At 36.5% G+C, this 277,307-nt stretch overlaps 39 protein-coding genes and 5 long non-coding RNA genes across 63 annotated transcripts in view; 20 read left to right on the top strand and 24 right to left on the bottom strand.

Moving 5' to 3' along the window:
• Positions 1–2,620, top strand: part of LOC141901352 (cyclin-D-binding Myb-like transcription factor 1) — a 5,789-nt gene extending 3,169 nt beyond the window's left edge. The window contains exons 11-18 of the mRNA XM_074788542.1: positions 81–149; positions 239–321; positions 406–543; positions 631–860; positions 962–1,088; positions 1,175–1,290; positions 1,749–1,890; positions 1,989–2,620. Of these exons, the coding sequence (XP_074644643.1) occupies positions 81–149; positions 239–321; positions 406–543; positions 631–860; positions 962–1,088; positions 1,175–1,290; positions 1,749–1,890; positions 1,989–2,080 (997 nt within the window). The 3' untranslated portion in view covers positions 2,081–2,620. The remainder of the gene's footprint in view (positions 1–80; positions 150–238; positions 322–405; positions 544–630; positions 861–961; positions 1,089–1,174; positions 1,291–1,748; positions 1,891–1,988) is intronic.
• A 257-nt stretch (positions 2,621–2,877) lies between these two features.
• Positions 2,878–13,098, bottom strand: LOC141902420 (uncharacterized). Its single transcript, XM_074790133.1, has 37 exons — positions 12,949–13,098; positions 12,740–12,802; positions 12,530–12,637; positions 11,573–11,676; positions 11,401–11,458; positions 11,176–11,317; positions 10,998–11,104; positions 10,825–10,911; positions 10,680–10,738; positions 10,013–10,153; positions 9,844–9,912; positions 9,658–9,763; positions 9,415–9,582; positions 9,191–9,328; positions 8,983–9,069; positions 8,818–8,900; positions 8,642–8,735; positions 8,499–8,552; positions 8,186–8,416; positions 7,968–8,102; positions 7,751–7,879; positions 7,475–7,663; positions 7,223–7,345; positions 6,900–7,127; positions 6,732–6,827; positions 6,596–6,643; positions 6,415–6,510; positions 6,250–6,339; positions 6,085–6,168; positions 5,766–6,014; positions 5,560–5,691; positions 5,376–5,471; positions 5,198–5,287; positions 4,937–5,120; positions 4,655–4,709; positions 4,354–4,573; positions 2,878–4,022 (listed from the first exon to the last, which is right to left on the bottom strand). Exons 1-37 carry the CDS (start codon positions 12,985–12,987, stop codon positions 3,867–3,869), a joined length of 4,338 nt encoding a protein of 1,445 aa, XP_074646234.1. The 5' UTR covers positions 12,988–13,098; the 3' UTR covers positions 2,878–3,866.
• Positions 13,099–20,008: 6,910 nt separating this feature from the next.
• Positions 20,009–23,250, bottom strand: LOC141902296 (uncharacterized). The gene is made up of 7 exons (XR_012618887.1): positions 21,839–23,250; positions 21,539–21,750; positions 21,333–21,451; positions 21,127–21,245; positions 20,921–21,039; positions 20,696–20,833; positions 20,009–20,618 (listed from the first exon to the last, which is right to left on the bottom strand). It is a non-coding gene; the product is annotated as an uncharacterized LOC141902296 (long non-coding RNA).
• A 27,721-nt stretch (positions 23,251–50,971) lies between these two features.
• LOC141901391 (exocyst complex component 2-like) lies at positions 50,972–59,875 on the top strand. The gene is made up of 28 exons (XM_074788599.1): positions 50,972–51,108; positions 51,365–51,493; positions 51,748–51,918; positions 52,387–52,522; positions 52,638–52,681; positions 52,764–52,833; positions 52,926–53,050; positions 53,151–53,231; positions 53,596–53,741; positions 53,815–53,896; positions 53,987–54,089; positions 54,177–54,289; positions 54,622–54,663; positions 55,454–55,531; positions 55,752–55,802; positions 56,537–56,685; positions 56,765–56,815; positions 56,899–57,074; positions 57,187–57,308; positions 57,395–57,468; positions 57,549–57,632; positions 57,716–57,837; positions 57,918–58,002; positions 58,077–58,193; positions 58,287–58,428; positions 58,788–59,028; positions 59,299–59,358; positions 59,435–59,875. Exons 2-28 carry the CDS (start codon positions 51,385–51,387, stop codon positions 59,544–59,546), a joined length of 2,886 nt encoding a protein of 961 aa, XP_074644700.1. The 5' UTR covers positions 50,972–51,108; positions 51,365–51,384; the 3' UTR covers positions 59,547–59,875.
• Positions 59,876–60,196: 321 nt separating this feature from the next.
• On the bottom strand, positions 60,197–64,374 carry LOC141902044 (uncharacterized). Of its 2 annotated transcripts, none has more exons than XM_074789683.1 (10): positions 64,082–64,374; positions 63,558–63,584; positions 63,079–63,477; positions 62,921–62,998; positions 62,582–62,604; positions 62,181–62,282; positions 61,878–62,091; positions 61,718–61,791; positions 61,276–61,500; positions 60,197–60,969 (listed from the first exon to the last, which is right to left on the bottom strand). In XM_074789683.1, exons 1-10 carry the CDS (start codon positions 64,161–64,163, stop codon positions 60,724–60,726), a joined length of 1,470 nt encoding a protein of 489 aa, XP_074645784.1. In that variant the 5' UTR covers positions 64,164–64,374; the 3' UTR covers positions 60,197–60,723. The 2 variants fall into 2 exon arrangements, with proteins under 2 accessions (XP_074645784.1, XP_074645785.1); XM_074789684.1 differs by having other exon boundaries at positions 60,835–61,122.
• A 523-nt stretch (positions 64,375–64,897) lies between these two features.
• LOC141901696 (polynucleotide 5'-hydroxyl-kinase NOL9-like) lies at positions 64,898–72,549 on the bottom strand. 2 transcript variants are annotated; one of them, XM_074789113.1, is made up of 14 exons: positions 72,425–72,549; positions 70,912–71,912; positions 70,310–70,830; positions 70,142–70,229; positions 69,942–70,039; positions 69,790–69,823; positions 69,566–69,702; positions 69,330–69,487; positions 68,923–68,990; positions 68,601–68,838; positions 68,287–68,362; positions 67,935–68,077; positions 67,365–67,475; positions 64,898–65,475 (listed from the first exon to the last, which is right to left on the bottom strand). In XM_074789113.1, the coding sequence occupies exons 2-13, from the start codon at positions 71,895–71,897 to the stop codon at positions 67,371–67,373; spliced, it is 2,652 nt and encodes an 883-aa protein (XP_074645214.1). In that variant the 5' UTR covers positions 71,898–71,912; positions 72,425–72,549; the 3' UTR covers positions 64,898–65,475; positions 67,365–67,370. The 2 variants fall into 2 exon arrangements, with proteins under 2 accessions (XP_074645214.1, XP_074645215.1); XM_074789114.1 differs by having other exon boundaries at positions 68,715–68,838.
• Positions 72,550–72,665: 116 nt separating this feature from the next.
• LOC141901412 (protein FAM185A-like) lies at positions 72,666–74,838 on the top strand. Its single transcript, XM_074788626.1, has 7 exons — positions 72,666–73,556; positions 73,636–73,745; positions 73,847–73,936; positions 74,011–74,191; positions 74,275–74,370; positions 74,464–74,595; positions 74,674–74,838. The coding sequence occupies exons 1-7, from the start codon at positions 72,797–72,799 to the stop codon at positions 74,772–74,774; spliced, it is 1,470 nt and encodes a 489-aa protein (XP_074644727.1). The 5' UTR covers positions 72,666–72,796; the 3' UTR covers positions 74,775–74,838.
• A 218-nt stretch (positions 74,839–75,056) lies between these two features.
• LOC141901413 (protein UXT-like) lies at positions 75,057–76,047 on the bottom strand. The gene is made up of 5 exons (XM_074788627.1): positions 75,926–76,047; positions 75,683–75,764; positions 75,531–75,598; positions 75,281–75,452; positions 75,057–75,194 (listed from the first exon to the last, which is right to left on the bottom strand). The coding sequence occupies exons 1-5, from the start codon at positions 76,045–76,047 to the stop codon at positions 75,129–75,131; spliced, it is 510 nt and encodes a 169-aa protein (XP_074644728.1). The 3' UTR covers positions 75,057–75,128.
• Positions 76,048–76,145: 98 nt separating this feature from the next.
• On the top strand, positions 76,146–79,522 carry LOC141901559 (mitochondrial import inner membrane translocase subunit Tim17-B-like). The gene is made up of 7 exons (XM_074788876.1): positions 76,146–76,189; positions 77,468–77,567; positions 77,647–77,710; positions 77,951–78,079; positions 78,360–78,395; positions 78,489–78,563; positions 78,982–79,522. The coding sequence occupies exons 1-7, from the start codon at positions 76,164–76,166 to the stop codon at positions 79,059–79,061; spliced, it is 510 nt and encodes a 169-aa protein (XP_074644977.1). The 5' UTR covers positions 76,146–76,163; the 3' UTR covers positions 79,062–79,522.
• A 1,361-nt stretch (positions 79,523–80,883) lies between these two features.
• Positions 80,884–84,955, top strand: LOC141902424 (uncharacterized). Its single transcript, XM_074790138.1, has 12 exons — positions 80,884–80,914; positions 81,024–81,114; positions 81,247–81,308; positions 81,399–81,618; positions 81,886–81,994; positions 82,080–82,155; positions 82,233–82,531; positions 82,819–82,945; positions 83,356–84,115; positions 84,361–84,440; positions 84,524–84,594; positions 84,689–84,955. Exons 1-12 carry the CDS (start codon positions 80,894–80,896, stop codon positions 84,765–84,767), a joined length of 1,995 nt encoding a protein of 664 aa, XP_074646239.1. The 5' UTR covers positions 80,884–80,893; the 3' UTR covers positions 84,768–84,955.
• Positions 84,956–85,111: 156 nt separating this feature from the next.
• Positions 85,112–88,222, top strand: LOC141902046 (E3 ubiquitin-protein ligase RNF166-like). Its single transcript, XM_074789687.1, has 6 exons — positions 85,112–85,234; positions 85,608–85,764; positions 85,855–85,958; positions 86,044–86,158; positions 86,320–86,427; positions 86,868–88,222. Exons 1-6 carry the CDS (start codon positions 85,113–85,115, stop codon positions 86,931–86,933), a joined length of 672 nt encoding a protein of 223 aa, XP_074645788.1. The 5' UTR covers position 85,112; the 3' UTR covers positions 86,934–88,222.
• A 200-nt stretch (positions 88,223–88,422) lies between these two features.
• On the top strand, positions 88,423–92,676 carry LOC141901852 (solute carrier family 66 member 2-like). Of its 2 annotated transcripts, XM_074789366.1 has the most exons (6): positions 88,423–88,494; positions 89,115–89,362; positions 89,767–89,903; positions 90,471–90,533; positions 91,159–91,375; positions 91,458–92,676. In XM_074789366.1, the coding sequence occupies exons 2-6, from the start codon at positions 89,136–89,138 to the stop codon at positions 91,624–91,626; spliced, it is 813 nt and encodes a 270-aa protein (XP_074645467.1). In that variant the 5' UTR covers positions 88,423–88,494; positions 89,115–89,135; the 3' UTR covers positions 91,627–92,676. The 2 variants fall into 2 exon arrangements, with proteins under 2 accessions (XP_074645467.1, XP_074645468.1); XM_074789367.1 differs by lacking the exon at positions 90,471–90,533.
• A 24,377-nt stretch (positions 92,677–117,053) lies between these two features.
• On the top strand, positions 117,054–126,147 carry LOC141901692 (T-box transcription factor TBX20-like). The gene is made up of 8 exons (XM_074789108.1): positions 117,054–117,598; positions 121,040–121,253; positions 123,116–123,389; positions 123,612–123,779; positions 123,860–123,936; positions 124,639–124,659; positions 124,765–124,895; positions 125,344–126,147. Exons 1-8 carry the CDS (start codon positions 117,415–117,417, stop codon positions 125,727–125,729), a joined length of 1,455 nt encoding a protein of 484 aa, XP_074645209.1. The 5' UTR covers positions 117,054–117,414; the 3' UTR covers positions 125,730–126,147.
• A 2,148-nt stretch (positions 126,148–128,295) lies between these two features.
• LOC141901504 (inositol monophosphatase 1-like) lies at positions 128,296–131,889 on the bottom strand. Of its 3 annotated transcripts, none has more exons than XM_074788777.1 (9): positions 131,784–131,889; positions 131,643–131,708; positions 131,408–131,541; positions 131,223–131,327; positions 130,914–130,959; positions 130,718–130,826; positions 129,785–129,890; positions 129,334–129,485; positions 128,296–129,026 (listed from the first exon to the last, which is right to left on the bottom strand). In XM_074788777.1, exons 2-9 carry the CDS (start codon positions 131,700–131,702, stop codon positions 128,920–128,922), a joined length of 819 nt encoding a protein of 272 aa, XP_074644878.1. In that variant the 5' UTR covers positions 131,703–131,708; positions 131,784–131,889; the 3' UTR covers positions 128,296–128,919. The 3 variants fall into 3 exon arrangements, with proteins under 3 accessions (XP_074644878.1, XP_074644879.1, XP_074644877.1); XM_074788778.1 differs by having other exon boundaries at positions 130,763–130,826; XM_074788776.1 differs by lacking the exon at positions 129,785–129,890 and adding an exon at positions 130,534–130,639 and having other exon boundaries at positions 128,297–129,026.
• A 19-nt stretch (positions 131,890–131,908) lies between these two features.
• LOC141901501 (DDB1- and CUL4-associated factor 11-like) lies at positions 131,909–136,887 on the top strand. The gene is made up of 16 exons (XM_074788775.1): positions 131,909–132,139; positions 132,274–132,386; positions 132,703–132,734; positions 132,825–132,920; positions 133,009–133,079; positions 133,154–133,254; positions 133,331–133,477; positions 133,570–133,693; positions 133,928–133,985; positions 134,064–134,156; positions 134,362–134,454; positions 134,537–134,626; positions 134,705–134,768; positions 134,865–135,017; positions 135,541–135,647; positions 135,959–136,887. Exons 1-16 carry the CDS (start codon positions 131,985–131,987, stop codon positions 136,121–136,123), a joined length of 1,662 nt encoding a protein of 553 aa, XP_074644876.1. The 5' UTR covers positions 131,909–131,984; the 3' UTR covers positions 136,124–136,887.
• A 405-nt stretch (positions 136,888–137,292) lies between these two features.
• Positions 137,293–139,611, bottom strand: LOC141901295 (testis-expressed protein 264-like). The gene is made up of 4 exons (XM_074788449.1): positions 139,347–139,611; positions 138,802–139,026; positions 138,305–138,488; positions 137,293–138,204 (listed from the first exon to the last, which is right to left on the bottom strand). Exons 1-4 carry the CDS (start codon positions 139,602–139,604, stop codon positions 137,957–137,959), a joined length of 915 nt encoding a protein of 304 aa, XP_074644550.1. The 5' UTR covers positions 139,605–139,611; the 3' UTR covers positions 137,293–137,956.
• Positions 139,612–139,637: 26 nt separating this feature from the next.
• On the top strand, positions 139,638–142,065 carry LOC141901294 (NAD-dependent protein deacylase-like). The gene is made up of 7 exons (XM_074788448.1): positions 139,638–139,733; positions 140,024–140,179; positions 140,375–140,600; positions 140,844–140,931; positions 141,084–141,261; positions 141,348–141,463; positions 141,671–142,065. Exons 1-7 carry the CDS (start codon positions 139,677–139,679, stop codon positions 141,741–141,743), a joined length of 894 nt encoding a protein of 297 aa, XP_074644549.1. The 5' UTR covers positions 139,638–139,676; the 3' UTR covers positions 141,744–142,065.
• Positions 142,066–142,071: 6 nt separating this feature from the next.
• On the bottom strand, positions 142,072–145,220 carry LOC141901293 (protein IMPACT-like). Of its 3 annotated transcripts, XM_074788445.1 has the most exons (11): positions 144,923–145,220; positions 144,636–144,764; positions 144,277–144,329; positions 144,121–144,183; positions 143,958–144,046; positions 143,465–143,614; positions 143,279–143,373; positions 142,778–142,851; positions 142,611–142,707; positions 142,295–142,429; positions 142,072–142,202 (listed from the first exon to the last, which is right to left on the bottom strand). In XM_074788445.1, exons 1-11 carry the CDS (start codon positions 144,944–144,946, stop codon positions 142,143–142,145), a joined length of 969 nt encoding a protein of 322 aa, XP_074644546.1. In that variant the 5' UTR covers positions 144,947–145,220; the 3' UTR covers positions 142,072–142,142. The 3 variants fall into 3 exon arrangements, with proteins under 3 accessions (XP_074644546.1, XP_074644547.1, XP_074644548.1); XM_074788446.1 differs by lacking the exon at positions 144,277–144,329; XM_074788447.1 differs by lacking the exon at positions 144,277–144,329 and having other exon boundaries at positions 144,967–145,220.
• Positions 145,221–145,862: 642 nt separating this feature from the next.
• LOC141901140 (vesicular glutamate transporter 2-like) lies at positions 145,863–150,467 on the top strand. Its single transcript, XM_074788239.1, has 12 exons — positions 145,863–146,043; positions 146,528–146,622; positions 147,386–147,473; positions 148,424–148,566; positions 148,658–148,745; positions 148,819–148,905; positions 148,986–149,116; positions 149,226–149,375; positions 149,455–149,587; positions 149,665–149,810; positions 149,900–149,992; positions 150,139–150,467. The coding sequence occupies exons 1-12, from the start codon at positions 145,863–145,865 to the stop codon at positions 150,304–150,306; spliced, it is 1,503 nt and encodes a 500-aa protein (XP_074644340.1). The 3' UTR covers positions 150,307–150,467.
• Positions 150,468–150,750: 283 nt separating this feature from the next.
• Positions 150,751–154,341, top strand: LOC141901139 (vesicular glutamate transporter 2-like). Its single transcript, XM_074788237.1, has 11 exons — positions 150,751–150,931; positions 151,216–151,310; positions 152,294–152,381; positions 152,683–152,825; positions 152,917–153,004; positions 153,100–153,186; positions 153,268–153,401; positions 153,517–153,666; positions 153,752–153,884; positions 153,961–154,088; positions 154,184–154,341. The coding sequence occupies exons 1-11, from the start codon at positions 150,751–150,753 to the stop codon at positions 154,286–154,288; spliced, it is 1,332 nt and encodes a 443-aa protein (XP_074644338.1). The 3' UTR covers positions 154,289–154,341.
• A 921-nt stretch (positions 154,342–155,262) lies between these two features.
• LOC141901138 (vesicular glutamate transporter 2-like) lies at positions 155,263–166,539 on the top strand. Its single transcript, XM_074788236.1, has 12 exons — positions 155,263–155,443; positions 160,117–160,211; positions 160,763–160,850; positions 161,064–161,206; positions 163,060–163,147; positions 163,858–163,944; positions 164,027–164,157; positions 165,210–165,359; positions 165,445–165,577; positions 165,794–165,939; positions 166,179–166,271; positions 166,354–166,539. Exons 1-12 carry the CDS (start codon positions 155,263–155,265, stop codon positions 166,537–166,539), a joined length of 1,521 nt encoding a protein of 506 aa, XP_074644337.1.
• A 1,181-nt stretch (positions 166,540–167,720) lies between these two features.
• LOC141902458 (neuropilin and tolloid-like protein 1) lies at positions 167,721–169,176 on the top strand. Its single transcript, XM_074790190.1, has 4 exons — positions 167,721–167,953; positions 168,029–168,406; positions 168,556–168,681; positions 168,811–169,176. Exons 1-4 carry the CDS (start codon positions 167,866–167,868, stop codon positions 169,098–169,100), a joined length of 882 nt encoding a protein of 293 aa, XP_074646291.1. The 5' UTR covers positions 167,721–167,865; the 3' UTR covers positions 169,101–169,176.
• Positions 169,177–170,947: 1,771 nt separating this feature from the next.
• LOC141902369 (protein Wnt-7b-like) lies at positions 170,948–175,487 on the bottom strand. The gene is made up of 4 exons (XM_074790056.1): positions 175,243–175,487; positions 173,940–174,166; positions 171,890–172,164; positions 170,948–171,706 (listed from the first exon to the last, which is right to left on the bottom strand). Exons 1-4 carry the CDS (start codon positions 175,314–175,316, stop codon positions 171,200–171,202), a joined length of 1,083 nt encoding a protein of 360 aa, XP_074646157.1. The 5' UTR covers positions 175,317–175,487; the 3' UTR covers positions 170,948–171,199.
• A 1,200-nt stretch (positions 175,488–176,687) lies between these two features.
• On the bottom strand, positions 176,688–179,077 carry LOC141902386 (ataxin-10-like). The gene is made up of 10 exons (XM_074790087.1): positions 178,936–179,077; positions 178,553–178,744; positions 178,388–178,464; positions 178,208–178,310; positions 177,967–178,131; positions 177,789–177,866; positions 177,545–177,713; positions 177,349–177,457; positions 177,027–177,266; positions 176,688–176,892 (listed from the first exon to the last, which is right to left on the bottom strand). Exons 1-10 carry the CDS (start codon positions 179,022–179,024, stop codon positions 176,711–176,713), a joined length of 1,404 nt encoding a protein of 467 aa, XP_074646188.1. The 5' UTR covers positions 179,025–179,077; the 3' UTR covers positions 176,688–176,710.
• Positions 179,078–179,329: 252 nt separating this feature from the next.
• LOC141902398 (piercer of microtubule wall 1 protein-like) lies at positions 179,330–180,967 on the top strand. 4 transcript variants are annotated; one of them, XM_074790103.1, is made up of 5 exons: positions 179,330–179,446; positions 179,595–179,670; positions 179,902–179,985; positions 180,142–180,275; positions 180,618–180,967. In XM_074790103.1, the coding sequence occupies exons 1-5, from the start codon at positions 179,420–179,422 to the stop codon at positions 180,684–180,686; spliced, it is 390 nt and encodes a 129-aa protein (XP_074646204.1). In that variant the 5' UTR covers positions 179,330–179,419; the 3' UTR covers positions 180,687–180,967. The 4 variants fall into 4 exon arrangements, with proteins under 4 accessions (XP_074646204.1, XP_074646206.1, XP_074646205.1 ...); XM_074790104.1 differs by having other exon boundaries at positions 179,332–179,446; positions 179,598–179,670; XM_074790105.1 differs by lacking the exon at positions 179,902–179,985 and having other exon boundaries at positions 179,595–179,730.
• Positions 180,968–181,087: 120 nt separating this feature from the next.
• On the bottom strand, positions 181,088–187,366 carry LOC141901375 (TBC1 domain family member 25-like). Its single transcript, XM_074788581.1, has 5 exons — positions 187,240–187,366; positions 186,487–186,596; positions 185,372–185,520; positions 184,833–185,012; positions 181,088–184,583 (listed from the first exon to the last, which is right to left on the bottom strand). Exons 1-5 carry the CDS (start codon positions 187,291–187,293, stop codon positions 182,638–182,640), a joined length of 2,439 nt encoding a protein of 812 aa, XP_074644682.1. The 5' UTR covers positions 187,294–187,366; the 3' UTR covers positions 181,088–182,637.
• Positions 187,367–187,659: 293 nt separating this feature from the next.
• Positions 187,660–190,180, bottom strand: LOC141902346 (uncharacterized). 6 transcript variants are annotated; one of them, XM_074790022.1, is made up of 4 exons: positions 190,055–190,180; positions 189,143–189,454; positions 188,508–188,689; positions 187,660–188,134 (listed from the first exon to the last, which is right to left on the bottom strand). In XM_074790022.1, exons 2-4 carry the CDS (start codon positions 189,447–189,449, stop codon positions 187,733–187,735), a joined length of 891 nt encoding a protein of 296 aa, XP_074646123.1. In that variant the 5' UTR covers positions 189,450–189,454; positions 190,055–190,180; the 3' UTR covers positions 187,660–187,732. The 6 variants fall into 6 exon arrangements, with proteins under 6 accessions (XP_074646123.1, XP_074646124.1, XP_074646125.1 ...); XM_074790023.1 differs by having other exon boundaries at positions 190,083–190,157; XM_074790024.1 differs by having other exon boundaries at positions 190,064–190,115.
• Positions 190,181–190,776: 596 nt separating this feature from the next.
• On the bottom strand, positions 190,777–193,452 carry LOC141902596 (carotenoid-cleaving dioxygenase, mitochondrial-like). Its single transcript, XM_074790402.1, has 10 exons — positions 193,239–193,452; positions 192,988–193,132; positions 192,702–192,849; positions 192,396–192,613; positions 192,191–192,299; positions 191,674–191,807; positions 191,458–191,566; positions 191,290–191,387; positions 191,069–191,180; positions 190,777–190,981 (listed from the first exon to the last, which is right to left on the bottom strand). The coding sequence occupies exons 1-10, from the start codon at positions 193,394–193,396 to the stop codon at positions 190,824–190,826; spliced, it is 1,389 nt and encodes a 462-aa protein (XP_074646503.1). The 5' UTR covers positions 193,397–193,452; the 3' UTR covers positions 190,777–190,823.
• Positions 193,453–194,681: 1,229 nt separating this feature from the next.
• On the top strand, positions 194,682–200,878 carry LOC141901736 (beta,beta-carotene 15,15'-dioxygenase-like). 2 transcript variants are annotated; one of them, XM_074789175.1, is made up of 12 exons: positions 194,682–194,814; positions 195,146–195,333; positions 195,760–196,018; positions 196,132–196,273; positions 196,532–196,685; positions 197,017–197,231; positions 197,899–198,007; positions 198,089–198,225; positions 198,511–198,619; positions 198,796–198,896; positions 198,976–199,087; positions 199,188–200,878. In XM_074789175.1, the coding sequence occupies exons 2-12, from the start codon at positions 195,168–195,170 to the stop codon at positions 199,340–199,342; spliced, it is 1,659 nt and encodes a 552-aa protein (XP_074645276.1). In that variant the 5' UTR covers positions 194,682–194,814; positions 195,146–195,167; the 3' UTR covers positions 199,343–200,878. The 2 variants fall into 2 exon arrangements, with proteins under 2 accessions (XP_074645276.1, XP_074645275.1); XM_074789174.1 differs by having other exon boundaries at positions 195,043–195,333.
• On the bottom strand, positions 199,773–200,453 carry LOC141901737 (uncharacterized). The gene is made up of 2 exons (XM_074789176.1): positions 200,369–200,453; positions 199,773–200,069 (listed from the first exon to the last, which is right to left on the bottom strand). Exons 1-2 carry the CDS (start codon positions 200,435–200,437, stop codon positions 199,773–199,775), a joined length of 366 nt encoding a protein of 121 aa, XP_074645277.1. The 5' UTR covers positions 200,438–200,453.
• On the bottom strand, positions 200,526–207,026 carry LOC141901137 (chromosome-associated kinesin KIF4A-like). The gene is made up of 25 exons (XM_074788235.1): positions 206,921–207,026; positions 206,091–206,216; positions 205,816–206,009; positions 205,572–205,661; positions 205,272–205,438; positions 205,087–205,181; positions 204,886–205,005; positions 204,485–204,660; positions 204,027–204,149; positions 203,811–203,947; positions 203,442–203,550; positions 203,307–203,357; positions 202,913–203,080; positions 202,727–202,830; positions 202,506–202,650; positions 202,293–202,403; positions 202,119–202,202; positions 201,911–202,021; positions 201,664–201,819; positions 201,490–201,584; positions 201,317–201,366; positions 201,157–201,239; positions 200,911–201,081; positions 200,732–200,824; positions 200,526–200,633 (listed from the first exon to the last, which is right to left on the bottom strand). The coding sequence occupies exons 1-25, from the start codon at positions 207,024–207,026 to the stop codon at positions 200,526–200,528; spliced, it is 2,973 nt and encodes a 990-aa protein (XP_074644336.1).
• Positions 207,027–207,614: 588 nt separating this feature from the next.
• Positions 207,615–212,912, top strand: LOC141901548 (protein-glutamine gamma-glutamyltransferase 4-like). The gene is made up of 14 exons (XM_074788859.1): positions 207,615–207,851; positions 208,102–208,277; positions 208,778–208,960; positions 209,051–209,311; positions 209,398–209,519; positions 209,704–209,811; positions 209,891–210,068; positions 210,158–210,296; positions 210,567–210,670; positions 210,749–210,997; positions 211,315–211,596; positions 211,844–212,004; positions 212,081–212,223; positions 212,614–212,912. Exons 1-14 carry the CDS (start codon positions 207,802–207,804, stop codon positions 212,762–212,764), a joined length of 2,307 nt encoding a protein of 768 aa, XP_074644960.1. The 5' UTR covers positions 207,615–207,801; the 3' UTR covers positions 212,765–212,912.
• A 75-nt stretch (positions 212,913–212,987) lies between these two features.
• Positions 212,988–220,709, bottom strand: LOC141902497 (uncharacterized). The gene is made up of 7 exons (XR_012618898.1): positions 219,548–220,709; positions 219,303–219,463; positions 218,175–218,567; positions 217,973–218,095; positions 217,670–217,883; positions 217,433–217,590; positions 212,988–217,326 (listed from the first exon to the last, which is right to left on the bottom strand). It is a non-coding gene; the product is annotated as an uncharacterized LOC141902497 (long non-coding RNA).
• Positions 220,710–222,035: 1,326 nt separating this feature from the next.
• On the top strand, positions 222,036–227,951 carry LOC141901115 (glucose-6-phosphate 1-dehydrogenase-like). 3 transcript variants are annotated; one of them, XM_074788202.1, is made up of 14 exons: positions 222,140–222,204; positions 222,685–222,720; positions 223,216–223,356; positions 223,462–223,499; positions 223,585–223,693; positions 224,869–225,077; positions 225,268–225,429; positions 225,710–225,835; positions 225,967–226,060; positions 226,137–226,263; positions 226,351–226,440; positions 226,755–226,963; positions 227,202–227,371; positions 227,492–227,951. In XM_074788202.1, exons 3-14 carry the CDS (start codon positions 223,234–223,236, stop codon positions 227,571–227,573), a joined length of 1,539 nt encoding a protein of 512 aa, XP_074644303.1. In that variant the 5' UTR covers positions 222,140–222,204; positions 222,685–222,720; positions 223,216–223,233; the 3' UTR covers positions 227,574–227,951. The 3 variants fall into 3 exon arrangements, with proteins under 3 accessions (XP_074644300.1, XP_074644303.1, XP_074644302.1); XM_074788199.1 differs by lacking the exon at positions 222,685–222,720 and having other exon boundaries at positions 222,036–222,204; XM_074788201.1 differs by lacking the exons at positions 222,140–222,204; positions 222,685–222,720 and adding an exon at positions 222,875–222,904.
• Positions 227,952–228,156: 205 nt separating this feature from the next.
• On the bottom strand, positions 228,157–229,940 carry LOC141901829 (magnesium-dependent phosphatase 1-like). Its single transcript, XM_074789326.1, has 6 exons — positions 229,697–229,940; positions 229,434–229,494; positions 228,944–229,054; positions 228,758–228,865; positions 228,436–228,521; positions 228,157–228,358 (listed from the first exon to the last, which is right to left on the bottom strand). Exons 1-6 carry the CDS (start codon positions 229,734–229,736, stop codon positions 228,267–228,269), a joined length of 498 nt encoding a protein of 165 aa, XP_074645427.1. The 5' UTR covers positions 229,737–229,940; the 3' UTR covers positions 228,157–228,266.
• On the top strand, positions 229,907–233,047 carry LOC141901828 (major facilitator superfamily domain-containing protein 3-like). The gene is made up of 5 exons (XM_074789325.1): positions 229,907–230,049; positions 230,389–231,279; positions 231,576–231,723; positions 231,806–231,924; positions 232,207–233,047. The coding sequence occupies exons 2-5, from the start codon at positions 230,418–230,420 to the stop codon at positions 232,521–232,523; spliced, it is 1,446 nt and encodes a 481-aa protein (XP_074645426.1). The 5' UTR covers positions 229,907–230,049; positions 230,389–230,417; the 3' UTR covers positions 232,524–233,047.
• A 1,121-nt stretch (positions 233,048–234,168) lies between these two features.
• Positions 234,169–234,794, bottom strand: LOC141902899 (uncharacterized). The gene is made up of 3 exons (XR_012618973.1): positions 234,687–234,794; positions 234,478–234,597; positions 234,169–234,305 (listed from the first exon to the last, which is right to left on the bottom strand). It is a non-coding gene; the product is annotated as an uncharacterized LOC141902899 (long non-coding RNA).
• Positions 234,795–235,437: 643 nt separating this feature from the next.
• On the bottom strand, positions 235,438–236,234 carry LOC141902808 (uncharacterized). The gene is made up of 3 exons (XR_012618945.1): positions 236,214–236,234; positions 236,005–236,124; positions 235,438–235,832 (listed from the first exon to the last, which is right to left on the bottom strand). It is a non-coding gene; the product is annotated as an uncharacterized LOC141902808 (long non-coding RNA).
• An 816-nt stretch (positions 236,235–237,050) lies between these two features.
• Positions 237,051–237,759, bottom strand: LOC141902759 (uncharacterized). Its single transcript, XR_012618940.1, has 3 exons — positions 237,732–237,759; positions 237,523–237,642; positions 237,051–237,350 (listed from the first exon to the last, which is right to left on the bottom strand). It is a non-coding gene; the product is annotated as an uncharacterized LOC141902759 (long non-coding RNA).
• Positions 237,760–238,594: 835 nt separating this feature from the next.
• Positions 238,595–239,389, bottom strand: LOC141901135 (pre-mRNA-processing factor 19-like). Its single transcript, XM_074788234.1, has 3 exons — positions 239,249–239,389; positions 239,040–239,159; positions 238,595–238,867 (listed from the first exon to the last, which is right to left on the bottom strand). The coding sequence occupies exons 1-3, from the start codon at positions 239,387–239,389 to the stop codon at positions 238,832–238,834; spliced, it is 297 nt and encodes a 98-aa protein (XP_074644335.1). The 3' UTR covers positions 238,595–238,831.
• A 647-nt stretch (positions 239,390–240,036) lies between these two features.
• Positions 240,037–244,292, bottom strand: LOC141901835 (E3 ubiquitin-protein ligase TRAF7-like). Of its 2 annotated transcripts, XM_074789335.1 has the most exons (15): positions 243,989–244,292; positions 243,581–243,696; positions 243,265–243,408; positions 243,059–243,189; positions 242,815–242,936; positions 242,293–242,366; positions 242,024–242,198; positions 241,805–241,946; positions 241,610–241,714; positions 241,431–241,508; positions 241,255–241,341; positions 241,033–241,168; positions 240,776–240,924; positions 240,567–240,686; positions 240,037–240,394 (listed from the first exon to the last, which is right to left on the bottom strand). In XM_074789335.1, exons 1-15 carry the CDS (start codon positions 244,231–244,233, stop codon positions 240,359–240,361), a joined length of 1,860 nt encoding a protein of 619 aa, XP_074645436.1. In that variant the 5' UTR covers positions 244,234–244,292; the 3' UTR covers positions 240,037–240,358. The 2 variants fall into 2 exon arrangements, with proteins under 2 accessions (XP_074645436.1, XP_074645437.1); XM_074789336.1 differs by lacking the exon at positions 240,037–240,394 and having other exon boundaries at positions 240,586–240,701.
• Positions 244,293–244,565: 273 nt separating this feature from the next.
• On the bottom strand, positions 244,566–248,928 carry LOC141901957 (gamma-soluble NSF attachment protein-like). Its single transcript, XM_074789562.1, has 10 exons — positions 248,869–248,928; positions 248,445–248,512; positions 247,697–247,781; positions 247,514–247,531; positions 247,297–247,437; positions 247,132–247,198; positions 246,991–247,061; positions 246,286–246,444; positions 245,848–245,977; positions 244,566–245,467 (listed from the first exon to the last, which is right to left on the bottom strand). Exons 1-10 carry the CDS (start codon positions 248,925–248,927, stop codon positions 245,345–245,347), a joined length of 921 nt encoding a protein of 306 aa, XP_074645663.1. The 5' UTR covers position 248,928; the 3' UTR covers positions 244,566–245,344.
• A 133-nt stretch (positions 248,929–249,061) lies between these two features.
• LOC141902625 (T-cell activation inhibitor, mitochondrial-like) lies at positions 249,062–252,164 on the top strand. Its single transcript, XM_074790446.1, has 8 exons — positions 249,062–249,132; positions 249,292–249,421; positions 249,749–249,854; positions 249,978–250,218; positions 250,535–250,761; positions 251,120–251,211; positions 251,420–251,643; positions 251,733–252,164. Exons 1-8 carry the CDS (start codon positions 249,104–249,106, stop codon positions 252,103–252,105), a joined length of 1,422 nt encoding a protein of 473 aa, XP_074646547.1. The 5' UTR covers positions 249,062–249,103; the 3' UTR covers positions 252,106–252,164.
• Positions 252,165–253,191: 1,027 nt separating this feature from the next.
• Positions 253,192–254,034, bottom strand: LOC141901134 (uncharacterized). The gene has a single exon (XM_074788233.1). The coding sequence runs from the start codon at positions 254,032–254,034 to the stop codon at positions 253,192–253,194; it is 843 nt and encodes a 280-aa protein (XP_074644334.1).
• Positions 254,035–277,307: the final 23,273 nt, after the last annotated feature.

Here is a 277,307-nt window from a genome sequence, read left to right as displayed (position 1 = left end):
ACTAAATCAGTCCTTTGTCTTTATTATGTGTGTTCTTTTTATTGTGTGTTATCTCGACATACCTTTTCTTTGATCTGTAGAATTGCATCAATGAATGCTCAAACTGAAACAGATGTAGATTGGAATGAACTCGCAAAAGGCTGGAACAGGTAAAATCTTCTGTAATCATAATCAAGTTTCCCCTGTAGTATTTATTGTGATAATACAAGTTTTTGTACATATTTGCCTATTCTTACAGTGTACGGTCACCTCAATGGTTGAGGGGTAAATGGTGGTCTTTAAAAAAGCATGTACAGAATTACCAACTTCTTTCGTTTCCTGGTAAGATATGATAACTACGTCGATAGAATTATCAACGTGCTGACATCATTTTGCTGGGATTATTCGATAATTCTTTTATTTCAGATATCGTATCAGTGTTGAAGCAATGTCAGGATAAAAATTGTCATAGTTTCTACCACGCGCCGGTAGTGAAACTGCGTCAGAGAGTTAGTCTTGTGCCCGCAACATCATCTAACATTCCCATTTCATCAATGAATAAAGGTTAGTTCTCAAAGCGTGCATTTTACTTTTGATGAATAGGCATTTTAGCTATCAAACTGTGTCTGATGATAATGTGTTTATTTGTAGGTTTATTGAATGAAACAAGTGTACCCGTTACTAGCAGCGCGTTGATAAGTGAAGATGACTTGATTCCAGGTCATGTTCAATATGAATTACTGACTGGTACGGAACACCATCTGATGCCTACAAGCTCCGGGACGTATTTAATCACCCAACCGCAAAACAATCCTGCAATTTCATTTTGCAATCCCAACATGACCAGTGACCATATTATCGTGCATACTCTGCCTATACAGGTAAATATTCGGCAAATTTGGACAACAGAGCAATTTTTATGATGATCTAATAGAATTGAATAGTGATCTGAGATGTGAATATTTCCACTCATTATTTTCAGGTCACTGATTCCATCCAGAATAATGATGATGTCACTATTCAATTGAATGATCAGCAGATTCAAGTGATAGATAATGATTCTACGAACTCAATTGATCAGGATATCAATGAACTTCCCATCGATCACGGTGAGCAGTTTACACTCGTTATATCAGATATATCACTACTCTCAAAAGCTGTTTGCTTTATTTTGTCTCTTGCGTTGTCATTGTAGTCGATGTAATTCAAAAGTATACTCGTAAAGTAACAGATGATCGCGTGGCAGTACCATCAGTGCTGGAAGTTGAGGAACAATGTCAAATCATCGGCCGTGAACCTTACACTTCTCAAGTAAGTCTCTCACTATCACCATCACCCTACAGATGACACACATTTCATGTATAATGTCACAAAAATATTTCGAAAACATCTGAGTTGAATGGTGATCAGAGTTCATCAGATCCGACTTGGGCGGAGTCTACTGTAGTACATGTCATGCAGATATTTGTGTATTGATGTACCAAATAATGTTAAACAAAGTTCAATGATTAATTTATTGATGAGTAAATATTGATGCTCTGAGGCCCCCAGAAAATTTTGAGATTCCAGCACTGATTTGAAGCCATTTCCTGCATTTTGAGTCATGAATTTGTTTTGCGAGTAAAATTTTTAGAGGGCACTTAAAAATTTTGAGGGTCTTCCAGAAGACCTATAAGACCCCCTAGATCCGTGCCTGCCCTATGTTATGAGCTATACACAATATTCTACAATACACAGCTCGTATTATAAGTTGATATGTCATGTTTCAGTCAATGCATGTATCAGATATAACTGATGATACCGATCTCGACGGAACAGTTGTAGATGCTACTGATTTAGTAATGGCGCCTCCGCAGTATGCTCAGTCTAATGGTAGTACGGATAGAGATATCTATATGTCAACTCTGTGCGGTTAGTTTTATTTCATTCCGTTTCATCTCAAAATCTATAAATCTGTCTCATAAATGTTCATTCATGTTTCTATCTCTCGTATATATATATATATACAGATCCGATGTTGAACTCTGATACTGGTGACTTAATCGCGACATCCGATGTTGAAAACGAGAAGACCAACATATCGGACAGCAATGATGGCTGAAATCTTATATAAATATACCGGTTATACAGTGCTCGACCCTGTGCTTGGATTGACTGCAATATTGTTGATTTTCATCAGTTTAGACTCGTGTTTTTTGAACGGTAGACTTCGCTCAAATCAGATCTTTTGGGACCGTAAAAATGTGTCTGACTCGAGTGAAGTTAGTTGTTATGTATTTCATATATAATGTCACAAAAATATGTCGAAAACATCCGAGTTGAGCGGTTATTAGAGATTATGAGATCCGACTTGGGCGGAGTCTACTGTAGTACATGTCATACAGATATTTGTGTATTGATGTACCAAATAATGTTAAACAAAGTTCAATGATTAATCTATCGATGAGTGAATATTGATAATGTAATAAGCAATGATTGATAACTGGTACTATCATCTGTGCTAGTGAGGTGAGAAATATATCAAATGGCATTATTTAGTTTTTAGCATCATAGTCGAGACTCTTTGACTTACCTAGTCCTCATTAATACATCGTGAAATGTAAAACAATCATTAGCATAATGGAATTGAATAGTTATCAGTGTGAATAAAATATTGTTTAGCTTTAAACTGAATTTGTTGGCTTGATTAATTTCTTTCTTAATCATGGTTTGTAGCGAGTCTACGAGTGCTACGTTTCTAAGGCCCTGATTTGTGCTTACTTTTCACAAAAAGTGCTGATTTTTGATTTACAAGATTATCTGAAAAATCACCTGGCAATGAGCCTGAGAATTATTATAGATACCTAGAAATAATAGAAAACAATGATTTTATGGATATAAATTTATTCATACACATTATAAACAAGCAAAGATATTATCGGTAGAATACTGAACAACACAAGAGTTACTCATGACGTACCTTCATAAATAAAACAGCAGTAGAAATAAAATATTAACTCAATAATAACTTTTTTAACTCAATGTTTAAATGTAGAGTGATTTGGCAATTCTGGACACATTCTCGTACAACACACAATGATAATATCAACCAAAATATGAAATATGTGGCTTGAACTGATACTGTAGGGCTATGGATGATGTATGGTATAACGAGGTTAAATCAATTGTGAACAATGGCCGTAAGTTAATACAAGCATCGGTAGAAATATATACATATATACGAATAAAACACTTCATTATTCAATTCATACATTGCCTAATAAAACGGGCCCGTGAGCTGCCAACTGCGAAAATGCTTTTAAGTTTCATTTGGAAGGATTTCCAATTAATACGTTATTAGTCAAGGCAGATGATATTTTCAGAAAAAACGAAAAATGAAATGGTAGCTATAAAGAATGATAGCGCGATGGAAAACTACGGAAGCGATAAGGGGCCTCGAGATGTCGCGTTCCAACTCGACAAGTCGCCATATTTATGTCGACATACCGCGATATATCGCGTCAAGTCGACATGAATATGTCGATATATCGTGACGATTTGACGACATATTTCGCTTTCTCGACCACTTTCCTTGCGACAAGTCGACATATTCATGACGACTTGAAACTCGGTCGTCATATCACTGGCGTCCTCATCTTACATTTAGACATGTCTTCAAATGACGGCTTGTCCCGTGGAAAATGGGCGAAAAAGTGAAATTTGTCGTGAAAACGTCACGATATGTCGACATATTCATGTCGACATATTCATGTCGACTTGACGCGATATATCGCGGTATGTCGACATAGATATGACGACTTGTCGAGTTGGAACGCGACATCTCGAGGCCCTATATCGCTTCCGTAGAAAACGTTTCATTACAAGCGTCATGACTGGTACCAGGTATTTTAACTCGCGGATAACGATATTGTTTCTGTTCGGTTCTGGTTGATTTCGATAAAACAAGAGTCACAAACGCGAACTGGTTTTTTGGAAGATGCTATCACCGATGAGTGCGCGCTGCATTCATTACAGAATATGTATCCACAATTTCGACAATGATGCTGAAAACACACAGAAAGAAATGATAGAATCGAGTAACATCTGTTTACGATCTCATTCTACCGGTCTCATTCCAACAGCTGAAACGTTATGGTTTCCAGTTCAATAAATCGAAAAAATATTTATCATTAATTTCTAGTCAGTAACCTGTCAGTGGTTTAGTTTCACGATTAGATATTCTCACAAACCACATACAAAAAGCCCATCCGATTATAAAAGTTTACCACCAAGGATTAGGTAACAAACTAATTTATTTCCTGAGTGCAACATTGTTAACCTATCTACAATTGACATGCATTATTAGAGAGTGGTTTATATTGATTTTCAACTCACCTTTCTCACGGTCACTGAAAAGAGTTTATCACAAGCCACACAATGCAAAACATCTTTATCATCTGCCCATTTCCTTCCTGTCATTTTACTGCTTGATATCTGTAAAGTTTGATTCTCTCGGCCGAGTTCTAAGAGTGCCGCTTGTGAATCCTCTAACTTACGCCTTAGTTCGGTGACAGTACTGCGAAGTTTCTCGCATTCATTTTCACTAGATATACACCTTGAAAAGATGAATAGGGAATCAAGATACTTTTCGTTCTTTCTGACAAGCTTTCATCTGACCAAGGAATCGATCACTTACCTCTCCAACAAAGCTCTCCTTTCATCATTATTATTCTCTAACTTGGCGTCCAATTCTACAGAATTCAGACATATACGGGTGATTTTAATGACAAATTAGACAAACTTTTCATGTTTTAGAGAAAAACCCACATTTATGAAGTAAAACTTCAAGAGGATTTTGACATTTCGACTCAAACGCTATGGTTTGTAAAATGGCTCATAATGTCAAAATCCTCTAGTAGTGTGGGTTTTTCAATTTCAGTCTATTGAAACTTTTCATGTTTTATTGAGTTATACTCACCAAGTTTCTCTCCGTGTACTTTATCCCTTAACTCTTTTAATTGTATAATCTGTTCCTGGGCAGTATTGAGGTCAGCTCTCAATGTGGTCAAATTTTCATTCAATGCCGTCAGCTGCATCTCATATCTTTGTTCATTCTCCGCTCGTTCTTTTTCTATTTTTTCTTTGGATTCGGATTCTTGAGACTGAAATTACAAATTTAAGATACATATCCTGCCATATATCGAAGGAAAGGACTCACAAGAGTTTATCGGAATTTTACCAGTTTATTTTGTAATCGTGAATTCTCTTCTCGTAACATTTTCTGAACATCATTCGCTGCCACTTTCATTTCATCAATCTCTTTATTCAGCTAAACAGATATTTCTTTATGTATTAAATGTCAAATGATATTTTGGATAAATTCATCAAGCAATTTCAATAAATATTGTGATCCTTACATTTTTCTCGGTCTCTGTCAGAGTATCAATCTGTGTTTGTAATTCAATTTTCTGATTTATGAGTATTTGCTTCAAGTCTTTCAGTTCCTGAATTTGCTACATTAACAAAGGTCAAAGTAATACAGACCGTTTAAGTACAATACATCGAATGAAATGAACGTTAAAGTAAATCTCGAAGGCTAACCTTGTCCATATCGTTCTTCTGTTTTCCCATCTCATCCTTGGTATTCTCAAGATCGTGCTCTAATGCAGCCTTTATGACACCCAAATCAGTCAGATTGTGGTTCAGTTCTAATAGTTTTCCTTCAAGAATTTCCTATAAAGCACAGATATTCGTTATAATATTTTCAGGGATGATTATCTAGATAGATTGACCGCGTATTTACATACCTTGTCTCCTAGAAGTGACACCTTAGACATATTCAACTGTTGTATATCTTTATCCTTAGCCTGAATTGAATTCTCTAGTTCTGTCTTTGCTGCAGAAACTCTGTCTAAAGATTCTTGAAGCTCATTTCCATGTTCCTTAGAATCATTGAGCTCTTTTGTCACATTATCAAGAGTGGAGACAATTTCTGCTGTTGTGCTCTGACTAGATTTTAATTCCATCTCGGTTTTATTGTGAGCCTCTGTTGCTTCCTGAAACAAACAGAGTCATGTTCATCTAATACGATGCTAGCAATTCTTAGGATGTTGCAAAATAGATTACCTTAAACTGCTCTTGAAGTCTGACTATTTGATTTTCATAATTCTTACACTGGAAACATGGTTTGGCAACTTCAGTTTGTAAAGTCTACAATCAGAAATGTTAGTGGAACAGTGTCAGTGGACATCGTAATGAACTACAATAATTTCTTTCAAATGAACATCTTACCTCAATTTGTCTTTGTAAATCTTTTTGGACTTCATCTTTCTGTTCAAGAACAGTTTGTAGTTTCTTTTCACTTAACTGAGTTTCTTGAAGCTGCACAATGAAGTTAAAACATGTAAATATTCATGATGTTATATATTTTCACATAATTCTGTGCAATTCACTTACCTTTGATGAAAGATCATCGCGAACAGTCAATAATTCACTTTGAAGTTCATTAACTCTGATTTGTAACTCGTGTTTTTCCTTTTCTAGTAAACCAAGCTATTTGAGAAGTAACAAACATGATAGATCATAATAAATGACAATTCAATAACACAATAGATAGATTATATCATCAACTCATTACCTTTGAACTCATTAGAGCTTCAACTTTCAATTTCTCTTGCAGCTGAGACTGAAATTCAAATGAAAATAAAATTGAGTATCTACGATCTATATACATACAGATTTAAAGCATTAAAATCTAAGTTATGAGGTAAAACCTTTTCATTTTGTAACTCGTCCTCCAGTGACTTCAAACGACTGACCATATCATCAACACGCGTCTTATATTCATCCAGGTTATTTTGCAGCAATGTCTAAAATGATATAGACATGATTATCACCTGGAGAAAGGATTTTCAACCGCATGCACAAGATTTATAGTGTACCTTCTGCTCTTCATAGTCACTCTTTGCCTTTTGTAACTCGCGTGAAGCGTGAACCAAATCATTTTCCATCTTCTGTTTCACAGCAACCAAACTATTCTGCTCATTTTTCATCGTAGTCAACTGTCCTTGAAGAGATGACTCTAAATCAGCTTTACCTTGAGCTAATTGTTTTATGGTTGACTGCAATTTCATTATGCTTTCTCTCGTATTTGTGTGTTCAGCTGTCAACTGAGGAAAGATCATATTTCAAAAGATACAGATGCATACCGGGTATATAAAACTAAAACATCTACATGGTCTACCGGTATGCAATGACCACATACTTGACTTATATTAGTCTCCAATTGTTGTACATGATTTGCTTTTTGTTGAACTTCTTCGCGAGCTTGTTTTACTTGTTCTTGTAGGTCATTTGCTTGTTTTTCAGTGTGCGATATCAATTCAGTCTACAATGAAGTTTACATGTCATTTCAATGTCTTTCTACATTATGTGTTTAAACATATATTGAATGTGTTTCTATCTATACAATAATATCTTTGAAGTACCAGGCAGATATCATATTTCATACTAGTACCTTTTCTTTTAGCTCATTTTGCAAAGTTTCACACTGTTTCTTTGCTTCGATTAATTGTTTATTTGTTGTTTGCAGTTCAGTGTCAAGGTAATCAGATTTCTTTGTACTATCTGACAACTGCTTACTAGTTTCTGACACCTGCTTTTCCAGGGTTTCCTTTGCAGTTTTCAGTTCCTCCAATATTGCCACCTATCATAGTGCATAAATTCAATATAGGATGCCAATTCTTAATTCATGATATCATAAAACTGTAACAAAAAAATATCAAAACAGCACCTTGTCTTTTGCATCATTTAGTAGTTGGTCATATCTATGTTGTAGATCAGTTTGTTTGACTTTATGTTCTTTGAAATCAGCTTGAAGAGTGACGTAGTCTTTCTCTGTTTTCTTCAGTTCTTCAGTTGCCTTAAGTTTAGGAAAACATCAAAAGAAATCTTGCAGAATATGCATTTTTCAAGACAATAATGATAATGAAATCTATACTAAAACATACCTTTTCGAGGTTTTCTTTTAAATTATCAATCACAACATTTTTCTCGTCTATTGTGTTTTTTGCTGTTTGTAGATGACTTTCAAGATCAGTTCTTTGAGTAGTTTTTGCTGCTTTAGTAGCTAAAAGTACTTCATTCTACAATGTTGATACATCGTAATAAGTACAAGTATTTCAAATTTTCATGAACCAATGAGTAGTTGTAGTTAACTTCATAATACCTTTGTCTGAAGCTCTGCTTCAAGGCTGGTAACCTTTTCCATAGATGCGTTTAGTTTTTCCTTCTTGCTTTGAAGACTCTTTTCAAGTTTGAGAGATTTTTCTTTGGAAGTTTCAAGTTGCGTTTTAACCGTTTGAAGTTGTTGGTGAACTGCCTCCAGCTCTTTTGCGCTTTCTTCAGATTTTTCAGAAAAGTTTGTTTCCAGAGATACCAACTTTGTTTGAAGTCCTTCCTAATTAGGATAGGGAAGAGCATCTACATATTACAGGTTCAACAATTACACGTAATTAATCCTTATATACATTAAACTCTACCTTTTCCTGTTGAAGTTGATTGATGGCGGTTTGAACTCCTTCACCCAATTCAATCTGGAAGATTCATAAAAACTCACATTTAAGATTATGCGCTATTAAACTGATATAGTTTTGAACATCTACTGAATATGAATGAGATGAACCTTAGCTATGAGCTCTTGACTTTCAGCTTCCAATTTGTGAATGGTTTGTCTTGACTGTTCCAATGAATCCTCGAGTTCCTTCACCTTTGACAATCTAAAAGTTCAAATATACAGTGACACATACTAGAAAGCATTATATCCTATATAGCCATTCAAAGTGACATTAGTTGCTCTACCGGGTCTGGCTTTTTCGATTTTCATCTTCAAGTTGACCTTTCACTTCCAAGTATTGTGACTTTAATTCATCATTCGTTGTGACCTAATACAAATGAATTCGAAATAAATCTTATTTGTCGAAAAAAGAATTTTGTATCAAAACTTGAGCACGATTCAATTGCTACCTCAGCCTGATAATGAGTTTGGACATCAGTTAGTTGTTTATTCATATCATCAAGTGAGGATTCCTTTGTAGTGAGATTTTGTGTTGTCTACAAAATAAATCAAAATAGAGGCATGAAAAATAATATCCGTAAAATACCAGTATTCATTGAACCAAGCATACCGAGAATATAGAGAACACAATTTACTGTATCAGTGAACAGAATTTACCCTATCTAGCTCTAATTTCAGTGCAGTGTACTGCTGCTCCTTGTCAAGTAACTGCTGTTGACTAGATTGCTTTGAGTCTGCTATACTTTTCTCTAATTGCTGAATACTGCTATCTTTATCCGCAAGTGATATTTGAGCCTGTGCAAAAGAAGGGTTAATAGAGTTAGACGTTAATAATCAAAATGGCCAATGAGTAATTGCAGTAATGTATATCCATACAGTACCTTGTCCAGTTGTTCCTGTAATTGTTTACAAATAGTTTCACTAGATTCTAATTGCTGCTGAAGTTTGATGATTTCACTTGCATTCAACTCTGTTTGTGCTTGTAGTTTAGTTATTTCACTTTGACTAGACTCTGCAGCAACATTGTGTTTAGACATTTCATCTTTAGCCTAAAAACACAAACAGTGATCGTCATACAAAGTTTTCATGTAAAATTAGCGTTCATATATAATTGATAAACATACTTCAGTGAGCTGCGTTCGAAGTTCATCAATTTCCTTTTGTTTTTCATTCAGTAATGAATCTTTCTCCTCAGAACTTGATGACTTAGCGTTCATCATTTGCTGCAGGCTTCAAACACAAAATACAAGTACGGTGTATTGAAACTGCTACAAGTAGTGAACACAAGAGTAAATAAACTATGCATCTACCTGTCAACCATGTCTTGTTTTGGAGCTGATTCTAATCGCTTCTCCAATTCAACAACCTTCTCATTTGAACTGAAGAGAGAAAATGTCACACCACAACATTCAAGATGGTACCGGTAGATTTGACTCAAGAGTTAACTTATTGACAATGAAAATAACAATGACGACGTACCTGTCTAACTGCTGCTCTAGCTCTGAGTATTCGTGTTTTAGATTTTCACTTTCAGCTTCTTTTTCCAGAGTGAGTTTATCCATGACAGTTTGAACTGATCGCAGTTCTTGTTGTAGCACAACGACATCATCAACGTGAGGCCTAAAAATGAATAATAGACACGTAAAACCACACACCACAGCATATCAAAATCTATGTCTTGTCAGCAAACAAGAATCATGTCCATCATCTGCAACTGGTTTTCACTTAGATAAAGCAAAAAATAATTGCTATAGTAGGGGTATATAGATTCAAGCCACAATGCTTACAAATATGTAGTACAAGTAGGTATCAGGTTTGTGTGATGCAATAAACCTTTAACTCAATAGTACCCTCATATCTTACACCCGATATCATATCTATGTTGGTAATAGACACACAATGCTACTAGCCCAAAGCCCCTAGAATCCAAAACACTTAGGGTTCAGAGATGAGTAATTTCTTATAGTAACCACACAAACCGAGGATATACTTACCATCTATAATTATTGATAGAATGATAGAACAAAATGTATTAATCTCAAACAGAAGTAATTCAAGCACTAAATACCGGAATGTGAGTCTAGTTTTAATAGGGTTGATCAACTGAAATCAGTTCATTTGTGTTTTTTTATCACTATGTTTATACCTTTGCGCTAGTTGACTTTCTAATTCTGCTATTGTGCTTTCTTTTTCTTTAATTTTCAACTGAAATTATAACACGATATCATTAACAATCAATTCACAAGATGTGCACACAACCGGCTCATTCTTAAATAACAACAGGTGCTCACCTCAACAACATCAATATGTTCTTGTAATCCTAATCTCTGACCATCGGTTTCATCTAATCTCGCTTTATATTCTACTATTTCACCGGCCTTTTTACCACAAAAATAAAAGGAAATCATCAGTAAAAATATTACATAACATGTATATGGAGCCATATATGTATTATCAGACTTACAACTTTGGCAGCTTTCTGTTGAAGCTTTTCTTTTTCGATTTTCAAATTCGAATTCAGTTCAAGAGCTTCGGAATACTGTTTTCTCAGTAGTATAACCTCTGATGATACTGTGGAAAAATAGAAAAGAATAACATGAAAAGTGATCTGTACTGGTAATTGTTTGCTGTGCTGTACATACATAGACCTCTGCTTTCTTCAGACACTTTAAGCTGTTGTCTAAACATTTCTCTATCACCAAAATCAGCTTGTTCTTCTGGAGTCATCGTTTCTTGCAATTTGTCAACCTCTTTTTTTAGTTCCGTTGAATACCATTTTTCCTCCTAAAGACATGGAGATGCATTTTGAGAACAACCCGAGGCATTGCAAATTAGAATGAGTAAAACGTTATACAACTGAATCTTACTTTTAAAGAGGTTCTGAGATCATCTAATTCTTGTCTAAGAGCCAAAACATCTCCATCTCTGAAAGTTATTCATGTGTATAATTTAATAATAAAATTGTATCTCAAATATTTCACACCTTTGGGTGTAACAAGTCAACATAGAAATCTCAATCAAAACAACTTGTTGAATTACCGGTTTGCACTAGTGCTAAAACTTCCACCATGTTCGAGATCATAATGATGCTTTAACTGATCATCCGAATTCAACTCCATCATACAAATTGGACAAATAAATCCCTAAAAAATCAAAGATTTCCAACAATTTGACATTTGCACAATAGAAAATTAAAGGTATCATGGATAAACAAATCTAGTGCAATCTTTATCTCGAAGCCTATTTCCCAGTACACGTTAAGAGATAGCTCCTAATATACAACAGCAGTAAAGGAACACCAGCAATTAATAGTGTTAACACAATATTAGTCACTAAAAGCAGTCACTGGTTATTTATTGCACAGCATAAAACGTTTAATTCAGAATCAATAGAAGGATGGCTGACAGAGCTGTTATGATGTCGACTGTAAACAGTTTGTAACATTGATAAAAGGTCTTTATATATTCTTCATATCTAGAGCCAGATACATTTCGTCAACATGATGTTCCAAAATCATTAATAATTATCTATAGAGAATACACCACCAACAGTACTTTTGCCATTCTAATACGAAGCGAAATACAGAAAATGATTTGTTATCTTACTGTTTGTGCCTGTAATAAAAATATAGATATTATCTTTTAGTATGAAAATCCTTGTAAACGCAGCTAGTAATTTTTGGGCCTGGTTGACACTGCAATCAATGATAGCAATTGACGAAACACTCTGAATCTTTGTTAAAGCGATGATATAAAAATTCCACAGTAAGGCTTCGTTTTTCCTTCTTAGAATGGAATCTTTATATTAATGCAATCAGACTGGTTGAGAGCAAAAAACAAGACCCAAAGCTCTTTGATAGCCTTTCTAATAAACCATCACATTCTAAAAGCTCACACAAAACTTCAACACAAACAGAGGCTCAAATAATACTTTCCTTTTAAAAATGATGACATATTTTTCAGTTTATGTCTGGTATTGATATGTTTGATTACGTACCTTGTCTGCAATTGGAAACGTCTCTCTTTCTCCTGAACATGTTGGGAAATGAGCCTGCAAACTTTCTACTGATGGTTGATTTAGATGACATTTCGGGCAAATGAATCCCTGTAAGAGAGATGAAATCAATATCAAAGGAATAACAGAACACGCCTACCTATTCATTCAATCTGTCCTAGTTTTATTAACTTTTCAGATAGTTATCCTTACTTGTGCCGGGCTACTGTTACTGTTAGGTTCTTTCTGTGGACTTAATCGCTTAGGAGAACTTGCCTAAAACGAAAAATGGCGGATAGATAGATAGAAGACGGTAATGATAGATTAAATCGTCGGACTTTCGTTGTTTCTTGTCAGTAATTAGTACGTCTAATTTGACAGCAGGAACTAATGCAAGCGAATAATTAGTGAAAATACTGAACCTTTTCGTTTTCTTTCCCTTTGAAAAGATTCTTAAACATCTTTACAGCTTATAAAATCAATCACGAATCGCTGACAATAATCGGTTTAGCAGTTATTGCATTATTTTCATGATTTTCGACAACCCGGAAATGATTTTTTGTGTTGACACTTGAACCGAGTCATATCAAACTGCAGAGTGCGCACGGGGCCGTGCGCAGGAGGCCGCGCGCAGGGGGCCGCTTTAATAAAGTGAAAACCAAACGATATTATTTACGAAACGGCAATACATATACATAGTAGTATGCGATATGAAACTACTCCTACTTCTACCAATTAATCAAATGCATAACCACCATCAACCAGTTTATGATTTTACCATCGAGATGCGCATAAAATGGTACACTAAGAACAGTATACAGAGTATATATTATTTATCAAAATACTCCACCGAATCTACGAATTTTTATCTATCTGCTGCTGCTGCTGGAGAGGCGCGCAGGGGGCCGCGTGAATATTTTTATCTATCTGCTGCTGCTGCTGCTGCTGCTGCTACATGGAGCATAAAATATAAAACTGCGTTATTGACTCCAAGGGTTTTTCAAAAAGCTTGTTTCTAATAGATTACTTTGCATTTCTGTTAAACCTACTTGATACGGTACATAATTTACTTTTTGATCTACTGTTTCATTGTTAAGTTGTTGATTAATTGCCCCGCTATATTTCTATTTGATTCTTAACTATTGTATAATTACGCCCTAGTTTGCTCTCATCATTAAGATTTGTTAAGTTTGTAACTGTCTTCATGCTGTATATTAGTGTGCATCACATCTTAATCACAGCTTAATTAATCTCTTTGTTTTATACTGTGTAACAGTGTATTAACCCTAGTTTGTACCCCTAATTCCATGTGACGTTAGTTTCTTAGATAAAGAATTGCGAAGTTTCAGTACGATGATAGAAAATGACATGGTTTAATAGTTTTACTAAGTTTTACTTGTCTTCTGCTGGATAGGTGCGCAGGGGGCCGCGGTTTAATAGTTTTACTAAGTTTTACTTGTCTTCTGCTGGATAGGTGCGCAGGGGGCCGCGGTTTAATAGTTTTACTAAGTTTTACTTGTCTTCTGCTGGATAGGTGCGCAGGGGGCCGCGGTTTAATAGTTTTACTAAGTTTTACTTGTCTTCTACTGGATAGGTGCGCAGGGGGCCGCGGTTTAATAGTTTTACTAAGTTTTACTTGTCTTCTGCTGGATAGGTGCGCAGGGGGCCGCGGTTTAATAGTGTAAATAGTTTTACTTGTCTTCTGCTGGATGGGTGCGCAGGGGGCCGCGTTTTAAAAGTTTTAATAGTTTTACTTGTCTTCTGCTGGATAGGTGCGCAGGGGGCCGCGGTTTAATAGTTTTACCATAGTTTTACTTGTCTACTGCTGGATATGTGCGCAGGGGGCCGCGTTTTAAAAGTTTTAATAGTTTTACTTGTCTTCTGCTGGATAGGTGCGCAGGGGGCCGCGTTTTAAAAGTTTTAATAGTTTTACTTGTCTTCTGCTGGATAGGTGCGCAGGGGGCCGCGTTTTAATAGTGTAAATAGTTTTACTTGTCTTCTGCTGGATAGGTGCGCAGGGGGCCGCGTTTTAAAAGTTTTAATAGTTTTACTTGTCTTCTGCTAGATAGGTGCGCAGGGGGCCGCGTTTTAATAGTGTAAATAGTTTTACTTGTCTTCTGCTAGATATGCGCGCAGGGGGCCGCGTTTTAGTAGTGTAAATAGTTTTACTTGACTTCTGCTAGATATGCGCGCAGGGGGCCGCGTTTTAGTAGTGTAAATAGTTTTACTTGACTTCTGCTGGATAGGTGCGCAGGGGGCCGCGTTTTAATAGCGTAAATAGTTATACTTGTCTTCTGCTGGATAGGTGCGCAGGGGGCCGCGTTTTAATAGTGTAAATAGTTTTACTTGTCTTCTGCTGGATGGGTGCGCAGGGGGCCGCGTTTTAAAAGTTTTAATAGTTTTACTTGACTTCTGCTAGATATGCGCGCAGGGGGCCGCGTTTTAGTAGTGTAAATAGTTTTACTTGACTTCTGCTGGATATGTGCGCAGGGGGCCGCGTTTTAATAGCGTAAATAGTTTTACTTGTCTTCTGCTGGATAGGTGCGCAGGGGGCCGCGTTTTAATAGTGTAAATAGTTTTACTTGTCTTCTGCTAGATATGCGCGCAGGGGGCCGCGTTTTAGTAGTGTAAATAGTTATACTTGTCTTCTGCTGGATGGGTGCGCAGGGGGCCGCGTTTTAAAAGTTTTAATAGTTTTACTTGTCTTCTGCTGGATAGGTGCGCAGGGGGCCGCGGTTTAATAGTTTTACCATAGTTTTACTTGTCTACTGCTGGATATGTGCGCAGGGGGCCGCGTTTTAAAAGTTTTAATAGTTTTACTTGTCTTCTGCTGGATAGGTGCGCAGGGGGCCGCGTTTTAGTAGTGTAAATAGTTTTACTTGTCTTCTGCTAGATATGTGCGCAGGGGGCCGCGTTTTAGTAGTGTAAATAGTTTTACTTGACTTCTGCTAGATAGGTGCGCAGGGGGCCGCGGTTTAATAGCGTAAATAGTTATACTTGTCTTCTGCTAGATAGGTGCGCAGGGTTAGGGTTAAATTTAATTTCCTGATGATTCATTTCAGCTTATCCAGTTATTATTCGAATGACGTTTTACACAAGGAAGCTCTCGTCTACATCGTTAGCATTTACAATGGACTACCTTATGAAAACAGTGACGCAATATGCCGACGGACTGAAGCAAAGTCGTTAGTTGACGTATATAATCTATTTCGAAAATATTACGGTACAGATTAAGAATATTGAAATCGGAAATCAAGCGATCTATAATATCCATATGTATAAATATTTTATTAAGTCAGAGAAATGTATGTATTATCATTATCATGTTATCGCCAATTATCGAAAGTATTATGATACAAATTAAAGATATCGAGATTAGAAATCAAGCGATCTATAATATCCATGTGTATAAATATTTTATTAAGTCTGTGATCTATGAAATCAAGCGATCTATAAAATCCAGTACAACAAGATACGTGAGCTTCAATTTACATGTATGAATATTTAAGTCAGTGATGTGTATGTATTATCGTTATTATGCTATTACCAATTATCGAGCCGCCTCTGATACTTATGATGTTTAAGTGTCAATCGAATATGTATGTCAAATAAATAAATGAACAGTGAAACTCGCATTTTCTCAGCTTTCATCTTATTTTGGACGACTATTTTTTGCTGTTGAAAAACGACGACATGGTGAATGGGAAATTCAGGAGTTTAAAAAACCGAGTTATGTACGTAGAGGACGGCCCCCGGCGCGATTGACCTTAATTTTCATAGTAACAATATCAATCCTATATCTACGATTTTGAATTATATGATTAAGCATATATAAAAGTTCTAGCTCAAAAATCAAAATTAAATCAGCTTAATTGTTTTTCTATTTAAAAACGCGAGTTAAAATAAATTTCTGCATTATTGCTAAAAAATCATCGTTTCGTCTAGCATCACATACCAGTTCTCACTTTACAATACCCGGCCCCCTGCGCACCCATTGAGCGCAGGGGGCCGCAGCGGCCCCCTGCGCACTCTGCAGACAGACCCCACTCCTTGAACCTACATGAAGCTATCACTTTATTCGAGAAGGGTCATTCTTAAGAATCCGCAGACCTGCCCTGAGAGGCCATTGGCGCAATTAAGCAGTATAAATGGAAAACTGTGCTATAATTCTGATGAAACGGCGAACTATCTCGCCGATGTTTGACATGCACATTATCGAGTCATGAAATTAAATGGATTAAAATGAAATAAATTAAACGTATTGATATATCGACACAAATAAAACGAAAGTAATATTTCAATTAAAATTCATTCATAATAAGAAATGTATTTTTAAAAAGTTATGTAGTTAACCGACGACGAAAAGTTATGGTGATTATATAAATTTCAAAGCATTAATTTAATTATTCAAATATCCTATAGGCCTACATAAACAATTTGTGTCGTCCACTGATATTAGTGCGTTTCAATATGCTGTATATTCTAATTCAACAGTGAATTTTTCGGGGTTGTCTACTGCTTTCGCAGAAACTCTTTTGTAATTCTGCTGATCATATTTTTCTTCTCCGGGGTAAGGGTTGGTTGATCATATGTCATATTATTTTTCGTTAGGTTAATTACCTGAGCGCAGGCCAACTTTAATCAGTTTTATACTTTATCTAATGACAATGGCATAATTATAGTTGCCACATGCAATAAGGCATACGCAATTGAATCTAATCTGATCAGCCCTGCGGGTGCAATTATATACGTAGTCTACTGTCGTCAACCTGCCCTGAGAGGCCAGTTCAACTGCTGCAGTTTGACTTCTGATATCACCTGCCCTGAGAGGCCTGTTCAACTGCTGCAGTTTGACTTCTGATATCAACCTCATTCCGCTTCTGATATCAAGCCACTTTCATTTTTGCAGAAATCAACCTGCCCTGAGAGGCCAGTTTTACTGCTGCTGTTTGAGTTCTGATATCACCTGCCCTGAGAGGCCAGTTTCATTCTGCAGATATCAACTTGCCCTGAGAGTCTAGTTCAACTGCTGCAGTTTGACTTCCGATATCAACCTGCCCTGAGAGGCCAGTTTCATTCTTCAGAAATCAACCTGCCCTGAGAGGCCAGTTTCATTCTGCAGAAATCAACCTGCCCTGAGAGGCCAGTTCAACTGCTGCAGTTTGACTTCTGATATCACCTGCCCTGAGAGGCCTGTTCAACTGCTGCAGTTTGACTTATCAACCTGCCCTGAGAGGCCAGTTTAACTGCTGCTGTTTGAGTTCTGATATCACCTGCCCTGGAGAGGCCAGTTTCATTCTGCAGAAATCAACCTGCCCTGAGAGGCCAGTTCAACTGCTGCAGTTTGACTTCTGCCTATCACCTGCCCTGAGAGGCCTGTTCAACTGCTGCAATCTAGGCTAGGCCTCACGCATGTTACCAAAATGAGTTTAGAAAATGTGTCGAATGTTTTATATTGACGTAATGAGCAATTGCGGCGTGCTCTCCTCATCTCTTCGTCACCTCCCATTTAGGTGTGAGCAAGCCGATAGCCAGTTTAATTACGATGCGATAAGGACTTGTTATTTAACACAAGTGCATTCATATTTATTGATGCAAACAATGTATAGAAATACGTATGCAAATGTAACACAGAAAGTGAAGTGCAAAGAAATTAGAAGAAACATATAGCACGTTAATCGTAATAAATTATAGATTGCAAATAAAAACAGCGCCGCTTGGAATCATTTAATTTAATTTTTACAAAAACTTGTATCATCGTTATCATTAATTACCTAACATAGCAGCAAAATTCTATTCCTGAGAATAATTGTGATTTTTCTTCTCCATTAAGTTATAGATGAAATTTTATTCCATATTCCGATAGATGGCGCTTGTGAAATGTGGTACATTACAAATATTTACAACGGTTAATTCTAGCTATTTGATAGTTTATCGAAATTCCAATCGGTGGCGATAATAGTTATATGTATAATTGTATCGTACAGTCCTATTTAACTTCATTTCAACATTAGGATCATTCCCAGTATAAGTGGTATCTACGTTCGAACCCAGAACACCTTTACATGTCCTTTTTGTCTGCATCAGGACCACTCTGAATAATTACTGGGACACCCCAGCTCATCGTCTACTTCAGCATCAGGCCCTATCAGAAACAGCTCGAGCAACTATCGATGGAGTTCGTACCTGACACAGTTATTTTTCAGTGTAGAACAAAATGTATTTAAGGAAACAATTGCGAAAAGACAAATTAATTATTCCATTAATGGCAGGGAATCAGTGTCCAAAATGCAGGTTGATAGCTGCATAAATAGTCAAATAAATGAAAGTCTCAGACCTTATTCAAATATTCTATTTTCTAAAACTGATCAGTCCCCCACCTGACTCCAGTGGGTGTGATTTAGTTTGTTATGGAGCTACAACCGGCCGCTCAGCTTTTACGGCAAATAAACTTAAGATATAAAAAAAGAGTAATCAGACAAGGTCGGTCTGATTACTCAAAGCCAAGAGAAAGGTGTCGATCTGTTGCCTGGACCCCAGACATTCTATCTGAAAGGGGGTGGGAGGAGGGTTCAAGCTGTCTTTGAAGAGCGAGTACTTCAGATTATGTAGAAGGTCTAAAGTCTAAACGAGTGTCTGAAGGGTATGGGTAGGTACTGGAGTATCCTCAGCAGATAGGGTAGTGCCAAGCTGCGGCAGATTGATACATGCATAATTTATGAGTAATCGGGCCAGACTGAAAACTTTAATAAAAGAAAGTCTCTACATCAGTGAGAATGGTTTGAAGTCCTCATTTTACAGTGGATCCTTAGTTAAATACAAATCTTATGGTTGAAAGTGAAATTGTCGTATTATCAAAATATGGATCGATGTAAATTAGCCGGGACATGCCGAAAATCTGATCGTAATAAACGGTTTTCGTCCTAAACACAATCGTATTAATGGGGTTCAACTGTCGTCCCGTTTCATTTAATTCACTTCCAGAGAAAAAAGAATCCATGTACAATAGACTTGACTAACTCGAATCAATAAAGACAAGGTGATAATTGTCACCTGCAGATAAAGACATTGAACTATTTGCATTGAAATTCTTTTATGTCCAAATTGATGTAAGCTTGGAAAATCATTACTCCAAGATAAAAGTGACTGGAGAGTCCACCGTACATTATATAAGGAAATAATAACACATAATTTGTAGAGAACAACTGACCATTAATGATACTGATGTTAAAACAACTAGTGGTTAGTAGTTCAAATGGTATTCATAGTTCAACAGATAATCAAACACCATAAAATCAATGTATTCATCAATATAATAATCAAACAAGTCAAGAGCAAACTGTGTATCTTGAGTAAGAGTTTAACATCGTCAGAATGAGATGCAACACAAAAACAATCATTTTAAAAAAATAAATGTATTTACAAAAACAAACGCAGTCACAAGTACATAATCTCCACATATACAGTTTATTCATTCATCACTGTAACAAAACTCTAAACCAAAGTTTGACATCCTCAATTATCATTTACAAAATAATTTAACCAGCACAACAAAAACAAGAGAAGCCCTTTGAAATGTATGCATATAAAACGCTAAGTCGCAGCACATCAGTAATTAATAACCCACAATCAGATTCAACAACAAACCAGCCAATCAAACCATCAGTTCATATTTATTTTCCAATAGATGTACAATGTGTATTTACATTCAACCTATCCCTGAAGCCATCAGCCTCAGAGAAATTGTTTGGCATCTCTGGAACTAGGCTAACTCGCAGTAACAAACACTGAAAGTCCTGATTTGACGGAGACATTGTTCGGCATTTCTGGAACTATGATAACTCGTGGTAACAAACACTGAAAGTCCCAATTTGGCGGAGAAATTGGTCGGCATCTCTGGAACTACGCTAACTAGCGGTAACAAACACTGAAAGTCCCAATTTGACGGAGAAATTGGTCAGCATCTACGGAACTGCGCTAACTCGAGGGTAACAATCACTGAAAGTCCCGAATTGATGGAGATATTGGTCGGCATCTCTGATCTGATCTTTTCCTGTCGTTTGATGTTCTACAGCCAACCACAAGCTCAATACTACAATGACAAAACACAAAATATGAATAATGATATCATTTTTAAGACTCTTCACCAAAGATAAATTTCAACTATACCTGATTTATAGTCAATTCAGAGTCACGACATCGACCTGGAGAAATTTGCTCAATACTTCCAGAACTTTGATGTTTCCCTTTCCTCTAGTATTACATGTCTTTACCAACAACGACCACAACAAACAGACAAACCACTGGCTACAACAGAAATACATGAAATAAAAGTAACCCGCTTCATTGAGTCTGCTGTTCCTACCATGAAATTCATATCAGGTTTAATTATACCTGATTTATAGTCAATTCAGACTCATGACTTGGACCTTGAGAAAGTTGCTGAATGCTTCGTGAACTCCGATGTGTTCCTTTCCTCTCTACCAACAACCAACAAACAGACAAACCACTGGCTACAACAGAAATACATGAAATAAAAGTAACCAGCTTCATTGAGTCTGCTGTTCCTACCATGAAATTCATATCAGGTTTAATTATACCTGATTTATAGTCAATTCAGACTCATGACTTGGACCTTGAGAAAGTTGCTGAATGCTTCGTGAACTCCAATGTGTTCCTTTCCTCTCTACCAACAACCAACAAACAGACAAACCACTGGCTACAACAGAAATACATAGAATAAAAGTAACCAGCTTCATTGAGTCTGCTGTTCCTACCATGAAATTCATATCGGGTTTAATTATACCTGATTTATAGTCAATTCAGACTCATGACTTGGACCTTGAGAAAGTTGCTGAACGCTTCGTGAACTCCGATGTGTTCCTTTCCTCTATACCAACAACCAACAAACAGACAAACCACTGGCTACAACAGAAATACATAGAATAAAAGTAACCAGCTTCATTAAGTCTGCTGTTCCTACAATGAAATTCATATCAAGTTCAATTATACCTGATTATAGTCAATTCAGACTTATGACTTAAAAAAGAAAGTGCTCAGAACTCCAGCAACTTTTAGTATCTTCTTGAACTTTCTGTTTGATGTGGAGATTCCTCAGAATACCTTCGATTTCTACAGACAAACACTGAAAGAAGAAATTGTTCAGCATCTCTGATCTGATCTTCCCGTCATCTGATATTGTACAGCCAACCACAAGCTCAATACTATAATGTACACAAAAAATGAATAATTCTTAAAAAAAGAAATTTCAATTCTTATCTACAAAACAATTTATAGCAATATATATTTTACCTGATTTATAGTCTTGACTTAGCGAAATTTCTCAGAACCTCAGAAACTTTCGGTATCATCTTGAACTTTCTGTTTGAGGGGTGGAGATTTCCTACGATCTCTGCTGACAACAGACACCAATTCAACGCTTCTCTCTCTGGGACTCTCTTTCTTCCTCTTTTCTCTCATTTTACTCATTAATATTTAACTATGCAACACTTTTAATTTTTTCAACATAATAAAATGGACATTATGTTTTTCTTTACATCATCGTTGTTGGAGATTGTACAAGAAATGACACAAAAATACCTTCTTTAATTTTAAACTCACAGCTGTTTGTAAATTATTTCCACACACAAAGATGGCATGCTGCATGCTGATCAATTTGTTAACCATGCGCATGGACCCGCGGGTGTGCCAGTGCTGTTTAGTGCAATCGATTCGTCGGTGCAAGTGCAAAGTGGGACGTCAAGTGCAAAGTGGGACGTCAAGTGCAAATTTGGACGTCAAATGCAAAGTGGGACGTCAAGTGCAAATTTGGGATGTAAATTGTTTTCACCAGTGTTTACGATGATCAACCATCTTTCTGAAGATGTTTAAAGCAATTTGAATTCTAACAGTTTTTTACACTGTCGGCTCACAGATTTAGAAACTGGTTTACCTCATCATCAGAGTTAAGACGCCGACAATTTTATCACTCCTTAAGTGGAGTAATATAATCAAGTCACTAACAATTCAGTTTTGTCAATTCAAGAAGGGAAAGGAGGGGAAGGCATTAAACCTCAATATCACCCCAGCCTTAAGTCACTTACAATTCAGTTTATGTCACAATTAACTTGACAATTCAAGAGGGGGAGGGATCACTAAATTTCAATTTTATCACAAACAATTGTTTAGCAGTGATTTACCGACAGTGTTTTGTAACACGTAACTTCCATCAACACCTATTGAAGGAGGTCATCAGTGTTGTAACACACTGACAATTGTGTTCATTAGTCACTTTTCTATATGACAGTTCACAACCTTCAGGTGCAAGGATCCTAAGTGAAGCTATCAAACAATAGCATCTTTGAGTATAACACTTTTAAAATGAGTAATGTGATAATAATTTGCTGATACAATATATACAGAGAACCACACCAGCATTATTTCAATGATTCAACCACCACAAAGCTATCGATGGATAGCTGTTTTGAATATTTATACATTTAAAACGTAAAGTCGCAATAAGGATGATCAGGAAACATGATCAATCCCATTTCACCGACATATGTTACAATATATACAATGTACCAACACCAGTAGCATTTCAATGATTCAACCACCACAAAGCTATCGATGGATAGCTGTTTTGAATATTTATACATTTAAAACGTAATAAGTCGCAATAAGGACGATCAGGAAACATGATCAATCCCAATTCACCGCCATATATTACAATATATACACAGAACCAACACCAGTGACATTTCAAAGATTCAAAAACCACAAAGCTATCGATGGATAGCTGCTTTGAATATTTATACATTTAAAACGTTAAGTCGCAATAAGGACGATCAGGAAACATGATCAATCCCATTTCACCGACATATATTACAATATATACAATGTACCAACACCAGTAACATTTCAAAGATTCAACCACCACAAAGCTATCGATGGATAGCTGTTTTGAATATTTATACATTTAAAACGTAAAGTCGCAATAAGGACGATCAGGGAGCAAACTCGCCAAAACTCAATATCACCCCATAACAGAGTGTATTAATTAACACCCAGCACCAAGCAGCAGTATTTAAAAGGAGGTCATCAGTGTTGTACCACACTGAAAATTCAGTTTGTTTGTCATGTTTCTACATGACAGTTGAAGAAGGAAGGAGACTCCTGCACTCAATATCACCCCTGAACAGAGTGTATTTATTAACACGCTGCAGCAAGCAGCAGTATTAAGGGAGGTCATCAGTGCTGTAACACACTGACAATTCAGATTGTTAGTCACATTTCTACATGACAGTTGAAGAAGGAAGGAGGAGACTCCTGAACTCAATATCACCCCAAAACAGAGTGTATTAATTAACACCCAGCACCAAGAAGCAGTATTAAAGGAGGTCATCAGTGTTGTAACGCACTGACAATTCAGTTCGTTTGTCATGTTTCTACATGACAGTTGAAGAAGGAAGGAGGAGACTCCTGAACTCAATATCACCCCAAAACAGAGCCAGCAGCAAGCAGCAGTATATAAGGAGGATGATTCATGATGTTATAATGTTTAATGTAATAATTCTTATTGTAATAATGTTTAATTTAATAATTCAAGAAGTTCATGGAAGGTGGTAAGAATTTACACCCAGCAGCAAGCAGCAGTATTAAAGGAGGTCATCAGTGTTGTAACGCACTGACAATTCAGTTCCTTTGTCACGTTTCTACATGACAGTTGAAGAAGGAAGGAGAAGACCCCTGTGATCAATACCACCCCAAAACAGAGCCAGCAGCAAGCAGCAGTATTAAAGGAGGTCATCAGTGTTGTAACGCACTGACAATTCAGTTCATTTGTCACGTTTCTACATGACAGTTGAAGAAGGTAAGAGAAGACTCCTGCGATCAATATCACCCCAAAACAGAGCCAGTAGCAAGCAGCAGTATTTAAGGAGGATGATTCATGATGTTATAATGTTTAATGTAATAATTCTTATTGTAATTATGTTTAATGTAATAATTCAAGAAGTTCATGGAAGGTGGTAAGAATTAACACCCAGCAGCAAGCAGCAGTATTAAAGGAGGCCATCAGTGATGTAACACGCTGACAATTCAGTTTGTTTGTCACGTTTCTACATGACAGTTGAAGAAGGAAAGAGGAGACTCCTGAACTCAATATCACCCCAAAACAGAGTGTATTAATTAACACGCAGCAGCAAGCAGCAGTATTAAAGGAGGTCATCAGTCTTGTTACACACTCACAAATCAGTTTGTTTGTCACGTTTCTATATGACAGTTAACAACCTTCAGGTGCAAGGAACCAAAGTGAAGCAATCAAACAATAGCATCTTTGAGTATAACACTTTTAAAATGCGTAATGTGATAATATTTGCTGATACAGTATACACAGAGAACCAACACCAGCATTATTTCAATGATTCAACCACCACAAAGCTATCGATGGATAGCTGTTTTGAATATTTATACGTTTAAAACGTAAAGTCGCAATAAGGATGATCACAAAACATGATCAATCCCATTTCACTGACATATATTACAATCTATACAATGTACCAACACCAGCGACATTTCAAAGATTCAACCACCACAAAGCTATCGATGGATAGCTGTTTTGAATATTTATACATTTAAAAAGTTAAGTCGCAATAAGGATGATCACAAAACATGATCAATCCCATTTCACCGACATATATTACAATCTATACAATGTACCAACACCAGCGACATTTCAAAGATTCAACCACCACAAAGCTATCGATGGATAGCTGTTTTGAATATTTATACATTTAAAAAGTTAAGTCGCAATAAGGATGATCACAAAACATGATCAATCCCATTTCACCGACATATATTACAATCTATACAATGTACCAACACCAGCGACATTTCAAAGATTCAACCACCACAAAGCTATCGATGGATAGCTGTTTTGAATATTTATACATTTAAAACGTTAAGTCGCAATAAGGATGATCACAAAACATGATCAATCCCATTTCACTGACATATATTACAATATATATACACAGAACCAACACCAGCATTATTTCAATGATTCAACCACCACAAAGCTATCGATGGATAGCTGTTTTGAATATTTATACATTTAAAACGTAAAGTCGCAAAAAGGACGATCACAAAACAGGATCAATCCCATTTCACCGACATATATTACAAAATATATACAAAGAACCAACACCAGCATTATTTCAATGATTCAACCACCACAAAGCTATCGATGGATAGCTGTTTTGAATATTTATACATTTAAAACGTAAAGTCGCAATAAGGATGATCACAAAACATGATCAATCCCATTTCACTGACATATATTACAATCTATACAATGTACCAACACCAGCGACATTTCAAAGATTCAACCACCACAAAGCTATCGATGGATAGCTGTTTTGAATATTTATACATTTAAAAAGTTAAGTCGCAATAAGGATGATCACAAAACATGATCAATCCCATTTCACCGACATATATTACAATCTATACAATGTACCAACACCAGCGACATTTCAAAGATTCAACCACCACAAAGCTATCGATGGATAGCTGTTTTGAATATTTATACATTTAAAACGTTAAGTCGCAATAAGGATGATCACAAAACATGATCAACCCCATTTCACTGACATATATTACAATATATATACACAGAACCAACACCAGCATTATTTCAATGATTCAACCACCACAAAGCTATCGATGGATAGCTGTTTTGAATATTTATACATTTAAAACGTAAAGTCGCAAAAAGGACGATCACAAAACAGGATCAATCCCATTTCACCGACATATATTACAAAATATATACAAAGAACCAACACCAGCATTATTTCAATGATTCAACCACCACAAAGCTATCGATGGATAGCTGTTTTGAATATTTATACATTTAAAACGTAAAGTCGCAAAAAGGATGATCACAAAACATGATCAATCCAATTTCACCGACATATATTACAATATATACAATGTACCAACACCAGCGACATTTCAATGATTCAACCACCACAAAGCTATCGATGGATAGCTGTTTTGAATATTTATACATTTAAAACATTAAGTCGCAATAAGGATGATCAGGAAACATGATCAATCCCATTTCACCGACATATTTCACCGACATATATTACAATATATACAATGTACCAACACCAGTAACATTTCAATAATTCAACCACCACAAAGCTATCGATGGATAGCTGTTTTGAATATTTATACATTTAAAATGTAAAGTCGCAATAAAGATGATCAGGGAGCAAAACTCACCAAAACTCAATATCACCCCATAACAGAGTGTATCAATTAACACGCAGCAGCAAGCAGCAGTATTTAAGGTGGTCATCAGTGTTGTACCACACTGAAAATTCAATTTGTTTGTCACGTTTCTACATGACAGTTGAAGAAGGAAGGAGGAGACTCCTGCACTCAATATCACCCCTGAACAGAGTGTATTTATTAACATGCTGCAGCGAGCAGCAGTATTAAGGGAGGTCATCAGTGCTGTAACACACTGACAATTCAGTTTGTTAGTCACGTTTCTACATGACAGTTGAAGAAGGAAGGAGGAGACTCCTGAACTCAATATCACCCCAAAACAGAGTGTATTAATTAACACCCAGCACCAAGCAGCAGTATTAAAGGAGGTCATCAGTGTTGTAACGCACTGACAATTCAGTTCGTTTGTCATGTTTCTACATGACAGTTGAAGAAGGAAGGAGGAGACTCCTGAACTCAATATCACCCCAAAACAGAGCCAGCAGCAAGCAGCAGTATTTAAGGAGGATGATTCATGATGTTATAATGTTTAATGTAATAATTCTTATTGTAATAATGTTTAATGTAATAATTCAAGCAGTTCATGGAAGGTGGTAAGAATTAACACCCAGCAGCAAGCAGCAGTATTAAAGGAGCCCATCAGTGTTGTAACGCACTGACAATTCAGTTTGTTAGTCACGTTTCTACATGACAGTTGAAGAAGGAAGGAGAAGACTCCTGCGATCAATATCACCCCAAAACAGAGCCAGCAGCAAGCAGCAGTATTAAAGGAGGTCATCAGTGTTGTAACGCACTGACAATTCAGTTCATTTGTCACGTTTCTACATGACAGTTGTAGAAGGAAGGAGAAGACTCCTGCGATCAATATCACCCCAAAACAGAGCCAGCAGCAAGCAGCAGTATTTAAGGAGGATGATTCATGATGTTATAATGTTTAATGTAATAATTCTTATTGTAATAATGTTTAATGTAATAATTCAAGAAATTCATGGAAGGTGATAAGAATTAACACCACCAGCAAGCAGCAGTATTAAAGGAGGCCATCAGTGTTGTAACGCACTGACAATTCAGTTCCTTTGTCACGTTTCTACATGACAGTTGAAGAAGGAAAGAGGAGACTCTTGAACTCAATATCACCCCAAAACAGAGTGTATTAATTAACAAGCAGCAGCAAGCAGCAGTATTAAAGGAGGTCATCAGTCTTGTAACACACTGACAAATCAGTTTGTTTGTCACGTTTCTATATGACAGTTAACAACCTTCAGGTGCAAGGAACCAAAGTGAAGCTATCAAAATATAGCATCTTTGAGTATAACACTTTTAAAATGCGTAATGTGATAATATTTGCTGATACAGTATACACAGAGAATCAACACCAGCATTATTTCAATGATTCAACCACCACAAAGCTATCGATGGATAGCTGTTTTGAATATTTATACATTTAAAACGTAAAGTCGCAAAAAGGACGATCACAAAACATGATCAATCCAATTTCACCGACATATATTACAATCTATACAATGTACCAACACCAGCGACATTTCAAAGATTCAACCACCACAAAGCTATCGATGGATAGCTGTTTTGAATATTTATACATTTAAAACGTAAAGTCGCAATAAGGACGATCAGGAAACATAATCAATCCCATTTCACCGACATATATTACAATATATACAATGTACCAACACCAGTAACATTTCAATGATTCAACCACCACAAAGCTATCGATGGATAGCTGCTTTGAATATTTATACATTTAAAACGTAAAGTCGCAATAAAGATGATCAGGGAGCAAAACTCGCCAAAACTCAATATCACCCCATAACAGAGTGTATCAATTAACACCCAGCAGCAAGCAGTAGTATTTAAAAGGAGGTCATCAGTGTTGTACCACACTGAAAATTCAGTTTGTTTGTCACATTTCTACATGACAGTTGAAGAAGGAAGGAGGAGAGTCCTGCACTCAATATCACCCCTGAACAGAGTGTATTTATTAACACCCAGCAGCAAGCAGCAGTATTAAGGGAGGTCATCAGTGCTGTAACACACTGACAATTCAGTTTGTTAGTCACGTTTCTACATGACAGTTGAAGAAGGAAGGAGGAGACTCCTGAACTCAATATCACCCCAAAACAGAGTGTATTAATTAACACCCAGCACCAAGCAGCAGTATTAAAGGAGGTCATCAGTGTTGTAACGCACTGACAATTCAGTTCGTTTGTCACGTTTCCACATGACAGTTGAAGAAGGGAGGAGAAGACTCCTGCGATCAATATCACCCCAAAACAGAGTGTATCAATTAACACCCAGCAGCAAGCAGCAGTATTAAAGGAGCCCATCAGTGTTGTAACGCACTGACAATTCAGTTTGTTTGTCACGTTTCTACATGACAGCTGAAGCAGGAAGGAGGAGACTCCTGCACTCAATATCACCCCAAAACAGAGTGTATCAATTAACACCCAGCAGCAAGCAGCAGTATTAAAGGAGCCCATCAGTGATGTAACACACTGACAATTCAGTTCATTTGTCATGTTTCTACATGACAGTTGAAGAAGGAAGGAGGAGACTGATCCTGAACTCAATATCACCCCAAAACAGAGCCAGCAGCAAGCAGCAGTATTTAAGGAGGATGATTCATGATGTTATAATGTTTAATGTAATAATTCTTATTGTAATAATGTTTAATGTAATAATTCAAGAAGTTCATGAAAGGTGGTAAGAATTAACACCCAGCAGCAAGCAGCAGTATTAAAGGAGGTCATCAGTGTTGTAACGCACTGACAATTCAGTTCCTTTGTCACGTTTCTACATGACAGTTGAAGCAGGAAGGAGGAGACTCCTGCACTCAATATCACCCCAAAACAGAGTGTATCAATTAACACCCAGCAGCAAGCAGCAGTATTAAAGGAGCCCATCAGTGTTGTAACGCACTGACAATTCAGTTTGTTTGTCACGTTTCTACATGACAGCTGAAGCAGGAAGGAGGAGACTCCTGCACTCAATATCACCCCAAAACAGAGTGTATCAATTAACACCCAGCAGCAAGCAGCAGTATTAAAGGAGCCCATCAGTGATGTAACACACTGACAATTCAGTTCATTTGTCAGGTTTCTACGTGACTGTTGAAGAAGGAAGGAGGAGACTCACCCCAAAACAGAGTGTATCAATTAACACCCAGCAGCAAGCAGCAGTATTAAAGGAGGTCATCAGTTGTGATTTAGCAGTAATTTACCCACAGTGTTTTGTAGCACTTTACTTTCATCACTACAGATTGATTTAGCAGTAATTTACCCACAGTGTTTTGTAACACTTAACTTTCATCACCACAGATTGATTTACCAGTAATTTACCCACAGTGTTTTGTAACACTTAACTTTCATCACCACCAATTGATTTAGCAGTAATTTACCCACAGTGTTTTGTAACACTTAACTTTCATCACCATCAATTGATTTAGCAGTAATTGATCCATAGTTTGAAATGCGCTGCAATCAATGAGCAATTTCAAACTTTTCTATTCAGGAAACCACAGCAAAGAACTAAATGTATATAAACAAGGAGTGTCTTATTTAATTGTTGATGAGAGAGGAGAGAGAGGAGAGGAGGCATGTACACCTAACACAACGTTTAAAACTCAATATCACAACCAAAACAAGAGTTGAATGATAGCAAGCATCAGCAACATGTAGTTTTCAAATAAGGAAGTAATCAGTATTGTAAATCACATCTATTTGACAATTCAAGAAGGCAAGGGAAGGAGAAGAGACTCCAAAACTCAATATCACCCCTAGAACAGAGTGGAATGAGCAACATGCAGTAGCAAACAACAGTATTTGCCGTAGTAGCAAACAACAGTATTTTCCATTTTTAAAGGAGAATAACGGAGTATCTTCTGTATTTGATACTCGTTTGATGTCATAGCAAGGCCATTACCGGGAGTTATAGAGAACAAAAGGAGAAGCCATGCCACCACAAGATTTTAATTGTCTATGATTTTTATATTGTATATAAAAATGGCACGATATATCACCTCGTAGCAGAGGAAGGAGGTAGAACAAACCGCAAGATCAGTACATCTATCAATGTTTCATTATATGTATCATTGTTTCAAGACACCCACTTGCAGTGTTTTGTAACAATTTACTTTCATTACCACCAATTGATTTGGCAGTAATTCATATTTCGTGATGAGAGAGAGGAGTCTAGTAGGAAATGTAGCGATACACCTATCAAAGCTTTTTTACAAATGCAAATCAGTTTATTCTAGACTATGGACGTTTGTTGCTGGAGGAGACAAACTGTATTCCAAATTGAAACCCTTATCCCTTTTAGCTTTTTCTTAGAGAGATCGAACCCACAAAACGTCTGGCAAAGGCTTCAAACATTTTGATAACTGTTCGCGTAGAGCCAATGATAAAACCAGCATTTATCATCATCAAACACATCATGTAAACTGAAAACTGCAAACCAGCAGTGAGAGGAAGTATGCACAATCGATGAGATGATTGTTCATAGCTGCAACCAATGAAGTGAACTGCAACCAGTGAGGGGAAAGTATGCACAATCAATGAGATGATTGTTCATAGCTGCAACCAATGGAGTGAACTGCAACCAGTGAGGGGAAGTATGCACAATCAATGAGATGATTGTTCATAGCTGCAACCAATGGAGAGAACTGCAACCAGTGAGGGGGAATTATATTTCAAACCAGTGAGGGGAAATTAGCTCAATCATTGAGATGATTGTTCATAGCTGCAACCAATGGAGTGAACTGCAACCAGTGAGAGGAAATTATATTTCAAACCAGTGAGGGGAAATACGCTCAATCATTAAGATGATTGTTCAGCTGCAACCAATGAAGTGACAACCAGTGAGGGGGAAGTATGCACAATCGATGAGATGATTGTTCATAGCTGCAACCAATGGAGTGAACTGCAACCAGTGAGGGATAGGTATGCACAATCAATGAGATGATTTTTCATAACTGCAACCAATGATGCTAAAGCATATTGCATACCAGTAATGGTAAAGTACACTCAATCATTTACAAACAAGAGATGGTTAAATACACTTGCAAGCTAACAGATCAGAGATCACAGGAAGCAACATCACTCCAATCCCTATTTCTTGACATATGATATAAAATGCTCTTCAGCCTGTGACAAAATGTCTTCGATGTAATACGCTTATTACAATATGCTTAACTAGAATCTTCTTTCAAATATTAATTCAAAAGGAGGAGGGACTTATCTAATGTAATGGTATCAATGCTACGAATGTATGTGAAAAGTGAAAAGTAATAGTTTGAAACCAAGATTGAATGCATTCATTCTGTTGTATTGAATAAAGTGAGATCCGATGAAAATTATGAAAAAAGAAAAAAACAAACTACTATCTACAAATTTACAATATCTACAAGAAAATTAAAAAGAGAAATAAAAACGACTATTTACAAATTTACAATATTTACAAGAGAAATAAAAACTACTATTTACAAATTTACAATATTTACAAGAGAAATAAAACTACTATTTACAAATTTACAATATTTACAAGATAGAGAGAAAGAGAGCAAAAGAGAGAGAGAGGAGAGTGAGGAGAGAGAGAGGAGGGAGAGAGGAGGAAGGATGAAGGAGAGGGGTGAGAGGAAGAAAGGAGAGAGAGGAGAGAGTTAGTGGGTTAAAGAAAGAGGAAGAGAGAGTTAGTGGGTTAGAGAAAGAGGGAGAGAGTTAGTGGGTTAGAGAAAGAGGAAGAGAGTTAGTGGGTTAGAGAGAGAGAGGGAAAGGATAGAGAGAGGGAAAGGATAGAGACAGAGAGGGATAGGATAGAGACAGAGAGGGAAAGGATAGAGACAGAGAGGGAAAGGATAGAGAAAGGTAGAAAAAGAAGGGGCGATAAAAACAATAAAACATATGGGTAAAAACAATAAAACATATGGATAAAAACGGTTAAAAAGAGGCAGTTTAACGTCATACCACAGGACAAATAGATAAAAATCACTGATAAAATGTATGGATAAAACGTATTGTTAAAATGAGGCAGTTTAACGTCGTACCACAGGACAACTTGAAAATAGAAGTACACTAGCAATACTACTTATATGTTACTAGGTACAGTATTTTAGACAATTCTATAAAATTGTATAATTATCTCAACCTCTGCACTACCAAATATCAATTCGACAAAAAGTCATCTTTGAAAACGTTCGTAAGAATAGAACAACAAAACATAACGTAGCATTGAATTAATATTAATGTTATCAGAAGCTGAAAATCTGAAATCAACCATCAGCCATAAATGAGGAGGCGGGACTAATGCAATGAAATAATATCAATGCTCCAAACTTATAGGTTAAAATCTCGTTAAAACAATAGATGCAACAAGTGATATCAGTATTAAACTAAGATTGAATGCATTCATTCTGTTGTTTTGAATATTAAAATTATTCAATAGAATTATTTGAATATTAATTATCAATTAAATCTTTATCAAAATTTGCACTCAAATAGATTTGATGTATAGATATTATGAAGTTTAGAAAATTAAAAATTTAAGATTATATTTGAAATGTTTAAATAATCATTAAAATCTTAAGTTAAAAAGATATCTAAAAATATTTACAAGTAGAAATCAGAATCCATAAAAAAAAATCTAAAAAGAAATATAATATATACAAATAATAATACATACAAATAAAAAGCTATTCATAAATTTACAACATGTACAAGTACGGATAAAATGTGTCGATCAATTTGATGAAATATTTTATATTATTTGTCAATCATAATCGGAACCCAAGTGAATTCAGAATGGAATAACTGGGCCAGGCCAATCACTCACTCGATGATCATCAATTACTGGTACTACACAACCACAGATAGAGTGGTTTTTACCACGCGGTATATTAGGCCAGGTGCACCTCCCAATAATAATGCCGCCTATTATGTTTGGCTTCTTGTGTGTTCATATGTACATCGATACATCCTCAATCACCAGGGTTTTATTGTCGCCCACCGAATTTCACGCTTAAACAAACCCTGGTGGCAAACCCTTAATTGGTATCTTACGTTGTCCAAATATCTTCGGTTGACGGGTTGATGCTAAGCGGCCACTAGTCTTTACATCTAGTCAATCAGATGTGTAGCAAATCTGCCGGCGAAAAACAACGCATCTGATTGGCTAGATATATAGACTGGTGGCCTCTCAGTGGCAACCTGTCTACACAAGAAATCTTGAACAACGTAATAGACCAATGAAGAGTTTGCGACCGGGGTTTGTCTTGGCATGAGCTTCGGCAGACAACAATTAAAACCTGGCAAGTGAGGATGGCATTGATATATATCGAATGAAAAAGCTGCATGTAAATATGAAATGTGTACGAGAACCTTAAAAGCAGTGAAATAAGATATAAACTAGAGGGACACCATGCCCACTCGGTGAAATGCTTGACAATCTGACAATTTCAATATTCAATGCCCCCGGTAAACATAACAAAAACCAATGCTACAAATATGCAATTGATTGCGGTTATATGCATAAATACCAAAACTCATGGAAAAATTGTATGAATTAAATACCCCTGATGGGAAGAATAGAAAATGGGGTAAGACTGGTCCTATGACAATGCTAACAATTATCAAACATCATGACTGTAAGTTAAAGCAACCCAATATTTCTAATTATGATGGGGGATACATATCGATATCAAACATCAAATGTTGGAGAAATCTTTGAAACCTCCCTTAAAAACTTCAAAACTGTGTAAAACTGCCGATTTTAGCGAACAAGAATGGCTACCAGTCAGCCATCTTGATATTCTGCCAGTCGAATAACGGATGAAAAGTGAATTCACTAGCCTGCTGGGACTCAAGTTAAGCTTAAAATCGATTAAAAAAACACAACAAAATTTCAACAATATTTTAGAAAAAAACTAGAATCTAGAGAAAGCAAAAAGTGAAAAGCCTAAAAACTAAATAAAAGTTCTCTAACAGTAACGAAAAAATACTGATTTAAAATTCCATTGTTTCATTCATTTATAATCTATTTCAGCGTAAAACCCTACATCCCTAAAATTAAGATAACATTAAAGATTACGTTTCAATGACCTGAGAGTATTGTATTATTAATCAATCTAATTAACTGCAAGTTCATCAAACAATAAAAAACCTAATCATCTACTCTATAACTAGTGATGTTACTTTCAATAACAAGAAAACAGGGGGGGTAAAAAAACTGGTGTTAATGCTAAAATATCCTCAATGAACTGAGAGTAATTTCATCAATGATGAATTTACCCTCAGTTCATTCATTGTTTTAATGATGATCCTGAGAGTGATTTCAACAATGATGAATTTACCCTCAGTTCATTCATTGTTTTAATGATGATCCTGAGAGTGATTTCAACAATGATGAATTTACCCTCAGTTCATTCATTGTTTTAATGATGATCCTGAGAGTAATTTCAACAATGATGAATTTACCCTCAGTTCATTCATTGTTTTAATGATGATCCTGAGAGTGATTTCAACAATGATGAATTTACCCTCAGTTCATCCATTGTTTTAATGATGATCCTGAGAGTGATTTCAACAATGATGAATTTACCCTCAGTTCATTCATTGTTTTAATGATGATGATGAGAGTAATTTCAACAATGATGAATTCCCCTCAGTTCATTCATTGTTTTAATGATGATCCTGAAAGTAATTTCAACAATGCTGAATTTACCCTCAGTTCATCACATTCTAAGATGTTACTATTTTATTCAGTGAAAATCTCTGAACCGCATAAAAAAAGGAGATCTTAAACGGGATTATTGATTAATAACCTGAGTGTAACTTATCATAAGATAAATTGACCCTCAGTTTATCAGAGGTTTATACTTTATTTAAGTTAACAGCTATAGTTAAAACTTGACCTAAATGAACTAAAACTTTAACTAAATTAGACTTAAATCAACTGGAACGAATTAAATTCATAAACAGCGAAAATTACTAAAATAACTAAACAAAAACCAACTAATCTAAACTAAGGTTAACTTGAAACCAAAGTTTTAATATCTAGTTTAAAACGCACTAGTGATTAATCGTAAACATCATGCTCACAATTTAACAAGACCCAGTTCCACAGTTATGCAACAAATATGTATTTAAATTCTTGTATCCAAATCAAACTGTGGAACTGAGTCCTGTATTGTATGGAACGAGATAAATGAAAAACAATCTGAGTGTATTTTTCATATGATGTTTTCAGTCATATATTTTCTTGAGATGACATCAATACAAATTAAAAATTCCAAATTTCATACGACGGGACGCTGAAAATATCATGTGAAAAATACACTCAGACTGTTTTTTGTTCATCGCATTCCATGATAGTGAAACACCAACTGAAAATGAGTAGATTATTCATTGAATTACTTTAATAAAAATTGAAAAAAACTACAAGAAAAAAGGTAAAGAAAGTATGAGAAAACGTTCTCAATCACATTTCATATTTACAAAGCCTATCAACAGTAAAAGCTCTTTATGCGTGCACCATATACAACATGGGCCTTTTATATAACCACTATTTATATCTGTGTTGTGGACCACGTAATTGTGTCAAAGAGTATTCGGTGATAAAACCTGGACCTTCAGTTATTCCATTCTCATGAAATCACTGGGGTTCGAATATACACAGTGATAGTCATATATAAAATATTTCATTAAATTGATCTTTCAGTTCGTATTGAAATACAAATAAATAAAATAGATATACAAATAAAATAGTCTTTAAATAAACAAAAAAATTTTTTTTTAAATATATACAAATAAAATAGTTTAAAAAGATACTTTGAGATAAAATACATACAAATGAAATAGTATAAAATTCAGATAAAAAAAGTTTTTAGATATCACAGGTGTTTTAAAATTCAGATATAAAATAGTTTCTTTAATAGATTAAAATTCAGATATAAAATAGTCTCTTCAATCTTTTTAAAATTGAGATAAAATAGTTTTACATATAATAGATACTTTAAAATTGTGATAATTTAAAATACTTTCTACAATTGTCTTAAAAATATGGGTAAAATAGTTTTTTAAGAATTACTAGTTTAGAAGTATCAATGAAATGTTTGCAGATATGAATAATTCATAATTTATAGCAATGAAATATATTTAGATGGATCACCTTGATCAATCATAATATCGAACCAAAACATCATTGAAAGAATCCAATAATAGCGATAATAATTCACATAAAATATGATTTTGGGCAATAGAAAAAATGAAACCAGGAAAATAATTAATGATATTTCGCAGATATTCAAAAACCGTAATTAATTTTGAGAACTGGAATGAAATCTTCAACAAGAGATATTTTAGGAAAAATTCAAACTTTTGGAAAGTTAAGATTAGGAAACTCGTAGTAAATTGGAATTTCAATTGAAATTGGAATTAGGAAATTTGTAATAAATTGGAATTTCAGCACTGAAGGACTCAAAATTTAGGAACTTTGTTCTCTCTTGGAACATGAGAAACTGGAACCACAAAAATACAACAAACTGTTCAACATGAGCAGTATGACCGGGTCTCAGTCAGTAGAAATCTATTGATGATGCTGGTTTTAGTTTGGATTTTGTGACCTCTTCACAACAATAATTGCAAAATGGCTGAGAAACTACAAATAGCCTCTTTTCATGTAATCAATTAGTAGGTTATATCACATACTTTGATACAACTTATGCCGTTTTTGGGGACGAAGGAAGCACCTGAGAACCTGATCAGATTAACAACCATATGAATGATTGACCTCTTGAAAACAACTTCAGCGTAGATTTCTTAAATCTATTGATAATTCACTCTCAACAGCCTTAATCTGACGTGTGTTTTATGCATTGCTCGCCTACATGGAAACAATTCCACGCTCTATCAACCATATTTCAATTGCTAAACGCAATTCCTGCTATTTAGACCCCGATCAAGGACCAGGAGTTACTTTATCAGAGCGGTGTCTATTACTGAGTTGATCGATTGTTATGAACTTAACAATTTTCCTTTTAGACCATCTCCACTATCATATCTCTCTAAACTCCTCTCTCTCTCTCATATCTCTCTAAACTCCTCTATCATATCTCCATAAACTCCTCTCTCATATTCCCCGAACCTCCTCTCTCATATTCCCTGAACCTCCTCTCTCATATTCCCTGAACCTCCTCTCTCATATTCCCTGAACCTCCTCTCTCATACCTCCCTGAACCTCCTCTCTCATATGCCTTATTGATTTCAACAAGAGATTAATTAAGACTAATTATTAACAAGAATTTTGAACTCAACCCTTGATCCTGGTGATCGTTAGAATCAGTAGAGATCAATATCAATCAATAAAACCCGATCACTGATGTGATACAACAAACTTTCCAATCCAAGATCTTTATTTTATACTTTCTTTATCAGAGATTCTTAATCATTGCATTTTTGCAGATCTTAGCTTTTTTTCTATTCTATCCTATGTTCAATTATGAACTCATAAATTCATGCATTGATCACCGATCCAGATGGTGATGGTTTCACACACAAGAAATGTAATGAAATTGATTACCGTAGTCTTTGCTGTGGTTTCCTTTCTTGCGCAATTTTTAATCCGGGCAATCTCACGTATATAAATATATATCCCTTTTCCTTATGAGTAAACATTTTAAATCCCTCCGATCACATGTGAAGGATTTCCCTCCATTGTTGAGCATTAGATATTAACATTTCAATCATTCAAGTTTTCATGTCATATTAAATTAATCTTTAATTCTGTAATTAGAAAAACAAGTATGTTAATAACGATATAATGGTTTAGCACTTGACGTATAGACGTCATAGTATTTGGGGGAGGGGGCAACATGGAACATTGAAAAATCTGTTTCAATGAAATTTCCTAAGGAATCGCATTATGTGAAACATAGCTGTTCCTTCTCCATGTTATTTTCAGCTTCATAAGGAAACGCATTATGTGTGAAACATAGCTATTCCTTCTCCATGTTTCGATAAAGTTCGATAAAGAATCACGTAACAGTTCCTTTTGATTTGAAAAATCCACTTTTTTTCAAACTCCATAGGAGTTATTGTAGGAATTGATTCCCTGCATATCTCGAAAGAGATTTACAACGGCTGACCATAGAATTAGAATAGATGACTCCTAAGAAGGCTACTGCCACAATCAGGTGGTATGGATGGTTACTGCTGCAAAGTAGTGGCAAGGATGGTTTATATCCCGAAAGATATTTGAAAAGGTCGACCATGGTATTAGAATTGATGACTCATAAGAAGGCTACTGCCACAATTAGGTGGTATAGATGGCTGCTGCTGCAAAGTAGCGCCAAGAAGGGTTAATGCTTCAGCATTGTGAGAAGCACAATGAACCTTAGTTAATAAGGTAAGAGTTAATGCAAAAATGGGGGTTAAAATGGAGTGGAACACAGTGGGACGTACAGTCAAAAAAAATAAATAAATGATTTAAAAAGTAAATGAATGGGATGATGGACAAATATTTCTTTTTGTCCAAAAAGTAAATAAAGGGATGAAATGATAATGAATTTTTTTTATCATTTTTCAATTTTTTAAATTTTTTTGGAGAAACCGTAAAACCTCCATAAAAGCAATGATTATATGCAATGATGTCTGGTTTTTTATTTTCATATTTTTTTTATAAAAGCAAGGAGGACTGCACGCCCACTGGTTCAAGGAGTGTTGACAGATATTTAACACTGCGCAACCTGCAGATCGACGAAGGTAGAAGGGAAAACTGAGTTTCAAGAAGTGCCGATCTGCAGACGTGCATGGGCTGATGTTGTTGCCCGGGTGATGGCGAGTGAAGGGGCTGATGTTATTTTAATTTGTTCGCCTACGTTTAACTAATTCATATTTTCCTTTAAAGGCCCCTTCAACATCGCGGAGCATTTTGATTGGATCGTGGTAGTTGATGTTTCTTGACCACCCAGGGCCGCGCGCCACCAGCTCGACAGCGGGGGAAGGTGGTGCCCCCACTGGAGCGCCTGATGTTGAAGCATTTTCGTTATCATTATATTTTCTCTTCTTATTTCTATTTTTTCCAGTCGATGTCGATGTTGATGGAGGTGGTCCGGTTGATGGTGGTGGTCCGGCAGATGCTGGTGTTGACGTAGATGCTGGTGTTGACGTAGATGCTGGTGTTGACGTAGATGCTGGTGTTGACGTAGATGCTGGTGTTGACTTAGATGTTGGTGGTCTGGTACGTGGTGGTGGTCTGGTACGTGGTGGTGGTGGTGGTGGCGGGGGAGTTGCGGGCCCTGGTGGTGTCGCTCCAGGAGTGGCGAATTCCTCCTCATCACTGCTCTCCTCCTCAAAATTTGGTTGCGGAGGTGGAGGAGGACGAGCTGCACGTTTGCCTTTTTTTTTTGTTTTCGGACGCCCCGAACCTATTGTGTAATCTATATCTTTAGTCTTTTGACGGGGCGACCGACGCAGTGAAGGCGTCTGAAGCTGTGGCGCCTCTGTCGGGGTCACCACTGCAGGGGCGACCTCCTGCTCCACATTTACGGGAGAAGCAGGGTCCACCTCCTGCAAAGGAACCAACTCAAAAGGTGGAACAATTTCAGGAAGAGTTGGTTCCTTAGGCCCGCAGAGAGATACACACCTTGTATAAGTATCTTTTAATGCTGGAAGTGCTCTGCGGGCTGCTTCAGACTGGTGATGTTGGATGTTTTCAATGATGTCTATATCTGAAATGAAAAAAAAAAAAACATTAAGGATCATGCATATTACACATAAATGACATAATGACATGTTCGAATATAATTATCATATTTGTATATAGTAACCTATAAAATAATGCAGTTATCCAATAGGTGAATGTGACGTGATGGGGTGAGAAGGGTCATTTGAACGTTTGGAAGGGATCGTAAGCTTATTTTGTGAGAAGTGATCATGTCACTGGTTGTAGACTAACGCTGTTGTAACTACACTTTTAACTGCTCTCATGATTTGCATCATCCATTACATAATAACGATGAGTTGACAGTATATCATCAGTGAGGCTGATAATTGAATCTTCCAATACACATTTTATAATGGTATTTTCATGTCTTATATACTTGATATATTTCAGAACCAACCCTGTACGTGGACGGGTACACTTTTGTTAATTCATTAATGGAAATACTGATTGTAATAGATTACATCCTACCATTACCTTGACAATCAATTTTGGTAGATAATCATGAATCAAAAATACACTTGATTTTTTTTCTGGGGTGATGACGTACCAGGTTCCAGGTGACAAAAACTATACATTATAATGAATAATCAATGGAATTGTTACCCATGACCCTGGTTTCAAAATCTGGGAACCTCTTTGGAATAACACGCATGATAACTTTTCATTTATCAACCAATTGAAATGGAAACTTTGAAACGATAAAAGATCTAATTTAAAACAAATGTCGCGCTGTATCAACAAAAAATTAATCGATAATTCCTTTTATTCAGTAATTACTTTTCAAATGGATGAGTGAAAAATGTGTCCACACTTCAGAAATGTATTCAATTATTTTGTAGAAAACTTTTTCATTGCATACAGTGCCACACTCCATCCACGGTAAGTGGGAGAATTTGTATATTTTCTACTGAATTTTCTCAAAAATGAAGATAAAAATATGATTGTTTTTTTTAAATATTTTATTGTTTAAACTATTTACAGCATGAATTAAAACAGAAAAACGACACAAATAATTTCACTTCGCTGAATCTAAAACCAGTAAAAGCCATTTCACACAACACTGCCCACTACTGCACCTTCAGAAACAACACTCACTACAAATAAAAAACATTCATTTTGAAGAACAATATTTAACTATAACCATAAATGGCTGTAATTCATTATTCCCAATAGAATATTCATTGTCAGCAATAGGCCTATCGGTACTCCACATATTCATTATATAACTCACCTAGAATGTATAATTCATCGTACAGCAGCCATTCATTTATTCAGATCAACAAAATTCCATGCACAACCATTTCAGCTGATATTCATCATACAGTAGCCTCCGCCTAAACTGCTACAGTTTGGCACCTTCTATTTTCTACCTTATTAGGCACCGGCTTTTAAGAATTGCAAAAATCAATTGATGAAAAGATTTATTGAGCCTAATAGCGGTCAAAATTATCAAGTTCTTTGTATTTTATACAATCTGACCATGTAGTGAATCCCCAAATTTCTTCTATAACTCTTTCAGAGCCCAGTCGACTTTCGTCTACAGATTATTTCAGGTCGTACAGAGCCCTGTCGACTTTAGTCGACATTTCTTATAGCAGTTATATTTTTAGTTTTTCGCATAGAATTCAGCAGAGAAATCTGCCGCTAGATGGCTTGATTAAATGGCAGTGCCCGTAAGTTTGTTTTTATGCTGCGTTTTTGTGGTGTTGCAATTCAAAATATTTGAGTTTTTTGCGTTTGAAAGTAGCGGGTACTTATCCGGAGGTCACGTGATTTAATTATTCGGTCATTTTCTAATTATAATTACCCGTACATTATATATTTCTGACCGTAGACATAGAATATTCCATTGTCAGCTGTTAGCTGAGGCTAGATACCTGATTTGTTCATTTTGATACATGAAATTTAGAGGCTTATCAAATAAATAGGTCACCGATTATAATTCATGCAAATTAGCTCATTTGCATAGAACGTCACTTTCAGTAAGAAAAATTACCACCAAAATTTTCCAAGGATCATATACCCTACAAACTTTTCAATTACCATAACGCTCTATCTCTTACAGTTTTCACTCTACGGAACTCCAAAGTTTCTACTGATTTTCCTACTTTTTAGATAACAATGATGGGCACTCTGAGGGTTTTTCTCTAATTACACATAGAACATAAGGCCTAATCACTAACAGCAAAAATACATAAAGATGTTCTAATGTTTTTATGTATTTTTGCTAACAGAGATAGAAGGTTGATAGTATATACATGTATTCTATAATATAGGCGAACAGCCATTACAGTTTACCGGTTTAGGCAGAGAATAAACGGAAATGAAGTGAACATTTACGGGATACGGGAAGCATTCTGGGAAACCAGGTCATCGTGGATTCGAACCTGTACATTACCATTGTGTCCCCGCCAAGACACTTATCCTCATTTCCTCTCTCCACCCAGGAGTAAATGGGTACCTTGGCCGATAGATGACCCCCGAGCGCCTAGCAGCTGTTCGAATGTTACCTCACCCCAGGAGACTATTAAATGGCTGGGGCAATAAAACCGAAAATGTGAAGCGCTCTGAGCAGCTGCTGGTTTTAGGGCTATATTAGACATATACTATTATTATCATTATTATCATCGAACAGAGCAATACCAGAAAAGGCAAAACATATGTATTGAAAAACAACATTTCATCTTTATTTCATCGAATTGAACAGATTATACTAGATATAGACCGTCTACCAGTTTAAGTGAAGTCTACAGTATCATTAAGGGCAAAAAATCCAATAAAATTTGATACATTTTTGTAAAATGAATTTTCACCGAATTTTAGTTCGAAAAAATTGCAATATATCCTTCTGTATTTTCTGTGTTTCATCATCAATCAAAAATCTTCAACTTTTACTTTCAGAAACAACCGTCGGGGTAAGATCCATTTCACTCGACACTGTCCACTACTGTACCTTCAGAAACAACCATCAGGGGTAAAAACCATTTCACACGACACTGTCTGCTGCTGCAACTTCATACAATCAAATCCATTCACTACAAATTACAATAAGATTTTTATCTATAAAAATCAAACATCATTAAACAGCGAACAATAAACGATATTTAAAATTTAGGCCTATTATATCACATGCATTCATTAAGTATTTCAAATAAGTCACTACTTACCCTTCAAGTATAGAATTATTCAGTGGAATAATTCACTATAAATACAGCTGCAGCCGTTTACAGAAAAAACAATATGAAATGTTGCCGTCGAACTTGTAAGGTGTAAAACAGGATAGACCTAGATAAATGTCAGGCCTGGATAACGGTAGAGGAAATACATTTCATGGCTTTAAGAAAATAAAAGAATTCTGAAAAAAAACATGAAGTCAAAGGGTAGGCCTATCTGAATTATCGGCCTATCGGAAATTTGATAAAATCTGGTCTCAGAACGAAATAAATCACTAAACTATGGTCCTGATACTGAGTAAACTGTGGTACCGATACTGACTAAACTGTGATCCCGATACTGACTAAACTGTGGTCCCGATACTGACTAAACTGTGGTCCCGATACTGAGTAAACTGTGGTCCCGATACTGAGTAAACTGTGGTCCGGATACTGACGTAACTGTGGTCCGGATACTGACGTAACTGTGGTCCTGATACTGACTAAACTGGGGTCCCGATACTGACTAAACTGTGGTCCCGATACTGACTAAACTGTGGTCCCGATACTGACTAAACTGTGGTCCTGATACTGACTAAACTGTGGTCCCGATACTGAGTAAACTGTGGTACCGATACTGACTAAACTGTGGTCCCAATACTGACTAAACTGTGGTCCGGATACCGACTAAACTGTGGTCCCGATACTGAGTAAACTGTGATCCCGATACTGACTAAACTGTGGTCCCGATACTGACTAAACTGTGGTCCTGATACTGACTAAACTGTGGTACCGATACTGACTAAACTGTGGTCCCGATACTGAGTAAACTGTGGTCCTGATACTGACTAAACTGTGGTCCCGATACTGAGTAAACTCACTGTATAAGACTCAGTACCTAACGAGGCACCAACCATTGACCGTAATAATGAATCCATTAGAAATAAATCGTGTGTAAACTGTATTTGCCGCAAGGCCGCAATATCTAGGATTTGCCAACAATTAGGCGATGAAGATTCGGACTATGAGCCGAGCTAGTGAAAGACATTCCTATCAAACATCATATCCTTAGTTTAGATCTAGTATAAACATCGAGTGGGTGTGGCTTTAGAATAGATCGCCGAAATGATAGCAGTTGCGAGGTATACCTCCTTCCCGCTATAATCTCGGGATCTCAAACTGTTGTGAGCAACTACCTAGAGATACGAAGAACAAAGTTTAACCAATAAATCAAAAATAGTGATCCTGAATTTCCTGACGATTGACGAATGATTAATAAAAAAGAAAATCACATGTTTTCGGATCCTGGAGTCGCAGAGAAAAACAAAAGTAACGTAAATACTAGTGCTACTTTTCAGCGGTATCTAAAATGTTGGTCCCAAAATGTGACGGGTATCTGGATACGGACAAAACAGCTATCCGGTTCCTGACTTAATTATTAACTAAACTATGGACTAAACCGCAATCCAGTTATTGACTAAACTATGGACTAAACCGCAGTCCAGTTATTGACAAAATTATGGACTAAACCGCAGTCCAGTTATTGACTAAACTATGGACTAAAACGCAGTCCAGTTATTGACTAAAATATGGACCTAACCGCAGTTCAGTTATTGACTTAACTATGGACTACATCGCAGTCCAGTTATTGACTAAAATATGGACCTAACCGCAGTCCAGTTATTGACTAAATACACTATGGACTAAACCCGGCCAGTCCAGTTACTGATTAAAATATGGACTAAACTGAAGTCTGCTTACTGACTAAATAGTAAATGGACTGAACTGCGCAGTCCAATTACTTGATTTATCGAACGTAAATCAGGATTTTCTATGAAGTGCATTGGTCTGGAGGCCTAGACAGTTTTAACTATTTATGTTGTAACTTATCTCTATTGACTGGATACAGCATTCAAATGAATAACATGAGGAATATATCACAATTTCGACGATATTTGAAACCGAAACCAGGAACCAGGAAATGAGGTTACTTCCTCAAGTTAATTCTCATCCACCAGAGCCTCTACTCACTATTCAATTCAATTCAAAATTTATTCACCATTAGATTTGTTACCAAATTCAATCGAGTTTAAGGGTGGTGACAGAATTGCATCATTCGTCAAAATGAAAAATTTATAATCGAACAATTGAAATTTGAAATAGAATAAAAGACTAGAAACATAAAATGATATTTTCAAAATTAAATCAGTGTGAGACATAAATTGAGTTTCCCGAAATTAAAGAGGATTGAATGAAATTGACATTAGACGATATTAGATTTTTTAATTGATGATATTCGAAATAATTGAGATTGAGACAATTTGAGATTTAGGATATCCAATAATGCGGAGATTTGAGATGAAATAATTGTGAATTTTAGATCAAATAATTTCAGATGTTGGAAATCAAATAATTTGAGATTTTCGTCAAAAATAATCGAGAATTTGAGGTATTCAAGATGATCTAATTAAGATTGATGAAGTAGAGTTTGTACTTACTCAAATCAAAAAACGCGCCGAGGGTTTCAGGGTCTAGAGTCAGCACCTCGGCGCGAACCAGCTTCAACAGTCCCGAAAAAAGGTCATATTTTGTAGACATATTCAAAGTTGAAGTTCAAGTTTTAATTGTTGAAGTTGTAATTGTTGTAGTTGTCGTTGTACTGCTGCTGTTGCTTTTATAACTGTTGCTTTTTTAACTGCTGCTGTTGATGCTGCTGCTGCTACTGCAATGTAAAAACAATCTTATTAAAATCAAGAAAATCAAAAATTATTGACTCTAAGAAATAGCTAAATCGAGTTTCTATTAAGTAATAATAATAATTAACGTTAAATTATTGGGTATCATAATTTTCTAAATATTAAATATAGAAGCCACCAGAATTAAGTTGAACGACGCTTCGAATGAAAGGTTTCTATGGATTCGAGTCATGGTTGAATAGACTGAGCTGTCTGTGTATTACACCTAGGCATGTCAACTAGCCGCTTTAGCGCGTCGATTTGAACACCATATAAACTGATTCCGAAAATTTCATAAATAAATTGTATAGTTTCCTCAATAAAATCACAATAACGTCTTCATTATTACGAGAGCGAAATTGCAAATCAAATGTTGTAATTTACTTCTAAATGTTAAAAACACCATTTGGACAATTTAGAGCAAAAGGAACGTCAAAATGGAAATGTCATAATTAAACACCTAGATAATATAATCCGAACTTTCGGAACTCTTGAAATTGTCTTACATAAAGCCGTATGCGAAACCTAAGGTCTATATGTAAAAAATTTACAAGTAAGATTGATAAATAAATTTGATCGAAAGAATTAAATAAAATGGATGACGTTTTGCTTACCTGAAAATGGCCGAACTGGAAAGAGGGATCAGCTGACCTGAGTTTTTATACCAACAGTGTGACGTCACTGATCCTGGCCAATGAGAAGTACCAATATTACCGCCAAGTTTAGAAAATCATTTTCTGGTGGGATTCGAACCTGATCAACGCCACAAAAAATTCCATTTGGTTCGAATACACGCAAATTCAATTAATATTCCACTGATGTGTCCTCAGTTTACCCCAGTTATCTGTTTAACTTAATCTGTTTGACAAACTGTTTAAGATGCATTCTGAAAATCGATTTTAAGCAAACTGAACACATACGAAATCACATACGAGACAAACTTACACACACGAGTTGTTACCACCGATCTATGGTCTAGTGGTTAGAAATCTCGCCTGGAACACCGGAGACCACAGTTTCGAGTCCTGCCATAGCGAACATACGCTTTTGGTAATTTGCCCCAAGTCTGTTTCTTTTTTCTAATATTTCAGATTGTGATGAGGGGTGGCCTACTCGGTGATATTGATTTGAAGATGAAATAATTTTAGTGGATCATGAATTTAGGAAAAAGATTACAGCACCACTGACCCATGTTTAAAACCTACAGAAATATTTCGGATGATGGATGTAATTTCAGAGGGTATAATTTGAAACGCCAATAAGAGCAGCCCCAAAATGTGATCAGTAGTGTGAGTGAGTGAAACCTGTGATGGCTCTCACTCTTAATTACGAATCTATTCGATTCTTATTCAGTACATACAGTCGGTCATTTACTGTTGGGTGCTGCCCCTATGTGTATAATAAACGGTAAATTTGTGAATTAACTGATTCCTACTGCGGCGCGCGAGTAATAAGTTAGTTCATATATTCACCGTCAACGATATGCATAGGGGCAGCACTTGACGGTTAAAATATGTATGGTTTCGAACCAGTATTTACACGGTTCGAACCCGGGACACCCCAGAGTACATCCTCTATTCAGCATCACGGCCATTCGTGAACCACTTTCAGTAATTATTGGGTTCGTACCCGGGACACCCCTGTACATCCTCTATTTAGCATCAGTACCACTCTCGGACAGTACCCGGCCGGGTTCAAACCCGGGAGACACCCCTGTTCCAGCATCTCAGGCCCACTCTGAACCAGTATCAGTAATTACTGGATTCGAACCCGGGACACCCCTGTACATCCTCTATTCAGCATCAGGACCACTCTCTGAGACGCGGACTCTATTCAATCCGGACGCGTCCGGATGTCTCCAATTACACTCGTTCATCGATCACGCGATCATCCGGATGTCATCCGGATACAAGTTCATCATAGCATCAACAGGCAACCAGTCTAGGCGCTCAGTCTATTACATCCTCGCTTGCCAGGGGTCCGGTATCACTCCCGAACTCGCTTCCACCAGGTTAGCCGAATCCCTTGACGGGTGAAGATGGACAACCGTGTACGTTACCGCCGAGTCCGGTTCCGTGTCCGTACAATAACAACTACAAATGAAATTGATGAAATAAGTTGTATATTCATAATTTTATTTTAACGTAAAATATCTTTTTATTCAATAACAGTGCAAAAAATACACATTAAAAACTTCTAAAAAATTTATAATAAATTTGAATCGAGTGATGAAATAAATTTGAATCGAGTGATACCGCTACCGAATCCACAGTGCTCACTTCACGACGGTCACTTGACACCGAACCGGACCTGCGGACACCGATCCCGAATCCCCGCTTGCCACAATCAAAATGGCCACGGTTTGACAAAACAAATTTGTGGTCCCGAGGTAAGGGTCGACTTATAACTTTGATGCTCGAGATTTTATCAAAATACACAATTCCATCTCGATCACCGCCCCGCCCCGGCGCCCGGCCCTCGTCGGCCCCGAAGAAGGTAGACTGGTTACCGGTCTCTACCAATATTGAATGGGACAGGCAACCAGTGTATACAGTGGCAATCTCGATGAAAACCAGGTTCGAATCCCTCCCTGGTCGACCGCGCCAACATCCCGCGCAAGTTCGCGCAAACGATGTAATTTATACCTGGGCCAGGGGCAACTGGCAGGGTCGGGCTATGGGTGATTTACTGGTAGGGTCGGGCTATGGGGTGATTAACTGGAAGGTCGGGATCATGGGTGATTTACTGCTGAATAGAGGATGTGCAGGGGTGTCCCGGGTTTGAAACCTAGTAATTACTGACACTGATTCAGAGTGGTCCTGATGCTGAATAGAGGATATACAGGGTTGTCCCGTTTTTTTGCAGGTCAGGGGCGACAAGCAGGGTCGGGCTATGGGGTGATAAGCTGGTAGGGCGGGATCATGGGTGATTTACTGCTGAATAGATAGAGGATGTACACTAGGGGTGTCCCGGGTTTGAAACCAGTAATTACTGGTATTTTTTACAAAATACAGAGAACATAATTAAAAAAAATAAACAAAACTTCATAACAAAATAAATGATATAAAAAAACCAATAAAACTATAAGTAATAAAAAAATAAACAAAACCAACAAACAATAAGTTAATATAGGGCTCCGTCATCAGGAATTTTTTCCTATCAACTTAATCTAATTATTAAAGGTTCTTCTTTCATAGAACAACCTTCTCCGTGTTTCCCAACCTCTTGAGATCTTTTCTGTTGTTGTTTTAAGTGTTCTATCGGATCAGTTAGTAATAAACAAAACAAATAACCATAAACCGTAACTAAATCAAACACACTAAAAAATAACTGATTCGATAGAATGCTTCGAATAGCTGATGAAAGATCACTCGTCCTTTTACCTATATATCACACCCTATCACTGCTGTTACTGTTAATTGTTTTAGGGATAATATCTGGGAGTAGATACATTTTACTCTTTTTTAGAAAGAATGTTAAACAGCTATAAACATGATTAGTTATCGATAGAAAAATTATTGTCATGTTTTCCCTTAAATAACATTGAATTAAATGAGTGAACTGATAATGTTTGAAAATCTTTAGTTAAGACAAGGTGCAGCGAAAATTCTAGTTGTCTAGTAAAAATGATTTTAATGAAAATGAAATTTAGAACGTTAAGTTAATACTAAGCTTTCCAGGATGACTTAGTAGGATTTGTCTCTTTTATGTTGAGCTGTTTTTAAAGTGCAGTTCATTTGTTTACTAGGAACTTACCAGATAATTCCTCGATTAAATACCTGTCATTTAGCAAGGTGTTATTTTGTCATGAGAAAACATGTTTGAAACCAGTAATACAATATTTTGGGATTTTTTTTTTACTTAAAATCAAATTTAATTTGACGTGATAGATTTGCCTTATGGTAAATATCTTTAAGGAAACATATATTGAGGTGGCGCTAGCGTGAACGGATCGAAAAAATCTTCAACTAGCAAGTGGCATTTGACAACTAGCAAATGGGAACTGGCATGCCGTCTTCCATAGTAGAATTGTCCATTGCACCTTCTTGTCAGTCATGCCTCGTGTCACATGGAAGCGAATGCGTTCACGGCTTTAAACTGATAAAAATCTTTATTAGCCGAAAAAATGTCTAGCGTGTGAGAATTACAGGTGCAAGGAAAAGGCTACTTCATGTATTTCTAGTCAATGGAGCAAAGCCATTAGGTTAGTATTGACAAGAAGCTCCAACCCGGAGCGCTTCCCTGTTAGCGTCCAAACATTATGTAGACTGGGGACAGGCAACCAGTCTACGAAGAAGGTTGACTTTTTAACTCGATTTTTCTTGTGTATTTGTGTATTTTTCATTATAGTGTATTTTTGCAGTTAGATCTAATGTTGTTATTTTTCTTAACTATATTTCGTACAATCCGATTTCATTTGTAAAACACAATGAGCAATAAAATCTTGAATTGAATATAATTGGGTGAATGCGACAGTAGGATCTGAGCGCGCGACTCAACTAATTTCGTGGATGAAATTCAATTTCAATCAACAAGAAACCCGATGAGATCTATAAATCTAAATCACACTGTACTATACTATACCCAGAGTACTCAGATGAGATACGTGTTTGATGCTTACTTGTTAAATTTACAATTTAGACAAATTTATCCCAAGAAGGTGAGAGCATATGTTATGCGATTTTTGGCATTCTGTTAAGTCAAGACGTCATAAATGATGTATATTATACCCCAAAACAAAAAAGTAAGCAAAATATCATCCCAGAAAAACAGGTCTCATCCATTAATAAATAGACATTAGCCCTAGAGCCTGACACAAAATGTTTTTGATCTCGATCTCAAGCAATAATCAATCAATACATCATCATAACATTACATTGCAATAATAAATAATGTTTGCAGTTTTAACCCTATAGATTTAGTTTTAGAGGTTTGGATGATGGCTGCACCGATTGTTACTGGTATATCTCCTAAAGAAGGTCCTCCTGGTACGAAGGTAACGCTACGCGGTGAAAATCTCGGACGCGACCAAAGGGATCTTATCAGTAAGTTTACTAAACCAACCAGATCATGAAGGGAATGTATGTCCGGATTAGAGACAAAAAAGAAAACGATTGTTACTTTGAGCTGCTGTAGATCAGACCTAAGTCTAAGATGGCCGACCTTTTAATGACACGAATGCTCTCTGTAATGTTTCTTCATTATCATGGGTTTTTCATCAACTGATTTATAGACAGGACTTCACTTGTGAGTTAATGTTGTTATTCACTGTATTGTCCCATTCCTGTGTGCACTATAGGTATTCTGATATGTGGTGTTGAATGTATAATGTCAGCCGAATGGAATGCTCCCAACAAAATCAAAGCTCGAACTGGTTTGGCGAGGGCCATCGGAGAAGTAATTATAACAACTAAATCAGGAGGGTGTGGCACGTGTACGGTTACTTTTAAAGGAATTTCAGTGAAAATTGGTAAGGATTGACTTTATGTATAAACGTGCTGCTTATAGCACCAAATAAACAATCTTCATTTAGCGTTAATCACTAAAACCTGTCTTATTTGTTATTCAAACATAGTTACCACTTAACTTGACTTAATTGGAGAAACTTGGGAATCTTGAATTGATATTTCCTGGTTCGAAATATTTGGAATTTGATAAATTTTTCTCTTATCTCTGGAGAATATGTTTGAAATTCATTTTACATGTCATGTAGCATTTGCCAAGGGCAACTTTTCTTCGACAATTTTTCTCGAAAATCACCTTTATCAGCTAGTCACCATAAAATTCTTGACTTCTCTGTAGTATGATTGTATGTTCACTTTACGGAGGCCCATTTCCATTTGGGAAGATTGAAAAAATACCCCATGAAGTACTCAGAAAAACTTGGAAATTGAATCAATGATCATTTCTTCTGATGCCGATTGATTTGGTTTTTCAGGACCGCTACAGGAGTCAAATGTTTGGATCGATGAATCGAAAACGATTGTTCCCGTTATTGGCAGAAATCGTCCGTCATCTCCAATAATGAAAGTTCAAGAAGATCCTCTAGGAATATCTGATGAAGGGGCAAACACGTGAGTACAAAAACATCTTCAAATATTTACCAAATGATATCAACTCAATATCAATATATCCAGAATCATTTGTTCATACGTCAAACTATCAAGTTTTTGTTGACGCTTTGTTAAGGGGTAAATTCTCTGAAGAAGAATTGCAAGATCTTTTTCCGGATGGTAAGCATTGATCGATCATATTATTTCATGTACAGTATATGCAACATGTTGTTGCAATGGTATTCAATATTATCAACTGTAGGTTCTGGAAATGTTTGTCAAGAAAATTTCGATCCTGTTTGGTTTCTATTAGAAAATCATCACGGAACAAAGTGAGCTCAATCAATTCTCAAATTCATAGATATATCAGTTTTATTGTATTTCTAACTGATGAAACGACATCAATATTTTTCTTTATTTACAGATTTGAATTTCTTAAAGATGGTTTAACTTTTCTCAAGAACAAGTCATCCCATCGATCAGAAGGTCCTTTATCATTTGTAAAAGCTAATTTGACAACTTTTATGGATTGTTTGGATACACTTGAAGGTATGGTCATCGAACATTGTATTTGCAATCCTTTAACATAATACAATTATACCATATCAACTAAAAGAAAATTGAAATAATTATTTATTTAACCTTTCAGCGATGCATAGGAAATTACTAGAAGATGAAACCAGTCAGAAGGGATCTTCACTCACTGATAGATTGGAACTTCTGCTTGCGAGTAAGTGACTTATATAGTTTTAAACATAGATACAGGGTCTAAACCCCAGTGAATCCATGTTATTGATTCAAGCAGGGCATAAGTCTGCACTTCCAGACTCGCCATTAAACAAACTAAGGTATGATTACAATCAGTCTACTTGTATATATTGATAAATTCGATAAAAAGTCTGCACTTAACTATAAAACAAAACAAAACGCTATTAAACAAACTAAGGTATGATTACAATCAGTGTATATTGATAAATTCTATAAAAATTCAATGAGATTTATTGTGAGACTCAAAAATGAATTGAGGAAAGCAGCAACTATTCATCCATTTCTTATTAGAAACAGAATGAATCATCAATGGATTTTAATTTCAGAGAGTAATGAGTGTGCGAATGTTCTGTTCCAAGAGGTGCTCGGCAGGAAAGATCGAGCTGATGCAACTCGTAACGCTCTCAGCGTTTTACAACGTTTCAAATTTCTCTTCAATTTACCGTGTAGCATTGATAAAAATATTAAAAAGGTCAGTGATAACTGGGGTTAAAATGCATGAGATGCCTGCATTATTCATATGAAAATACTATCTATTGTTCCAGGGTGACTATGATCTTGTTATTAATGATTATCTTCGTGCAAGGTCGCTGTTTGGCCAGACTGAAGTACCCATATTCAAAAAAGGTACAATATTCGATCTGGAAACGTACTTTGATTGAGGAGAAGCTGTTTTTACATTCAGCGAATTCTCTATTAAAAGAACTTGTTTTACAGTTTATGAAGAGGTTGAAAAACGCATATCAGACTTCCGAAAGATGTTACATTCTAAACTACTGAAATTTCCATCGACTCTAGAAGAACAAAAGAAACTGATCAGGTATTTCAGATCTGTTGAAGGATTGCTTTGAAGAGTATGATAATCTATTGTAGGTGTGTAAATTGCACGCTGTTTTGTATGTTTTAGGTATCTAGTAAACTTAGAACAGCGCGGTGATCCAGCCTGGGAATGTCTTATCCATCAACAGAAATGGCTGACGGATCTGATGTTGGACTGTAAAGAAGGACATTTAAGTGCAGGTGAATTTATATTTACTATTCTAAGATAATGAACATATACAGCACACAGATAAAATTTAGAATGTTTATTAAAACAAAACCACAACATTTCAGCTGGTGACTGCGGCCATCATCAGGTGGAATGATTTTACCTGATAATAGCTAGATGTCTTCATTGAAATAAATGTCCTACAGAAGGAGAATTTTTAATTCATCTATTCATTTAAGTCACATGCCTAGATTTATGGATTGAGAATCGTTCTGTTGCACCTCTTATGTGTTAAATCAGAGTTTTTGTTATATACTTCACTCAAAGATTTGTTATGGTTTATAATCTATCTTTTTGTTGACAGTTAAAAATGCAACTGCTCGAGATGAAGTAGCAGTTATTGAAGGTACCAATATCGTAACCATTTTGCCTATAATTATCAGTAAAATGCCAATTTACGTGTAACACCATTAGTTTAGAATCGTGTCCTGTGTAAATGAAGATTTTGTTTCTTGTTTCATTGTTGTAAATGTCCTATGTTGACTGCGCTAAGCCTAACTCTACCTGCCTATTTTCCTGTGAACTATGCGCGGTTTAGTGAAACGACATACTACATATAGCTTTCGAATGTTTATTGTAAAACATCTGTTGCCTTAATGTGAATGTCTTAGGTAGAATTAACACAAATTCATCTGGTCATCTTATTTCATTCTATCGAACGACAATCCCCTCGTTTTAACATGCATCATTAATGATATTGAATCTTTAGACCCTATAGTATTTTCATATGCATAATTTTGCATGTGCATATTTAACTCTTTACCTTATGCAACATTGTTAGTAATGTTTTAGATGACGTAAAGAATGATTTATTCTCAGCGTGGAAGATAATAAACAATCCAACAATTACCGGTAATGATATCTTAGATTTATCAGTTTATGCGGAGACCTGGATGTGACATGGTGAAAATAAATAATTTTTTCGTGGGAACATTTTTCACCGTGTCAACCTCCAGGGCTCCATAAGTTTAACAGTTTTGAGACTAAACTAAATCAGAGAAACAGTAATCTGTAAGATGTCATCGATTGTGGGATTGTTTATTAATACTTGAGATGTACAAAACATAATCATCTCATTTTCGTTGAATTGTAAAAGAATGTTACGTGATTTGTAGGATCTGAATTGTTATTTTCAGATAGAGAACAGTATAAAGGGCAACTGGCTGTACCTACCCTGAATGTACCGACTGGTAGTTTTAAACCATTGGGGAAAGGTATGTCATCATTTTAACGGATATTTTCAAAGATTCTTATTTCGATGAATACGATTTAGAGATGAGATTTTGTCTTTTTAATCGGGTTTTTATGCGTGATGTTGATGGAACGCTTGCTAACAAAATGCGCTACACATAAAATGTGTTCATTCATGAATTTAATCCCTCCAGGTAGATTGTTTAAGTGTTACATGTATTAAAAACAACTATAATATTACAGTTATGCCCCGGCATCATAGTATTTGTGTTGGATCAACTCGTGAGTTGCTGGGTATGTATGCACAGAAATGCATATAGATTTGGATTTATTTCACTGCTGCTGCTTAAATCAAGATCATGAGGAGAAAATCCAGCAAATTTTATTTTCCATTCATTTTCTATCCATGAAATATTTCCCTGCCTTGACGTATTATAATATTGAACGCGACCCGCCTTGAGATTTTCATACTGTTGCATTAATCTTAAAATTTCCAAAGTATCCGATTTTCATGCACAGTAAAAAGTGAAATGTACATTCCATTAGTTGTATATAAAAGCGATGCAAATAGAATTGCAATTTTATTTATGTACGTATTAGGTTTGGGTAGGTGTGTTGTAGTGAAAGTAAATGCACTTGTGGTAGAGTTTAGGTAGCACATAATTGAGCAGGCTGAATAACAATTCAATGAAAGATTTGTAGTTTTAAGAATATCGTACTCATGAATCATCTACTATAAAAAAAGCTCTGCAATTTAGAAACTATGCTAAAAATCTATTCGCGCACACAAACACACACACGATGTCTTACTTGCAATTAATAGATAATTGTCTGAACACAAGGTTTATTAAAACTGCATATTGTTGAATGTATTTTTGTTCAGGTGTTTGTGGTAGGTTTTTTATGCTTTAGTAGTAAATGATGTTTGTCAACGTCTTCCAGATAATTCTATTCTTGTAAAACAAATTCACGCAGTTTATGGGCGTTGTTCAGTTCACAAACACAATTTGTCGTGTTTGTTTTTGTAGGTGGTAATAACAACACGACATCATCTCAAGTTAGAATTCCACAGAAAGTTCAATTCGTAGAAGAACTGACTGCTACTATCACTGAGACATTTCCAGATCTTTGGAAACTCGGCCAAGCCTATTTCGCTGGACAACTTGTTCTGAAAGAAGTTTGTACTGTGATATTATCTGTATCTATATGAATTGTTTATTATTCGTAATGTAAGCACTGACTATTTATCTTTTCAGTCTGGTGAACAAAAACTGAAGGTTGATACGAGCAAACATGCACAATTTAAGGTTAGACCCAAGTGAAAAAAGCTTAGTGAATAGAATGAACGGATTTTTATTATCTTAACCCTTTCTGTTCTATTCCTGGGTAGGAAATGATCCAAGAAGTCATAAATTTGTTCACAAATTTACTGAGAGCTGCCTTTCTGCCAGTGACCCTGGAGAATTTATCACGGGATAAGACTAAAAGAGAAATATTTGGTTATTGGCCTGATGCCCGATTGGATATACCTGGAGCATGGCTTCCTCATTGTGTTAGATATGTACGGTTAGTACTGAATACGTGTCATGGTGGGAGTTTTCAATTTAGTTGTTTCATCGATTGTTATGAAGGTTAATGTTTCTAGGAAAATTGACCAATCCATTATGTTCTATTAAAGGTCTTGCGTCATGTCTCTAACAAACACTGATTTACCAGGAGATTCATTAGATGTGCTGCAAGATTTAGCTTTTGATATGAGAGCTCATTGCATGACGACTCTATTAAAGTCAGCCCTTGATGGTAGGAATTGAGAATATTATTATTACAGCTCTAAATGATCTTTGAGATTGCGATAAATGGATTATGACCACTTCTTCATATTATAGATATTCATAATCTACACACGAGGGAAACGTGGGACGTGGAATCTAGTGATGAATTTGGAGGAACAACTCAATTGGTAAAGAACAGATTGATCTCACTGGTTTGTTATAGTGAATTCACTCTCATGATTCATTTGAGCTTTTCTCGATATTTCAGCCTGTATTGTTTGAGAATATCATCAATGATACCATTCAACATTTACACGAAGTTGTCATGAAAATCAAGGAGAAAGAAACAGAGGTATTTGTCTATTTTCTACTGAATTTTCTCCCAAATTCCTTTTAGTGCATTTATTGTATCCCCATCACATCATTCTTCTGCAGATCTTCACTCAAAGAACAATTCAAAAAGAAGCCACATCGCTGTGCACTCAACTTCTACAAGGATTCGCGACGGTTTTAGAAGAACTCGCGCTTCATGGTACTGCAACTAAAGACAGGTCGAGGTAATGAATGATGACAGTTCGAATATTCACGAAATCGAAACCGGTGAAATTTTGTTTTCAAATTTACCCGTATTTCTTAGGAAAAGAAGTCAGTCATTACCTATGATATACGCAGTGTTATCGCGATCTCCACCATCGCCTCTCGGCGATAATGTTCCATGTCTGGTAAGTAAAACAATGGGTCGATAATGCGGGTTATCTGGGGCTGTTTTCATCGTGTTATACCTGGATACTTGTAGGAGAAACGTCTGATAATTATGTTAAGTAACTGTAACAACACGATTGAGCATATCATTCCACGACTGATTGATAACTTTGAAAAACACGGATATCCAGAAATGAATAAAGTTTTCAGGGTAAGTTTATGATAACTATATCTACGTGTACGAGTAACAAGTTTATTTATGTCTTCTATGTTTAATTTTAAATTTCATTTTATTATCTTTCAGTCCGCTCAGATGACATTCGATGATCTGGATGAAAAACTATTCGAAGCCTACATCGAAGAGAAATCCAATCCGATAGTAGGTGTCTTAGAACAAAATATGTACGCCGGACGATTCGACTGGAAGAACTGTTCCAAACCAAAAGGTAAGAATCATATACCGTTGCTGTATAAATTCAGAGTACCTACTACTCCTTGATTCTTTAAAAACTCTACACCTACCCCTAGACTACGCCTACATAGGTGCAGTTGGGACCTGGATTTCTACGTAATAAGGTGATTGCCAAATTAAAAACTGAGTTTAGGAAGTCTTAAGGATGAGAATTTGTTACAAAACCACTGAATAAATGGTTTACCAAGATAAACAGTACCAATTTAGGAGGAGTCTTCTGTAATTGGGATATGCAAATGTTGCAGACACTCCCTTGAAATTTCAAGTTTTCTCCTTGAAAACTCCAGGAAGAGACCCTGTTTTACCAATTCTAATTTTGCGATATTGTTTCAGGTGTTCGTACCTATATAAAACAAGCGCTTCTAGGATTGATTTCCGTTCACGCAGAGGTTTACGCAATCTCACCCGGTTTTGTACCGAGGGTTATGTATAAAGTCGTTCAAGCCGTTTGTGAGGAATTACTGAGACTTGTGCAATGCGTTACAGCGTTCAGTAACTACGGCGCTATTCAGGCTCGATTAGAACTGATTTCATTGTGGGACGCTGTAGAATTGTATAAAACTAATGATGCTAAGTAAGTAATCTATTTAATATACAAAATTGAAACACGAGATATTGAAGAAACTGCCGTCAATTATGATGAAGAGAGTGAGTAGTGACGTTCCGACTCAACTCTACAAGCCGTATTCAAAAGAGCTTTTAGTTTTGAAAACGGCTTATAGAATGGAGTTCACATGTCAGTCCTCTCTTAGTTAGGTCTTCATAATAGTCGGTCTTTTCCCCAATTGAATAATACATGGTCACTTGTCTATCGAAATAAACAGCGATTGTATTCAATTTCCAGTGCTGCATTTCAAGAGGCTTTAAACAGCGTTCAAGAGATTACGACTACTAACGATAAAAAGTAAGTTTCTGTTATCTTCATCTACGGAATAAAAGCTCGTCAAACTGTAGTTAATTTCGTGTTTTCTCATTTGTAGATTGTTCGAAGATCTTCTGAATCAATTCAAAGCCAATATGAAATTCCATCTTCTCTGTTTGAGGAAGGTTCCGCTACCAAATCTAATAACGAATGGCAATTCATACGCGTAACATTCAAATTGCTTTGTAATCTGAACAATTGATATTCCATATATCCAAAACAATATCTACCGTATTTGCAAGTTATTGGAATGATTTAGTTTTTCTGTGTCTTGTTGAGATGAGACGATAATGCGCAGTCTGTAACAATCTCATTTTGCTTCTTTTTTTTGTGTTTTTCATTAAGATTCTTTTCTGCATCTGATTAAATAACTGATTTATTTCTAGTCAAATTAAAATCTGTGCAATTCATTATATTGTTATTATCTAAAAGAATTTAGATTGAAATCTGCTACCAATGAGACGTGTCTATGAACGCTTACACTGTATATATTTTTGTATCAAGCTATTAAATAAAATTTGTTATTATGATAATCGTATTGTCTCTCTTCATTACATTCAGAATCGGTTGTCAGGGAATTCTGAATTCATTGTGCTGTGCAGGGAAAATCATGGAATTCTCACTTTAGACAACTCAGGGATTTTTTTCACGGCCAGTTCTACGCGACATCACGATGATACCCATGGTTTCACAATGTTCCAGTGATCCTTTTACGCGCAAGTCGTCTTGCGAGATTCTTGTTGAAAACTTAGAATATGAATTTCGTTGACCGATGATATTTATAATGAGGAGGAAACAAAGACGTTAAACTTGCTGGACATCCATTTATTCGATATAAACCGAATGAATTTGTTCGTCATACAATAATACATACAATGATTCTTTACAATATAGCGACGAAAACGATACAAATCTCAGTCTAAAGCACTGAATTATCATATTGGAATTTAAAATACGTGTCTATGTCAATGAATTCATTAATCGATTTTAAAGATTCTGGATCATAAGATATATGATGTGGAACTAATGCGCATTGCTTTCTATCATAAATTTTTATAATACATTTAAGGCGTTTAGAATTAAAAACGTTCTGTACATCTTATAACGATACGCATATGCATGGATTATAATAAACATACAAAAACCTCTATACTTATAGTAATAACTATTTACAAGGAATCACTCGAATATTTTTATATTAACAAATCATTCTAATCATTCTTACTGAACTGCTGCCGTTCTCTGTTGGAGTTCGCCTCGTATCAGATGCTTATCAGATTCTGGAACCAACCGCTTCAGTTTTTTTCAGTTCTCTCATTACAAATACACAGTATAACAAACACTACACTATAATTTAGTATCTTCCACCTCGGGTTTTAATTTTTCTTCGTTATTTAATTCATCTATAGGTACGACCCAACCTTCCTCGCCTTTACTGCTCATGTAATCCCCGTTCAATGCCGGGTTACCTTTCTCCATCATCGGCGCCTCGTCTTTCATTATTTCCTCGTCCGTAATCGGACTTTCCACTTCTCGCATCCTCGGTTTCTTGCGCTGTTTTTTGCCGCCACCCTCTTCTGCATTCTTGGCGTTCTTAAAAATATGATTAGATAGCTAAGCTTTATGAAGACCAAGCATTGCCCCGATAGTTGATAGTTTGTAAGCTTTACGATGAATATATCCCAGAGAAGAGTAGAGAGAGAGAGAGTTAGAGGAGAGAGTGGAGACACTTCAGGCAATACAGCTCTGAAAGAATCAAAACCATTTTGTTACTAGATATATACTTATTTATTTCTGGAATATATTCTTCTTATTCAACGATCTATATAATGTACTTTGATTATTTCTAAGTGATTGATGAAGTCATACACGGTGGTAATACACTTATGCATTTATTACCTTAGTTTGGTAAGAGCCGGATCGTCCACGACATTTGATTAGTATTACTCCGATGATAATACTGATAAGACAGACGATCGAAACGATGATAAGTACGAGGAAAAGACCGAGATGAGCATCGAACACGTTTTCATCGTCATCAGAAGCATCGCCGCCTGCGTGAGAAACTGCACCGGTTACTGGCGCCGGTACTCCTGTGTATATTTTAGTAACTTTGATATTTTTCTGAAAGATACGTATTCACATCAGCGAATCGAGCTCATAGCAGTTATATAAAAAAAAAACAGTTTTGGAGTATATGGAACTACATATGTGTTGTAATGTTCTATTTGGGTGACAGATTATTCAATTTCAAATAGATAGAATTACTACGTTCTGTAATTCGCTTGAATTCCAATACAATATTCAAATTCTCATTTGTATTCGCGATAATTTTTCATACCTGAGACATTTTTTCCGCCAATTTATCCTTTATAGCCTCCAACTTCTCTTTCGGAATTGCAGGTGGTTTTGCCACTGAAAATAATATTCAGTTTACCATAACGACCAACAGCTAGATACACAAGCGATATGGAGAATATCTATTTGATATGAACACGTACCTGTTGAACCAGGTTTCTTAACGAAAACTGATAATATAAGTTTTCCGTTTTTAATTTGATGTTTCCCAGCAAATTTCACGTCATCAGGTTTGTATATCTTCTTTATTGTGCGGTGAATTTCTCGCTTACGTCTCCGTTGTTCGGCCTGGTCCAGTAGACTAGCTATCACTTCTTGTAACCAAGTATAAAAGGCAGCTACTTCTTCGGGGTTATCCTGCAGTTACCGTAGAATTAACATGTTTTTGTAAAATATACTCAAAAAACGATGTCAATGTCCATTTCTAGGATCTTAGATGTTCTTACCCAGTCGATGTTAGCATTTGTAAGATCTAACTCTAAAGTCAAAGAGTTATCTCTTTGCTGTTGTGTCATTTCTTCATCGGGCACGAATTTCACATCTACTGGCTACGAATAAAGCAATATATATATATATATATATATATATATATGTATATATATATATATATATATATATATATATATATATATATATATATATATATATATATATATATATATATATATATATATATATATATATATATATATATATATATATATATATATATATATATATATATATATATATATATATATATATATATATATATATATATATATACGGTAACGTCATATATATATATATATCATTATCACTAGAACACACATTTGTATCATCTATTAATGGAGTTGTGAATACTTACCGAGACAGTAGAATCTGTAGTACCTGAAAAATATCGAGAATGCAAATCGAGATTATTGTTTGTAAAATGGAAATGATTAGAAACTTCATAGTTTATGATTATCATGACATGTACAGTGGAACCGCGTTATTGCGAATCTTGATTGTCGTAATAAACTGGTTTCGTATTTTCCAAATCGGGATTATTAGCTGGGACATGCTGGAAATCATCGTAATAAACGGGAAACGTCTTTGATAGATGTTCAAGTTTGTGTTGGAGATACGTTGCGAGTTATGCTATTAATTGCATCGACTATAATTGACCGTGGATAATTCACGAAGGTTTTGAGGTAAAGTGTACCTGCAGTTGGTGCCACAGATTCTGTAGCTGCAGTAGTTACGGTAACGTCATCACCTGCTGCAGCCGTTCCATCTGAAACTATAATTGATGCGATTGGAATATTTGCTCAAAGTGAAATAAACAGGAATCATTAGAGAACGAGTGATTAAGCTCGATACCTGTATCGGGTTCATCGGTTGATGGTTCCGATGTTTCTGATTTCGATTCACCAGTCGTTGATTCTACATCAGGAGATCCAGTCACAGCATCAGCACCCGCATTTGTGGCACTGTCACCTGCTGCATCTGTTGTACTTTCACCTGCTGCATCTGTGGCACCATCGCCACCATCGCCCGGTGCGTCAGTGGCATCATCGCCTGCATCTGTCGCACCATCAGCAGCGTCGGATGCTGAAGGTTCGGGAGACGGAGGTGTCTCGCCTTCGACTGTGGTTTCTCCTACAGTATCGGTATCTGAGCCGTGTATAGTACTGGTCTCTGGTCCTTCGACGTCTGACCCGGTCACATCGGAACCATCGATAGTGCTGGTATCCAAACCATCACCCCCTGTCGCTGGAGCTAGAAATAAGATATATCCACGTTTGACATGGACACAGATTGATGAAATATTTCATTGAAACGTTTCAGTCAAATCTTACCAACGTCATCTTGTCCGTGAACGATTCCTAAAAAGAATTATTACGAAATATTGTCATTGATACCGAACCAAGATTACAGAAATGACAGTTAAGAATATCAGTTAACATTGTGATATCTCTCTATCTCTCTACCGATTAAATAATGTAAATACCATTAACAAATTATTGACTTCACCAGTGGCTGAAATACCTCAAATTTTTACCAAGGGTTACGCACACTATTTGCGATGAGAGACATTAGTTAGGTTAATGAACTATGTCGTAAAGGGAAACGTTATCCTTCAATCGGCGCCTATAAGCTTGTTCAACTATTCGTAGGTTTTTATTATAGCCATTATATAGTTATGTATTACTGTAATGTATAAGTAATACAATCTATTGAACCTCCTATGAGGCCCTCTAGTCAGATTATGTGGGAACGCGCCCTTATTAAACAATATTCATATTATCATATTAATGTAGAAATTTGAAATTCAGCTGCTAATCAATCACTGTTTCAGTTTTGATATCAAATACAAACTTACCATTCGTAAAAATAATGACACAAATCAGCAATAGATAAATCCGACTCATTTTCACTCGTGTATATTTGTATCTCACGCGCATAAATATCTGCAACTCTGTATGGATTATGACTGCTTGATAGAAATACCAACAATTAATCCGTCAAAATATTATTCAAAGCCTGCATGTGAATCGTTTTTTTTTTCATTTAAAAAAAATCCTCAATAAACAATTTGTGTATATCCGGCGGGTTGCAGCTCGAGGCGTTGACGGGAACTAACGACTGGCCACCACTGGATCAACTCGACGTCTACCAGTCAGTGAAAAACAGCGTCGAGATTTCAGGTCATCGCGCTGTATCGTGTTTCCTCCTTTATCACATACAACTCGATACACTTCTTGTTTTTAATCAAACGCTTGCATTCCTTCAGTAAGATACATCTTATATACACCGCCCATACATGCCTACCACATGAGTTATTGCTACGATTACTGATGAGAACAAATTATTTCGACACGGTTTTCAATTGGTCTATTGTTTACGACGCAATTTTTCAAAAATTTGTTTTTTTAGCTGAAATTGCTGTTTGTAGACCATATGCACATATTTTCAGATTTCGCGATGGGGCACTGGGTGACTTCTTTATTTTACAGGAGATCCTGGAAAGTCGTTCGATGAATATGGTTATTTGGGGCGTCGGTAAATAGGAACTGTTAAGTGTTGTTTATTAGTCCGTCCTCCTCAATGAAGGTCTTTATGTCCAGGTCCTCGAAACCTCTACCAGTAACAATAAAACGTAAGTCCATTTACAATAGGCATCGAATCCTTTATTCATTCAAAATGCAGACATTTTCAAAATTATTCATTTCATTTTTTTGTGACGTTAAGTGTCAAATGGACGGTCAATGCGTACAATGGCGTACCCATGACGTCGTAAAAAAACTACATATATCATCGAATGCATACGACTATTTCATTATATATACATATACAACCATTTCAATCAAATAATTTATATTCTGAGCACAGTAATAACTATAGTAAGTATAAGTCTCAAGATCGCCAGATATATGAAATTACTAGGGGTTTTTCAAGAATCGTTATTCATTCAGTAATAAAGCAATTATTCACACTTGACGAGCGGCTCGAGCATCGGCAAACTAATCATAGAATATTTATTAATTTTCTAGACACATATTTTCAGAGTTACCGCGATCAACGGATGAATACGCGCTGCACATGAGTAGTGAAACTTTCCCTGTTTCATGCGTTCAAACCGCGGCTTATTCAACATTTACAGTAGATCATAAATTTATACGATCAGGATGTTTGATAAAATCAGTTTTAGGAAGGATGTCCTCTCGTCTGGCTGCAGACTCCACGGTGAAAGGTCATTAAATTCTCACCCAAACCCTAAAAATAATAGAATAACAACATCGTAGAATGAGTCATTTGAAACCACAGTCATATTCTAGTGCAAACAGCTTCAACTGAATGTTCTTTTAGATACACTATTATATATAGACATTTTTGTGAACCGAGATTTTTCCGCTAGTCTTACTATTGACTCGTAGCTGAAACGGGTAGAACCACATTGTACAGGATTCAGTTCCACACTAGTTGAGTTCAGATTTGACATCGAGTTAACTCACTGGAAAATGAACTAATTCTAACTCAGAGTCAAGACTGTGAAACTGGATCCAGGTGATCCGAATCATTACACTCAACACAGGGCTGAATGTTCAGTGATTAATCGCCTGTGTATCGCCTTACTACAATAATAATTACACTAACTCGGTTTATTATTAAAGTTTGCCGCAACAGTAAATTACTGTAACAAATACTCAGACATCGAAGACCAATTCATTTAAGCGAAGTCTTTTTATTCAACATATGCATAATTCAATTATTACGAGAACTGCAATAATTGTGTTGACATTAACACGAATATTATTATTGAGTATAACACTTATTCAACTAGAAACAAAAACTTTTTAAGACTACACAATGGAAGAACAGCATCATTTTTACATCGAGGTCGTAGACCAACTGACAATAGTGAACATATTGATATCATTCAGCACGGTTCAAAAATGATCCAAAGATCGAAGATGAAAAACTTATGTAACCCCAACTCATCCACATCGATTACGTAGCAGTCAGGGGCGGATCTAGGGGGCATGTCAGGGTGTGCCGACACCCCCTAAAATTTGAAGTGCCCTCAATATGTCACACCAAAATTTTTTGGACCAAGGTTTCTCACCTATAATAATTTTTTCAACGCATGAAATGACCGAAAGCACCCTCCCGAAAATGTTGTAGAAGCATCCGGAGTACGTGGTGTTTCGTCATTTTTCCTCATTGGACACCCCCCTCCCCCATGGAAAATCCTAGATCTACTCCTGTAGTTATTTGTATTCTTCAGAGGTAAAAGCTTCATTTCATGCGTAGAGGATGTACCCAGAAGTTGATAACCCGCACTACTGATCTGATCTATGAATTATGTTTGGCATGCTTTTATTAATCTGACATGTGTAACATTCCAATGAATGGATCTATCTAATACAAACGTATCTACATTATGAAGTCAACCTATAGTCTATTTTAATCTGCAAACTAATTTCATCGATAAACTGCGGAATACTAAATGTATAATCTCACTAGTTTGTTCCATTTTGAAAGAAAACAAAACAAGTAAAAGAATAGAATAATTCAAACACATGCAAATGAAAACTAAGATGTCCAAAGAAAATACAGTGTTACTGAGTTAATGAGAGAACCTGTTGAATTCATATGGATTAGTTTAGTTAAAGATTATTAATCAAAGCGAAATAATGTCAATAAGCTACATTAATACAAGAGTGTGCTATGGGAATGCGTTAAAGTGACACATTTAAAACAAGAACTTCATTGTGATGTGACCTTTCAATCGTGGAGACTGATAATCATCAGTTACAAGTGGGTCTTATAAACCAATCAACATAGTTTACATTCCATCCGTCACCGCAAACTGATCAGTATTCTGCAGCTAGAATAGACCCACCCTTCAATGACAGACACCATCAACTGCAGTTCACTATACATGTAGTTTTACTCCTATGTATTGTCAATGATTACATAAAGAATGTGAATCAAAGGCAAAGAATCTAAACAATCTTCAAACTCCAGGAACCAGTTCTACAGTTGCTACTGTCATCAGTTGAGATTTAAAATATTCAAAATGAACTTAACAACCCCAGAGTCCGGACAGCTGTGGAACTGGACCCTCAAATTTTTCACCAGCCTAATGAATATAGTGTTACCTGGTCTTATGATATTCGATCATATTTCTTTCGACGCATGAAGTTTCTCTGTGATGTGATTGGTTTCACTCCTCTTACTGTTGATTGTTCATCGACATAAGGCACAGGTTTCTACAATACATAACAATATCAACATCAAAAACATTATACACGTCTGAACAGGTACATATAATAAATAATAATAGTTATAACAATCTATTCCTTAAAAGTGCTTAACATTTAATAACAATCTCAAAATTGACATGATTAGTAGATAAAAAATTCGTTAAGATAATATATTCTAAACAAAAATTGTTTCAGGGACATTCAAAATTTTTGTCAGGGACAAAAGACATTCGTCAGGGACGCTCAAATATTACCACAATTTCGGGGAAAAGCCATATAAAAAGCCAAGGAAAAACTTTAAGGAGAAATTCTGATACATATCAGGGACAATAGGACAGATGGTAGTTTAACAAGTCCCCATGAAATCGGAACCGTTGGCAGCTGCTCCGCATAGGTTTCGATAATCATAATTTCATGCAAATGAGAGGAATAATAGTTATAGGGAATAAAGAGCTACATCTTCACCTTGATATCTTCAGACATAATCAATAAATCTGGTACGTTTATAGCTCCCTGAATCAATGTATTCACTGAGTGCAGTTTATGTATTGGTACCGATGTAATAATTAGGAAACACTTTTTCACGTGGTTAATACCTCGAATCAAACCTGGAAATGAATAATATGAAAAATATGAATTAAGAATCTGGCCTCTTCTGGCTGCAAAATTTGAATTTTAAAGAACAGGACCATGTTCCAAATTTGTTGGTAAAGGTGAATTATTTCACTTCCAATTTCCACTCTAAAGGCAAATTCTAAGCCACAACTATGAAACTAGGTCCGTAAGTTCAGTTTCGAACAGGAGATCATTTACGTACCATAGCCATAGCAATCACAAACCGGTAACGAGCCTCGGATAAACATAGGTAGATTCTCATCATTACATTGACGCAACTATAAATCAAAGAAATCTACATTGAATCATCAATCAAATTTTCTATTGTGACGTAAGTCAAACTTGCTTTAAGCCGATGTAGCTGATGACTTATCGATATGATTTACACTAAGTAAATTGACTGGAAGCACACAAATTGCGACTTGAAAGTAGTGACAACTTATAATTTGAGGACTTATCCAATGATGACTTGACCAAGTTTGACTATATCACCGATACATGTTTGTTTGAACTTACATGATTTTGACTAACAGAGCATAAAGCTACGATGCTTCCATTCAAACTATACATGATTTGATTAGTGGGAACTGCTGTATGCATTATATGTACGGCCATCTTTGACCATTTTACTTCAAAAGGTTTCACAGCGCGTAAATTCAGAATACTTTCTCCTCTAGTCAGTACAGGTGATAAATGCATTAACATCGCCAAATCTCTGAGGTTTACAGACTTTAACTGAAATGCTCCCTTCATACTGAAATAAATAGATACCGAATTAGATTAATAAGAATACTGGAAGTATATGTTTGTATAAATGGCGAATGGTAATAACACCTACCCATAACTGGTGACACATTTCACCAATAACAGTTTGTAATTCAATTCACTGGATACCTCACTTTTTACCTGTAAATTAAATTGATTTACACATATCATGTGATGCGTATCAAGACATGTGAATAAACTGGATTACACGAACACATGTTATATATTGAATGATTTCACAATTGATGATATCTTCAGTTTATCATCCACACACAGTTTCAAGATTAATCTAAACAGAAATGATAACTGATATGAAACATGAATGACAGTTACTGTTTCTCTGAAGATCAGATTTAGATAAATCTCGAAACAGTCGGAAATGTGAAATTAAGACATAATCAATTAGGAGAATGTTCATTATGTTCCACACTGAGAATACATCAGTTTTCACATCGCACATGTTTACATGTATATGTTTACCTGATGTGACGACTGCCACATCCATCCCGGTGCATTCGTTACATAATGTGGACTCAAATCGGAAGAATAGTTCTGTTTAATAGACTTGCTAATCAATTGAACGACTCGATTCGGTTTTATCAATTTCAGAATCTCCACCATAATACAAACTCCAACCCCTGAAATTACGACGAAAAATTCTTACCGACTGAACAAGCATTTCTTTACACTCAAAATATAATATTCATTTTACATACCATTATTCCAGCCAATTGTGTTAACTATGAGTGGAACTCTTGGCCCGAGACTCGAGTATTTATAAAATGCTCGTTGTACACATTTCAGATAATATGAAGGATCATTTGCAGGCGAGACGCCTCCCACAAAATAACAGCTGTCAGTTATAGAAAACATACGATCATCGGTTACTGGTAAAATATATTACAAAATTAAAATCGATAGAAAGATCAGAAACACTTACCATTCAGGTTCCAACTGATGTGAGAATGGTGGCCCTAAATATAAAATAAACATCAAAATTTTCATTAGAATTGAACGAGAAATGCAATTTTCTTTGTAAACTAGATCTGATTTGATGAAAACTTCAGTGAATCATCTTTGGTGAATCATTACCTAGTAATGGTCGAGTTATGAGGTTTAATGAAACTAAACCGGGAGCAGTAAATTCTGTTTGACCAACATCACAATCTAAATACGCTACAGTATCACAGCTACAAATATCATAAACAGCACCAACTTATTTACATATCATTAACATAAATTCCCAGTATCTTCAGGCAATCAATAGCAAACAAACTCTTTCAGAAACTTACACATTAAGAGCACTGTTTACGAGATATCTGGACATAGTTGACTTTCCCACGTTCTTTCCACCGCATAATACTATGATAGGAGAATCAGCTAAAGAAGAAAATATATATCCATTAAGAGACTGTCATGTTAATAATATTGAATTAAAGCGGTATAAAAAAATAACAAACCTGCATCAGAGAAAGAGGTCATGAATTCATTCTGAACGTTCTTATAATCGGCAGGGGTGGAAAAAACAGAATCTGATTGAGAAGAAATTTCTATTGATATACGAGATAAAGCAGAATCAGAAATAGCAGAACTTTGGCCCCCGGTAAATAAACGATTGAATGGTGTGATGTCCTTAACGCAAGCGAACGATGAAATCGTCAATTTTCTCAAAGACAAAATACACGTTGTATCTGTTATGTCGGGCGATAATTCCTTCAATATCGATTCATTGTTAATCAGATGCGACTGTAATTGAGATATTCGAGCTGATTTAGTATTGTCTATTTCACACGTTTCAAAAGGCAAAGTGCAGTAGAGATTGGGGCAGTAGATTTGTTGATATTCTCTTCCCGGTAGAAACCGATATCCGCACATTTCACCGGCACCACAAACCACCTTTAATTCATAGATTCCTCTCAGAGCTACTGACTGTTTACACTGCATCAAACACAATACTTCATCATTACTTATATCGATAAATCTGAAACGCAAAATATTTAAAGTGTGTTCATAATAACATCAATAAAATACAAAGAAATCAACATGCAAATAAAAAATTTACCTATTTATTGGTTCCGATGTAAGTGATGGAGATATGGGTAGTTCCTCTTTCTCTGATATTGGTTCTTCTATCTGTTGTATATCTTCCTCCAAATCCAGTTCTTCCTCATGCTGTGGTTTTTTTTCCACTGTAACTGGTTCTTCCTCCAATTCCTCTCGCGGTTTGGGTGCTGAAAGCTTCAATTTTTTCAACTTATTCGAATTAACAAAAACTTCATAATTAGCAGCACCTCTTTTGGGCCTGTTTTTCGTCGATTGGTTCTGTGATTGACGACTGGACTTTGACTCAGTTTTGACGGTATTCGAACTAGATGTTTTCTGGGAGGAATTTTCTTGGACTGGTTTTTGAGGGGAATCTCCATAATCTAAATTGTTGGAACCATTTATTCCATTAGGTTTGGATTTATCTTTAAGTTTTGGAGATTTGGACTTAACAATTTGTTTTGGAGATTTGGATTTTACAATATGTTGCTTTTTATCAATCTGTTTTGGAGAATAAGTTTTTTCAGTTTGTTTTGGAGACTTGGATTTAACAATTTGTTTTGGAGAATTAGTTTTTTCACTTTGTTTTGGAGACTTGGGTTTAACAGTTTGTTTTTTATCGACCTGTTTTGGAGATTTAGATTTTTCAGCTTGTTTGGTAGATTTGGATTTATCAATTTCTATTTGAGACTTAGATGCATCAGTTTGTTTTGGAGACTTTCTAGTCGTTCTCTTTATAACTTGGCTAAATTTGAATAAAGTCGGACCGCCAGTATCTATGACTAATGGTGCAGGCGCTGTTTCACTTGAGCGAGTTTTTCTTTTCAAATTTAACAGCACTGGTTCCGCTTGCTTCATTCGTCGTTTCGATACTCGAGTTTCCTTCGACTTCTTTTTGATGGACTTCTTTGGTTCCTTAATTTTGTTCCGCGGTATCTTTTGTCTCTGACTCGAAGCAACATCATCTTTATGCTTGTCTTGTCGCGAAAGCCGAGTCTTCGCCATATCTGACAAATATCACTTTTGAAAGAAACAAATTGGAATTAAAGCATGTTGCTTGTGGCTCAAGGCACTTAATCTTGCTTCGCATTGTATCTATTGGATCTTGGTTTCCTAACACTTTTGTAACCCTGGCATTGGATTTTTCATTTAAACATCACGGTGGGGTGGCCTTTGTTATTTAAGTATTACCCACACCCTGGAAGTGGAAGGAAGCAGCCAACAGCAGTGACTTGAACCGGTTTGTCATGCAGTACTGCCGGGTGAGTTATATAAAATGCAACAGCATCACACGCACCACCCACCCAGCGTAGTGGTCCACTGGCACTGCCACCTGGCTGGGTCGGTACTAGTCAGTAACCTGTCTGTGGTTTAGTTTCACGATCGGATATTTTCACAAACCACATATGGTATAAGCCTTATAAAAAGCTTTCCACCAACGATTGGTAGGTAACTAACTATGGCGAGTGGCAGCCCGAAGTAGTGATTGATGAATGCTACATTTTAAGTAAGAACAATGAATCTTTTCTTACGTTCTTTCCTCCAAAAGTATTGCAAGTCTATTTCGTGGTGATTATTAAAGAGGAGACATGTTTTGAACATAAGTGAACATGTGTATGGATATATTGTCACAAAATTAATTGAATTGAATTTACTCCACACATCTTTAGGGATACGAATAAAACCCGGATTCGGGTTAATAGACTGGTTCCCGGGATTCCTCGTGGGACGAGCTTGTTTTGTTGGTCAATTTCAGACTCACTGGGATTCCATTTCATAGTCGATAAGTGAATGATGTGAGTCATGTGAGTCCTAGATTTACCAATGAAATGAGCCCTTACCCCCAACCACAACAACTCAATTGTCATGTCCTTGTTAATTGATTAGATTTTTAAGCATCAATTATGTTTGTCAGTCGCACTGTTGTTAATCAACTACATCAAACAAGAGCTTCTACTAATGCACTCAGTCAAATCAAGCACTTGACAACTGTCGTAAGCCACAGGCACGAAAAAAGACAAAGCAACAATGAATTGCTGGTGCAGCAACAACAACACAGAGTAAACTTCGTGACTGCAACCACACTTCACTCTGAAGATGATGGTCATGAGATAATTAATCGTCCTAAATCGGAAGTCTTTTCTCCCAAGAAACCTGCATGCGATGTCCAGAGTTTCGTGAATCCCCCGACTGGGGTAACAGAATCAAATAAACCAGCAGCAACAGAAATCATTGCTGCTGAAAAATCATGCGAAGCCATCATCGAAAAACCACCAGAATATGATCAACTTCTAGATTTAAACCCGAAATCAGATGCGTCTCATGAACTCGGTCTAACACTGGAAACCTGGGATTTTGATGTATCGACATTTGGTAGAATTAAAATAAACAGTCCTTTTAGCGTGAAGATTATGCCTACAAATCCTCAAGATTGTCCCGAAATGAACAAAGCTCATATATCATTATTAGCTAATAAGAGCTGGGCAGATATAACACTGGTAGAATTGAGTAGACCGGCGCTGATCAGTCGGTGTAAGCATCTCTATACAGCATCTGTCGAAGTCAAGGATGGAAATATTAATTTTGATGCACAATTGTTAGAGAACCCAGATAAAGACTTCACTTGCAAGTTGTCATGTATTTTCTACTTGCCGATGAAATATAGTGAGTATAGAATGAGTGATGAACTATCCCCTCCTTATGATCTTGATAATTAATCAATGATATTGATTATAAATTGTAGGTGTAGATATTGAAGTGACTGGTAATTCCAATGTCGATTTAACTGGATTGGAAAGTACAAATATCAAAATTAACATGGAACGTGGTAATTGCAAACTCAAAAATATAAAGGTTTGTATAGTTGAAATGAATGAGCATGTAGCTAGGTTTGAAAAAATTAGGATCGAATTTTAAACGGAACCGTTATGAAGATTGCAAGTTTATTTTTTCAGTCTAGTAACCTCAGTGTATCAAACAAACAAGGGGATGTCATTTGTCCAACGGTTCTTTACTCGAACATTGATATTACCGCCCCTGATGGTGTAAGTATCGTCTCCTTATTTCCACACTGTGATCACTTATGATCTTGTTGAACCTTCGTATAACTTCTCTTCAGGATGTGAAAATTGGTAAAATACAAGCATCAAAAGCATCGATTAATGTCGGCGTCGGTCTGTTATCGGTGAAAACTATTTACGCAGAACAGTCTGAATTCTCATTATTGAATGGTAATCTGCATGTTGGTAACTGCCATGGTAACACAAAATTCAATCTGGGCAGCGGCACGGCCAAAATCGGTAAAACTGAAATTTAACATCATCAAATTTGCGCTTGGAAATTGCTAACTGAAACCCGTCGAACAATATTGTTATTATTACAGATAGTTCAGATGGTGATTTAATTGGTAATTGTAAAACAGGAGACATTGATGTTCATATAAACAGACTAAACAATGTCAGTCTAATCACTGAACAAGGTCGGTGCTAATATCCGTCACTCTCCTCAGTCTTAGGTTTTTTTTTTTCAATCACAGCTTTATAATATGTGGTGCATGTTTCATTATGTTCAGGTAATATAAACTTATCAGTTGAAAATGGGCTCCAGACAGCTTTAGATTTGGAAGGCAGAGAGATAACGATTAGTCCAGAGTTAGAGACATCTGAAGAACCGAGCAGGGATGGTGAACTAATGGTGCTCAGAGGTTTGCGATAATGATACAGTTTCTTTTTATCCGTTTCTGTTATTTCTCAGTGCTTTAGATGTGATTTCTTATCCATAGGAGTTGTGAAATCTGCTGGAGGCATTCTGAAAGCTATTGCAAAGGATGGAAATGTTCATCTGGATAATAAAGACTGGTTTAAGACCCTCGGTATTTCGTGAAGATTAACTGTTATATTTTGAACAATTCCAATGTGACTTAACTATTGTTCTCTCAAGGTACTTTTCTGTTTGAATAAAATGTTTTGATAAAGGTTTAAATAAATAAATGAAGGTTAAGTTTCATTCAAAGATTCGCTTGAAAATCCTGCTATTCCTACAAATACTGTCACACAGTTTGAAAATCCTACTCAGACAAATGACTAAAATATGTATCGTCTTTCATACACAATCCAGTATATAAGATGTATTTACATTATGTACATAGAAAAACATACAGATATTCATTTGAAAGACTGGATAAATTTAAATGCAGTGAAAAAAATTCACTCAGAATCACAGCTTGCACTCGTAATATCATGAAAATAAATCCCGTTGTTTGTTCCTTGTTTCCGGTTTTATATGCTGTAACTCTCTTAGGCCCTGAAAAAAAAAACAATTCATTTTTTGTATGTCAGATTTGTGTATGAAATTTTAGTTTGAAAAAAAATAAAACCCTGAATTTTCACCTCTAAAACAAGTTTGATGTGTGCTTTTATTTTTGATGAATCTTTACTCATTTTCTCTGCCTCTTCATTGAGATGTTTGGTCTTCTTTTCGATGAATTTCAAAGCTTCATCTAACGTGAACTCGACGAAGAATCCAAAACCAACGGCCACAAAAATCCGAGACGTGTCGGGGCTGCAATTAAATGACAACTTCTTACATCTGGGTACAAGACATGGACAACTATGTGTTTATATTTCAGATTTCACTTACACATTGGCTTGTACATAGAAATTGCAGCCGAGATCCACTTTGGTTTTTATAGAGCTAGTATCAGCCTCCTGAGAGAAAACGATTAAACATTAAAAATGGCTGTGGCTCTTTCAATTCTTGCACAGCACAGTATTTCAATTAATTTTTCTTACTTTGATCATCTCTATTGTATTCTTTAATTCTAAATACGTTGAAATCTTCTCATATAAAGCATCCCTTGTTTCCAAAACTTTTCTACAATAAATCAAGGTCAGAATTTGAAAATAAATAAAGGCAAAATTACTGAATTGAAATTGAATGCGTAAAAAAGAGAACGAAGCTGCTCAGATCTTTCTTTCACTCACTCACGCTGACATACGAATACATATCACCTGAATTTATCATTACCAACTTACTTTAAATCGACTTGAAGAACATTGTTCAAAAAATCCTCATAATCGTAAACTTTTTGGGGTAAATTAGAATCGAAACTCGAATCCATAACATTCATATTTCCGGGTTTTCCCATTGACGTCATTTTACTTGGACGATAAGAATCCGGATTAGGACTCGGGTATTCTAGCTAAACTAAAAATGTGGACGTGGACTTGATTCAGCCATCCGTGATTTGTTGTGGCCCTAGAATATTTCATCATGGAGGAGTACGCACGTGAACCGTGGTAAGTAAAGGACGAATTAATGTCATACGGACGACATAGATCAATGAAATTAAGAAATTATGCAATCAGTCATTAGCAAAAATAATTAGAATCAGAAATAGCAGTTAAGAACTATGCAAATACTTTCATTTTAAAGAATAATTCACATATTTGATTTCGTGAAAAAACTATGTCATGTGGGTAGTCTGTGTTTGTCCCTTCCAAATGTCAAAACTCATTCATCCTTGTTGTTTTTAACGACTAAAAACGTTCTAAACGACTTATATTCTGGAACTAAATGCTTATTTTTGGTGACAGTTGTGAAAGAAGTCACAGAATCGATAAAGATTAATTGACTGGACAGGTTCTGACTAATAACCCATCGACCTGTCGACTTAGTCAGTAACCTGTCTGTGGTTTAGTTTCACGATCGGATATTTTCACAAACCACAGTCAGGAATGGGAAGGTCATTTTTGTATGAAATCTTCGTCAGCCAATTTGACTGACGAGTAATTTGCCTGGCATTTCATTGTCTCTTAAGATATCCGTCAAATTTTTGTTGTAATCGACACACAACAGATTCGTAGTTTGTCTGATACCTATAACACCTCACCTGACGATCTTAATCCATGTGCAAATCGGCCGTAAAGTGAGAGTAAATTTCCGTAGAGTCAACAGCTGCCATTTTGAAAATTACTGGAGGTGCTGGCACCTGTGGACTGAGGCCAGGACAACAGCACAAACTAACGAAGCGAAACGACGAAATTGAAAAATATTAAGAAATCAACACTTATTCACATTTTTCTTTTACCAGAATTTATTATTTCATTATTTATAATGGAAAACACGAAGATTTGAAATATAGGTTGGAAAACCATCAAAAATAAAAATTGTCGTTTCGTCTTGAAAGTTTTATCTAAATCCTTGTAGGTCCCCTTGTCTTATCATGCCACATGTGCAATACAGAGAAATGGCGAAATTTGTAAGGAAATTAATTAATTTCTCAAAATAATGTTGATTAATCACTCGAAACATACATAGAATTGGATTATTTCGAAAGGTACCTGTGTTAGTTTGTGAATTAAGCCATTAATTGTGGACTGAAGTGGATAGAAAGTATATTTTTGAAGTGTTACTTTTTTCAACCGTGTTTTGGTCCTTGTCATCCCTAACGTTGGTATAAGCCCATCCGATTATAAAAAGCTTACCACCAACGATTAGGTAACTAACTACCTGTCGACTGTGCCTGTGGTGGGCGATTAAGTAATGACTACATTTTCATTCATTTTTCGTTTTAGCCCATGGCGTATTGTAGATGACTGTGGTGGTGCCTTTGCTATGGGAGGCATTGCTGGTTCTTTATTCCATGCCATAAAAGGTTACAGAAATGCCCCTAGTGTAAGTAGTAAGCTTTATCGATCTTGTCAATTCAAGTCTTTTAATTTGAGGACAACATATTTAATTGTTCTATTTTTAGGGTCAGTATCGTAGACTGATGGGAAGTTTAGTAGCAGTTAAAGAACGAGCTCCAATCACTGGTGGTAAGTTCAGGTCATTCTTAAACTCAAACGCAATATTCATTACACTATTTTAAGTACAATCTTGATCTTGATTTTATACTGTGACGACCATGTTAATGTCGCAGGGGGTATGTCGTGTGGCATGCAGGCCTGGACCGAGGTAGATTCGATCAATCTCAACTTGCTTACATCTGTTTCAGTCGACTACAGGGGAAAAATTAGTTCTTGTCGTTTGATGATGTGTTTCTTTTTTGTGAACAGGAAACTTTGCAGTTTGGGGTGGACTTTTCTCAGCGATTGATTGTTCATTAGTCTACGTGCGTAAGAAAGAAGATCCATGGAATTCAATCACTAGTGGTGCACTCACCGGAGCGATATTATCAGTTAGAAGTAAGTTGGAAAATCAGCTGAAGTGCTATGGGGTCATTCATTTATTACGTACGCATTAGGGGAGGGGTCAGTGCAATTGCGTACTGTAATGCTTAATGTATATGAAAAAATGGCCGATTTTGCGTACAGAGGGGGAGGGGGGTTGAAAATTTCAAATTTTATGCGTACGTAATAAATGAATGATCCCTATCCATGTGTCGGGGTTTTAAATCAGCCAACTCTCCATAATTGCATAACGCTGATCATCAAATTCATAATGAAGTTCTTATTTCTGTTGTAGATGGTGCTGGTGCCATGTTCGGATCAGCAGTTATCGGTAAGTTTCCCGATTTTATTCGATTCCTCAATTAATGATGCATATATTATGCTTTTATAATTTTACATATGTGTTATGTGTATTGTATATTAGGTGGTGTTTTACTTGCATTGATCGAAGGAGTTGGAATTATGATCACTAGATTTTCAGCCGAACAATTTAAGCCAAGTAAGTCGTTTTGTTGGGCCCAATATTTCTAAATCGGATAAGCTGAATAATTGAATAATTAAGGCAGGTTTCGATTGTTCTCTGCCGATTCTGGAATACTTTACTGTCGTGTTCGATCTGACAATGCACAAGATGGTCAGGATGTGAAAACCAGGACCTGATTTCGAGTTTATGCGTCGAAAATGAGCTTATTTTAGCTAAAAAGAGTTGAATCTAATTCAGAACTGTAGAGCTTGGCCCTGATAGAAGCGACTGGTAGAGAGCCTGGAATCAGCAATTTAGCTATGACTAAACTGGAATACATCCAATCGAAACCTGCTAAAGAGTTAAACATTTTTGTGAATAAAGAAGAATTATCGCTTGAACCTTGTTCGTTACAATAGATTTCGTTAAAACATTGCATCGATTTGTTTTTCAGTGGATCCAATGCAAATGCCTCCTCAGGACGACCCATCACAATTACCTCCTAAACCGCTGTTCGGTGGTGCTTACCAATGATGAAGGAACAACTGTTAGCAAATGATATGAACGAATATATGGATTTTAGGACTCTATGAATTACCAACATTTCAACTACATTCGAGAAAATCTGCATCACATTTTCTAGAATGTAGTTCCTACTTTGTATTGTGATATATTTAAAAGCTACGTAATCATCACGGACTTGACTTCTTTTACTCTTATGTGATAAGATCCAAGTAATTTGTTTATGTTGGAAATTGTTTTAACTTGTCTTTAGATGATGAATAGATTTCACATTCGTTAGAAAGATTTTTGTTTACATCTTTTTGCATATGATGAAGAAGTGATCATGTGGGTACTCCTCCCGTGTGGTACCGGTTCAGTGTTGGGCGTAGGATGTGAAAGGAATTGTAAAAGATGGAATTTCGACTTATTCTGCGTTCATTCTTATAAGATTTTATGACTTGTGTAAATAAAAAAATGTAGTGAAATGAAAATCAAGACTTGTTCTTATTGTCATAGGTAAAGTATTATGCGTAAGCATGAGGTCCACGGGACAGCTTTCCTTTCTAAGACAAGACAAAGTTTTATTCTTTTTGCCGAGCAGCATAAGGAGTAGTCAGTAACCTGTCTGTGGTTTAGTTTCACAATCGGATATTTTCACAAACCACAGTCAGGAATGGGAAGGTCATTTTTGTATGAAATCTTCGTCAGCCAATTTGACTGACGAGTAATTTGCCTGGCATTTCATTGTCTCTTAAGATATCCGTCTAATTTTTGTTGTAATCGACGCACAACAGATTCGTAGTTTGTCTGATACCTATAACACCTCACCTGACGATCTTAATCCATGTGCAAATCGGCCGTAAAGTGAGAGTAAATTTCCGTCGGGTCAACAGCTGCCATTTTGAAAATTACTGGAGGTGGTGGCACCTGTGGACTGAGGCCAGGACAACAGCACAAACTAACGAAGCGAAACGACGAAATTGAAAAAAATTAAGAAATCAACACTTATTCACATTTTTCTTTTACCAGAATTTATTGTTTCATAATTTAATATGGAAAACCTGAAGATTTGAAATATAAGTTGGAAAACCATCAAAAATAAAAATTGTCGTTTCGCCTTGAAAGTTTTATATAAATCCTTGTAGGTCCCCTTGTCTTATCATGCCACATGTGCAATACAGAGAAATGGCGGCCAATGGCGAAATTGGTGGAGAAATTAATTAATTTCTCAAAATAATGTTGATTAACCACTCGAAACATACATGAAATTGGATTATTTCGAAAGGTACCTGTGTTAGATTGTGAATTAAGCCATTAATTTTGGACTGAAGTGAATATAAAGTATATTTTTGAAGTGTTACTTTTTTCAACCGTGTTTTGGTCCTTGTCATCCCTAACGTTGGTATAAGCCCATCCGATTATAAAAAGCTTACCACCAACGATTAGGTAACTAACTACATAAGGAGGACTTAGAAATTTAGAAAATGCATAAAACAAACAAAACTCGGTGATCAGTAAGGTGCTGCCACCGCATGGAGGATTGTGGAACCAAGAGATTGTTTCAACATTCTAATAATGTTCACACCCATTAAATGCTATTAAAACTCATACCTAGATTCTCTTTAACCGATAAGAGGATAATTCACAAAATTATTGTATCCATAAAATGTTGTTATGAAGGACTGTTAACATAAGATAAAAAGTGGATTCGAACTCACTTTCCTCTTCTATCACAGTCTCTGCAGCCGCGGGTAACATTCACCGAATGCGCGCATCATTCAAATGCTAATTGGATCACTTATCAGATTTTCTCCGCGTAAAACGTTGTATTATTACAGGGATTGGATTAGAGCCCGTTTTTTATGGAAGAAAAGATGTTTGAGGTACGCGATGATTAATTAGTCTGACTCCTAAAGGCTTACTGGGCCTCCTTTCTCAAGAAATTGTTCGTTCGTGCTTGTGTAAATCAAAATTCCAATATAATTTATTTAGGAAGAATTTGGTAACTTGTTGAAGTGTGGAATTTGCAATGAATTGTTGGATTGTGCAGCAATGATTTCATCTTGTGATCATGAAAGCATGTGTAAGTTTATTTAACTCAATTGAAATATATGAGATGTGTCTGTGAATCACTCAAACTTAATTTTCTTGAGAACTGTCGAACTGAATATCAATATCCCTACACATATATCTGTGTTGTTTTTAATTTTTTCAGATTGCTTTTCGTGTCTTGAGAAGTCTCTGAAATTTAAAAGTGTATGCCCTTATTGTAAAAAGGTACCGGTAACTGTTCAATTTAATGCATAAAACTTGAGAGTAATTTAAATAGTCTGAACGACTTATGCCATGATTGTCCTGTCTTTTTAGTATGTCAGAAAAAATGCGGAAATAACTCATTGTAAATTGATCGATGAATTGGTGAAAATCTACAAGAATGAAACGACTAATAGCAGTAGTAATAAGGCTACTACAGACAGCAAGAAAAAAATCTCAACAAAAACATCAAAAACTGCTGTATCTCCGACAAATGAAGCTACTGATAGTGTTGAAGAAGAATCATTTACTGAAGATGGAAATATCAAAAATGGTTAGTTTCTTCAGACAAGCAGCTGATTGCAGAAACCATCTCCCTCGAATATGTACCAGTGTATTGAAGTATGAAGTTTAGTCGATCGTAGTTTCTGTGCACTGATGAAATGTCTAATGTCTGGTGTTTGAAGTTCATTTTCAATGAGAAATGTCTCGGGTAGTCAAGTCCAGAGTGCAGGACAATAACAAATTTGAAGGATGGTATTGAATGTATTGAATCCCAGGTCCAAGAAATTCAGCTAAAATAAGTTGTTATATTTTCTAGTGAAATGTCCTATATGTGAGGCATTGTTTTCGGAAAAGAGTATAAATTCACATTTAGACTCTTGTTTATTGACGAAAGATAAAAAATCAAGTCTACGTCAGATGAATAGGTAATACGTACTTTAACATCGATATCTGATCTGGGACAACAATCAATATCATCGGATAATGATAAAACTAATATCTCTATTTCAGATATGGTAAAATGACTTCTTGGGAATTAAAGAAGCGTTTGAAAAAAAGGAGTCTTTCCATTTGTGGTCTTAAAAAAGTTTGTATCAATGAAATTTTTTCAATTGATCCTGGGATCGTTCATTCTACACTGAGAATTATTATTGATATTTTAAGGATATGATTCAAAGACTCATCGATCACGAGTGCAAAAATGTGCCAGCAGAAAGTCCGAAAATTTCAGACGAATGTACGAACGTTTTGACTTCTGAAAAGCCACGCGACGAACGTCTGCTGAGACCTAAGAGAACTTCTGCCGCTGAAACTTCACTCTCGATTGAATCTACATCTGGAAAATATACAAAAACTGGTGAAAATGATGTTGAGAAAGATGATATCGATACAGATGAACCAATAACCGGGATAAATAGACAAGAAGTGATGCCAAACCCTGCAAAACGTCCACGTAAATCTACGTAAGTAAAAACAATGCTCTCTGTTGATGAAAAACTCGGTCTGTGTTACTTATAACAATGATACAAAAGGGTTTGTATGGGTTTTGGAAAGTGGGAATTTATTCCAGGCCCTTGAAAAGCTATCAGGAAATATTTCTGTCTATGAAAAAGGTACGGAAAATAAGAAAATGGTCTGAAAATCAGATTTTCCTTGACTATTTTGCATTATAAGGTGTGCATGCTCTGAATCAGTGTTGTTTCTGCCTCAGTTCATTTCACACAGACTACTGTATTTATTATACATTCAGTGATAGACCAGACTCGTCCGAGACGAGGGCACCTGCGAAAAATGCTGATTACTATGCTAAAATGAAAGTAAAGACATTGCAGAAAATATTACGAAAAAAGAAAATACCGTCGAATGGCAAAAAACAGGTAATTCAAGTATGAGGCATCAGTGCCACCACCAGATATACGGCCAGATGATTCGACTATCATTCAAAATTTAGTTCATTTAATCATGATAATTATTTTCATTTTTATGCATGCACCTTACACGTGTGCTTCAAAGCGGTTTAATAATCCTTGCTGTCTCAGTCGACTGCATTTATGATGATATTTGAGGTTTTCTGTTCAGTGAAGAGTGTGTGTTGGTTATTGCAGAAAAAACCAGCAATTAAACACAAAAAAACTAAAGAGGATCAACGTTTCAATTCCTTTTCTAAATATATTCAAATGTCAAAATCCTCACTTTGTTTTACTTCATAGTAATGATTTCAGTTGAATAATTTATGTCAGTCTCTGGAAACCAAAATGTGTAATGTATGTGTTTCGCTATATTGTAGGCTTTGGTCGAACGGATTTTGGAATCTGAGCAGACGGCCCCTCCTCGTATAAACGTACGTGCGGAAGTACATCGTGCTAACTCGTACACCGATCTATCAACCACAGATGAACCGATATTCGTCAAAACTACCGTTAATTGCGTCATCTACTCACCGATGAAACACAATTCGAAAAACAGACCCGAAGATTTAACTCTGAAAATATTCGGACCGGAGCTTTTTCGAAAGAAAGCCGACGCAGCTGCGGAATATTCGGATATAAATTCCTCCGGGTCGTCTGTCGTCGATGAAACTAATAATAAACTGTTAAACAATGGAGCATCGTCGTCCGTATCGTGTAGTCACAATTCTGAATCGACGAATACCGCCTCGTCTGTGAATACTACACGAGAACCGATGACTCGTACTGTTTCCGATAATAAGTGGTATCTGCGTTTAAAGAATGAAGTCGTTAGTGATTTCAATCGTCCATCGAAATCTCAACGATTCAATATTACCGTTAAACCAGAGGACATTTCACCGAAATCAATGAAAACTATGAATAATACTGCTGATGAAGATCACGATTTAAACGAAGCTCTGCAAACAGCTGGTATCGCTTGTGTATCACCTACTGTATCGCAACAGCTCGTTTTAGATGATGATGATGATGATAGTGATGACGATGATGATAAAGACTGTGGTGATTATGAAGACAATGAGGAACCTGATTCTGATGCAGAACCTGAAGATATGTTATCAAATATCAAAGAAAACATTGGTATGCGCTATTCAACGAAAATTATAGTTTTTATTTTTATCAGTATGGCAAAAAAAACCACATTCAAAAAGCCACTATGTACAAATTATTAAGATTATAAACGAAATTCATTGATCAAGGATTAAAATGGAAAATTAAAAGAAGTCTCAATGTCATGGTCTAGTGTGGGTTTTCTCCACTTCTGAGTGTACCAGACTATTCTACTATGTCATGATAAATATACCCTGGTTTTCGTTTCATTCTAGGTTGTTTTGAATCAGAAAATGGACGTGAAGAATTTGAACCGAGTCTCTTATGGCCGACTCTGATGCGCAGCAAGTCATCGGTAAGTACCGGATACTTAGTATCAAAACATAACATCTATTCTTAATCCTTTAAACGTTTTTGTATTTTTTTTTTGAATCTTAGAAACAAAACAAAACCCCAAAGAAAGATTTTCTTCAATCGGTTGATACAAATGAAGCTGATCTTTTAGAAAGGTCAGTACTTTACTTAAATGAAATATTGTGAATGGATACCTGTCAGTTACCGTAATTCTAAACTTATACAATTCATTTCTTTTGAAAATTTCAGTCCCGTTATTCCTCCTTTGTGTAAAATACCTCCGCGAACTGTTTCAAGACGCACTCGCAGAAAACTACAATCGGATTAACTAAAACTAGAAGAAAAAAACTTTAGCAATAATGGACTTAACTTTTTTGAAAAAAATTGAAATTATTGTCTTACAATTTGATGTAAAAATATGTACATGATAAACTTTTATATGAAATTGATCAAATTGGTTATGAATTATTTTTAATTGCAATTGCACAACAACGTTTTTCATTAAGTGATCATTGTAGTAACAATATATGTTTTTGTATTATAATCATCAGTGTTATTGATCGATTAGTTTGAACGCTGTCTATGAATGTGTCTGAATCTACTAGGAAGTGGTGCCATCATTAGCCAATCACTGAACTAGCTCATTGGATTTGCTCCAATATTATTATGAAAAATGGCTTCCTCAATGGCTCAATTAGCAAAGCCAAGTAAAAATCTAGACGATTTGGACAATGTCATCTGTGCTATTTGTTTAGAGGTTTATCAGAAACCTTTCACTATAGCGTGTGGACATATGTAAGTAGAAATTTTCTCTTAATTGTATTTTTAAGCTCTAGATGTGAGCTTTTTCCTGGTTTGTTTTGATCAGCTGACTTCTTTGTTATTGTTTATACCATGTACTGCAACAGCTGTCTTATATAGCATACATGTAATAGAGTTAGATTCAGTTATTATGAATGATACCATTTATACGATGTGACAATTGAATCATATACATGTGTATATCTATATATATGTAACTGAAATGTTTCTGAGTTAAAGAGATAATATTTCATAATTCTTTAATCATCTTGGATGTATGCCAGATGTTTGATGCAATCGAATATTTGATCTCTGAAGCAAACTGTTATTCATAATAAATATATTATAGAGATAATCTAAAATTCAGATTCTGCGGAAATTGTGTGTCTGCCTACACTAATTTATCAGAACCACAATGCCCTCTTTGTCGAACTGTCTTCGATCCAAAGAAAAAGAAAAAAGCCATCGATGTCGACAAAGTGTTATCGTCTAATAAAGTCATATGTAAAGGATGTTCGAAAAAGGTAGAATTCTATTATGACGATTGAACGAATTTCGATATTACTTATTTCCGAATGTATAATGATACGCTATATTTCATATTGTTCGTTCAGATGAGTTTGTCTAAACTGCGTTCTCACGGCAATCACTGTAAAGCTTTACCTCAGGGACACAAAAAGTTTGAACCAATTGCGAAGACTTCTCAAAAGCTACCAAGGTGCTGTTGAAATCTTTTTAAAAAGTATAGTCATGAATTTACATCATTTTGTTACAACGTTGAATTTCATTATTCTATATTTCAGCGTTATTCCAAATAGATGTACATTCCAATGTCCATACTGCGGTGTGAACCATCTTACAACTACAGATTTAGTAAAACATTGTAATCACACTCATAAACATAGTTTGGCCCATGTTGTAAGTACATTTAAAAACCTTTGCAGTCAATGCCTTACTCACTTAATTTATGGTTTGGTTTGGTATTCGGTCAACTTACTTAGTTAAGTAATGCAAGTGAATTCGACTGTATGACCATTGTTCCTATAATCTTTTTTAAATATCACTGTCTGTATTGCTAGGTGTGTCCGATCTGTGCCTCAATGCCTTGGGGAAACCCTTCACAAAAAAGTTCGAATTTCATCAATCATTTAAATCTGCGACATCGGTTTGAGTACGACACATATGTTGTAAGTATAAACAGTATAAACAGGCTGGTTAGCTTCATATTTTCGAGATTGATGCAAAAATCTGTGTAAAATACATTTTATATACAGTAATAAACGTAAAATCAAGGTAAGGCTAAGAAATGATACCTTGTTTCTCCTAATCGGCCGGATCATTATGTAACCCACAATAAAATTTGTAATCAGTGCATTTTTATAGCTGCCGGGTGTGTTATGGTAAGCTCGATTCATGATTTTAATGAAAATAATGTACAGGGTAGATAGGTGGCTGGCCGGGTCAACTTCGGGTCAAGCTCAGACGAAAGGAGAAACAAGGAAACACATTTTTTTGCCTGAAGGCCGGGTCAACTTCGGGTCAAGCTCAGACGAAAGGAGAAACAAGGAAACAAATTTTTTTGCCTGAAGTAGGCTTTTCTACTACAATAATCATGTATTATTTTCAGGACTATTCTCAAGATGATGACGCAATGTTGGAAGCTGCTTTGCAAGCATCTCTAGAAGAATGTTAGACAAAACGGAAACAATCTCGCAGTCATTTCTTGTATATCGTTTTACAGTATTGTCCCGACTATTTCATATTAAGAATATGCAAACTCAGCATTACATATCTATGTGTTAGAAACAGGGTTTAACATTTCTCACTTTAGGCTAAATAAAAATGATACCTTGTTTCTCCGCGGCGGCCGGGTCATTTTTGTAAAATATGATAAAATTTATAAACAATTCATTTATATAGCGGCGGTCTGTTATGGTAAAATTGATCACGATTTAAAAAAAAGTAATGTATAGGGTAGATAGGCGGCCGGCCGGGTCAACATTTAAGCTCAGCAGAGCGGAGAAACAAGGTATCAATTTTTTTTAGCCTTAAAATTGCCTTTGCTATCCGCATAAAGATCTGAAAGCCTCACACTGCCTGGTCTGGTAGCCTACAGTTTATGGAATATTGCTGAATTAAAATATATCGGAGTAAATATATCTATTGTACTGTTCTCTTCGCGTTTAACTAGGCTAATATTTAGATAGAATGACGAAATATTCTGTGGCTGATAATATGTAGAGATGATGCTTTTGTGATTTTCTTGGAAGCTGTTTGTAAGGGTTCTCGTTTTCACCTCGTTACACCTTGAAGTTGAGACGGCGTTAGACTGAGAGAATTTGTAATTCTTGATAATTTCAACAAAATAATTATATAATATTCAAGATTTAATATTGAATTTAATATTGAACTTAAGCAAGGAAAGTACGGCAATTTATCCACGAAGTTTGTAAAAATAAACTGCTTATTTACAGTTAGAACCATTTATACTAGTATACAGATCACAAATAGCAAAATAATTTTACTGGGTTAATTCCACCATGTTTTTGTCGCGTTAAGGGTTTTCTGAACTTTTGTGGTTCCGAAATTAGTTCTACTTCATGCAAGGACAATGAGTGCATTTAATATGATAAATGTACGGGTTCAACTACGTTGCACTGTTTGAAATATAATAATCCCGCATTATCACTTGGTAGACATTATTTACTGTAATGTTGTAAATATGTATAGAGTTCGACTCAGCAGGTTCTGGGCTTTGTGAAATAATTTGCCAATTCATGTTATAAATAGATGAGTTTTACAGCAATTGTATTTAAAGAGTTGTATGTTTGAATATGCTAAGAACACACGAAGCTGACCTTAGTTGATATTGTCAGTTGTTCCCTTTCCTAGACTTACACTACACTGTTTAGTGTCTATTCTGTAGTGCTATGCGCTGGATTAGTGTATTAAGATAGTGCTTTGAAATATTTGCAATAAATATAAGCATGAATATCAGAAATTTAAGTATTCAATTTTATTCGTTTTGGAGAATCACATTGACTCTTCGTCTAACAGAGGCGCCGTGGTCCCGTGGAAAGCCCGATCCCAGTTCTTCTGAGGTTTTCTAGGATTCGAACCCATGTCACACATTGGCATAATCGATACAGCGCGTGGTAAACAGATTTGTCAAAATAGTTTCGCGTTCTTACTTCCTCGAAGTCCAGAGGATCTATGGTGAAGACGTCACTCAATCACTGCAGCTTTTTATCAGAGTTAGTTGGTAGTGTAAAAACGATAACCTGGTTAATCCAGTCTCGTATTGTTAGATTAGCCTAACAACAACAAACAGTCATTGTCAGATGATCCTTTTTACATTATATACACTACTACTGACAACGTGCATACACCCAGAATTCAAAATAACTTTTTATTAAAAATTATTGGTCCTTGATTTGAAACTAATATAATCATTATCTGATCGACAGTTATATAGAGCAGGACAACAACGCGAGACTTAGAGATTAAAACATTACTTAATGGGGCAATTGATTTAGAAAGAGATATTAACATAATTAATGTAAAAGAGAAAACATAAAACACAGAATTATTACAGTACTACAAGTCCCTGCGGTGGTAGTCTGAATATCAGTCGTTGTAACGGGTTTCCTACAACGTTGTTTGTAGAATGACGGCTAGGTATTAGACTACTGTGGTGGGGGATTAAAACATTAACTTAATGACTGATAGCCACCCACGCATAGGCCTATTTAGTTGAAGGTTCACAACAACACAGGTGCCTGCTACAAAATATTTTGTCCTCCAGTCAGTATCCTAGGCTACTATAGACCTTACCTTTAAGAAGGCAACTAAAAAAATTTGTACTTCATTTCAGCTCTGATCGTCGGATGTGTAAATGAAAGTTGTGATGGATCTGAATCAACTATTAGACATACCGGTCATGTGGAATATGACATTACGTAACGCAATAGCATCTGGTGCTGCAGGTGCTATGATATTTGGTGGTGTCGTACCATTCATACCGCAATATCTAGAGATAAAACGGTCTGGAAATACGGAAGGATTCTCGACGTTTGTTTGCCTGACGCTGCTGGTTGCTAACATACTTAGACTGATGTTCTGGTAAATATGAATGAAGTGAAATTCAGATATATTTTTAGTGAAGTTTTCGGCCATTGCTTTCCTGCAGATCACAGGGGCCTGCCACCCAGTATCCTAGGTAAATTAGACAAAGAAAGAAAGGCATCCCCTTTTTGATGGAAAAATTCCGTCTTCTGAAAAGAATTTCGAACAAAATAATGCCTTTGTTCTACAGAAAGTGCCCATTTTGACATAAAGTGCCTTAAAATAAATGGGATAGTCAAAGTTTTGAGGGTTTTCGGGAAGCCACATAAGACACCCTTGACCTACCTCTGGAATAATATTTTTTTAAATGTTACTATTATGGTAGGCCTAACTACTGTGCATCAGGTCCCCAGGATATTTTCACTCGGGTAAACAGCATATATTTTGTTTTTTCCCCCTAGGTTTGGTAAACACTTTGAGCTTCCACTTGTAGCTCAGAGTATTATAATGATAATCACAATGTTACTGTTGGTGCGTTTATGTACAGAGGTGAAAAACCGCAATGAAATTATCAGCGCCAGATCTCATACATTCCTCGGTGAGTTGAATATTTAGAAAAAAGAGGAAAATATTATCTTAATATGAAAATATGTTAAAAATTCAGTAGTAGTGTCTATCAAAATATTTTGATTCTTTCTTTATGCTATAGTGTAGAAGCTCATAGACTTGAGTTGAAGTTGAGAGATTCTATTTTAATCAGTATCGATGGCAATAATCAATATATTATTGTGATCTGGACTGGGTTCATGAAAAATCTGGAAAAAATGTGAAAATCCTTGCATTTTGTTGTGAATAGAATGTGAAAAGAAGCCAATTGTAAGGATATGAAAAAAAGGAGAGAGCAATTAAGCTAGTTTAATGCGAATTTTGATCTAATCTGGATAATATTTAATGGTCCACATGTGAATGAATGTAAAATATGATCTGATCATCAGATGCGTTTCATCAGTCCGAACTGATCGGGATTTAAGTGGTTAGACTGTGAATAAATTGAAAATCTGTTGTCTTGGGAGACAAATTCATCGTTGATATCTTTTCGTTGACTTCGAGACCTATAAAAAGAAACTTATCCGTGCTAAATGTGTTTCATGTATATCTTAATTAGATGCCAGTCCAGAACATGCATCAAAAACTCCTGTCAGGAAAAACAGTGTTCATGATTTCATGAGTATGTAGGCTATTGTTTAAGTGTTATAGAATGTAATCATTATAACAGCTTTACTCGAATTTACTATCTTAACATGTGCAAGTGTGCCGTCTGACAATGCTGATGCATGTTTTAGTTTTCTTTTTTTTTTGATTAATGGTTCACTCTCTCTCTTTCTCAGTGGTTGTCAGGTGCTTTGACAGCTTTAACCCTTTCAGTGCTGACTAATTGATACCCGATAGTGCTGGAGATATTTGAAAATTTTGAAAAATTCCATCCCAGGGGGTTGAATAAAAGCAATACCACTATAGTGCGTCTACACCGCGGCGCAGTGTATCGTTAGTTACTAATATTTCACTATGTTTTACAGGTGCTGCCATCTTTAATAGAGATAAAAACTAATTACTAATTACATCAATACACCGCAGTGCGGTGTACTAGCAAAATTCATCACTGATTTATACAGACGCACTGCGGTGTAGACGCACTGAAAGGGTTAATCGAACTAACCCTGGTTGCTTTTCTTTGTGTTGAGCCATAAATACATGATAAATACCCGTCGTAAATCTTTAATTCTCTATCGAAACAAGAAATCATGTATTCCACTTCAGAACGGTATCTTATTCGTTGTTTTTTTTTCTTTCAGAGTTCGAAAGCAAATATTTCTGGCGTTGGACAGATTTCACTAGTTATTTGCAGTTCCTAGTGACATTTGCTACAGGTATAGGACTGTTGACATACCTCCTCATCAATAATACACTGTATATAGAACTACTAGGTTTTATGTCATTATTTACGGAGGCAATGCTCGGAGCTCCTCAGTTTTATCGAAATCTGCTCATGAAATCAACTAAAGGAATGAGGTATGTGTTGCCATTTCGCTTAAAATTAGGATTTTTCTTCATTTAACACAAACACAGAAATGATTATTTTTCTCTATTTCAGCGTAAAGATGGTATGTTTCTGGACTTGCGGTGATATATTCAAAACGGTTTACTTCATATTAAGAGCTCAGCCGATACAGTTTTCCGTTTGTGGTGCTTTACAAGTGTCCCTTGACCTGGCTATTTTAACGCAGGTAGTTTACTATGGATCGAAACCGGCAGTTTTATGAACTAGACCATTTTTTTAATGTTTACTGAAACGTCTTCATTGTGAAATACTGTTCAGTTTGGAGCATTGAATCTACACAACAATTGTCACTGTTGACAATTCGAACTCAAATCAAATGAAGTCTTTCTTTGTTCAAGCGGTTGAAAGTGGGAAATTTGAGCTAATATATTTTATTGATCACGTGGGTTAAAATCTATTTCAGTGATAGTGTGTTTTTCTGATGAATTCAAGGTTCTTACTTCTAGATATTCCTCGATTCGTTGATAACTTCAACTCAACTGAAGAAAGGAAGGACCTTGAATTCGATCTCGATCTCGAATTTTGAGAAATTACTCTGAAACTCTTTAAATTTTTAAAGTCTTAAACATTTCAAAATATGTACGTATTTTCTTCTTGTATATGACAATGGCTCACAGTCTAAAGTACTCATAGACACAGACTTTGAATTTGGCAAATGTTTAATATCACCAATGGAAACCTCTTCGAATTGTTTGGTATTTTCTTCAAAAACTCCTCAAATATGATTATCATCATACTGGTTCTGCCTTCTCAACTCTGAACCCTCGAATTGGTAACACACTTTATACTAATGGAACCAGTAACGATCTTTTTTACCAGGTTGATGTTCAGCAGTTCAATTCCATGCGGGGTAGGATGGATTTGTTTAAAGTGAATGAGGTTTTAGGGTATAGGGGATGTTAATTGCCTTTGTCCTGGAGAATCTCGGAATAGAAGCGCACTGTTGCGCTTTCACAAGCAAATGTTTGGTGCAACGATTGATTCCTTATATGAATTGCCGTCCAAATTTCAAATCGATTGTAAAATTGCAAATTGATTTACCAGCCATATAACATCTCACTATTTCATGTTAAGCTATTTATGTCATAAACTGTGAATTAAAAGATCTAATAGTTAGCTTCCTTTTACTCAAATTCATTTTCTAATGATCACTACTACATCGTTCAAACTTTCCTCCATATTTTATAATGTAAGTATATTATAGTATACATTTAACATTCTTTTTCTGAAATTGATATATTTATTGAATAAATATTACAGTGATGTCTGGTTTTAAAAAAGGCGTTTTTAGGTCTCGTTAGTTTTCGTTTTGTGGATAAAGAAACGACTGTCAGACCGTACCACGAAATGCGCAGCAATCCATGAATTTGATTACGGTTGCTGTAGTATTATTCTCCGCACATGTCTCACGCTTGCCCATCATAAAAACTCAAAAGACGCCATTGTTCTTATAAATGGTTTGGATTCGAAGATTGCTGCTCAATGAGTAAATTCACGGCAGAACTGAAAACACCAACCAGCACGTACAAACAGCAAATACAAAATTAATGCTTCGATTGTTTATTGAACAGAATATGAAACACATAATATTCTAAAGAGAGATTTGTTATTTCATTCTGTCCGTTTTGGGCTTGATGGTAAGTTACGTTCCGTGTTCGTCGTAATACCCTTGAATGCTTCTGTATCCACTCTAAAAATATAGAATCAGTAATGAATGTAATTCCCTGTTAAAGGTGACTTCGTTTTCATTGAAATTGACATTTTGATATTTTTTCCATCTGCACTTCTCTAATCCATAAAGTAAGTAAAAGGTCTATTAAACGAAATGTGAGAGATTACCTTTGCTTTAAGCAGGGAAGTGTGATGATCACACTTCCCTGCTTTAAGCGACCGCTGCTGAAACAGCAGGTACTGTGCTGTTTGAAGCGCCGCTGCCACCGGACTCTTCCTCGGAACTGCTCGATGATGACGATGATTCGCTTTCTGAGCTCTCCGAACTACTCTCTGAGCTCTCCGAACTACTCTCTGAGCTCTCCGAACTACTCTCTGAGCTCTCCGAACTACTCTCTGAGCTCTGTGAACTACTTTCTGAGCTCTCCGAACTTTCTGAGCTCTCCGAACTACTGGAACTACTTGAGCTACCTAACTCTACGGGGATCATAGCAATCGCCAAATCTTCTTCAGACGATGAAACAGATACAGCAGATACGTCTTCTTCAGAACTTGAGCTTGAGCTTGAGCTACTGGAGCTGGATTCCTCGGAGCTGGATTCACTTGATTCGGAGCTGGATTCACTTGATCCGGAGCTGGATTCACTTGATTCGGAGCTGGATGATTCCGAGCTGGAACTACTTGATTCGGAGTCATCAGAGTTACCGGTTGAGTTGGATTTGGTGGCGTTAACTGGTAAAATTGAGGGACCTGCCGGTGCAGGTGCAGGGTTGGTTGGAGGCGAAAGCCTTTTGGCGACAGACAAACTCTCTACTACCACGACAAACAACGTCATTGCCAGGAACAGCAGGGTAAACGTGAAACCTTTCATGTTTTACTGAAATGGGGAAAAATACTACCCATTCAATAATCTTACGCCATGCCCAAAAAATAAAGGCCCTAAAATGAAATCATGTAATCAATCTTTAAGCCGTCTCAAACTTACGTACAATTGTATCGTCCAAATGTGAGCTGATGATGAACACGCCTGAAAAACTACAGAATTGACTATCGAAATCGAAGTTTATATACTAAACTATATTTGTTCATCTTTATAAAAATGACAATTGTAAAGCAAATAGCAATTAAATTTATCCAATTCGTTTTAGCAATAATGTTCATAATCAATAAAACATAATTGAATTTAGGTTCTAATACATGAACCTTTTTATTGCGATATTTTTTGTCTGGGTTGAACTCATACCTACTGTAGGCCTACGTGCCATCATGAAGAATCCCCAGAGCTGATTCTATCGAAAAATCCGAACCCAAAGATCTAAGACCGCGAAGAGATATGGGAATAGAATGAAGGAAGGCGTGAGCCTCAGCTTGAATTAATTCATTTACGTGTCTGGCGTACCAGTTGTAGGACCTGATAAGAATGATAATTTCATTTAGTCTTATATCGTACATCTTTCGTTTCAATGACATTCTTTAATTTATTCTGTCACATGTCTTCTTTCTGTTCACCTTGAACATTGCAACTCAAGTGACCGACTAATGTTATATGTGTTCTTTTTTACACGTGTTTTTTTTATCCATATAAAACAGATATTTTTGTTATCATTTTTATCATTAGTAATAATAATAATAACGATAATAATATATTATATCTATCTTATCCGGGTTTAGCAAGGTACCAAAAGATAATTTGACAAAACCGGTAATGCATCGTGGGTGGATTTATTTTCCAGCTTTTGATATTCGCGGAAAGTAAATATATTTGGTGTAGATTCAATGCGTTAATTGTGTAAATAAAGGGCTTGTATTAGTGTTAACTCGTGGCAAATAACTGTCTAATATAATTATCTATAATTGGAAACCCTATTCGCTTCTCGCCCGATTGTTTGATCTTACTCAGCGAAATTAATTCCGTTTCAGTGCGTTTTGTTATATATTGTTCCTAAGTACTGACACCCACCATTTTTATCCACGAAAGTGGTATCGTCTATAGGTAACTATGATACGACATCAGGGGCGTAACCAGGATTCTCTGCGGGAGCGGATAATTTACCGAATGACGTTTTTTCCCTTTAAATATATGCTTTTGACGAAATTGAAGTAAATTAAAGGCGGCAACTTTAAGGCCCCCGCACACGAGCTGAAAACTGCGTACGCAAATGGCGCAGCGCTGGCTCCTGTGCGGGGGCCTTTTCGAGCGCATTTTGTCGTTAGCCAAATATCTATCATGTTTGATATTTTTTGACGCAGCGCCAACTGCGCTCTTGTGTGCGGGTAACTCAGCGTCATTTGCGTTTCATTCGTCGTTAATGCGCATGCGTCATTACTCAAAAACTGATAATAGTGGCTAGCGTATTGATTTCAGATTAGAAACACACTGATTTATGACACGAATATCACTTTCTTAATGATATGGGATTACTTAAATTATCAAAATCACAAGTTTCCCCTTGCAAGACTTTTAATGCCGATGAAGATGTAATAAGAAGAGAAAAATCCCTTTATATTCAAATAGATTTGACAAGGACAATTAAAGTCGCGAGTAAATGGTGCAGATATGCAGTAAATATGGTTGTATAATGCATACGTGCTTGCCGCAGCTTCCTTTTGCTGAGCGCATTTTTCGGTTCATGTCGGGGGCCTTATATATTCTGCGCTAAATGCGCTCTTGTGCCGGGGCCTTTAAGTTTTCAGCTCGTATGCGAGGGCCTTAACACGCCACGCCTTTTTCACAGTGGTTTGGCGTTTGTGGAAAAGGAATGGCTGTATGATTACGAGGCCGGAAGTGTCCAGTAAATGCTGAATTCATCTGTCACGTGTTGAATTTGAACTGGGTGCTTGCGACAGCATCCTTAAGTCTTCGCTTACCCCGTACAGAAAGCTACTTTTTCTCTCGCTCTCTTTTTCTTAATTGTATTTAGAAATTGTAAATTGTATCGTTTGTTATTTTTATCTCAATCGCAATACAGCCTGTCATGCTTTTCGTGAGATAAATTCCAACTTGAACTTGAATATTCTCGACCTTTTTCAACCGACATAATTTCTCATAGCGCGATACCGCTCGATCGTGTATATTGGTACGGAAGATTTATTTGGCTGCTGAATTGGGCAAAAGGACGCGATGTGAATTTTCTAGTAGACGAATTAATCATGCATTGCTAAATATCATCACTATCGAACTCTAAATCTCAGTGATAACTTGTTTCAACCAGTTTGTCACCTCCACTCCATGAAATAGATAAATATACATGCTAAGTCATGTGGTCATTTTGATAAACGTGTCTAAACGTGTCAACTTTGGTTTCCCAATTTCAATCGAATTTTACGACCAGTCAGAGCTTCTCGACAGTACTACAGTATATCCCAGCAGGTCGCTTATATACCATTATGTATACATTTGAAGATTACACGGTTGTGTAGTTCAAAAACTTCAATGATATAAAATATTAGTTTTGGGCAACTAGGAAAAAGCGGTCCTTAATGTCGGGAAATGTTATTCGCTTTATCAATGTTTTTTTTCTGCGGGATTCCTCCGAAGTCAAGTTATTGTAGATGATGTTCTTTTTTGGTGTTGTCTCATTTAGTAATCCATGATTTCAAGTGGCTACAGTATTTTTGGCTCGATGAAATTATGACCAAGAAACTCATAATTTCTTCCTGTGTGGTTCCCTGCATTTTGCTCGCACCAAAATATTGCGAAATATTTCATCGTATGGTATGGTATGGTACGGTACGGTATGGTATTGTATGGTACGGTACGGTATGGTATTGTATGGTGTGGTATGGTATCGTATGGTATGGTATCGTATCGTATGGTATCGTATGGTATCGTATCGTATCGTATCGTATGGTATCGTATCGTATGGGTATGGTATGGTATGGTATCGTATGGTATCGTATGGTATGGTATCGTATGGTATGGTATCGTATGGTATGGTATCGTATGGTATGGTATCGTATGGTATGGTATCGTATGGTATGGTATCGTATGGTATGGTATCGAATCGTGAGGCATTTTTATGCCTATTTCCAGGTTGTCTCGGTATATCACGGTTTGAACCAGCGGCGGAAATACCGTTTTTGAGAGCATCTATTAATTCTGCTACTGAGCTCTTTGTTCGTGTTATATTGTATATTGTAATTTAATATTCCTTTACATATTTGTTATTACTTCGTCCTCTGAGCTGAGACAGTTTGTCTGTGTCGTAATGTGTTGATCGTTGTTTTTTATCTTTTAAAATACTTTTATTTCCTGTTTTTGTAAATAATTCTAAATTCTGTTTTTTCCTCCATATACCATGGAAATGGTTGAAGTGTAATAAATATTCGTATTGGTATTTGTATTCGTATTGGTATTGTTTGTCTCGTTGTCATGTCAATATAATGTGTTCAAATTAAGCTTCGGTTTTGGTATTTCACAATGGAACGTCTATTCGTGATTTCAGTAGGATTTTCTGACGCGGGCCATTCATCACTAATAGGACCAAAATTTGCGTTGTTAAAGTTACATTCGATGGTTCTTCCATCACGTCAACACAGTCGTGTAAAACAGAGACCACATCATTGAATGCTTGATATTATTTAACAACTAGAAACTGAAACACGATATCCAGATGAGAAAAGTAGAGATTAATTGAGAAATTGATATCATAAATACGGTCCGGTCAGCGTCTGTTCTCTGTCCATCTAGAAATAAAACAAAACATAGTAGTTTAATATGAAATCCATAGCGGACATAGTCAGCATATATTAAATCTGTTATAGTTTACCTGGTGCTCTTGTTTAACCGCAACCGTAATTTGTTGTTTGAACTTGAGAATTGGAACTGGAGGAACCGGAGTCGGAACGTAATGGTGAGCCAGCATTGTAGTTAACTGTACCGTCTAAATAGTAGAACACTTGATATGTAGAGTTGTAGGTGTAATATTTTCCAGTAGCGGTATCGTAGTAATAATACAGTTGTGCGGCGGTATCGTAGTAACTTCCAGCTGGCACTGTATTGGTCAAGTAGTAAAATGATCCTGTATTAGCATCAACGTACCAGTAAAGATTTTGTGCAGAATTGTAGAAACCTCCATCTGCTCCATATTGAAATGTTCCGGCTGTTCCACTTGAAGATGTTCCTGTTCCAGAACTGTAGCTATTTCCAGATGTTGATTGTATGTTACTATTGGAGTAACTTGTTCCTGTTCCAGAATTTGAACTGGAGGAACTAGAGCCGGATGAACGTATTGGTGAGCCAGCATTGTAGTTAACTGTACCGTCTAAATAGTAGAACACTTGATATGTAGAGTTGTAGGTGTAATATTTTCCAGTAGCGGTATCGTAGTAATAATACAGTCGTGCGGCGGTATCGTAGTAACTTCCAGCTGGCACTGTATTGGTCAAGTAGTAAAATGATCCTGTTGTAGCATCAACGTACCAGTAAAGATTTTGTGCAGAATTGTAGAAACCTCCATCTGCTCCATATTGAAATGTTCCGGCTGTTCCACTTGAAGATGTTCCTGTTCCAGAACTGTAGCTATTTCCAGATGTTGATTGTATGTTACTATTGGAGTAACCTGTTCCTGTTCCAGAACTGTAGCCATTTCCAGATGTTGATTGTATGTTACTATTGGAGTAACCTGTTCCTGTTCCAGAACTGTAGCCATTTCCAGATGTTGATTGTATGTTACTATTGGAGTAACCTGTTCCTGTTCCAGAACTGTAGCTATTTCCAGATGTTGATTGTATGTTACTATTGGAGTAACCTGTTCCTGTTCCAGAAGTATCAATGATCGCTGTGCCAGCACCGCTGACGAGACCTGTGTTACCGTAACCTGTCGCACCATAACCTGTCCCGCCGAAACCTGTCTCGCCTGTAAAGCCTGTGTCTACCCCTAACCCTTCTGCCTCGTAATAAACCATCTGCTGAGGCCTACTCTCTATTACTGCTACAAAGGAAGCCAGGAACAGCAGGGAAAATGTGAAACCTCTCATGATGCGATTACTGAAATGAACATTCGATTTGAACTTCAAAAACCAACGCCATCAATGTGAACATGAGATGAAATTTACAGTGGACTAATATCTATTGTTAAACTTACCTTCAGTTGTATCCTCCTTGTGTGATCTGATGATGAAGACGTCTGTCAAACTCCACAGTTAGAAAAACCGCCACAGAAAGACTTCCAAAACCGATTCTTATATACAAAACTTTATTTGTTCATCACGAGTAGTGAAAATTGAATAGTAAAGTGAATAGTAAACATTAATTAGATTCATTGAATTCGGTTTTTGCAATGGCACATTTTAAGAGTACTTTTATGGTACTTTTTCTAAAGTATATACTTGAATTTAATTATTTTGTTGGAATTTTCGGATGGCATTTTTCAGGCGCCGAGAAAATGAGAAAAGTACATGTAGTAATAAAAAAAGGGTTTTAGGGAAACAACGGGGCGAAAATTACAGCAATTGATATATAATGATTATTGAATTATATTGAAACTGATGTATAAATCAGGTTCGAATCCCGGTCGATTAGGAAGAATTGGAAAAGTGCTGCGGCCAACATAAAACAAGAAAACTTACTTGAAAGTTTATTGACGACCCTGAAAAATAACACATATATTGCTTCATATTTTCGACAATAAATAACATAACATAGAATTATATAATACTAGCAAAGAACCCCAAGGACGGGTGTTATGAACGAATTTAAGTTGATTGTTCTGCTTCACGGGTGGGTACATTTTATCGGATCACCGTTTTATTTGGTAGTTAGATATGATCTGACTTGATTCGGTATCCCTTACAAACCCATCACGCCTACTGGGAACGAAGCGGAGGGGTTTGATTTTGGAATCAGTATTTGAAGTACTGATAGCTAGTTTAGGCGTTCGAGTTTACATGATTCTTTAAATCGAAGGGATATTTTTTCGATCTGTAACATCAATTCTTATGTACCTTTAAATAACTGGATCGGTTGAATATATATATGTGTTTCCTGTGTTAGTTCAACTGATCGCTCTGGTGACATTAGATCTCGAGTTGGACTATTGTCGATTCAATTCAGGTTCGATATCAAAATGTGTAGTGTTTATTCTGATCTATCGAACACATTCGCACACTCCTGACAAAATGGAAATTTTAATTTCTTTTTTTTCAATTAAAGGAATTTATAAAACGGGAACACGTGACACTATTACGTATTTCAATGATGATACATTCCTATGTATGGGCAAAACTAAGAACCAACGGCCAACTTCCCAGCAAAATTACATCGTATCGTATCGCATCGGTTACAACCAACGGGAGGCATTATATGCCTATTTCTAGGTTGTCTCTTGTTGATTATTGCTAGGTATGAAACCAGCTGTGGACGTTGTTCGTAAGTTTGTGTTGCCGGTAGTTATCGAGTCGCGCTTTGAAACTGTCAATGCTGGGTGCATTAACTATATCTTCTGTTAGGCTATTCCAGTTATTTACGCGTTGACTGAAAAAGTTCTTCCGGATGTTTTTCCTTGATCGGGATTTTGCCAGTTTCAGTGAGTGGACCCTAGTTCTACGATAGTGGTTCTGTGGTATTAGTCTCTCAGAGTTGATACGGTAGTTCCCGTGTAGGCAGTTGTACACGGCGATCATGCCACCACGTGAACGTGTGTAACTCAGCGATGGTAGTTTGTGTTGCATCATCTGTTGTTGATATTATGAGTCTTTTAGAGTGGGGACTAACTTTGTTGCTCGTCTTTGGACTTTTTCGTAGGAATCCATGTCTTTCTTCTGGTAGGCTGGAATCGCATCAAAGGAAATATTTCAAAACCCAGCCGGATAATTAATTTTTTAGCCTAGAAAATAATTTTACCGAAGACTTGAACCAGGGACGTAGTGATCGAGGGTGCAACTACCTACACAATTCGTCGTGGGTTGTCAAGGTGCGCGGCTTGGGCTTTACTCATAAATACGTATTGAACTACCGACCACAAGTCATCAGCGCGCAACCGCGAGCGTCCCGTTGCTAATTTTTTTTTACTTAACTATTACAGACACATATGGTAAACGTTTTATACAAAACAAATTTTATTTAAAATTCTTTTTCCCAAAGTCTTCATAACCCATTTAACATCAGCATCACTCGTATGCTCAGTTTGTTCACTACAAATTGTTCGCGTTTTTGTCATCATACACAGTGGATTCATCATAATCAGAATCATTTCAAGTCTCTAGTTCTCACATTCACCAGGGCACTCAATCTTAGAACTATTGCAATAACATTCTATTATCCGCAGATGTCACTGATTCTACTAACTAGTCTCTTTTTTAAATTGTTGTCTATCTATACCAATACTGTACGTTCATGATTGTTTGTCTTGTCTACCGGTCTCCTGTGTCATTTCCTATGTAACCTTTGTAATAAAATAAAAGTTTTAATTCAGGTCCAAGTCCTAACTTATTCGAGTTAGAATCAACCGGGTATGCTGCACGTGGGGTTGAATCAGACGAAGCCTCTATTGACGATCAAGCTTCAACCACCACGATCCTTCTACCGTTAGGTGCTGCCGCTATGCAAATCATTAGCGGCTTTTTTATACACTAACACGAAGCTAATTGCCAGGGGTGGTTCATAGTAGTGTACGAGAATTCCGCTAATTATGAGCATAGTGGCAGCACCTCACGGTAAGGCATTCAGATAAAGTTACGCGCGGTGGTTACCTGTAAAAATAATTCATTAAGCATGTTAAGTAACGAGAGAAGTCCCACTATAAATTCAGCCAAAAAATAAAAAGCATGGCATATATTTGGTATATATTTCGAGCAATGTGTCGGTTAAACACTGGCCATCATCAGGCTTACTGATGAGCTAAAATATTACGAGTTATTGAATACGAAGGACCCGAAATCATTGATGAATAGATATGTTGAAATGTCCTGTAAATCCCTTATTTTTTACATAATGTATTATTAGCATGTTTGTCTACATCCTTGTCGCGATGAATAAAGGTATCTTATCTTATGGCAGCAACTAGATTGCTCTGTGGCAAGTCTGTTAAATCGGGGAGTGCTGTCATCCCTCTGGTGAATCAAATCTCTTTATCGGTATTAAGTAACGAATTCCGTCGCAGAAGCCACGTGAAACCAGTAACGTCTCATCCGAAAATTGAAAACGAAACCGGTTACATAATAAGCCACATCCTCGAATCGGCGATATTGAATTCATTATACGCGTGTTTTCCGGTAGCAACAGCGATAGTAACTCGATTAACTCGAAGCAAAACGACAGGTTGTGTCAAATCATCGCTGGCATTAGTCGCATAAAGTCAACCCACTCGGGATGATTACAGTTAGCAAATCTTGGTAATCCACTAAACATTGACCGTACGGCCGTGAACAAAGCGCTTAGCAGCATCCGCAGACCGCAAAGCGTTACAGTTCGTGATCGCGAGGTTTTAAAAGGAGATTGATTTGTTTTTAACTGATAGTTTCAGGTGAAAAAATGACCGGATCACGACGAAAAACACGTTTTGGTTTATAAACCAATTACATTAACGCGCGAGTATGTATTTGTTTTTGTTAAAGTAGAACTCAGTTTTCTTAATCATCGTATGTATCTTTTCAATTCAATTAGTCTTCGGCCATGTTCTACTGCTCCAAAGGTTTCATTTGTATTAAATATTTACCACAATGAGAAATAAGTGTACAAAAAATAGAAAATCATAAAATCGGTTTTGGAGATTAGCTGTATGGGCGGGAAATGAAAGATCGTTTGGCAGAAAAGCGATACAACATCAATATCTTGTGACGTGGTGAAATGACAACCGCGACCATAAGACCAAGACTAAAACCTTAATCCTTTTAATTCTTAAGACAATACCGGGACATTTTGACCCGGATTTAAAGTCAGAAGTTTCTTATCTCAGAACTCCATCTGATGCAATATCACAATGTAATTAGATGAAAGTAAAATGTCCCCTTTTGACCTACGAATCACGAGCGACGTTCCGTTCATCGCAATAATAATTCCATTTAAACAGAATCTAAATTCAGCTGTCAGAAGTCGCATAATTTGCATTTGATTTTATCAGCGAGGTAAGCCAAGCGAACGTGACACCTGCCAAGTCACAGCCGACAAAGACCCGTCGAAAAGTTGCGAAATTTGTCAACTTCGTCGCGAAGATTAGGGGAACATGTGACCGGGCGCGTGCGAACGCCGTTATAAACAAACACCAGGCAATCCTCACCATAAATTACTACAGCGCGCTCCCCGAGCTTGAAATTGGGTGAAATCGGGTAGAAATGGACCTCGACGCCCCATCTGCGCACCAATATTGTTTTTTAGGGCAAAGAATCCTAGAAGAATACAACATTGATTCGGTTAAACCAAGTGTACACGAGCCAATTAGGCTCGATGCTAAAGGCGTCAAATGAAGCTTAATATTACGGTTTTTGTATATAGAAAAATCCTGAAGTAAATCACGAATGTTAACAAAAACGAGTCAATGTTAAGGATCAGCTGTGACGTGTAAAGGTGAGAAAAACGATAGTCTATTATTCTATATATCTCTTTTAGTTTCCACGAGAACGGGTTTTATTCGGTGTTTAGATTACGCCTGATATCAATGTGGCTATCGATATCGTTTCGATGCCATTATCACTACGATATTCATAAGTTTTTCTCTTCTGCTGAATTGTTTTACAATTCAATTACTACATTTTCTGTCAAGTATATTTTCGTGATGTTCGCACCAATTCCTTGAATTGAAGGAAGATCTACATTTCACCCAGCTGATAAATTGCAATAAGAACCGAAATTAACCAATAAGAAATATTCTTGCCGATGGCTCTTCCTTCACATCAAACCAGTCGTGTATAACAGAGACACCGTCATTTAATGCTTTAGATTATTTAAAACTAGAAACTGAAACACATTATCCTGATGAGAAGGAAAGATTAATTGAGAGTTTGATTTCATTAATGCGATCCGATCAGCGTCATCTTTTCCGTCCATCTAGAAATAAAACAAAAGAAATTTTATATAAAATCCATAGTTAACAATGACTTCATACTTTAACAGTCTATATTCATACCGGATATGCGTATTTTTTATTAACTGAAAATTAACTCTCAAGTAGGGAACAAGACTATTGTCAATTTTAATATATGTTCGATATTGAAATATGTAGTGTTTACGCGGAACTTACACAGTCCAAACTTCAGTAAAATCATTTTAACAGTTCATCGTAACATAAAGTCGATGGTTTTACGCAACATTCGAAATGACTAGAAACTGAAACACATTATCCTGACGAGAAAAAAAAAGTAAGTGAGAGAATAAAAACCTACTTACGATCCGTTGTCAGTCGCTGTTTTCAGATTTTGCCAGAAAAAGAATAGCTTGGCGGTAATTTGAGAATGACATTGGTTGATAAAGAACAAGTTCCTTTCAAAAGTGAACATTGATAGTAACGAACACTACACGACGATTTTGAATGATGGAGATATTCAAAAGAATTAGAGTAAAGCAGATTCGCGCAACTTCAATTTTCCCTCACGAATATTTTGGGCTGTCGTTCTAAAAAACAGACCAGATGAGATCGTCTCATTATGCATTGTTTCAACGTGGGGCATTTGGTAGTAATTAATTTCCGATTCGGCGTTAAAAATACCGGACGTTACGATTGTTTTACGGTATCTGGAAAGATGACCGTCGAAGATAAAATATCGGCTGCTCTTCCGCTTGATTACTCACCATTTCTGAGGTCATTTTCATCGCGCATCGATTATGAAAATGTTTGATAATTTGTGCGCGATGCGTGTAAGATATTTTTACAGTGATTGATGAATTACGATTCCATCTGGGCAAAAAATAACATTTTCAATTTTAACGCGTCGATTCAGCTCGAGTAAACAATAGCAAAAGCGAAATCGACAAAGCCACAAAACACAATCATTTCAGCGTGTTGAATTTCCAAATTCTAAGTTTACTCAAGGTGACATCAAAATACCGTCTCAAGGCTACCTTTATTTGGTATTTTGACGGATTACTTTCTTTGAGAAGCAGCGTTTATATCAGCACAATAGGTTCTAAATTCTAGTGGATTAGTTTTTGTCATCGTTTAGCGACCAGTGATATAATACATCGAATGGATCGAACCCGACGACGCGTTATGGCAGATCCCGGTGATCTGTTTATGATTTCATTTATTTGTGAAAACTCATCGTGGAAGAAACTTAATTTCACGAAAATCAAATGCATTTTCCTCCTTCTAGGTGCTGTGATAATGCGATTTACGGGCGCAAAGATGAATAAACGTGTCGCCCAAAAACCGAACCATCATCCGTCAAAAAGTTATCACTTATACAATTCGAATTCTAATGACTTGCGTGTTGCCGCGTGCTAACGCGATTATTCGCTTCCTAACCGCCGTTCAACCATTGTCGGTATTCCTAGTGAAATTACATTACCTCACTCTTGATACATTGGCGCCTGAGTGAAAGTGACGGCCGACTCATATAAGAAATGATGCCCGCTAACATTTTGCCATAACACGCAGATTATGAACCATAATTGCCCCTCGAATACACAATCCGTGCAAGAGACTGGCAATTACTCACTGACTTATAACATTATAGTCCATATTGAGGAATGATAATATAATTTTGATCCTGTGGCTTCCACGAGAATGTTTTATAAATTATGTCAAATGTTTTCGGTGGACAGTGGTCTGACAGTTCTCCCAGTTTCAATATGAATTATTCATGACAATAGAATCGAATAACATCGATCAAAATCATGATGAAATACTTAACTAAGACGAACGCTTTGATTCGCGGGTTTTATCATTTTGGTTTGAATTCTCGCTTTTGGGCCAATATTCTAACAACTCAACCTCCTGCTCACAGCAATCTCATCAGTAAACGCAACGACATATACTACTTTGAAGGTTAACTGGATTTAATTGAAGCCAAATACGAGCTTTATCTACAAACGTATACATAGTCCCTTCATCAGGTAAAACGTCCTCACTCATTTACCTTTTCAGTCCAGATATTTGAGACGATTTTTCACGACTCAGTAACTGCGGGTTCGAGGAGAGAAGCTCATCATGCACCAGAAAGAAATTGATCGTTTATTGTGTATTGGAGTGGTCTGGATAAAACGTTCACATGATAATAGCTAAAACTTGCACTGATACGTGATTTTCACGCTTCAATTCACCGATAAAAAGTCAAGTGCAACCCTGAACCGATAACGTGTCTATGCGAACGGGCCTCACTTCCTGGCGAGTTTCACCGCAGTAAGATGGATGGTAAATTAAACGTCATTACAAAAATCAATTGCCACAGATAGCATTGAAAACTCACCATAAATGGCACTCGGAATGGAATGAAAACATCCCTGCTCCTCAATCTTACTAACAAGATAACTTTGTGACATAGTCATCTGCAATATTTTTACATGTCACTGGGCAATATTTTAGTGTCTGTGCGGAAGGCTATGTTCGTTGAGCCCGGAGATCACGGAACAATTGAGTTGGTGCGATACTGGTTGGCTCTTCACGCGTGATTTCACACTACTAAAAGACCCTCGTACAGAAACTCGGCACTGACACTGCCAGTAATAACAAAATAATATGCTGTCTAATATCAAACCTGCCTCTTTCTTGGTGATCTATCTTCAAGTACAGGTTTTTCATGATAGCGCATAGTTCAGGGGTAATCATGTGTTTTTCTGATAGAGTTTCTGTAATGTCATCAATTTCGCCTAGCGGTCGTCAGATAGTGTCGATTTTACCATGCCCGATTTCAGCTCTAATTTACAGCCAGTAGTTTTTCTGGCGCCAGACACGAAAAAAGTCCGAATCTCACCTCCTTAAATCGCGCTCACTCGCAGTTTCTTCATCCCACGTGCCAAACGATTGCGCCGTTTTAGCTGGGTCTCGATAAAAATGTTTCGTAAAAAAAGAAATATTCTTAATATGGGAGAGAGAGAGTTTGCCGATGATTTTTGACGGTTTTACATCGAAAGGAAAGATGAAAACAATCTTCCTCTAGATGTGTAGACTAGACGGCTCAGTGTCATACAACACCCGTGGGGCGAGGATTTATCTTGCATTCGCAACTTTCGACAAATTTACAATTTATCGTCGCTACATACGCTTTATCTTTACAGAAAATCTTCCGGCGAATATTTGGTGGCAATTTGCTCGTTTCAGAGACATATGCAATCACTTGGGAACCGGAGAGCCATCAGTTCTCGCCATGTCTGTGCCGAAATCACATGATTAATAACCCACTGGGGTTGATTACGGAAGATAAGATCTGATGAAATTTTCCATTTTGCTATAGCTGCTATCGACCGGGCTTTTTACATTAGCCCTAATAGCACCTCGTTCTCGGCGACTTATCTTCTATATGCGCGCGCACTTAGATTTTTGATTTATTGCTGAAAATGTTGCCCGCGTGTTGATATGAAATTTCTGTGATTGAAATATACCCGTCGAATCGAACGATCTCTATCTGATCTGCGCCAGCGAGTATCGAATTGTGTGAATCAATTCAATCCGCTTTTCGAATTTTCTAACCGTTACGTATTATGGTGAGGGAAATCCCCCGGGAATTGCGCTGACTTTAAGAGTAAGAAGCCGTTGAGGGGATAAATACCCAACGGGCAACAAAATGAAATCAAATAGTTTTCAATTCTTTGTTGAAAAAGTAATCATCGCATTCTATTCAAAAAAGCAGGATGGATACACAGGTAACATTTTGAGACGCGGAAATGTATTTTGAATCCGTCGACTTCATTCTGTGCATAGCCCGTAGACGCAATGAAATGAGAATTGATGTCCAGTTTTATTCAAAGATTCCGTAATTAAACGAAGCGAAAGTAATCGAGTAAAAAACTCCGAGCAGATGTGTCAATATAGACGGCTACAATAGAATCATTGCGGCGAGTAATCCATCGACACCGCGTTCACTGCCATTTTCACGTTCATTAAAACATAATAATACCAGTTTATTCAACATGAGCACGTCAGCGGAAACCAACCTCAGTTCGCAAACTAACCAAATCCCAAATCAGGCTCAATTTCTGCGTATAAACACATTTTTAGTTTCGTGGGTGTTACGCAATCTGGTTATCTCGATTTATCGCCGTCCGGTCAGTCATGTGACGGCACCCTGAGGGAGAGACAACAGAGATTGAAAATTTTCAGACTGAAATTATTTCGCGTTCGCAAATTAACAAAAGGACAACACAGTAAATGACGCCCGGCCACATGCAAGGAAGTTAATTACCCAGAGGCTGCTATAAATTGACGTTAATAAGTCAATTTGATTTACCCATTCTCAACTAATCACTAGAATGGCTATGTGTCATATCTAACCATCAATTTTCTGTTATTTCCAGTAACATCTTTAACAGAGGGAGAAGACGGGGGCGTAGCCAGGATATTACAAGTTGTTGGCACGAAAATATGAATGAAATACGTTTAGAAAGTCATAGTTTAGGCCTACATACGTTCATTGTGTTCTCATTGCTAGTTTTGTTTCTGTTCTGATCCCGTTAAGACTCCTATCAAACTCGTTCAGCAAGTTTATGGATTTGAAGTAAAGGTGTTTCTCAAAAGATCGCTCGGCAAAAAGTGTAGACCCGGGCCTACAGTGACCTGACGATGATCTCTAGGGTGAGATCCAAACGTCGTGTTCTTATATTTTAGATTGTTTCAATAAATATTTTCTCGATTTTAGATTTCTTTTAATTTGTAAATAGTGGGTTTTTATCTTATCATCTGTTCACCACAGAGGTTATCGTACTACAGTGCTATGTATGGGTAGGGTCTGAAACACGGCCCGGCCCCGGATGGCTACGGGCCTGAAAGGGAGAGATTCTAGAACATCTTTCAGGATGTGTCGTTGATTTTTACTGATACGGAAACTTGAGCATGACATCAAGTGGTCAATTATACGACATTTCAGATGTCACATGTGAAATCAAGAATTACGTTCTGCATCGATAAGTCCTGAATTATGATGCAACATTAGCCAATTTGCTGTAAGTCGACACGATGGATTGGACTACTACTTATAAATCACTTACACAACGATCAAAGTGTCATTTACTCCTGACCCAACTACTGCTATCAAATTAGAAAGATTTCAAAACAATGAGATCGAAGCCAATCACGAAATTTGTCTGGAAGCATTCGTGACACAGCTCTATTTAGTGATAAACCCGATTGGATTATGGGCCTTTAAATGTTATAAATTTCTAATGGGATTTCTGGAATGGATTGCGGCGCTGTCTTGGGATTCGGCTCTGGTATATCCGAGTGGATGGCAACCAGTTAATTTGAGAGATAAAATGTGCATTGATCGCTCGTGGCTGATCCAGTCGGCAGAATGTGGCTCTCGGTTCGCGTGTTACACAGACTCCAGTAAATCTGACGGTATTACGACTGGTAGAGATAGTCTTAATTGGGGATGAAGTCTCAGTTATTGTGCAAGACATTCGAGAAGACCGACAGAGATAAGCTAATAGAAAAGAAAGAATTCGGAATTAATAGTGTATCACAGATGCCGCCGGCTTAACCGGAGAAAATAGTCACATTAACTTCATTTCTGTCGCAGACGTATTTTAATGTCGAATCGTACATGTAGATGGCGTTTATATAAATGTCGTCGTATATCTCTTTTTATCAATCCGCGTGACGCGTCCGATTTCTCGAGAATAGCCTGTCATAGCCGGACAATATCCTGATATATGTACATCTGGTATAATATTATGATCTAGATATCGAAGGAAGAAATTGTAGTTACTGCAAAAAGAAAGAAACAACAATATACATTTTTTTTCTGCGGCGTAAACCAGTCAGCTCACCTAGACGAGCTCACTGCCCTCCACACAGCGACCGCTCACTCCTATACCCTATAGTTTTTATTTCTAATTTCTCTTATGCGTTTTTCAGTTTCTGTTTCTACATGTTATGCACAGGTCTCGTAGTTGAAGGTTGTTGATAAATTGGATTATCATTGAAAAAAAATCAAAATATCGGAACCACTTCTATATGGTCTTCTATATGGTTCTCAGTGTCCTGGCGATAAACAAATCGTTCGCTATTTTATAACGAGCGGTGAAGCGGAAGGCTTTACAAGCAAAACTATCGTTAATCAACTAATTTTACGAAACGTCTATAGTTTTATCTAGACTTTGTGTAGGTGATTAAAGGGTGCAATATTCAGGTGTTCCCACGTCCACACTGATTCTGCGGTAACTCTCTTCTCTTTATCTCACACCTCACAAGTAGAAACCTCATAAATTTACTTCTTGTTTGTACACTACCAACGAAATTATAAACTGGTAAACTGTAACTGCATTTCATCAGTTTCATGGCATTAAACAGTTGATAAAAATTCTACCATTTTAAACTGCGTAGAAGACTTATGCAGAACATGCAGAATATGACTTAGAAATTCCATTTTCATTTATGGTCGATATAAGTCTGGTAATTAGAAATGAACGACGTGAATCTGACCACGTGATCTGGCCGCATCAAGATCCAATTCATCGTTGAATTTTATCATCTGATCAAATCAACTGCACATAATTATAACACCGAGAAGCCCATTACAGTAACTCAATTTTTTCGCTTTTGTCCCCGGGAAAGGTGATCTAGGTTGTATCAAGTGGACCATCTTCTTATGTCAAACTGTCTCGGTATATTGATACATCATAACCGACGATTACGAACGCTTCGAAGAAGTTCGTGTATAGCGCACCCCAATCACCACATCCAGCTGAATGCGCCTGTTAAACACGTCGATGAATCTTTGGCAGAAATTTTCTTGCTGACCGACCGATCGTATCAACGGTAAGGTTTATGAGTTCTATGAGTTGATCAAGCAGCCAGAAATTGAAATTTGATGCATGATCTGCCATAGCGATGATGGTAGAACGCACCGCTGATAATTACCATACAAAATACACGAAAAAATCTATTTTTTGCTCGAACATTATTTTCGTCACCGTAAAAGCGCGAAGGCTCGAAGTTTTAAGGGATAAATGAAACTACGGTGAATATGAAATGTCACCATTGTTCGTGTGTGGAAATTGAAGCAAATTTCAGAACCTTATTTCGTACGGTAAAGATGACTTCTTCATTACGTAAAAGTTGCATGGCAAATAACATACTCAGCTTGAATATCGCCGCGTCTCTGCGATCTCTTTAATCGCATATAAAAATAGTTATTGCCCAGTAATGAAAAGGTTAGGGGTTTTTAACTTGATTACGACTTGTTGTTGATCGCGCCGCTGTAAAGCGGTTATCGCCGCGAGACTTTGGGTCAATCGAATTAACTTGATGTAACTTACACTTCATCAACAATTAAACAACAGACTAATATGTCCCCCGTTGACTAGTTACAACTCATTAGTCAGTCCCATCTTCCCAGGATAATGCTCGTTTAGGAAATAATCGCGTTGATTACTCTTTATAATGCCGACATTTCGACAGAAAAAGATCACAGCGCGTTGAATAAATGTTATTTGCGAGAAATGAATTCGGTTTAAGACGCGACTAGTTTCTGTGAAGATGAAGCCCCTGGGATACAGCTCCTCGTTAACTTCTGTCGAGTATACAAAAGGCTCGAAAATGACCAATATGAATTCAGCGTTAATTCAGTACAACAACAACTTATTCCACGTCGGTGATGTCGAGACGACAGAAATGAACAACTTTCAAAAATACGAACATATTAAGCTACGAATCTATCGACGAAATTAGTCTGCATGTGGCTAATAGGGAACATTATCTAATAGAGAGTTCGAATAAACTAGAAATGAAGAAGAAAGGGCGACAGTGAAACAACAGATAGAGAGAGAGAGAGTGAGAGTGAGAGAGAGAGAGTGAGTGGCCAGATGGCTGGACTCTTGGCGCATTAAGATCCACTGATAAAACATCATATAACAGCGTGTCGATATTAACTTATCCTGAAAATGATAAAAGTCTGGTATAGCTATTAAACAGATTGCTTGTAGGTGTTTAATGTGTTTAACTCTGCGAGTTCTGGTGAAGCGTATCATAGAGATCTGACGTTTCAACTTCAACCACTGTATCTGTCGTCCTTATATTGCAATGGTCCACGTCGTTAATTCGGCTCATTCATTTACGTAGATTTACGTAAGCAGATTGGACTTTTCATTAGAAAAAACTAAAGACTGAATCCGTCTCAGAATTCGATGGGAGTTATGCGTTAGTTATGTCCAATTTATTGGCTACAAATATAAGAAAAAACCATGGTCAATGTAGACTGTATAAACAGACACTGAAACATGAGTTATTACTATCAGAAATATTACTAATACTACTGGACCCGAGAGAGAAATCTTGTGACTAGAAGAAGACGATGAAAAGATCTTCTCATCGCTCTAACGGGGGTTAGATTCGTCGCCTGATACCCGGAATTAGGTGCCGTAAAATCAATAGCCAATTACGTTAGTCTAGTCCAGATCTGCTTGCAGTGCTTCACAATTAGTTCGCGTTCTGCTATCGTGATTTTATGAAGTTGCAAGGAGATTATTGAGATCTGTTAAACCAACAACGAATACGTTGATATCGTCGTGGAAATAGACGCCGCAGTGACAAAGTGGCGAATATTGTTCTTGGAAATGAATCGATGCTGGGTGAAGCTCATAGCGTGCTATAGTCTAAAAACTTAACAAAATAGGAATTAGATATACATTTCTCCTCAACAAAACAGTAATTGATAAAACTGATGTCAGAATCTATTCCACTCAATGTCTCAGATATTCATGATAAAATCATATGTAATTCAGACAGCTCGGGAAGAAATTCATCGTGATTCATATAAGTTTGTTTTGTGTGAAGATGGATGGTTTCTGTGAGCATCTATAGCCGAGGTTTGAACCTGGCCACAGGAGAGGAAGAGATCCTTCCTATATCACCGGTTCACGTATAAGGCGGTGAAACGTTATTATTTATAATATGTTAACTGGTTCTTTTATTGGAGTGGAGGGTATAACGGGACCCGTTTACACCCGGATCTTTCGACAAAAACTGTCGGATAAAAGAAACATTTATTTCCCGTCATCATCGCATCTTTTCTTGCCTTACAATGAACCCTTACAATAACACTGCACTACAATTGGCTGCCAATGGTTTTGTGGTGTGTGTCAATTGTATAAGCACAGGTAAAACCATTTATAATGAAATTCGCCATTTTTGTATTTCAAATTGAACAAATTTGATGGATTGACTTATACACGTTAAAACGTTAATCATCGAGATAATCTTCGTTAATCCATTAATGAGTTGTTGCTGTATTTTGGGAGGGTATTTCTCTATCCGTTCGGCCATATTTAGAATATTTGTCTATACCGACAAACGGTTGTAGTTGTAGACTATAAAAACACCGCACAATGTAATGTTTGGTGATTAAATTAGAAGATTACAAGTCATGGGAAAATGTGTCAAAAATCTGGTGATTGATCGAGTTAAACATAGCACCGGAAGAGTCTGTGTTTAACCAATATTGGTGTCAGCCGCTGTCTTATTAAGAGAGAGAAGTGATGCCAGGGGCACACGATGGTCCGACCTCCAAATTATCAAGTATTCCGCGTAAGTACTCATTATCTGATAACGGTTCGGTCATTTTTCAAAAGACTTTTAACTTTCGATTATTTACTTGAAATGGAAAGAATTTAAATCGTTTCGTTTCCATTGTTATCTGTCTTTTCGAAATCCCAAAATCGACTCTGATCTCAACGATTAAGTGATAAGGAAAAACATTTCGAGAAATAATCTGTCACAAATTGTCTAAAACACTTATTATTTTAGTTACTTGACATTTCTTTGTTATGACGTTACGACTAGACATTTTAGATCAAATTAGAAAAACATATACGCAAGAAAAGCAATAATCGTTATAATTTCATTATGAATATTCTTATATTCTTTTATTCTTAAATCATTCTGAATTTCGGGTTTTCAATAGCAATGCACCAAAATCTTACTTTCAAATAGAGTTTCAGTCGCAGAACATTAAGTTATTCAAACAAGTAAATTTCAACGTTATCAAACTTGGTTAGCAAGCGGCGCTTGCAGATGTAACTGATGATGATGAGAATCCCGGTTTACAAACTTTCATTTAATAACGCCGATATTACTTGGATATTCATATTCTTATTTTTTATCTATCATTTTTATGCTCAAAAGTGTAAACGAACTGAATACCAGTTATTTGAAATCATAACGTATTCTCATGCGCTGTTGCTTCTGTTTAATGATATTGAATTTATTAAGATGGAAAAAAAAGATTAAAAGATCGTTTAAAGTTTAACTTGTTTAACGATGTTTCAAATATTCTTTCGCTAGTTGTTTAGACCTAACATTAAGCGCTATGTTTCCCATTTGTATGTTTACTATATAGTCTATATAGGCTGGTATTATCGATGATTAGAACCGGGGTATAACGCAAAATGAAAGGCACCATTATGGAACGTGGGAACTTCAGATGAGGTTACTTGGCAACGGGTAAATAGGAACAATGGCGAATTGGCTCATCTGACCTGAAGAAATACATCACCTCTCAAACCGGGACCCTGATCTCAAGCTCCGAATTTACATATGTTTGATATTTTTAGCTAAGAGTTTTAAAAATGATAAAACGACGTTGTGTCTGTGATGAAATGCGACATAGGCGCCATGTTTTGCGTCATCTCGAGACGTTTTCCTCATAGATTTGATCTTCCTCGTGAAGTCTACCTTAAATCATGCCCAAATCCTACCGTAGGTGATCGTTAACGATATGAATGATTATATATGAATATGATATTTTGTATAATGTATTGAAGATTAGGTATTCTACGAATTGTAGAAGTGTCCATTGCGCGTGCATCGGAATTCATCTCGCGATTTCCATCGAATTTTAACAGTTCTTTCTGGTGATAAAGATTTATCTCCACTTTTGTATTGATATCAGTGTAAATGTATAAACAAATAGTAACAGTTTCACGTGGTCTGTTTCTTAGTTGATAACAAAAAATACTGATCTTTAGGCAGACGATAGTTTTTTGCTCACGAAACGTTCCATTCATCACTGAATGTTTATCCCGTTTTTGGCGTCTAACTCACACGAGAATGACCATGACAGATAACGTAATGGTTTTATGTGAGCTTTTCAGACTTTTTCGATATTGTGTGTGGAATACTGTTTGTTTACGATATATACAGATATCGGAACCATGACTTCTAGTATAATACAACGATGTATGCGTTGGTACTTTTTCCCGCATTCATTTTTCGGGCACATGTTGCGATTACCGGATACTTTTAGGCGTATTATGATCTTATAGATATGCGTTTTATAAAGCTTTCTGTGAAGTTTGATGAAATTGCTCATTTTGTGAATGTAGCTAGGTTATTGATGATGGGTGAATCTTAGACGAAACAAACTACGACAATACGTTCAGATCATTGTGTATGACTGAAATTCCCACGCCATTCACAGCCTCCGTATTGAAACGTTTGAATGTGAAACGGTTTGATAAATTTACCTACCAATGATGTTAAAACCTTCAATTCAGTGTTTTGCGAAAAAAAAAATTATGACGACGACCAGAAAAAGACTATAAAAAGGTTTCTCAATCACGTGACCACATCAGGCGACGCCATATTGCACGTTTGTTTGGTATCTCGTTCAACAAGCTCGTCACTCAGTATAGTGGCTTTATTTGAAGTCAAGAGGCCCAAACGGCTGACAAACAATACATTAGGTTGAAAGTTTTCTTAACTAGAGGTATTGGAAAACGTTTTTTGAACGTAGTGGAACTGCAGCGTGACCAATATCTAAATAATCGCAGCCCTGACGACCGATCATTGCGCCTTATCAATTGTTAAGATTATGTGACGTTGAAAACACACGATTCTTTTTTACTTGGCCTTCGGAATTTTTGTGTCGAATCGTCGAGGGATGCAGATGGAAGATCGTGCATCCACTTTGACAGAAGATATTAATTATGTTTTACAGAAGTCATATATCACACACGGCTACCGTTAAACTGGCACAATTACTCAATATGGCTGAAGTCATCTATTACAAGATATCTGATGAAATAAGTGATGTGTAAAAGGCTTTACGGTAATATTTTTCAATTGCGTCAAAATAAATGCTCCGTACATTGTCATCAGAATGAACATGAAAAGGATGTAGGTTTTTTCTCAAATTCCGTTTACATAATACGAAACGCCGTTCGACTGGCAGATACAGTTTTACTGTGTTTTATTCTTTGTGTATAGTATAAAGAAATGTTTTTATTTTACATTAGTTAGTAACCAAGTTCTGTCGAATAAATTCTCCTTTATTTACAACTTCTGTTCTACTTTTCAAATTTTTGTTTTTCCAATGAAAAAAGAAATCATCGCCAAAAACGAGGGACATTTCGCTGATATTATATAACACGTATTTGCTGCGGCTATTCTCGGAATATTCTTTTCACCTTAGGAATGAAGTCTCCACGTGCGCGCAATACATTTATGATTATGAAATGGACGACTGAAGAGTGGATATTTTTAGATGATAACTTGTTAATATTCGCTATTACGCCAATAAAGAATGGAGATTTCCGCAATGTTGGTTAAAAATGAAAATCACGGGTGAAAGGTGCCGAAGCGTGTGATCCACTGCTGCCTTCCCGTTCGTGTTTCCTTCGTGCAGTCGTGTTTACTGATGATTTGTCACGTTATGAATTCTCGGATGATATGAAAGTCCATCAAAACCGCGCGAGTTGTTGACTCCGCGTTGAGAGTCTGGTAGAGCGTATTATGCGGACTCCGCCTTCTCCACAAAGACCGAGCCAGCCCGCCGCAAGACAACCAATAACCGCCGCGATATCGTAAAGAATATCGCATTGAAAGCGAATGACTGAACATGTTCGATTCATTTGGAGTTGAATAAGAATGCATAACTACCAGTTTCGGGTGGATTTGGCCAAATTTTAACCCGGCGCGCACCTGCTACGAGATCAACCACAACTCAGGAACAAGTGCATAATCGTGGGTTCGAGAAAAAAGGAAAGTCGGTCTAGGATCCTTGTCACTTTGTACCGCGATATTCTAATATTACCAGCTTTTCTCGTCAAACGGATACTATATCGACGAATATTTTGGAGGATCTCATCGAAGCTGCTGCCGGGAACGACTTCAATATAGAAAAAAAACGCGTAGAACAGTCGTCGAAGTTCAGCCAATGTCAATCGCTTGATCGCTTAAACATTCATTTCATTGAAAAACGGCGTTTTACGGTTAACGATCGTTCGATTTAAAAGATGGATACGAATGAAAAGGATATTTCGCAAGATGAAGAAAAACGAGGAAATGTCGTCAGTCCACCACCTACGAAACAGATCATGTCTAGTAAAGCTTCAGCTTTCTCAATTGAAGCCATCATTGGTAGTCGTAAAGACGAGCAAAAAGATGAACGAAGTCAACCATCATCTGGGTCACCTTTAGGTAAGTAATGATAATGTTTTTTTTACATATAAAAGATAACTTTTAGCATTCGATAATTTCTTGAATGTGAATATTTCAATTAATTCGTGTCTGTGGGCCTATTGTGACTGAAATTTGGCGCGAATGATATATACTTAACAAAAATACGATATATTTTGGCGGGAAAAGTCCCAGAAACGTACATACCCTCCTCCTGTAGATGGATCGCCTTGATAAGAGTTCTTTTTTAAATGATTCGTATGAATGAAAACAGGATGTGGAGATTTAGCGATCTTTGTTCGGGCGACGATAATTTGATGTCTGTCGCGGACATAATGATGAGTAATAGTTGATGAAATATCCACGCCTGTCATAGAATCGACTCAGTGATAAATACCGTTAAAATCCGCGGGTCAATCTTCTTCACTTTTTATATCTCGAATATTGCGACGAATAACGCTTAAAACTCACGTCTATAATTTGGAAAGTAATCTAAAGAATAACTCGAAGAGGAAGGTTTCGTAATTTTCCGTCGATACGGTTTTTAGCAGCCGAATTTTGCGTATGGTCAGGGTCAGCGATTGTTATCTGTTATACGATCGCTAATCGAAATATGCAAATGATGGGATTATCGCTTAGTCACGAGGACAAAACAGATTTTTTTTTATATTTCTCAACCGGACGAACGGAACTTTTACATTTATTAGATAGTTATCCACTGAGTATGCACCACACCGTGCACCGTGCACCGTACCGTGCACTGTGCAGTAGAGATGAAAACCTTTATCAGTCTGGTTATTTTTTTCTTGTTGTCAAGCGCAAAAAACTGAGAAGCCATTTTCTGCAAGAATCTGAACTTTTCATAATAATTTGTCAGTTTTAGTTGCCGTACGTAGACTTCGCACCCAGAAGTGTGAACTCAATTGACTTAGTAACAACAGCATGGTGGCCCGATATTTTACGACACAATCAGCAAAGCTATTCTTTCTGGTTGCAATGTTTTGTTTAGAGCGCAGTTTACTGTCAACAAACCCTCATTTTAATCGACTTAAACTGCCGTCAGACTTGTTCAATAATCACTATTTAACTGCTTTACGACTCGACCAATCACCAGACTCATCCGTCATCCGCATTGACCTCTGATTGTCAAACTTTCAAAAAAGTTTCTAAGCACACTGTTACAGAGATGTTTACAAACAAACTCGTTTGTCTGGTAATAGCAGGTGTACAGACACAGTAATACCGGGAAAATCCTTACAGAAACCTTACTAAAACTGCCATAAACACACATTCAAATCAGTTTATATTTTTGGCTGCAAGACTGTAACGGTCTGTATCAACAGTTCCAAATTTCATGGACAGTCGAGCATTTGAATTTCTACCTCGATTTCCTGATCAAATATGTATTGAGGTTGAAAGCAGGTTGATTTAAAAACTGACCTGTCCCACGTCTTCGTTGTGTAAAGAACGTCTGGAAATCCTTTTGTCAAGGGGGCTTTTTTCATACAAAATTGTTGATGGCGTGATTGATGATACATTCATCACACAAAAATTGTGACATTTCGTGTGTGGTCACGTACATTGCCTGAAAGATCGTGCGCAACGGTTTCAACCGAAAAATGGTGTCGAATTTTTACACCGTCAACACTCGCATCAATTGTAACAACTATTTATAAACACGAATGTGGAAATTGAATTTTGATGTACTATACACTCATTATTTTGGACCTAAACAAAAACATACTCTTTACCACGCACATCGTTTCTAAACCAAATAAGTGCGTAAAATTAGCCGTATTATATTGTACTTAGATAAAGTGAGTGCAAATCATCACCACTGATTTTCGCGGAAGCGATTCCATTTGGTTCTCCGACACGATTTGTCACTGAATGTCGACAGCGAATGGAATATTTCGACTGCAAATTGAACCGGAGCTGACCTATCGTTCGTAAATAATTGTCTGCATTATTGTTTTAATGGCCTTTCGTCAGCTATACGCTGATATCCCCGATCAAACTCGAGTCTGTTCGATGTTGTTTTTCGCAATTTGCGTAACCTCTTCGGCGGCTCATAAATATACTTGCAGACTATGATCTTATACTCGGATGGTGTGTGAAATTTCAAATGTTTATTCAACGCCAATTCACACTCGTTAATCAACAAGTAATCTGATTATTTTATATGGAAAAAGTCTTAAAAATCTGTCCCCTCTAGAACAACCGTCTGGGTCATACCCGCCTGCCAGTGCCATTCGAAATTTTCGAAATGGAAAGTCGACATTTATACGATATCGCGTTTTGAAGTCAGTCAACGCGAGACCACTAAATCCAAAACACGGCTGGGGGTAAGAAATTCCTATAAAAAATAGTTGAATAATGGGAATCATGAATGTCCCCAGCTGAGTATTCGATAACTGTTATCAATCCCGACACACGCGAATTCACCATAACCAAATCTCATATATGAAAATTGATACATAGATTACTTCCTTCTGGTTGTATTTGGGTGGTGAACTTCAAACTTAACATAAGGCAGGTGATTTGATTCTTCAAAAGGCTTGATTGCCAGACTTGCTCCCTCACTAAAAATCATTTTTTGTTTATTTCGACTTCTAAGATATTCATTGAATTAAAAAGCTGCATCAGATAATTATATCTTTGCCTTCTGTGTGCAATAACGCGGTTATTTTATTAGGTTCTTTATATATATATATATATATATATATATATATATATATATATATATATATATATATATATATATATATATATATATATATATATATATATATATATATATATATATATATATATATATATATACATATATATATATATATATATATATATATATATATATATATATATATATATATATATATATATATATATATATATATATGTCTAGTGAACTTGGAACTTTCAAACTCTTTCTTACTCCAACGAATATAAACCCGTGTGTATCGAAATAAGCCGTATACCAAACACCTCATTGCGGCATCAACGTGGCTGTTACCGCCATCATTAATAAACCAATGTTTTAACAAGGTTTCAAGAAGATTCTTTAAACAGAAAATGCTCGTTATCGGGGGGTGGAGGTATAAACATCAAATCATGAAAATCCGTGCAGGTAGATAACTTAGACACAGTCGGCTTTGTGCATTCTCCGATGATGGCTCTCGTAAATCAACGCAAAATGTATAAAACTATACGAAACCATTTTGCCATCAATGCCGCTGATATGAAGCGTAATAAAGGGGTTAAGTCATCGAAATACCACACGCATAAAATCTCGTGAATTCTGTAATAAACTGAGATGAAAATGATCAACACTGAATCTAACCCAAATTCTCGTAGTATTTTATCCGTAATAGGCGTCGCAGTTATAATCGGAAAATATGAATATACCGAGTTGAAAAACAACTGATGCTATGATTTTTTTCTAAATTGAATGATTTTCAGATAAACTCGTCGAAACGACGGATAATGTACCGAAGGTAAGCCGTGAGAAAAGCGTCAGTCCAAAACCGGAGGACCTCTCCCCGACAGTCAGTCTACGACCGTGTATCCCGGAAAGCAAAGATCTAGCAAATATCAGCTGTAAACTAGAAACGAAAGATCTTTGGGACAAATTTCACGAATTGGGAACTGAAATGATCATCACCAAATCTGGCAGGTAGGAATTTTGAAGTGGTCGTTGCAGAAGCGTCCCATCCCCCACTGATTCAGTGCATTGCACTGCTGTGACTGAGTTGGAATTTGCTACGATAGGGGTTAACTGAAGGGTATATTCAAATGTCGACCACGCCTGTTTTCGGAAACTCATCCTTTTGACGGGGACAAAAGTTGGGGGCCACAGAAACACACGACTGTCTGTTGTAGACACGGACAAATAGGAGATTGTGGCGACAGAGCTACAATAGCGGCAATTTATGAGACAAGTGAAATTGTGTAGCGGTATTACGAATAACAAGGTAGTTAGAAATCACCTGTTAGTAACGAACAATTCATTACATGACTTATAGATAGATACAGTTGACATTTATTACTGTATCGATCATGAGGAAAATAAAGGGGTGTGTTAGCTATTATTGAACACAAGATGGAATTGCGTTGTTAACATCGCAACGATATTACTCGTATTAAAACGAGTGTATTCATTTATATTAGTCAAATGAAAGGACTCGCAACCCATCCAGCGAAAACATGTTTCAGTTGTTTGTCACTATATCATAAAACTGACAAAAAATCAAACAGCGCATTCCTGAGAATCTTTTCGGTTTTTCATTGCGATGATTTGATGATTTTGGAATGTTAATATGTACATTTCGTTAAACTTCCACGGTATTTTTTCATAACTAAAGATAAATAAGAATCATTGTATGTTATTTCAGTCAAAGCACAATCGACCATCAAATCGATAAGGAGGGCCATTATTTATATTAATTACATGTTAATGCGTTTTCATTGCGACCTTTGGCGGTCGTAAATATGTTATAGTGAAAGCTAGTTCGAATCAGAAGCCCCGAGGCCGATACATTGTAACAGAGAGTATTGCATGGGAAATGCGTCCGCGCCTTGAACATCAAAAGTTCGAGCGTTTTCTCAGACACAGGAAATCATCAATCAAACTGGCGGTGAAAATATTCAATCGACACAAGTCTCCTCGATTTGGTGTTAAGTTACTTATGGACATTAGCGAAAACGGAACCTCTTTATTTGCTTTGAATATAAATCAGTTTACCTCGAGTTCAACCCCATTCATTTTCGTTGGGAGCAATAGCTGCACATTGTGCATCGTACGCCCTGGTCTAAGCCGCCAACAGATTGGACAAAATATAAATTTCTTGAAGCGCATCCATGTGGTCCTGGTATTGTTAAAAAAAGAAAATATCGCCAAAGGTGAATACGAGGTGGGAGTTATACTATTTCAAATTGACATCCTTTGAAACGGTGTTTGATCGCTAGTGATGATTTTGTGTGTGAAGCCGACAAACATTGTGCTGAAAATTGTAACTGTCTGAAAACTCAACAACACGGATTAGTTACTATTGTGATAAGCAGATTCCAGGCGCTCGTATCACCAGTTTTTATAAACACATCCCCCTTACGAACATGTAACTCTTATTGCCCTGATAAGACCAAGTTCAACAAGCCAGCTAGTCACATTGCGCAGTTACAAAAACGTTAAAAAACACTTTTATGTTGCCTTCACCGTTTCCACCCTATACTCTGCTGGCATGCATTCAATAAAGACAAAGGGTGCATTTCAATTTTCGGGATTCGAAACTGATAGCAATATTGACACGCCGCGAGTAGATGACGTATGCGAAACTTTAAGCCAATAGGAGATGGGAATGATATTTTAGGCGGTAAATGCGGGCCTATTGATCATATAGCTAAATTAAAAAACTTTAGGAATGCGCATTAGGAAAAAACTTGATATTAGAATGATTGTGATATTCAGTTAAGCAATCCTTTCATTAATGAAATATTCTTTTTCTAAGCATTCAATTTCATTTTTACAACTATTTTCAGACGAATGTTTCCAACATTGAGAGTGTCTTTCTCCGGTCTTGAAGCTGATACTAAATACGCGGTTCTCATGGATATCGTTCCAGTCGATAATAAGAGATATCGTTACGCTTATCATCGTTCGTCGTGGTTAGTGGCAGGCAAGGCTGATCCTCCGTTACCCACGCGACTCTACATGCATCCTGATTCACCTTATAGTGGCGATCAACTTCTAAAACAGACCGTATCATTTGAGAAACTAAAACTCACAAATAATATGATGGACAAACACGGTCATGTAAGAGACATTTTCAATGTAACTATATAATGAGAGTGGGGTCTTTGCAATCCTGGGCCTAGTTTTAACCTTTACCCAGTCGCTAACAGTACTTGATTGGCAATGAGGTACCGCGGGTGAAAGTTCAAATTTGTCCCAGAAATTAATGTGAGATGATTATCCACGTGGAAATGGGTGGAAAGAAATCGTATATTCAGAATCGTATATTCATTCTGCTTGTAGATTATTTTGAATTCGATGCATAAATATCAACCTCGGATTCATATCGTCAAAAAGAAAGACAATGGTTCTGGACAACATAATATACAAAGTTTGGACGCAGAGGAGTTCAAAACATTCATATTTCCAGAAACTGTGTTTATTGCTGTAACCGCTTATCAAAATCAACTTGTAAGTGTGTGTGCTTCTACAATTCTGATGATTTAAACTTGGGTATTCTATCTTTAACTGTGGCCGATTTCTTGTTTTAGATAACTAAGCTTAAGATAGACAGCAATCCATTTGCCAAAGGTTTCAGAGATTCGTCTAGACTCACCGAAATGGAAAGGTAATTGAATAACGATATAAACAACTAAATACGTAAAAGGTCCCTAAATCTCGCGTGGAATAAGGTTTACCGAATACCAACGCGAAGTTTCCCATCCATCATTCTCATCTTGATAAAATATCATCCGTGTTCGAAACACTCGGGAAATGAGATAGCAAAAATACCTTTATATTTTCCCGTAATAAACAAGAATATTTTCTCTGTCTACTACAAAGATAGTGAACGCGCAATCAATTTATTGCTAATGATCATGTAATGTCAGTTTGAAGTGGGTTTGGGCGGCAGGTAATCTGAACTGTTAAATTTGCCAGTTTTTCACCTCAGTTCGGTTTATCTAATTTCCTCAGCGTAAACACCAGGGTGGGCTGACATTCGCACCTTTATAATCGTATAGACTGCAGTAATATTACTGGAAGTTCTTTATTATTATACTATCGCCTTTAATTAATGGATTTTATCGGAGATGTTTACGCAAAACTCTCTACAGAAACTCTTGAGATTAGTTTGAGAAGGCACATTGCTACTCATGTCACGATTTGCGTTTGGAATGTGATCTTAAAATTACTTAGAATTCATGTCTATGTACATTTATTTCGGTAATTTAATAGAAATTTCCCTTTAAAAAACTTAGAAAATCATTTCGCGTTAAAATCACATTATGAATCGTTTCAATACATTTACGTATCTTTTTGTATTTTTCAGCCATCTATTCGTGGATCCCAGGTGAGTTTGATTTCAGTTAAACATCGCGATCAGACGTTTGACAAGATTCAAATTGTGAGAAGCGAAATTTCCTCTCCTTTTATTTTTATGATGTAACTATTACAGGGAGAGTATGGAGACGTTGATCCATCATCACACATACGCGCGATCACCGCTCAGGTCATACGCTGAATCGGCTGCTGAATGTTCCGATCCTAACGTACGATTACAACTATATAGCGCCATAGCTAAAGCTGGTAAGTTTAAAAAATGCCTTAACCATAATCTCTTCAGGTCCGTGGCTAAGCATTTTCAGGGGTAGTTATTTTTCATTAAAAAATAACTTGCCGCATGAAAAGGCATCTTGGAAAAACACTGACTAAAAGCTTGCAACATCAACCAAGAACATCGGGTTGGTTCGAACCTGAAACCTGTATCGTCCAGATCCGGCGTGCTAACCACTACACCACCGAGTTATGGCAATGTCGCTTTGTCTTGTAAGGGACTATAGTCAGCTGTGGTGATTGGTCATGTGTGGTGACCCAGTCTGGCTTGGTGGCTGTTCTAGCATAGTTTCTTATCAGGCCCACTCTCAGCCAGTTTCCTTTATCCAAGAAGGAGCAAATGGACGATGACAGTTGGAGCTATTTGATGAATTGTTCACGATTATTTGTCCAATTAACGAACATTAACGAATCTTTTTAGGGGAAAGAGACGCAAATAGTAACAGCGAACTGAGTGAAAGGCATAAAAATACGTTATCGCCGTGGCGACCGATGGGTTCTAGAATGATGGGATTGTACGGAGCCCATAGTGAACGTTCCCTTTACTCGATGTACGGCAGTTTATTCGGATTAAACAACTCTACGATGACTTTACCAACATTTATCCACCCGTTTGCGGCCGCCGCAGCCGCCGCTGGCTCCAATCCGATAGGTCTATCCGAATTAGGTTCCGCGGCATCGGTGCTATACCCTTCAGTATCAGCGGGACAGGAAGCGCCATCACCGGCTTCCTTATACACTAGTTTATACGGCAACAGATTTCACCCTTATCTAAATCCGAATCAAGTAAAAAGAGTGGATTCTTAAGATATCGAATTTATCTCAGTCGGTGGTGAGAAATTATCATTGCTTTTTCAATATCAAAAATCAAATTGATGATTGTTGTTGATGGCGCGTAAAGTATGAAAAATGTGTGATGAAAAAAATGATCAAGGCATCATTATTTCCCTGTGTGTTGATGTAGATTGTATTACCAATAATATCAGGGAGATGGCGGGGTTTTTAGTGAAGATATCGCTTATTGATCTCAATGTGAGAAACTGATTTACAATTTAAAATCGATTTGTCTATTATGCGTTTGCGATAAAGAGTGGTTGATTTTTTGCTAACTATGAATAAATTCCAAATCTATAAAACGTATATGTTATGCGACAAGAGTGGAAGAGAAAAGAAACTATTATATATAAACGTATCTAAATGTAATCATGTGATATATTTGAATTAAAATGGAATATTATATGAAATTATAAGAAGAGGAAATAAATATATAGATGATATTTTCAAAAGAAATATTTGTGTCTTTATTTTTTCGCTGAACAAGGAATTCTTATTAAAAAGGAAAGCCGCCATTATAAACATTGGGATTCGCGCCTCGGAGAGGGGAAGAGATGACTGGTCGATTTATTGGACGAAAGTAGCGAGTAAAAGGATTGAAATAACAAAATACAGCTAATTCTAACCATTGATGGATTCAGCTTTTCGGCTACATAGATGATATATAAGGATAGAGTCGAATAAACGACAGCTCACACGAGGGGAAACTTTTCGATGGGATCACGACAACTCAGTATTATGTTTCATGGAGTGAGCGGTTTTCGAGGATGATATATATATATATATATATATATATATATATATATATATATATATATATATATATATATATATATATATATATATATATATATATATATATATATATATATATATATATATATATATATATATATATATATATATATATATATATATATATATATATATACACCATCTCGATCGATTGGTGCATAAATTCGCGGTTGAGGAAAACATAATGAAATGAATGCAGCAGGTAGCAGCATCGATGAAGCCGATTTGCTAAAATCTTGACAACTTGCATTTTTCACCGGTGATGCGCAGCTCATCATTATTCCGTGTGGATAAACGGCATAATTTGCTAGCGGAATGTTCAACAGAGCGGTAACTATCGTCGTAACTCCCCAACTTCATTTTCAAGTTGACGCAATCGTTTGTTCCGGCCCGTCAACGCTGTTAATAGCAACTTGACGCCTGAGTGACGGCGGATGTTGTTACTGTGTAGGAGCCCTCCTCTTTGATCACGCTAATGTTTCGCCAGTTAAAGATGGTGTGTCGAGACAATTTGTCAACTGATCCATCAGTGAAACAATAATTTAGAAATCATATTTCCGAGAGCAAAACATCTCTCAATCCCAAGCGACTCTCGAGAAAATGTGATTAGGATAATTAGATCATATTCAAAGCTAATGAGCATATTTTGCTAATTGCAAGAAAAAATCGCTTGCGAAATATTCTTTTGCTTTTATCAGATCAAAAAAGAAATACTAGTTATAAGGCTTTTTATTACTAATCTGCAAGTAAATGAAAATGGAGGAAAAGGAAGGTCCCTAACTGGCAACCAGCATCGCAATCTAGCAATGGTCCCAAGATAGATGGATTCTCACAATAGAGCGGGATTTATCAACATGACAGCGACAACGCTGATTTGTTAAGCTGAAAACTATTTTACACAGAAGGCAAGTAGCGTAGCTGACAAGCATGAAGACACTGAAATTCCCGAGGGACCCGTGGATTTCTGATCGGAGAAAGAGTAATCGCGACGAATCTAGCGAGTCCTTTCATGCCATAAATCTATGTTATTTAGTAACTACTCAAGTGGATAGCGAATTTCGGTGTTGTTACTGACAAAGCCTGAATGATAATATCCTCGAGGTAATCCTGCAGCTTTCAGACCCGTTAGGTAATTGCTTCTACGACTGTAGGCGCCCCGTACGGTGGCTTCGCGTTCGTTTTGTTACTAATCCGAGCACATCGTTCAAATATTGTCCAGAAAATCCACCCAGTCATTAGAACGAGTCCTCGACGATGAAATAGTGATCTTTCCATTCGACTAATTGCTACAAATTAAAGACTTACAACTCAGAGATCATTGCAGCTCGAAAGGTTTATGACGCGTAGTTAATCCATCCTATACAGATATATAAATTAATTTCTTGAAACGTCTTTTGACAGATTATGAACTAGGATTGAAGAATTAAAAGATCTCATTGATCTTCATTGGCAAGCGATTACTAATTGTATCGATGAATTCTAATTGAATTAGTCGACTCAAATAAAACCCGTGTATTCCGTGAAGATAGTTGAATAGAAAGTGAGCTCCGTAGGACCAGAGACAGTAGTTAATAATTTCAGCTGACAAGAAATCAACTGCAACGATTAGGGAAGTGAGATTGAAATTACGCGCACTCATCGGAGATCGAACCCGGTACCCTCAAAGCAAGCGTGTCCTGCGTAAAACAACAGCGAGAGAAAAACATGGAAATAAAGGAAACTTTTAAGAGATTGCGATAATTTATTAAATATTTATTTCAACTGAAAAAAAAAACTAGTTACATCTTATAACAAAAGCACGAAATACATCAACTACTTCTCCATCTCTTTTCTTTACATATATTTTCATCGAGAAATTGTACATAAGAAAATCATTTTCCGACATTATTGGAATGTGTAAGGAAAACAATGCAGGGTCCCTAGTCTGGTCGTTTTTTCTATAAGGACACGTAAATTTAGCTACATTTAAAAGGCCAACATTAGCCAAATAAAACTAACTTAAAAGTCATTTTTTGTATAAATGAATATACATGTACATGTACAACATAAACTAGTCGAATTGCAAATGCACAATTACCATTCAGCACGATTAGACCACGGACACTTACACTCCCTCTATCATTAAATAAGCACATTAACAATTATTGCGGACAACATTTCAAACTGATTCATGACATGGATATTTTTCATCACAGATGATTTATGATTGACGATCCTAACCATGCATACAATGTACTTTGCTGACTAAGAATCAGTAAAGATTCCATCGATATCGATACAATCCAGTTAAAATGAGAATTTTGTTATTTCGTTCTTTCGGAAAATGAGAACACATCACACAGATAGAAGTTGAAGAGATGAAGAATATCTAATCTCGTTGGAAAGGAACGTCTTCGATGAGTGAAACGATCTCCTCAGCTATTTTCTGGTTATTAGCACAAACTAATCGTCGAGACATTAAGTCGAATTCTCCACCTGAAAAAATGCTACTTCACATTATCCTCAGAAAATTAGTGATACATATAGTTAACTGGAATACGAAAGTATAGTCAAACTTAATGATATAAATCAACAACGAAATGTTTAAAAAAATACATTATGAGTTTATAATATTGAGATTCAATCCAAGATATATTCCAAAGAATGAAATTAGCAGATACAGAAATAGTTTATGGATTGTCGATTTGACTAAAGTACCTCAGTGACTGCAGAGTCATTGAATGAAGTAAAACTTAATAGTATAACATGGTTAATTCTATGCGAGATTTGTGTCAGTATTTACCTTCAGTATCTACGACCACGCCACCGGCCTCTTTCGCGATAAGCATTCCAGCAGCGATATCCCAACAATGAATACCGTGTTCAAAATAGGCATCAGCGGAACCCTGCGCTACCAGACACATAGACAAAGCAGCACTTCCTACAGAACGTATTCTGAAATCAGATTCAATCAAATAAACTATAACTTATCATCGTAGTTATATACCAAGAATAAGAGAAAATGAAATAAAGCCAAGAAATTCACGATTTGTAGATGAATTGAATAGTATTAATCAATAGTTCTCAGGGGCCTGTTGCACAGTCAAAGTTTATATCTTAGGCCGTCTAAGGCCATCTTGCATATAAAGCCGCTCTAAAAAGCAGCAGGTAAGCAAAAGCACAATCTTAAGATTTAAGACCATTTTTAGACTTAAGTCATAACTGCACAACTGGCCCCGAGGTGAAATCATTACCCTCTACATTGTGAAAACATATGACCAACATTTGTGCATATTTGGGATGAGAGCAGGGATTGACCGGGACAATTAAGGTTTGTTGCTAGAAGACACTGAGATAGATCTGAAATTAAATAAAGAATCACTCAACAATAATCAAACAATCAAGTAGAGCACATGCGATGCAGTGACAACAGGAAGGTATAAGTGCAACAAACTGAATTTATATATTATATTGTTGAGATTGACTGGAGAATCCGTCAAAGATGAAATTTTACTACAGTAAAAGTCCTTTATAACGCAACTGTTGGCACAATTGAAAAACATAAGTTGTAACGAATTTGGCATTATAAAGAATGATATTTCCATTTAATTTGAGTAAGATTTGGCAGATTTGTTCTCTGAAAAATGTTGGCATTCAGTGGCATTAAAAGAATGGCGTTATATAAAGGACATTGATTGTAGATTCTTATTCAATAACTACCAACCCTTGACAACAGCTCGATGCTTTCTCGACATTCCGACATTTCTTAGAAAGTTTACAAATCTGACCCGAGAACCAGAGATCAGTTATAAATAGACATCTGTTAACATCTGAAATTACACGTAGTTTTCTCCAATCATCTCAATTTAAGCCAAAAGAAAATGAAGCAACAGCAAACATGCTTGAATGATATTCTAAACGCATTAGGGATAAAAAAATAAACACACAGAAAAGAATCAAACGAAAGAGGAAGAAGAAAGGATCATGCCCAACATCTTCTCACCCTTGACAAGAGCGAACAACGTTATGAATATTATTGACTTTAATACTCAGTAATTCTTCCTCTCTATTGCCTCCATACTCCGATAAAACTGAGCATGATTTTAAATCTGAAAAAGTATTGCATTCATCAAAATATCATCGTCGACACATTTCACAGAGGTTTCAATTTCGGAAAAAAAAATTACCCGAAGCTTTTGATACATGGATTGGTTTATAGTTTAAGAATGCACCTTTCCCCGGTTGAGCAGTGTACATTTCATTGAGAATCGGATTATAAACTACCGCAACAACAGGCTGAAATGACGAATACGATTATCTCATTATGAATAGATCTACTTGAATACATTGGCCGCATTTTACTAACGCGTTACTACTACCAACCTGCTTGTCGACAAGTAAAGCTATCGATATACAAACATATGGAAACCTGAAAATATAAAGATATCTGAAAAGTGACCGGAAAAATCTTGTAGATCATAAATGTGTCAATCTGCAGCCTGCAACTGAAACACCTGCTTCAGACATTCAACATTCAAGTATGAAGAGTGGCGAAAAGTGTATTGAAAGTTTGCTGATGAAATGTCCAATGTCAAGTGTTTGTACGATTTGAAAAATGGTGATAATGTAATGGTAGGGTTCAGGCTACGAATTGATACCTGCATTAAATTATAAACTAAAGATTCTTCTCACTTGTGAACGAAGTTTGTTGTGCCATCGATAGGATCAATAATCCATGTAGGATTATCAGTCAGTTTACATCGTTCCCCAGACGCAATACTCTCTTCACCTATAAAACTATAATCAAACAGATCCTGCAATAATTCAATTCATCATATTGAATGAGAAATTACATTTCGTATTCAGACTAATCGTACCTATGAGTTGGGAACTGTTCTTTGATTATAGAAATAACTGTTTTTTCAACTCTCTGATCCGTTTCGGTGACTAAATCGGCAAAACATTCCTTGGTGCAGATTTCCTTCTCTTTATAGAAAGCCTCTTTGATTATCTTATGATCAAAAAATATTTCAAATGTAAAACCGTTATCATGGTTTATACACACATGACATAAGATGATTTTTTAGTATTGAATTAGATAAGGGGATTTACCTCTCCAGCTTCCAGTGCAACACCCTGTGCTATTTTGAAATATAAGTCAGATTCAGCCATGGTTACCTATAAACAATAAAGGATAACGAATGATACGTACACGATGAAACTATATAAACAAGCATGATAAGTCAGACAAACCTGAAAAACTCCAAACTCCAAATTGTCAGAAATCAAAACCCGGAAGTAAACCGGAAGTATATAATTTGTTTAGCAGTAGCTGTACTGAATATCAGCAGCGCTACCTAGGGAAAGATTTACGTAACTTTGTTGTAAACAAAAATATATTTGTTGAAGTTTCTTCGCATTACGTCGCGTTTGGAGGCTGCAAGTTATGCTTGAATGGGTTCTAATTACTCGAGAAGACGCGGAGGAATGAGTACTAATAATGATAATGATGGAGGACCTCCAGCATCTGCTGCTGCTGCTGCTGCTGCAGGTTCCCAGGATGAAGAAGGTTCCGATTTAGTTACTTTGTTATCATATCTCATTAGAAGGTCAGTTTATCATTTGTTTTGATTGATAATTCGACATATGTTCGATGCAAGTAGATATCTTAAAGATATTTTCACGCATTTTAAAAATATTTTTACGAATTTCATGTGGAACAATGTCTGTCCTCGTTTTTCAGTGGTCAAGTGCGAATCATACCAGGGAGTTTACGGGACGGTGAAGATGATGATGATGACGATGACGACGATGATGATGAAGATGAATTCGAAGGCACCAGAAAACCCCCAAAAGGTTGATACAATACCCGTACATTATGAGCTATGTTATTAGTACAGGACGGACGGTTACTGCGTGCGATCATTGTTTAAAGCCTGCACTGTCATGTGATCCGTACCTCTTTCCGGTCGTCCTTTATTACTGAGATGACGCAATTTACCGAGATCAACCGCGATGACATGAAATATAACATATTTATCTATTCCTCTTTCCCTAGTTTATTATCACCGTTTGTGAACTTTACATCAAATAAGACTTAGAAAACCTGCTGCTTGCCTTATTTGAAATGAAATTAAGATAATTAATTCATCAATTATATATTTATTTTCAGTTATTTGTGCGCCGGATACAAGTGAACTTGATGTGAGTTTCGTTTCCTATTTAGCTGCCTGTTTTGAATAAGTTGTTATTACAGGTATATTATATGTGTCATCTCTATATCTGTGTCTATAGATGAGTGAATTAAGGCAACAGATACTGCTGAACTCAGGAAGATTTCAATATCTGCATAATAAATGCAAACCACATATGCAACATAAACTATTACACGTACGTTGAATAGAAATGAATTCTGATGTTAAGACAGAAGTGTTTGTATCTGTGACTAACTGATGATATAATATTTTGTTATAATCAGAGGGAGTTAGGAGTGGTCGGTCGGAAGAAAGAACATTTTCATCAAGGAGATCGTTCATTAGCCAGTTCAAAGTAAATACATTCGCAATCATCACATCGGAATCGAGTTCAATAGAACTCATTTTATTATCAAGTATTTCTTGCAGTTTCTTGCCAAATTTAATGGAAAGAAAAGCGAAGTATAGTCACAAAGCTTTCTGCGGAATGTATTCTCAAAATGGTGAAGTCTTCCTCTCTGCTTGCCAAGGTAAATAACTGATCAAATCACGACTCAAGTTATCGACTTGTTAACGTTGTTTTTTCGATCTGTTTTGATATTTTAGATAGAAATATTCGTCTATACGATTCTACAAATGGTCAATTTAAGTTATTTAATACGATAAGAGCTCGTGATGTTGGTTGGAGTATTTTAGATGTAGCTTTCAGTCCTGATGGAAACTACCTCATTTATTCTAGTTGGTCTGAATGCAGTGAGTTCACCTTCTTATTGTTATTATTCACTCTCTGACTCAACTTTGAATTGAATGATTAGTTTATTAACTGTTTTTTTTTGTTGTTAAAGTACATTTGTGTAATATTTATGGCGATCAGGAAATTCATCAGGCTCTGAATCTGCGTCCTGCTGACAGTCGTTTTTGTATATTCTCACTCACTTTCTCGATGGATAATAGAGAAATTATGGGCGGGTGAGTTTTTCGTTTAAAAATGTACATTCAAACCCACTTAATCTGGATCAGTTGGGACTGATGAAATCCATCATACTGGATTTGAAAAATGTTGGCTCAAACCCCAGCGGTTTTTGATCGGTAATTACTTTGATTATAAAGGTTTCCTCAGAAAGAAAGTCGATCCAGAATGTATTTATTTTACAAGGGGAAAGTGTTATTTTCTGATTGAAGAGATTTTGATATTTATTTCAGTGCTAATGATGGTTGTTTGTATGTGTATGATAGAGATTGTCAAACGCGCACACTGAAAGTTAGTTAGTTTTTTATCTCACGAATGAATGAAACCCGAGATGAGTTTTCTGTATTTTTTTTCTATCGATATTTGAAGATCGAGTGTCACGATGATGATGTGAATGCTGTTGCGTTTGCTGATGAAACGTCAAATATTTTATTCAGTGGAGGTGATGATGGTCTTCTGAAGGTAACGTACACAATTTCGGATTCAATTACCTCTGATTATCCCGTGCCCCTCCTGACAATATATTACAAATCATGATACGAACCTTGCACCAACAGCCCCAGAATTTGCATGCCTCGCAGAGAATTAATTCGTCCCGTCAGATCCTAGGCAAGCGGAGGAATGATTATTTGAATTTTATATGAAAGAATTTATCTTAACTTCTCAGGTTTGGGATAGACGAACTTTGAGTGAAGATCATCCTACGCCTGTTGGTACATTAGCCGGTCATTCTGATGGTATTACATACATCGATAGTAAGGTAACGTAGTCACGATCACAGTGTGGCGTGCTCGTATACGCACCTGAACGTGTCTGTTTATAGATATATCAACTGTTTTCAGGGCGATGCCAGGTATTTGTTGTCTAACTGTAAAGATCAAAGTATTAAATTATGGGACATCAGGAAGTTTGCATCTTCAGACGCGGTTCAGGTATGGAAGTTCTCTTTTAGAATACGTTACTGCATATATTTATACATTCTTCATTGTCGTATCCAATTTCGTATCTAGGCAACTAAACGAGCAGTTTCTAAACAGACTTGGGATTATAGATGGCAGCAGTTTCCTAAAAGAAGTAAGGTTAGATTTTGGTATTGTCGATAGTGTATCGGACATACCCGAGGTATTTCGGCGTTGTAATGAGAGTTTAATCGCGATCGTTGTTTTGTAGCTATAAAGAAGCGTATGCTTCCTGGTGATTCTTCTGTGATGACGTATATGGGACACAGTGTACTGCACACTTTAATCCGATCTCGATTTTCACCTGAATTCACGACTGGCAGTAGATTCATTTATACAGGGTGCGCTACTGGTAGCGTTGTCGGTATGTTCATTATCTGATATTCACCATTTTCAGGGTCCCTACAACTCCTTGAATCCTTGAAAACTCCTTGATTTTTGAATATATTTTTCAAGGTCCTTGAAAATCCTTTAATTTTGAGAAATATCCATAAACTCCTTGAAACTCCTTAAATTCTGGGAAAGTCTTATTAAAAATATTCAAAAGGTCCTTTTCAGAAGACAGTGTATTCTATTATTCTTCATTGTGTGACTTGTGAGTGAAAGTTGTTTCACTTTGAGATTTAAAACATTTAAACATGTAAAACCAAAACGGCACACACAACAACTGATCAAAATTTGAGAAAAACATGGATTTTGTTTTTGAATTTTCGACTTTTTTTCCTTATATATGACCGCGAAAACCTCCTTGAATTTTGAAAATTACTCCTTGAAAATTCCTTGAAAAGTCCTTGAATTCTGGATACCAGGAATTGTAGGAACCTTGATTTTAGTACGTTGATGCGATATCTTATCGTCGATTCTACAAAATAAATTTCTGTTCGTAGTTTATGATACTCTCACCGGAAAGATCGTCACAAAACTTGATGAACACAGGGCTGTGGTACGGGATGCTTCATGGCATCCTTATGAAAACAATATCATGAGTACATCGGTAAGACATTAAACCCCTTTTCATATGTACGAAACAATAACTGTTGATTTTAAAAGGCTATTATTACATTGCCTGAATAGCTACATGCCTAATTATTGTATCAACTGAGGAAACAGACATTGAACTAAGCATTGATATTAGTTTGGAAGCTAAAAAGAAAAAGGTTTGTTTTAGGCTTTTTGCTTTGTAAGATTCACAACCATTTCACCAGGAACTCTTCATGCATTTTGGTAAAACCTAAGGCAGAAAAGGTTCAATTGAAATCTACCTTTAGACTCATCATCTCTTTAAACAACAATGTTATTTTACAGTGGGATGGTAGTATCGGACTGTGGACTTACGTACCTCAAATAAATGAATTAGAACGAGATTTAGTAACGGATAGCGACTCGGATAATTCAACGACACCTCGTCGCATTAAACGTCTGAAAGAACAACAAATCCCGAGATTACAGAATCCACTCCCGCTTCACTGAACAAAACATTACTATGGAGAAACCATGTGACATTTAATGTGATTGTTAAATTGTAATGTATACTTATATATATACATATATAAAAATATATAGATTAGCAACATTGTTGTCACAGTGCAGGGACTGACTAAAATCATACTATGTATGAATATTTTTAGGTGTATTTTCTAAGATAGTTTTTGTTATTTGAACTGTGATAAACAGTTAAATGGCGATCATGTCTATTCTAAATTGGGTATGCTGAATATGCTTTTTGTAAATTGCCAAATGGTTACTATCATTGTTAAAAATCTTTACTCGAATAAGAATGATTGTGTTTGGTTGAAATGTTATCCAGATCTTAGTTTTTTAAACCGGTTCGAATGGATAAAACACCGGTCTATAAAACCCAATCCTGCGGTTTTTCATGATTTTTGTCTTAATTCGAAATTATTTACGCACTTTTTCGGAGTATATTTCACGCATTTACACCACTTTATGATATACTTGGTACATGGTTTTTTTTTAGCAGTATTGCTTGCCACATGTCATTGATTCATCTAGTCAAAGAAATATAGAGAACTGTACTGAATTTCGTTAGTTATAATTCATTATGAAATCATTTCATCAATTGACAAATCAAGAGCTAGAACTTGAATGTATCGAAGTCAGCACGAGTGAAGTTTGTTTCAACATTTGTAAAATAATGCAGCTTTCTCATGTTTTTGAATTTGATGCGATGCTTTATGTACCACTAAAATGCACTGCTAACAAGGATGTTTTATTAAAGGAAAAAAAATTTTATATTAAAAAATTCATTGCTTTGTATCTCATTTCATTTTCATTCGGAAAACTTGAGCTTATTTTCCTCTCGATGGCGACACTTTTTTCGATCGAATCTCTACGAATGGTTAGACTTTAAAACCACGTTCTGATAAATATGATTCGAATTTATTTCATCAGTGCATGTGTACAGGGTCGGCGGTCTGTCCATGAAGACGTTATTGTTATGGTTTGACAAATCATGAATAGAGGACAAGGTCTATCACAGGGGAATTCAATAGATATGTGCGGCAGTACCACTGACTCCTTTTCCTTTGTCCACAATAAAAGCGCTGGAGCTTACTACCACAAACCATGAAATAACTAAGAATAAGTACATTCTTCATACATCGTACAATAACTATTCATTTTATTATGAAACTATCACATTTTGAAATCATTTAACAAAAAATAAGTTGAAATACAGACAATAAAAGTACATATACCTCATAACGGTCATGTTCAAGTAATGTTTAACGGCTATCAAAGCACAATGTTAGTTATAAATATCTTACACCGAGCCAATGAATTGAGACTTTATTGAAAAATGCAATATCTAGAATTAATAATTATTCACATCTAGTACATTTACACATCATTAATGAAGTGAACAATGCCTCAATTGAGATAACCATGATTGAAAAATCAATGAATTCACCACTAAACTCCCCAGATTGAGTTATACACCGGAAGTACATTGAATATTGATATGAAAAGCAGATTCAATTTACCAGTACTAGACATCTTAACACACAAATACAATGCAGCAACACAGCAACAACATTCATTAGAAATCCGATGAAGATGGCGCTGTATTATTTGAATTTTGCAATAATAGTTATGACCTTAACACGAGTGACTTCCGGCCCTGTCTAAATAGAATTGATCGGCGATGGTAAGTAGATATTTGTACAATAAAGTGTCACAATTGAATTAACACAATTTGCAGTCTCAGTTTTCAAAACTTGATTTCAAGATTAAACACACGTGCCTGCCTCTGCTGGTCTGATGTCTGTATTGTTCCAACGCAAGTTAATTTTCAGGTTGTGTCACTTCTTCGTTCAATTCTGACCATTTCTTCATGTCATCTTGGTCCATATTCAAGTCTTCGAATGACGAAGCCGAACTAGCTCCGTTATCGGATGATTTCGAGTCATCGGTCGGCGTCGGTGGCTTCGACGAATCTTGATCCGGAGACAGCTCTTTTACGTCGGTGACCGCTTCGGGATTCTGAGCGAGGAGTTTCGTCGGAGGCTTCAATTTACCGACTTCAGTAGGAGCTGAAATTGTTCGCGTATTTGAGATCGAAGTATTCTTTATTGCTCGGTTATGTTTCAATATCTACACTAGTACTCTGATAATGATAATCTCATTACTCACCAGAAACTGATGCTGAAGCTGTCTCTATGAAACTACTCTCCGTCACAACACTTTCATCATCTTCTTCATCTTCATCTCGTACTTCGGGAACATAAAACTCGTCTTGTTTCGCCAACGGTGCCATAAACTGGATCTCGAACCCGTCATAGATCTCCATCATCGGATGAGCGCACAGGCGATTCTCCTGATAATTAATATAACTATTATACGATGACTGAGAATGAATTCAGTTAGTGGATATTTTGCTAATATGGCATTATCCTAGGAACCGCTACTTAGCCATATTGATAAAAAGGTTAATTTTCACTAAGGGTTACAAAAAGGCTAAAAGAAAATGACACTAGTTTCACCTAATCGTCTGGGTAATTTTGTAAACTGCGATGAAATTTGTAATCAGTTCATTTCTATAACTGGCAGCTGTTATGATTAGTTCGACCTTGAAGAATAATGCCATACTGACAAAGTATCAACTTCCTCATAATTCAGGCGAAACGTACTTTAATATAGTTGGCTAGAAGGGGATAAACTCTATAGACAGCGATCAAACAAGATAAACTTGTACGATACGGAAATGTAGTCTTCACGCAGTTAGTAACCGCCGGAAATGAGTACAGATGATATCCATTCTTCACCAGTGTTTGACGAACGTTTTCATCTGTTTCCTGTTCCTGGCCCTCGGCTAATATAGATCCTACTATGTACCGACAATGCTCCGCTTGAACCTAAAATACAATATCAAATAATATTACAACCACAGTTCACAATGAACTTGCATTTGAATGAACTGTCTGTAGGCCTATATCGGATTGGATAGTCAATGATGTATGGGTTGTTTTTTTTTGTCAGCAGGTCAACACTTACTCGTACCCTACTATTGCAGACAACTTATCCCTACCCTGTCCCTGCATTTTGACAAGCTATTCGTGGTCTCCCCTTATTTAAGAAAATTATTTTTCCTGTTATATGTTTGAATCAAGTCTATGTCTACTGCCGGGTCTGGGCGGCGATAACTGTCTGTCAGACATGAGGTCGTTATATTTACCTCTCTGGGATCATCGTAATAGACCCCGAAAGATCGATTATCGGGAGCCAGCGCGACTGTACGAGTGAACAAATCACCCACATTTTTGTACGGTCCTTGCTCAAATTTGTAAGCAACGACTAGATTTTTTACAAATGGTTTCCCTGCTCCGATCTGCACATTTTCAAGCAGTCCCGAATACAAGACAGCGGCGATTAGAGTGAGTAAAATAAGAAAAACTAAAGCGAAAATCCCAATTATTAAAAGTGTGTCCACCATTTTGAATGCAGCGCCACCACTCGATTTAAAAATCCAAATACATTTTATTGATGCAAAAATGGAACTGTCAAAATGATGTTAACTACCTCCGCACGTAGTCTGTTAGCAGTGACAGTACATTTCATCAAGGTTGGTTGTAATATCTACATAACATATACTTAATTCTGGGAATTTTGAATACAATTGTCGCTGAAAAAGTCAGAAAAAGAGTGAAATTGAAAACTAAGATCATGAACTTTTCCCAACAAAGGCCAAGATTGTACACAAACAAACACCAATTTGCATCAGGCCGCTGTCGAAGGCAAAGCCATATAATCTCATTCATTGCACAATTTTTGATACTTAAGCAAAATATTTATAGCCTAGGAACAGTTTGGCATTCTTTGTGCACTCTCTATTTTCATACATCAAACTCGAAGATGTCGACTAGACCGAGCTCAGACTTAGCTAAGTTCCGCAAAAACTTCAGTAACGCTAAACATATAGTTGTACTTACCGGAGCAGGAATCAGTGCTGAAAGCGGAGTGCCAACATTCAGAGGAGCCGGAGGATATTGGAGAACATGGCAAGCCCCTGTAAGTTCTTAGAGAATTAGAAGGACCCAGAGGTTCTACAGTTTTCGGTTTCAGTTTCACTGCAAATAGTTGACGAATCAAAGCCAAATAACTGTAAAGCTATTTTAGATCCTCAGCGCCTGGACATGTCGATGATAGATCAATTTTCACTAACCAACTTAAGACCGGGCTTCACTTTTTAGTTCAATGTTTCAGCAACTAGCTAGTCCAGATGCGTTTGCCGCAAATCCATCACTCGTTTGGGAATTTTATCACTACAGAAGAGAAGTGATGATCACTAAACAACCGAATAACGGACACAAAGCCATCGCTGAATGTGAAAAACGACTCGAAAAACAAGGTCGGCGTCTGGTTGTTATTACTCAGAATATTGATTCACTTCATGCTAAAAGTGGATCAACAAATATCATTGAACTGCACGGTAATTGATGATAGTTACTTACATTCAATACTCACAGTTGAACTTTGTTAATTTGTCAACATTTCACTTAAGTTGTAACTATTTTTGTGGCCCAGTGTATTTTCAGTTCAATTTACTAAGTGTAAGTCATCATTTAAGCCATCAACATATGATCATCCTAGCTATGAGGGCTTAAGCGAGTTTGACTGTGCTGCTGTTTTAGTGTACTACTCTAATAATCAAGCGTTTTTTATAATCGCGCAGGTAATTTATTTAAGACTCGATGTACATCATGTGGAAATGTAGAGGAGAACAGGGATAGCCCGATTTGTGAAGCACTTCGTGATAAAGGGTACAAATGATTTACACTATTTGAATTACCGGTTATTATACTCAAATTTGTACTTCAGGATCCAGCTCTACGGTTTTGAGTTCATATTCAACGAGTGATAACTCACAGCTGTGGAACTGACCGGTAGTAGATTGTATGTGGATGTTTTTAAGTGCTCCAGATCTGAACGCTGTAGATGCAAGGATTCCAGTTGAGCTGTTGCCTCGCTGTAAATTGTCTGATTGTGGAGGATTGTTACGTCCTCATGTAATCTGGTTCGGAGAGGCGTTAGATCCGGATGTTTTATTCAAGGTGGATCAAGAGTTAGAAAACTGCGATCTTTGTCTTGTTGTGAGTAAAGAAAACTACATCGGAAATTGTCTCTGTAATCCCACTGTTTGTTACAGCACTGCCTTTTTTATTAATGAATTATTCAGGTAGGAACATCATCTGTGGTTTATCCGGCTGCTATGTATGCACCAGCAGCTGCTGCTCGAGGTATACCTGTTGCAGAGTTTAATACAGAAGTAACAACAGCTACTCATGAATTTGGGTGAGTTCATAAGAAAATAGTCATACTCACTCATCCATGGATATGTCATTACTTGTATTTTTGAGTTCCAATTTGTATTGCCAATTCGATTTGCTCAGTGTAAGTTAATCAACATAATAATCATACAAACTATGAAGATCAATGTATAAACATCCACTACGAACTACTGTTATACATTTTATAATATAATTTTGACAATACATTTAGGTTCCACTTTGAAGGTCCATCAGGAGAATGGCTTCCGAAGGCGCTTGAACCGACAGATAATGAACCGAAATGAATCCAATCTCTGATGAAGATGTGTATAAAAGACAACCACTCTAGCATTTGTTTGTGATAGACTACAGTAGACTCTGCTCAAGTCGATTCTTTTTAAAATGTGTCCGTCCCGAGTGATATCCGAGTTAGTTGTTATGCATTTCATCAAAAATTCATAAAGACTAGTCTTTATGAATTTTTGATTTCATATATAGTGTCACAAAAAATATTTCAAAAAACGTTCGAGTAGAGCAGTTATCAGAGTTGATCAAATCCGACTTGAGTCTACTGTATATTCATAGAAATAATGAAACCAATGTTTTAATCTAGAACATATTTGCATAAAACTTTATTAGTTTGACTAGATAAACAAATTTGAAAATATGAAATTTGTGAAATTAGTGTATTCATTTTTAATGTATCACTTGTATCTGCTCGATTTATGTTTGCTACTGCTGCTTTTTGGACCTTTCTTGGCACCCTATATATAGAAAAATACATTAATAAATCTGTGAATGACAGTAATGAAATTCTTAGTAAATTCCGATCGGTGTCTATTTGATAGTACTGCACCTTGTCCTTAATAAATCCATGTTCTTCTAGTATCTGACGAGCTGAATTGTTGATGTATTTGTAACGATCTGGTCCCAGCAATATTCCTCCATACCATCTAGTTACAACTACCATCACATTCCGTACGTCAATGATCTGAATGAATATCAAAGATAGCTATAGAATAAGATTTACTCAAGCAATTATTAGAACCAGTAGATCATATATGGCTATCAGTCTGCTGTCCCCCTCGGAGTTTGTATGAAAACTAATTGTCAAGACTTCACCCATCGAAGAGCAGATTACGGACAGCAGATTAATACAGGCATTTTCATACCTGCATCAAGTGAAGCACTCTGGAACCAGCGTGATGCTCACCATCATCATCACAACCTTGCATAAAACATTCATGTGGTTCAGATTTCATTTCAATCCTACAAGGAATCTATCCGTTAATACATTTGAGATGCACATCTAAAACAAATACCTGATATAGAAACGAACCTGTATCCTAGGATGTTATGTGTAGCGTTAGCTATTTTCTTGTTTTCAAATAATTTCTTGAAAACTAGTTTTATCTGAAATGAGAGAAAAGAATGAAGCTCTCATATCTGTTGTGTCTTCGCGGCTCAGTGCATAGGGTGACCGACTCGAGTTGGTAGGTTCGAATCTCATTGAAACCATGCTACTATCCAGTCAGGACAGATGTCAGTTTTCCCCAGTACACTGATCTTACGATGAAAATTGCATCTTCAAAGAATGACTTGTGAATGTGAGGGTACTTGACTGGAACATACATGTATTATACTGTAGAATTCGCTGTAATTCGGATGACTAGGGACTGCGCCCAGATTTCCTTGAATTAAGTCAAATTCAAATTATGATTAATAGTTTGTGGTTCCAGGTTAAATGGACCAAATATTTCGCCTGAATGAAGTGAAAATCCTGATTGAAAAATCCGAATTAAGCGCGGTCTACTGTACATTACTGTATTAAGTCATTTACTTGTTCAACGTGTGTCACTTCAGCTAAATGTGCCTGGAATGTACTACGCCTCTCAGTAAAGGGTTCTCCGTGATGAATTATTGGGCACTCGTAGCCTGAAAGTCAAATACAATGCACTACACGTTATGATGAAAGTAACAAACAATTGAAATAGATGATTTGGCAGAAATCCTGATTAGTAAACACCTGTTTGTACATCCTGTTGTGATAACTGTAGATATCGGACATTTATCGTAGCTGGAGAATGTGAATTGGCGGCATCCAATTCGAAACTATCATCGCCGTCGTCAACTTCTTCGGTGTCTTTTTTTATACTAGTTCCATCGGTAGCAGAAACTACAATTAATACCGCGATACAAGTCAAAATAGTGCATGTACGATACAATCAATTCATTGGTGGTGCATTTGAAAGGATTAATTCCTGAAATTCTGTCTCTATGTTTGTTATTTCATGGTGTTTCTGGTCACTATGATATTTTTGTAGCCCAAGAATTCCTATAGTTCAATGGATTGAGATTTTGCTATATGGGTTTAAACATGTAGGGTTGTTGCTGTGTGGAGATCGGCAATCGAGATTAATTATTCTAAGGTATTAAGAAAATTTCGTTATAAACCGTTGATATTTCTCCTCAGACATAAATTTTCGAATTGGCTCATTGTCACCTATATAAATACTAACCTTCTTCCAATTCAGTATCAACGAGTTCTTGTAAAAATTCTCTTATTCGTTCGACCCACAGGTAGATTATACATTCACCGATGTTTTCCCTGGAATTAAATAAGCTGAATCGAATGAAAAGTCAAACGATCTAATAGTTAACGACATGTCGTACTTTACTTACAAGAATATCTCCTCTAAACTTGAACACAGCTCATTTCGTTTACTACCTCGCAGCCAGGGGGCGCTACAAAATACAGTGTTTAACTCTCAAACTTACAACTTATAGTCGATCATACACTACTTGTAACATCTGAACTCAATAATGCAGCATTCTTACTTTAGCAGGTATATTGGAGGAGATGAGTCTGGATAATCACATGGTAAAATTACCTACAGTTAAAATACGATTATTCAGTATTGAATATGACATTGACAGATAGCAGGTTTACTCATACCTGGTCAACTTGTACTTGCTATAAAATACTGAAAAACTCCAATACACATCGTACAAGTTGGCTATATTTAGGTATCAAGACTTAGTAACCGGTCTGTTTAAGTTCCACGATCAAGTATGTTCATAAAAAACAAAGTCCATCCGATTTAACAGCCTGTGGTACCACCAAAGATTAGCTAATTAACTAATCAAGACTTTAAGAGATGAGGTATGAGATTACTCTTAAGTCCATTCACATTTACCTGTAAACAAGCAGAGTATTTAGGATTTCCTGGACAGTCATCAATACGTATTAAATAAGTCTGAGCCGCTTCATCTAAAACACACCATTCATCGCCGTATATAGCAGTCAAAGCTTCAACTTCTTCAGCCTAAAAATACAACATTATCGAGAGTAAGACATGTATGAAATCCAGCAGAGATATCAACGACAACACAGTGAGCGACACTAATAGAGCCCTTCTTATAAAAAAACTTGACAAAATGTAAAAGAATGAAAAGTAGATAGTCCTATCTCAACCTACTATACCTGGCGAGATGCGTTATCTTCCATCTCCTTAATTGATAACTAACTTTTAAAAAGGACTGCACTGCAGGTCCGACGAACGGCGAAAGCGAAACCGCGGACGAGGAGGTTGTCTAAATGTGTTTAAAATAAAGCTTTCCTTTATCTGAGGCTCAATTCTCAGAGCATCTATGTGTCTTGAATGTAATCCTGAATAGGATTTGAACAGAATCATTTAACACACAGCAGAACAGCTATACAAATCTAGAATCTCATCATCTCAACGTTTGGGTCCCAACTTTCCAACTTTTGCAACTTTCACTTTTGGGCTACGACCTTGGGTTATTTGGAGAAGCTAAGTATCGAAATGAAACGATGCACAGCCAACTACGGGCGGCTCCGACACATTCACAGAACTCGGCGGGCCGCCGCTCGTGAGCACAATCGTTTTTCAAACTTAGTTACCCGAATTTGGCAACGGAGAACCACCATAATGAGTAATAATATGATATATAATATAGCAATCCTAACCTGATTTAGTTATGCCACTTCGTACCGACTCTATGCTTGCGCCGTCCTGTTCACTACAATTTTTCACCCAGATTGACGGCCCATTTCTGATAAGTGATTTTGTAATAATTGGGTCGAAAAGGTGTGTGCGGCGCACTAGTCAGTAAACTGTCTGAGGTTTAGTTTCACGATCGGAAATTTTCACAAAGCACATACATATAATGTGTATAATAATTTGCGCATTTTAGACTGAAGAAGGGTGTGACGGCGTAGCAACTACCCGAAATATTTCTAATTTCTAAATAAACTTTTTAGATTCGTTCACGGAGCATTATTATTTTCAAAATACAAAAAAAACGCGAGAAGATACGTGCAACATAATTCAGCGCCGTCCAGAATCGGCAGCACAAATCGCTTGCATCGCAAACGCAGCTGCTGCATCAGATCTATCACGATGATTGACCAGAACAGCGGAACCAACGAACAAACCGCGTTAAAACCAATACCATCACAAAACTACTCTCAACACAAATTACCAGACGAGGAAGAAAAGGAGGATAACAAACAAAGGAAACGATGTTGTTGTATTTTACCGAAAAGATACATCGTCGCGCTTATGATGTTTTTTGGCTGTGGTAAGTAGATGCATCATAGAAACGCATGGTTCACACCTGGTTTGCCATTAACTTACTTCACCTTTTCTCGCCAATACTTTTGATACCGACAATATATCATCTAACAACCAGTTTGTCAATCAAGACGCGGTATGGATTTGTGATCGGTCAAATCGCGGCACAATTCTACTAATCATAATTCTACCTTGCTGAAATACTTTTTCTTGACGTTTCGGATGGAAAAACCCACAATATAAATCTTAAACAACTGCTCTCTTGTTTTTTCCTTATTTTTCGGATGGAATTTTTCCACCCATCTTCAAAGTTTGTTTGACATTTCAAATAGAATGGAAGTATTCCACCCGAAACGTTAGGAAAAAACAAGAACAAGTGTTGTAGATTTATATTGTGGGTTTTTTGCTCTTCATGACACATGTTCCTTTAGAAAATACATTCGTACGTTGTTCATCGAGGGTGATTGATACTTTTTTTTCTGTAATTACAGCTAATATGGGTATACTTCGGAGTGAATTGAGTGTTCCAATAGTCAGTATGACGAGTAACTCAACCGTCGATAAGAACGGATCTTTAATTGTATTGGTGAGAATGTAAACAGCCTGGCGTTAAAGAAACTGCGCCATTGGTTTGCTATGCTTATGATAAGATATTCAAATGAAGCATCGCAGTAAGATTCAGTATACTGCATAATAGTGGAAATTCATTTTCCAAAACGGCAGTGTTTGTATACGTATATATACGTATCATTAGCAACGACGTGTTACAGTAATGATAACTGAAGTGCTGGCTTCAAAATATGCCAATAAACCAATTCTTTTTTTCTGTCACCTTTTGCGAGCATAGCATATGCTGGTAACGTGCTTCCTCATACTTTCAATTAACTCTAATTGTCAACGAACGAAAAAGCCTGAATGGTCATTGGCTCTCATACAAGACTAGCTTCCTAACATAGCCCATCGTAATGGCTCACTGGGTGCAGTGATTGGTCCCAGTTTCGATCCTTGAAAGGGCCGAAAACTCTTTTTAAACTTCTCTTACATCTCTTCAGTCATTTTAGGCTAAACAAAAATGATACTTTGTTTCTCCGCAGCGGCCGGGTCATTTTTGTAAAATTTGATAAAATTTGTAAACAGTTCATTTCTATAACGGCCGGGTCTGTTATGGTAAAATTGATCACGATTTAGAAAAAAGTAATGTATAGGGTAGATAGGCGGCCGGCCGGGTCAACATTTAAGCTCAGCAGAGCGGAGAAACAAGGTATCAATTGTTTTTAGCCTTAGAATTCGAACCTATCCCAAATGAGTTCATAAACGCGCTTACATCACGAGAACTAACGCATTTTCAGGAAGCTAAATACATATTAGATAGAACACAACAAGGATTCGTTCTCAGTTCATTTTTCTACGGTTACGTCATTACACAAATCCCAGGAGGTAAGATTCAATTGCTGGTTGCTTAATTGATAATTTATAAGTATCTAAATTAATCCCTAGTGAATATTTCACTGGGGACTGTCTATCATATGAATAAGCATCATCGCATGTTGTACGATATAAAACATTGTGCAGATTCAGTTGAAATGTCAACTCCATATTTGTAATGAGAAAACGTCTACTATTTGAATTAATTATTCAGCTATTTCACATGTATTAATTACGTGTACGCATATTTTTTCCATTCGCTCTTCTGGCAAAGTCACAACAACTAACTGTCACATTTTCGATTTTTTTTTTCACATGACTCATGACATTTGTATGAGTTTGTGCTTCCACTTTGACAAATTAGACCTCTCAATAAACAATAGAGTATTGTGAAAACGAAATCCACCTGGAACTTAAGCTACTGCGCGTACGAAGCTGACAGTCTATTAGAATAAGTATATACATCATATACAACTGGATTTAGTTGTTGCTCGCCAGCTGACGAATGCAGGCGTAAAAATGAATGCAATTGATAAGTGGATGGTTTGAATTTTTCATTAAGTTCACGCTCGTATTAACTTTTATCCGGCACATTCATAATAATTGATAATTGTGTTATGAAACTAGATAAATTGGTTCCCAGTAGCGTCGTAAATACGGACATGGTCAATTATAAGGGGGTTTGTAGGATACTGCTGAATATTGCCATATCAATTTTCTCGAAACGGCTAATAAAATTAAAAGCCGAACATTATGTATTCCAATGCGTACATAGATGTATCCGTAGTAGGTTTACAAAAATAAATTGCAATTGATGTTTCATCTAGTTATGACACAATCACAATAAAGCGACCGTATTCCGTCATTCCCTTTCTCACGCATTCGGATCAAATTAAACATCTAACATCTGCAGTTAACTTCTGCCGTATATCTTTGATATAAATAATCTATGATATTTTCAGGATATTTAGCCCATCGGTTTGGCGGAAAGATTGTTTTTGGAACCGGAGTAGCTGTTAGTGGTGTCCTGTCATTGTTAGCACCCCTATGCGCGGCTAACATGTACTTATTTATTGCGAATCGATTCATACAAGGTTTCTTTCTGGTAAATAATACTTGTTTCCAGTTTGAAGTACTTTTTATTATTATGCCGTAATTCTTAATATTTCTAAGATCCATATTGATTTGGTATATAGGGTGTGTGTACTCCATCAATTTATGGGATAATGAGACATTGGGTGACACAAGACGAACGTACCAAACTAATGACCTCAAGTCTTTCAGGTATCATTTTCTATTTTCCGCTTTAAGATAAAAACATCTCAAGAATTGCACAATCAATGCTGATGTATTCTAGGAAAAGAATTTGGGCTCATAGCGTGTTTAGGATTATCAGGTGTCCTCACAGCTCGTCTCGGGTGGCAATCAGTCTTCTATACTTACGGTAAGTTAAAATCATATGATTTGAGAAATACAATTGTTTTGATGGAAATCATTGACATTGTTTTTAATTGTTTATTCTAGGTTTGATCGCAATAATTTGGGTGTTTTTATGGTGGTTACTGGTGACTGAAACACCTAGTCAACATCCCAGGATCTCACAAACTGAGTTAGAATATTTAGAAAACAACGTCAACCTAGTGAAATCAGATACAGTACGATAAACATTTACGATATTTTATGAATCATTAATGAAATGAAATTCTCTGTTATAAGTATAAGCACTGAAGGCTAATTGACTATAATGGGTATTTTCATTTTCAGCACAATCGCCCGCCATATTTCCGTATTTTCACCAGTCCAGCAACTATAGCAATCATTATTCTAGATTTGTGTATCTACTGGTCCTACTATCTAATGTTAACCACTTTGCCTACGTATCTCGACGACATCTATAGGTTTAAAATCGAAAAGGTAATAAATTGTTCAAAGGCCAAAATGATTAATCAAGTTCTGCTTTATCTTTTTAAGAAAATGTTTACTTCTATTCCAGACCGGATGGTTATCCGCATTTCCGTACATAGTGTTATTTGTATTTGGAGTGCTGAGTGGTCAAGTTGCCGATGTTTTGATCTCAAGAGAATATCTCTCCAGAACTGTAACAAGAAAGCTATTTTCTATACTTTGTACGTAGAATGCATATCGTGAAAACCAAAATATCATTTCTACATCAATTTACTTATGATATTGTGAATCCTTTCAGGTTGTGTTGGTATGAATACCTTCTTAATCGGGTCAACGTACGCTCAGAGTTACGCAACGGCCATGATACTTCTGAACGTGTCGTTCGCATTTCTGGGCATGTCTTACCCGACTTTCCCGGTCAACGCACTGGATATAGCTCCTCAGGTACGGATATATCATTTTACCATTAAACCTAAGCGGATTAGATACAGAAGTGATGATTAGAATGATTCATACAGTCGTTTCTAATTCAGTACGCCAGTTTGATAATGGGTGTGTCCAACTGCGTAAGTGTCGTTTCCGGTATAATCAGTCCAACACTAGCCGGTTACATTGCTAGCGACAAGGTATTAGGTTAAAGTAGTTTCTATTTTGATCAACATTTAATGATCTATTTGACGATTTATTTGCATACATTTGATTCAAATACAACAAAAGTCGACAATTACATTTGTACGTATAATTTGTGTTACGCTATCTTCTTATCTTTCAGACGGAATTTCAATGGCGCATAGTTTTCATTATCGCTGTTGCGGTCCATGTTTTTGGTTGCATATTCTTTCTGATATTCGGTAGCGGAGAACGACAATCGTGGGCCACTACAGACGCGTATTCGCAGCAAATAGACGACAATAGAGAGGAAAAGTCGAACGAATTGTAGAATTATTGATAAACGTGAAATGATAGATAAACTGTTCTCCATTCTTCTTAGAAATGTACAGTTTCTAATATGCATCTGTTTTATTGTTTTTAAAAGTTACTTTTAAAATGTTTCGCGGTCAACGAAGTTAAATTTACGTATATACGAGTATATGGAATCAATCGTCATCTTTTTTACCTAGTTTCAAAACAAGTACTACAGAATCCAGAATAGTAAATAAACATCGTTATAAACAATTCCTTATTTGACTCTTGTTCTGAATGATAAGCCGAGCGACAACGCGTCAGTCGAACTGGATGACGTAGTTGAATTGAAGGTACGCAGAGGATACGGTAATGAAAACTAAACTGGTGCCGCTAGTGTAGGTGAGTAAAACGCGCACAGTCAGCGCAAGTGTCGCCACGATTCGATTCCCGAGCACCAACTGTCAACGATCGGTCGACGATGTTTGACCAGAGCAGAGAAAATAACGAACAAACCGCGTTAAAACCAATATCATCACAAAACTACTCTCAACACAAATTACCAGACGAGGAAGAAAAGGAGGATAACAAACAAAGGAAACGATGTTGTTGTATTTTACCGAAGAGATACATCGTCGCGCTTATGATGTTTTTTGGATGTGGTATGTACGCGATTTGGTTCAGTTGATTGGCAATATTCATCCTTTTCTCATCAGTAATTTTAACATCAGTTTTAACCCTTATCATTTATACGGTTATCAGTTTTGGCAATCAGAAACTTCGGGTGATTTTGTAATTGGACAAATTGTGGCGGAAATCTACTAATCATTATCCTACCTAATTGCCGATTTTTAAAATAGATAAAATGTAGAATTGTAAAACGCTATAGAAAATACATCCTCCTTTTAGAGAATATATTGCACGTACGATCTTTTTGTAATTACAGCTAATATGGGTATACTTCGAAGTGAATTGAGTGTTCCAATAGTCAGTATGACGAGTAACTCAACCGTCGATAAGAACGGATCTTTAATTGTATTGGTGAGAATGTAAACAGCCTGGCGTTAAAGAAACTGCGCCGTTGATTCGTAATGCTTATCCCAAGGCCGCATCAGGGATTCAATTACAGTGAAAATCTAATTTCGAATATCTATATTTTCATGGCTTACATATGTTTTTTATCTATATTGGAATATTGATGGCAGCGCTTCAGAGTTGTCATCGCTGTAACGCCGATCTTGCCTACAACACGTTGTTGCTTGTTATGATTTCTACGCGTGACCTTGCATTTAATTTTCAATTGAAGTGCAGTCAACCCCGGTTACGGTCGGAAATAACCGATATACCGCCCGCCCATATACCGCCACCCCCGCCTACCACCAGGATCTCTATACAAATACATAGTAAAACACCCCCGATATACCGCCATACTCTCTATACAGCCAAAATACTTGATCTTTCGATCTGATTGGTTCGTCCATCAGACTAAGAAACACGACTATTCGATTTTACGTCTATCTATTTCAATTTATTTCAACTAAAACACCTCTAAAACGTGGCTTACGAGATCTGGTCAGTGATAAATACCAATTCGCTTGGCTTAAGTGACAATATGCGTTACAGTAATGATAATTGAAGTGTTGGTTTCAAAATATGCCAATCAACCAATTCTTTTTTCCGTCACCTTTTGCGAGTATAGCACATACTAGTAATGTACTTCCTCATATTTTAAATTAGCTCTAATTATCAGTGGACGAAAGAAACCTGCATGGCCCCCGCTCTGCTGGTCATCGGCTCTCATGGAAGATACTGCCCAGTAGTTTAGTGGTTAGCATACAGGTTTTGAATGCGACTGGTCCCAGGTTCGACCCATAATAGGTCACGCTTAGTGCAATTATATATGATTTTTATATATAACAAACCATTTTTGTACTTCCTCTCGATTACTACGCTTCTGTCATTTTAGAATTCTAAACAAATCGAAATGAGTTCGTTAAGTTTTTTCTATTCACTTCATTTTTCAGGAAGCTAAATATAAATTAGATAGAACACAACAAGGATTCGTTCTCAGTTCATTTTTCTACGGTTACGTCATTACACAAATCCCAGGAGGTAATTGCTTTCTTAACTAATTCTATCTAAGAATCCTATCTAAGTGTGAATATTTTACTGAAGATCGTATAACATATAAAAAGCATATTTTAGTAAATATGAACGATTTTCTCGAAAAGGGTAATAAAATTAAAAGTCAAGCATTCTGTATTTTTCAATGTGTTTAAACACAATCACAATAAAGCGACCGTTTTCATTTTATCATTTCCTTTCTCACGCATTCAGATTAAATTAAACATCTAACATCTGCAGTTAACTTTTGCCGTATATCTTTGATTTAAATAATCTATGATATTTCCAGGATATTTAGCCCATCGGTTTGGCGGAAAGATTGTTTTTGGAACCGGAGTAGCTGTTAGTGGTGTCCTGTCATTGTTAGCACCCTTATGCGCGGCTAACATGTACTTATTAATTGCGAATCGATTCACACAAGGTTTCTTTCTGGTAAATACTACTTGTTTTAAATCCAGAAAACTTTGTATTATTACGCAGTAAGTCTTATCATTATTAGAATCCATATTGATTTGGTATATAGGGTGTGTGTACTCCATCGGTGTATGGGATAATGAGACATTGGGTGACACAAGACGAACGTACCAAACTAATGACCTCAAGTCTTTCAGGTATTTTACCTAGATTCCTGTAGTTAACCTGTTCACTTGCTTTGGAGATAAATACGTTTATCCAGAATTGCACAATCAATGCTGATGTATTCTAGGTAAAGAATTTGGGCTCATAGCGTGTTTAGGATTATCAGGTGTCCTCACAGCTCGTCTCGGGTGGCAATCAGTCTTTTATACTTACGGTAAGTTGAACGAGTTTGGTTTTGAGAAATACAATTGTTTTGATGAACATCATTGATATTGTTTTTAATTGTTTATTTTAGGTTTGATCGCAATAATTTGGGTGTTTTTATGGTGGTTACTGGTGACTGAAACACCTAGTCAACATCCCAGGATCTCACAAACTGAGTTAGAATATTTAGAAAAGAATAACAACAGCCTAAAGAAATCAGATTCAGTAAGATAAACATTTACGATATTCTATAATTGATTAATGTATTGAAATTCTCTAGTACAAACGTAGGCCTACACACTGAAGATTAATTGAAAATAATGGAGATCTTCATTTTCAGCTCAATCGGCCGCCATATTTCCGTATTTTCACCAGTCCAGCAACTATAGCAATCATTATTCTAGATATGTGTATAAAATGGTCCTACTATCTCATGTTAACCTCTTTGCCTATGTATTTGGACGACACCCACAGGTTTAAACTCGAAAAGGTAATGAACTCCTTAATGATTGAATACTATTCAAGATCTACTAAAGTTCTAAAGTTATCAAGAAGCTTGTTTTATTTAATTCCAGACCGGTTGGTTATCCGCATTTCCGTATATAGTGTTATTCATATCAGCAGTGCTGAGTGGTCAAGTTGCCGATGTTTTGATCTCTAGAGAATATCTCTCCAGAACTAAAACAAGCAAACTATTTTGTATATTATGTATGTATAAAGCATATATAAACATTGAAATATCATCTCCACATCAATTTACCTGTAATATTACGAATACTTTCAGGTTGTGTTGGAATGAATACATTCTTAATCGGGTCAACGTATGCCATGATTCTTCTAAACGTTTCGTTCGCATTTCTGGGCATGTCTTTCCCGACTTTTCCTGTCAACGCACTGGACATAGCTCCTCAGGTACAGGCGTACCTTTTTTTCCATAAACCTATGCGGTTACAGCAGAAGTTTCTAACTGCAGAATGGAATTATTCATACAGTCGTTTCTAATTCAGTACGCCAGTTTGATAATGGGTGTGTCCAATTGTGTTGGCGTTATTTCAGGGATAATCAGTCCAACACTAGCCGGTTACATTGCTAGCGACAAGGTATTAGGTTAAAGAAGTTTCTATTTTGATTAACATTTCATTATCTTTTTAATGATTTATTTGCATACATTTGATTCAAATACGTAAGTCGATATATTATATCCGTATGTGGCATTGGACAATTCACTTCCGAATTAGCAAATCACAAATGAATGTGAACGGCTAATTTGTGTTACGCTATCTTCTTATCTTTCAGACGGAATTTAAATGGCGCATAGTTTTCATTATCGCTGTTGCGGTGCATGTTTTTGGTTGCATCTTTTTTCTAATATTCGGTAGCGGAGAACGACAATCGTGGGCCACTACAGACGCGTATTCGCAGCAAATAGACGACGACAATAGAGAAGAAAAGTCGAACGAATCGAAGAATTATTGATAAACGCGAAATGATTAATACACTGTTCTCCGAAATAAAACTTTTTTGATTTGTATATTGTCTGTTAAATCTTTTTTAGACGTCACTTTAAAATGTCAAAACGAGTGCTACAGAATCCAGAAAAGTAATAGATATATTTCTTAAGAAAACAAATCTTTATTTGACACTTCTTCTGAAGCATTAGCCGGTAAGGAGATAGTGAGTGTCGACTAGAGCATCAACCAACGGCTGGTCTGCTTCCTGTTTTTTACTGATGCGTGTACGGTTCACTGTTTAAAGTAGCATATATGGGGGTCCATGATCCATTGATGTGTTAAAGCGGAGCATTCGAAGTCTCCACCACGTCGGCCATGTCTGAACATGGACGTACAAACTTAGTAAGCTAAACTAATAAACATCGTTATAAAACATTTCCTTATTTGACTCTTGTTCTGAATGATAAGCCGAGCGACAACGCGTCAGTTGACGTAGTTGAATTGAAGGTACGCAGAGGATACGGTAATGAAAACTAAACTGGTGCCGCTAGTGTAGGTGAGTAAAACGCGCACAGTCAGCGCAAGTGTCGCCACGATTCGATTCCCGAGCACCAACTGTCAACGATCGGTCGACGATGTTTGACCAGAGCAGAGAAAATAACGAACAAACCGCGTTAAAACCAATATCATCACAAAACTACTCTCAACACAAATTACCAGACGAGGAAGAAAAGGAGGATAACAAACACAGGAAACGATGTTGTTGTAATTTACCGAAGAGATACATCGTCGCGCTTATGATGTTTTTTGGATGTGGTATGTAAATTCGTGAATTTTCACATGGTTTCAGTGTTTTCAATATCGTTCTTTATTTTCAATAAATCAATACTTATTTCATTGAATGAAGTAAATGGAGTAAGGTTCTATTTAGATTTTTTGAAGTATAATTTCATACTATGACGTACCATTTTTTCAGTTTTAATATCATATTTCAAGGTTACCCCAAAACCAGTTTGGTACAGACCATACACCACACTTATACTTTATGAAATGAACCGTCGTTTAGTTTTTGCTTCTAATTGTCGATTTTACTCCAAACATTTCAATATGCCTAAACACATGTAATTACTGTAAACCAGTTACCCACATTACAGCAGTACCCGACTAAATTGTCTTCATATCTTGCGCTAAACATTTCTACAATTTTGTACGCAAATCACGTCACTTAATGATACTAAGTGAGATAAAGGATGATTTTGTAAGGTTTATGAAGCATCATTATCCTAGTAACTTGTGTTGTTTAAAAGTTATGATATGGACGTGACGGGAAAATGATCGCAAATACGACGAAGATTCATCAATCGACAGTACGTTCCAGGATCTGTCAGCGCCAGTTTCTACCGGTTTCACTGTGATTAGATTCCGCAATATATTGCGTTATGTGAGGAAAATATTTCTCATTTTCCTCCATTAGCCGTCGCCTTCGAGACCAAATTGTCGACCTTAGCATCGGTTCGTAACACGTTGCAAAACGTATAACTAAAAAACAGCTTCTGCCTAGTTCTGATTTGACAGAGCAATTTATCAATTAATTATCGTAGACATCCCCAACTAAATGGCAACTAAATTATACACGGGATAAAATGTCACTTTCGTTTCCATGTGTGGTCGATATGCAGTTTAGCTAAAATGTTATTTTATTCATGAGACAAAATGTTATGATATAGATTTCTGTTGAAATTTCAAATAATGTTGTAGGGTTTGCGTAACTTTTTTAAAAATTGCACAGATCCTTTAAAAAGCATTTAGGATTGCCCCTTTTATCTATTTGAATAATTGATCCATTTTCATATTTTGTTTGGTTGTTTTCCACGCGTAAATAGTCCCAAAGTATTTTGTAGTGATTTTCCTAAAGTAGTAGTAAATAATATATCTGTGCTGTTTGTACCGCGCATTGACCAGATTCAATTTAATAGAAAGAAGCACATTTCGAAGCGTAAATTATCCAGATGAGATTGTTTGTGCTGGTATCCGATACGTTTCACGGTAGTTGACGCATTGTTAAGCATACGGTTGAATTCTATATTAACTAACCGAAAAATATGGTAACAACTTTTGAAATTCTTGAAGTCACGTTATTTCAGATATACACTTATTGAAGAATATATGAAGTACATTAAACGAATGAATTATCGATATATTGTATTGAAAATGATGGATTATGAATAGATGGGAATTGAAAGTTGTCTTTGACACAATCAAGACCATCAATGTATTATTTATTTATCACAGTGTTGACAATAACTATTAAGTATGTTGCAGTCGTGTTGAGATACGATGAATTCTATTCAAAATTTATCAATTATGCAAAACGATATACTATTAGTCACTGCGTTTGGTGGAGCTAACTTATCCTGAATTTTAGCCGCTTAGTCGAAGTATCCAAATTACTCCGGGGGTGTTTGTTGTATTGGGCTACTGAGATTGAATTTAAACATGCGCGAATATGTACTATTTTCTGATCGTTCGGAACCTGGGCAATGGTGTATTAATGGTAATTTTTCTTTCGTAAAATCATCGCTATGAGTTAGAGCCTTCGCGTCATTATTACAGCAAACAGTTAGTGGGTGTAATGTTAAATGAACGAGAGTAATTTCATAGCGATTTCTCAAGAGATATAAGCGCTGAATTTCACATCCATACCTAACGAGCCTCGGGGGCTCCATAAAGCGTTTTCTGGATCATCGAACTTCCAGCTCTCAGAGTAAGACTGACAAATTTAATTACACAAACGTCAAACCAGAGATACGTTCTGATAAATTCTCGATTCGAATGCATTTTTAAAAGGAAGAACGGTTACCTATTGACTGATGACGACGCAAAACCTGCTGGCAATTGGTTTCAATAGAGGGTAGAATGTTTCGGGAGGGGGGGGGGGTAGAAATAGTATAAAATGAATGGCAAATGCGTATGAATTACCTATTCAATCCACACTCACTGACTCAGACACACAAAAAGTCATATTTATGATGGATTTAGATGGCTTAGATGACAAGTAGTGCATCTTCCCCTCACACATCGCTCTGAACCTCTTCAAAATCCTAGCCACAAGTCCCATAACACGTGTCGGGTTCCCAGTTAAACGAGTCATCGATAGTTTTAGTTGGAGAGGGGGAATTATTGGCGTATTGGCCGGTGTGACTGCCGATAGAGCAACCATTTAATGATCTAGCTTTTGTCAGCGCCACACGAAGCTGCGATTGATGATAAATACAGATTTGAGTTTTAGCTCAAAACAATTCTGAATGATATATTTACAGGGGGTTAATTCATATGGGCCTATCGCATTTCGTTGGTATACATAATGCATGATTCAAGCATTTTTGACATGAGGGATTGTCAATTGAGACATGAATGGTCCGGCATATTTTCCTCGCTTGTAGTATATCACGGCGCTGATTAGCCTCAATAGAGAGAGAACATCGAGAGTGCATTAGCCTAGATATCTATTATATCACTTATACGAATGTAGTGTTTCTTTTGAAATATATGAAATATTTCTTGTAGATTTTTGCACCTTTAGCCGATTCATTCGCGTTCGTGATTCTGTATGTCTCTGATGTAGTTAATTTAGAAAAAAACACGACTTTCTCTATGACCAATAACTAGTAAATATTTACGATCACTAGTGGGACATAACAGTTAATATGGTCGCCTTTGAGAACTAGAATCGGTTTATTAGTTCTATTGGTCGACAGTGCGTGATGAATACAGATTAACTGCGGTTATATTCGACAAGTGTTATTTTCACAATGACTTGTCTAATCTCAATGGTACTTCATCGTACAAAACATCCAATACTACATCATGTATTCCACCTGTTCATCTTCTCTCGAAAGTTGCCCGCATGAATAACTAAAATTCCAGTTGAAAAATACTCGATTAGGTGGTCATTTACATTTTTACTCCGACTCCCCCGTTCTCGTAGTACGGTTAGTAGAGCGAAATCTTCCAAAAACAAGACCATTCTTTTAAAACGTAAGCTCAGTTAATAAACAGCCATTCGCGGATTGAGACTTCACGTGTAGAAAAGTTGCTAATGTGATTTACGATAAAAGAATTATTCGTAATGAGATTAATTTACCAACACTGAATTAGAATTCGATTAAAAGCGAGACGTATGCGTACGACAGAAGGCAGAATATGATTTACAATAAAGAAATATTTACTACCTGTCACATGCAATACAATCGGTATTGAGGGCGAAACGTAATTACATTTATCATAAACTTTTGTGATATCTAAACACTAGTATAATTACCGTCTTGCTCTGAATCTAAGTTACAAATCGATTTTGAATTTGTGGACCTCATCGAAATAACGATACAAACAACCTGCATCGAAATAACTATTGCTGAATTGATATTTCGCCGGTGGGAATCAGTGGGAATCAAACATATGGAGTTGACGTAATAATAATAATAAGAAAAATAGAGGTTTCATGGATTTACATTTGTTTTTTGTCGCTTGTAAAAGACGCTGTCCAGGAGTTCGATACATTCGATTCTAACCAATTTCTGCACAGTAAAATCGTCTAATATTCGTTTCACCAATAATTCATAAAGACAATAGTCACTATGAAAAACCAGAAATGACTTAAGATTACGTTTAGAATACATTTCATCTGTGTTAAATCTTGCCATGTCTCTACTTTTTATTTCCATTAATTCAACTAAAGTGTTGTCAAATGTAGAATCTTCTATCAAAGTCTGATACAAGGAGTTTCCAGTCATAAATCTATGGCGATATTCGCCTGGCAATTCTTCGGAAATCAAGTCTGAACTATGCATATATACAAGTCTGTTAAGTGATTGATCAGTTCATGGAATATCTGTAGAAATCGTCTCTGCCACTTTCGTGAGAAGCGTGAAGATCAATTTATTAATTCTGATGAATATAAATTCACATGACTCATCATCCGTTTTATTTTACCATGGGTCAGAGCATGGCAGATGTCAAAGACACATTTTAGCAATCAGGAAAAACCAAATGAACCGTTTTCCCGCAGAAATATGAATTCGATGAGATAAATGAAACATTCTTATTCCTTCAGACTCATTTGTAACATAAGTAACAACGTGAAATAAACGGAAGTACAGTATTACAAGTTCTAGGCGAAATTGAAAAATTGAGACGAGTTGCTGATGGACGGACGACGCGTCCGCTGGGCCCCGGGAGCTTATGAAAATAAATGAAGATTGTTTTCTTCTGAATTAAATGCAAAAAAACAAAAATATCAATCGAGAATATTTTCCTAGTTACGAACTCGAAGAAAATTCATAAATATTTAAAAGAAAACGCTTATAAATATTTGCCTCCGAGTTACTAGATTTCAAAACAGTCCCCAGTACGCTTACGTAGATAAGGGCTTAAAAATTTCAGAAATGTTTATTTCGCTCAATATTATTTTAGATACATTTTTTCTACAGCGAACATGGGAATCCTACGAAGCGAGCTGAGCGTCCCGATTGTCAGCATGACCAGAAACTCGACATTAAAACATGACAACGGAACTATACTCGTCGTGGTATGTATGCGTTCAGGTTTTTTGGAAGGTTTTTAAGTTTAAGCATTCCCGCATATATTGGTTTATAAATCAGGTTCATTATTTTACACCATTTTCAGAAATGCTTATTGAAATTGATATGTTTTGGAAAGCATAAATTCAATCATATAGATTTCCTCATCTTGTTCACTATCTTGCCTTGTAGGAGGCTTCGACGAAGTAGACAAATTACAGCACTTAAACGCGTGGCCAATTAATTCATTTTTCTGTGAACAGTTTTGCTATAGCCCACTTCTCGTATGAAAAATATCAGATGATTATCTGTGACGGTTCACGCGGGAATAGCAATTATATTAGGACGACTGATGGTCTGTAATGAACCATACGCTTTATATTTATATATACGTACATATATGACTGGATCAAGATAGGATTTCATGGAAATCGTCCGTCAAAAAACCAACTACTACCACTCAAATCGTAGAGTGTTTTCCCGAATCGATTTATTTCTTTCCAATCATTAGTTTTAATTAGTTCGCGCCATTATACAACTATCATTTGATTTATAGGAAGCCGAATACCCAATGGACACGAAACAGCAAGGATTGGTTCTCAGTTCGTTTTTCTACGGTTACGTGATAACCCAAATTCCTGGCGGTAAGACGAGTCAGTAACACTGTATGCTACAGGGCGGACAGTTCACGTACTCACGACATGACGTGTCCGTAATTGGTCATTATGTTGATTCCTATGGGCCATTGGGGCCAATACTGCAGGGCGCATCATAATCATTATAGTTCTGAGGAGACGAATAATACTCTATCTTCTTCTTCAGCAGTTCACACCCCCGTCATATTGTTATACTTCCAGGGTTTATTTCCCATAGATATGGAGGGAAGAATGTGTTCGGCGTTGGGGTAGCAGTGACCGGTCTACTCTCATTATTGTTGCCTGTATGCGCTGCAAATGTCTACATGTTCATGGCTAATAGATTCCTACAGGGATTTTTCCTGGTTAGTATTCAATAATGTATACTTCACAAATACTTTCTGGCCATAAAACAACAGACATTCTCAATCATTGATCGGTGTGATTTGATTCGATTCAATGAAACATGAAGAAAATAGATACATTGAACCTATAGGATTTGTTGTTCGTAGTACGACGACATTGTTCAAGCATGAATCTGTGAGTATAATCAGGCTCACGTTGGGCGCGTTGACGCAGCAGATAAAATGTGATCTTTTGGGAAATTAGGAGTGTTTTACGAGGTAACGACAATCATCTATTGTCCCGTATGACATACTGAATCAGTTCTTCTTATTCCAACAGCGTTCAAAACGATACAGATCACTTTTATTACGCGAGCAAATGAAAACCCTATTTCAAAGCGGAGGGTTTGTAAAAAAAAATCGGGAGTAATTCGTTTGACACTTTGTAAAACTCTGACTGGAGAACTTCAGCGGCGATGTTCGCATTTCATCGTGAATTTCAAAACAATTTCAATACCGTGGAGAAATAATGTAATGGTTTGTTTCTGGTGTGTCGTGGATATCGCGAGTTGTATAAGCAGCGTCATTCGCTACTTCAGATCGTCGAAAGAATATACACCATAACGACGATTCGATGACAAAATACTCAGCATCAATCACTTGATTGAAGTCGTTTAAATGAATGTTTATAATTATCAAACGTTTCCCATTATCTCTTATATGAAAAAGGAATCCATCGTAGTCCAAACTATTTTCCTATTAGATTCAGTTTTGTTTCAACGACGCTGAATTTGATACAGTGAAACTCTAAAAGCTTTTATTGTGAATTGATGACGCCATTATTTCAAATTATTTTTATATAAGTTTCATTTCACTGCAACTAAATGGCTTTGATGTTTCACTTAAGGATAATCGCAATTTATCAGTTGATAACGTGCGAGGAAGCTGCATGACGTCATATATTTACCAAACCATTTAGAAAAACTTTGCCACAGATTTGATGGAGGGTATGTCATTAGGCGGTTGATAGACGCTATATACGTGTGTCTTATTCCTAGAAAACAACCAGTCTAGACAGGTCATTAAACAAAGATGAATATTTAAAGCTTTGTAGATGATTTTTGACACGGAATGGAACTGTCACATATCATCACGACGATTTTACCACACAGCTCAGTTCGTAGTCTTACCTATTCATCTTCAACAATTTGATTTTGTTTCTATTACGTTATTCTCAAAACCCTCAAAAAACCAGTTGTAGCTATAATAATTTGGTTTTACTTCATGAAATTTCCGTAATTAATTACTGCACAAGAAGATCGATCATAATATACTTGAAACGGAGTCGAGAGTAGGCTACACCTGTTTAATGTCAATCCGACTATCGATATTTTTGCACGGTTATATTTGTATGTAAAAAAATATGTTCGTTCATCTTTCATCATCTACCTATATTCCTAAATTAGATTAATTAAATCTCGAATAAAAATGTGCAAGTGATGTTAATTTGTGATCGAACAAAGCTGTAATTCGCGGTGAAATGTGACCAGGTGAAAGAGAATTTTCTACTTTTCATGATCAACTAATGTTTTTCGTGTAGATTAAATTATCACCCAATTGTTGAACACCTTCTACATGTCTGCGCGCATTGGGTAAATTCCAATTTAAAAGGCAAATTTTAGGTGTCAACATGATGAACTCGATAATGTTTTGAGTCACGAGATGCAGAAACCTCGGTGTTAACCATCACGAATATCTCTGAAACACGGGAATACTTCACCGGTTGCACGGTGTCGACAAACTTTTGCACCTGAGAAATCGAATATTTCTTACAACGGAACGAAATCAATCTATTTTCTCTTATTCATTTTCAGGGTGTCTGTTTTCCTGCTATTTATGGAATAATGAGACATTGGGTGACACATCAAGAACGCAGTAAACTAATGACATCAAGTATTGCTGGTACGTGCTTTGGTTCGAATCCGCCTCATTATTATGTCCATTGCCACCATACCAACAGCAGAAGGGACTTAGATTTCTAATATAGAACATCTGATTTTTATAACGGGTTAATGGTAACTTTTTATTTATAAACTGCGCGATACGTCTCTCTCTATCGAGACACATTGGTCTATATTTCGCTGGCTGATTTGCACGCCAATGAACCGGGGAAATTCAGCGGTGTGATTCAATTTACATCTTCCCGTGTCTCAGTTGTCTCTGTAGAATTTTCTTACGTTTCGTGGAACAATAGGAACTTGACAGATCGACTGTAGGTTTCTACACCTCCAGGATACCGTCAATAGTATATATACGAAATCCTGTTAAGATTTCAATGGTTGTCACGAACGACATCATATAGCTTCAGGCAAAATATCAAAGTACGGATGCTCATACGATATTTCAGAGAATGGATAACACTTAGCTATAATTATTCACGCGAAACTTACTAATAACATAGGAATTGGGCATTAATAAATATTTGAGCGATTTCACGAAGTCTGAGTGTGCACTTTACGTGGTACATATATACATATAGAAAACAAATTCAAACAGTTTAAAACGTGCATGTATGACATTAATTATATAATAGCATCGACTCTAAAACGAAGAGTCCATGCTTATAGTGAACAGTCTTATACTTTTCGAAATTTTTATATTGTATTATTTAGGTAAAGAATTTGGTATAATAGCGTGTTTAGGATTATCAGGTGTCCTCACAGCTCGTCTCGGATGGCAATCAGTCTTCTATACTTACGGTAACTTAAGACCAAGTATGATTTGAGAAATACAATTGTTTTGATGGAAATCATTGACATTGTTTTTAATTGTTTATTCTAGGTTTGATAGCAATAATTTGGGTGTTTTTATGGTGGTTACTGGTGACTGAAACACCTAGTCAACATCCCAGGATCTCACAAACTGAGTTAGAATATTTAGAAAACAACATCAACCTAGTGAAATCAGATACAGTAAGCTGGAGCGCCAATAACGAAAACTATAAAAACCCATGTTCTGTGCACGCACAGAACCATTAACGAAACAAATCTTGAAAATTCCAATTCCAGTAAATTAGCGCAGTACAGAAGAATGACCAATTTGGCGTTATCGGCATTTTGCCTCAACTCGTTAATTATGTTTGCTTTTATTGAGACGATTTTATCGGGAAAATGTATGTTGTGCGTGACAGTTTGTAATAGATACTGGGTAAAAATGAACTAATGTCAAGGTACACGACGAGAACAGCTATTGTCAGAGTTAAGTGGTCGTCGTTTGCGCTGCAAATTAATAATTTCAGATATAGATCGTTGCTGTACGCGATGCTAAAAGTCTATAAACGGAAGTTGAAATACCGTCAAGCGTCGCAGTGTTTTCTACCTGTGAAATATCATTTACTGATCTCAGCTTAGTGGGAAATGTTTACGTATTTCAGTATAGACGCGCGGCGTTCTCCAATTCAAATTCGGTAATTCTAATGTAGGGGCGCCTTTGAAATAAAAACGAAAAAAAATCGGCGTTTATATTTTGGAAAACTATTCGAACAATGTAGCGATGTGACAATCAATTGTAGGCGTCATCGAAGTGGTCTATAAAAAAATGAGATACGTTTTTTTCGATATCTAACATGTGTTATTGAGTTACCGTGTGTCAAAGTGTCGTATCTCAACTCATCGAGTGAAATATTCATAATCGCGACCCATTGACTAGTGCGCTATACATTCAAGGTTTATGTTTGTTTTCATCATCGTTTATTAGGGAAACTGACTTTTTTGTTGCCTCTTAACGCACGGTGTTCAGTCACGCATAACGCCGCTTTATCGGTAAATGCCTGACGATGGAGATGATATATTATCAATCGTAGCATCTCGTGAATACTTCAAAGAAAATATTCCATCTACGTAAAAGGGGTTTATGATATTACGAATTGTCTTTGGAAGTTGTGACCAAAAAAGAAAACGGATCGGCTGAAGGAAAAACCTTTCAGAGGAGGTTTTAGAAAATTGTTTATTGTTCTCTTTTTCAGCACAATCGGCCGCCATATTTCCGTATTTTTACCAGTCCAGCAACTATAGCAATCATTATTCTAGATTTGTGTACGTACTGGTGTTATTATCTCATGTTAACCACATTACCCACGTATTTAGAAGATATGTACCAGTTTAGAATCGAAAAGGTAAAGAATCAGTTTCGCTGTCGAGTCCTGTCATAAATCGAGGTTGACGGAAGATTTCTGATTTGATTTTTGTATTCTATTCCAGACCGGATGGTTATCCGCATTTCCGTATATAGTGTTATTTATTACGGGAATACTGAGTGGTCAAGTTGCCGATGTTTTGATCTCAAGAGAATATCTCTCCAGAACTAAAACAAGAAAACTATTTTGTACATTGTGTAAGTATGATACAAATTCGATATGTAATTGATTAAATTCTATCATATTCAAAATCCGTATTGGACTTTGATGCCCAACATCTGTAGGTTGCGTACGCAAGTTCTCCATACGTAACGTGATTAGTCTACCAATTAAGCTACCGGTTCCGCGTAATTAGTCTTTTTGTATCATGATACAGGTATTATAAGGTTTTAAATGTTACCTTTACTTGACAGGTTGTGTTGGTATGAATACCTTCTTAATCGGGTCAACGTACGCTCAAAGTTACGCAACGGCCATGATACTTCTGAACGTGTCGTTCGCATTTCTGGGCATGTCTTACCCGACTTTCCCGGTCAACGCGCTGGATATAGCTCCTCAGGTAGAAATTCATCACGTAACGTTCATCTTACTATTTCCTTAGATGTCACTGTCGACTATAAATGTTTAATGATGTACGAAAATGAGTATCTGGTAATTCTCGGTAACACGAACACAAGAAGAGCCACAACAGTAAATAATATAACAACCACTCAGAGTGTTTAGTTTAGCCTAATAAACCCATTCATTTATCACCTGTCTTCAATATCATCACTGATAATCCGCCGATTTATCTTACAGTACGCCAGTATGATTATGGGTGTGTCCAACTGTTTGACCGTTGTTTCCGGTATAATCAGTCCAACTTTAGCTGGATATATCGTCGTCAATAAGGTGACGCGAACATAATGTGCATATCGTTATGTCTAAATTGGAAATATGGCATAGCGTTTAATGAATGTATGATTATTTTCAGTCGGTAACGGAATGGCGCATCGTATTCGCTATTGCTGCCGGGGTGAATGTTTTGGGTAGTATCGCCTATCTGATATTCGGTAGCGGAGAACGACAATCGTGGGCCACTACAGACGCGTATTCGCAGCAAATAGACGAGTATATAGAAGAGGAAAAGTCGAACGAATCGAAATCTCATATTTATTAGATGACCGCTTTTCGTGTCGATGTGTATAAGAGATGAATTAATCGATGTTTTGTGTGATATTTAATCTGAAAATAACTTCATATCGCGGTACAAGGAGAGACACACACGTTGTCAAACGGGAATATTGGGAAATCTACGCGTAGGTGACGGAATACGTATATACAAATAATTCGATCAAAACATATATGATAACATACGTACATACATATACATAAACACTGCCTAGAATAATTAGAGGCTTTTATTTTCCTAATTGTTTTACGATTTAACGGCAATAAGACTCTTGAATGCGATCAGATATCGAATACTTTAAGGCTAGAGGATCAATTTTATCCATATACATTATTTTTACTTTCACATTTTGACCCCCACTTTTACAGTCACTCCCCGATTTACCGCCTCCCTATCGACCGTCATCCGATCCTCGCTTAACATCAGGTTTTTTCAGAGAACTGAACATGTGTACTTTTGTCTTGAAACTAGTTATAATTCCCCCGATCTCTACAGCCATATTCTCTATACACCTATAAATCCTATATCGGGGCTGACTGTATGTGATTTTAGAATATACACGAATACTTGCAACATTCGTATGAGATTGAGGGAACGAAATCAAGTTCTCATTGAAAAAATTCCTGCTCGTCAATCCACCAAGCAGGGTATTTTACTGATAAAGCATATCATTTTGGAAGCATTGAGTTTTCACATGACATATATAATATGTTAATACGTTTTCTCTGAAAAGGGTAATTTTTTTGAAATGTTGTATTGCAATATAATAACAATAAAATAAATACAAGAATATTTTCTTTTTTTCTCGTTTTCTTAACGAAGTTTCTCATTTCGTGAGGAAGTATATAATTTAGTTATAAACTCACGCAAAGGCTTCGAATACAAAAAACCAGAATATCTTCTCTATAATTGAAATCGTTTGAACTTAATATTAAGGGAAATTTTTCAATTGAAGAACCAGTTCGACTAATTCCCCAACACCCCAGGGGTTTGAACAAAATTACTCTAAGGAAATCCATTAGAGGCACACTTTAATTCTTATCTCGGTAATTTGAACCAGTTTCGCAAGCCCATCGGTGATAGCAAATATTTGATTGTTTATTGCCGATAAATATCGAGTTTTGGTTTTATGCGGTAGAGTTCATGCATTATTACCGTTGATAAGGCCTATACGTGCCGTGTATAGTCGAGTGTCACGCTGAGAAAAAATCCGTCGCCAAGATTCAACAGCACGAAATTTTACTGAATGTTATTGAGATGTGATTCTACCGTTAACGCCGCAGTGACTGCCGTGAGTTATTATAAAGTGACAAAATGAGAATCGTGACGATCATGAAGTTATTTTCGTGGTTCATTATTTATGTCTGTAATCCAACTACGAGTTATGGCTTACAAATATCTAGTAAGTATTATTCAGATGCACTGAATCAGTACATGGTATCCGCGGATTGAAATGTCTTATTTCTCTTTCCTGTAGCTTTCTTGACGGAAAACTGTAACAAAGAGATACCAGTGAGTGAAACTGGACGTATTGAGGTCAGTCTGTCTTTGACTTATCCGGATAATCTTGACTGTTCTCTTAAAATCAGAGTACCCCCGGGAAAAAGGATTGCTCTCCATTTCCGACGGTTCCGTGTGGAAAGTGCGCGGAACGGGCTTTGCGTGGATTACCTGCGGGTATACGATGGACCCAGTTTGACGTCTTCACAACGTCTCATCAGTAATAACGATCTTTGTGGCGATTTGAATCCTTTGACAACACGATCCTCCCGATCCGAAGTTATGATTCATTTCGTCACTGACGAAAACTCTGGAACGACTGGTTTTGAAATTGTGTACGTCGCTTTCGAGGAAGGTAAAGTATTTATCGGTTTTTCATCGATAGCTTCCTATAGATGGCGAAAACTCTGATGATATACATCAGATTTTATATTCTGGCACCAGAGAACTTAACTTCGTTTGCGAGCGGATTAGTATAGATGGCACATTGGTGATATATTTCAGGGCCATGTAAACCGGACCAATTCGCATGTCACGACAACATATGCATAAATGATACGTTGAAGTGTGACGACATCGGTCAGTGTTGGAAGTTGGAAGATGAAGGCCAACATTGTACGAAGAAGAAAGGTATTTTCAAAAACGACTTTTTGTTGCACCTTTCCCAGTTTGTACTGTAGATAATATATTATAATGCAAATGAATTAATAGTATATATATAATTGATAAATTGAGATATTACTCCTTGGTGATTTACAGAAGATATTGATTGGGACATGGATAATACATTGAAAGTCGGTCTAGGAACTACATTCGCTGGATTGTTCGTGACATTAGCAATAGCGTTCATCGGTTATAGATGCTGTATCCATCTCAGTCACAGCAACGAATCAAAGAATCTCGACAAAATTCTGAAGCGCACGAGTGACTATCCGGTGACTAGAAAATACTACAGGCCTTCCGTGTGGTCGCTGAATACCGAACTAATGGCTCAAAATTCATTATCATCGCCGTCAGATGCAAGTGACCCGGATGCAGGACGTGAATGACAATAAACATGTTTTTTATATTAAATTTCAGTAATTAATTGTAATGAAATGTGCAATATATGAATCATATCTTTTTTGGCGAACACTTCTTTTTGTACTATCGTGGTAATGATTTCGCTGAATTCGTATCTTATAATTCATACTTATTTCGAAAGAACACAATCCATGCAGTAGAATTGAGCACGACGCTCAACGCGGGCAATTGTTATGATGTCTAAATGTATAAAGTAAAAAATTGGTGTTTATTAGCGGATGAGTTTCTGAATCCACATACGATGAATATCCTGGATGAGAAAGCGTCTTTTTCTTTTCTTTTTTTTTTAAATTTTTCATTCGGCTTTCAAACGAGAGACGCGCGCACAAAAACGTGAATAACTAAAGAATGCCATCAATCATCTGATGTCAGAAGAACTGTGTCGGTGTCTCTGACGACAAGACGTATAGGATAGAGTTAGTTCAGTGGTAGGGTATTGTCAGGCCTGTCAATATATCGTGTTCAACTAGTAAAGATTTCATGACCGTGATTAATGTGTGCTTCTATGCCACTCATATGCGCTTCGTTATAAATGGTTTTTCTAAAATCTAGTGCCAATCTTCCAAATTTAACCAGACCGCCTGAAAAAATTATCATTCCCGTGGATACGATACATTATTTCTTCAAATCTTTATTGTAATCGTTAATAAAATCATTTTTGAGATAATATGGTTGGTTTCAATTTTTGCCGCTCACTTAAATAATACATATTACGTATATTCGTATTGCTTCCATTTCGTTTCATTCGTGTTCACATTAAGTTCGCCTTCAGTCGAACAGTTTCTCACTCGGGAACTCATCTAAAAGTTTTGACTGTTCGTATTGATCGTGTGAGTCACAGCCCCGGAAGACAGGATATTGGTGATTGTCTCTGACTCTGACAATGATTGTCAGTCGGGTTCTAACGTTTCCGAGTGATTAATGAGGCAGATCTTGATTAATGACATTAAATTCATATACGGCTTCAGAATGGATAAATTTGTGTCTATTTCGTCAACCGGCTGTCGACGATTGTTATAATTTTCTTGACGAATAATTCACTGCTCGGATAATTCATCATTTTTCGATTGATCTGAATTAAATCAAAGTGCCAACCTTCAGACATATCTACATCGATCATCGCAGTTTCTATTCTCCGTTAGACGTTCACGGCGCGGAGAGAGAGATAGACGCTGGACCGCTGATGGGTTTCTGCGAATAAATGCTGCCAAACCCGGAACCGTGTGTCATTTAGGCGAACTTCGGTTATCGCAGTCGACTATTTGCAAACTCAGCGAAAACGAATGTCAGTTGCAACTATAGTCCGGAAATAGCGAACCACGCGACTGAGCACGGTCGCTGTAGTTTGGACAGTTCCATGATGGTCGACGCTGTCAGGACCGAGTGCGTTCGATTATTAGCTTCGGCCACTTAGTCGACTAAGTACGAAATCCAAAATTCGCCTTTATATCAACCCAGTCTGAAGTTAAGTCCAGGGACCAGTTGCTAGAAAATTGGTTAAAGCTACCCAGTGGATAACTGACACAATAACGACTATAACTGTATTCTCCTTGGTATTAATCCGATGGTAAACTTTGACCAACTTTTGAGCAACCAGGCCAAGTTCGTTGAAGTCTCTCGTCCCCTGTTTCAGAAAAAATTGTTTGAAACATTAAGAATGGCATACGGACAATTACATTTCTTACACATTTTACATTGAGGTATATATTTACATTTTTCAGAGTGAAAAAAGGATTATAAGCTTTATCGAAGTAAAGTAGAAATAATCTTGCTGAATGCATTTATGTGTTACATCCATTTTATATACGATCGATGTTGAAATTTGAATGAATAAAGCACGACATTGAAGATTTATTCGAAATCCAAATAGGTCCATAGATGGCGCTGTGTCCGAACGAATTCATCCAATCACTGTGGAGAATGATTGCGCATGTGACACATAACGTGATATTCAACCAATCAAATCCACTCTCAAACGGTCCTGTTCTGTGGAAATTTGAATATCCTAATAAGAGCTGAACATTAAAGATTGCCACGAGGGAGTCCTGTAAGATTTTGAATTTAACTATTTACAGGTGTAAATTTCAGTTTCTTGACGACAAATTTGACACGTGACATCGCAGCACCAAATAAACTTACAGTTACACTGCCAAGTTCGTGTGTACTGATGTGTATTATATCCTCGATCGCAACACAACAAATGACAACTGTTCATTTTATTATTCGAACTACGATTACACTGGCGCCCCCTAGTGCCCGGGGACAGAACTGACATGTCCCTTTCGCAATAATTCGGCGAGCTTTCCAAGTAGACCAAATCGGTTCTTCTCGGTCGGCGTCTTCGACGTTGTTTCTTCGGCACTTTGACGACACGTTTCAGTTTTAAAGTCAGCGGCTTATGAGGCCGTTTTTTATTCACGTGTGGTTCAACTTCCTTCGCGTTCCAGTATCGGTCCATTAGGTGGGAGCCTATTTTCCGGAAAGATGGCAAACTCAGCCAACACGTTTTTATACTACACGAACCGGAAGGACCATGACATTTACAATCACGTCTCATTGTCTTTTTCACTGCCTGAAAAGTTCGAAACAATATCATTTTATGAAGTCAATAATATCAAATTTGCAAAGAATAATTGTAAACAAGTCTTTCACTGGAAATCATATATCTATACGCGATATCTTTTTCTTGCATAATCGCTCGCAGTGGGAAAAACGTATTTGAATTAGAACACTATAGACATAAATACGGACGAACCTGTCTTCCGGCACAGTTATTGTGTAAATTCATTAGAGCTCTCGGATCTCCGTTTCTTTCCCGAGCGTCGACAAACCACTTTGAGAATTTAATTCCTTGTTTGATATCCACGCTGCACCCGCCCCATTTCCACTCACTATTCGGCGATAGACGGCCCTCCATCTTGCTTCTGTCACAACCGCAGTGACTCAAGTTACCCATGCTACATGCTTGCGTAATGGCGTATGTTATACCCGCAGAACTGATAGCATTCGTAAAAGCCGCTTCTCGACTCGCTACAAATACAAAATAATAACATCTCATTTTAAAAAGAAAGAAGACGATTTTACGATGAGACCGGTAAACACATTTTTTGACAATTCAAAGAAATATCATTTAAATCATTGTCTGTCAAATTATATCAATAGTTTAGCAGATCTTAAATACATAACTGTTTAAATAGTTTTGTATAGGATGGGAGTTATGGCTCTAAGCATCGTAAAATTTACAATTTAACGACCAAAGTTCAAAAACTACCTGGGAAAGAGGTCACAGGGTGCGATTTATGAGATCAGAATTATTCTCAGGTTATTGTTGTTTGACATGTTTATAGTAAAATTATTCCATCGTAAATACTGCATGTGGCGTACGACGCTTGTAAATTCAACGATAAAAGTCGCAAAAACGTATATTATTCAACCTTGAGTTGTAGCGAATAACAAGCTTTTACATGTTTACCCGATTCATTGGTATAAAGATTCGAATATATAGACCCAATATTTCGATTTGTAAAATGTATCGTCTTCTTATCAAAAAATTGATCTTTCGTTGATCTATTTTCATGATTCGTATACGAAGAAAGATTGTCGATTATGAACACATATCAAACTGGCGCTGTGACCTTATTAGTTTATGAAGATGTACTATGTGTTTATCGGTAAATGTAACGGCGATGCTTTTATAGTTGATTCGTTTTATTAGTTAAACTTTTGATTCGCACCGATTTGTAAAGCGCTTAAGAAACAGCTTAACTCGACAATCATAAATATTGACACTTGAAGTCAAATTCGTACAAGCAAAGTGAATATTCATTGTAAATTAATGCGCCGAGAGTGAATTGTGGGATCGTGTCCGTATAAATAGCACTCTGAACTCTAATGATTATCTAATGACACTTCGCGGATTCACGACCATTTCGATCTAATCACTTTTTGATGGTTTGATTGATGTCTTTTTATAGCTTGACATTTTAAACACCTTTCGGTCTGGCTGGAATCGTGAATTATGAACGTGGACAATACGACGTTTTGGAACGCGTATGTTGGCCGCACTACTAAACCGAACTTAGCGTGCAGGGAGGCCCCAATTAAAAGTAACTGCTATCATAATCTAGCATTCTACGCGTATTTTGTTTTTAACTTATAACGATGCTTTTTCGCAGATAACGGAAAAGTAAAATCTGAATCTTCATACTTGTTTATTTCGAGCAAGTGTAAAAATGATTCTGAATTCATAATCTTTGAAAACGAATCAATTTCCGCGCTAAGCAATTCGAAAAAGAAATTCATATTCAAAAATTACGTTGAAAAAACCTTGATATTTCGACTGGGTCTTATACCTTCCAGACATGTCGAGGTGATACACATGGCCATGAAGTAATCCCTACCCATTGTTATATACTTCAAAAAATAAAACCCGCCTTTGATGAAGTAGTTTTTGGATATATCTTTTCATGTGTACAACTTTTAGACAAGGTTGAATGACAGCGGATGATTAATGAGGATTACGACAAAATCACCGACTACTTTACAATGCCAAAAATGTGACTTGAAACGCTAGAAAGTGTGGAACCTCCGACGAAATACAAGAGACAGACATTATATCAATTGAGAAGGATCGGCTTTGATCCGCGGAGCGCTATTTCGGGTGCAAAGTTACTTCAAAAAGCACTAGACAATATTTCGAATTAAATCAAAACAAGTCACATGAAAAGAACACCTTCAAACAGTGATCTGGAATTCTTTGAAAAATCGTTCGTTACATTTTTTCGAACTTTTGATTTGAAACTTACCCAGAGGTAAAATGTGTCCAAACATCCAATCATCTTCTTTTATCGTGCAGTTCCAGCGATGACCCTTAAATTGATTCTGACATTCTATGATGGCTGACTTAGCGCCGCGTCCGATAGCCACTAAAGCGTCTGGATGATTTTGACAGATAGCTCTTTGTTTATGCGTCATACCGGGAATTTTGTTGCAGATCAGCCTCGCCCCCAAAGCGGCCGCGGATGGTGAACCCCTAAATTTATGAAATGAAAACTTTTGAACATTTTTCAAAGAATTTCTTAGAATTTCATTCGATTAATATCAAAGAGTATTATTCGATTTTTGTTGTTTTCATATAAAGCTGTTTTCGCACAAACTGTGCAGTAAGGGCCGGGCATACACGTGCTATTTTTCAAAAAGCGCTGAACAGATATTTTCCGTGAACCATAAATCACGCGTAATAGTTTAGCAGATTATTAAACGATAGGATTCAACATTGAAGTAATAGAGAAGTTCTTTTCTAATTCATCTAATACTCTGAATGAAAAGATTCTTCAGGATAGGCGGAGGAGTTTTACGAGAATGACCCCAAACGTCAACGAGTAAAACATTGATATAGTCACGACCATTTAAATCTGCATTTATCTTCGGAACAACTGCGGCGTTTCTTATTATAAGTTACGGTAAAGGAAATTTGTTGAATGTCGTTTTTGAGTTCGACGATCAATAATAAATCATGTCTTACTAAAAAAAAAAATCCTTCAAATTACTGGTAGAATATGTAGGACATTTCCGGCAGCCCGAATTAGGGAAAAATAAGAATGTTTTTTAAGAGATTACGCGAATTTCGTCATTTTTGCATCCAATTATTTGTTTGGATTCTAACATGATTTGAACAAAATTTATGACAACGATTCGTAGTTAGGCAAAATATGACTTCAATGTACGGAAATTTTTAAAACTTGGTCGCTGTAAATGCAGGCACCTTACACTATTTGCCAAGTTATGCAGAGAAGGGTAATGACGTATATCTCATATGACTAATTTTTCATCACGATTTGAATAAATTGCATTTATGAATTTATAGAATAATGTTTACTCACCATTCCTGTGTATTCCTAAAAAATAAGTTTTAATATGTATATACTTTACAAGCCGCAGGCATTATAAATAGCAATGAAATATAAATGTATAGAAGCTAAGTATTGAAAGTTGAATATATATCCGTTAGCCGAATAGCTATAGTTATATTACAGTTAATCCCATTGCCTTTTTGATTAGCTTATTCAACAGCGTTTCTTTTTCTTCGATTTATTCATATTTACTTACAAACAATTGCCGAGAAAACTGCAAATTACAACCAAAAGACTTGATGTTAGCAATATTAGTCGTGACCAGTCCATTCTGGGGATGTTTCTGTATCATATCACATTCTACAAACGTTAATCCGTCTTTGACATGAATTAATCCGACTGTTAATCGCTTATATCCACAGTTATGTAATTAATGTAATTGAAGACCTGTATGCGTTAATTTTTCTACGATATATCCTCTTAAATCCGATGAACATTTTGTCCTTTTAATTGCTCACTTGACTTCTGAGTTAACTGTCTAGGGTAAATTTCACAAGTTTATATCGACGCTCGGTGATTGGCCGAATCGTCTGTCTTTGTGACATGGTAAACCCGCCTTTCGTTCCGGGACACGTTTCGCAGTATTTTGCCCGAGTCTATGCCAAAAGGAGGAGGAGGCCATCGGCACAAAAATTCGATTCGAAAAAATACCCGCGGCAATAGAATTGCAATTATAGAAATATACGCAGTTCCGGTGACAAAGCATGGAAATTAGTCTCATAAATGCGAATAAACCCTTGGGTTTCACGACAGAAAGTCTTGTTGAAATGTTGTCAAAGTTTTGACAGTTTAAGTCCATGAATTATAATAACCTATAATTACTAACAATAACACGGATCAGTCTTTAGATACGCAGTAATTTACATTTGTAAAACACCTGGTCTGGGTGGGTACATATATTGTCACACAGCTGTTTTTGTAAAACGTCTGATCCAACAATTTTGTAGAAAACAAAGTCTTCCTTTTCGATTTCATCGTTTTTTCTTCGCGTTATTCAATTTTATGATTAAAAACAGGTATGTCAATTTTAAACTGGACAATGATCGTTTTTCATCCATCCGGGAGCTGTGTGCGTGGGATATTTCTAATAAATAATGTCTAACCCCGGGCTATGATAGATATACAATACACGTATATTTCATATAGGTCTACGACGGTTTTCATCAAATTTCGTTGTTAAACTTTCTAGGTATAAACCTCACAAGGTTGTTGGTGTGTACATAAAGGTTGTGTTTACGGAACGTGTTCTCCTTTCAGTCTTTTTATGAGTCCGCTCGACTCAATCAGCTGCACGCACCCCTGGCAGACATACTTACGTATCACTATTTTCTCAAGATCAGAATTGTCAAAGCATTACCTCACTCCAGACTTTATCAATTGAACTAAACGTTATCAAGGAGTTCGGCGGGTAGCGCGGTAAAAATGCGTCAAAATATTTTAAAACAGAACTCCTCCACTTTATTCTCGGTTTTTACTGGATTTCGTTTTCTAACACCGGTAGTGGTTTTGTATTTATTAATGTTCCTCACCACTGAATTTATCCTTCTCGACTGCTTCCAATCCGCAAAAACAACGAAGAAAATTATATCAAACTATTAACGATGAAAGAATCTTAATGTTGATTTATTGATGGTAAGACTTTATTTGACAACAACTAGTTAACATCATTTCAAAACTTTTTGCACAACAATTTTATCATCTTTTTTCATTGCGTTTACTCCAAATTGAGTCATTAATTCGGGATTATTAGCAACACCTTCCAGTTTCAATTCATTTAAATAAGATTTATTATCATCATTGCCGTCCATCAAATTTCTCACCGCTAAAATACACCACTGAGTTATAACTGATATTTCATTAAGAATATGTAACAAGTACAAGTACAAGTAAATGTAATTTTTTATTAGAAGTTCATCGATTAATTCATGGTCTGAAGCAAACAGATGAATAATACAACCAGTAGCTGCGTGTAAAGGATACAAGGATTTCTGCCATCGATATTAGTGTGGTTCAGAATTATAGGTATTCCTTCCAATTCCCGAACCATATTCTGATTTTTCTTGTGCTTATAGACGAGGTTACTGACGAGTCGAATGAGATCCCGTTTCAATCCATGAACGGGATGCTCCGTATTAACACTGCCGAGATCGGCAACCTTCCCAACAGGCGTAAACTCATTACAACCTTGTTCACCTAAATCTTTCACAGTTTTCAATAAATCTACAATAGATAAAATATGGAAATCATATCAATCGGACTACATAAATTATGAGAGTAAAGACATCTTTTTTAATAAACTTACTTATACAACATGCAACAATATCATTATCATCTTTCACTTTATCATAAGGACTCGGTCTAGAAGTCGCTGCACAAAGTATGTCCAGTAAATGCACTACAACCACTGAATCCTGAAAGATCGAATAGTTGGAGAGCTCAGTTACTAGTAATCATAGACAACTGTATCTAAATTCAATAATTATGAGTTATTTTCGTACAGATTCATCATCAGTTTTCTGTTTGTTCAAACCCAGAATCGAATGAGCTTTCGATTTGAACTGTTCAAGGATGAACGATAAACAGAACACAGGGAACGGAAGTTTCGTTTCTTTCTCATTTTCAGCAAACTCTTTCACTTTGGCTTTCATTATCTCAAGCAGGAAAAATCTGAAAGGAAAATAATACTGTTGAATGACGCTATTTCACTTTTTCTACACGATATTCGTGATTATTTTTGCTTACTTTTCACTATTATTCAAAACATGAAACGTATCTTCCATGAATCCACAGTACTGTAATAAATCTTGTATAATATACAAACTGAAAATAGCAATCAATTTCCCTGCTTTAAAATCAAATTATTCTACGATCAAAATCGTACAGCAATTTAAGTAGGACAGATTATTAACTATGATCTTACCCCCATTCAGAATCATGTTTCATTAAACTCTGTAGGATGCCTTTTATCAGTACTTGTCCATCATCAGTTGTTATCAGTTCAGATCTGTGCTCTTCAGTAGAACAGTTATATATCACCATACACGTGTAAGAATTCAACTTTTCATTTTCAAGTGATAAGAATTTGCTGTAAAATTTGAATCAAATCTACATCCATGCCATTATTTTTCCAGTTTAACATGCATACAGAGAAAATAACTTACTTAAATAGATCTAGATAAAATCGCCAAACTATGTTCTGGTTCTGCTCACTGCCAGTGACAAAATTTCCTAAGAACTGAACGCCACAGCATAAACATGATAAAACTGAAGAAGAAAATCAGAAAATAATTTTCATTGATGTTAATGACACAGAGAGTGGAGGTCACTATGAAGTACATTACCAAGATCTTTCATTTCTGTATAATCCTTTTCAACCAGGGATAGAAACAGTGTCCTGATATGTTCCAAAACTTTTTCTCTAGAGAAAAAATTGTAGTTTTTATCATACAGATCAATAGAATTTGAAGAAGAGACATGAATTACTTTAACATCGATGACAGCAATACCTTTGAGAAATAAGATTCTGATTCTGTGGACATCCTGCACAAGCATTTCTCAATGCACGGAAACCTTCAGTAAGAATCTGAATTGAAATTCTGTAAATCGAACTTCCTTTATTTTCACCATTGAACTCGATGAGACTCTCATATATTGAACTTAATTCATTCAATAATGACTCACATTCATTTAACTGCGACCTTAAAAACACAAGGAGAGACCAAAAACATGACCATCAATGCAAATTCCTGTACACAACATTCACTATAATAGTAACTAACAACACACATCACTGAGTGATGCTTTAGTTTACTGGTGGGTCACAGACGGGGCAGCTGGCTGGTCCAAAATAGCGTATCAATCAAATTTGAAATAGATTTCCAAATAATACCTTCCATTTTCTGTCTTGAATAGGTTAATTTTAGATTCGAGTTTTGAGAGACACGCTTGACATTCGCCAGTATCGCCGAAATTTAACATTTTCGTGTAAAATTCAAAATATTTCTAAAAATTCATGGAGGCTGCCATCTTGGTTTTTCGATAACTGGTAGGTCGAATCCCAAAATTGGCAACCTTTTTCTTATATTCGATTTTTATATAGTGAGTGGTCTGGATATTCTTATTAATTCTCTGCAATTTATGTCATTCAAAACACCCATTTTATTTTATCTTGTCAATCTATATATATGTTAATATTATGGGATTCGATCATACTAACTCGTTCCTATGTCCCCTAATAGGGGGCATCATAGTATATCTCTATGACGACGCAAATAAATAAACAGATTCGTCGATTTGACGATTTGACATTTAGGTTGCACTGCTCCCAGGCTCAGCTCATTATTTACTATTTTGTCAGTGTCGCTGCTGTGATTATGGCTACTGGTGAAGGAGATATGATGGTAATTATTCATTTGACAATATTGAGTAATATTAGTGTAAACGGCTGAGGGATTGCGCTCCACTGTTTTCTGTCACAACACACAACAGAGACCGCTTTTTTAAACAGTCTTGGCTCTTTTTTATTCCATCTCACTGTTTTTCTTGCAGCAGGTTGAACAATCGAATGTTGCAACTGATGAACTGAATACTTCAAACTCAGTTGGACCAGGAGGAGTTCCAAAAGGTGCAAAAACATCTGATTATTACAGAATACAATCAATTCCTGGTCGATTTGATAATCCTGGTATGGTAAATTATATTTATTTTACCACAAATCTTTTCCTTATGGCAAAGCTAGGATGTTGTTACATTTCTACACATCACCAATTTGGAAATTTGGAAAGATTTTTGCCATATGGTAAGATTTGTGTTTAAAGCTACCTCGGAAATAAGATAATTTCAATTTTGTTTTTAGGCCAATGTTATAACCCTGGAAACCCCGTGTTTACATGCTCGGAGTGTTTCCCAACTCCACCCCCTATACAGCCTGATCCAGATGGTGGGTACATTTTGCCTTGTTCTATAATTCTTTCTCTTAAGGGCTCTGTTCTTTTTTTATAAGATAATACGTTAAGCCTTCTTTGATCAGATCGAACTGGTTTTTCGAATCGTGAAAACTTCAAATAAATCTTGAAATGATTTTATATAATTTCAGAATGGCTGAAAGGGTACGGCACACAAACCCATAATCCGATGTACAGAACAACATCGTCTACATATGGCTCACATGTTCCAACTGTTCACACAATGCCCACGTGTTTTCATTGCAAGTCACAAAAATTCTCAGAGGTAACGTTTTCAGAATTAATGATGCATACAGTAAAACCTCAACCAACTCAGACATAAGAAAAATCAGGGCCCAGTTGCTCGAAAATTGGTTAAAGATAACCAGCGGATAAATACCATAGTAACATTGAACTTTTAATTGTCACTATGTCAACAATCCACTGGTTAACTCTAACCAACCTTTGAGCAACTGGCCCCAGTTTTCTAAATTTCCTATCTTATTTTTCTGATCCTTAACTCAGGCACCGCTTACCTCGGGCCACTTTCGTCAGTCCCACTTTGTCGAGAATAGATTTTGTATATAACTTCACTAGCAGTAAAAAATACGTTTGTCTTCTATTTCAGCATCTAGGACAATGTGGAATGTACAGAAATCATTCGCTGAATACCGGAAAAAATCATACTCTCATCTAGATATCGATAATAAACTTTCCATTCGAAATAAACTGTTGCAATTGTTGAGTAGCCTCCCTCACTCTCCTCTTCCATGTGTTTCGATCCGCATGTGTTAGTTTACTCTATGTACAACTCGCTGTTTTTGGGCCGTGACAACGTTTACAAGAGATGGATTGAAAACCTATAGGTCTGTGATATGAAGTTGATGGTTGTAACCTGTCTGTGTACTGCTACATTAGCATACTCAATATATGTATAATGTTATTTTAAATGTCTTAAGCAATAAATCAACCTATGTTTTAAAACACATATCATGAATGCTTGTTTGAATATTTGGACCTATGGATGTATCTTCTAAAATGATGGAAATATCAGAATTGATCCACAATCAACTACAATCAATGATAAATTATGTAGAGCATATAAGTATATTTTCCATACCAGATGATGTTTAGATTTTAAATACAACGTATTTCCTGACACCACGAGTTTAACAAAAACAAAATGTATAATAATACAATCTCTCATTGAAAATATTAATCTCACACACAAGATACATCTATACATAACAAAACAACAGCTGACTAGAGCAAATTCTAACAACGGTGCCTACTACATTATATTCCTAGATCTAAATCATACCTGACCTTATCTTTTTTTTCATGAACACAGAATTGGAATACCACATTTTCGAACTGGATTTAACGATGAATCTATTCGGAATTGAAACATCCTCACTCATTCATACATAAATAATCAAATGTTAAGTAACATGGTTTCTGTTTCTTTTTTTAAATTGATCATAGATGGTTAAGTAACAATGATTATAACACTATTATTTGTAAGTCCCTAAGCCAGATAATCGAAAACTACTTGTACCGTTAAATTCAAAAATTCATCCCGACAACATGCTTAGAGACAAGAACCAGTAGACAGTGATTCAAAGAATTTCTATGAAATTCTATTCTACAGCTATATCAAAAATATATCGATCAATATATACACACTACAGGCAGTTGTATTGTCGACTAGACTTTTAACAAATGCAAGTGAAACTAAAAAAGTTATCACATAAACTGAACAAAATTTAAGAATGCAGACATATTGTGTATTGTATTCATCACAGAATCAATCATCTCTAACCGTAAGTCTCAGTCTTATCAGTGACATATCAGTATCATACACTGGCCAGTAAATGTTTAAAGCGCAAATTAAAGAAAAATGTTGATTATCTTAAAGACCGGGCAATGAAAATGACAATATCACAACATAGCACGATTAATGCAAGAATAATAGCTGTTAACTCATACAGATTATAAAAGATTTTCTAACAATATGGAAGCCTTCAATGAACACTAATAAAGCCAACAAGACACTCTTCTATAGCAGTTATGTATCTGGTACAGTAAGTACAGAGAGCAAAAGTTCTTGAAAAATGAGAACTAAGTAAAAACATGCAGTTTATACCTAATATTTTACAATGCTATGGGAGTCATTGAAACACAATCATCTGTGAAAAATATTATCAAGAAAACACCCAATGAATCCTAAAGGTTCAAAAATTGAAAAGTTTATAGAAATTCACAATATCAGCCATCAACCTGACAACTACTGTTAGAAATACAGCCTCAACTTTGAAGTCTCAATAAATCACTTTTTGAAATAAATTTTTGAACTTTAGGTTTTCATTTGTGGAATTTCTTACAATTAGTTACAGTTTATTTTCGAATCTAGGAATGTTATCCACCAGTCAGTATCCAGCTGTACAGCTCACAGTTCTGTAATAGTTAACCTCAATAATGATAGTCATATCCCAAAAACCTGTAAACCCTTATTGTAAGAACTATCTGTGCCGATTGAAACAAGCATAATAAGGAAGGTAACTTTCTATCATTCATTGCACTTTAATCCAATCTTTCTTTATAACTATGGGATACGATTCTAAAGGGATTAAGTATTCTTATAGATTTCAGACGCTGACATCGTATTCAGAACTGTCTCCATTTCTATCGAGCTTTGCCTGTTGGGCTTTCAAATAAATGGCGTACAAGGATTGGGCCTGGTTTAGCACGCGGTACACGCTATGCTTGCGCACCATCTTATCGAAATGCATCGCTAGTTCATTATAGTCCATATTATTACGCATTATGTGATCTCTATGCTGCAGAAGTAATGTCAAACATAGAAACATCATGAATGGATTGCCGAAGCCGAAAGAATCGGGTGAAGGTAATTTCAGCAATGGGTCCCTAACTTTAATGAAGTCTAAACTACTCGATTTCTCGCTACCCGAAGATGGCGAGTCAGATTTATTAAAATTTGAATCGGGTATTTGAAGATTTGGAGGTCGCGTTTTACGTTTCGAAGGACTGGAAATGTTCTCGTTGGAATCAACTGAGATTTCTTTATTATTAAACGGAGGTGAATTATTGCCGTTGTTGGATGATTTTAATAAATCGGGACTAGATTCAGATTGATGAAGATGACTAGACGTATTTGAACGATTCGAAGATGAATCGGTTATCAGATAAGTAGTAGACGAAGCTGTTGAACTGGATACGACCGGAATAACGATACCTTCACCGCCGGGACTCGAATCGGTGAACGATTCAAAACCGTTGATTTCTCTCTTAGAATCGCGTCGTTCTAGCGCTTCTTGTCGTTCTAATTTCGGTTGCGGCGACTGCGACGTTACGACGACCGGACCTTCGAGCGAACGATCGATACTCGTCGATTTCGCCAGAATCGACGACGTAAACGAATCTTCCAAACTCAGAAAATCCTGCGATTCCTCGATGAATTTCTCCTCTTCGAGGGGGGTTATATCCGGACTGAATTTTGTCGTATTCGCCGCTGAACCGTTGCGTAAATCTAACTTCAACGATTCTTTTTTCCCGACGGCGCCGCAAGCATCCGACGACTCAACAACACGTTCGCTATCTTCGATGATGACAGTCGGGGGTGATTTCGTGCACGGACTCGTAGCTTGACGTCGCAGGGTTCTCAGACGCTGGTACGCGCTTTCCTGCCTCACTAATTTACCATTATTACCATTTACAGGAGACACGACTTTACCGGTTTTATAAATAATGTCGTCTAAAACGACTCTCGGTTCGACCAGATCTATATTGGAATCAGGCGGATCCGGCGGAAGAGAACTCCACATTACTTCCAACATGAAACACGCGTCGTCGAACGGAAATTCACGTTTCAATTCGAGCAACAACCAACGATATGTAAACAATAAATCGTCCGCGCCTTGCTCTTTAAGGTATTGGAAAAATTCTGGATCCTGATATTGCAAAAGTTCGGTCAAATGCTGGAACTTAATCGACATGGCGTACCCGTCGAGCATGAAGTTAACTTTCATACGGCGCATAATCGCGCAGAAACATAAATAAGCCTGAGCCTCGTCTTTCTGAATGACGAGAATCGGGGATGCGATATCGCTCATACCCTGACAGTACGATACGCTAGGATGCGCGAGGGCGTACGTCACCAGAATATTGAATAACGCGAGGACATTTTTATTCTCATCGGAGCCGGCGTAAAATTTGTGCATTCGATCCGTTCGCAAGACGTCTTTCTTCACCATATTCGTGATATGTTTCACATCTTCCGTACAAACTCCGCTCTTCACCGCGTCGCGCCATTTATCGCGCAACTGATAATACTCCTCAGACTTCGCTTTCAGGAACGCGAATCTTTCTTGACCGGTCAACGCTTCCGGGAATAGGTTCAATAAATGTCGCCAAACGACGCGTCGAAGAGACGGTTCTACCCCACCGCGGTAGACGCTCAGACGAAGAGCTTGTTGATGCATTAAACGACCGTCTCCATCTAGGAACGTATGAAATTCAGCGTCTCCCATCGGTGATTTCACCGGTTTATACAAATCATCGTCTGATTTTATCCCTACAACAGAAAAATACAGAAATTATAATTAAGTCTTCATTTCGTACAAAAAGTACAGACTAAAGAGAAAAAAAGAAAATACGATAGATCCGTATTCACGTGGAAAAAACGTATTTACAATTAGAATGAATTTTAAAGACAGAGATTCGAAAGTGTAATGTATTAGAAAAATACAGAAGATAATCGAATTTGAAAATCACCGGTTATCGATTAGATGAATGAAATCCGATATATTTCAAATAAACTTACCGACAGCTTTCTGAACATTAAAAACCGTTTTGCCGATCTGAGAACTGATTTGTCCGGTGAGATTGCCTAGAAACGACGGCTGTTTATCCAACGATGTAACAACCGGAGCGCTAGATGGCGTCGTCGTTCTCTGATTAGGAGCGACATCGGTCGGCGCAATTATATCCCAATCATCTAAACCTGAATGATGAACAGATGATATTGAATTTGATTAGAACATGATACATACAGTACACAACTGTTAACATATAAACATCATTGATCCAGCTTTTGATAAAACACTCCGAGGAATCTGTGTTGTAATGATAATAAAAATGTAACACTCGAAGGACAAATGAGTCTGAAATGTTAAATAGAGCCAATAATTCAACTATATTTTAATAATCATCCAAATAAAATCTCTTAATTTTCAGGATATGACTAATAGGATAAAAGCATTACGCTCCAAGAAAATTTTGGCGTCGTTTTTCATTGTTATCGTGTGATATCATCATATTATCAATGACAATCATCGTTTCAGGATTTATCTCTGTATTTACCTTCATCAAACGGTTTAAGATCGACTTTAATTCGTAGGCAAGGATCGGACGCGCTCAGAAAAGCGGCGTCCAAGTCCCAATCGGAAAGTAGCGACGTGTACACTTCATGTAGATTTGTGTCTTTCGACAAATAGCTGATCGTAAACGGCCTGAAAATAAACATTACAACAGCTAATTTGATGTTCAAACGGAATACTTCGTATTCTCATCTTTCTAATTACGGCTAAATATCTCAATCAGCTTTTATATCATACAGTAATAACCATTCCCCTGGGAGTAATACCGACACATTTATTACGAAACCATTCTTATCAGAGAAACTAATCAAAAAACCCTCCGATGACGATGATATAACACTGGTGTAACACGATATCGTATCATTAGTATATAGTGGTGGGTATAAGACTGAGAGAATTCTTTATATAATTCAACCACGGACGATATTCATATCAATTAAATGCACGAGAAATGAGTCACCACCACATTACTGAGGAATACATTGATGTTATTAGATGGGTTTAACACGAGTAGATATATTCAAAGAAACAGATTATTGATTCGAACCTATTGATCTGATAGTACTTGAAATAATTATCCTCGCATAGAGGGGATAAACTATAACACAATATGTTACCAATACGACATCATAAGCTTTATTGAGGAGATTACAATTGATTTCAATATTAACGTCATCAGGTCAAGTAAATTAAGGGAGAGAATGTCATCTGTTGTTATTAATCATTATCAATTTGTAACCTTCAATCAAATTTCCTCTCATTTCAATTAATTTCAAATATAACCCACACCAAACACTGACCAAATAACGTAATTTCTAGAAAACCACACGGACTCGTCACAATTGATAGTGAGTGAATAAAACCAGTATCAGTGACCAACCCTAGTATCCCTGTATGATAAAATACTGGGTAGGCCTAATATATAATTCAGTATTGTTATGGATACTGGGTTGGTCACTGATACTGGTTTTATTCATTCACTATCAATTGTGACAAATCCCTGAGTGGAAATCTACGTACTAACAATTTACGGACATTACTAAACACTTATCAGAGTTTGTACAGAGAAGATGAGATCGAGTTTGAGAAAGAACTTACCCTTTTATGTCAAATGCCCTCGCCAGCAAACTCTGCAGTACTTCAAATGAAGTCAACTGTGGATCAACGCTGAACTTCTTATATTCAGGTTGAAACAAACCATCACATTTCTGTAAAATACAAAACGTATAATATCAGTTTACTGTCGACTATTAGTCTAAATGATTACTCCAAGGTCTAATGAACTTGAAATGTACCCGAGTGGAGTTTTCACACTAACTATAGCTGAATGTCCAAAATCAAACAAACACAAGTGTTACCTAGAATACTGTTGTGAATATTTGATTTTGGGCACTAACTATGGTTCTGTGCATAGCTCTCGACTCATGATAGAAGGGTAAAAACTACCCCTGAAAATCTTAACCAAATATAAGGCAGGTTTTGATTGAATGTATTCCGGTTAAAAAATAGAAATTCCGCATCACAAACTCAATTAGTTTTACATATAACCTTATTCCTGAATAGGAAGAGAATATTAATGACCAGTGGCAGTGCCAGCAGCCAGAAGCAGTAGAGAATTACGTAATCGGTAGAGACCAATCAAACCTTAGCCTAACTGTAGAAATAACACAGCAGTTAGTAATCTGGATTTGAATGAATTGGCAGTACCAGTTCACCAAAAATATCAAACATAAAAACAATGCATCGTATAAATAAATTCTTCTTCAATAAACAGCAACAGGACTTCATTTGCATTTGATTTGACTTTTTGTTTTGACGTATGTGATCTTTCGATGATTAATTTATTTGTACCTTAACTTTCACTCGAACCACCTCGCGATTCTGATATCCAAATACATTAGCCATCCCGATCACTAACAGGGTGACTTATATACACCGAAAATAACACCTTATAAAACCATTTTTAACTTGACTTCCTTGTTCCAGCTCAATGTAGATGGCAGCACTGTATGTTCGCCAGCAAACAACAAATCAGGGTCGAACCCCAAATAAAAAGAACACATTTTTACACCTATCTGTATTAAATCCGATTTCTATATTGGCATTTCGATTCAATACTATGGGCCATTCTAAAACTGTTGAAATAGTTTAGTTGTTTGTGAGTTTTCTTTGAGAGGCAATCTTGTAAAAAAATCCAAGACCATCCACTCGTACTCCGAAATCAAAATCCTTGAAAAAAATTATCAAAAGCCTCGAAAGTTTCATGCAAAATATTTTATTTCAGGAAATTCATAAATGTTTGAACATCGTTAAAATAAACGCAACAAAAACGGAAGTTATAAAATCAACTCGAATTGTATTGAGCTTCAAAAATCGCGTTTTGAATTTTCATTTTCGCCATTTTCTTAATGCGATCATCGTCAATCGCGCGGAGTTCGTTAGCAATATGACGACCGAATAAAGCATCAGGGTCGTCATTATGAAACATGCTATTCTCGGACACTTTTAACAAATTAGCAGTCGCCTGTAACAGTTTATCCTCTTTGCCTGAATTAACTTGTCGCGTTGCGGTCAACATCGGTGACGCCGAGAACGAATGAACTTCTGGCGTTGATAGTTTAATTCTTTTACGCGGTGAGTGGTGGTTGTTGATCTCTGAATTGATTTCCGAATTTTGATCGTCCATGATTGTTCTTAAAGCGTCGTCGAGTTGATCAGAATCATTTTCAACAGTTATTCTTCGCTTCTACAACGAAAAGAGAGAAAAAAGTAACGTTTCTTACCCAGAACTATTCAGTGGTTTGCTTAAAAAAGCTTGATCTTCTAGAATGAATTAAGATTGAATTTATCTAATGAAAATCTTTGATTAAAAGTACCACACAATAATTTGGTCTACCGAAAATGTTGAAAACTGGTCTCCCGCCAAAATTGTGAGGTTTTTTATAAATGATCAAATTGCAACTTTCATGGAAAATACCACTCAAAAACAATTCAACATCGAGAAAATGGCAGGCGTTTTTAGGATAACAAGTCTTAGAATAAAAGAATGCTTAGAGGTAAAAGACTTATGCAGAATTTGGGTGATACCCATCCCCCTAAATCGTTAAATGAAAACTTACTGAAAAATGCCGGACTCGCATTTGGCCTCTCGGAACGATGAAATCAGTGAGAAAATCAAGCTGTGAAGAATGAGGCCATTTTGAGACATAAACCTCGCCTTTTGCTGAAGATCTTCGATGTTTAGCGAGTTCTTTCGAGTAGTACGTTCGTAAACTCGATATCTTCGCTTTCACATCTCTTTCTGAAGAGAAAATGAAAAAATAATTTTCATAAATGAAATGTGATTGATTGACAGCAGGGTCTGCAGTGTCCATGACCAATTTCATCTTATGACTTTCAAGGACTTTGTTACTCCAATTCCAGGACATATATAATCGTCATAACCATCATATTTGCATTGTCCAGAATCATTGTTGTCATTGGAGTTAGATTAATGACCGGCCTAGTTTTACTAGACCTAACAATATAATGATCTGATATACTGTACACTATAGATGATGTGTGACCAAAAACTTCTAATTGTATTCACATGGTAAGCCAGATACCATTTAAGGACCACGACAATGATTCAAGGATTTTAGAACCCATTCCATGATACTCAAGGCCTTGAATCGACCCATTACCATTTCGAAACTTTGGAGGACTCTGAAGAATTGCTATGAAACGTTGTAATGTGAAAGATAATGAAACTGACCATCCATGTCAAATCTCTGGCACAATAACTGATACGCTTTAGCTCGCTCTGTCTTTGATTTACATTCCGGTATATTCAAATTCCACAGACATTCTAATTCTCGGTATAAATCTATGAAACTCGATGTGAAATATCTCGATTCTCTCGTCGAACATTCTATTGAACTCGAAGGTTGTCCCTCTATGTCGATGCCTTCACATTCTTCCATGATTTCATCTTCACGCTGTTTGTCCACCTTTACGAGAATGATATTGCCCTGTCCGGCTAACTGCGCTATCTCCTCACTGTAAGAATGTTCACTTGCCATTTAAACTGTAAGTGTTAAGAAAAATTTTTACAAACTATGTTTGTAGTCGTCTAATATCTAGCCGCTGTTCCCAAAGGGAACCCGGAAACCGCGCAAATCATCTGGTATTCAGACGATGACATCCATTTCAACTTGAGAGGACGACAGGTGGGATTCGGTGGCCAGTTGACATGAGCTCAACTCACAGTGCGTACAGAAGGAGTGCTACGAACCAGCCACTCTCCTCAGGACTGGACGATCTGCTATTCTAATAGCACAGGGGACTTGACGAAATAGTATTCCGAATAGGCCTACTGGCCTGGGGTTGGGCACCAGAGCCTGCGGGGCCCGACCCCAGTATCCTATTGGTACTATATATGTTTTTATGTAGTACTTAGCTATGATATCGGGGTCAAAAATAGTTTGCACCAGGGTTCTGTGGGGTTGGGTTGTTTTATTTGCCGTGTCTGTCCCATAATCGGAAGCAATAAATCTTTATTGAATTGAATTGGTTATTATCAGCGGTTTTATTCATTCGCTATCAGGAGTTTCTTACAGCAGTTTAATATGACATTATAAATATATGCTTCGAAATATCTTTTGGGCCAGGATGAAATAGTATTTACTAATGTTACTTGTAAGGCCTAACGTTACTTGAAAAGCGAAGCCGTTCTTGCTACCAATTCAATTTCAATTCTACTATATTCGGCCCTGGCACTGTAGACTGGTTGCCCGTGGAGACCGGTTACCAGTCTACTAGCACTGGCGCGATATGTGGATGCCCTGTTATGGATATTCTCGGAGCTATCCCTTACTTGGTTGAAAGCCCGTGACGTCACACGTTCCAAGGAGTTCGAACCCCGCAATATGTCAAATCATCGGCGGCCGCGCTCAGTGCAAATTCTCCACATATTTCCATGGGTAATATCTATATTAATGTTTTTTTTCTGAATCAATAGATTTTAGAGTATGATATGAATCTAAAAAATATGGTTAGATACAGTTAGTGTTATCACCATTATTTATGGATTACTTATTCCGTGTTGTGAGTGACGATGACTCCCGGAACAAAGTCCAAAAATGTTACCTAGTCCTAGAGCATAGTAATTAATTCGATTTTTTTATGACTTAAAGAATACATTTCCAATTTCACGTTCAATCGTGCCGGCTATTCCCGAATCATTGGACAACGAATGGATGGGAATAAGTAAATCATCATCGTCATCGCCACCGCCCGGTGTCACACGACTATGACGAAAAAGATAAAAAAGATTGCTAGGCTAGCAGCTGCGGAACAAGTACCATGTTTTTATTCAATTTCATTTGACAGAAAACTTTTCAACGCATACATTCTTTAAACATTCTAAACGTTAACCAATTTTTAAATGATTTCAATCAACAATCGTGTTTGAACATCCCATGAAAATCTCGACCCAAGTGAAAATCGAAACATGCTCTTCCTAATTCCTCCAATGTTCTGGCATCGAGGACGAGAAGATATCCTCTTGTGTTCTCGAGGTTTGACCAGTCGAGTACCGAGGAGAGGAGTACACCTAAAATCAGTGATTGAAAATAAAACAATTATTTGCTATCTGAAAACTTGAAAATGTGTTTAGATAAACGATGAATCGTGGACTAACCATCATCTTCATCCGTAGCTCCAGGTCTCTGTACAAATACCATTTCCGATGGAAATTTCTTTTCATCGTACCAGCTCTTAATTTCACGAGTTTCACAATCAACTTTTACAATCTATGATATATATATCACTGATGAAATAAATATTCTAAAACTACGCTACTTGGAGCGATGCTCTAATTCCTCACATTTTTTTGTAAATTCACCGCACGTTTTAATTTACCTTGTTCCGCACTTGATCCTCGCCAAGTGCTAAACCATACAAATATCTGTATTTTCTACCAGAACATAATTTATAATTGATCACAGGGAACTCTAAAACTTTAATTAAGAAAACATCATGTCAAATGATGTACAACGCCTTATCAATCAAAGCAACATTCATGCTTACATGTTTCTTCGTCGGTTAACAGTTCGTAAGTGAGGATTATGTCAGATCCTTCTCTTATAGCAGTTGCCTTTGAGTTTGGTAAAGACACAAGATTCTTCCCATTTTCAACCTCGAATGTTTAAAATGATAAATTAAATGTTATTCTCTACGCGAATCGTTTGTTAAAACTGATATGGAGAGAATGTGATTTTGTTATTTTAAGATTATAGTTCGTACCATTTTCAGTGGCAAGACGTATCTGCGGGCCTTCGGTCGTGTGCAGGTCCCCATATCTACTCGTTTCCTTTCCATTTCCAAATTAAGAAAAATATTACCTTCATCGTATCCGCATAGATCAACAACTAGATGATCTACAATAATCCGTAAAACAGTCTAAAACAACTGAATATCTCAGTAAAACGACGTCGTGGAGAACTTAGATTTTATGATAAAAATCGAATATGTACAAAACCTAAGAACAAAATTTATTTTTCAAAAATTGAAGATTTTATACGGGATCAATCGAACTAGGGGAACTAAAAACAGGAGGTTTTTATACCAACAGCCCGGTATTAGTAATTCTTTCACGTGGTGATAACTTCCTTAAAGAGAGAGTGTTCGAAACTTCGTGTCCCCCATTTTCAATTTCTGAACAATAAATTTTGCATTTAAGTTTGTACATTACGGGTTTATCTTATCATAATCGATTGTTGGCATTAGAAAGCGCTACACAGTGTGGAATGAATAAACCTACCATCTTCTTCATAAACATTGACGTGATGGAAAGCGAATAATTTATCAGTTACGTATCTGACTGAGTCAATTTCAGCACCAGTTCTTCTATCAATAACACGAAATCGAGTCTGACAAAAAAGATGAGCAAAATGAATCCATTTCATCGAATGCGTAATCACAAAAAGACACATCGGTTAAATGAAATTGAATTTCGATAAACATACATAGGTATTTCTGTGCCAACGTAAAAGCGATGAAGAAGGTAAATTGAATAGTTTTCGCGTTGCTGCTTTCATGACATTGAACGCCAGTGGTTGCTCAGTTAACACATAATAATTTTCACTCATGCCAAAACTGTGCATATATTTGGGATAGAGCTTTTGAGATACCGGTATTGTTGCAACAACGGTGGCTTTTGAAAATGTCGTTGATCCTTCCTCCCCTGAAAATAATGACACATGCATATATACACGATCAGAAACAATTCTTCCATATCGTATTAAAAATGAATTGTAGTGGCACAACATTACCTTCACCGCCAGATGGTGGTATCTTTACCACTGTATAACTGGTGTTTGACGAACTTCGTGACATACCAATATTGTGAACAGTTCCATCCGATTCGATATGAGGATGTGCTGTAGCTGTGTGTAAAACAGCTATATCCGTTAGATTTACCTTTAAATAAGAACAAAGCTAAATCATTGTCGAATATACCGTAAGCAAAAAAGATCAGATTGATTTAGTCAAGAAAAGTTTTCTGGGATCGGACGAATAATAGCCTATGCATTCCGAATTTGCGTGAGTATCAATTACTTTTGCCGGTGAGTCCAATGTCTCTAAGTCAATTTTTCTGATGAAATTAGTTTCGGAAGCAGCGTAGAATTCATCACCGACCGGATAAATGTTCACTGACGTATTATCTGTTTTTTCATCGCTTTGAGTAAATCTTGCAAAGAATCTAGAAAACAATAGAAAATTCTAACTCATCCACTCACTATGATATGTCGCATGAGGCTGAGACTTCCACTATTAATTCACTCCATTCAAACATCTATTTCATTTACCTTTGGAATGCATTTTTACACGGATCAGGAAATGCTAAAGTACCGAATTCAGACACGACTATTCTATTAGCGGCCATGTTCTTCTTATAAGCGTCACTTTGTACAAATCTATTACGATAAGTGACGACACCATTCTTTATTTTGAAATGATGTATCATAGCCAATCCATCGAATAAATGATTATATTTCGTGTCGCCAACTACGTAATTTGCAGGGCCATTTCTATATAAATTTCCATTCAACCAATTTGGAATCGAACCTGAAAAACAGATACATTTATTTCAGGTTTTGAATCTTCCGCTTCCGACTAGTTTTTTTCTAAACGTTTGATACAATAGATTGAATAACAGGTAAATGAAAAATACTTCAAACCTTTAACAGTGCCTGTACTGGGTAACAGTCGTTCTGAAGACGGGATCTTATAGATATCCTGAAGTGTTTCTATATCAGCCATCGTGTTAGTATAATATGATTCGACCGTTTTAGTCGTTTCTATATTTATGGTTAGTCAGATCTAATCCCCGGTCCCCAAGTTAAAGCAAGTTCTTGCCTGGATATGATTTGATTGATTTGTTAGTATATGAATGTTTATGTCATGTTTTGTTGATTATTCGTTTTAACAATGGGTAGATCTTAAGCTCTCGGACGAGGGCTTTCGCGTGTGATGATTTATTACCATGTGATTTTGTTCCATAGCCTATAGTGGTTTAGCCTAATCCGAAAGACGTCAAAAGTAAGTCGCAATAATCACACGCCGGTACTGTCTTTTAAAACAATTTTATGGTGAGACTCAATCACGGACCTCTCCGTTGTCGGAGAGGCGGTTTGCCTATTTGGCACCATTTGTCACGTAAATCTGGTGGAGAAGAGGACCAGGACGGCGAGATGCCATGAGAGCCGCCGGCCTTAGAGGCGGCCGTTTGTGAAAGTGGTTTTTGAAAGATGGAACACGAATACGAATTTCAACTACACTATAGCCATGTCCATCAAACAATGATTCAGAGACAATAATCCTGGATTCAAGAAACAATTCAAGAGTTGCAGGGACAATAGTGGATTGTATAAACAATGATTCAGGAGCTGAAGAGTCACGACGAAAAAGATTTTCCAGGAAATCTAAGTTTTTCATTCATTCATTGCCCCAAAAACAGCCTACCTAAATCAATTCATTAATTGAGTTTATTCAATACATTCTGTGCTTTCTTATTCTCCTCAACAAACAGTGACTACAGACTATAGGATTATTTACAGATGATACGTAGTAAACACGAAAGCAGGATAGACTATTATGAAATTTAAACGTATTGTTTTTTCAACGGTCTGAAGCGGCCGTTTAAAAACGATTTCGTAATCCCGCCGGATTTTCGGATATCCTTTTAGCGGGTAGCCTCAACCGCATTTTAGACTCCACCAGAAAAACCATTTCAGGCTCCCATAATTTCGCCAGGTTGTTTATTTTTGGTACTGCGTCGCAAAAGATCAACAGTGTTCATTACGCATGAGAATTTTATCTGCATTTGCTTAGCAGTTAACCACTAGACCCTGATACAAACGTTTCGACCTCGATAACTCCTAGGTACCTACTACCATAATTTTGTAATTTTAGGATTGTCCTAAGCAGGGAGTCGTTGTTTAATGTTACGTTGTTTACGCCGGGTCCCTACAAACCGGAACGACGGCTACTAAAACACTTGACAGACTACACTACCACAGGGACTTGTCACAATTGATAGTGAATGAATAAAACCAGTATCAATGACCAACCCCTGTCTCCCTGTATAATAAAAAAACATTTTTATTTCAGGGGAACCGAACATCGTCTGGAATTCAGATAAGATCAGGATACTGGGAAGTGGGAATTAAACTTGTGTCAGGCTGATCATCAATTTCAATGATTTATTTTTCAGATTGTTCACACCAGATTGAGAAATGTTACGTTCAATTAGTAGAGGTGGTTCAAGTCGATTAAGGATTGGAGTTTATCGACTATTATCAGTCAATGATAGAATGTCATCTAGTTTTCCAGTGACACTTCAAGATCTATACAAAATGCCATCTCAAGAACAACTAACCCCTTGCATTGGAACTATAAAAGGTTTGATTATTAAAGTTTATGATCTTGTAAGTGAAGATTAGTCAGTAACGAGTCTTTGGTATAAGATTTCAAGGTTTCAAGATTGGATATTTTCACAAACCACTAAAGTGTGGAACTCGCCCTTAGCTTAGTCCTGTAAGAGGCTGGTTTGTGGCACTCCCCAAACGGGGAGTACTTACTTATTAGTGCTTAGGGAGAAGCTTACTGAAGAGATTCTGAACTAATATTAGCAGTTATGATAGCGATATACCTCTCGCTCTGGTTCTAAGTTAAATAAGTCCCAAAATGTTTATGTCACTACGTTAAGATATGATGGACTTTCAATGGACTCTTTTCAATTCTTTCTTAATTTTCTTTTTGAATTCTTTTTGCCATCTAATATTGTTTTTGTTAATGATTTCATCAAATCTTGTTCGTGATTTCTAGGGTCGATTCCAAATTGGTTGAACGGTAATTTGTATAGGAATGGTCCGGCAAAATTTGAGGTCGGCGACACGAAATATAATCATTTATTCGATGGATTGGCTATGATACATCATTTCCAAATAAAGAATGGCGTGGTCACTTATCGTAATCGATTTGTACAAAGTGACACTTATAAGAAGAACATGGCCGCTAATAGAATAGTCGTGTCTGAATTCGGTACTTTAGCATTTCCTGATCCGTGCAAGAATATTTTCCAAAGGTATGAACTTTAATAAATAGAGAATAGTGTATGTATATGTTTGTGTATGGGTTAGGATTATGGTAAGGTTGTATTACAATAATTCGCTTAATTAAGGATTCTTCGTTCTCTAGATTCTTTTCAAAATTTACTAAAGCCGAAACGACTGATAACACGTCAGTGAATATTTATCCGATCAGCGATGAATTATACGCCGCCACTGAAACGAAATTTTTGCGACAAATTGATCCGGAAACACTCGACTCTCCTGCAAAGGTAATTTACAAAAAAGGGAGGTCCGAGTTGATTTGCATTAGAGAAATCTGTCTTTCACACTCATTTTTTCAAAGAGAATATTGCTTTTTGATAGTGCTCCATTGGCGGGAATATCTTTCTGTAAGAATATTTCTGCCATCACAGAGATGCAAGAATTGGCAGAAACTTCTTAATGTGGCAAATCAAAAGAGGAGAAAGATAATTCCTCTTCTGCAATAGCACAAACATAAAGGGTCGTGATTTTATTTTTATTTAAAGGTAAATCTATCGGATATAGCTGTTTTACACACAGCTACTGCACATCCTCACATTGAGTCAGATGGAACTGTACACAATATTGGAATTTCACAGGAAGGACGTCAAGTATATTATGCATTGTTCAAAATTCCACCGTCTGAAAAAGTCAACAATGGTAATTCAAATGATTTGCATTCGTCATCGTGAAACCATTGATGACACTTGCAGGTTTAAAACTCTACATGAAGTAACGATTATATGAAAACCTACACTTGTAATGAAAAATAGAGTCAGAAAAGTTTCCTTAAGCTAATATTTTATTCTGTGTTTCGACTATTAACTAGCACTGGTAGTTATCTTCTATGAATATCTTCTATTGAATGAACTGTTAGCTCAAGGAAACATTTCAGACTGTTTTTCATTAATAGTGCAGTATGTCATACAACTGCATACCCCAGGTACATCATTCTAAGATTATGACAGCTAAAATGTATTTTTGATTTTAGGAGAAAGTCCAGCACCATTATCTAAAGCTAGTGTTACTGCACGAATACCAATAGCTAAGAATACCTATCCCAAATATATGCACAGCTTTGGAATGAGTGAGAATTATTATCTCGTTACTGAACAGCCTTTAACAATCAACATCCTAAAGATAGCAACACAAAAATTCTTTAATTGGGATTTTTCATCCTTTTTAAACTGGAATAAAGAAGACTATGTGAGTACACTTTTTATATATATTTTACACCACCTTTTTTTGTTTTTTAACAATGTTATTTTCTTCTTTTAAAGTAATTTCTGTTCCTTTCACTGACGCTTCACGCTTTTCATACTAAATTTTTGTTGTGAATCTTATTTTGTGTTGTAGAATAGTGAAGACTATGCACATTAAATAACAAACTTTACCAATCAGTTTGTGTCACAGGTATCAAGAAAACAACATAGGCTTAAAAAAATTTATGCCTTGTTTCTCCATTCTACTGAGCTTAAAAGTTGACCCGACAGGCCGCCTATCTACCCTGTACATTACTTTTTTTTAAAATCATGATCAGGCTAACCACAACACAGCTGGCAGATAGAAATATACCAATTACGTGCAGTTTACAAAACTTACCCGGCTGATTAGGAGAAACAAGGTGTCATATTTTTAAGCCCTAGAGAGGAATTATCTAAAATAACTTCCGAAATTATTTTGCATAACAGTATGTAAAACTTTCAAGCACTGTTTTCATCTATTTGTACAAGTATTTACTAAACTATTTACTAATCCTCTATTTGAATAAACTAATTACAGTATACAAGGTCCTACAATTGTATTTGAGAATGCAGTATATTTTATCTATTAAAAAAAAATTATTATTATCACAGCTGCATTTTCCTTTCAGACTCGATTTCGTGTTATTGATAGAAAAACTGGTGCTGAAATCGATACAGTGAGATACGTAACTGATAAGTTATTCACTTTTCATCATACCAATGTTTATGAAGAAGATGGTAAGTATAGTTTTGCTAAATGAAATCTTGGTACTTTATTGCATAAAAATCAAAAATGACCAATAGTAAATTTCATTGTAGATCATCTTATCATTGATTTATCTGGATATGATAATAGTGATATTATGTTTGATGTTGGGCTGAATAAAAAAGGACGGGATGATACAAAGATGAGTCAAGCTCGTAGATATGTGTTACCTCTTAAAGTGGACAATACGGTATGTTGAACATACAGTCTCCCGAGTGTCCTGCCATTTTGCTCGAAGGCTCTTTAAAGTTAACTGCTAGATGACTGACTTGTTACAATTTAAAGACAGAATTTTTTCTTGGTATATTATAAGTAGACTCAGTTTCACAGTTTACTCATTGAGAGTGAACTGATTTTAGTTAACTCGGAGTTAACTCTAACTCGCAGAACTGGATCCTGTACCGAGCAGTTGATGGTCTCGGGCAATTCTATCAACGTCTTAATCATTTGTATCTTTAATTCTTTTTGTTTCTAGGTTGATAATGGAAAAAATCTTGTATCTTTACGAACATCTAAAGCTACTGCTGTTAAGAAAGGATCCGACATATTTTGTACCCACGAGCTTCTCACTGATGAAAACACAAGTAAACTAGTCACTTTATCAATTTTCACGAATTCTTAATCAATACCGTATATATCCATGGAATAGAAATGATAATACGTGTAGTAATACAATTCAGGGGCCAGTTTCATAAACAGGTACCGGTATTGGGTTAATTCAAGTGAGATAGCCACCCCCCTGATTGCTCTTATTTTTTAGGTTTTGAGTTACCGACCATAAACTATAATTCGTGCCTTGGAACGAAATACAGATACTTTTATGGAATTTCATTTGCCAACAACAATCTGATGGCAAACAAGGTTAACATACAAGATTGCAATGAAATAACTGAAAATACATTGAAATATTTCATTATATCATCAGTTGAACGTTTTATAGATCATAAAAGTTGATAGTGAAACTCGTGAAGTTAAGAGCTGGTATGAAGAGAAGGAAGCTCCATCAGAAGTGGTATTCGTACCAAGACCTGGAGCTACAGATGAAGATGATGGTTAGTCCATACTCCATCCTTTATCTAAACAAATTCACAGTAATTTCTTTGTGTTTTTCAAGTGTTCAGATAGCTTTTGAGCAATGTGGTTTTATTTCAGGTGTACTCCTCTCCTCGGTACTCGACTGGTCAAACCTTGAAAACACAAAAGGATATCTTCTCGTCCTCGATGCCAAAACATTGGAGGAATTAGGAAGAGCATGTTTTGATTTTCACTTGGGTCGAGATTTTCATGGAATGTTCAAACAAAACTGACACAATCTTTTATGAAATAAGACTTGAAATAGCTTCAGCGTGTATCATTCCTTATATTATAAGTATTCATTGAGGACAAATGATATACATGTATGAAGCATGGCAATAATCCAAGTACAATCAGACCGGCTTAAGTCAGATTAGTTTAATATGGATTTGATCTTATCTGGATATTTATTTATAGTCTAAATAAGATAGATCTACCAGTATATAATATATGTTTATTAAATCCCGATTTCTCATGAACTGGTTGAATTTCACTGGTCTGAATTAAGCGGGTTTCTGCAGTATTTAATTTAATGATGTTTATTATTATATTTTCAATATTATACGTGTAGAATAAGTACAACGTTCACTGTATTACTGGATGAATATTTTGTTTATTTATGATTTACAGTACCGGTAATAACTGCTTCTTCGAACTAAATTTTCATAAATCTGGTTCAGAGAAAAATCGTCCCAAACGTGGAGTTGTTTTCGCTAATCCGCCTAATATTGATTCGGTATTTTCTGGCGCCGATTCTGTCACCATATCGCATTCATCATCGCTCAGTTCTAATCGTGGAACTGATTTTATTGATGATTGTTTATTGTTGTTCGGATTGATATTCTCTTCGTTGTCGTCGCAGATAAACGTCGATGTAAGCGGCGAATCGATGCTGTATGTGTTGTTTAGTGGACTATCTGCTACATTCATTTCCCCTGAGAAACCTGATGAATTCTCATTCTGAAAGATTCATTCAAGGATATGATATTCTAACAATGCATAAACCAACTCTCCTATAATATAGTTGACTACGCTTGTCCCAGATATACACGCGCCCCCCTCTGAATAAAATATTTTTCAATTTTCATACTCCAATTCCAACTGCCCTGAATCTGCATGCCTTGAAGGAAATATATTGGTCTCGTGAAACCTGAATAAAGTCTACTGAATATTGCTGGGAATTTATAAATAATACTTGTTAGTAGTACTGACTTATGGTATGGATACAAAGGTGAATTGAATTAGCGAAAGTAACTTACACCTGGAAGAATAAATTTCATTCTGGGAGCAACAAGGGGAGTGCCATCTTCCTGCGCAACTACTGGCATTAACTGCGCCCTGCCTTGATATTTAGCTAACATATTCTCCTGAAATTAAGAAATTTAAGTTATCAATGAATGAACCTTCGTAGAAAAGTTAACATGCAGCGATTTCGTGAATGTCCACCTTTTTAAGAAGTTCACATTCAGCTGTTTTTTTCTGTAATTCGTCGTGTAAATCTTTCAGTTTTTCGATCGCTTCTTCCTAAAATACGGATTGAAAGTTTGATCAAAGAAATCCTCATCTCAAAAATATCATCCAGGGGCAGCCGGTAGTTGTTTAACTAGTTGTATAAAACGAACCTGAATTTGACACCGCATTTTCAATGCTTCATCTGAAGATTGATTGTTCATTGCACTTTTTTCTGACTTCAATTCGCATAGCAGGTATAACATCTGGAATATGTATCCGTAGTATTTGATCGAATATACGTTTTTGAATACTGGTAAAACATAAATAAAATTCATCAATAAATACAAACCTTTTGTTCATTGTCTCGTTGTAAAATCAGAAGGTTTTCGTGGTGTTCTTGTTCTGCGAGTTTCAGTTGCTCCTCTAGTTTTGCGGAGTTTCGACACGCTTCTGACTTCGCGGATACGAGATTAGCTATTTGGCTTTTTAATCTGGCGTTTTCTCCAGTTGTTGTTACACACTAAAAACCAAGGAAGTTTTAATCGATTCTTCGCAGTTTCTTTAAGCAGTCATCGAGATCTTACTGGACACTTACATTTTGAAGAAGATGCTTCATCGCACATTTTGCCTCGAGCATTGAATTCACATTTGACCAACGCGACTTATTTTTATCATCATCTTTGATTAAAGAGAACATAAAATGATATAAATACTAAACATCAGAGAATGACAGAGTTTCCTCCTGCAGGCAGTACCTTGATCAGCATCGAGGATTTTTTGCTGTAAATCTTGTATTTGAGCATTTCTGAAAAAGTAATTCAGAATTGAGATGCAACTTTGCTCACTCACGAATCAAATACGTCTTTTTAGTCCCTAATTGTATTTCTAATTCAATTTACTACATGAAGGCAAGTTTGATAGAGCTTACCTGAGATCAATGTCTTGTTTGATATCAGTTATTTGTTTGCCGATATTATTATCATTAGACTGTCCGTGTTCATTTCTTCCATCAATAGTTTTTCTCTGCAACAAATTCAACCAAATAAGTAACTGGAAAGATGGATTTTCTCATCATACAGTTAACAGTAGCAAGAGAGAATACTTTAGAAGGTGGTGGTTCTGTGTTTATTGTATCTTGTCTTTCATTCAGTGCCTGCAACTGATTCGTTAATTCTTTACGATCTTCTCGTAATTCATTCAAATGATGTTGTGCCTCTTCAACGCTCACTAAAACCTCGATCTCTTCATTCAGCCATTTCTGAAATAATATCAATCATTCATTTTCAGTGAAAAATGTCCTAAATGGTTGATATTATTTCTTAGTCTTTGCGCTAGAAGTAAATACATACCCTTATTCTAGTACCAATACTACCGGCCTCGGATTTAGTTGATCGTTTCTCCTCAAGAGTGCGCTGCTGTTTATTCAAAGCCTCTTTTAGTCTCCTATTGGCAGCAGCTGCCTAGAAAAAAAAACATTAAAAGCGCATGCAATATATTTACACTATGTTGAAGCACACATGAACCAGAAGATAACATCAACAGTCAAAGAGTACGAACTTCTTCTGATTTACGTTGCAACACTTTCTTCTGTTGTTCATTTCGTTGAACTAACTTCGCGATCTGATATTCACGTTTTCTATCCTGAAACGACACGTACCGCTTAAACTAATATAACGATTCACAAGAGACACAGTTTGAGCAGATAAACATTATAAGAACTTCACGATATACTTTCGCTTTGAGTTGCATCACTTCTCTATCTTTTTCTTGTTTCCATTTGCGGAAATTATCGCCCTCTTCTTTCATTTGTTTCATCAATTTAACTCTATGCACTTTTAAGCCCTTTTGTAATAAAAGTAGAAATAATTACCGTAAATACAGTCAGAAAATGATGCAAAGTTTATCAGAAATTCAGAATCTTGAAATTTGGTGGCGCGCACATACTTTGATATCGATATCAAGCTTTTTAACTTGTTTATCTGATTGTTCTTTCATTTTTACGAGCTTATTTTGTTCCGCTATCTTTTTACGCAACTTTTGAAGTTCTGCTTCGAGCTCTTGAAGTCTTTTTCGACGGTTTTCAGCAACCCTATGAATGAAATTAAACAACATGTCTTAGGTATTGGTATTAATTGAATGGCATTGGTCAGAATAGTGATATTTACTTGTTTGATGATGTATTTGCTTTTGCCTGCTTTAGTTCAAACTCCAGTTGGACCTTTTCAGCTTGCAACTTTGTTACATTCTCCTCCAATTGTTTCATAGTTTCCTAGTAATTAAACTAATACATTATTCATCTACGGATACAATTAAGATTGTTTCATATTTACTGACATCGATACAGTACACACCTCATACTTAGTTCTCATATCATCCATATGACTATCGTTCAAAGATATTTGATCAGCCAGTTCTTGTTTCGTAGCTAACAGTTTATTAAGTTCTTGAAGTTTTCGCGATAGTTCTGCTTGTCTCAAAGCATGGTTTTTAGAGTCACTAACAGTGTAATTATGACTTATCTGAAAAAGATAGAACGAATAACATCATTGGGACAAATAACATTTATTCAATGATTGACAGTAGATTGCCGATTAACCCGTGCCCCTGACAATCTAGGTATGATGTATGTTGCGATGCTGGCTCATTCTCGCTCCGACCGCCCTGGAATTTGTTTGATTCAGAGATAATTCCTTGCTTTCACGATACCCCAGGTAAACAGAGTCTACAGTATCAACAACAATTTACCTGGTCATTCATAGTTTCATCTGTCAATTTTATTTCAGGCACTGAAGTATTCTACAATAGTTCAAAACGAAATAATACATGAAATTTATAATGCGAGTAAAAATTGGTTTCTTTTAGAAGACATATGTTTCCAACCTGTAATTCACTAATCTGAGTTTGGATTCCTTTTATTCGTTCTAGTTGTTCATTCATTTGTGTCGTATCACCGTTTATCAATGATGAATTCAGGGCATGAATATCCACCCTAAAATAGTCATAAATATCTCAATCAATTTCCCACAGTTTAGGTTTAGAGTATGGTTTGAGTTTGGAATAATACAGATATAAATTGAGCCATGTACATATAAAAAAATGAAATAAATACATCCATGAAGATTGGTTGAATAGTTCCCCTATCGAAACAGTGTAAATCTGTTCTGGTAACAGATTTTCGTTGTTAAATCATCAATATTATCTTTTATACACAAGCTTCATAGATTGAATTAATAAAAGTTTTATACGTACTGAGCTTGGTTTCTTAAACTCTTTATCTTTTCGTTTAAAGTGTCGCGTGTCATCTCGAGATTTATCACTTTTTCACACATGACCGCATTCTGTGCGACGGCTAACTGAAGTTCATGAGACAACTTCATATTCTCTTCCTAAACATTAGAAAATCATTTGTGAGATAATATCAATTTTTGCAATTTGCCAAGAATCACTGAAGATCATTATACATACCTCTAGTGATTTCAACTTGCCCAGATTACTATTACTACTGTAATGTGAGGTCCCGGGTTTCTCAGTCACTTCGCTGTTCGAGCTTAAATCTACAGTAATGTTCCTCATTTGTAGTTCTTGAACCTGTTGGCATTTTATTGTATTAGTAACATCTGTCTATCTGTACAGACTAATACAGGGTGGCCACTTACCTGGAAATCAGTGATATCATGGGAAAGTCAGGGAATTTTGTAAGAACAGAAATTTAGGATAAAGTCGGGGAAATTTTCTAGATTGCAAAATAGCACGTAAATTCAAACAGTTTCCATCTATGTCTTACGTATTTGACTGTGTTTCATCGGATTCACAGCTAGCAGGTCAGGCAAACAACACGCATGTCAGGAAATAGGGAAAAAGCAAGTCAAATAAAAGTGGCCACCCGGTTTAAGATTCGACTGAGGAAGTAAAATAACACATACTAATTGTCTCAGGCGAAGAATTTCAGCTGCTTGAGGATCGCGATTGACAACTGGTTTATTCTTGATTTTGCGTGCTCTGTCGGCGTATCGCAGCGTGTTCAGAGTCTCCTCCATGTTATTATCTGCTGGACTTACACAGGCAATCATCAATGTATGACTGTTTCCACCGAGGGAATCTACATAAAAACGCAATAAATCAATCAGTAACTTATAATTGTACTTAGGAAAAATAATAATTTACTGTTTTAAGCTATTTTTACAGCATGATACTTCTTTAAAACAATATGATATACCGGCGACTGTTGAATGAGTTTGAAATATACCTTGTAAAAGACGAGTGAGTTTACTATATTTATATATATATGATATACCGGCAACTGTTGAATGAGTTTAAAATATACCTTGTAAAAGACGAGTCAGTTTACTATCTCTGTATGGAATATGAGTTGATTTTCCTCTTTCACAACCCAAAGCACTAATTACGTTACCCAACATCAGCAAACCCTTGTTAATATTTACACCTGTGAATCAAATTAAATATAGGCCTAATGCATCCGTATCTTATTCTTGAGTATTTTGTATGATAGAATTACTCGGCACACCTTCTTTAAATCTATCCCCAGTGGCCATTGTCTTCTTCACCCTTTCAGAACCAGCCAAGTCGACCAGATGAAATTTAGCCTTCCAAATATCATTCCTGAAAATGAAGTTATATACAATGAATGTTGCACATAAAATTATCTAAGTTCTAGTTGGTATAACGTTAATTATGGTTTCTGTGTCTTACTGATCTAGTTTGTTGAATTGGTCGACGTGTATAGTGAATATAGCATGAGATCTGCTCGATTGACTGTTCATAGCCGTAGCACCAGTCGTCCTTCCTACCGAACCCTGACGTAATAGATCCATCGTTTCTTGTAGATTGTGCACGCTCATTTCTTTCAGCCCCGGAATCTGAATGACAAATTACAATTTGTGTAGATCAAGATGCAATTTAGATTATTTAGAATTTGTCAATAATGAAGAACTTATTCTCTGTGTATGTATACATGATCATAATATGGAAATAGTTGGTCTGCCTAGTTACCTTGATACCATTGATCGGATCTTCACGAAGCACCATTGTTTCACGTCTCTCAGCTGGCACAAACAGGTCTATTATATCTTCATTATACAACTATAAAAATAAAACAACTTGTTCTGGTTTAAGTAAGTTTAGGATCAAACATTTTTCTATTTTTGTTGTGGCATTTTATCGAAAATTTCAAACAGGGCGCAGTTTCACAAAAAAATGGAAACTGCAAACCCTGTGCAAAATGAATATTACTCACTTCAAGAAATGACACTCGCACAGAAAATTCATGGTCAACGTCTTCATTAGCTTGTTTGAATAATGACTTCACAACTCTAGGAATGATACCAAGAGTAGAAGAATCAGGCGCATCTTCAGGATGATAGCTACTTCCCATTGAATAAGTTTTACCACTACCGGTTTGTCCATACGCCAATACAGTCGCATTATACCCTAGAAAAAATACGAGAATCATAATCATTACTTCGAGCAAAGACTAGTGACGTCAGGTTTCAGCGAGAATTGTAAACTAACCATTGAAAAGTCCTCTTAGAAGACCATTAACAGCCGAGTCATAAACATCTTCCTGTGATGTTTCAGCGCTGAATGCATAATCAAACGTGAATGGACGATTACTACCAACAATTACCTGTGGTTCTCCTGAAAATTCATTAAATCAATAAGCAGATTGTCACATATAAACAGCAAACATCCATAAAAATAATATATATCTCATTTTCTAATTGAATCTCATTATCACAAACATTTTGGGTATCATATCTCCTAAATCAAATCATCATTATCATAATCAGTTGTGAAGGATCCTCATCGATGTTTCTCATTTTTGTTGCTTGGTTTTTGCGTAGTTTGGAGAAAGATATCCCTTTCTCACAGGGTTAGTTTAACTTGTTGATTAGTAAATTTATTAATGCATTTACAATTGCTTAATTCCAAGCTTGTCATCATTCTACATTCACATATATGATATACCCTGGCCTTCTCCCAACCCGCTTCTGGGCTTAAGTGGTCTGGGGAAGGAAAAACATCATACATGATCCAATTCATTCAACCAGTTACCAGGATGCCAAGAGCACCAGTCTTGACTCTGCAAGTGGCATCCAACCGAAACAGGGCCGAAGAAGTAATTGTCCCTGGCCATAGGAATCAAGGAATCATAGGCTAGGGATCACCATCTGACTTCTCTGCTCGACGAGTCTGCTGCAGTAGTGGTGATTGTCAGTGCCACCCAAAGAGCTGATAGTGATACTGTCGTACTGACTCTGTCTCACTCTCAGACTCAGTGTCTGACTGCAGAGCGAAGGTGAGGCCCGAGGGAGACGCGATCAATTTGTTATGGCACAAACCTTTGACAAAATAGAGACATTGCTGACAACCATCTGATACTTCTTTTGGTATGAGTGGTCGACATCGAACGGCCACTTTAACCGGTATAACCTTATCACCAGACATAGTGATATCACTGACACATATATATCACTTATTTCAATTAAAATTCGCGGTGATCACAAAATTCATGAAATTGTTGTCATGCAGATGTAATTGTTATACAGTATATCACGGTTTCGGATGTGGAACCTAATCAACGGAATAGGACTTGGGAGTACAGGCCTACTGCACCGAATAGTCATGAGTCAATCATCGGAACCTTTTCTTGGCATTTATGTGTTAAATCCATTACTATATTCCTAGCAGTATCAGTATCTGGAAATTAAAAAGTGGAAATTCAGAGCTTATCCAAATTTCAAATTCGGTGCCTGGATACTGCTTCTTTGGCACCCGCCGTGTCGAATGTCCTGGCTGCCGGCCGGGACTCCCCAGCACCCACCTTTATGAACCCGTAGCCAAATTTAGATCAACAAGTGAACTTAATAGAGTATATTCAGGTTTTACGCTTTCAATGACCAGAAAGCGTGACAGAGGCCCATTCTAATTCAAACCCGGTATAAAAAGCACTGCGTGTGCGAGTGGTTTTGCGCATAAAAACAGTACTGGTTGCCACGGTCGATATCGGTCCATGAATTGTGTCATTAACGACCGACGGAAAGCAATACTGTGTCGACTGCTTGTTGTCACGTATTCGTTCAGTCGAGACAAGTAAACTATTCACTGCATTTAGTAATTCACTCGCAGTGAAACCAATTTAATCGTGTTGCAAAGTAAAACACTGTTAAATTCAGGCATACTTCCTTCGATGTGAAATTGCTTTGTTTTCATATTGACAAGTATGTATACTCGCGCTTATATTGGAAATCCTGCGGCCTCGTCGTTCGACTGGTAAGTCGCTCATTCAGTGATAAATGTATCATTTGAGAATGTCTATTATGCGCTTATTCTGTTGTTATAAAAACGATAATCAAAAAGGTTCTGGGGCAGGTCATGCCCCAGTTTTATTAATTCCTATATCGACTTAATTGAAACCTCTTTGAAACCATAATTGAGTTGAAACCTTTTTTCGAAATCTGGACCCTCCATTGTAGTTCCCATTTTCATTAACACTCGTTCTTAACATCTACATTTCTTCAAGGTGGAGATTATTCGATAGTCGAAATTACAGCAACTATTCATCAGGGAACAATCGAAGGAATAATGTATTTTCATATTTTCCTCGCAATCACTTCAGAAGACGCGCACCTGCCGAACTGATAACTGAAGAGGTTCGAGCGCGTCATAACGATGCCGATAAACCGAAACCAAAAATTGGTAAACTATTATATCCTTGATAACGGATAATTCATCAAATTTTGCTTCTTTTTCAATGTTAAGATGATGGTGGTGATTCATTTTTCACAACTGCTTTACAAAATTAGGTTATTCTTACAATTCGGAATTAATGAGGGACACGAAACAATGCGGGCTATACTTACAAATTGCACTAGGCACTACCCACAACTGCCCTTGATGCTTCTCAGTGCCCTGAGAAGCAATCTTCTTTCGAACTACTAGGTTCACCATCCATCTGTCTTCAAATTTATCAACTTATTATCTTCCAACTCTCCTGCCACCATTATAAAACTAGGCAAGTGTTTATATCAATTATTTAAAAGAAGAAAATTGCTACTCAGGGACCATAATCTCTAAATCGCATAAACCGTCATATGTATCATTATCTTTTATTTATTGTCATTACAAGTTTGTGAACAACTTTGACAGAAATAAATAAATACTAAATACTGCAATCATTTTGTCACTGTATTTTACAGAAGGTATTTTGAAAGCGGAATCGGTGGATCTGAATCGCAACGAAAATAGAGCTGCGCACAACACTTCAAAATACATGCATAAAAACCTGATCGTAAGACGTGGACAGAGTTTTAAAATAGATGTCACTTTCAATAGAAAATACAATCCAGAAAAGGACAAAATATCCCTGAAATTTGTAACGGGTAAGAGATACAATCTAGGCTAGTTTTGATTTTAGTGCCTCTTAATCTTGTAACACGGTTCATCGTTATTTTCAATATTTTTCGCTTAAGGACCTCGTCCGAAGCCGACGAAAGGAACTCTTGTCCGCGTACAGACGACCGATGACTTACCAGACGGAGATTGGGGAATAAAGATCTTTTCTACCGATGGCAAAGTCGTTAAGCTCGAAGTAATGACACCGAATATCTGTATCGTTGCTCCGTGGTCCATTTACGTCGTGACGAAATTCGAGGATAAATCAGACGAAATGAACATTTATAGATTCAAAGTTGAAGACGATATTTACGTCCTGTTTAATCCATGGAATAAGGGTGAGTGCTCTTTCAATTGAGGATATACTTAATATTGTATAAGCTTCATTTCGTTCTCATTAATGTCCTGTGACCCTTATACGCAGATGACCAGGTTTATATGGAAGGCGACGATGAAAAGGATGAGTATGTTTTAAACGACACTGGTCGTATATGGAAAGGGGCGAAGAAAGGAAGATACTACAGTATGCCGTGGAACTTTGGACAGGTTCGAATAAGGGTTTTTTCTTACGAATCTACAAATTTGAAATTTGGCTAGAATTGTCAACTCACTTAGTGGGATTCTATTTCGAGCGCTCCATAGCTGTTGGACCCCGCTACATTCAAAGAATAATTCCTTTACGGACGCATAACCGCTGACATACGCATGATGATATTTCGTATCTTTACAGTTTGAAGAGGTTTGCCTCAATGCAGCCATGCATCTTCTAGAAATATCAGATCTCAATGACCATTCTCAGGGAAACGCCACACTAGTGGTCCGAGTACTCTCCGCTCTGGTGAGTGACATTCAAGATACCTGTCAAATTGTTAACATGCGATGCATTCATTCAATTGAAATCTGAATTCTGAATTCAGGTAAATAGTAATGATAATGATGGTGGTATATTGACTGGGAATTGGAGCGGGAAATATGATGCAGGAACAGCTCCGTACAAATGGGTCGGAAGTGTGAAAATTATGAAGCAGTACATGGAAAGAAAATCGGCAGTAAAATTCGGTCAGTGTTGGGTATTTTCCGGCGTCATGACTACAGGTAATACATTATCATATAATATATCTTGCCAATGAATAATCACGTTATCACAAAGTAAATAATGTGTCCTTCATTTTTTCTGATAATAGTTTGTCGAGCTTTAGGAATTCCGACTCGAAGCGTGACGAATTTCAAATCGGCTCACGATACCGACGGAAGTATGTCCATCGATTATCATTGGGATAAATTTTCCGGTGACGCCGTGGAGTTTCTCAACGATTCTATCTGGTAAATAAAATGAACGATAATTCATCGTAGTTTGTTGTGATCTATTATATATTAGCATAATTAAACATTCTGAGCCCGTGTTGTAACAATAAGAAACAATTAAATCCCAGAATACGAAAAAAAACGATACCGAAAAGTTTCCCTGAGCTGCATCATTTCGACTAGTCCTCTTCAGGAATAAAGATATTTTTCAGACCTATTTTTCTTTAAGAAAGATAGTATTACGACAAATACTTAAAATTAAGCCCCTTGATGTATTTTCGATATTAGGAATTACCACGTGTGGAACGAATCATGGTTTCGAAGACCAGATTTACCGCCTGGCTACGATGGTTGGCAGGCTCACGATGCTACACCGCAAGAACTCTCCGAAGGTACGTAAAAAATTCTACCTAACCATTTTACAGATTATCATCGCATACAGAATATTCTCACAATCTATTCTACTGCAGGTGTTATGCAATGTGGACCGGCACCATTAACCGCTATTAAGCAGGGAGACGTATACGTGGGTTACGATACCAAATTCATTTTTGCCGAAGTAAACGGCGATAAAGTTCATTGGTTTGTTGATGTATACGACGACTATTCGTTGGAGGTAAGGCGTATAAGCCATCGAGCCGTCGGTAGAAGTGTCAGTACTAAAGCGGTGGGCAGCAATTCACGACAAGACATCACATCGGAATATAAATTTCCAGATGGTAAGAAATGATCCGATAAGTTTATAGTCGTCTGCATGGATAATGAAGTCCCACAAAAATTTGATCTTATGCTATATAGAATTATGAATGTTTATTATGAATGTGAACATTTCGGCTGTTGTTCACCTAGTCCGTGAAGTGGTTGTTTCCACAGTGAACTGCGTCGATTTACCAAACTCTGGTAACATCAGACAGTAAGGTTCTTGGTGAAGGCTGTTGACGAACAGCCATCGTAATTCAATCGAATATGGGCGGTTTTAAAAGATTTTGAGTGATGATTTTACCCGTTTGTTACGTTTGTAAAATTTTTTATGCAGGCTCCGAGGAGGAACAGGCAACTCTGGGACGAGCGTACCAGCACAGCAGTAAACAAAAATTACTGGCCGTACCGGAAGGCGAAAAAAACGATGTCCTATTTGAATTGGAGGACGATGAAGCGGCAAACGGTGATATGACATTCTCGTTAAAAATGGAGAATATATCGACTGATAAACGAACTGTGAACATTACGATGTCAGTAGCGGCGACGTATTACACAGGTTTACCAGGAGAACGAATCAAACAGCTGAAGGATACTGTGTCTGTGAATTCGTATGAGGGTTTGTTTACTTATAATCTCTAGAAATAGATATCATACTCAGACTATTTATTCCAAGAGGTCTTAACGTCATTAGTGATTGAATATCATTAATGGATCTGTTTAGGTTCTTTTCGTCAATGTCCTGTTTCTATCATGTAATTTTTGCAACGAGCTATTGCGATAACATAGATATCATATTATATGTTGTGGTTATTATGTTTCTGGTTCGATCTATCTTATTTGGATACGTTTCGCTCATTTTGCAGTTAAACACTTAAAAATGGAATTACCGGTGCTGGAATATATGAATAAACTAAATGACGATGCCGAAATGAAAGTTTTCTGTTGTGCCAAAGTAGAAGAAACTGGATACGTCTTCGTCGAAGACGAAGTTTATGACATTGACAAAGAAGATTTGACGGTTGAGGTAACGATTCTATTTGTATTGAACAAATTTCAAATTTCTGCCACGACTAGAGCGAAAATACGATGTCCGTTTGTAGGCTTCTCAGCAGACACCGAAGGTCGGCGATGAATTCGACGTTAAAATAAGTTTCAAGAATAAATTATCGATTCCACTGCACGGTGGAGTTATAGAAGTGGAATCTCCAGGGATTATCCGTGATGATTTGATCATCAATATCGAGTAAGTATCGATAAATTGTGGCATGCAGGCATCTCTTTAATATCCTTTTTTGAGTAACCATTGATGAAATCCTAACTCTGTCCGTGTTGTAAGTTACGGATAAAAAAGCTCTGCTGTAATTTGTTTATTTTGTTGTTATTCTAAAAATGGATTGAATATCAGAAACGTTTCTAGAAAATATCAGTGTCGAATTAATCAGTTAAGATTTTTCAATTAAAACACAAAAAAAACAACTTTCGAACTGTTTTTTCTTTGAGCGTAGAACTTTTCTTTGTTTAATATTGAAATCAAACTCGGTTTCGAACTCTCGCTAGAGTAGATTATCGTCAGGTATGATATATTCTACTAGGTATTCGATATTTTAGATCTAAACGCTTGTCTTTGTTTCAGTTCGCCAGTAGAACCCGGTGCTTTGCTCGTCAAAAACGTTACGTTGAAACCGATGTATGACGGCAAGCGTGAAATAATTTGCAGTTTTAATTCGAACGAGTTGAAAAATATTACAGGGTCAGTCGGTGTAGTAGTGCTTAAGAAAGAATAAACCTTTAAAATGATGACATGCCGCTTCTGTACTTAATTGTGTACTAAATGATGTATATACATATATATTGCTTTTTTAAAGAACATTTTTCTACCATATTTGGATATTTCAATTCATGTAATGCTTTATCAAGAATATTTTATGATTTATCATTGTTAATAATCAGGAATAAAGATTTTATTTCTAAATCCCTTGAATCTATTTGAAGTTTTCTTCCCATTTCATTGCGTTTTTTTCTATATCTTAAATTGTAAAGCTTTCTACAATGTGAATTGTCTCTGGCAACCAAGAGTCTTCTGCCAGAGTCAGTTCGTGTTAGTTTATGCAAATCTAAGCATAGTGAATCTTAAGAATCGGCAGAACATAGCATCACAACCACTGACTGGTTCACAGTAGCTAATTAACTGAACAAACAAAGAGTTTCTAACAATTATATTTACTCTCATACAACAATTATACGAAATGCCAGGTGTGCTCGAGGAATTATAACTTAAGTTCCTAAAACACGTGGACTGTATTTCAAAAACAGTCCAACCATGGACGTATAAACTATAAACTAAGAGTTTATACGTCCATGGTCCAAGCATAGACTCTAAAAGAGAAACGTCTATAGCACACAACCATGGACTCTAAACTGTGAGAGTGCATGGCTCCCCGCACTAAAACCAGAGATAAACCTGGCCGAATACCCTGGAAAGCGTAAGATTTAATGAATCGTTTACCTGGCCGGCCGCCTATCTACCTTAGACCTTACATGACTTTTTTTTAAAATCATGATCAAGCTAACCATAACAGATGCGGCAGATAGAAATTAAGTGATTACAAATTTCATTGATTTATGAAATGACCCGGCCGATCAGGAAAAACAAGGTATTATCATTAGCCTTTTAATGACTTAGATTATCCAAAATATAAGATTACTAGCTTTTAATATCACATATGCTACATCATGGAAGGTATTTCAAGGTTTTATTCGCCAAAAACATTTCCACTGCAACTGATTCATACAATTTGAATCAATAGGAAAATAACAAAATTACACACAGAATTGTAAACCTTGATCCATAAAACACCAACAATTAGGACTAGTCTGAATGTTTAAGACTATTAATTTGACATTCACGAAGTCACTGGGCATAAGTGACACTTGGTTATTTCATGAAATATGAAGCATTCCATCATATCAACTATTCAAATGACAATGTAAGAGAGATTTGAGATATTCTGTTTATACAAAAAAACTGCATAACATATCATCTCCAACATATAAACATTAAAACTGGACATAAAACAAATTCACTCTCTCAATATCAATCTCTGATTTCATTTCATTAACATAATTTTTACAAGAAAACTGAAATTTTGCAAACTTTGCTTTGTATTCAAGGAATTATCATGAAAGTTCTTCATTAACGAATGGGTGAACTGTATTCGAAAAACATAAAAGCATTAAAACCATAGATAAAACCATCAGATTCACTGTGGAAAGCTTGAGATTAACTAATCAACTAATCAATCTTTATTTTCATTAACATTATTTTACAAGATAACTAGAGTTTTGCCAACTTTGCCTGAGATTTTCAAACATTATCAACGTTATTTTCTCCACATTGTTTCGTTTAATGAAACGTATTTTGAAGGTTTTTTAATTAAGATATATTGAGTATCATCGTATAGATATTGTTCAACTATCCATATGAATATAGCTAGGTAAATTACAAATAACTGATTGCTAAAGTATCTACAATTATCTACAACTTTTTTCGATATTTGAAATGGTCTGGTGCCTTCATTCTAAGCACTGCCAGCTGGCTAGCACTGGATCCTCTATAACCAGCGCACATAAAACCTGTCCAACATTGTATGCATGAGTTATGAAAAATAGATATACTATATATAGCCATTGTAAAACTGACAATCAAAACAGGACAATTTACTAATCAATACTGTTCATATATCCTCATTTATAAAAACTACTGCTCCACTTTATTTGATAGGACATCAGTTTGATGGTTGCTATAAACTAAACTGACCAATCGAAAATTTTTAAGATGAATAACGAACACATATCTGTCGTTTTATTCTCATGACAAAATTACACCTTGCTTAATGAAAGGTATTTAATCTTGAGGAATTATCTTGTAAGTTCCTAGTAAACAAATGAACTGCACTTTAAAAACAGCTCAACATAAAAGAAACAAATCCTACTAAGTCATCCTGGAAAGCTTAGTATTAACTTAACGTTCTAAATTTCATTTTCATTAAAATCATTTTTACTAGACAACTAGAATTTTCGCTGCACCTTGTCTTAACTAAAGATTTTCAAACATTATCAGTTCACTCATTTGATTCAATGTTATTTAAGGGAAAACATGACAATAATTTTACTATCGATAACTAACCATGTTTATAGCCGTTTAACATTCTTTCTAAAAAAAGAGTAAAATGTATCTCCCAGATATTATCCCTAAAACAATTAACAGTAACAGCAGTGATAGGGTGTGATATATAGGTAAAAGGACGCGTGATCTTTCATCAGCTATTCGAAGTATTCAATCGAATCAGTTATTTTTTGTGTGTTTGATTTAGTTAAGGTTTATGGTTATTTGTTTTGTTTATTACTAACTGATCCGATAGAACACTTAAAACAACAACAGAAAAGATCTCAAGAGGTTGGGAAACACGGAGAAGGTTGTTCTATGAAAGAAGAACCTTTAATAATTAGATAAAGTTGATAGGAAAAAATTCCTGATGACGGAGCCCTATATTAACTTATTGTTTGTTGGTTTTGTTTATTTTTTTATTACTTTATTACTATTATTATTTACTATTAGTTTTATTGGGTTTTTTTATATCATTTATTTTGTTATGTAGTTTTGTTTATTTCTTTTAATTATGTGCTCTGTATTTTGTACTATTTATCACTATTTACATCAGGAATTTTTTACCGGTGAGATTATGGGCTCACTCAAAAAAGTGCTACAAATTCACTGCTGCACCTAAATAATAGTTTCCTTATTGAACACCCCGATTTGAAGTTAAGTGATCATTAGTATGAAAGCCACTCAACCTAATGATATGAATGACCATGAAAGAAGTTAAAACAGCTATAAACAAAATCAAAACGATCAAAATTATTGCTGGCCATGATTATTTATTCCTTTATATTACATTATTCCTAGTATTACCTCTCATACCTCTGTGGATACAATGAACGACGATATAAGTTTCATATAACTAGCTAGGATCACCTGCATGGAAGCACAATTCTAAACTCTATGTGAAAATCAAGATATTCTACTCATTAGTCAAATCGCTTTAACGGGCCTTAAAATTATGGCATCAAAAAATAAATCAACACTTTGGTATATAAACTTATTATTTGTACACAGAACACTGCCTAATATTATATGGTTTCCTTAACTACACGTGATGATATTCGGGGGGCGTAGCCAGTTTGTACTGAAGGCCCGGCCCTTCACTTTTTGGCCAAGGAATCATTTTCAAAACATCTTTATTCAAAACCCATTAACTTGCTGGGTGAGTTTAGGAGTCCAAAGTAATTACGTACCAACTTCCTTTATTGCGTTTAAAAGTTGCAACTGTTTAACTGACTACGCTCTCCCTTTTGAACATTTAGGCTATGCAAATCATTAAATTATTTTCACTCTCAGGAAGTATAAAATGAATCACTATTTCTAAGATTAATCGAATAAAGACCAATGGACTATGTCATTATTACAAATCATGAAAAGCTATGTTTAACTAAGTATGAAGATTATCTGAAATCCCATTGATTCTATATCTCAGTTAAGGTGTATTTCAACTGACCTACGAGTCGAGACGCTGAAAGCTATCAACATTATGAATTAATGGAGCGTAGATTTTATGAGAATCCAAGAAGGAACTTTCTGTCAAATTACAAAGGACATGACACATCTGTTTACAAACCAAAAACATTTTGCCTAATCAATATACGAATAGTTCCTTCTCAGGCCCAGAGCCCTAATTAACTAACTTCAAATTTCATTAATCAACATTAAAACTATTTCTTTATTTCAGCCTCTTCAAATAGACAGTGAATTTTAAGACGCATTTTGGAACCCATGTTACACATCAGACTGGTTTGTAAAAAGGTAATGCTCAAAATAAATCAATACTTTACGTATTCTACTGACGTTGCTGCTCCTGAATAAGTGTTTATAAGATATGCATGTGCAGCTCCTGAATAAGTGTTTACGCATTGTCTCTGCTGCTCCTGAATAAGTGTTTATAAGACACGCATTGTCTGTGCTGCTCCTGAATAAGTGTTTATAAGATACGCATTGTCTCTGCTGCTCCTGAATAAGTGTTTATAAGACACGCATTGTCTGTGCTCCACCTACTGTAGAAGAAATCCATCATTGGGCCATAAACTGCTGCTGGCTGAATTTCTCATCTGGACTACTAGGCCTATGTAGTTCAATTCAAGTCGGAATCTTCTGTTGGCTGCTTTAATCATTCGATTCTAGATGGTTAGTTGATCTTAGTATGAGCTATTTCTTATAGATGTGATTTTATGGCTAAAATGAGTAAAAGAAGATATCCAATTATCATGCAATATCTTACAAAATACACAAATCTTCATATAGCATTAATTATAATAAATTTCCATGTAAATCAACTTACCTTTCAAGATAAATGGGTTTAGTATTGGCTAGGAGTTCTCGTTTGGTCGATGAGTTCAATTCGAATTGGACTCGTTCTGTTGACTGTTCTAATCGGTAGATTCTAGTTGGTTAGTTGATCTTAGTATGAGCTTTTTCCTTATGGATGTAATGTTTTGGCTGAAACGAGTGAAAAAAAATATCCGGTAATCACACAATTCTTTATTAATCATAATCCTTTCAATGTCAATCAACCTACCTTTCAATGCTGAGTTTAGTATCGGCTAGGATTGTCTAAGTTGGTTCATGAGTTAAATTTGTTGTGGTAGTTGATGATTTCAATTCAAGTTGGACTTCTGTGGTAGTTGATAATTTCAATTCAAGTTGGAATCGTCTGTTCGCTATTCTACTCAAAACATTTTTGACTTGTTAATCTTAGGCTTAGCTTTTTTTTTATGGATGTGATTTTTTAGCTGAAACGAGTAAAAAAAGAAAATATCCTGTATTCACACAACTCTTTATATAGCATTGACCATAATAATTTCCATGTAAATCAACCTACCTTTCAAGATTGCTGAGTTCATTAACGGCTAGAATTGATGAGTTCAATTCAAGTTGTGTTGCGGTTCTGATCAGTAGATTTCGACTCGTTAATCTTAGGCATTTCCTTTTAGATGTGATTTAGCTAAAATGATTAATAGAAAATATTCACACAATTCTTTATATAGCATTGATCATAATAATTTCAATGTAAATCAAGTTACCTTTAACGATTGCTATGTTCAGTATCGGCTCAGATCGTCTCCTTGTCATTGGTTGGTGAATGCAATGCTATATGGTATTTTTGGGGGCTGTTGTCAGATCATTTCAGTCTCAGTGGCAGCTGAATCTGCAGCTTTTCTCCTTGGTTGTCTTTTAGTGTATTATTGGACATTAGTTTCGACCCCCAATAATTGGTTGTAGTAGTAGCATTAGTTCCTCACTGTTTCAGACTAATGACGATAGGTTAAGATGCCGGGTATATATCAGATCAGTAATGTGGACCGGTGCGTAGATTTTGATAATTAAATGCCTCTTATTTGCACTGTTTTCTTATCGGCAGATTTTAAACAAGTTGTTGATCTCAAACGCGGCAGTTTCATATAGATAGGATTAAGCTGTAATGAGAGAACAAAGATATCCTGTAAATACAAATATTTCATTCAGAATTAATCGAAACTAGTAGAAAGCCCGTGGAAACCACGGGTGATTTTTAAACGTAGAACTTTCCAACTTATTATTCATTGCAAGTGAATTGAGTAGGAGCATCTTAAAGTGGCCTATTATGTGGTGTGATCACCCGTGCCCATAGAGAACATGCAGAATCTCGAGACTTGACCTGTACCCGAGGATACTGGGGCCCTTATACTGAAAAATGTATGAATTTTATACTGCACTCAGAAGATTTGAACACGCCCAATATAGTCTGCTAACTTCAGTGAGTGTATTGCTTTGAACCGGCAGCAGTGCCTTGTAGGTTAAAGTAAGCAGGGTTCATTGCTTTCTCATTTACTATCATCTGTTACATTTGAAAAACTGTTTCATGACCCAGCTCAGCAGTAACTCGTACTGTATCAGCTGTGACAACAGTGGCTGGCTCAAGTCAGTGGCTATGCCAGCAGACCCATGCGCCCTCTGTGAACAGTAGGCGAGACTACAAAAATTTGGTAAATGGCCCACCACATAAATTCAAAAATACATTTTCCATGGAAACCAAGCAAAAAAGACTAGATCTACCACTGGGCAAATTTTCAGGGCGATACATCCAGTAACGACGGAGCAGTCGGTACAACAATTCAGTATCATTACTGATTATAAGATTATATAAGATAATTTCATGTATATCAAGTTACCTTTTATGATTGCTAGGTTCATTATCGGTGAGTATCTCGTAAGTTGGTCGGTTGTTGAATTGGATTCAAATTGGCCTTTTCTGTGCGCTGTTCTCCAATCGGCAGATTTTAAGCGAGTTGTTGATCTCAAGCGCGGAAGTTTCATATAGGATTAACGGTAGCTGAAATAAGAAAACAAAGATATCCTGTAAATACAAATATTTCATCCAGAATTAATCGTAATAATTTCATGTTTATGAAGTTACCTTTTACGATTGCTGGGTTCATTATCGGCGAGGATCTCCTAAGTTGGTTGGTTGTTTGAGTTTGATTTGAATCGGCCCCGTCGAGATTTTGGCAATAAGATAATTTTACAATATTTGGTCTTCATGTAAATTAGTCCGAAAGTTTACAAGGTTGAATAATTTTGTCTAATTTATACAATTCTTTGGTCTTTTTTTCATGTAGTCCGAAAGTTTACAAGGTAAAAGAGAATTTTGTCTAAGTTTTTAAATCGGAAATCGAAGTACAGATATAGTTGTGTGATCGGCGGTCGAGTTTACAGAATCTTCTTAATTGGAAATTCGGCAGTGCCTCGACTTTCGGGTTGACGGAGTTTGACGGAGTTCAAGCGGACCTGGAAATAGAAAAATCAGAGACGACAGCAGTATGATGATTATTGGGGGTTAAAGGAGAGAGGACTCAGGGGGAGGCCTTAGGAGATCTTAAACACTCCAGTGTTTGGTGTATACAGTTACTACATACCCATTACACCTGCTGAGAGTGAAACGGTTTGATTTTGAATTCCAAAATCGAAGTACAGATATAGTTGTGTGATCGGTGATCAAATTTACAGAATTTGTTGCAAAAATCGAAGTACACAATTGGAAATTTTGGAACCAATCACGTCATTTGCTGTTAGATATTGGATGGAGATGCCGAACTTCACTGGCACCCACAATCTCCCTAGCAGCTATCCGTCAGGCTACGGATGATAACCCAAGAATAATAAATCAACTTAGCTTTATGTGATGTCTTCACGGGCTGTCGTCAGATCCCGGCGGCGGTTGAATCTCTGGAATCTCTTATTCGTCGAAAAGAGACAAAAGAGAGTAGCGCTTACTGAGTCGAACTAGAGTTAACTAGTTGCCGAACGAGAACAAATAGAAGTGCCCGGAAAACCAAAGGTCAACAATGGCCAGAACTAGAGTCAACTAGTCTCCGGACGGAACAACTCAGGAGAGAAGTTCTGCCGGAAAACCAAAGCGACCAATGGCCAGAACTAGAGTCCCCTAGTTGCCGGAGAACTACTCAAGAGAGAAGTTCTGCCGGAAAACCAAAGGTCAACAATGGCTAGAACTAGAGTTAACTAGTTGCCGGACGGAACAACTCAGGAGAGAAGTTCTGCCGGAAAACCAAGGCGACCAATGGCCAGAACTAGAGTTAACTAGTTGCCGGAACACAACTACAGTCCTGCCGGAAAGGTGACCAGTATCACACCACTCAATCTTTTACCCCTAGCAGTCCGATAGATTCGACAGTCATTGACGTCACTCAGTACACACTGTAGGCAGATAATGATGCGAGGCATTGTCGTCCTAGTTTGCATTCCCTGTGTGAGGGCACGTAGGGACATCATTTCCTGGCAGTCTCTTACCTGCCATTCTTGACAAGTGACCGGCGAAGGAGAGCCGCCACTTTCGGATATTAGTTTTGTTCCATAAAATATTAAAAATCGAGAGGGAAATCGGCCCTGAAATATAGAACGGATTAAATGCTGAAAAATAGAACGGGTTAATGAACACAGAACAGTACAGGACAGTACGGAGACGAACAGTAACACATAAAACATAAAGACGTCGTTCCTCAGGAAGCAGGAACAGGAGCGCAGCGAAGATCGCCAGGATCATGATCGCCAGGAGAATCCACGGAAGCATGTCTGCACAGTGTGAGAGAGCGGAGGTGAATGAATGGTTTCCTATGCTTAATACATACTGTGGTCAACCGGTGACGTATTCAATAGGGCGTGTGAATATACCGCAATTGTGTCTCTTTGACTCTATTGTTGAGTGGGTTTACAATTGAGCGAGAGCTTATAATAGGGCCGACGAGTAGAACACGCGCCAGTAGCCAGCTGAACAATATCGTAGAACTTTAATTTAAGGCCACTGGAGATAAATTACTTGATTCTCCTCAACAACTCTCCGAATTTAGCGCCGCCTGTTTTTAGGCGTTTTTTGTGGCCGATAGATCGAGGGTAGATGTAGTGATAGGTCATCGCGCATAGTGAATTATATGGATCGAAGACCTGGAGGGACATGCCAGTTGCTAGTTGCCAATTGCTAGTTGCCAAATACCATTTGATAATTGTTCTCCGCCCGCTAGCGCCACCTCGGTATATACCTTTTGTTCTTCATTGCCGCGAAATTGCATGATCAAAAGTATGACTCTATAAAACCAAAGTTGGCATAATACATCGATAAAATGCAAAAATATATCATTCAATCAGAATCATATTTTTAATGATTATTTTTGGATGACACCTGGACCGGACCAGGCCAAGAGCACTGCTGATCGACCATACCATAGTAGAACTCAAATCAATTGATTTGAGTTCTATGAACCATATAACTGTTATAGTTCTATGTATGAACAGAATATGAACTCGACAGCAAAAAATTCTACTGTGGCATGTGAGTACTCGTAGGCACCAGTCCCCTTTCGTTTTATTTCGATAAATAGTACAGTGGTTAATCGTAAGGACAATAGCCTTCTCGGAGTTATCCGTACGCATAGCGGAGTTATCCATTCGGGTCCCTCTAAGGAAAATAAACATCAATTCAAACGAAGCATAATTGTTCTAAGTCAGTGTTCACTTTTTGCTGTTTACTTTCATCAGTGATCTAACTGGATGCACCTTCACGTACGTGCGAAAAGCCGAAAGGCGTTATAATATTAATGAATTAGGTTTTGGCTTCATCAACAACGCTATTATTATTAACTAACCATATAATTATTAATCAATCAGATTGATTATTATTAATATTAATAATAATATTAAAGACTCTGACTTCGAATTGAATTAACAGTTAGTTAGATTAAGGAATCTGGCCATGCAGGCTGTGTAGTGACATTACTAAAAATATAAGAAGGTTGTCAGACTCATGTTGGTATTAAAATTCAGCGTTTGTCATATGAATAGTGCTTATAATGAGTTTTCATAATCTGACCGCCAGCAGTTCAAGTGTTGTTGTCGTCTAGACCTGAAATATCAGTTAGGTTATCTACTAGATAATAATTATTGATAGACCCCTAACCTCTCTCCCCTTTTATCTGATCTCGTGACCCTCCAGTTCAGGTGTTAAATAACCATTTTACTGCATGCCTCTTCCTTCAAATAAAGTCATACATTACTGGCAGGAATTTTGTTAGGATCAATGTAAGTAATTGAGATTGGATTCATATTTAATAAGATTGTTAATTTCAATTGAAATTGTGTAACAGATTGCATGTTTTATAGCGACTGCCAGTAACTAAGCCCACTCTACTGTACACATGACTGAATAGTCATCAAATGAACGTTGCTTTGAAATACATATAGCGGCTCATATTTGGAGTTAAGGGTAAATAGTAGGCTAGCTTAGATTTTCCAATTTCCCAGGTACAGTGTCTGGGATATTGGATGATCTAAGCTACTATTCACCCTCAAACCTATCCAGTTTTTGAGAAAATCCTGATTAAACATAGGGAGACAATAGAATAGGCCTACAGTTAAACATTTTTGGTTGAGGGCAAAACGTTATATTTGTATAGGTGTTCAGTATAAATAGGTGTTCACTATAGAGAGGTGTTCACTGGGGGAGATTTTACTGTATATCCAGTTTAGATGAAATTAAGTGGGTTTGACAGTACTTAGTGAGTAATTTTCTTGTAGTGTTGATACAGATTGAAGATGGCAGCAGCCGGAGAAGCTGATAATGAGTTAAGACGGTTGGAAAGCTTGGAGCTGATCAAATCTTCACTTCATCCCGAAGAACTTAGTGATACTCATATTTTTGTCATATTTGGAGCTTCGGTATGTTTCAATTAGCCTACTTATAAATCAGTTAGTTTTAAAACAAGATTTGATACAGTTTGCTTTCTCTGATATCGTTCATTTTGTACCTTGATTAATTTTTAGGGTGATTTGGCTAAGAAAAAGATTTATCCAACTTTATGGTATGAATTCTGATACATGATATATGTTATATTCTAAATATGATTACATTTAGTTATTGACCTATATTGATATTCATTTGTACAGGTGGCTTTTTAGAGATGGACTTCTGCCCCAGAATACATTATTTGTTGGATATGCTAGATCTAAAATTACAGTTGAAGATATTCGACTGAAAGCATCACCATACATGAAGGTATGAATACACCATTAGCTAGTTTGCCATAGTTGTGACATAAGTGCAAAACTGGTCTTAAATGGTAAGTACGTTGTTAGATTGGTTATAGAACCAAAATGAGCTTAGACTGGTCTTAAGTTGTTAGATCTGTTATAGAACCAAAATGAGCTTAGACTGGTCTTAAGTTGTTAGATCTGTTATATAACCAAAATGAGCTTAGACTGGACTTAAGTTGTTAGATCTGTTATAGAACCAAAATGAGCTTAGACTGGTCTTAAGTTGTTAGATCTGTTATATAACCAAAATGAGCTTAGACTGGACTTAAGTTGTTAGATCTGTTATAGAACCAAAATGAGCTTAGACTGGTCTTAAGTTGTTAGATCTGTTATATAACCAAAATGAGCTTAGACTGGTCTTAAGTTGTTAGATCTGTTATATAACCAAAATGAGCTTAGACTGGTCTTAAGTTGTTAGATCTGTTATATAACCAAAATGAGCTTAGACTGGTCTTAAGTTGTTAGATCTGTTATAGAACCAAAATGAGCTTAGACTGGTCTTAAGTTGTTAGATTGGTTATAGAACCAAAATGAGCTTAGACTGGTCTTAAGTTGTTAGATTGGTTATAGAACCAAAATGAGCTTAGACTGGTCTTAAGTTGTTAGATTGGTTATAGAACCAAAATGGGCTTAAACTCGTCTTAAGTTGTTAGATCTGTTATAGAACCAAAATGAGCTTAGACTGGTCTAAAGTTGTTAGATCTGTTATAGAACCAAAATGAGCTTAGACTGGTCTTAAGTTGTTAGATCGGTTATAGAACCAAAATGAGCTTAGACTGGTCTTAAGTTGTTAGATCGGTTATAGAACCAAAATGAGCTTAGACTGGTCTTAAGTTGTTAGATCTGTTATAGAACCAAAATGAGCTTAGACTGGTCTTAAGTTGTTAGATCGGTTATAGAACAAAAATGAGGTTAGACTGGTCTGTGACATGACTGTGCAGACTGGAGCCAGTCTTTGAGAGCTGTGAGAGTCAACAACTCTCGGAGTTGAAATGTTTAAATCCTTGAGTCAAATCTAACCCATAACTGTGGAACAAAGACCTATTTTTTGCAATTGTCGGAGTTTAGAGTGAAATTTGCTTTACTTGAAATGATGCAGCATGATTTTGAAAGTAGAAAAATGTTCTATCTTAACAGGTGGCTGCTGGAGAGGAACAATTACTGAATGAATTCTTCACTAAAAATGACTACGTTCAAGGCAGTTATGACCAATCTGAGGATTTTACTCGTTTAAAGTCGAATCTTCACTCAAAAGGACCAGCTCATTTATTATTTTACTTGGCACTACCTCCGAGTGTATTTGAACCTGTATCCACCCATATTAAAGAGCAACTCATGTCACCAGAGTAAGTTAACTGAATACAGTGAAACTTCTTGCGCAAGTCGTTGGGACGATCATTATGTTGATGATTACTGGAATTACTCAATATTAGAAACTTGAGTAAATGTGACGACTTATCCTAGTCTGACTTTATCACATAATTTACGTTGAATGATAGAAAATGATAACTCATGTAATTTGTTAATCATTTTCAGCTCGCATTGGAACCGTATTATTGTCGAGAAACCATTTGGAAAAGATTCCGCGAGTTCCGCTAAACTATCGAAACATTTGGCGTCGTTATTTAAAGAGGAGCAGCTATATCGCATTGATCATTACCTAGGAAAAGAAATGGTGCAAAATCTGATAGTAGTCAGGTAAGAGGGGGGAAAAATGAAAAAAGACTATGAAAGTTAATTTAATGTTTCAATTCAACACAATCGCTTTAAGCCATTTTCAAAAACAGATTTGAAAATGGCTATTAGCAATTAAGTTGTTTCGATGAAAAAACTTAAACAATTTTTGTTCGGTTTTCTCTTATATGAGGATAGGCAGTCACTTGACAATGAATAATATCAGAGATGGATTGTCTCACTGTTTTTGATATTGCTATATTTTCTTCGGCAAATTTTGTAATATGTTCTGTAATTTATTCAGGTTTGGTAATCGTATATTTGCTCCGATGTGGAATCGAGACAATATCGCCAATGTGCTGATCTCATTCAAGGAACCGATTGGAACACAAGGACGAGGGGGATATTTCGATGAGTTTGGAATTATCAGGTTTGTATTGACTTTCATTGATGAGTCATGGGTATCTGATACTAGATGGTGTGCATCTGATACTGGATGGTGTGTATCTGATACTAGATGGTGTGTATCTGATACTAGATGGTGCTGTTTTATTTTCTCAGGGACGTCATGCAAAATCATCTTCTTCAAATTTTATCACTGGTCGCAATGGAAAAACCTCCAAGCCTGAATGCAGAGGATATTAGAACAGAAAAGGTAACAGTTTGTTTGTTTAATGGTTTGTAGTATGTTTGAATGGTATATGATCAATTCTGTATTTCCTGCTCTTCAGGTGAAGGTTCTAAAGAGTATTTCTCCAATGAAACTCGAAGACTTGGTTATAGGACAATACGTGGGTAAACCTGATGGTGTTGGAGAGGAAAAAGAATCATATTTAGATGATCCAACTGTACCTAATGGTATATTACATTATCATTCATAGTACTTGTTCTTTGTATCATATTTTGCTGTAGTATTAACATGATATTAATTTTTTGATTGTTTAGACTCGATCACTCCTACTTACGCGTGTGGAGTTGTTCATGTGAAGAATGAAAGATGGGACGGTGTTCCATTCATTCTCAGATGTGGCAAAGGTAATTACGCAGAATTAATGGATCAGTTATTATTCAAATATAATTTGAAGTAATTCGATGGTGTTTAGGGTTCTCAAAGATCAGGGATAATCAGGGAATTTTTGACTTATTTCTTAGTGTAGAAAAAATAAGGGAATTCCACTGTTTTCTTGAAAATCAAAGAATGTGAAATTTTGATGTCTCGTTCTATCTGTTGACAAGTGGCACATAGAACTTATTGAGAAGAAACAGCCCTTGCTGAGGATATCTTATAATTTAATCCGGGAATTTTTAGTCAAGGATCAGGTTATTAAACAATTTACGTTTCTATTTAGCTCTGAATGAACGAAAAGCCGAAGTTCGAATTCAGTTCAAGGACGTTTCTGGCGATATATTTTCGGACGGTGAACTGAAGAGGAATGAATTAGTGATTCGAGTGCAGCCCGGTGAAGCCGTTTATATGAAAATGATGACAAAGAAACCGGGAATGGGATTCAGCGCTGAAGAGACTGAATTAGATTTAACTTATGGCAGCAGATATCAGGTAAACGCAGAACGACATTCTCATAAATGATGCCGACTCGGTCTATGTTGTGATGATCAAATCCTACATGAAAAGAGTCGAAATCGAAGTTGTTTCTTTTTTCATTCATTGTGTGAGATTTTATATTACAACATTCTTTTATTGTTCGTTCCATTAATAAAAGAGTCGTTAAAATGTATGTAAAAACACCTGGCGCAAAGTATGAATTAATGCGTAACATATTATTATTCGTTTGAAGAATGTTAAAATGCCCGACGCGTACGAAAGACTGATACTCGATGTATTTTATGGGAGTCAAGTTCATTTTGTAAGATCTGATGAATTGGCCGAAGCGTGGCGTATTTTCACACCCGTCCTGCACCAGATTGAAGCGGAAAAAATCAAACCTCATCATTACGAATTCGGAAGGTAATTTGTAGCTTGAAAACTTTTTGTAGTGCATTAAATCATCTCCGCTCTGCCTTCTTTGTTTCTTCCATAGATTTCATTGTTAATGAAAATGTAAAATAATTCTGCTGTATTTTACAGGCGCGGACCTCGTGAGGCAGATGATTTATGCACGAAGCATAATTTCGCGTACACAGGCACATACAAGTGGCACCAGAAATAGTTCATTACACTACAAGGATTCGATGATTTGCGATCGATAAATATACAGTTCATTGAAAACTATTCTATAACAGCAAACGCCGGTTTAAAATCAAATTCATTCACAGCTCATTAGCTGTGATTTCCCTGTTAATAGTTTATCTTTATGATGTGCTAACGTTGAGGCTTTTAATGAAGTATTATTGACGACTCATTAACCTATGCCATTATGTTCTTTTCTGTGATGCTTATAGTTTTGAATGTTAAGGCTAGCATTTTATATGAAATGTCTTGTTCATATATTTGTTTATCCCGATGTTATTTACATGAATTAGTATGGACCAAAATCCTTATACACCGTTTATTGTAAACTCCATATATACAGATTAATAATAAATAGGCTATACACGCATTATTGGTATTTTGTGGATTTGATCCGGTAATTTGTTGGAAGACGTAGATTTCAAGAGGTGATATTTCTCAGCACGAATGATTCATTCTAATAGAGTGGTGGAGATGAGAAAGTCAATTCTTCCTTTTTATTGAATACAGATAACGAACTCATTACGTGTTATAAACTTTGAAAATTTAATAGAACAATAGCATTAAGTATTACATGATAGGTATATGAGAACTTAAACGCAGGTACAAACATCAACTAAAATACTCTCCTTGATAAAATGTATCAACTAAAATTATATAATTAAATAGAGACTTATTTAAACTTAGTAGTAACGGAAAATTCATCAAATCCTTTCTTCAGCAACTGCGTATCAACTCCACTATCCGCTAAAATACAAGTTACTCCTGAAAAAAAGATTATTATTATTATTATACCACGGTTTCCAACCAATTGAGTTCAGACTGAATCTTTGAAAACTTACCTAATTTGCTCACTTCAGCTATATTTCTATATTCGTCATCAAAGAATAACATGTTCTCGTATTTCAACCCACTCTTTTCTTTGAATCTGGAAATAACAACATACAAAATCTTCTGTCTTACAAATTATGACCCACTTCTACCTAACAGAACTAACTTAAAAGTTCTCTTTGTATTCTGGGACAGTTTGAGTAGGGATGGGTTATTATCACAATGCAGTGGAGTAAAACAATTTAAAATATATTGAGGCAACTGACTCTGGGTAAATGGAGTCTACTGTAATTCTGCATTTGAAAATATGAGAAACATCCTGTAATAACATACCGTTTGAAATGATTAACTTTTGAGCCAGGATAAATCTCCTGATACGTAAAATACTTGTTCCAATCGAACAAAGTCATTAATGATTTTGCTTCTTCGATTGCTCCTGTTCTGAAATACATACAGTAGGTTTGAGAAATCGATGCAATCATCAATTAGACATGAAGTGCGAATACAATCTAATTATACCTCGATGCTACTCCTAATGTATAACCTTTTTCGTGCAGATCTTCCAAAATTCGCGGAACATCAGGAAAATAATGAACACGTGACCTGTAGGCATCGTATACAAAACCATTACTGAAAGTGGATTGGACATCATTTTGCATTTGATGAAAAAACTTGTAACACGCGCAGGGACGAATCTAATGTCTGATTCAGGGAGGGGTGCACCCCAAAATAGGGCATCTTTTACAATCATAAGGAAAACTAATTTTTGGAAATACGACAGAGAAAGCTTTTATCAGTTTCTTTCATTTTCCCATAAAATCTTCAGGGCAATGAGTCTGAATACCAGTTGTTGTTACGGGTTCACTACAACTTGTTGTTCGAGGAACAACGGCTAGGTACTAGACTACAGAGCAATGTGACATTTTTAGGAGGTTGCGAACCCCGTGTGCCCTCCCCTGATCCACCCCTGACGTGACCGGTAATCAGAGAAAAATTAAGCATACCGTACCTTTCCTTTCTGAATGGAGGAGAATGGTGTGAATCGACCCAAAAAGGCCACAAAGTGTAATCTAGAGTAAATCGAAAATTTAAAAAACATTCATCAACAAGAAAAAGAAGTCACCAGGCATTCCCTAGTCTGAATAACAGACGTTGTTATATGTTACGGTCCCGTTGTTTCAATGTTTGAGGAATAACATTTGACTATAGGCATTCCCAGGCTCTGCTGTGGTGTTATGCATCAATGACAACATATAAATCTATTTCACTTACCTAAATCAAATACAATGAGATCAGGTTTTTTCGTACCCATTACGACAATAAATCGTGAATTAGTTTTAAAAGAGGATCTAGATTCTTCAGCTGTCAAAATCTACGGTGGCTGCCATTTTTAGATCATGTGACATGTGTGGATGCGGAACAGTGTCCACACAGTGTCCGTACTAACGCGAGTCCGAATCCGGTTTATTGACATAATCAAAATGGCCGCGCCCATCAAAAAAATTGAAATCCAAATGTAAAATGTTTCTAAATTCGATGGTTGCTGCCGGAATACCTGTCATCGCATACTCCTGTTTTCACTCATCTCTCCTCCCGATGAGAATTGAGACATAGGACCTAGCTCTGTGAGTGATGTTTGTAATAGAACGCTTCAATAGAGTTAAAAGTAGGCCAACCTTCAAATCAATTTCAAAATAACTAAATCTTTTTATTAGAAATAAACACACCTGGGTGTAACTGTAGTTTAGGTCACTTTCCCACAGCTCTGAGACTAATGCAAGCCTAGAGCCCTGTGTTCACAGAGAACCTTTAATGCCAGTAGAATATCGCTATCATGACTTCACGCAAGCTCTTTAGTACACGCAATATACAGAGGCCACTCTCATCACTCAACAATTAGAGACGTAGTAAAACTTGCTCAACACCTGTTTTATTGAAATACTATAATTTCCATTGTTTTTTAGATTTAAAGGCGCCGACATAAACTGCAGAAATGATCCTCTCAACGAATATAATGTTGTTGACATTTCTCTACTTCGTTCAGGGATTACCGTACGGATTTCAGGCGCGGTTTTTACCGTTGTACCTGCGCGCTCAGGGCGTTTCGCTGACAAACCTGAGTTTCTTTAAACTGTTATTAGTTCCGTGGTTGTGTAAAGCGTTATGGGCACCGCTCGTCGACCGATACGGAACGAAGCGACTATGGTTGTTTTGGAGTATGTTCGGTTTGATGGTAACGTGCGCTATATGCGCGTTCATACCGCGTGATTTTATCCCCGTTCTCAGTTTATTGTTGTTCGTCATGAATCTGTTCGCGGCGACGCAGGATATCGCGGTCGACGGAATCGCGATTCAGATTCTCACCGCTGAAGAGTTAGGACACGGAAATACGGCTCAAGTTGTCGGGTATAAGATCGGGTCAATTGTTGGCGGTGGTTTATTGGTTTGGTTGATGGATGTTTTAGGCTGGAAGGTTTTATTCGGGATATTGACTATTATTTACGCCGAAGCAGTGTTGTTCGTGAACTTTTCATCGAATCTAAAGCGTATCGAGAGTGATGGCCACCAGGCGGCGCAACTGAATGATCGAAGCCGTCGTCTCAAAAAACGCTTACCGACTATCGATGAAGATGATGAACGATCATCGATCAGCGATGAAGATGTCGGTAACCCGGTAACCGATGATCTCGAAGATCAGGAAGATTTTCAGTGTTTGCTACAAACTCGTAAAAGCCCGGAGAAAGATATGGAAAGCAGCAGCGACAATGTTAGAAGCCATTTCAGCTTCATTTTCGACGTGATCAAGAGCCCCGGGACAAAATGGATGATGGGATATGTGATTATTTATAAGCTAGGTTTGTAACCTTAGATGAATTAGTGCGAGTACATGTTGTAACAACTAGCGCCTATATAAAAATCACACACTAAAACAGAAAACACAGCGCATAATTTTCCATGAATTGATATTATATTTAACCTTTCAACTGTATCCTAAAAGTATTCCTGAATGAAGGTGATCAAAATGTGGGATAAGATATTAGAATAGTTCTGACTTCATATTGTAGGAAAATTCAGTGATAAATGATTTTGTTTTGTTCAAGCTGACTAGTTACTGTAAAGCCTGATTTACTCGTGCTATTTGATATTTTAGGTGAACAGGGGGCGCTGAATATGTTACCACTGTTCCTTGTCGATCATCAATATACAACGGCTGATATCGGTTTCTGGACCGGAGTTGTCGGTCAGGCTACATCTATTTGTGGATCAGCGCTTGGGGGATTCCTTATCTCAAAATACAGGTATGACTTCAACTGTTATCTGATACTTATGATTAGTACTGAAATGTTTTAATAGTGAACATTCTTTTTAATTTTCTTATAGTTTTCCGCCATTGTTTTTATTGCGTCAACTCTTTCTGGGGCGTAGTATTCCTCTCGGAGCCATGCTTATGTTGGTTGTTGTTTGGCCGGATGTTTATTTCACATCTTCAAGTTTATTCTGTGAGTGTTAGCTTGATTATATTCAGAGAATACAGTTAGCTGGCTAAAACCATTGGTGTAACACTCAGAGTTTATGTTTTCACAATAATGCACAATCCCACAATGAGAAAGCAAAAGGTCTGAGATGTTTCTTTGAGCTTATATTTATTTTGACGTTTCGACCATTAATCATCTTCAAGAATGCCAAGATTTTACTTTATTTGATTTACGGTAGTATTCCTATTGTGGGATTATATATCAATACAGTTATTTATAACTAGGATTGTTATTTTCGTTATTCAGGTATTTCCGCGTGTTTAATGAATGTGCTGCTGATGATTAGTGGTATGGTTACTACTGCCACATTTACTTTCATGATGCAATGTTCCCAAAAAGCCTGTGCTGAAATTCAAGCTACCCACTATACGACCTTAGCAACGCTAGAGGTTTTTGGCAAATTGACATTTTCATCTTTTTTGGGTCTGTTGACCGATGTGTTTGGATATAAATTGATGTTTTGTACGTTTATATTTCTGTCGGGACTATCGCTTGTTTACTTACAGAAATGTGACCCATGTTTTGTATCAAACACTAATGATAATAAATCTAAAGATAATTAGAATAAAACCTACAGTTCAGGACCCAGTTGCAGAGTTATGAGTTATGAGTTAAAGTTTGACTCAAGAATTAGTTCATTGAAAAAATGAACTAATGATCAACTGAAGAGTCAACTTTAACTCACAACTGTGGAACTGAAAACTAATGGGTAAACTCATGTATTTCTCAGTGGAGAAGATAATGAACAGTCTCACAATTGATTATGTCTTTACGTGTTGATTATTCTAACTGCATTTCTAACTTCATCTAAATCCCATCTTTAGAGAAACAGTAGATGTAAAAGATCATCAATTGTGGGACCGTTCAGTACTCTATGAAAAAAGTCGATATAGTTTGAAAAACAGATCTGCATGACCATCAACTTGAAAATACCAGAATGTTATCATAAATTTGTTCCAATGTGTTCAATCATTTAAACTGTTTTCTTTTTAAGTTTATTCGTGAATCTATATATAGCTTTTTAAGTAAATATATCAGGAAAAACAGTGCATTTTACGTTCTAAATCACATATTATCGTTGAAATGAACCACAATTGGGTAGTATTTATACTACTGTTGGCAATTTTGTCATTTATTTATTAGATAATCGATTCTTTATTAATCAATTACTTTTCGCTTTAGAAGCATTCCAGCTCAATCTATAAACGCATATCATTTGAAGTTATTTATGATATTTATTGTATGTTTTTTCTTCTGTTTACTTGGTTTCGTTTTATTCATAATAATGAGAATCTTAAGGTCAGTAGAAATATTGTATGACACATTTAAGTAATATTTGCTCTCTCTTCATGCGCTATTTTTAATTATGTATACTCATTAAGTCTGTGATTGAGGTTTTAATCATAGTATTGTGATGATGTAGAATAGGTTTGTTATCTTTTATAACAATAAAGTACATCGAATTATTGAATAAATTGTTTTATTGTGCGTGTTCAGCTGTGTTCATGGAACTCACTGATTTCCAGTCGCTGGATGCTACATGAAGGAAAACTACTAGTACCAAATTCTACGCCAACCCATCGACACTAAATGAACAGATATTTTCGCCATCTATTGGAATTTCCCTGAACTATCCATATTTCTGGAGTCCTCTCAATAGCGAACTTAGCGATGAACCATGTATCACATGCGCCATCTATTGAAAGTTTTAAGTTTTTGGGGCGTTCAGCAGAGAATAAACTGGGTGTTTCGGGTTCAAATCCAGCCTATCGATATTGATACTAGAAAGAAGAGTATGCAAATTGAAGATACATAAAGATAGTCAACGACGTGAGAACGCACAGAATTCTTACAAATGATTTTTATTTCATTAAAAGTCGGTTTCAGCAGCTGCATTTATCATTTATAATCATTCCTGAGAAACAAGAATTAAATATCTAATACTCATAATCTATGACAATAAAATTGTTTAAAGAGAAAAACACTTCAATGTGAAAATAATCTGAATCGAGAGAAAAACGTTTGACATTTGATGCCTGGAGAATTAATAACAGAATAGCGAAGTAAACAATATGAATTTGATTCGGGCACCAGTAATAATACGTAAAACTTTGTTTAAATATGAAACTACATGTAGGCTAGTTTATAAATAAATGTTACAGAACAATAAAGAAAACGTTGTATTCACATCTCAAATATCTCATTTTGTACGCATTGATGCTTGCTTGAGTAAAAGCTACACAGTACTCATAAAAAAAATCTCAAAACAGTTCCATAAATTCAATCGATCATTGTCCATGATTCAGCCGTTATCTGATTGTCTCAATCTTGAAATACTTGAACAACTGAAAAAATACAAATTAAAAACAATTCTATGATATACATCACAATAGAATATATGTATGTAGACAAGTTGTTTTTACTTATAGAATAAAATGTACTGCAACAACGATACAGGAATATAACGAATAAGTTATTTAACTTATTCACTGAGGTCACTTCATCACCGAAACATACCTTAATTTCTGTATCTTCGGACCCGGTTAGTAATAAGTCACCGTATAAAGTAAGAGCATCGACACTTCCTTCATGTCTACTCAGACTGTGTATTGAAAGCATATTCTCCAGATTCCATATCTACAAATGCATAATCTTTAACTTGAATGTGAAAATTATCGAAACGAGACTGTGTATAAAAACTTTGTCTCCGTTCTTTTTTTGAATACCTGCACAGAATTATCAGCTGAACCGGAGAATAAGAATCGTTCAGATGGAGATACGAGTAAACTCGTCACTGCCCCCACGTGACCTCGTAGATGTATTACATGCTGATGAGTGGATATATTAAATAAACGAATATGACACATTTAAGTAATATTTGCTTTTCTCTTCATACGCTATTTTTAATTATGTATACTCATTAAGTCTGATTGAGGTTTAAATCATAGTATTGTGATGATGTAGAATAGGTTTGTTATCTTTTATAACAATAAAGTACATCGAATTATTGAATAGATTGTTTTATTGAGCGTGTTCAGCTGTGTTCATGGAACTCACTGATTTCCAGTCGCTGGATGCTATATGATGTCCCAAATTCTAGGCTAACCTATCGACATTAAATGAACAGATATTTTCGCCATCTATTGGAATTTCCCTGAACTATCCATATTTCTGGAGTCCTCTCAATAGCGAACTTAGCGATGAACCATGTATCACATGCGCCATCTATTGAAAGTTTTAAGTTTTTGGGGCGTTCAGCAGAGAATAAACTGGGCGTTTCGGGTTCAAATCCAGCCTATCGATATTGATACTAGAAAGAAGATTATGCAAATTGAAGATACATGAAGATAGTCAACGACGTGAGAACGCACAGAATTCTTACAAATGATTTTTATTTCATTAAAAGTCGGTTTCAGCAGCTGCATTTATCATTTATAATCATTCCTGAGAAACAAGAATTAAATATCTAATACTCATAATCTACGACAATAAAATTGTTTAAAGAGAAAAACACTTCAATTTGAAAATAATCTGAATCAAGAGAAAAATGTTTGACATTTGATGCCTGTAGAATTAATAACAGAATAGTGAAGTAAACAATATGAATTTGATTCGGGCACCAGTAATAATGCATAAAACTTTGTTTAAATATGAAACTACATGTAGGCTAGTTTATAAATAAATGTTACAGAACAATAAAGAAAACGTTGTATTCACATCTCAAATATCTCATTTGTACGCATTGATGCTTGCTCGAGTAAAAGCTGCACAGTACTCATAAAAAAATCTCAAAACAGTTCCATAAATTCAATCGATCATTGTCCATGATTCAGTCGTTATCTGATTGTCTCAATCTTGAAATACTTGAACAACTGAAAAAATACAAATTAAAAACAATTCTATGATATACATCGCAATAGAATATATGTATGTAGACAAGTTGTTTTTACTTATAGAATAAAATGTACTGCAACAACGATACAGGAATATAACGAATAAGTTATTTAACTTATTCACTGAGGTCACTTCATCACCGAAACATACCTTAATTTCTGTATCTTCGGACCCGGTTAGTAATAAGTCACCGTATAAAGTAAGAGCATCGACACTTCCTTCATGTCTACTCAGACTGTGTATTGAAAGCATATTCTCCAGATTCCATATCTACAAATGCATAATCTTTAACTTGAATGTGAAAATTATCGAAACGAGACTGTGTATAAAAACTTTGTCTCCGTTCTTTTTTTGAATACCTGCACAGAATTATCGGCTGAACCGGAGGAATCGTTCAGATGGAGATACGAGTAAACTCGTCACTGCCCCCAAGTGACCTCGTAGATGTTCATGCTGATGAGTGGATATATTGAATAAACGAATATTACACATTTAAGTAATATTTGCTTTCTCTTCATACGCTATTTTTAATTATGTATACTCATTAAGTCTGCTTGAGGTTTAAATCATAGTATTGTGATGATGTAGAATAGGTTTGTTATCTTTTATAACAATAAAGTACATCGAATTATTGAATAGATTGTTTTATTGAGCGTGTTCAGCTGTGTTCATGGAACTCACTGATTTCCAGTCGCTGGATGCTATATGATGTCCCAAATTCTAGGCCAACCTATCGACACTAAATGAACAGATATTTTCGCCATCTATTGGAATTTCCCTGAACTATCCAAATTTCTGGAGTCCTCTCAATAGCGAACTTAGCGATGAACCATGTATCACATGCGCCATCTATTGAAAGTTTTAAGTTTTTGGGGCGTTCAGCAGAGAATAAACTGGGTGTTTCGGGTTCAAATCCAGCCTATCGATATTGATACTAGAAAGAAGAGTATGCAAATTGAAGATACATAAAGATAGTCAACGACGTGAGAACGCACAGAATTCTTACAAATGATTTTTATTTCATTAAAAGTCGGTTTCAGCAGCTGCATTTATCATTTATAATCATTCCTGAGAAACAAGAATCAAATATCTAATACTCATAATCTATGACAATAAAATTGTTTAAAGAGAAAAACACTTCAATTTGAAAATAATCTGAATCGAGAGAAAATGTTTGACATTTGATGCCTGTAGAATTAATAACAGAATAGCGAAGTAAACAATATGAATTTGATTCGGGCACCAGTAATAATGCATAAAACTTTGTTTAAATATGAAACTACATGTAGGCTAGTTTATAAATAAATGTTACAGAACAATAAAGAAAACGTTGTATTCACATCTCAAATATCTCATTAGTACGCATTGATGCTTGCTCGAGTAAAAGCTACACAGTACTCATAAAAAAAATCTCAAAACAGTTCCATAAATTCAATCGATCATTGTCCATGATTCGGCCGTTATCTGATTGTCTCAATCTTGAAATACTTGAACAACTGAAAAAATACAAATTAAAAACAATTCTATGATATACATCACAATAGAATATATGTATGTAGACAAGTTGTTTTTACTTATAGAATAAAATGTACTGCAACAACGATACAGGAATATAACGAATAAGTTATTCAACTTATTCACTGAGGTCACTTCATCACCGAAACATACCTTAATTTCTGTATCTTCGGACCCGGTTAGTAATAAGTCACCGTATAAAGTAAGAGCATCGACACTTCCTTCATGTCTACTCAGACTGTGTATTGAAAGCATATTCTCCAGATTCCATATCTACAAATGCATAATCTTTAACTTGAATGTGAAAATTATCGAAACGAGACTGTGTATTAAAACCTTGTCTCCGTTCTTTTTTTGAATACCTGCACAGAATTATCGGCTGAACCGGAGGAATCGTTCAGATGGAGATACGAGTAAACTCGTCACTGCCCCCACGTGACCTCGTAGATGTTCATGCTGATGAGTGGATATATTGAATAAACGAATATTACACATTTAAGTAATATTTGCTTTCTCTTCATACGCTATTTTTAATTATGTATACTCATTAAGTCTGATTGAGGTTTAAATCATAGTATTGTGATGATGTAGAATAGGTTTGTTATCTTTTGTAACAATGAAGTACATCGAATTATTGAATAGATTGTTTTATTGAGCGTGTTCAGCTGTGTTCATGGAACTCACTGATTTCCAGTCGCTGGATGCTATATGATGTCCCAAATTCTAGGCCAACCTATCGACACTAAATGAACAGATATTTTCGCCATCTATTGGAATTTCCCTGAACTATCCATATTTCTGGAATCCTCTCAATAGCGAACTTAGCGATGAACCACGTATCACATGCGCCATCTATTGAAAGTTTTAAGTTTTTGGGCCTTCAGCAGAGAATAAACTGGGTGTTTCGGGTTCAAATCCAGCCTATCGATATTGATACTAGAAAGAAGAGTATGCAAATTGAAGATACATGAAGATAGTCAACGACGTGAGAACGCACAGAATTCTTACAAATGATTTTTATTTCATTAAAAGTCGGTTTCAGCAGCTGCATTTATCATTTATAATCATTCCTGAGAAACAAGAATTAAATATCTAATACTCATAATCTACGACAATAAAATTGTTTAAAGAGAAAAACACTTCAATTTGAAAATAATCTGAATCGAGAGAAAATGTTTGACATTTGATGCCTGTAGAATTAATAACAGAACAGCGAAGTAAACAATATGAATTTGATTCGGGCACCAGTAATAATGCATAAAACTTTGTTTAAATATGAAACTACATGTAGGCTAGTTTATAAATAAATGTTACAGAACAATAAAGAAAACGTTGTATTCACATCTCAAATATCTCATTTGTACGCATTGATGCTTGCTTGAGTAAAAGCTACACAGTACTCATAAAAAAAATCTCAAAACAGTTCCATAAATTCAATCGATCATTGTCCATGATTCGGCCGTTATCTGATTGTCTCAATCTTGAAATACTTGAACAACTGAAAAAATACAAATTAAAAACAATTCTATGATATACATCACAATAGAATATATGTATGTAGACAAGTTGTTTTTACTTATAGAATAAAATGTACTGCAACAACGATACAGGAATATAACGAATAAGTTATTTAACTTATTCACTGAGGTCACTTCATCACCGAAACATACCTTAATTTCTGTATCTTCGGACCCGGTTAGTAATAAGTCACCGTATAAAGTAAGAGCATCGACACTTCCTTCATGTCTACTCAGACTGTGTATTGAAAGCATATTCTCCAGATTCCATATCTACAAATGCATAATCTTTAACTTGAATGTGAAAATTATCGAAACGAGACTGTGTATTAAAACCTTGTCTCCGTTCTTTTTTTGAATACCTGCACAGAATTATCAGCTGAACCGGAGAATAAGAATCGTTCAGATGGAGATACGAGTAAACTCGTCACTGCCCCCACGTGACCTCGTAGATGTATTTCATGCTGATGAGTGGATATATTGAATAAACGAATATGACACATTTAAGTAATATTTGCTTTCTCTTCATACGCTATTTTTAATTATGTATACTCATTAAGTCTGATTGAGGTTTAAATCATAGTATATGTGATGATGTAGAATAGGTTTGTTATCTTTTATAACAATGAAGTACATCGAATTATTGAATAGATTGTTTTATTGAGCGTGTTCAGCTGTGTTCATGGAACTCACTGATTTCCAGTCGCTGGATGCTATATGATGTCCCAAATTCTAGGCCAACCTATCGACACTAAATGAAGATATTTTCGCCATCTATTGGAATTTCCCTGAACTATCCATATTTCTGGAGTCCTCTCAATAGCGAACTTAGCGATGAACCATGTATCACATGCGCCATCTATTGAAAGTTTTAAGTTTTTGGGGTGTTCAGCAGAGAATAAACTGGGTGTTTCGGGTTCAAATCCAGCCTATCGATATTGATACTAGAAAGAAGATTATGCAAATTGAAGATACATGAAGATAGTCAACGACGTGAGAACGCACAGAATTCTTACAAATGATTTTTATTTCATTAAAAGTCGGTTTCAGCAGCTGCATTTATCATTTATAATCATTCCTGAGAAACAAGAATTAAATATCTAATACTCATAATCTATGACAATAAAATTGTTTAAAGAGAAAAACACTTCAATTTGAAAATAATCTGAATCAAGAGAAAAATGTTTGACATTTGATGCCTGGAGAATTAATAACAGAATAGCGAGGTAAACAATATGAATTTGATTCGGGCACCAGTAATAATGCATAAAACTTTGTTTAAATATGAAACTACATGTAGGCTAGTTTATAAATAAATGTTACAGAACAATAAAGAAAACGTTGTATTCACATCTCAAATATCTCATTTTGTACGCATTGATGCTTGCTTGAGTAAAAGCTACACAGTACTCATAAAAAAAATCTCAAAACAGTTCCATAAATTCAATCGATCATTGTCCATGATTCGGCCGTTATCTGATTGTCTCAATCTTGAAATACTTGAACAACTGAAAAAATACAAATTAAAAACAATTCTATGATATACATCACAATAGAATATATGTATGTAGACAAGTTGTTTTTACTTATAGAATAAAATGTACTGCAACAACGATACAGGAATATAACGAATAAGTTATTTAACTTATTCACTGAGGTCACTTCATCACCGAAACATACCTTAATTTCTGTATCTTCGGACCCGGTTAGTAATAAGTCACCGTATAAAGTAAGAGCATCGACACTTCCTTCATGTCTACTCAGACTGTGTATTGAAAGCATATTCTCCAGATTCCATATCTACAAATGCATAATCTTTAACTTGAATGTGAAAATTATCGAAACGAGACTGTGTATAAAAACTTTGTATCCGTTCTTTTTTTGAATACCTGCACAGAATTATCGGCTGAACCGGAGAATAAGAATCGTTCAGATGGAGATACGAGTAAACTCGTCACTGCCCCCACGTGACCTCGTAGATGTATTACATGCTGATGAGTGGATATATTGAATAAACGAATATTTTGATTGTACGTGCCTAGAAAAAAAGAAATATGTTTCAAAATGATCAGGACTCAGTTACAAAGTCGCGACATAAAGATTGATCTTATCATAGTAGCGCATACAATAATGACTATTTTATTACCTGCAATGATGTACTTAGACGTCAATACTAAGGAATGAATGGAACCATATTTATGATCGATCTTTCCGCGAAGGTTGAATTTACCAGAAGCATCCCACATTTCTATCGTATTGTGAGATCCACTGTATACTTTATCCTATGATTTATACATCGATTAAAATGAAAATACAATACATTCAGGTACCAGGAAAAAACATTATAAATGTACAAACATTTTATTACCTTGGTTCTATTAACTGCGAGCGCTCTGACCCAGTGGTACAAACCATCAATCGTATGAATCGGTTCAAGATCTTTAGCACTCCAAACCTTGAAAAATGTTGAGTAGAGCAATACATGATCATTAAATCATCAAATAATCAGAGAAATAGTGGGAAACAGAATGAAAAAAATTATACCTTGATCACAGAATAAGATGAAGTAAAGATATATTCCCCACAATGAACTAAAGCACATATTATATTGTTGTGAGCTTGCTGTAAATTAAATAAAATATTATGATAATAGATATACATGTACGGCATGTAATGTATAGCAATAAGATGAAATTCTGTAAATAAATGAAAACGCTGCTTACCTCTCTTATAGCTTTCTGTTCATAAGAGTTCACATCCCAAGCTTTAATACTGTAGTCAGCGCCTGCACTAAACATCACATTCCTCATTAGAGCAATACAGAAAATCTGAAAGTAAATCCAAATATAGGATGAGACACAAGTAGTAGATAAATAACTGTATAATTCCTTTAGGTTTTCATACATGCATAAACGTACCCCATCATTGTGAGCTACTATTGTGTGTATACAACCTTTAGCTAACATATCAACGTTCCATACTTTAATCACTTTATCACCTCCAGCACTAAATATTCGACTGCCTCTGTTCGCTAATGCATACACCGGTCCTTTGTGTCCCCTGAAATTGAAATTTTGAGGTTATAAAAGGTAGTTGTTTTGCATACGATTTTCTCGAAAATAATTTCTTCGACTAACCTGAATGTACCGAGACATTTAAACATTAAAGGTGTCGTCCAGTTTTCTGTACTGTTACTGCGACTGGAAGTAGATGTATCAACCAGACTTACATTAGGATTACTAACTGGTGAAGATGTTGACATCATACTTGTACTAGTGGACCGAGGTGATTTCGGCATTACACAATTCAAACCTAATGACAAATTGAATTTTGAATTAATAGTTTCTAAAAATGTCTACATTGCAAAGAAAGGGACTACTCATAAAACAGGCTATTGAGTATCTACCTGAAGATGTTCTTCCTTTCGATTCCATTGAATGTTGTAACTCTTCAACAGTTTGTGTAAGTTTTGTAATATTACTGCAACGAAAATCAATTGAAAATCAATTTTCTGTGTCTTTACATTTTCAGTTTATAGCTAAAACTATGCATTTAGCATAAGCAAAATGATATGCATAAAGTTTTGATGTAGCATTTAAGAAAAAAATTCGAAACAAAAGTACCGGACCCGGTTTCACAGTTGTGAGTAAAGGGGAGATGAACTGATTTCAACACGAACAAAATCGAACTCAGAACTGTGGAAATGGATCTTGCATAAAATGTAACACTTAACAAGACAAATTCAATGAATATAAAATATATTTTGATAACGCAAACAAAGATAATTTCACCTAAATACCGACTAATCAACATTACATACCCAAACCTGTTCACGAAGAAATATTGATAGTAGAATTACTAATTTACAAGCAGTGATTGATGTAGTATGAAACCGTGATAAAAGCCGTGAATTCGAGACAGAACTTACGTTTTACAAGATATCAGTTGTTTTCGCATCTCATCTCGTTCCCCTTCTAGTTTCTTCACGCGATTTGTAAGTTGGTCGACAGTCAGTGAAAGATGCTGATTCTCAGTCGTAAGATTACCAATCTATTTAAACAACAACAACGCTTCACATTTCATTTCTCGTTTGCAAATAATTGACGAAAAAATGAAAAAACTTCATCTTTTTATATGGTTTTTTGGACAGATACTATCTTTTGCGCACTTACTTGCTCTTTTATAGCTAAAACTGTTGTGTCATTGGCTCCATCAGAACCCTGAACTAATCTATTCGCTAGATAGAAAGAACATTCTTTATAATGTTCCAACAGATCTGTATGACGTCCACTAAATCGACAGCCTATCATCGATAATAGCATAGCTAATCAGGATGTCATCGATGTCAATCCAATGAGAATAAGGCTTCAAGTCTTACCTGCATTTTTGGCCGAACAGAAGAAGTTTGTACATATTTCAAGATGCGCGGAAAGATTCGATTTCTTGAATGTTCCACATTCAGCGCTGTTTGGACATACAACTGCACCATAGGAACAATCATCTTCATGTTGTTGTCTTAAACCTTTGGAAAACAATCAAACCTACACAATCACCTAGATATGCCTACTTTTGGATAGCGGCTTTGATATCAATTTTATCGATTAAGGCGCTTTACAAACACATAATCCTATCCTATTATCCCTAAATGTTTTTGTGTAAAATCAGCAGTTTTGACTGCACATCATTATTCTTACCAAATGACACTTTTTCAGGGCAGCCATTTTCATCCATCACATATTCACCAGCATCTGTGAGTTTAACACCGTACTGACAGTGAATCAATAAATCATCGATTTGACCAACTACAGCTCTGTAAATGAGGAGATAAAGAAATTAGGTTGTTAAGAGTATCAATGATTAAGTCTTATAAAAAAAAGAAAGCTTATTGGAATCCGGAGGGATCAAAAAACAGCATGCTTCTTTTTGAATGATCATTAAGTGCCATAGTTTTTGAGATATCGCTGAACGCAATAGTTAGAAAATTTGAGCAAAAAGTGTCGTCTTTAAATTTTCAAAATTCAATACCGGTACACAAAAACTGTAGTAGGCCTATTATAGTCATATCAACCAAGTCTTATGATTCAAGACCATTTTTGGCATACCTGTTCAATACCAATGTATCTAGACCACAGATAAAACTATCTAAAGGGCAAACTACAGAATTCCCATTTTGACAGCTGTCATCAACCTCTGCCGGCTTGCAACTAGTAATACAACTTCTACAGAACGTATGTCCACAGACGGTACTGATCACCGGATCATTGTAAACTTTATGACAAAATCCACATTTCAGATGTTGACTCGGAGATGATACGAAAACCGTCGGTCGAACGACTGTTTGCGACATTTTACTACATTATTACAAGTTTAATCGTTCAAATCAAAATGAAACCAACACCAATAAACACTTCCTGGTACTAATTCACATACTTCAGATGCATATTATACGGTAGCCCAGATGAACCAAATTCAAATTCAATTAAGGTTTATTACAAGTAGTTCCCAAAAACATGCTTAGCAATCTAATCGATACGAATAAAATGCATTTCAATTTTCAATCCTAGTCCTTAACACCAAACCATTCTTTTGAAGATCATGATTTGAACAGTGATGGACAGACATGGATAGTTCAATACACCAGGGCTCAAAATTATAACAAAAACTGTAAGAAACTTGACATCAAATAAAACATCTTTATTGAACAATAATCTTATCAACAATGTATTGTCATTGCAAGCTTAATAGATGATATACAAAAATTCACTACAATAACATTTTTCCAAGTGTTCGTACAAAAAACAAGAAGGTCTACCATGCATGGAAATGTCAGCTGAAAATAGGAATAACACTGACAGAAGTAAATGGAAATATGATGGTTTGAAAAGGTATCGTTTATCTTAACTTTTTAGTACACAAATTCACAAACCAAAAAGCCACAAGAGCTGCATATTTCAACCTATCTGCACTACAGTAGTACAACGTTCCTCACTGCATATCAATAACAATATAATATCATCGTTTACACAGTTAACTATATTATGTATATATATGAGTGTTTTGTGAAGACTTCTAGCTACCTACCAGTAAACTTCTATCACTAATGCATCACTGACTACGAGGCACATGTAATAAATCAAGTGACATGAAGGATATCACGATGCACAAGGCCACACGAATAATCATTCCGATTTACATAATATCATTTTCCATTACTTTTTCAATAGATAAAACCTATCCCTCCTGAATTTGTTAACATTTATTAAATTAGGGAAGTGGTGGTCAGTAGTAACCTGACTAGAATAACACACGTCCTACCCGGATTTATACCAACACTGTCACACTGTCCACTCTTCATCTGACTGAAGAATGTTTCATTCGATCAATAAATTGGTCCCTTCTTTCAAATAAGAGAGTGAATTATGGGTTTGGTATTCATTCATTCCGATTCCTTTAACCGTTCAACACAATCCACCGGAATACTCATCATCATCTTCCTCATCTGCTCCTAGTTCTTTATCACTGCGACGATCAGATTTTATACTGGCTCCAGGTGCTTTTAACGCACGCGCTAATTTAGCAAACTGAAAAAATAAATCGTGTAGAAAAACTCAAACATTTCAGAATTTGCGTTATAGAGCCAGAGTTCATTTCCTGACCCTTGACCAAAAATTCCCCGATTAGCAGATATCCACATTGGAGACGGTTTCTTCCGCCACTGATGAGGAATTGATGAAACGAATTGTAAGATAAAATCCCACTATTTACAGATTAAAAGAATTTAAAAACCAGAATTTATTTATTAAATCTAAAATATTTAAAAGACACGACGTTTTTTTACTTTAGATTTAATAAATAAATTCTGGTTTTTTAAATTCTTTTAATCTGTAAATAGTGGGATTTTATCTTATTATCCGTTCACCACGTTTGAGTGTGGTCATCGTTCTAAACGAATTGTACTTACATCATTCTCCATGTATTTGAATACTGGTAAAGATAACGTCTCATTCATTACAGCACCATCTCCCGAATCATAAGCATCTAATAAAGCTTCTAAAGCACGCGCGTCATCGGAACCAATGAATTCAGGATACCTTCGTAAATACAATATTCATCTGATTTTAATGAAGGCAAAACACAGAAAAAATCAAGACTTGTAAAAATAAGGCTAAACAAAAATGATACCTTGTTTCTCCGCAGCGGCCGGGTCATTTTTGTAAAATATGATAAAATTCATAAACAGTTCATTTCCATAGCGGCCGGGTCTGTTATGGTGAAATTGATCACGATTTCAAAAAAAGTAATGTATAGGGTAGATAGGCGGCCGGCCGGGTCAACATTTAAGCTCAGCAGAGCGGAGAAACAAGGTATCAATTTTTTTTGGCCTAAATCCTCCATTTACCCGAGAGCAGCCTTATACATTTTATTAGCCGCAACGTAATCAGTTCTGGATAGATGAATAAGCACAGCTCCGGTCACTAATTTAACGACTGTAGGAAAGTTTTCCGATAACGCGTGGAGATCAATTTCTTTCTTTATCATATCCGCTGCTTCATCATATCTGGAAAACAAGAGTCGAAGAGAATTAACAACAACATTATCTCATAGGCAATGATAAATTCTATGTATGATAATCAAATATTAAGATCCTGGACCAAGTTGTACAGTCGTGACCTAAATCCCCAGGGACCAGTTGCACAGTCGTGAATTAAGTCAGAAAATGGTCTTAAATCTTAAGACCGGTCTGAAGTTGTTAGATTGGCTATAGAACTAAGTTGGTCTTAGACTGGTCTTAAGTTTACGCCATCACTATGCAACCGGCTCCTGATTGGTATTCAAAAAGTTTGATTGGATATAGAATTACCGTAAGATAGACTTCTACTGAAAGTCTTAGCCATGACTGCGCAACTTGGCCCAGTTTATCATTTTAATAACCATTTCACTATATATCATCATAGAACTGACTACTATAATATCATCATTACATCAAAAGAAATGATGGCTCGAAAACAGCCGAGATGTCGAGGTACCAATTTACTTTCAATGTAGGACTTGGCTTGAATCATATTTTCTATAGATTGGAGTATTTCAATGGCTAATACTATACCTTTGTAAGCGAATCAATAAACGAACACTCCTTCCAACTGAATCAGCTGCTTGTCTCGGTCGATCTTCAACCTGTAAATAATAAATAATATAGGTACGCAGGCAGTGATACAGATTCAATCAATATCGTAGTATCATTTACCTCCGCGCATTCACAAGCATGTCGATACAAATCTAAAGACGCTTCAGGCATCGGTAATTCCAATATCCTAAAATCAAGTTTTTATAATCATTACATAGATACGTATCGCAACGTTTAGGATAATGAAGATGGTTAATATATATATATATATTATCGAACACTCACTTGGCCGCCTTTTCCCAGGTTAAAGCCGCAGTATCCGTAGTACCGTTTTCTCTAAACAGCTGTCCTGCTCGCCCCATCAAATTAGCAACGCTTTGATAATCTTTCATATCTCGACTAACGAGTCCTGCTGCTTCTAGAGACCTGGCAATTAATCAATATTCATTAATTTCTAATCAACATGTAACGGTGAAGAAAATTTTCCAGGCTCAATACTTACTTCGCTGCGTGGAAATTTCTGCCGACAAGTTAAGATAAACACATTTATACGAATTGATTGTCAAGTATTTTCTAAAATAGTATAATAGTATTAAATAATACTAATAATAATAATAATAATAATAATAATAATAGTATAATAGTATTAGTATTAGTAGTAAAATAGTATTTTATAAAAGGATACCCTCCCAACTTTAACTGCATATCAGCAGCCTTGATATAAGCATCGCGACAACGCTCCAGAGCTTTAGCATTCTTGAAACTAATGGCTGCAAAAAAGTGACGTCGTGTTAGTTGATAAATCAATCCTTAATCAAATCATAGTTTGAATCAATTTTGCTTGTAAACTTATTATGATTTTGTATAAATTTCAGTTGACAAAAATCTGTAAATACGTTTTCGATCTAGGACTAATGTCGATTTCAACCTGACTTGAGAGCATTCCAGGTGGCCTAGCTCGCTCATTTTTAGTAGTACATACCTGATAAAGGTCTTAGTAGGACCAGAAAGGACAGGCAGTCGACCTAAATCATCATTTTTAAATCCATTTGAAACTGTATTGAAGGATATCCAAAAAGTCTTCACTGAAAGGGGTTAAATGAAGAGAAGTGCTTCCATGATTTGAAAGTTTAACAATATGTTTCCATGCTTACGTACAAAACTTCAGTTGGTAGGCATGGAGACATATCGTTAAACTTTCAAATCATGGAGTCTCTTTTCTCTCAGGAACCCCTCTCAATGTAGACTTTTTGGATATCCTTCTATACAGTTTAAAGTGGATTAAAAAACGATATTTTAGGTCAGCTGCCAATGCATTCTGGTCCTAATAAGACTTTTATCAGGTATGTACTACCAAAACTGAGTGAGCTAGGCCACCAGGAATGCTCTCAAGTCAGGTTGAAATAGACATTGATTAGGCGTAATAAACCTACCTGCTTTAGCGTATTCAGATGCAGCACCGTCGTAATCCGGTTTCCACTTCATCAAAGAGGTTTTAAGGCTGCGAATGGAGAAAATAACAATAAGAGATTACAACTCAATTCTTTCATTTACCAAGTTCACATTCAACGCGACAACTCGACAGATGTAGTGAATTTAATTGCAGAAGATATTTAGCGCCATTCTCGAAATATAATCCAAGCCAGTTTACAAGCCCAGGCCTGTGGCCAGTTGCACAGTCAACTCAAAAAAGACTAATATTAGTTAGTAGGAAGGAAGTAGTATATTGTGATGTCGTTAGATTGATTGGCTTGGTCTTAACTCTTTTAAGTCTAAGCCATGACTATGAAACAGGCCCCAGAGTCTCTGCTCTTTAACTATATATCAATATTTCTATATTTAACACTCGGTATTTACCATTTTTCGACGGCTTTTAAATGATCTTCTCCTTCTTGCAGATGACGTTTCTCGGCCATTTTTTCTCTATAGTAAAACTCTTTCGCAGCGGATGTAATGAAATCTTGGTAAGGACTAAAACATGGTATTGACGTCTTTACGCCAATTCCGTGTTTTACTGTTTGTGCATTGATTTATGAATCGAACTTTCTCAGAAAAAGTGGATTTTTGCACGATTTTAGCGTAGTTTGAGAATATGCATACTTTACGCAGTTTAAGATTAAGGTATTTGTGAAGTCTGTTTTAGAATCTGCTTAGAAATAATGCGAAAACTCGATGAAAAGTTGTAATTTGTAGAGATCTGCTCATTTATAGTTAGTCTGTATTCAAATCGTTTACAGTAAATATTATTAGCAATGAATGAGGTTTTTTTTGAAATTGTAGAATGAATGCAGTGAATCCAGTTGGAGATTTGATAAAAAGATTCCTGACGCAACAAGAAACATCGACCGCATTGAGGCCGTTTTATTTCGCGGTTCATCCTGATTTGTTCGGAAATTATCCTGAAGAAAAGGTTTCTAATCGCGATGACAGTAATTTTGATTTAACCCCGTGGAAAGGTTTCAATCGTTTCTGGTTTACATTTTCCCATGGATTCAATTATTTCCGCACAATTCATGTTTTTCACAGTTAACGCCTTACGCGCGGTTTCCGTGGTTATTTTGAATGAAGACTTTATCTATCAGATGTTAAACAAATGAAATAACAGCGAGAACGTATCAATATGTTTGAAACCTTGAGAGAATGGCGGTATTGGACATAAACATACGTCCAAAACCTTTCAGGGGTTAGATTTTATGAATGAACAAATGAATTTATGAAATCATTTATTTATTCGCAGACAACCAACGAAGAATCTTTGAAGATTTTGAATTCATATATACAGACATTGTGGGTACCATCTAACAACGCTAAACCAGTCAGCTTAAAATTCTACATCAGATTAAGTAAGAAACTCAGTATTGTTAACTTTTAATGCCTAGAAAAAATGTGTTTGAATTTTTCTTTTTTTGTTGAAATAACCAAATACATTTTACAATAACTGTATTTATTGTATGTATTTCTTGTAGACAACAACGATAGGAAACTGAAAGAAGTGAATGTGAATCTGTTATCATTAGATGCTCGAACTCTAGTCCGCGATATTCTGAAAGCCTGTGAATTACCGCTAGAATATGTGGAAAGTATCAAACCGAAGTCATCACCAACAGATGAGCACAATATTCGATGGCATCCTTCGTTTCATGATTTTTTCGGCAAAACGAATCCAAATATGGGTAATTTTAGGAAGAACGTGACACCTACGCTGAGGTACGTACCGGAATAACTCAAAATCAGGAAATAGTTGTAATTTCAACGCTTCAACTCAATAGCTACAAGCTTTTTTCAAAATATATGATTCATAACCAAAAACGGTTGTAACAATGGCTCATAGCAGTGGGGTTCAAACTCATAGTTTTTGTAGTTGTGATAATTACTATATTGATGACTTATCCAAAAAAGGACAATTTAAACTTGGTAAATTGAATTCGAAGTATGCAAATTGTGAGGACAATAGAGTCTGACTGTATTTCAACACTGTGGAAACCAATATTTTAAACTTGTTAGAATTGCGTTTTAATTCCAGTTCTTGGTTGCGACTGAATTTAGACGTTGCCGATCAACTCTCCACGGCTAATCATCCCGTTCTCAAGGAAAATACGAGTATAACTGATGATATGATTGAATCCCTACGAGTCACTGATGTTGAGTGGAACTGTAACTGGGGACCACAACAGTTCAACAGTTGTCTTAAAAGTTTCGATCGTTTATATCAGCAACATAAAAATGAAAGATTCATTTCTGCTCTGAGAGGTACTGGAATATCTAATGTCATTTAGAAATCATGAAATACCGAGAAATATACGTGAATTTATACAGTAAAACCTCTCTATACTGTGGGGACCAAGCACTGGAGGAATATACTGTAGGGAGGCTCAGGTCATGATGCAAACCACAACTACAACTAAAGCCAAGCAGCTTAATTTTGTAATTTACTAAATTCATATTTTGTCCCAGAAAATGTTCACTACAGAGAGGTGTTCACTATAGGGAGGCACTTAAGTATTTTAGATAGGAAAATGTTTTGACTTGGCAAATGGTGTTCACTGTAAAGAGGTGTTCACTAAGGGAGGTTTACTGCAGTTTTTTACAGCATTTTTCTGATTTTCAGGTCATGTACTATCATTCTGTAACGCTACTGGAGTTTGCTTCAACGGTAAAATAAACTTGAGTAGCGATGATGTGCCACAGAATTGGATCAATGTAAGATCACGGGTCAGCTGCATGGCCATGGCTTAGATTATAAGACTGGTCTAAGACAATCTTAGTTCTATAGCCAATCAAACAAAGTCAGACCAGTCTTAAGATATAAGACTTCTTTTGACAGTGCAACATGGCCTTGGCTTTTTGCACTGTTGTTGAAATATGAGGCTTGGCTCGAGTAATTGATGGTTTGAACTTCTTTTTTCAGCTACTGATATCGTTACCGAAACATATGAATACTCTACGACAGTTACCTGAAATGGAACGTAGAGTTTCAGTGTTATTGAACGGAATTCAGATCGGTAGACGTGAGAACATCGTGATGGTCGATGAGTACTCGAAACAATTAACACGTCTTATACACACGCTAGAATCAGACACTACCGGACATATAGAGGGCGCTGTTAGACATGTTCAACTAGTCGTTGAGAGGTAAGACTGGAAATAGTCTCAACTATTTACTTACAGATATAACTGTGTTACTCTTCAATTATTATTTGTATATCATTTTCTATTTACAGCGCTGCTGGGCCTTTAACCGTTTCGAGGAGCGGTCAAATTCTGATTCCGTTTTCTTGTCCCGGATTTCTTGTGAAAAATTTCATACAACAAAAGAAAGAAGAAGCGTTTACAATGATGCGAGATTACAGATATTACCTCGCGAAAGAAAATGATATATTACAAAAGTGTAAAGACAAACTTGAGTTACTGAGTTTACGGCGCGATCAATCTTTATCCTCGGTTAACGTTATCAAATGTTGCAAAAGGCTCATAAATAACCCTGAAGAAATAGGCGTTTCTTTAAAAGGCAAAAAGTTAAAGATCTCGCAGTTTTATTCGATAATGCAGGATGGGGAAATAGTTATACCCTGTAACTGGCGAGGTCATAGTTGACATAAAACTAATGATTTTGTAGATCTGTATTCATACTCATAACTTGTGCCATTGGTAATCATCTGCTTTACTAAACTTAGATTATTTAAAACCATTTGTTAAAGTAAATTAAATGAGTCAGTTTGTATCTTAAAATGAAATCCCAGTAATGTTTCTATACATCGAAGTCAGTTGCTCAAAAGTCGGTTGAATTCAACCAATAGATTGGTGACATATTGATAATTAATTAACCATTATAACTATAACTTATCCAGTGGTTGATTTATCCAGTGAGCAACTGACCCCGATATGTTAACTACTATTTGATAATGCTGAATATTCAGATATATTTAGAATGCACAATATATAAATGTTCAACAACTGCCACTGGCAAAATGAAAGTAAAACTGTTACGATGAATGATATTCAGGTGCATGATTCTGGATTGACTGCAGATGTGATACGATATTGTGTGAACTGCTGTATTTAATTTGTTAAGATGCATTAAAAGTTGTTATTTTTCTGAAGTAAAGAATTTTTTGTTCAGTAGTCGTTTAACAATGAGGAGATTGGTATGAAGAATATCAATGCAACGCAGATATGAATCGCTCGCTTGTTTATCCTGCAAGAAGGTGAAATCGACTGTCCTGGGTTCGAACTCGGGTGTAAAAGTATCCCGGGTTCAAAAGTATCCCGTGTACGGTGGAAAGAGTGGAAATGATCGTTGCAAGAACTACCCTGACGCCGCGGTCCGTTGATCTCTTAAAGCCCCGTGGCTGACACCCTCCAACACACATCGCACACATCTTGGAGTACGTACTCCAAGCACACATAGAAATAAAATCTTGTGTAGACTAGACGACAAATTTTTTTTTCAATAATATTCAAAACCAACTGCAAATTGAAATTGAAATCTAAAAGTTTATTTTTTGTCACCAGTCAAAAATCATTGAAACAAACTTTGGAATAGTTTTCACGAAGCTTAACTTTTTGAGACTTTGCACGATGTGAAGGACCGGATGATGCCCAGGTGCCAGGAGTCGCATGGATATTCTGTAGAATCAATCTCAACATCAACCGAAACAAAAACCCACATTCAGCATTCGATCACTTGGCAAACAGCATCGTATACGCAGTTTCTCTAAAGCTTCTACTTGCCATTACATTAATGATGAAATTAATCGCTGAGTCGATTGGAGTCAAATTGTTTAAAAGGACAAACGATTTCCACATCGTCGGTGTCGTTTCGTAGTTAATGAAATATTTGAATATTCTCGAAATGATCGTCGGTGATTCGCAGACTATGTAAATAACTGTAGCTATGATCACAAGTTGAGTAGCTTTCGCGTTAGCATTCGTTTCCGTATTCGACGACGATGTCATGAATTTTCTATTTTTCATGGAACGACTGATGGACCACAGCAAAATCGTGTTTGCCAGCATGAGAATTATTAACGGCGCGTTAACTGTTACTATCAAATAAATCCACGTCGAGCTCAGGTCCATTGATTTACCCTTCTCAAATTTAAGATAAGTCGGACTCGACGACGATGTTTCTAAACATTTAAACGGGATAATACGACCACCGAAATAACGAGGAATATAAATCCCCGCCGATACGGTCACAATTATCGCTATACTTAGATTAGCACATTTTCTGTCAACATGACGCCGAGACCAGAACGGGAATAATACGTGTAAACATCGAACAACCGCCGACAAAACAACCACCCAATTACGAATGGTCACCGTCGACTTGTAGCCGGCCATGCGGAGCCAGTTCCACATCGGAAATACGCCGTAATCTCGGAGACGTATTACGGCATCTCCGTAGATTGCTTGGAAAATGAGTCGACGAACTGGACTATCGAGAAATATGTTTATAAGATAAACTGTGTCGGCTATTGACAACATTGTGAGGAGATAAATCGCCTGACCGCTTTCAGTCATTTTTCGAAATACAAAAATTCCGAAGATATTCAAACAAATACCCAAAACACAGATTGTACCAATACCGTAAACTACCACGTAGTGCTTGAATACTTCTAGTTCGTCAATTGGGCATCGCGAATAGTTCATACTTTCCTCGATCGCGCGACATCGACTTCAGAAAATGTGAATTTCATGTACAATACCACAATCACATACGATCAGAATCTAGCGTTCAGAAGTAATTCACAAAGAATGAGATGTATATACATTCCTTCGTTGTGTTATTAAAGCATTGATTTGCCAATTTTCGATCATTTGCTCTTGATTTATTCTAATTTACAAATTCAAGTTTGCAACGATTCAAATGAAATTTCCGATGAAATACTGATGAAAAACAATTACTACAGTGTTATTCCCTTAGGGGTGTAATCACTAGAACTGCTGAGACGACTGCAACGTCTTCCCAATGGTTGAAAAAGCGATATGCTAAAACTTCATAATAACAGTGGTGCAACGCAGTATTCTGTTCGAGGCACCGGTAAAGCGCTTGACATTTTCAGTGTCTGCATCCAAAAGAGCAATCATTCAGTTGAAATGATCGCTCTTAGATCCATCCAACCAGTATCAGCCAGGATTGACACATCCGGCTCAAACATCTCATCTAACGTATCCCAGTTGACGAATTCAGTTCACGCATTTTTCTCAATTACATTTTACTGGTTTTGAAGGTTTTTTGATGATAATTTCTTCAGAAATATTTTCGATATACAGATTTTGTGTTCGATTTTGATGAAATTCGCACACAATACTAATTGAAAGTGATAATGAAATTTTCTTTTGGTTTATACCATTCCTCGTCAAAGACTTTTCTAACTTCAAGATTATGCACTTTTATGACATGTGGCATGACTATTATTCTGTTACTGACATAATATTGCCCTTTCATGCCGCACGGGCTTTCACAAAGCAAAACAAAGATTATTCACTTTGTGAAATGTGGTCCAGGTAACAAGATATTTAAACCCAGTCAGAAACTGTAGATTTCTTATTTGAACCGATTCAACTGCTCAGGGCTGAGATTTGGTAATTACTTGTAAATAGAATTCTTATGTATAAAATGTCAGTGAAATGTAACTTGTGGTCATAGCTCCATTTCGAAATATGAAATTTTTCTGTCGAATTGAATTTTAAGAAACAAAAATCTATGGATTACTTTATGAAATAGACACTTAAGGGAAGATATCAACCGGTCTGTGAAACTGCATGTTTTAACTTATTGAAACTCTGGCATGTTGAACTAATTCCTGCCATGCAAGAGTATTCAACCAGTAGCTTTTGTCACAGTTTAGGATACCCGTATATTCCGTGATAATGCGTCGGATTACCCACGTGGTAGACGTAATTGACTGCAAGTGTTATGAGTAAAACAAGTCTAAAATCAAATTTGAATATGAAGTAAACAAATGACATCATCATAGATATTCAAGGAAAACATATCTAGAACATGTTGAAGTTGACCTCAACATGTTCGTGGCTACAGGGGCTCCCACACACATCATGCACATAGAAATAGAATCTTGTGTCAGACTTTACGAATACGACAGGTAGTTTCTTTGTAATATTTGAAACCAACTTAAAATTGAAGTAAAAATTGTTATGTCAAAGTTTATATTTGCTCACGAGTCAAAAATCGTTAAAACAAACTTTGAAAATATAGTTTTCACGAAGTAATTACGGCAGCGCTTGTCATGCAGTGACGTTTAGCTGTTGTTGTGTCGGCGACATTATGATACATTCTTCACACCGTGTACCGTAAAATTGACGATTTCATTAAATGCTTGAAAACAGTTTGCGCAACATGGAGAGAAGTTCTAGATTAAATCTAGCATCCTTTCACTGATGAAAATGCATTCAGGTTTCTCACAAGAGGATGATTGAAATGTTTCGCAGAGATTGTAGCTAGTTACAGCTTTGATATGTTTGACTCCACCAACATTACAAGTACAATTGTTGCGTTGACAACATCTCGACTTACTCCTTGTGAGAAAACTCGATTACGTCCTATGAAATGGATTAATAAATTCAATGTTTATATGTATCTAGGCTGGTATCTACCGGCGTCTGTAATGGGTATCATATTCAACGCATTCACGTTGATCGTTTTAAAACGATTCAAATCTGATATTTATTTTCTCATCAAATTTCTCGCTTTAAACGATCTTTTGTTTATGGTCACTACATTTATTCTATATCCACTGAGAGTTGCGTACATTTACGCCGTTTTGGGAGATATCGTGTTTCGCTGGAATGACTGGAATTACGGTTGGATTTTTATTTCAATATCTTTGCCGTTTTTCTACATATTTCAGATGACACGTAACTGGTGCACTGTACTGCTCAGTGTTGAGCGGTTAATCGTCATAGTGTTTCCAATAAAATCTCATAGATTTCCAAAGAAGTTGATATCACTATGGGCGATGGTATTCATTTCACTGCTAAGTTTCAGCGGACATTTTATCCAGTTTCTCCCGACGCACGCGCTCATCTTCGTGCCATGTAACCCCCAGTGGCCATATGTAACAGCGCGTGAAAATGCACATATGTATCGATACTGGAAGGGTTGGTTTGATCAGTCATATTGGCGTTACACTATTTCAGGAAGCTATCTTTTCATGTATCTCACTGTCATGATCCCAATTTGCTTTTTGATTGTCCTCAATGTAATTCTTATCTCGGTGACATTTTACCGTCGGGTTATTCGACGTTCAAAGCTCGGTGTAACTGATGAATCGTCTAGAAGGGAAATGAGGGTCTTGAAAATGATTTTAGCAGTTGTTTTTTTGTTTATCATTTGTGAAGGTTTTGGTTTTGTCGATCGTTTAAAGGATCTAGAATACATCGGCAAAACGTTTGAAGGTTTGAGACAAATAGCGTTGGGATTTTCTATCATTGATTCGTCAGTGAATTTTAACGTGTATTGTGTAACAAACGGAAAATTCAGAAAAGTGGCAACTGATATTTTAAAGTCATTGCTTCACAAGCGATAACATGGTTTTCTGCCAGTTTGCGACACTTTTTTTAAATAATTGTAATATCAAAAATATTTTGAAAATGTTAAACGATCTAATTATCAGCACAAATACTCGCATGCCAGGGTATGTGCAACCTGTTACGTGAGTGAAAACATACTTTCGCGTGGCAGGTCAGGAGTTAGTTATAAAGTATTTCGAGTGTTTCAATTAATTAAAAACCTCATGTATCCTGCACTTCAGCTGTTACGTGACTAACAAATAAATTACTATTTTTTTGTTTGTTTTTGGCATTACGCCCCTTGGTTCTTGGTTCCCCAGCCGACTAACCCCATTGGATTTTCCTGACCTCTGAATTAGAATTGAAGATTTTTGTAGCGCAATGAAATAATAAAAGAATGAATCTAAAGCATAGTGAACATAGTTTATTACATATATAATACATTACAACGTGTTTCTTATGAAAGTGATTTTTTAATTTTCTCAAATGAATATGAACAGATACCACCATGCTGCAGTCAACATTTTAGTGGTGACTGGTTGATAAAGGGGATTCCCGGTTCGGCTCCCGATTGAAAATCATTTTACATTTTCACGCTTCACAGTACATTTTAAAATTCGTTGATCATGTAGATATTTCCTAGTTTTGTGAAATCCCGATGTTTCCGATCATCGCTTACGCAATACTTGTCCATTTTTACGGAAGCGTCCTGGGGACACGAGAAAAAGTATTTTCTGACGTATGAATTAAGAAATAAGATTCAGGTATTTCTTGAGATAAAACTCATCATAAAATCGATTTAGTAATTAGGCTAAAAAAAATTGATACCTTGTTTTCTCCACTCTGCTGAGCTTAAATGTTGACCCGGCCGGCCGCCTACCTACCCTATACATTACTTTTTTTAAAATCGTGATCAATTTTACCATAATAGACCCGGCCCCTATAGAAATGAACTGTTAATAAATTTTATCATATCTTACAAAAATTACCCGGCCGCTGCGGAGAAACAAGGTATCATTTTTGTTTAGCCTTAAAATGATCTTTTACCCATTTACCGACGAGATATATCTACGTACATCCACTTCCAGTCAGGCTTAGAGAGCCGACAGGCTGCAGATTGATCTTGTATTAATCTCATCAGTGTTCATCTCTAGAGGAGATTCAATTGGAAAACATCTCATACGTGGTCAGTGAGGAATGGACTCTTGTCCAAATTACTGGCTAAGTCAATTTGTCGATATGAAACAACAACACGCACTTGAAAAAGATTTTATTGAAAAAAAAAAACATCAGGTTAAAACCGATATCAAGAGTAAAACCTGGTTTGAAGAAAACAAACAAACAGAGCCGGACACTCGATAAATCACTGTAATAAAATCAAGACTAATCAAAAAAATTAATCAACAACAAATGATAAGATAAGATATATTCAACTAACAAAGTTTTACATCATTAAAATGAATGTATTGATAATAAAATCCACCAGACATCCGGCACTATAAAAACATCTGGCTAACACAAAATGGAATTTTCAACTAAACTTTAATAACTTTAATTTATTTTCAATTTAACTTAGTGTAAGTGTTACACCACACAAAAAAGTGTTGATACTGAACTCCACCCAAACATCCGACCCTCTTAATAAAAACTAATTACAACTTACAACTCTTTATATTAAACAAACATATTTTCACCATACTTTAATAACTTTAATTTATTTTCAATTTAACTTTAAGTGTTACACCACACAAAAAAGTGTTGATACTGAACTCCACCCAAACATCCGACCCTCTTAATATAAACTAATTACAACTTACAACTCTTTATATTAAACAAACATATTTTCAACATACTTTAATGACTTTAATTGATTAAATGTTTCATTATACAAATTGTATCATTTGATACTATGATCAACAAATACTACTTAGAACATCGTGTAGCTATACAATACGAACAATGTCTTCGATCCAGGAAATATTACAATTTTTGGAACTAAAATTTGTATTTCCGAGTAGTACTTACCCTTTCCTATGGTTTTTGCCAATATTTTCTAAATTTGGATTTATCGCCAATGGTTTTTCTATACGACCCGGCCCTGCGGTATTGCATTTAGCCACCGGCGAAATCCGCCATCTTTTTTCGTCATAGCAGACCAAAAAAAAAAAAAACAGCTATGCGGGGCAGGTGGGCGGGATTCCCACCATAGGAAAGGGTAAGTACTACTCGGAAATACAAATTTTAGTTCCAAAAATTGTAATATTTCCATCGAGTACTGTACCCTTTCCTATGGTTTTTGCTAGACTAGCCTAGCACAAGGATGGTGGGAAAGGTAGATAGAAAAACCACCGCTCGAACGCAAGGTAAGAGGGAAAAAGAGAGCACTTACCCAAGCACGGAAGGAGCACTGTAGCACAGGGAAGACCGGTTGGCCACAGTGAGTCCGTCCAGCTCAGGAGCCCCCCCCAGAATTTTGCGAAATTAATACTTGCAGATATGAGCCCAAACTATGTACAAGGATACACCCCCTGTGATCCTGATAATGCTACATAAATATTCTACACTAAAGGGTCCGATCGGAAAGAACGGACACCTTGAGCCATGACAACAGGACCAAGTGAAGCTAATGAGCCTAACTGGCCTGAAACATCCCGTAAATAAAATGACGTGAATGTCGACGGTGAATTCCAAAAGGCGGCCCGACAGACTTCCTCCAACGGAGCACCCGAAAAGGCTGCGCAGGAAGTAGCCATAGACCATACTTGATGAGAAACGACTCCCTCCGAGGAAAGATTCTCCTTCAATAAAATGTCCTTGATCATTGAAGAGACCCATCGGGCTACTGTGTCCCGCGAAATATCACCCTTTAGGTGATCCAGCAGCGGAATAAATAACCGCTCCCGTGAACCCCTCCGTGAAGCAGAGCGATCTAAATATAAACACAACGCCCGCACAGGACATAAAGTCCTGTCCGGGATGCCCGGTTCCACTCGATGTTTTAGGGCTTCAATTCGCCATTGACGCCCAACCGAGCCTGGTCGTTGGTTCTTTGCCAAAAATTCCAAAGCAGGCCGCAGCGAAACAAATTCATTCGCTGGCCCAAAGACAATGTGACCTTGTCGGACTGAAAGCGCATGAATCTCAGAGCGACGGGCCGAGCAAGCCAAGAACAGCAAAAATACAGTCTTTTTTGACAAATTTGCAAAAGACGCTGCCGAAAGAGGTTCAAATGGAGCCTCTATTAACTTCTTCAAAATTACAGACAGATCCCATGGTGGAACTGTCCTTGTTACCCGAGGCCGGGAAATAGAAAACCCAGCAACCAGCTGGGATATCCGATGATCCCCTGCTACATTTGGCCATCCAGAAGCACGCAATGTATGAGAAATCGCGGAGCGGTAACCTTTAATAGTTATGACCTGTAAACCTTTTGCTACAAATAGGTGCAGTAAAAAATCTGCCAATTGAGCTACAGAGGGTGAGCATGGATCAATTTCCCCTGCAGCACACCAATCCGCAAAATGACTCCATTTGGCATCGTAAATGGTACTTGTTGATGGCCGCTTAGATCCTGCGATAAAGGAGGCAGCCTGTTCTGAAAAGCCTGAAGCTGACAAGGATCGCTGGACAATGGCCAGGCGAGCAGATTTAACCACTGGCTGTTTGGATGATGCCGAAAGATCCCCTGAGACAGAAGCGATGGGAAATTCGGAAGAATCCTGGGGTTGTCGCACAGTAGGTTGAGAAGTGGTAGGAACCATTTCTGAGCCGGCCAACATGGTGCTATCAGAACTATGTTGCAATTGACTGATCTCTCTATTTGATCCAGTAGGCGCGGCAGGACTGGTGTGGGCGGGAACGCATACGCATGCATCCCCGACCAGTCCAGAGAGAAGGCATCGACCCCCCACGCTTCCGCGTCTGGAAACGGGGACACAAACAGAGGACACCTCCGATTGAACCGGGTGGCAAACAGATCCAGCAGCGGATTGCCAAAAATGCCCCGAACCCGATCGACTACTTCTTGGTGGAGAACCCATTCTGTCGCAATAGCCTGACCTCGACGAGACAGAGCATCGGCCATCACGTTCCTTTTCCCTGCTAAATGTGCCACAGTCAGGGACACGCCCTTTGTCTGGCACCAAAGAAGAATTTTGGCCGACAGACCTGTGAGGGTTTCTGAGTGAGTGCCCCCTTGGTTCTGAAGGTAAGCCCTCACTGTTGAATTGTCCGTGGCTAACCAAACGTGGTGGCCCTCCACTCTCCTGTGAAAGAACTTCAGGGCCTTCCACACGGCCAGCATTTCTAGGAAATTTATGTGGTTGGTGGCCTCGTAGCGAGACCATTTCCCGGCTTTGACTCGGTTCTCCAGATGTGCCCCCCAACCTTGGTGACTGGCATCCATGAATACACGAACTGGAGCCTCTAACGGGGCTAGTGACACCCCGAGCCGAAGATTCGTAGTGGCCGCCCACCACTGAAGATCCGGACTTAGATCGGTTGGAGGTACGGGAATCAAGGCCTCCCAGTTGCCCTTCGACTGAGACCAGAAGACCTTCCAATATTGTTGCAAGCGCCTGCTTCTGAGGCGGCCTAAGGGCACCACCAGACCCATGGAGCTGATGGAGCCTAGAAGCCGTGACCAGTAACGAGCTGTTCTCGGGGTTGTGGACACTCCCGCTACAGCTTCTTGAAGTTTGGCCACTCGAACCATAGACGGAAAGACTTTGCCGATTCGGAGATCGAAGTCCATGCCGAGATAAGTGAACTGTTGGGCCGGCGTCAACTGAGATTTTTCCCTGTTTACGCGGAACCCTAGCTGATGGACTAAGTCCAAGACTGAGGTCATTGCCTCCCGACATTCCTGAGCCGAATTCGCGACTATTAACCAGTCGTCGAGGTAAACGAACAGTCGAACACCCCTTGACTGAAGTACCTTCTGAACTGACTTGACCAACTTGGTGAAAACCCACGGGGCCGTACTGAGGCCAAATGGAAGAGACCTGAATTGGAAGTGGCGGCCTTTCCACTTTATCCTGAGAAATCGCCGAGATTTTGGGTGAATTGGAACCTGAAAGTAAGCATCCTTCAGGTCCAATGAAGCCGCCCATTGACCCGGACGGAGCCCTTGAATCACGTCCTTGGGCTTGGTCATCCGGAACCTTGGAATGTCTAGGTGCCGATTGAGGGATGACAGATCTATCACTGTCCGTTGACCCCCTGTGGCCTTTGGTACCATGAATATTCGAGAAAACCAGCCGGGAGAAGTTTCGTTGCAAACTGGTTCTATCGCTCCCTTCTCTGCCAGTTCCTTGAGAGCCGGAGAGATTAAGGCCTCCTGACCTGGTTTTGGCCGCATGTCGGGAGGTGACCTCGTCAGGCGCGGTCGCCTTAGGAAACGGAGACGGTAGCCACGAGAGACGACCCGGGAGGGCCAACCATCTCCAAAAAGGTCGGACCAGTGGGTTGCTGCCTTCTGCAGACAACCTCCCACTGGTCCCAAGAATTCATTTCGAGTTTTTCCGAAAGGAAGAGCCCCTTTTTGGAGCCTTCCCCTTGCCTCGATACGAACCGGAACTGTTACGACCGGACGAGGCTTGACACGATTGTTGAAGTTGCGCGCTAGTTCTCCAACCGGCATCCGAAGCCGCCTGAGAAAGCGCTGAAGTTTGAGATGGTCCTGTTTGCGTCCGTGCCGAACCTTGCGCCGCCGGCGTCGGACCAGAACGCTTTTTCCACGGAGTTCGGGGGTTGGACTTGGCCTGAACCTCCCGAATCTTCCTCAGCTCTGCGGAAACCGGAGCGCACCAACCGGAGAAGAGACGTGAAGACGTCCCCAATGGGGCTCTCAGCAAAGCATTGGACACCATATCCGGTAGACGAGTTTTGGCACTGGAGTCCATCACTGACTGACGGGAGGCTAACACCAGATTAGCCTGACCCCGAACCGACAACGGAATTACATGCGAAACAGACCGAGCCAAAGATTGGATAATCCGGTCCATTCCCTCCAGTTTTAGGGCAACTGACTCTGGGTCGGAGCCCGCATGAACGGCGGCGTGAGTCTCGCGAAGCTCACCCGTCAACACCTTAAGTGCCATATCTTGAAACGAACCAACCCTGGTAAGATTGTCCAGGATTGACGTCATGGCCACCAAACCGGACTTAGGCAAACGAATACCCGACTGTGCTGTAACAGTATCCGGGCTGATCAAAGTATAATCAGCATCCAGGCAGTTATGACTGTGATCCACAGCACCTGGAGTTGCGTAATACGCCGAGCGAAATGCGCCTATAGGTGGATCGGTTGAACTAAAATATTTCCCAGATTTCATACCCCGTTCTGGAGGGGGAAATGAAAAAGTTTCAGGCCGACATTCACCCCATAATTGCGTATCCAATCGAGCCCATTCTCTTGAAACCGCTGACGATTCCCGTAAAACGTTAAGATCGGAGTCCGGAGGGCGATAAGCTTCCATTGACTCACCGACCAGAGGAGCTGCTGTGGGCTTAGCGCGAGTTGCCCCGTGCTTGACAAAGAACTCACTTATCATCGCTCTAAATGGCATGTCCCCCGCTGGTTCGGATAAAACTGAACGGGACGGAGATACATTGCGAGCCAGGGAAGCCCCCATCGTCTGGGGCAACCCACAATTGCTTGCGACAGGAACGACCCCAGAAGGAATTGCCGCCTCTGGGACCGGATCCTCATTGAAATCAGACCCTACCGCAGCATCCAGGAATTCAGAGTCAGAATTCCGAAAAACTGAGTGGGCTGGCGAACTTCTAACCGGACAATCAGGAATAGGCTTACCTGTTGTAGAAGTTGCAGCGACTTGTTGCGACGAAGATAACAAGTTTAAAATTTTCTCCTCAAATACATGGAAATCCTTCTGAGTCAGGTATTTTCCAGTATCCCGACGATCATGCCGACTTCGGTGACGGTCCCTCGAACGGGATCGCGACCTACTAGAAGAATCGCTTTCATCGCTAACCGACGTCGACGAACGATGAGAAGACCGACGGCGAAACTTCCGACAATAACGATCGTAGTCCCTCTCGCGATCAAACCTTGATCTGCGAGAAGGAGATCTTGCTCGTTTATTACGCTCACGGCGTCTAAATCTAGTGGGAGAGCGAGCTCTATCCCCGGAGCGACGATCAGAATCAGACGATGAACGTACCGGATGTTTTGAACCGGACGACGTCTGGACCGGACCGGTGGCCGAACCGGACCGAACCGGACCGATGCCCGACCCGGACCGGACCGGTACCGACCGAACCGGTGCGGGCCGTTCGCGACTACCGCGGCGCGCGCTCGGTTCCGAACATGTAGTCTGAACCGGCCGAACCGGCCGAACCGGTGAACGACCAGAGACCGGTGAATGACCGGAGACCGGTGCCGGTGAACGACCAGAGACCGGTGAATGACCGGAGACCGGTGCCGGTGAACCAGCGTTCCTCCCCGGTGAACGGAGTTGGGAAGCCGATCGTACCTGAACGACCGGCGACCGCTCCGCTTTACGATAAGAAACAGGATTAGAAACGTCGGTTGGCACATCGGCCGAAACCGACGAATCCCTGCTAACTCGACGACGATCTCTTAGTTTAAGAGCCTTATCGGCCCGAAGCCAAAGGTCCTCGGACCACACGACGCAAATATTGCAAGGATTGCTCCTTGCACATATTTGACCGGATTTGCGCCTGCACGACGCACATGAATCGTGGTTGTCCCAGGCGCCAAACAAATGCCCGCATCCCTCCCCGCCACGATGCTGACCCTTAGGAGGGGGTGGCATAATTATCCTGTTACAAATCAAAACAATTCAATTCAATTCAATCAAATTATATTTGTAAATAAAATTCTTACGGAAAAAAAGAAATCAGGGATAACCCCCAAACCGAACGGACTCACCGTTACGAGAGTGAAAACTCCCTAATATCCTAATTCCCAGATTTTTACGGCGAAAAAATCCAACGCGTTCTACTGCGAGAACGCCAAGAAAAAAGATGGCGGATTTCGCCGGTGGCTAAATGCAATACCGCAGGGCCGGGTCGTATAGAAAAACCATTGGCGATAAATCCAAATTTAGAAAATATTGGCAAAAACCATAGGAAAGGGTACAGTACTCGATGGAAATACCACAAATCTGATCACAGAAATTCAAGATCAAGAAATGACCCTCTTGATCTTTATTAACAATGACAGACTATCTTAATCAAATCATCAATGGAACATTCTATGATATCAATCATTTATTTTTGAAGTTGAGATTTTTTAAATTGTGTGTTTGATTTTATTTGGTTTAGTGTTTGTTATTCATTAATTGAGTCCATAGAATGCTTCTAAGCGATGACATCTAAGAGATCTAAGTCACTGCTTACCATACCTCCTCAGTTGCCAGAGACTGCTCTCCCATTTTTAACAGAAAGCGGTATTTCATACATCGGAAAACACTTCTAACATGCAATCAATTTTAAAATGATAATTCTCTAACAATATAAGATAATTATACATAGGAATTTATTTTTCAGCATAATTTTTCAGGTAACAACAATCTTAATCGGCAAATTAAAAAGTATTTTAGCTACAAACACTAATTTCTTATTAACACGATTCATAAAATACCAAAAACACCAAAATACCTGATTTTGGAAATAGTATAAGATGATACTTGATTGTATTGAAGTAGTCATTATCAAAAAAACTCAATGAAACTTGATTATATTCCATGAAGTATTCAGCATTCTATCATATCTTAAGTAGTTGTTTTTTGTATTTGTGTTTTCAGTGGTTTGTATTTCATTGTGTAGTTAAGTTTTAAGTGTTTAATTGTTTATGCGTAGTTGAGCTGATAGAATGCTGATATAACATCACGGTCCTCGACCGACTGGTGACTCGCACACTGCAGACGACACTGTCAATAAGAAACTGCTCCTTTCTATTTCCAGCAGGGTATTTACCGAATCGGTATTCTATGAATCGTCAAATGTAACATTATCTATTTAAAAGTCGTTTAATTAAACCATGGGCGCGAAAACTAACGTCCATGTCAAAGGCACTGACTCTAAAAACGAAGAGTGTATGGTATAACACTAAGCTGGAGACACGTGCAAAGAGACTAAAAACCACTCGGTTTCCTGAATGCTGCGTGCCATCCTACTAGAATCCTCCGCACTAAAACCAGAGACAACCCTCAATGCTAAGTTCACTCTGGAAAGCGCAAGGTAAACAATCTAGAACTAATTTCATTAATTTTTTTCTACATTATTATTAATACTTGAAAAACTAAGTTTAACATTCTATTTTTTCATTCATTTTTATCTTAATTTTCATCTACATTATGACGTACATTATAAACTAAGTTTTACATTCTTTTTTTTCATTCATTTTTATCTTAATTTTCATCTACGTTATGACGTACATTATAAACTAAGTTTTACATTCTTTTTTTCAATTCAAAACAATTACAAATTTTTTTTCGTTAATTTTCCATCATCCACAAAACAATGAATATTCACATTAAGTGAATGGGAGGGGGTTTAAAGGAAACTTGATCTTTAATCGTTTATTATAAACATCCTATCGTGCTGCCAACACCGGGCTTGTTAGTTTAAAAAAAATAAAAGGGTTTGTTAATACGCTTTGCGCTTTGTGCCTAGGATGCTCGAATAAAACACTAAAAGATCGAGTAAAATATTGATGAAAGTGAATGGAGTAGTTTAAGGGGAGATGTTTTATGAATGAAAGGAAAACTTATTTTGATTTCACTAGAAAAAGATACCAGATGATGTAAATAGGACTCATACATTACACACAGATTCACACACAGATTCATACATGACCAACAAATACACGTATTACAATCACACCTACCTCACACCACCTCCATTTGCATCATACTGCATCTTTTTCATTGTGAATTTCGGGGCCCCATGTTAAAAATGCGCATTACACTAAACAATTGTTCTCTGATCACTGAAATTGTTCGTAAACTCTGCTGCTCCTGCGATTGTTGCTGGTAGTAGACTCTCGGCTGGTAGTAGACTCTCGGCTGGTAGTAGACTCTCGGCTGGTAGAAGATTCTCGGCTGGTAGTAGACTCTCGGCTGGTGGTAGACTCTCGGCTGGTAGTAGACTCTCGGCTGGTAGAAGACTCTCGGCTGGTAGTAGACTCTCGGCTGGTAGTAGACTCTCGGCTGGTAGTAGACTCTCGGCTGGTAGTAGACTCTCGGCTGGTAGTAGACTCTTCACTGGTAGTAGACTCTCGGCTGGTAGAAGATTCTCGGCTGGTAGTAGACTCTCGGCTGGTAGTAGACTCTCGGCTGGTAGTAGACTCTCGGCTGGTAGTAGACTCTCGGCTGGTAGTAGACTCTCGGCTGGGAGTAGACTCTCGGCTGGTAGTAGATTCTCGGCTGGTGGTAGACTCTCGGCTGGTAGTAGACTCTCGGCTGGTAGTAGACTCTCGGCTGGTGGTAGACTCTCGGCTGGTGGTAGACTCTCGGCTGGTAGTAGACTCTCGGCTGGTAGTAGACTCTCGGCTGGTAGTAGACTCTCGGCTGGTAGTAGACTCTCGGCTGGTAGTAGACTCTCGGCTGGTAGTAGACTCTCGGCTGGTAGTAGACTCTCGGCTGGTAGTAGATTCTTGGCTGGTGTTAGACTCTCGGCTGGTAGTAGACTCTCGGCTGGTAGTAGACTCTCGGCTGGTAGTAGACTCTCGGCTGGTAGTATGGTAGTCGACTCTCGGCTGGTAGTAGACTCTCGGCTGGTAGTAGACTCTCGGTTGGTAGTAGACTCTCGGCTGGTAGTAGACTCTCGGCTGGTAGTAGACTCTCGGCTGGTAGTAGACTCTCGGCTGGTAGTAGACTCTCGGCTGGTAGTATGGTAGTAGACTCTCGGCTGGTAGTATGGTAGTAGACTCTCGGTTGTAGTAGACTCTCGATTGATAGTAGACTCTCGGCTGGTAGTAGACTCTCGGGTGGTAGTAGACTCTTGGCTGGTAGTATGGTAGTAGACTCTCGGCTGGTAGTAGACTCTCGGCTGGTAGTATGGTAGTAGACTCTCGGCTGGTAGTAGACTCTCGGTTAGTAGTAGACTCTCGGCTGGTAGTAGACTCTCGGCTGGTAGTAGACTCTCGGCTGGTTGTAGACTCTCGGCTGGTAGTAGACTCTCAGCTGGTAGTAGACTCTCGGCTGGTAGTAGACTCTCGGTTAGTAGTAGACTCTTGGCTGGTAGTAAATTCTCAACTGTAGAAATGACGATGCAAAATGAATCAATTAGATTGTTTGTAAAAGTACCGTATAATTTGATGAGATATTACTGCTTGGATAAAACATTTAACCTAATTATGAAATCCAAATTTCTTACCATAAAATCAACTAGAAACTGATAACCTTCCTTCCATCTTATTGTGGTTACGCTGTTGTCTCTGCTACTCTTAAACTGAATTCTGCCATTACTATCACTGGAACTCTGCTTATCATCTTGAACTCTGCCTATCATCTGGAATTCTGCTTATCATCTGGAACTCTGCTAACTATCTGGAACTCTTCCGGTTACATTTTGGGATTTTCTGTTGTCATCACAGCAGCGATATTCGTCATCAGTTATTGTCTGGTCATCTCATCTCATCTCATCTAATGGTTTCATTTTGAAATATTCAGCTGGAAAGAAATGATATTTTTGAGGCGTACAATCTGTTCGAACATCTAATAATTCTACATGGAGAAGTTAAAAATCCGTCTCGGTCGTTTACAATTGCAATAATTGTATTATTTGTTCAGTCATTGTCAATAAACCCCCGATTGATTAGTATTAGTAGCGTTAGTTAATCACTATTTAAGACAGTGATCATTAACGTAGATTTCTCTGATACAAGATCAGTTAACGTTGATTTGGTACAAAGTCCACAGTGTCTTTAAAAAGACATTGAGATCCTACTGAACCTCATTGTCTGAGGAGTTTGATTTTCTTTGGTGCAATAAGGAGATACAGATTTTTTTCGGGGCTGTCTATTTTTAGACGATTTTCTTTGATTAGGCGGGAAAAGTACTTATTGAGTTTGTTAAGTTGGGAGCTAATAGAGAGACTGGTAACGCCACCTATTGCTCAGGCCTTTTAGTCTCTGCGCTCTGATAGGAATAGACAGTACTAAAAGGTGGATGTGTGATTTATGAGTTCTAGGTGACTGGTAACGCCACCTATTGCTCTTCACCATCCTACCTTTAGCACTGAGAGTTGGGAGCTATAGGAAGGCTGGTAGCGCCACCTATAATTGCTCAGGCACCATAGTCTCTGCGCACTTACCCGATGCTCTGATCAAAGTTTAATGTATTTTTAGTTTTAGGGGAGTTTTTGAGATCTAAGAGCTATAAGAAGGCTGGTAGCGCCACCTATTGCTCTGACACCATCATCTCCGCACACTTACCCAAAGCTCTGATTGTAAGGTTTAAGTGATTTCGGGAGAGTTTAAGAGGCTGGAAGCACCACCTATTGCTCAGGAATGGTCTACTCTTTGTCTCTGATAAGGCTGAATGCGTGGCTACCACAAGTGGCCAAGTGTCAAGTCAAGTACAACTCATTGTGATTAGTGATTACAGTCTTATGGATAAAACCTACTTCTTATTAATGCATTTCAAGAGACACAAAATGTGACAGAACACTTTTACTGGGAATCCAGAACTTTTAAACTATGTGGACTAAATATCAGTAAATCGTAAGAAAATATCAACTTGTCATCAAAAAGTGAAGCTTGATTGAAAGAGATCTTGAAATGACTCTTTTTGAAATTGATATTCCACAAAGATTGAGCCTTCAGTAAGAAGACATTTCAAATATTGTCAAAACTCTTGATATTTAGATTCTAGTAACAAAGATTCACGGACTACCCTTGATATATCAATATATTCATCTAATTGATGATATATCAAAATACTGATAGAAGTGACACAGTTAACAGCAACAAACATTTAGAATCTCACATCAAAAGTTTCTCTTAAACTTCATTCTCCGGGATAATATTATCAGAGGACTGGCTCTGAACATTGTGATATACTACATTGTTTTTCAGTCAATATGAAAAGCACAAAACTTGCAATGATTTTTTTCCATCAAATATAAAAACGTAATTGAAGTTTTTCCATCAAAATAAAAACCCAATGTAAAGTGATCCCGTAATTTTGTATCTGGAATTATAGATGAAATAGCGACAACCATTATTCATGCAGGTTTCATCTCAAATATCATCGGTCTGGTTTTCTGAATTCAAACTTAAGGAGTGTCGCAGCAGATGAAGCTGCAGCAGCAGCAGCAGCAGCAGTAGCACCAAACAAATATAGAAATCATCAAATAATATCGAGAAACACTTTCACATTTAAACTGATGACATTCAGAATACAATACATGTGAAATGAATACATGTGATTAAAACAATGATGATCATTATCCAAATGAGAGTGGAGAAAGTGCCACAAATGAATCGGGACTTTCATCTAATACGAGCACGCTGAAAATAGAAACATGTGTTAAATTGAATAAGGCAAACCATTACGTAAGACATGAATGAGTTCAAGGTGGTCCTTTTCGACCAATTAAACTGACTTTAACATCTAAGGAATGGTGAAATATTGACTTGTAAATTTGTACTCGGAGAAGTCCCAAAACAGCACCTCACCACTCATTATTTTGTCTCTAAACCGGTGTCAATATTGAAATCAACAGAACTTCTCATAAAATGGGATTGAATCATTAAGATAAAATTGGAAATATACCTCAAAATTATGATATTTTTGAAATAGTGCCATTGAGTGTATAAAGGACTTCCGTCTAATACGAGTACAGACAAATTAACGGTAAAAATTATGTGCAAAATATGAATGAAGGTAAATTGAATGAAATCGAACCATTTATGCAGAGCATTACATAAAATAACTACCACATAAATTAGTTCACACTAGTGGCCTTGAATTAGACCAGATTGAAACTGATAAATCTTTAGAATTGTACTCGGACAAGTCCTGTATTTATTTCAAAAAAGGCACTTCATTTTTTTCTAGTTCCTAATCATTTTATTGACACTGATATCACTGAAAACTAAATTTGAAGTGAAGTTTCAAAGCGTAATAAGCTTTTACTCACAATCACTTTATTTCAAGGGATTTCTATTTTTGATTGTTTGGTGCAAATCGAATCAATTAGAATATTTTAAATAACCAGACATTTTTTCATTTTGACTGAAACCTGCTCCAAGAAGGTTGCGCAGATTTGTATTAAATTGACAATAAGCGGATTCAATTTCAACTTAATGTCAATTATTCTATTAGATATTTATATCTATATAAATATCAATATTCAATATCAAAATTGTTTTTTTTTCGACTTAAATTTAAATTGAATTGATTTACGGAATTCATTTCAAAACAATGAATTTGAACGTAAGAACTTCGCTTGATTTTCTGAGATAGTTTTGTATCAGAATAATATTTCATGAACAACGTGAGGAGTAAATTCAATTGATTCCTTTCAAAATTAAGATATAACTAACAAAGATGGAATGACGATTCTTTTACGAAAAATTTTCACAAGATTCAGACGATTGACTAAGATTATATTCACATTCGAAATAACACGAACAAAATGAGAAACTTCAATTGATTCAATTCAACTTTTCAACTTCACTTCTAAAAGCATTTGATCATCATCGATATTGAAATATTGATGTATAAAGATATTGGATTTATTGTGAATCTTTTGCAAAATAGAGATTTCAGTAACTAAGATGGAATGATGAGTATTCTTCAGAAGATCAAGATTTCACTATAAATTCTCTAAGTTGACCTTAATGTGCCTAACACTTACTGGGAATCCAGAACTAGCAAACAAGTAAAACTAGATATCAACTCCACATCAAAATATGAGGCTACATTAACAAAGATCTTGATTCTTTTTTAAATTGAGATCGAGAAATCGGTAAGAAAATATTTGGAATATTGCAAATACTTTAGCGATTACAATTTCAAGTAAAAAAAGACTGAACACCTTGAGATTGTACGCATTTCTACAGAGACAATTAACAAATTAATTAAAAGAATTTATCATTAAGAATTTATTTCAAATCAAGGGATTATGACATAGGAACTTTGATGATAAAATGATTAAAACAGAGCTCGCGGAGATGATCTTATTATACGTAAAGGCACAAGACAAGCGTGCTCACCACTGAACCAATAGAACTTAAGTCTAATTAGTCAGTGATTAAACAGCGCTTGATTTCGTTATACAAAATACTATGAGAAACTAGTAACTGTTTTAAACAGTTTCTAGTTTCTATAATACACCTTTCACAGAGCTCACAGAGACAATTTGAACTTTGTTAGTAGGATTTAGGGGGGCTAGCGATCAAACTAATGGTTATACACCTTCATATAATCTTTTCAGTCAAACAAACTGTAAGAACTAATATTCTATAGTACATTCTATCCTATATTGAGTCACATTATTTCTCTATCACAGAACTTTATAAAGATGATGTTTAATACTTTTTAATACTAGTGAGACTATGATTAGTTAGTACACGTAGCCAAGTGAACTAGCATCCACTCGACTAGTGACTAAACAGCTTATAAAATACTATAGCGAGACAACTTATTTTGAGACGTTGCAAGCGTGCTCAACATTAGACCTAGAGAACAAGTCAACTAGGCTAAAATATACACCTTTTAACACTTACACATTTCAGAACAGATACTGAATTCAAAACAACTTACAATGATTAAAGGCAAGCTCATTAAACCACTCAACATTTACAAGACTATTACTGATTAAAAACTATATTAAATTACTGCTTGGCAGATGTAATAAGAATTTACTTACACATTTACGAAGCAATAGTTCACATATTCTCACACATTCTAAATACATGAGTAAAGCTAATATACGCTACATTAATTCCAGCACAGAGCTAACAGAGACAAGATCTTGATTTGAACGTATTTTGTTAGCGAGATTTTGGCCCAATAGAAGTTTTGTTATGAGGCTGATAAAGAGAAAAGTCGTTTTACGATCTTTTCCTTTAAGTTTTCTTATGTGAAGTAATGATTGTGAACTCGTGCGGTGCAGACACAGAACATCGTTTAACGATTTTGTGTCATTTGGATGATTTTTTTCTTTTCACTTTCAGTTAGATATTGAGCGTTAGAAATCTAAGCTTTTTGAGATGAGCTTTTAAAAAAACTTTTCGACACCTCATTCTTAGTGTATTTTTACACATTCTATTTTTGGGTTTTGTAAACCCTGTGGCACTTCACTCTCTCCTTTCTCTCCCACAATAGAAAAATTAATCAAACTTAGCTTTTTTATATTACGACAATCATCAGTGTGGATCAACTATGAGGTAGTATGGATCAACTGCGAGGTAGTGTGGATCAACTGGTGGTTCCACGATGCATCTGCTGGATTCTTCTGGTAGTGTTTATGAACATGACTGTGCTAATTCTCCGTGGAATATTCAGCTGGAAAGAAATGATATTTTTGAGGCGTAAAATCCGTTCGAACATTTTATTATTTTACATGGAGAAGTTAAAATCCGTCTCGGTCGTTTACAATTGCAATAATTGTATTATTTGATCAGTCATTGTCAATAAACCCCCGATTGATTAGTATTAGTAGCGTTAGTTAATCACTGTTTAAGACAGTGATCATTAACGTAGATTTCTCTGATACAAGATCAGTTAACGTTGATTTGGTACAAAGTCCACGGTGTCTTTAAAAAGACATTGAGATCCTACTGAACCTCATTGTCCGAGGAGTTTTGATTTTCATTTGACATTTTTCGGGGCTGTCTATTTTTAGACGATTTTCTTTGATTAGACGGGGAAAGTACTTATTGGAGTTTGTTAAGTTGGGAGCTAATAGAGAGACTGGTAACGCCACCTATTGCTCAGGCCTCTCTGCGCTCTGATAGGAATAGACAGTACTAAAAGGTGGATGTGTGATTTACGAGTTCTAGGTGACTGGTAACGCCACCTATTGCTCTTCACCATCCTACCTTTAGCACTGAGAGTTGGGAGCTATAGGAAGGCTGGTAGCGCCACCTATTATTGCTCAGGCACCATAGTCTCTGCGCACTTACCTGATGCTCTGATCAAAGTTTAATGTATCTTTAGTTTTAGGGGAGTTTTTGAGATCTAAGAGCTATAGGAAGGCTGGTAGCGCCACCTATTGCTCTGACACCATCATCTCCGCACACTTACCCAAGCTCTGATTGTAAGGTTTAATTGATTTTGGGAGAGTTTGAGAGGATGGTAGCGCCACCTATTGCTCAGGAAAGGTCTAACTCTTTGTCTCTGATAAGGCTGAATGTGTGGCTACCACAAGTGGCCAAGTGTCAAGTCAAGTACAACTCATTGTGATTAGTGATTACAGTCTTATGGATAAAACCAACTTCTTATTAATGCATTTCAAGAGACACAAAATGTGACAGAACACTTTTACTGGAAATCCAGAACTGTTAAACCACTGGACTAAATATCAGTAAATCTTGAGAAAATATCAACTTGTCATCAAAAAGTGAAGCTTTGACTGAAAGAGATCTTGAAATGACTCTTTTTGAAATTGAGATTCCACAAACAAAGATTGAGCCTTCAATAAGAAGACATTTCAAATATTGTCATAACCCTTAATATTGAGATTCTAGCAACAAAGATTCACTGACTACACTAGGTATATCAACATCTGCTAATTGATGATATATCAAAATACTGATAGAAGTGACACAGTAATTAGCAACAAACATTTAGAATTTCATATCAAAAGTCTCTCTGAAAGTTCTTTTTCATGGATGATATTATCAGAGGACTGACTCAGAAATTCTCGATTTATTACCGTGTTTTTCAGTCAAGGAGAAAAACACAAAAATTCTAAGGATTTTTTTCCGTCAAATAGAAAATCATTATTGGAGTTTTTCCCGTCAAAATGAAAAACTCAATGTTACGTGATACAGTAATTTTGTATCACAAGTTTCAGATGAAATAGCGACAACCATTATTCATGCAGGTTTCATCTCTCAAATATCATTAGTCTGGTTTTCTGAATTCAAACTTAAGGAGTAGCACAGCAGCAGCAGTAGCACCGAACAAACATAGAAATCACCAAATAATTTTGAGAAACTCTTTCACATTTTAACTGATAACATTCAGAACATAACATGGAATTGAATACATGTGATTAAAACAATTATAATGATTATGCAAATGAGAGTGGAGAGAGTGCCACAAATGAATCGGGACTTTCATCTAATACGAGCACGCTGAAAATAGAAACATGTGTTAAATTGAATGAGGCAAACCATTACGTAAGACATGAATGAGTTCGCGGTGGTCCTTTTTGACCAATTAAACTGACTTTAACATCTAAGGAATGGTGAAATGTTGAATTGTAAATTTGTACTCGGAGAAGTCCCAAAACGACACCTCACCACTCATTTATTGTATCTCTAACTTATGTTATTAATAGAACTCTACACAAAAAAACATAAAACAGCCTTAAATAAATGATATTGAATCATCAATATGAATTATAAATATACCTCACAATTACGATATTTTGAAAAGGTGCCATTAAATGTTGAAGGACTTCAGTCTAATACGAGTACAAACAAATTAATGGTAAAAATATATTCAAAATATGAATGAAGGTAAATTGAATGACATCAAACCATTTATGCAGAGCATTACATAAAATAACTACTACATAAATTAGTTCACACTAGTGGCCTTTAATTAGACCAGATTGAAACTGATAAATCTTTAGAATTGTACTCGGACAAGTCCTGTATTTATTTCAAAAAAGGCACTTCATTTTTTTCTAGTTCCTAATCATTTTATTGACACTGATATCACTGATAACTAAATTTGAAGTGAAGTTTCAAAGCGTAAAAAGCTTTTACTCACAATCACTTTATTTCAAGGGATTTCTATTTTTGATTGTTTGGTGCAAATCGAATCATTTAGAATATTTTAAATAACCAGACATTTTTTCATTTTGACTGAAACCTGCTCCAAGAAGGTTGCGCAGATTTGTATTAAATTGACAATAAGCAAATTCAATTTCTACTTAATGTCAATTATTCTATTAGATATTTATATCTATATAAATATCAATATTCAATATCAAAGTTGTTTTTTTTCGACTTAAATTTAAATTGAATTGATTTACGGAATTCATTTCAAAACAATGAATTTGAACGTAAGAACTTCGCTTGATTTTCTGAGAAACAATAGTTTTGTATCAGAATAATATTTCATGAACAACGTGAGGACTAAATTCAACTGATTCCTTTCAAAATCAAGATATAACTAACAAAGATGGAATGACGATTCTTTTACGATAAATTTTCACAAGATTCAGACGATTGACTAAGATTATATTCACATTCGAAATAACACGAACAAAATGAGAAACTTCAATTGATTCAATTCAACTTTTCAACTTCACTTCTAAAAGCATTTGATCATCATCGATATTGAAATATTGATTTATAAAGATATTGGATTTATTGTGAATCTTTGCAAAATAGAGATTTCAGTAACTAAGATGGAATGATGAGTATTCTTCAGAAGATCAAGATTTCACTATGAATTCTCTAAGTTGACCTAAGTTGTGCCTAACACTTACTGGGAATCCAGAACTTTCAAACAAGTAAAACTAAATATCAACTCCACATCAAAATATGAGGCTTCATTAAAAGAGATCTTGATGATTCTTTTTTAAATTGAGATTGAGAAATCGGTAAGAAAATATGTGGAATATTGCAAATACTTAAGCGATTACAATTTCAAGTAAAAGAAGACTGAACACCTTGAGATTACACGCATTTCTACAGAGACAATTAACAAATTAATTGAAAGAATTTATCATTAAGAATATATTTCAAATCAAGGGATTATGACATAGGAACTTTGATGATAAAATGATTAAAACAGAGCTCGCGGAGATGATCTTATTATACGTAAAGGCACAAGACAAGCGTGCTCACCACTGAACCAATAGAACTTAAGTCTAATTAGTCAGTGATTAAACAGCACTTGATTTCATTATACAAAATACTATGAGAAACTAGTAACTATTTTAAACAGTTTCTAGTTTCTATAATACACCTTTCACAGAGCTCACAGAGACAATTTGATCTTTGTTAGTAGGATTTAGGGGGGCTAGCGATCGAACTAATGGTTATACACCTTCATATAATCTTTTCAGTCAAACAA

Source organism: Tubulanus polymorphus, chromosome 3 (genome assembly GCF_964204645.1).
Source record: "Tubulanus polymorphus chromosome 3, tnTubPoly1.2, whole genome shotgun sequence".
Taxonomy (NCBI): domain Eukaryota; kingdom Metazoa; phylum Nemertea; class Palaeonemertea; order Tubulaniformes; family Tubulanidae; genus Tubulanus; species Tubulanus polymorphus.
Note: the sequence above shows the minus strand (reverse complement) of the source record. Positions and strands in the feature narration are given on the sequence as shown.

Coding starts and splice junctions, on each gene's coding strand:
- LOC141902420 (XM_074790133.1), bottom strand. CDS start 12,987: ATGTTTAAGAATCTTTTCAAAGGGAAAGAAAACGAAAAG. Junction 5,472..5,559: donor AGAAGAACGATATGGACAAG/GTTAGCCTTCGA, acceptor TTGTTAATGTAG/CAAATTCAGGAACTGAAAGA. Junction 5,121..5,197: donor CACGATTACAAAATAAACTG/GTAAAATTCCGA, acceptor TTGTAATTTCAG/TCTCAAGAATCCGAATCCAA.
- LOC141901391 (XM_074788599.1), top strand. CDS start 51,385: ATGATGGCTGCACCGATTGTTACTGGTATATCTCCTAAAGAAGGTCCT. Junction 53,897..53,986: donor AGTACCCATATTCAAAAAAG/GTACAATATTCG, acceptor CTTGTTTTACAG/TTTATGAAGAGGTTGAAAAA. Junction 59,359..59,434: donor ACGACTACTAACGATAAAAA/GTAAGTTTCTGT, acceptor TCTCATTTGTAG/ATTGTTCGAAGATCTTCTGA.
- LOC141902044 (XM_074789683.1), bottom strand. CDS start 64,163: ATGCGCGTGAGATACAAATATACACGAGTGAAAATGAGTCGGATTTAT. Junction 62,999..63,078: donor AACCGATGAACCCGATACAG/GTATCGAGCTTA, acceptor CATCAATTATAG/TTTCAGATGGAACGGCTGCA. Junction 60,970..61,275: donor CCGGCTCTTACCAAACTAAG/GTAATAAATGCA, acceptor CATATTTTTAAG/AACGCCAAGAATGCAGAAGA.
- LOC141901696 (XM_074789113.1), bottom strand. CDS start 71,897: ATGGCGAAGACTCGGCTTTCGCGACAAGACAAGCATAAAGATGATGTT. Junction 68,363..68,600: donor GCTCTGTTAGTCAAAATCAT/GTAAGTTCAAAC, acceptor TTTGATTTATAG/TTGCGTCAATGTAATGATGA. Junction 68,078..68,286: donor TTGTGATTGCTATGGCTATG/GTACGTAAATGA, acceptor ATTCATTTCCAG/GTTTGATTCGAGGTATTAAC.
- LOC141901412 (XM_074788626.1), top strand. CDS start 72,797: ATGTTTGTCAGTCGCACTGTTGTTAATCAACTACATCAAACAAGAGCT. Junction 73,557..73,635: donor CTACTTGCCGATGAAATATA/GTGAGTATAGAA, acceptor TATAAATTGTAG/GTGTAGATATTGAAGTGACT. Junction 73,746..73,846: donor GCAAACTCAAAAATATAAAG/GTTTGTATAGTT, acceptor TTATTTTTTCAG/TCTAGTAACCTCAGTGTATC.
- LOC141901413 (XM_074788627.1), bottom strand. CDS start 76,047: ATGACGTCAATGGGAAAACCCGGAAATATGAATGTTATGGATTCGAGT. Junction 75,765..75,925: donor GTTCTTCAAGTCGATTTAAA/GTAAGTTGGTAA, acceptor GATTTATTGTAG/AAAAGTTTTGGAAACAAGGG. Junction 75,195..75,280: donor ACATCAAACTTGTTTTAGAG/GTGAAAATTCAG, acceptor TTTTTTTTTCAG/GGCCTAAGAGAGTTACAGCA.
- LOC141901559 (XM_074788876.1), top strand. CDS start 76,164: ATGGAGGAGTACGCACGTGAACCGTG. Junction 77,568..77,646: donor GTTACAGAAATGCCCCTAGT/GTAAGTAGTAAG, acceptor TTCTATTTTTAG/GGTCAGTATCGTAGACTGAT. Junction 78,564..78,981: donor AGCCGAACAATTTAAGCCAA/GTAAGTCGTTTT, acceptor TTTGTTTTTCAG/TGGATCCAATGCAAATGCCT.
- LOC141902424 (XM_074790138.1), top strand. CDS start 80,894: ATGGAAGAAAAGATGTTTGAG. Junction 81,619..81,885: donor AGATGGAAATATCAAAAATG/GTTAGTTTCTTC, acceptor TATATTTTCTAG/TGAAATGTCCTATATGTGAG. Junction 82,532..82,818: donor AAACGTCCACGTAAATCTAC/GTAAGTAAAAAC, acceptor TTATACATTCAG/TGATAGACCAGACTCGTCCG.
- LOC141902046 (XM_074789687.1), top strand. CDS start 85,113: ATGGCTTCCTCAATGGCTCAATTAGCAAAGCCAAGTAAAAATCTAGAC. Junction 85,765..85,854: donor GTAAAGGATGTTCGAAAAAG/GTAGAATTCTAT, acceptor TTGTTCGTTCAG/ATGAGTTTGTCTAAACTGCG. Junction 86,159..86,319: donor AACATAGTTTGGCCCATGTT/GTAAGTACATTT, acceptor CTGTATTGCTAG/GTGTGTCCGATCTGTGCCTC.
- LOC141901852 (XM_074789366.1), top strand. CDS start 89,136: ATGAAAGTTGTGATGGATCTGAATCAACTATTAGACATACCGGTCATG. Junction 89,904..90,470: donor CAGATCTCATACATTCCTCG/GTGAGTTGAATA, acceptor TATCTTAATTAG/ATGCCAGTCCAGAACATGCA. Junction 90,534..91,158: donor CAGTGTTCATGATTTCATGA/GTATGTAGGCTA, acceptor TTTTTCTTTCAG/AGTTCGAAAGCAAATATTTC.
- LOC141901692 (XM_074789108.1), top strand. CDS start 117,415: ATGGATACGAATGAAAAGGATATTTCGCAAGATGAAGAAAAACGAGGA. Junction 123,390..123,611: donor TGATGGACAAACACGGTCAT/GTAAGAGACATT, acceptor TTCTGCTTGTAG/ATTATTTTGAATTCGATGCA. Junction 124,660..124,764: donor CATCTATTCGTGGATCCCAG/GTGAGTTTGATT, acceptor TAACTATTACAG/GGAGAGTATGGAGACGTTGA.
- LOC141901504 (XM_074788777.1), bottom strand. CDS start 131,702: ATGGCTGAATCTGACTTATATTTCAAAATAGCACAGGGTGTTGCACTG. Junction 131,542..131,642: donor TTGCACTGGAAGCTGGAGAG/GTAAATCCCCTT, acceptor TTTGATCATAAG/ATAATCAAAGAGGCTTTCTA. Junction 129,027..129,333: donor CGTGGTCGTAGATACTGAAG/GTAAATACTGAC, acceptor GCATTTTTTCAG/GTGGAGAATTCGACTTAATG.
- LOC141901501 (XM_074788775.1), top strand. CDS start 131,985: ATGGGTTCTAATTACTCGAGAAGACGCGGAGGAATGAGTACTAATAAT. Junction 132,140..132,273: donor TTATCATATCTCATTAGAAG/GTCAGTTTATCA, acceptor CTCGTTTTTCAG/TGGTCAAGTGCGAATCATAC. Junction 133,080..133,153: donor CGTTCATTAGCCAGTTCAAA/GTAAATACATTC, acceptor TATTTCTTGCAG/TTTCTTGCCAAATTTAATGG.
- LOC141901295 (XM_074788449.1), bottom strand. CDS start 139,604: ATGGTGGACACACTTTTAATAATTGGGATTTTCGCTTTAGTTTTTCTT. Junction 139,027..139,346: donor ATTACGATGATCCCAGAGAG/GTAAATATAACG, acceptor ATTGTATTTTAG/GTTCAAGCGGAGCATTGTCG. Junction 138,489..138,801: donor TTCTAGCCAACTATATTAAA/GTACGTTTCGCC, acceptor ATTAATTATCAG/GAGAATCGCCTGTGCGCTCA.
- LOC141901294 (XM_074788448.1), top strand. CDS start 139,677: ATGATGTTAACTACCTCCGCACGTAGTCTGTTAGCAGTGACAGTACAT. Junction 140,601..140,843: donor AAATATCATTGAACTGCACG/GTAATTGATGAT, acceptor ATAATCGCGCAG/GTAATTTATTTAAGACTCGA. Junction 141,262..141,347: donor ACTGCGATCTTTGTCTTGTT/GTGAGTAAAGAA, acceptor TGAATTATTCAG/GTAGGAACATCATCTGTGGT.
- LOC141901293 (XM_074788445.1), bottom strand. CDS start 144,946: ATGGAAGATAACGCATCTCGCCAG. Junction 144,765..144,922: donor AAGATAACGCATCTCGCCAG/GTATAGTAGGTT, acceptor TTGTATTTTTAG/GCTGAAGAAGTTGAAGCTTT. Junction 143,374..143,464: donor ACAACAGGATGTACAAACAG/GTGTTTACTAAT, acceptor TTTGACTTTCAG/GCTACGAGTGCCCAATAATT.
- LOC141901140 (XM_074788239.1), top strand. CDS start 145,863: ATGATTGACCAGAACAGCGGAACCAACGAACAAACCGCGTTAAAACCA. Junction 148,746..148,818: donor AATGACCTCAAGTCTTTCAG/GTATCATTTTCT, acceptor GATGTATTCTAG/GAAAAGAATTTGGGCTCATA. Junction 149,376..149,454: donor ATAGGTTTAAAATCGAAAAG/GTAATAAATTGT, acceptor CTTCTATTCCAG/ACCGGATGGTTATCCGCATT.
- LOC141901139 (XM_074788237.1), top strand. CDS start 150,751: ATGTTTGACCAGAGCAGAGAAAATAACGAACAAACCGCGTTAAAACCA. Junction 151,311..152,293: donor ACGGATCTTTAATTGTATTG/GTGAGAATGTAA, acceptor TTCATTTTTCAG/GAAGCTAAATATAAATTAGA. Junction 153,667..153,751: donor ACAGGTTTAAACTCGAAAAG/GTAATGAACTCC, acceptor ATTTAATTCCAG/ACCGGTTGGTTATCCGCATT.
- LOC141901138 (XM_074788236.1), top strand. CDS start 155,263: ATGTTTGACCAGAGCAGAGAAAATAACGAACAAACCGCGTTAAAACCA. Junction 163,945..164,026: donor ATCAGTCTTCTATACTTACG/GTAACTTAAGAC, acceptor TGTTTATTCTAG/GTTTGATAGCAATAATTTGG. Junction 166,272..166,353: donor GATATATCGTCGTCAATAAG/GTGACGCGAACA, acceptor GATTATTTTCAG/TCGGTAACGGAATGGCGCAT.
- LOC141902458 (XM_074790190.1), top strand. CDS start 167,866: ATGAGAATCGTGACGATCATGAAGTTATTTTCGTGGTTCATTATTTAT. Junction 167,954..168,028: donor TTATGGCTTACAAATATCTA/GTAAGTATTATT, acceptor TCTTTCCTGTAG/CTTTCTTGACGGAAAACTGT. Junction 168,407..168,555: donor GTACGTCGCTTTCGAGGAAG/GTAAAGTATTTA, acceptor GATATATTTCAG/GGCCATGTAAACCGGACCAA.
- LOC141902369 (XM_074790056.1), bottom strand. CDS start 175,316: ATGGACTGGTCACGACTAATATTGCTAACATCAAGTCTTTTGGTTGTA. Junction 174,167..175,242: donor AGTTTTCTCGGCAATTGTTT/GTAAGTAAATAT, acceptor TCATAAATTTAG/GGGTTCACCATCCGCGGCCG. Junction 171,707..171,889: donor ATAACTGTGCCGGAAGACAG/GTTCGTCCGTAT, acceptor CGAACTTTTCAG/GCAGTGAAAAAGACAATGAG.
- LOC141902386 (XM_074790087.1), bottom strand. CDS start 179,024: ATGTTAAATTTCGGCGATACTGGCGAATGTCAAGCGTGTCTCTCAAAA. Junction 178,465..178,552: donor CAGAATCTTATTTCTCAAAG/GTATTGCTGTCA, acceptor TTTTTTCTCTAG/AGAAAAAGTTTTGGAACATA. Junction 177,267..177,348: donor TATTGTTGCATGTTGTATAA/GTAAGTTTATTA, acceptor TATCTATTGTAG/ATTTATTGAAAACTGTGAAA.
- LOC141902398 (XM_074790103.1), top strand. CDS start 179,420: ATGGCTACTGGTGAAGGAGATATGATG. Junction 179,986..180,141: donor TATACAGCCTGATCCAGATG/GTGGGTACATTT, acceptor ATATAATTTCAG/AATGGCTGAAAGGGTACGGC. Junction 180,276..180,617: donor AGTCACAAAAATTCTCAGAG/GTAACGTTTTCA, acceptor CTTCTATTTCAG/CATCTAGGACAATGTGGAAT.
- LOC141901375 (XM_074788581.1), bottom strand. CDS start 187,293: ATGGCTAATGTATTTGGATATCAGAATCGCGAGGTGGTTCGAGTGAAA. Junction 185,521..186,486: donor AGGGCATTTGACATAAAAGG/GTAAGTTCTTTC, acceptor GTTTATTTTCAG/GCCGTTTACGATCAGCTATT. Junction 184,584..184,832: donor TAATGTTCAGAAAGCTGTCG/GTAAGTTTATTT, acceptor TTTCTGTTGTAG/GGATAAAATCAGACGATGAT.
- LOC141902346 (XM_074790022.1), bottom strand. CDS start 189,449: ATGGCAAGTGAACATTCTTACAGTGAGGAGATAGCGCAGTTAGCCGGA. Junction 188,690..189,142: donor CCAGAGATTTGACATGGATG/GTCAGTTTCATT, acceptor TTTTCTCTTCAG/AAAGAGATGTGAAAGCGAAG. Junction 188,135..188,507: donor TGCGAGTCCGGCATTTTTCA/GTAAGTTTTCAT, acceptor TTTTCGTTGTAG/AAGCGAAGAATAACTGTTGA.
- LOC141902596 (XM_074790402.1), bottom strand. CDS start 193,396: ATGATACATCATTTCAAAATAAAGAATGGTGTCGTCACTTATCGTAAT. Junction 192,614..192,701: donor ACCACCATCTGGCGGTGAAG/GTAATGTTGTGC, acceptor CATTATTTTCAG/GGGAGGAAGGATCAACGACA. Junction 190,982..191,068: donor AGCTACGGATGAAGATGATG/GTTAGTCCACGA, acceptor CACTGATTTTAG/GTGTACTCCTCTCCTCGGTA.
- LOC141901736 (XM_074789175.1), top strand. CDS start 195,168: ATGTTACGTTCAATTAGTAGAGGTGGTTCAAGTCGATTAAGGATTGGA. Junction 195,334..195,759: donor TTGCATTGGAACTATAAAAG/GTTTGATTATTA, acceptor CGTGATTTCTAG/GGTCGATTCCAAATTGGTTG. Junction 198,226..198,510: donor CTCTTAAAGTGGACAATACG/GTATGTTGAACA, acceptor TTTTGTTTCTAG/GTTGATAATGGAAAAAATCT.
- LOC141901737 (XM_074789176.1), bottom strand. CDS start 200,437: ATGCCAGTAGTTGCGCAGGAAGATGGCACTCCCCTTGTTGCTCCCAGA. Junction 200,070..200,368: donor TGAAATTTATTCTTCCAGGT/GTAAGTTACTTT, acceptor TGAATCTTTCAG/AATGAGAATTCATCAGGTTT.
- LOC141901137 (XM_074788235.1), bottom strand. CDS start 207,026: ATGTCTGGTGATAAGGTTATACCGGTTAAAGTGGCCGTTCGATGTCGA. Junction 206,217..206,920: donor ATGTCTCTATTTTGTCAAAG/GTTTGTGCCATA, acceptor ATGAATTTTCAG/GAGAACCACAGGTAATTGTT. Junction 203,551..203,810: donor AGTTTAAGAAACCAAGCTCA/GTACGTATAAAA, acceptor TGACTATTTTAG/GGTGGATATTCATGCCCTGA.
- LOC141901548 (XM_074788859.1), top strand. CDS start 207,802: ATGTATACTCGCGCTTATATTGGAAATCCTGCGGCCTCGTCGTTCGAC. Junction 209,520..209,703: donor TGCCGTGGAACTTTGGACAG/GTTCGAATAAGG, acceptor GTATCTTTACAG/TTTGAAGAGGTTTGCCTCAA. Junction 212,224..212,613: donor GATTTGATCATCAATATCGA/GTAAGTATCGAT, acceptor TCTTTGTTTCAG/TTCGCCAGTAGAACCCGGTG.
- LOC141901115 (XM_074788199.1), top strand. CDS start 223,234: ATGGCAGCAGCCGGAGAAGCTGATAATGAGTTAAGACGGTTGGAAAGC. Junction 226,441..226,754: donor CATTCTCAGATGTGGCAAAG/GTAATTACGCAG, acceptor GTTTCTATTTAG/CTCTGAATGAACGAAAAGCC. Junction 226,964..227,201: donor CTTATGGCAGCAGATATCAG/GTAAACGCAGAA, acceptor ATTCGTTTGAAG/AATGTTAAAATGCCCGACGC.
- LOC141901829 (XM_074789326.1), bottom strand. CDS start 229,736: ATGGGTACGAAAAAACCTGATCTCATTGTATTTGATTTAG. Junction 229,055..229,433: donor CCTCCATTCAGAAAGGAAAG/GTACGGTATGCT, acceptor ATCCACTTTCAG/TAATGGTTTTGTATACGATG. Junction 228,866..228,943: donor ACATTAGGAGTAGCATCGAG/GTATAATTAGAT, acceptor TATGTATTTCAG/AACAGGAGCAATCGAAGAAG.
- LOC141901828 (XM_074789325.1), top strand. CDS start 230,418: ATGATCCTCTCAACGAATATAATGTTGTTGACATTTCTCTACTTCGTT. Junction 231,280..231,575: donor TGTGATTATTTATAAGCTAG/GTTTGTAACCTT, acceptor TTGATATTTTAG/GTGAACAGGGGGCGCTGAAT. Junction 231,925..232,206: donor CACATCTTCAAGTTTATTCT/GTGAGTGTTAGC, acceptor TTCGTTATTCAG/GTATTTCCGCGTGTTTAATG.
- LOC141901135 (XM_074788234.1), bottom strand. CDS start 239,389: ATGTGTCATATTCGTTTATTCAATATATCCACTCATCAGCATGAAATA. Junction 239,160..239,248: donor CAGCTGATAATTCTGTGCAG/GTATTCAAAAAA, acceptor ATGCATTTGTAG/ATATGGAATCTGGAGAATAT. Junction 238,868..239,039: donor CCGAAGATACAGAAATTAAG/GTATGTTTCGGT, acceptor GTATTTTTTCAG/TTGTTCAAGTATTTCAAGAT.
- LOC141901835 (XM_074789335.1), bottom strand. CDS start 244,233: ATGTCGCAAACAGTCGTTCGACCGACGGTTTTCGTATCATCTCCGAGT. Junction 243,409..243,580: donor CCCTGAAAAAGTGTCATTTG/GTAAGAATAATG, acceptor TGTTTTCCAAAG/GTTTAAGACAACAACATGAA. Junction 241,169..241,254: donor TCGCAGTTAATAGAACCAAG/GTAATAAAATGT, acceptor TATAAATCATAG/GATAAAGTATACAGTGGATC.
- LOC141901957 (XM_074789562.1), bottom strand. CDS start 248,927: ATGGCCGAGAAACGTCATCTGCAAGAAGGAGAAGATCATTTAAAAGCC. Junction 247,062..247,131: donor ATGCTTGTGAATGCGCGGAG/GTAAATGATACT, acceptor TATTATTTACAG/GTTGAAGATCGACCGAGACA. Junction 245,468..245,847: donor TCAAATACATGGAGAATGAT/GTAAGTACAATT, acceptor TTATTTTTTCAG/TTTGCTAAATTAGCGCGTGC.
- LOC141902625 (XM_074790446.1), top strand. CDS start 249,104: ATGCATACTTTACGCAGTTTAAGATTAAG. Junction 249,855..249,977: donor AAAATTCTACATCAGATTAA/GTAAGAAACTCA, acceptor TATTTCTTGTAG/ACAACAACGATAGGAAACTG. Junction 251,212..251,419: donor TGCCACAGAATTGGATCAAT/GTAAGATCACGG, acceptor TTCTTTTTTCAG/CTACTGATATCGTTACCGAA.
- LOC141901134 (XM_074788233.1), bottom strand. CDS start 254,034: ATGACTGAAAGCGGTCAGGCGATTTATCTCCTCACAATGTTGTCAATA.